Here is a 235,765-nt window from a genome sequence, read left to right on the forward strand (position 1 = left end):
GACCGCCATCCAGATATTGAGCTATTGACCACTACCCGTTGGGCCTGACCATCAACCCAGCTTTCTATCCATCTTATAGGATCCAATCCATATTTTCTTAACTTATGGACAACAATGTTGTGGGAGACCATATCAAAAGCCTTGCTGAAGTCAAGTTATATCACATCCACTGACTTCCCCATGTCCACAGAGCCTGTTACCTCGTCATAGAAGCTAATCAGATTAGTCAGGCAGGACTTGCCCCTGGTGAATCCATGTTGGCTACTTTTGATCGCTTTTCCTTCTTCCAAGTGCTCCGAAATGGATTCCTTGAGGATTCCCTTCATTATTTTCCCAGGGATTGAGGTACGGCTGACCGGTCTATAGATCCCTGGGTTGTCCTTCTTTCCTTTTTTAAAGATGGGCACTACGTTTGCCTTCTTCCAGTCATCTGGTACCTCCCCCGATCTCCAAGAGTCTTCAAGGATAATAGCCAAAGGTTCGGCAATGACCTCTGCCAATTCCCTCAGTACCCTCAGGTGCATTAAATTTAGACCCATGGACTTGTGCACATATAGTTTTTCTAGCTAGCTCAGAACTTGTTCCTTCCCCACAGATGGCTGCCCTCCACCTTCCCATACTGTATTGTCTAGGACCATCATGTGGAAGTTGACTTTGTCCGTGAAGACTGAGGCAAAAAAAAGCATTGACTACTTCAGCTTTTCCTGCATCATTTGTTACTAAGTTACCTCCCTCATCCAGTAACGACCCCACACCTTCTCTGATAACCCGTTTATTGTTAACATGCCTGTAGAAACCCTTTTTGTTACCCTTCACCTCTCTTGTCAGTTGCATTTCCAGTTGTGCTTTCGCTTTGCTTATTACTCCCTGGCATTCTCCAGCCATAGATTTATACTTCTTAGTCAACTGTCCATGTTTCCATTTCTTATATGCATCCTTCTTGAGTTTAAGCTGACCAAGGATTTCCCTGTTAAGCCAAGCTGGTTGCCTCCCATATTTGCATTTCTTACTATGCAGCAGGATGCTTTGTTGCTGCGTCTTCAGTAAGATTTCTTTAAAATACTGTCAGTTCTCCTGAACTCTTTTCCCCTTCATCTTCATTTCCCAAGAGGTCCTGCCCATCAGTTCTCTCAGGGAGTTGAAGTCTGCTTTTTTGAAATCAAGGGTCTGTATGTTACTGCTCACCTGTCTTCCTTTTGTCAGGATCCTGAAATCTTTCTGTAGGAAAGTAGGATGAGGGAGGGGCCAAATGAGGCAGTAATCCACCTGGCTGGCTCTGCCTGTGAGAAGGAGGAAGGAGAACATCTCTGGTAGTGGAGAGCATGGGTCTCAATCCCACTTCCTCTCACTTGCAAAGCAAGGCACTACCACTCAAGCTAATTTCCCTGCGTGGGAGCAGCTGTCCTGACCCACCCACCTCATTCCAGAGCCCACAACATTCCTGCAGCTGCCCAGGGCTCCTTTTCATAGGGGACACTTCTGAGCCTGTGTGTCAGGTGCTGGCTAGAGTGTGTGTTAGTAACCTTGAGGTGGTGGGTTCAAGCTGACTGATGCACTGCTGGCCTGTCTCCCTTTAGCTGGCTATTGTAGGCAGCGAGGCCAGAAATGGGAATAGGCCAGAGTAGTGGTGGGAGGTGGGCACAGAGCTATGTGTTGCCCAGGCCTGTAAGTGTCAAGAAACACCAGAATTAAAGTTACATGTACAACCTTAGTGCAGTGCTGTTGTCCATGGCTACGTCTACACGGGGATGCTACATCGAAATAGCTTATTTCGACGTAGCGAAATCGAAATAAGCTATTTTGATGAACAGCGTCTACACGTCCTCCAGGGCTGGTGCCATCGACGTTGGGCAGCACCACATCGAAATAGGCGCTGCAGGGGAGTGCCTACACGCCAAAGTGGCACACATCGAAATAAGGGTGCCAGGAACAGCTGCAGACAGGGTCACAGGGCGGACTAGCACTTCCGGGGCAACAGCTAGCCGCTCCCTTAAAGGGCCCCTCCCAGACACACGCAGCCTGCACAGCATGCGGTCTGCAGAGCCATAGGCACGCACACCTCGAGCGACGCAGTCATGGACCCCCAGCAGCAGCAGCCAGAGGTCCACCCAGCCGCCCCTGCAGGAGCAGTGCTCACCCTGCTCCATGCCATGCAGGAGGCAGCTGACCAACTTTTCTTCATGGAAGAGGAGCTGCCCCCAGGGGAGGAGGATGTAACCCCAGACCCTGCTGCCCCCCGGCCCCCCACCGCCACACATGCCGCCGGCTGTGGAGCTACCCCACGAGCACCGACTGGTGGGAGCGGCTGGTGCTCAGCGAGTGGGACGACGACCGCTGGCTCCACAACTTTCGTATGAGCCGGCAGACATTTCTGGAGCTCTGCCAGTGGCTCACCCTCGCTCTGAGGCACCAGGACACCACCATGCGGCGTGCCCTCAGCGTGGAGAAATGGGTCGGCATCACTGTCTGGAAGCTGGCCACTCCAGACAGCTACCGATCCGTGGGGCAGCAGTTTGGCGTCGGCAAGGCCACTGTCGGGGCTGTCCTCATGGAGGTAAGAGGACTCATGGGGAGGGAGAGGGAGCCCTGTGGGTGGAGGGGAGCCCTGGGAGGGAAGGGGAGAGGAGGGGAGCCCTGGGGGTGGAGGGGAGGGGAGCCCTGGGAGGGGAGGGCCAGACACACCCCGCACACCCCTCATTGGTGCTCTCCCATGTCCTTCCCCTGCAGGTCATCCGCGCCATCAACACCCTGCTCCTCCACAGGCTCGTGCAGCTTGGGGACCCGCATGCCGCCATCGTGGGGTTTGCCACCCGGGGTTTGCCACCCTGGTCTTCCCAAATTGCTTCGGGGCTCTGGATGGGACCCATATCCCCATCCGTGACCCGGAGCACAGTGGAGGACGCTTCTTGAACAGGAAGGGCTACCATTCAGTGGTCCTCCAGGCCTTGGTGGACAGCTAGGGCCGCTTTCTGGACATTTATGTTGGCTGGCCTGGCAGCACCCACGACGCCCGTGTATTCTGGAATTCAGGCCTGTGCCGCTGGCTGGAGGTGGGGACCTACATCCCCCAGCGGGAGATCCCTGTGGGGGACACCACCATGCCCCTCTGCATCATCGCAGACGCGGCATACCCCCTCCGGCCCTGGCTCATGCACCCTTACATGGGCCACCTGTCAGCCAGCCAGGAGCGCTTCAACATGCGCCTGAACCACACGCACCAGGTGGTTGAGCGCACATTTGGCCGCCTCAAAGGGCGCTGGAGGTGTCTTCTCACCTGCCTTGTTGCGGGCCCCACCAACATACCCCAGGCTGTGGGCACGTGCAGCACCCTCCACAACCTGGTGGAGAGCAAGGGGGAGGCCTTCTTTGAGGGCTGGGCTGTGGAGGCCGGCAGGGCCGATGTGCAGCCACCCGCTGCCCCCAGTCGCCAGGTGGACCCCGACGGGATCCGGGTCCGGGAGGCCCTGCGGGCCCAGTTCGACAAGGCCGCGGGGTGAATGCTGGCAGGCCCCCCACTGCACCCCCACATCCTCCACAACACTCCCTGCCCCTACGCCCACACCACAGAGCACCCAAGAGCACACCCCCCCACCACTTTTCTTGCAAATAAAAATAGACCTGTTGTTCGTGAAACCACAAAGCAGTGAATTCTTATTATTATATTATTACAACAAATATAAATATTATATATTATATGGATAACCAAAAAACAGTGGAACACAAGGAAGGGGAGAACTATTTACATGGGGGGGCAGGTATCATAACATAACGGAGGTCTAATACAAACTATATACAACACAAGTAAAAGGGGATATGTATAAGGGGGGGGCACGTCCTGGGCCCCGCACCCCCTAATGTCCAGCGCTGGGGGTGGGCGGCTGCGTCCTTCGCCTCGGCCTCAGCCCTGGCCGGGGCTGGCTGGGGGCTGGGCAGACTGGCAGATATGGCCGGCAGGTGTCAGCAGGCCCCAGTCCCCCCTCGGCGGATGGCCCCTCGGTGGTGGACAATGGTGGGACGGCGGGTGGAGCAGGCAGGGCGGGCAGAGCGGTGGCCGGCGCGGCTTGGGGGGCCAGGTAGTCCGCGATACGCTCAAACGTGCACATAAAGACCCCCCATGCCTCCTGGCGCCAGGCCAGCACCCGCTCCTGCAGATGGAGGCGGCGCTTCTCCACCCGCAAGGCGCTGCTCTGAGACCTCCAGCTGCCGCCGGAGGATCGCCAGCAGCTGGGGGTCCATCGCTATCCGGGGAGTGGTGCTGGGTCCGCCATCATCCCCGCCCTGGGGCTGGTCGGTGCTCCGCCAAGGGGTTGGCCTGCAGGGATGCCCCCGGTGGGCTCTCTGGGACCACTGACACCTCGCCAGCCTCTCCGGTCCCTCCGATGGTGCAGCTGCGGAACACAGGGGGGGAGGAAGAGTGGAGACAGCCGTTAGTGTGGCCCCCAAGCCGTGGCCCTTGTCTCCCCACCCTCTGCTGCTGGTTCCCCATCCCCGTCCCCAGGAGATGCTGCTGCTGCTGATGGGTGTCCCACCCCCTCCCTCCGGGGGACCCTAGGTTCCACTCCCCCCATCCCCAGGGATGGGGCATGGCACTGTCGTGCTGGGGGAGCAGGGGCTGATGCACTCTTCTGAGGGACATGCCACTGCTGTCCTTGGGGCCATGGTCACCTGGGCATGTGGAGGGCCCTGGTCATGTCTGTTGTCCCCGCCCCTCAACCCGGGGGATGTGCACCGGGGGGGGTACATAACTGACGGTCCACTCCCATGGTCGGGGGACACCCTGTGGACGGATGCCCTGCTGGAGCTCTGGGACGGGATGGTGATCCAGAGCCCCCCGTCGCTGAAGGAGGATTCCCCCTCCTCCTCCTCCTCCTCCGGCATCCCGGGGTGGGCTCCTGGGGGGGGCCCCTGGGGTGCGGGGCTTGCCTCCGGGGCGGACTCCGCCTCCGGGGCCTGCTAGGGCTCGTTGGCCGAGGTGTCAATAGTGGCCAGCGGGGAGGAGGTGTGCCAGGGGCCCACAATTTCCTTGAGCTCCCTGTAAAAGGGGCAAGTGATGGGGGTGGCCCCAGATCGGCTGGCCACATCCTGGGCCTGGGTGTAACCCTGCCGCAGCTCCTTGACCTTACTCCTGACATGGTCAGAAGTGCGGGCAGGGTGACCCCGGGTGGTCAGGCCCTCGGCCAGGCAAGCGAACCATCTGCGTTCCGCCTCTTACTCCCCTTTACCTGGAGCACCTCCTCCTCGCTCCAGAGCCCCAGCAGGTCCCGGATCTCGGCCTCCATCCAGAAGGGGCCCCGCTGCCTCTTCTCTGCCTGGCTGCCGGCCTGGGAGCCCTGGCTCCCCTTGGGGGGGGTGTCCTGGGGGCACTTGGGGGGCTGGCGGGCGGCCATTGAAGCGGTGGGGCGGGTGTGGCTGCAGAGGGGCGTGCAGGTTAGCCACATAGCTGTGCTGCCACCTGCACGCGCTCTCAGCTTCCTGCACAGGAAGGCAGGGGGCGGGGAGCTTTAAGGGGCCGCTGCACGTGGCGACCATCAAGCTCAGGGGCTGGAAAGAGCGTCTCTCAACCCCTCAGCTGATGGCCGCCATTGAGGACCCCGCTATTTCGATGTTGCAGGACGCGAATTGGCTACACATGCCCTACTTCGACGTAGAACATCGAAGTAGAGCGCTATTCCCATCTGCTCATGAGGATCGCGACTTCAACGTGTCGCTGCCTTACGTCGATGTCAACTTCGAAATAGTGCTTGCCAGATGTAGACGTGTAGACGTGGTGGGCGCTATGTCGAAGTTGGCGCAGCTACTTCGAAGTAGCCGGCACGTGTAGATGCGGCTCATGTGTGTTATGATATAGACTCCCTAATGTGGCATTGGGATCTGTTCCCTTCCCCGCTGCATCCATTTCCTCCCAGCTCCTCAGGGACTAGGGGCTTTCTTCAGACCTTCAGGGATTTCTATACTTACTGGAAGATCAACCTGGTCAGCGTTGACCTTCCAGGGTTAGATTTAGCACTGGGGCTTGACAATTGACCCTGGCACTCCTCATCCTGAAGAGAAGTAAAGGAGGTTCAATGGGAGACTTTCAGCCTTTGACCTCCCTCTGTGAGGACAGCCTGATAAATCGATCTTAGATCCTTCATGACTGTTGTAATTACAATTGTAACTGGAATCGTGTAGCTAAGAAAGTTGTTGAGGTCCAGTGCAGGCCTGCCCTGGTGTCTTCCAGTCCAGACCAGGTGCCTTTCTGGAGTGCACTTTGGTCCCAGACTCCCTATTGCGCTGTACAGGAGGCCTGTGATCTGCTGGGTGGACAGTCCGATGAGATGATCTCTTCTGGCCTCAAAGTCTGCAAATCTCTGGCAAATTACCTGTAACACTGAGCAGCCTCTGGGGTCTCCAGATGCAGCCAGCTTGAGCCCCAGAACAAACCCTGAATTAATGGGGGGGCAGATCAACTATGCAAAGGGGCTGCCAGGGGCAGGACATGAGCCCTGTAGGGCAGGAGTGGATGTGGCAGTGACATCACAAGGGTCTTTGCAGCACCTCAACTGATTGGTTGAAGGAGGTTCGGAAGTGGTGACCTCACAAATTGTCCATGCAGAGCCATGCATTGGCTCACATAGGGCTTTGAAGGCCCTGTGATGGCTGCCCCAGCCATCCTATGGGAGGAGCGGGGAGGATTACCTGGGGCAGGCACAGCGGTGGATGGTGGCCTTCCCTGTGCTCTCACCCCCCAGCCCCCCAGCATGGTGCTCCCAGGCAAGTGGAGCTCAGCGGGCCAGGAGGGCACAGCAGAGTGGAGGGTGCTAGGGGACAGGAGCTGAGGCAACTGTGTTCTACGTTCAGCCATGACAATGTTAGTCCATTGTGGGGCCATGTGATGCCCATAGCCCTGCTACTGACTTGAAGGTATAAAATGTCCCCAAATCAGAAATTGTAGGGTGAAGACAAACTCAGAGCTCAGCCACCAGCTGTGCCAGGGCATCATCAGGGATGGCGACCAAGCTCCTACCGATCTCTCCTCCCTCATGCTCTGGGAGCCAGGTTTGCTGCTGGAATTCTGTTTCAGTGGTGGCTGGGCTGGGCCCTGGGATTATTTACTGGTGTCGCTGGCCTTGGAGTAGTGCCGGGCTTGCGGCTGTGATGGCCAAGTGGTTAAGGTGTGGGATTAAAAATCCACTAGTTTCCCTGTGTAGGATCAAATCCTGCTCAGAATGAGGCCTATGTCTTAGCCACACCCCTAACTAGGGCAATGCAGCTCCTCAGACACTCTCTATACACTTCCCGCCCTACGAAATCTTCTTCTCCTCCTTTCAGACCGATGCCTGTGACGGTGCCTCATTCTGGGTCGCTGAGGTCTCAAGCAAAGATTCAGCTCCTACAGGCCCTTGGCTCCAGGCCTACTGCTGAGGCAGCTCTACTCCAGCATGTGATGGGAGCAGTGTGGGATGGAGAGCTGCCCTCCACAGGCTGCACACCATTGGTTGAAAGATTTCAGGTCGTAAGTTCAGTGCACTGGGAACAAGAGGAAAGCACTGCCATTGGGGAAGAATCATTGAATCATACGGTTGCAAGGAGCCTTAGGAGTTCATCAAGTCCAGCCCCCTGCCTAAAGCAGGATCAACCCCAACTAAATCATCCCAGCCAGGACAATGTCAAGCCGGGACTTGAAAACCTCTAGGGATGGAAATTCCACCACCTCTCTTAGTAACGCATTCCAGTGCTTCACCACCCTCCTGTGGAAATAGTTTTTCCTAATATCGAACCTACTCCTCTCCTTCTGTAACTTCAGACCATTGCTCCTTGTTCAGCCATCTGTCATCACTGAGCACAGTCTCTTTCCATCCTCTTTAGACCCCGCTTTCAGGAATCACAGAATCATAGGGCTGGAAGGGACCTCAGGAGGTCACCTAGTCCAGCCCCCTGCTTCAAGCAGGATCAACCCCTACTAAGTCATCCCACCCAGGACCCTGTCCAGCCAGGACTTGAAAACCTCGAGGGATGGAGAATCCACCACCTCTCTAGGCAATGCAGTCCAATGCTTCACCACCCGCCTGGGGAAGAAGTTTTTCCTAATATCTAACCTACACTTTTCCCTCTTCAACTTCAGACCATTACTCCTTGTTCTGCCATCTGACACCACTGAGAACAGTTTCTCACCCTCCTCTTTAGAGCTCCCCTTCAGGAAGTTGAAGGCTGCTATTAAATCACCTCTAAGTCTTCTCTTCTGTAAACTAAACAGCCCAAATCCCTCAGCCTATCCTCATAGGTCTTGTGCTCCAGACCCTTAATCATTTTTGTTGCCCTTCGCTGAACTTGCTCTAGCAAATCCACATCCTTTTTATAGGGGGGGCCCCCAAAACTGGACACAATATTCCAGATGTGGCCCCACCAGTGCTGAATAAAGAGGAATAACTACTTCTCTAGATCTGCTCGAAATGCTCCTCCTAATGCACCCCAGTATGCCGTTAGCTTTTTTGGCTACAAGGACACACTGTTTACTCACAGCCAGCCTTTCATCCACCATAACCCCTAGGTCCCTTTCCATCGTACTGCTGCTGAGCCAGTAGGTCCCCAGCCTGTAACAATGTTAGGGATTCTTCCACCCCAGGTGCAGGACTCTACACCTCACCTTATTGAACCGCATCAGATTTCTTTTGGCCCAGTCCTCCAATTTATCCAGGTCACTCTGGATTCTCTCTCTACCCTCCAACGTACCTAACTCTCCCCCTAGTTTTGTGTCATCTGCAAATTTGCTGAGGGTGAAACTCAGTCCCTCATCCAGGTCATTAACAATACCACCCTTTCGTCTTCTCTTCTGCAAACTAACTAAGACCAAATCTCTCAGCTTCTCCCCATAGGTCATGTGCTCCATTTCCTTAATCATTTTTGTTGCCCTCTGCTGAACCTGCTCCAATACCTCCATATCCTTTCTATTCTGGGGGCCCCAGAACTGGAAGCAATACTCCAGATGAGGCCTCACCAGTGCCAAGTTGAGGGGAATAATAATTTCTCTAGATTTGCAGGAAATGCTTCTCCTAATGCATCCCAGTAGGCCATTAGCCTTCTTGGCTACAAGGGCACACTGTTGACTCATATCCAGCCTCCCATCCATTGTAATCCCCAGGTCCTTTTCTGCTGCATTACTACTTCGCCAGTCAGTCTCCAGCCTCTAAGAGTGCTGCTCTATCCCTGACCTCCAGTATATCTACCTGACCCCCTAGCTTAGTGCCATCTGCAAAGTTGCTGGGGTGCAATCCATCCCCTTAACTAAGTCATTAATAAAGAAATTAAACAGTACTGACCTAAAACCAAACCTGGGGTCACTCCACTTGAAATCAACTGCCAATCAGACATACAGCCATTGATCCCTACCTTTTGGGCATGTCCGTCAAGCCAGCTGTCTATCCCTCTTACAGGCCAGGTATCCAATCCACACTTCCTTAACTTATGGGCAAGAATGTTGCAGGAAACTGTATTAAATGCTTTGCTAAAGTCAAAGTATATCATCTCTTCGACTTCCCCATGTCCATAGAGCCAGTTACCTCATCACAGAAGCTAATCATGTTGCTCAGGCACACCTTGCTCTTGATGAATCCATGTTGACTACTCTTGGACACTTTCCCTCTCTTCCAAGTGCTCCATAAGAGATTCCTTGAGGATTCCTTCCATGATTTTTCTGGGGGCTGAGGTAAGGCTGACTGGTCTGAAGTTCCCTGGATTGTCTTCTTTTCTTTTTTAAAGATAGGCATTACATTTGCCTTTTTCCAATCATCCGGGATCTTTCCTGATATCCATGCGTTTTCAAAGATAATGGCCAAAGGCTCTGCAAAAACATCTGCCAATTCCCTCAGTACTCTTAGGAGCATTAAATCTGGACCCGTGGATCTGTGTGCATCTAGCTTTTCTAAATAGTTCTTAACCTGTTCTTTCTTCACCAAGGGCTGCCCAGCTCCTTCCCAGACTGCATCGCTTCGTGCTGTGGGTTAGGAACTGATATTGTCCATGAATACTGAGGCAGCTGGCCATGCTGAGACCAAGGGCAAGTCTCTTTCAGCCTCCAGGTGAAGGAAGTAGCTGGGGGTGGCGGGCAAGGTGGTGACCAGAGCCCCCTTCCAATAGGCTGGGCCTGCACAGGACCTGTGCACACTGGACCCTCCTCCTAGCAGGACTTTTTCTTTTCTTTCTTTCAAAAATTTTCTGGCTTGGAGGGATTTTTCTCATGGTTTTTCAAATCTTCTCTTGAATTCTGGGGTCTCAGAGGTGGGTTCATTGTGTTGTGCAGGGCATAGCACTAGCCAGGTACATAAAAGAATGAGCTCAGTTCCTGGAGAAGAGATGCACTGATGGCTCTTAGCCAAAGTGGTCAGGGACAAAAACTGAGTGCCAGAGGAAGCAGTATGCCAAAGGACGCATGGGGTTCAATAGTGCAATGGGTAGTGTGTTGGCTGTCAAAGGTTTGATGGTTACAATAATGTCAGTCATTCAAAGGTTGTGGGTTCAGATCTCCCCCCACCCCCCGAGTCACTTTAGCTGTTCCCTGAGCACCAGAGCAGCTATGACAGAACAGGCAATCCCCTGAATGAGGCCAAATGGGCCCAGGACAAGGGAAGACAGACAAGGCTGGTACGAGGAGCTATGAGTCTCTGCACATCAGGACATGTGATTGCCAAGCAAATGGATGGATGGTGGGCAGCAGAAAAATAAAGTCAAGTTGCCTTCTGGGGGCTCAGACTTGCTCAGTGCTTTCCACCACTGACACTTGGACCCAGTTACACCCCATCCAATGGGGCAGCTATTGTGGAACCTGTGGTGGCTTCCCCAGTTCACCCTATGAATGGGAAGGCTCTGATAAGAGAGGAACCCTCCTCTTCTGCTCTCACTTACTCCAACTTTGCCCTCACCGCATCTGCCACTGCTGCTCCATTGGAACCTCTTCCAGGAGCACACACCCAGCTGGCTGTAGTGCTCCCTTAGAGGCCAAGGAAGGGGATTAGATCTCACTTTACAGGAGCTGACAGGAGCTCAAGTCCATGGAATGGGGTCCTTGGCTTTGCCTGCCCATTATTAGCCTTTCTCCTCACTTGTCAGTGCTGTGCATAGGGGTGGGGAGCAGGTGTGTGTGAGGGTGCTGCAATACCCCACATTTTGCACCTGGCTTCCCTATGCCCAGGTGTTGGCCCTGCTGTGAAACCACTAGTCCCAGGTCCTGGTCTCCAGACAGCCCATCTGGGGTTATGCCAGCCCCAGCACCCACAGGGTCTCATGGTTTCTCATCCCTGGGATATAGGCCACCAGCCTACCAGACTCTGCTACCTTTCAGTGTTCCACCCTTGGCCTGGGGCTCAATAGCCACCTATAGCTGTGGCTAGGTTGCCAACTATCCTGGACCAGACAGACCAGATGACATTTGTAGCAATGGCATCCAATTTGTACAGTGAAGGAGAGTTGCTAACCCAAGGTGTGACCCCAGGCTGGGGCATTGAGAAACACAAACAGATGTGTGGAGGGGCACAGCTCAGGACCCCCCACCCTAAAAATAGTTGCAGCACCCCAAGTCTGTGTGCTCCGGGAGCAACCCACATACCGAACAACTCGTCCAGTCATCGTCCTTCTTTCCTCTCCTTGGCTCTCACAGATGCTTCCCACAAAACATTCCTTCAGAAGCTGGAGTGGCCTAAGGACCTGCTGGTGTCCTTCATGACCCTCCTAGAGCAAGTAGCCCCTCTCCCGACACTGCCGGGGCCATGTTGCCTTCGGAAAGCTTCTACCGAGCTTCAGGGGTAAGAGCCCCATGTTGGGCACCCTTTCTTTCTGCTTAGGAGTGGTTGTTCTCACTCCCATGTCTTTTTTTTTCCATTGAAGGCCGTGGACAGAGAGAATAGCCAAGTCTTTGACTAGTTCATAGCAACACTTTTCTCTTCTAAAGGGCCCTTCCCAATTAATTAAACTTGAGGAGAGAAACTTCCTCTTGATTTTTACAGCATTGTGGTTTCTTGTCTTCTGGAAAACACCCTGAGGAACCAAAAGATAAATAAAAGTCTATAGAAAAGGAGAGTCAAGCTCAGCTTTTTGTCTTCCGAGATGTGCTTCCCTGTTGGCTCATTGGGAGAAGGCCCAAATAGGGGAAGATATTACAGAATTGCTGATGATTTTTGAGTTAAAACAAGTTTTTTGTTTGCTATTTCTTAAAGGGAAATTAATAGAATTCATAAATGGGCTGCTCAGAAAGCCTTAGAAGAGGATATCCCTGCATGCAGGTATGTATGTGAAAGTATTTTCTAAATTAAGGCAGAGATCGTGGGCAGAGTTAAGGGAGAGGCAGGTGAATAAATGCCTTTATTTGCTGCCTGCTAATTGGCCACTGGAAATGTAATCAGTAATGGCATTACACTCTGACAATAACTCCAAATGTGGAGAAGAAACAGTTCCTGGTGTAATACTAAGGGATGCATTTTAATGTGAAAAAAGACCTCTGTCTCCTCTGTGGCTGTAGCCATGTAGGTCCCAGAAAAGGTTGTGTCAAGTTTCAGCAAGAAAAGTTCACCCACCTTGGCCTATTGTACCTGAGAAATGTGGAAATAGAGCTCTGGGGCTGCACTCTCCTGTGCTGGGAGCCTGTAGTCCAATTGTGTGTCGGGGTGAGGGTTGTGCAAAGGCCACAGTGGGATGGCGGGGGGAAGGCCTGGGAGTGCTTGCCTCCCCAAATCCTGGAGTCACCCATTGCCCATGAACACCGAGTCATGCCAGAAGTCCATCTAACCCAGGACCCTGGCTTCTGACAGTGGTCAATGACAGGTGGCCCAGAGGGAATCATAAGAAAAGGCAATTATCAAGTGATCCATTCCCAGTCACCCATTCCCAGCTCTGACAAAGAGAGTTTAGGAGCTTCATCCCTGATCATCCTTTCTAACAGCCATTGATGGACCCATCCTTCATAAACATGCCTACTTTTTAACCCTGTTAATATCCTGGGCTTCACATCATCCTCTGGTAGAGGAATCCAGAAGTGTATTGGGTAAGAAAAAAATGTCCCTTTTATTTGTTCTAATCCTCCTCATCATCATCATCAGCAACCACGGGCTCAGCTCCTGTTGGTGTCTGATGCCTCTCTCACTATTTCTTTCCATCTTTCCCTGTCCAGTGCCGAGTGGCTTAGTTTCAGTAGACTAGCTCAGCACCCATTCTACTATATCATCTACCCTTTCCCTATGGGGTTTGTCTCTCCTATTTGTACCATCCATTATGCCTAATACCACGGCCTTGCTTTTTTGTGCATCATTCGTTCTGCAAATATGCACTAATAGCTGTAACTTGCATTGTATAACCTTGTGCAGTGGGTTCTCTTTCAGCTGTATCTTCCTATATAATTCATTGCTGGGGACCTTCTGCATCCATCCTATTCTCAGAATGTTTCTATAACAACTTCTCTCGAATTCCAATATTCTTCTCTTCAAATCTTTCATTATCACCAATGTCTCACATTCGTAAAACATGCTGCTGAATACACACATTTTCAAGACACTTAGCTTCATTCCTAAGCTAATCACTTTACTTTTCCAGATCTCATCCAGCCCCTTCAAACTCACTCTTGCTTTCACTATTCTAGTCGCTATTTCCTTCTTACAGTCAAGATTATATGTTATGCTGCTGCCCAGATACATGAACTTCTCTATGTTCTCTAGTTCAATCCCATCTATATTGATCTTCCTTCCTATTTCCATATCTCCAAATACCATAGTTTTTGTTTTACCAATGTTCATAATCATTCCTACCATTTCCCTCATCTTCCTCAATGATAACAATTATCCGCAAACCTCAGGTTGTTAATTCTTATCCCATGCACAGATATCCCTTCTCCCTCTTCCTTGATTTTGTCCATCACTCTCCCTACATGCATGATAAACATACTCGGTGATATCGGATCTCCTTGTCTCGTACCTCTACTCATTCTAAACCAACTTCTCAACTCTCTGAATGTTCTCACTGCAGCCTTTGCATTGTCATTGATATCTCTCAACAGCCGTTATCAGTCTGCTATCCACTCCGTATGACTCCAACACCTCGCAGGTCACTTTCTGATCTATACTGCCAAATGCCTTCTGAAAATCAATGAAGCAAGTTCTTGTTTTTTCATCGAGCTTTCTCCGCTATCAGTCTTAGTGCCAATATCTTCTGTGTGGTACTTCCATCTTTCCTGAACCCTGCTTGCTCATCTGCTAGATGTTCTTCTGTATGCGATCTTACTCTCTCTGTCAGTATCATCAGCAGCACCTGGCGGAGATCACCTGTTATGGCAATCATTCTGTAGTTCTTGCACTTCAATGCACTTCCTTTCTTGTGTATTGTCACTAGCACAGATCTTGTTCATTGCTTAGGTGCCCGCCCTTTTTCCATGCTATATTACATAGTCAGTGTGTTTCCTGAATCATACTTTCTCAGCCATTTTTAATAATCTCTCCCATGATCTTTTCATCTCAGGGCTCTTTTTGTTCTTTATTCATTTCACTGCTCTTTCCACTTCATCCTCCAAAATATTGGTCTCACTCTCAATGCTCAGCAGAGATATCTCTTTCAGACACTTTGGTCAAAATGTGCTTTTTATAGATCAGTGCAATATCTCATCCATTGCTGCACAATCTTCTCCTTTTTCATGAGCACCTGTTCCTTTCTCATCTTTGATCACCAGCTGCTTTGGCTGCCATTTCCTATTAATATGCCTAATCATTTTATTCACCTCCCTGGTCTTATATTTGCTGTAATACGTCTCTATATCTTCACACTGCTCCTCTAACTGTTCTGTCTTATCCTTGCTGGCCACTTTCCTTATCACATCGCTTTTCACCCTATATTGCTGTTCTACCCTCTGGGAAACCTCCCTTCTGATCTTCAACATTCTCTTCTCTTGGATCAACTTCAGTGTCACCTGCATAATCCAGTTCTTATTAATCATCTTTTTTTCCAGAACAGTTTGCTCAATTGCCTCTTCTATCACCATGGCTATCCTTTTGACTCTCTTATCTAGGTCTTTCTCTGTGGGTGCATTCCTAATCTTCTCTTCGAGTGCTGCTCTGCACACATTCCCTATTTCTTCCTCACTTAGCCTTGACATGTCTCTTCTTAAACTGTGTCTTACACTTTCTCTTGAGTTTCATCTTGATGTTTGTGATCACTAGACTGTGGTCTGAGTCTATATCCACTCCTTGGAAAGTTTGGCACCGTTGTACTGATGTTACCCATCCTTCTTCTTATCAAAATCATATCTATCATGTTCTTGGACTTCCTGTCATTCAATCACCAAGTCCACATCCTACAGTCCTTTTGCTGGAATCTCATGTTACTGATCACCATCTCATGCACCGTATAAACTCTAGTGGTTTCTCACTTTGTTCGTTTCTTTCTCCATATCTGAACCTTCCCATGACTCTCTCCCAATCTTTATCTGTTCTGACCTTCACATTCCAATCTCCTCCAACGATCAACACATATCTCTTTGGTATCTGCTCCAGCAGTTTTGTCAAATCTTTATGGACTAGCTCAATATCTTCATCCATACTGTCCGATGTGGATGCATATGCCTGAATGACTGAGATGTTGAACAGTTTTGCTTTGAATCTCGGTACCATCATTCTTGCTCTCACTGGTTTGTATCCTAACAATGCTTAGCTTTTTTGCTAAGAAGGAATCCAACTCCTGTCTCATGCTTCATTTTGTTGCCTGACCAAGTGATTTCCCAACCACACATCTCTACCAATGCATACAATGCATCTCCACCAGCCCAAGTGTATTGCATCGAAGTCTCTCCATCTCCTTCCACAGCAGCTCTAATTTTCCAGTCGCCCACAGTGTTCAGACTTTCCATGTTCCAGTAGATAGTCTATATGTTAGTTGTAATTTTCTTTTGGTAGCCAACTTATCGAGCCAACCCCAATTGCTCGATTGGTGTTGTGGACCTTGTTTATCTGGGCGATGTTGGAACCGGCATCTTTTGCCATTTAGTTGTACTGTCATCAGATTTCATTTGTACTTTTATTTCATGTTCAGCACATCACTCATCTGACCAACCCTCCTCCTTCATCCAGGCTTGGGACTGGAATGGAACCCCCTGAGGCTTCATGGCAGAGTTGTTTTAATCCTACAGCCTATTAATTTCATTTAGTGAATCTAGTTCTTGTGTTATGAGCAGGAGAAAATAATATTTCTTTATTGTCTTTCTCCACATCCAGGCTATGTCTACACTTGGACAAAAATTCGAAATGGCTGTGCTAATGGCCAAATTGGAGAATACTAATGAGGCGCTGAAGTGACTATTCAGCACCTCATTAGAATGCTGCCAGTTATGGCACTTCAAAAGTGCCACGTTTCACTTGCGAGCTGTTTGTCTACACAGGGGACCCTGCAAACATCGAAATCCCCTTATTCCTATCAGATGAGGGGATTTCCATGTTTGCAGGGTCCTTTTGAAAAGGAACCCTGTGTAGACAAGCTGTGCGCGAGTGAAACGTGGCTCTTTTGAAATGCTGTGGCTGGCAGCATGCTAACGAGGTGCTGAATGTTCATTTCAGCACCTCATTAGTATTCTCCGATTTGGCTGTTAGCATGGCCATTTTGAAGTTTTGGCCAAATGTAGACACAGCCCCAAGATCATTAAATATACCTCTATCATATCCCTCATTAGCCGTCCTCTTTTCCAAATTGAGAAGTCCTAGGTGAATTCATCTCCCCTCATCTGGCTGGCATTCCATACCCCTAAACATTTTGGTTGCCCTTTTCAAATTCCAAGATATCTTTTCTCAGACAGTGTGACCACCTTTCCATGCACTATTCATGACGTGGGCATACCAGGGATTTACACAGAGGCTGTCTGCTAATGTCTGTCTTATTCTCTATCCCTTTCTTAATAATTCACAACATTCCTTTTGTTTTTTAGACAGCCACTGCACATTGAGGTGGGGTTTTACAGAACAAGCAACAATGAAAAAGATCTTTCTTGAGTGGTAGCAGTTAATTTAGACCCCATCATTTTATAAGTATACTTGGGATGATGTGTCCCACTGCTCTTTACTTTGCATTCACTAATATGGACACTTCCTGGTCTAGTAGCCAGTGGTTTCTCCACAAGCTCCGATGATGGCATTTTTTCAATTGACATCAGTGTTCTTCCACATCTTCAGGGTGTACTGTCAGCAGCTTCAAGGACGTATCAGTCTGGTTTTGTGTCCTGTCACTATTTCAATGCCATCACCATACTGGATGCCTACCCCATGACTAGGCCTGATGACCTTCTGGACAAGTTGGTGTGAGCCTGCTACCTCATCACCTCACCAAGGGTTACTGGCAAGTACCGTTGGATCAGGACGCCTGGCTCAAATTGTCTTTTATCACCTGAGGGGGCAACTGCCATATTCCAGTGCCTGGTGGACCAGCTACTGAGGGGGATAGAAGGTTTCACCCTGGCTTACATCGATGACACTTGTATCTTCAGCCAGACATGGGAAGACCATCTGTCCCAGGTCAGCCAAGTGCGGGAAGCTGGACTGACTATCAAAGTGGGGAAGTGCAAGGTGGGGATGGCTGAGGCGACCTACCTGAGCCATAAGGTTGGCAGCAGCTGCTCAAAGCCAGAGCCAGCTAAAGTGAAGACCATCAGAGCTAAGCAGTGGGGCAGGCAGGCAGCTGGTGAGGGGTGGTACACTGCATGGTGCCCCATGGAAGAAGTTGCACAGTGGGGTACGTGTGTGGCTGGAAGGAACTGTGCAAGGGATAGATACCTCATTGAAGCAGCTGTGCAGTTGGGCAGGTGGCGGCTAGCAGGGGGCAATGCAGGGGGTGGGTGCCCCATGAAGGAACTCTGCAGTAGAGTAGGGGGAGTGGCAGTGGAGGGGGAATGCAGGGGGTGTGTGGTGCCCCATGGAAGGACCTGCACGGCGGGCAGCTGCCGAGGGCCTGTGATGCCCTATGGATAGAGATGTCCTGGGGGTTCCAAGCCCTGCAGAATGAAGCTGTGTGTGGGCAGTTCCCTCCCTATCCAACAACTTCATCATGGAGGTGGAGGAGAGTCAGGTGCTGGAGCTGCAGCCCCTGGAAGAGTGGAGGAAGAGGAGGATGTGCTAGTGATGAAGGTCAGAGCCCTGCCAGCTCCCCAGCCACAGCAGGATGAGGAGGAGCTGCTACTGACCCCACCTCCAAGATCCACCCCTGTGCAGGCCCCAACTCCTGGCCCAGAGGACACTGGGGAGGACCTGTCAGTGCTGGAAGACCTTCCCACTGTCCTGGAGGCAGGGCAGCCCTGGAAGAAGGAGGGGGTGCCCCCCCAGCAGTGGGACTGAAGCTGAGGGGCAGGCAGGAGGCTCAGTCCAGCCCCGAGTGGGAGCAGCTGGCCGCGACTGGGAAGGGAGAGGTGGAGATGGAGGAGATGGTGACCATGCTGGCCGATTTCATCGACTGCCCCCTGCACAACGAGAAGTGCCCCCTGCCAAGCTCAGCCCCTGGGGATCCCTCATCCTGCCTTCCCAGCCCAGGAACCCCATCTAGTCCCACTCACTATAGCCGTGTCTACACATGCACGCTACTTCGAAGTAGCGGCACTAACTTCAAAATAGCGCCCGTCACGGCTACACGTGTTGGGCGCTATTTCGATGTTAACATCGACGTTAGGCGGCGAGACGTTGAAGCCGCTAACCCCATGAGGGGATGGGAATAGCGCCCTACTTCGAAGTTCAACATCGAAGTAGGGCACGTGTAGACGAGCCGCGTCCCGCAACATCGAAATAGCGGGGTGCGCCATGGTGGCCATCAGCTGAGGGGTGGAGAGACGCTCTCTCCAGCCCCTGCGGGGCTCTATGGTCACCGTGTGCAGCAGCCCTTAGCCCAGGGCTTCTGGCTGCTGCTGCTGCAGCTGGGGATCCATGCTGCATGCACAGGGTCTGCAACCAGTTGTCGGCTCTGTGGATCTTGTGTTGTTTAGTGCAACTGTGTCTGGGAGGGGCCCTTTAAGGGAGCGGCTTGCTGTTGAGTCCGCCCTGTGACCCTGTCTGCAGCTGTGCCTGGCACCCTTATTTCGATGTGTGCTACTTTGGCGTGTAGACGTTCCCTCGCAGCGCCTATTTCGATGTGGTGCTGCGCAACGTTGATGTTGAACGTCGACGTTGCCAGCCCTGGAGGACGTGTAGACATTATTCATCGAAATAGCCTATTTCGATGTCACTACATCGAAATAAGCTACTTCGATGTAGGCTTCACGTGTAGACGTAGCTTATGTGTGTTAGATGATTCAATAAATTCCCACTCCTCCTCCCAAAGCCTTCTCTTTGAAATGGAAAATTGAAGCTCTCTGGGGTTGGGGGTGTGCGATGACTGACCTTCATGTGGATAGGGAAGCCATTTTATGCATCCACTGTACTTGTTGGTACCAAATATTGTGCAAGGGGGGCCGTGTGAGGTGTATAATGAAAGCTGATGATGCTCTGAATTGATGTATGCGACTTGCATGTCTGTCTGTAGAGTGTTAGATTTTAGCTCTGCAGCCGCGTGAGAAATGTTTCAGTGCTGAGGCTCACAATGGGAGGTGGATCTCCACCCCAGCCAAGACAATGAACTAAACTGAGACCCAGATGGCCAACACCCATTTCGTGATGGTGGGGAGTTCCTTCTGGGGCTGTAATGAATGGCAACACAGCACAGTAACCCGCATAGGCAGGTGGCAAGCCGAGACCTAGGGCAGAAGAATGGAATTTTCCTTCTGCACAGGAAAAGCTATAAGATGGGCCCTAGCAGGGACCCTCTTTGTTCTTCAGTCCTCATGAGATAAGGCAGTCTGGACTGGGGGCCCATCCCACAAAAGGATGCTTACAAAGACTCTGAAGAACCAGCACAGAACATCTCTGGGCTGCAGCAACAGCTATGATTGATGTGTGTAAAGTATTGCTTTAACAATTCTTCTCTCTAACCCTGTTCTTTCTTTCCTTCTTTCTTATTATTAATAAACCCTTAGGTATTAGAGCTGAGGATCTAGCTTTTGCATGGTGATTTGGGTAAGATACAAGTATATATTGACTGGGGACTGTGGCTGGACCCTTTGGGGCCTGGAAGAATGTGTGGATTTGGTGAAATAGGTTTTATAAACCTTTCACCTGAGTTGGGATTGTTTGGTCTGGGCTGGTATAACAGCTGGGAAGTCTGTGGGTTTGCTTGTGTGGCTTCTGGCTGGCCTGTGGGGCTGGCAGAAGTGCTGTGGAGGCTGGTTAGATTTGCCTTAGTGAGAAGGAAATCCCAGCCTGGGGCCGTAAATGGCCCGGATTTTAAGCAAAGTTACCCTGGATTGATTTCCCTAGCTGTGCCCAGAACCCCCATCCTATTTCAGGGGGTTAGGATGCCTTGGGTTCACCAGCAGCACCAGCCTGGCTGGAATGTGAGGGGGCGGGAATGCGGGGCTCAGGCCTCTCTCTTTGCCAGAGGGAGAAATTGGGTCTTGTTTGATATTTTTATCTCCTTACTGTGTGTGCAGCCCAAGGCCCAGGCCTATTGGTGCTTCTGTCAGCCAGCAGGATGAGCAATGGGGTGGGACCAGAGACAGAGCAAAGGTCGGGCTGGCTTGAGAGGGAGTTTCATATAACCCTGTCCCTTTTGCCAGCAAGTGGAGGCCAAGCCCCGCAGGGAGGGGCTGGGCGTGGGGTTGCGGGCCTGAGAAACAGTCAGCCAAAGAAAGGCCTGGCCTTAGCCAGAGCACAACTTCTCCCCATTCCCCTGCCCTAGGTGCCGAAGGGGAGGACGGAGCCCCCGGATGCTGGGCCCTCCCAAATGGGACATGGCCATAGGTGGGGCCAAGGTGTGCACCGCCATGGGGGACGGGGAGCCTGGGGAAAGGTGAGGCTGTGCTAGCTCCCAACAAGCCCAAACCACACAGGGCCTTGTCTGCCTGTTCTATGGCTGCTCTGCTGCTTCCTGTCCAGGTGAGGGTGTGAGGGCTCCCCCCAGAGATGAGCATGTGCCCCAGGCCCCGGGGGTAGGCGCGCTGGCAGCTGTAACAAATCAGGCACCTTGTCAACCTGGGGTGACCACTTCCAGCTTTTATTTTAAGAACTGTACAAAACCAAGCGGTCCTGGCTTCTTGGCGTCCTCCAGGCCTGCCCAGCAAGTACCTACAGGTGCCAGTGACTGGGAAACAGGCCTGGCTGCCAGGAGTCACCCTCCTGCCTCCACCCCCACCACTTTTCTCCTGGGGTGTTCCCAGGTACACACAGCTCAGGCAGTGAACAGTGCACGTACCTGCCCCCTCAGCTGGCAGCAGCACAGCTACTCAGCCTGCTGCCCAGGTCCCACTCAAGACTGACCCTTAGCTGGCTGCAGTCACTTGGAGGCAAAGGCCCCAGAGGAAGAGTCTGCAAAACTCTGGGGTGGCAGAAATCGCCTTTTGTCTCCTGAAGAGCCCTTGGGAGAGTCTTTGGGGAAATATCCCAGACAAGGCTGCTCGCCGGGACATTGACTGTCTCTGCTCTGGGCCGCAGGGTCCTGGGAGCAATTATTCTGGGTGGAACCACAGCCCCGGCAAAGCCACTGGCCTCAGACCCATGTCTCTGACAAGCTGGGATTCACCCTGTCTGGCTCCTAATTGCAGTGGCAGTGCCTAGTGGGAACGAGCCCTGAGGGGACAACTAGTTTTACAGCCCTGAAATCATAAAGGCCAAGCCCCTGCCTCCCTGCAGAGCAGCTCCCAGCAGCTGTCTGGGGGTCAGGGAATGCAGCCCTGTCTCCTTCCATGCCATGGCACCCCCACCGAGTCACTGTTGGCACAGTGTGCACCCACCCACCTGTGCAGGGCCCCTCCGCTCGGCAAGGCTGTGGGCCGTGTCCCTGCGTCCCCCGACCTTGCAGCGCAAATCCACCTGGTTCTTCAGGGTGGGGGTGAGCTGGGTCTCTCCTGCCACCAGTCCCTCTGCTCTCAGGCTGACTGCACCGTGCTGGCGGGGAAAGCCGGCCTCACAGCATGAGCCACCACCAAGGGACATTTCTGACTGTGGCTCCAGCCAGGACAGCTCAGCGAACTCCAACACATGCCTAGCCCGTGCCTGCCAGCAGCCCCGCCGGAGGCCCCAGTGCGAGCCCTGGGCTCAAAGCGGAGCACACACTGCCAGTGTACGGGGCTCCATTGGCCACAGAGGAGCAGCCAGCAGCTCTTGTCCCACAGCGCGCCCATTCCTCAACACGCAGCTCAATGCCAGATGGGGCTGCCCTCAGCAACCGGGACAAGGGACCCGGCGGCCAAGGGAAGCAGTTAGTTAGGCCTGTTTGGGACAAGAGCCTGCCCATTTCCCCAGTGGAAAGCCATGCTAAAAAGACGTCTCCCTGCCCACCGCGCCGAGGTCACTGGTGCTGGGAGAAGCTGGCGAGAGGATTTAGGACAGGAAATAGTATTTCCACAGTGACTGCTCGCATTAGGGATTTAGGCTTTGCACAAAGGTTTTGCACTGATTTGTACTATTGTCCTGGAGGCCTGTGGTGAGCGGGAAGTGTTACTCACCAAGCAAGCCCAGGCTCTTTCCGTAGGTAGGTGTTAGTTCTGTAAAGGCACCTTGCCAAGCGATTCATTGCAAAGCTTCTAGTGCAATCAAACTGCTCTGTCACCTGCTCCAGCTCCACAGGGTAATCTGTGACCTGATGGAGGCACAGATTTCCTGTGTGTTAAGATTTGGTAAAGCTGGGCTAGAGGTATTGCTAGAGAGAGAGGAGGGAATGTTTGGGAACCATTCCCCATATACTGGTGGTTATTTTCCTTCCATATAATCTAGTTCCTAAACTAAATGGGAAACCAGAAAAGCAGCAGGAAAATAAATACAGTTTTCGTTCCTCCTGTTGAGAGCTGAGCGGCTTCTGGCTTAGATGAGTGTTCTGAAAAGCTTTCAAAGCTGGTAATTAACCCTGAGATGAGAGCTGCAGATTTTTGGTTTCACTACGCAAACAAATCTTTAAGACGTAATTGCACTTGAACTGCATATAACAAAAATCCATACGCCCATTCAAATAGTCAAAAGAAAGGTGCTTCCTTTAAGACATTGGAGATTTTTGTTCACCAAACCTTGTCATTTCTGCAATTATTCTTAATATTATTTCACTTGGTTCTTCACTACCCTCTAATTCATTGCACTTTGGGAACAATAACAGGCAACCCCCCGCCCCCTTCCCCAAGTGTGAAATAATATTACGAAGTAATTTTGAAAATAAAAGGTGAGCCATACCCAGTCGTTAATTTCTGAAACACATCTCTACCTATGGTTACAGTGTTTTAAAACTTACAGTGTTTCTCTTTCACCAGATTTCAAATTTAACTCAGAAGGAAAAGACTAAACGCTGCAAATTGCGGCAAAGTCTAAAACTGTAGCAATGGGAGGTTCTGTTTGAAAAGTTAAGCTGAGTCTGAAATATGATAACACGGTGTTAGCTCAAATGTCTATTGCAAGGGCTCTGGATGGGCACTTGAGATACAAATGGAGTCTTTGCAGAGTAGGAAGGTGAAAAGTGCACTCCGTTATACTAACGACTCTTTCACCCCTCGCTTCCCATCCCATTTTTTAGACTCACTAGAAGCAACTCGAGTCTCTGGGCTTGCAACTGGAGCAAGGGCTATGGCTGGGGCTGTCTCCACATGTGTGTCACTGTTCCTGTAAATCTCATTCATCCTGTCTGCGATCAGTCCTTCTTTTTCCGGTGCTCTGTCTGCAAATGTTCCTGCCTCTTCGCTGTGCCTGTACAGATAGGACGCCTGTTTCATCGACCGCTTTAGCAAATGCCTTCGGAAGGCTCTTTGGATTTTTGTAGCACACACTTCCTCCTGCTTCCTTTTCAGAGTGGTGGTGATGGGCTCATAGGAAACCTTGGATGGGTTGGCAGCCATGAACTTCTCCTCCATGGTGGCCTTCAAGCCATCCATTTCCCCCGAGTCACCCAGCACTTCTTTAGTCAGTGCAAAGAGAATGTCCAGACAGTGGATTTTATCTCCAACAACCATCGGTAAATCCATGGTGATTAATTTAATCCTGTTTGGCTTGGCAATCTTGAGTGGCTCTTGCAAGGTGTCTACAAAATCCGACAGCACATTATAGGCGATGAACTGGGTGGCGTCCGGATCAAACTTCTCCCACGTTTCATAAAACATTTCAAAGTCGTCTTCACAGAGTGGTTCGCTGCTCTCCTCCGTGGCCACGTTGAAGTTCTCCAGGATGATGGCGATATACATATTGACCACGATCAGGAAGGAGATGATGATATAGGTGCAGAAAAAGCAGATCCCAATAGATGGGTTGCCACAGTCTCCTTTGACTGAACTGCCTGGATTCTCCAAGTCAGGGTCGCAGTCTGGTGGGCCACTGTTCAGGATAGGGTTGAGGAGACCATCCCAGCCGGCTGATGTTGTGATCTGAAACAAACAGATGATGCTGTTCCCGAATGTCTCGAAATTGAAGATGTCATCGATCCCAGATTCCTTCTTGACATAGGCAAAGTTGGACATGCCAAAGATGGAGTAGATGAACATCACCAAGAAGAGCAGGAGGCCGATGTTGAACAAAGCTGGAAGAGACATCATCAAAGCAAACAGGAGAGTCCGAATTCCTTTTGCTCCTCGGATCAGCCGTAGAACGCGCCCGATTCTTGCCAGCCTGATCACCCTGAAGAGGGTGGGGGACACAAAGTATTTCTCTATGATGTCAGAAAGGACAATGCCTGGAAGGGGGTGAAGAGAAGGTAAGTATGGCTTGCATTGTGAGATGACATCATGAAGCAATGATAAGCTGCTCTGTTTTCAAGCGCTCCCTCTGTGACGCCTAGCTGAGGAGATGACCACGTGCGAAGGAAAGGGGACGTAGTCGAGGGCCAGAAATTCTAATGGGTTGGAAAAGGTCTCAGGAAAGTCTCAGTGGACAGCAGTGTTGGACAATCATATGTTCCCAGCCATTTGCCACCCAGCCACCAGCTAAGAACTCACCATCTTCTTGGTAGTGACAGATGGAGGAACAAGAAGCAAAGGTCTGAAGTTACAGGAGAGAAATAGGTTGGACATTAGGAAAAACTATTTCACCAGGAGGGTGGTGAAGCACTGGAATGCGTCACATCAGGAGGGGGCGGAAGCTCCATCCCAAGAGGTATTTAAGTCCCAGCTTGACATTGTCCTGGCTGGTAACTTTCAGTTGGGGTTGGTCCTGCTTTGGGCAGGGGGCTGGACTCAATGACCTCCTGAGGTCCCTTCCAGCAGTAGGAGTCTATGATTCTATGTCCCACTTGCCTGAAGTGTTCACAGCTAACGAGTTTTGCTCATTGCTCAGTCTAACTCTTGTCTGCGGCTGCCACCCCGGTACTTCTCTCTGGCTGTGAGTGCCAAGTCTGCTTTACCCCCCGCCCCCCGCAACATAGGGACCACGGAGAGGCTGGGCAACCAGCAGTGCTGCAATTTGGACACTAGCAGTGGGGTTGAGGCATTCTGGCTTCAAACCCCAGTGTTGTCAGACATCTGGTGCCTGTCTGGAATGGAGGAAACAGCCCTGCCCCACAGGGGCATTCTGTGGACACCAGGAGGCCACATGGCTCTTGTCATTTTGAATGTGTGAGTTTATCTACAATCACCTTGCAGCACATGTACAAAGATTAAAATGTAGCCGTCTCTTTGCTAATGAGACACCCTTCCAAAGTCGATGAGCCCTCCTGAGCCCTTGCCATTCCCCAGTCCCTGCTAGAGGGATGTGTCTCCTGAAGGCTGAAAGAGGAGAGCCAGGGAGCCCTCCATGAAGTGCCTGGGGATAAATTCGGGCTTGATCCTCTGGAGGAAAAGAGGTCAGTGCAGGAAGGGTCCCTGTATGCAGGTAACATGGGGAATTGCTTTAGGGGAACACACAGGGTAGGGTTTTGAGGTGGTTCGTTGGAGTGTGTGCTCAGGGAAGGTTTTAGGGTACACACAGGAAGGAGATATTTTTTAGGTGAGCAGCTGGGGATCAGGATCAGGTTAAGGCACAAGCACAGCAGACCCCTGTACTTGGAGTCATCTGACTCTCAGTTTTAACATATATAAATAATATTTTTAGCTGTCCTGGTTGTGAAGAAAACCTTGAAAACATGGCCTGAGAATGAACAATGTGGCAACAGCTGTATGAGTCTGCAGAGAGCTCAAGACAGTTGCTGTAAAAGGTGTGAAATGTACCTGCATGTCTGTGGGGTATTAACTCTGAAACCTACTGTTTTGAGGGACCTAGCACCCTCGCTCCTTTTCTGGGGTGAGTGACACTGGTAGGTCCCTGCATACCAAGTGGGGATGGGGGGAAGGGCAGACTGCAGGTGTCATTCCTCCTATGGAGTGGACCTCTGCCTACCTGAGCAGTGCTAAGGGGAGACCCAGTCTGTCCAAACAGGAATGGTGGTGGGTCTCCCAGAAACCCTAAAGTGGCTCTTAAAGGGTGCCGCCTGCTACCCCTACCCCAGCAGGCACAGGAGCAGTGGCACAGCTTGGGCTCAACAGCAGGGCCAAGGCGTGGCTCTGGGACAAACCCGTATTTCCCACCTAATCCTTTCTTCTCTAGCATGGTTGATGCAGAACCCAGCTGGCAGCTTGCGTGAATCAACAGATGTGCAGCTGGTGGTAGGCACCTACCTCCGATGGAGAGGATGACCACCACGAAGTCAAAGATGTTCCAGCCAATGGTGAAGTAGTAGTGACGCAAGGCGAACATTTTGAGCACACACTCGCCCGTGAAGATGACGATGAATACCAAGTTGATCTGGTAGAGAATGCTGATTTTGGTTTCACTTTGGTCATCTGTTTCAATCATCATGGTCACCATGTTAAGACAAATCAGGACCATGATGATGATGTCAAATGCTTGCTTGGTCACAAAGTCAAACACCAGCCCCTGACATTTGTTCTTTAATACACGAAATGTGAATGATGTGAAGATGGAGGCAGAAGGGCAGGGCAGAAGGTGGAAGGGACATACAGGGCACAACAAAGACAAACACAGGGCAAGAAAGAGAGAGAAAGAGAGAAAGAATGTTTAAGAGGACAGAGACCTGCCTGCTTTAGCCCTCAGGTAGTCAGGTCACGCAACAAGGATGTGGGCCCAGAGCCTCCCCTGGGAGCTGGGCACCTATATAGCTTTGTGGCTCTGGGCTGTGCAGCCTGGAGATGCTGTGGGCCCACCAGCGGTGGGTGTCACAAAATGGAGTGCAGCCGACTCGTGCTGTTGTCTTGTATGTGAGATCAGGCCTGGCGCGCCTCCCAAGTGCCAGGCCCGATGACTGGGCCTCCCAATGATGGGAATTAATAACATCAGTTAATGCCAGTTGCTCACCATGGCAAAAACGTGGAAGAGCATCAGCTGAGCTACCGGGGGCGGGGATGGAACATCTTTTGTTGGACCAGCTTGTGCTGGTGAACAGGAGAAGCTTTTGAGCTTACACAGAGCTCCTCTTCCCAGACCTGAACATGAGCTGCCCCACCTTGTCTCACCAGTAGCCTTGGAGTGACATAATCACTACAACCCGGCAAACAGCATCTGAGTTGTCCCCTTTCCAAAAAGTCAAAGTCCCAACTGGCTAATTACTAATCAACCCCGTTCCCCATCCAAGGAGGGGGACCAACTACCAGGGATAGTAAAACGCTGGGTCAGCCCAATGGTCCAGTTAGCCCAGTACCCTCTCTCCAGGAGTGGCTGGTGGCAGAATTCCACAGGGAAGGCACAGAACAGGGCAGTTTGGGAGTGATCCACCCCATGACTTCCACTCCTGGCTTCTGGCGTCAGAGGCTAGGGCCACCCCACACATGGGGCTGCGTCACTGGGCATCGTGGCTAACAGCTGTTGCTGGACCTGTCCTCCAGGAGCTGACTAATTCCTTCTTGACTCCAGTTATACTTCTGACTGTCATAATGTGGTCTGGAGACAAGTGCTATAGCTCAGTTGTACCTGGGGGTGAAAAAGTCCCTCCTCTTGCTTGTATTAAACCTGCTGCTTATTAATTTCACCAGGTAACCTGGGGTTTTGTATGTGGGAAAAGGTACGTCTCACTTCTCTTGGCTTTTTGCTGTACCAGTCTGGATTTTAGAGATCTCTGCTATGTCCCCCTTCCTCTTCTCTTGTCTAAGCCAACCATCCCAAAGCTTTTTTGCCTCTCCCCACGTGGTAGCCAGCATGGACTCTGGATGATCTCGGCTGCCTTTCTCTGAACCTTTCCCAGTTCCACTGAGTGCTTTCAGAGATGGGGTGACCAGAGCAGCAGGCAGGATAAAAGTACTGGAAGGTTTTTGTCTCGGGTTCTATCCCTTTCCTAATGGTTCCTAATATTCTGGAGGCTTTTTTGTTGCTGTTGCTCCACACTGAGTGGAAGTTTTCAAAGAACTTCTTGATGACTCTCCTTCTTGAGTGGTAATAGCTAATTTAGACCCCATCATTCAAAGCACCTAATTATCCTAGGCACCGGAGCTGTTCGTCCCATAGGACAGTTCATGGTGGCCACCCCAGTCCCTCCTATGGCCAGGACACGTGGGACCTCTACCCTCACTGTGGCAGTGAGAGCTGGAGTGAGTGAGCAAGCAGCCCATCTCCTAGCCTGCTGTGCATTGCTTCATGGTGGTGGCGGGAAGTGGAGTGACCTGGCCCCTGGCTGCTGTGGTGAGCCAGGGGAGCCAAACTTTGCTGCCACTCTGTGCCAGGCCCTCTGGTAGTCCCTGGGCTCATGTGCTTAGGGGGGCTGGGGCTTGGGGCAAGGGGGCAGGAGGGGGCAAGGAAGGGGTGAGGCTTGGGATAAGGGGTGGGGCATAAGCAGAGAAAGGGCCTGTGGTGGGGATGTTGGCCTGGCCCCGTAAGGCCAGTCCTGCTCAGCATTGTGAATATCTCACCCTAAACACCTGGCAGAGCTACATGTGCAACAACTGCAGGGGAAGTTAAAGACCTGCGGTGAAATCCTGCTCCCAAGGAAACCAGAGGGAGTTTTGCCTTTGGCTCCAATAGGGCCAGGAGGTAACCCCAGACCCACGTGTTGGGATTTTGTCTCAGAACTTGCTGCTTATGAGCTATAACTCTGGTACACACCTGGGCGTGTGGCATGAGGCCACAGCTAAAGGTAATGGCAAGTGCAAACCACACATTTAGGAGTGGTTCACCATCCCCATATACTGGCAATTACGATTAGAGCAACACCCATAAAGAAAAATAACAGAGAGGGAGCCGTGCTAGTCTCTACACTATCAAAACAAAAAGCAGTCAAGTAGCACTTTAAAGACTAGCAAAATAGTTTATTAGGTGATGAGCTTTCGTGGGACAGACCCACTTCTTCAGACCACAGCCAGACCAGAACAGACTCAACATTGAAGGCACAGAGAACCAAAAGCAGTAAGCAAGGAGGACAAATCAGAAAAAGATAATCAAGGTGAGTAAATCAGAGAGTGCAGGGGTGAGGGGGGGGAAGGTCAAGAATTAGATTAAGCCAAGTATGCAGACAAGCCCCTATAGGGCTCACTATAGAATCACTATATGGGCTCGTCTGCATACTTGGCTTAATCTAATTCTTGACCTTCCCCCCCTCACCCCTCCACTCTCTGATTTACTCACCTTGATTATCTTTTGCTGATTTGTCCTCCTTGCTTACTGCTTTTGGTTCTCTGTGCCTTCAATGTTGAGTCTGTTCTGGTCTGGCTGTGGTCTGAAGAAGTGGGTCTGTCCCACGAAAGCTCATCACCTAATAAACTATTTTGCTAGTCTTTAAAGTGCAACTTGACTGCTTTTTGTTTCCATAAAGAAAAAGTGAGTTTCCTCTCTAGCTTTCGCTAAGAGGCAGCTGGCTTTTAGCTCAACAGGAGAGACTCCTGCACTGAACTCCAGAGTTGGCAATTTCAAGTGGGTCTATGGGCGGTTACACAAACACGGTGGGAAACAACAGCTCTGAGATGGGGCAGTGACCGATTCATGTGTGCAAGCAGGGCTGAAGAAAGGAAAACCAAGAAACCCAAATGAGCCAGCGAAGGCAGTAGTGGGGATTTTGGAGGTGTTTCTGGGGAATAACAATCTCTTCTCCAGCTCTTTTCATCAAGAGATCACTGGGCACTTTACGAAGTGTGTCCATATTATTACCCCTATTTTACAAATGGGGAAACTGAGGCAAAAGGCCGGTGACATCCAAGAAGCGAGGGACAGATTTTTTTAAGCTAATCTAAGTGCGGATGATTGCTCTGATCACTAGGCAATACTGCTGCTTCCCTTCAGTGTTGATGGGCTAAGGCAGAGTCAAAGAAAGTGATATTTTAAAGCCTGCTGTCCCAGGGACTGTGCTCCAGACCCAGCAGGGCCCTCCTGGCCTCTGTCCCAGCAGCATGTGCACTGGCCGGGGACTTGTAACGTGTTCTTCTGCACGCTCCAGTGTCCCCTGCCGAGTGCCCCCGCCTGCTGGCTCAGAGCTCAGAACGGAGCAGGTCAAGCGGCTTTTAGCTGCGTGTGACTTTTGAGCCTTTCGGGGGATGATGTCCGTCCCCACAACTGCGCTGTGATCTCCTTGGCTGCTCCGGGGGGTTTGCACCTCCCTTCCCATGTCGCCAGGGCTGCAGGAGCTGCCAGTGCATCACGAGCCATTGCCTTCCACTAGCACAGCCCTGCCCCCCCCTCCCCACCAGCCCTCTGCCTCCCTCTCGCAGGCAGCGGGATGGAATCCCTGCGCGGCTGGGGGCGAAGGGTGGCGCTTGCGAACAGAGCTATGGGACAGGGGCTGGAGGCCACCTCAGCTGAGAGACTTTGTGGGGGGAGCCTGGGGGACTCAGTGTTTCCTGGGAGATTTCCTCTCCAGGGGGCTGATTCTGGGAGATGCTGAGTGCCCCTGATGAAGTGCTGAGCACTCTGTTCCACTGAGGACGTCAGTCCTTAGCCTTTCTCAGGGCCAGGCCCTCCGCAAGTATGCAAGGTCCCCTGGGGAAGTACCCAGGTCTGGCCCAACGCTATCTCTCATTTGTAACACGTGCAGAATAACTCTTGCTGTGCACTGAGGCAAGTGCGGACGTACACCCCCGTAGACACACAGACCGAGCTGTGGGTGCTCTGCTAATCAGCCAGCCAGCACTGGAATGGCTCCCGAGCAGCTGCACAGCAGGCCAGCTTGCAGGTAACACTACTCAGGCCCCGGGCAAGTAGGACCTCAGCGAGTGGAAGTTCTCTTGCACTCAGAGACGACAACACAACGCCTCCAGTCTATGGGGCATTACATACTGCACTGGGTCGGCACACCTGAAGGGTTTGGTTCCCCAGGGAGCTTGCCGAAGATGCTGGCCTCTCTGTAAGGCTGGTCCTGGCTGCTCTGCCAGACGCAGAGCCCCAGGAGCTCCTTGTGCAGCAATCTCAGGCACATCAAGGCCCTGAACTTCAGCCTGAACTTGTTGGGGCCATTCCTGTTTCCCCCTCCCTGCCACTCGCCTACCAGCGCCTTCCCTGAGACATACATGGGGCCTGGGAATCGGCTTCTGCGGCTTCTTTGAGCCCAGCTTCTTCATGGCATTGTAGTATTTCTTCTGCTCCTCTGTCATGAAGATGTCCTTCCCTCCAAAGTATAAAGAGAATCACCATTATTAGACATGGCTGCCCTGCAGCTCTTAGCGAGCTCCCCAGGGCATGGAGAGGAACCTTCCACTCTGGGCCCATCTAGGGGCTTATTGACCCTACAGAAGAGAGCTGGTGTAAGTCACTGTCCAGCCCCCAGTAACTGGGTCACGGCCACCCTAGCTGCAGGCTCACCAGGCCTTGCTCTGCTGGAGGCAGCTGCCTGTCCTGTGCCTCCTGGACTCATCTCTGTCCTTCCCTCATGCTGCCTGGCACTGCAGCCACGCTGTGGCCAGCGCTACCCAGAGGGACTGATGTCTTTCTTCTCAGAGGAGCCCACTGGCATGGCAGACCCTGCTCGTTCCACCACCCCTGCCGAATCCCAGCTGCCCAGGGGCTTCCCAGGCCATCTGGAGTTCTCATAATCGTTGAGGTCTGTTCCTCCTGGAGGCAGCTCAGTGTCCGCCTGCCACCTGGCCCTGTCCTCCTGTAGCACCTTCACAACAGAGCATTGGCACTGATCCCATCCAGATCTTGGGACACCCTGTGGGGAAGGTGACCCCCTGTCCCTCTGTGCAGAGCCACGGGAAGGTGGGCTGAGAGTGGAAGAAGGGCCTCTCCCTCTCCACTCTGAGTTCCCTCAGAGGGGGGCAGGGTTGCCTGGGGGTCCCACCCTTGCAATCTGAGGTTCACTCTGAGACCAGGAGGGATGCAGGGTCTGTGTCTCCACACCCCACGGAGCGCCCAGTTCCATGCTGCTCTGCCCCTGCCCAACCCCCGGGAAGTGCCTATACCTCTGGGCTCACAACCCAGTATAAAAGAGACCACCCCGTTTTTGTAAATCCTTTCCAGGCCTCCTTTCCACACCACGAAGAGGGAAACCCAGGGCGCAGGCGCCTTTGGCAAGTTCCTGCAGGGAGCTCATTTAGCCACCTCTGGGTCCTGGAAGAGTGGGTGCCAGTATGGCAGGGCACTGCCAGGGGACTCAGGTCCCATGCCTGACATCTCATGGCCTGCCCCCACCCCATGCTGTGCTCTCGCCTCAGCATTGCAATATGCTGCCACCACCCAGTGCGCTCTCCTGGTTGCCTCCCAAGGCTCCGTGCCTGGCATGGCTGCGGGTTGTGCCCTGGCAGGCATCTGGACTTGCTGATCCCCAAGGCTGCGGGAATGCCAGGCACCCAGGTGGGCCAGGAGACACTTATCTTTTTCTTTTGCTGGTTGAAGTTGTCGATAATGACGCCAATGAAGAGGTTGAGGGTGAAGAAGGCACCAAAGATGATGAAGATAACGAAGTAGATGTACATGTACAGGTTGGTCTCGTATAGTGGTTGCTCTTCGATCTGAGGGGGGGAGATGGGGCTGGGTGAGTGCAGGTTGCTCCCACACTGCAGGGGGCTGGGAGCCCTACTCCCCCCCGCCAAAGGTGGTGTTGACTTATAGATCAAAAATATGCACACCTGGACGGAGGTGGAGATGGATGCAGGAGACAGACATGTTGAGAGTCTCTGGGTTAGGTTAAAAGGGGTGGAAAAAAACAGGTGACGTCATTACAGTGTTCTACTACAGACCATCTCGTCAGGTAGAAGAGGTGGATGAGACTTTCTCTAAACACAAAATTATCTACAACACAGGACTTGGTGGTGATGGGGGACTTCAACTATCCAGACATAAGTTGGAAAAAACATGGTGAGGCACAGACTACCCAGAAAGTTTTTGGACCGCGTGGATGACAATTTTTTAGTTCAGAAGGTGGAAAAAGCTATGGGGGTTGGGGGGGGGAAGGAGCATTCCAGATTTGATTTTAACAAACAGACAGGATTTTGTTCAGAATTTGAAAGTGGAAGGTAGCTTGAGAGAAAGTGACCATGACATGATAGAGTTCATGATTCTAAGAAATACTGAAAGAGAGAACAGCAAAACAGAGACAATGGATTTCAGGAAGGCGAATTTTGGTAAACTCAGAGAGCTGGTGAGTAAGGTCCCATGGGAAGCAAGATTAAAAGAAAAAACAACTGAAAAGAGTTGGCAGTTTTTCAAGGGACATTATTAGGGGCCTAAAAGCAAGCTACACTGCTGCGTAGGAAAGATATAACGTATGGTAAAAGACCATCTTGGCTTAGCCAGGAGATCTTGCATGATCTCAAAATCAAAAAGGAGTCACACAAAAAATAGAAATTAGGAAAAATTACAAAAGATGAATATAAGCAAACAACACATGTATGCAGGGGCAAGATCAGAAAGGCCAAGGCACAGAACGAGCTAGCTAGAGTCATAAAGGGCAACAATAAATCATTCTATAAATATATTTGAAGCAAGAAGAAGACCAAGGACAGGGCAGGCCTACTGCTCAGTGAGGAGGGAGAAACAGTCACAGGAAACTTGGAAATGACAGAGGTGCTTAATGAATTCATTTCAGTCTTCACCAAGAAGGCTGATGCAGAAATGCCTAGCATAATGCATGCTAGTGGGAAGTGGGTAAGAGGATAAAACATACTATCTATCTATAAAAAGGGAAAAAAGAACAACCCAGGAAACTACAGACCAGTCAGTTTAACTTAAACTGTAAAGAACAAATCATGCCAGACTTATCTGATAGCTTTTTTTGATTGGATAACAAATCCTGCGGATAAGGGAGAGGCAGTGGATGTGGTATACTTAGACGTTAGTAAAGCATTTGACGTGGTCTCGCATGATCTTCTTATCAATAAACTAAGCAAATACAACTTAAATGGGGCTACTATCAGGTGGATGAATAACTGGCTGGATAACTTGTTCTCAGAGAGTAGTTATTAATGGTTCGTAGTCATGCTGGAAGGGCATAACAGGTGCGGTGCTGCAGGGATCTGTTTTGGGATCAGTTCTATTCAATATCTTCATCAACAATTTAGATACTGGCATAGAGAGTACGCTTATTAAGTTGGTAGATGATACCAAGCTGGGAGGGGTGGCAACTGCTTTGAAGGACAGGGTCAGAATTCTGGACAAACTGGAGAAATGGGCTGAAGTAAACAAGATGAAGTTTAATAGGGACGTAGATAAAGTGCTCCACTTAGGAAGAAACAATCAGCTTCATACATACAGAATGGGAAGTGACTATCTAGCAAGGAGCACTGCGGAAAGGGACTTAGGGGTCATAGTGGACAAGAAGCTAAATATGAGTCAACAGTGTGATGCTGTTCCCAAAAAAGCAAACATGATTCTGGGGTGTATTAACAGTAGTGTTGTGAGCAAGACATGAGAAGTCATTCTTCCACTCTACTCAGTGCTTGTTAGGCCTCAATTGGCGTATTGTGTCCAGTTCTGGGTACCCCATTTCAAATAAGATGTGGAGAAATTGGAGAAGGTCTGGAAGAGCAACAAGAATGAAGGTCTAGAGAACATGAGCTCTGAGGGAAGACTGAAAGAACTGGGCTTGTTTTGTTTCGGAAAAAGAAGACTTAGAGGGGACATGAGAGCAGTTTTCAAATGAAAAAGGTTACAAGGAAGAGGGAGAAAAATTGTTCCCCTTGGCTTCTGAGAATAGGACAAGGAGCAATGGGCTTAAACTGCAGCAAGGGAGGTTTAGATTAGACATTAGGGAAAACTTCCTAACTGTCAGGGTGGTTAAACACTGGAATAAGTTACCTGGGGAGGTTGTGGAATCTCCATCGCTGGAGATATTTAAGAGCAGGTTAAAATACACCTGTCAGGGATGGGCTAAATAGTGTTTAGCTCTGCCAAGAGGGCAGGGACCTGGACTCAATGACCTCTTGAGGTCCCTTCCAATTCTAGTGTTCTATGATTCTATGAAAGGACACTGAGGTGCCTCCAGGTCCTGCTGAGAGGCATAATAAGATTTATTGGGGTCTGGTGCCAGGCTGGAAGCTGGAGTTGGGCTGTGGTAAGGGGCCTGGGCTGTTGTGGGGAGCCCTGGACCCTCCGCCTGCCTGGATACACTGCAAAGCTCTGCTGGACTTTCATATTTGGTATGGAAGCCATTTTATGTATCAGAGGGGTAGTCGTGTTAGTCTGGATCTGCAAAAGCAGCAAGGGGTCCTGTGGCACCTTACAGACTAACAGAAACCTGCATCTGATGGAGTGGGTCTTTGCCCATGAAAGCTTATGCTCATCCATTTCTGCTAGTCTGTATGGTGCCACAAGCCATTTTATGTGTCCATTGTATCTCCTGGCCCCAAACCGTGTGCCATGGGGGCCATGTGCAATGTCTAATGAAAGCTGAGGATGCCCTGAATCTGTGTGTGCTACTTATAGGTTTGTGTCTTGTTGGCAGGTAAAGTTATAGATTTTAGCTCTGTAATGGTATTAAAAATGTTCAGAGCCAAGGGCGCACAATGGGGTGTTGTTAATGACCTCTCCAGCCGGGTACTTGACTGAGACAAAGGAACATACACATTTCAGGAATCTGAAACTGTCTCCTGGGATTCATCCAATGGCAGTTTACGACAAAAGCCCACCTGCACCAGGTGGGGCAAACCCTCAAGGCCTGATGAGAAGACGAAAGGGCTTTGTCCCTCAACACAAGAGAGAACTATGAGGTGGACCTAGCAGCATCCCTCTTGGAAACTTGGACTTTTGTCTTCTGGTACCACTGCCTGTCTCCACAGGTCCGTGTTCCAGCATATTGGCCACAGTGGGCCAGATCTACAATTCTCCAGTAACTATGTAAACTGGAATGGGACTTTCAGAGACTTTCTCAGAATCAGCAAATAGTGCCTCTGGCCTTCATGAGTAGCTGCAATCGATGCATTAAACTATGGCTTCACAATTCTTCTCTCTAGCCCTGTTCTTTCTTTTTTGTTAATAAACCTTTAGGTGTTCAGATCTGATGGACTGGTGAGCGTAGTGATTTGGGTAAGATCCAAAATCTATATTGGCCAGGGCCTGGGGCTGGGCCCCTGGGGGCCAAGAAGAATGTGGGTGGAGTTGGTGAAAGAGGTAATAACCTCTCACCTGAATTTGGGGGTTGCTGGTCTGGGCTGATAGAGCAGCTGGGAAGTCTGTGGGTTTGCTTGAGTGGTTTCTGGCTGGCCAGAGGGGCTGGCAGAGGTACTTCTGGGACTGGTTGGATTTGCTTGGTGATTAGCAAATCCCAGCCTGGGGCTGTGAGTAGCTCGGATTTTAAGCAAAGATACCCTAGATTGATTTCTCTAGCTGTGCCCAGAGACCCCATCCTATTACACTGGGGTCCAGTTCCAGGCTGGAAGCTGGGACTGGGCTGCAGTGGGGAGCCCCAGACCTCCATCTGCCTGGAGACACAGCAAAGCTCTGAGCTGCGGAGCGTCAGGCCTGGGTAGCAGCAAAGGACCAGGTGGGAAGGGCAAGGGCAGCTCCCGGCAGGGGGGTCTGAGAGCCTGGCTGTGGGAAAGCAGTGGGGACACAGGGTCGAAGGTGTGGACAAAGCTTTCGTCCCAGAACCGGGGGGAGATCTGGCAGGCTGGGCTCAGGCTGGGGCACCGGGAGGCAGGTTCCTGGGGACGAGGCTTTGGGGCACCTAGAGAGGGTACAATCGTGAAACGTTGAGCTGTGGGTCGCTCCTCAGCTGTGGGGCACCCTCCCTTCCTGGCTGTTCTGTCCCACGCACCTGAGCCCCTGCTGGGTTGTGAGCACCAGAGCAGAGCACAGCTCTCAGGGCCATCCAACAGCCCTCAGGCCACGCTGACCCGTGCAGGGCCAGGCTGCTCATCCCAGCTTGGCCCTGCGAAGCCGGGAGCCTCGGCGAGAGGGCCGCCGCACGCCCATCGCTCACCTCGCGGGAGTCCACGGCCGCGTACATGATGTCCATCCAGCCTTTGAAGGTGGCCTGCCGGGACAGCACAGCGTCAGTTCACGGCGGCTCTGGGCCCAGGGACACTCCCTGTCTGACCCCGGGCTGAGGAATAACCGGGCTCTGCTTCCTGCCGGCCGCAGGCCTGGGACCCTGGGGCTCCTGCATCTCTGGAAATGGACTAAGCACAGGCTGGCCCAGCCTCTCCCTCTGGGGCCAGAAGTTCCCTCCGAGAGCCAGCGACAGGCGAGCAGGCTCGATCTGCAGCCACGGGAAGGGCTCGTGGGGACATAAAACCTCGTGTGGAAAAATTCCCAAGCAGCCTGGTCTGGAACAACTGAAACCATCCACATGCCATTCGGGGGAGGGGTGTCACACAGAGCCCACACGTTCTGCCTGGCCAGGGAGCTGGGCCGGGGGGGTCAGCCGCTGAGTGGGGCCAGGACCTGCTCTGCGGTAGTCAGAGGTCTAGCCGCTCTCTCAGCTTCCCAGCTAGCATCCTGGCTGCTTGTCTGCAGCATGGGCTAATGGCTCGCTGGGTAGCCATTGAGCACCAACCCCCGGCCTGGCCTGAGTCGCCAGGGATTAACGGTTAATCTTTAATACGGTGGCCAGTGAGGAAATCTCCAGGACACATCCAAGTGACATTGGCCGTCCTAACAGCCGTGAGTCTGCAGGTCCAGCCCTTGCGCCTCCGGCAGCCAGGGGCTGGGCCGGGCCGGGCTGTCCCCTGCACAGGAGCCAGAGGGACGTGTGGCGTGTGTGGCAGAACGACCGTGGCTCACTACCCGCAGGAGCCGGAGCGCCACGTGGGTCCGTGCTGGCGAGGGCTGCACTCTGATCCTGCTGCCTCGCCCCTTCCCTGGCACGCTGAGGAGCCACCGGCCCAGCCCAGCCCAGGGTGGAGTTTGCTCAGTGTAGTGGTGCTGCAGGGTGGTGGTGGTATTTGCCTACTGCCCCAGGCCAGGCGGTGCACACGGTCACCCAGCAACCTGCCCCCGCCCGTTCCCCAGAGCGGGGCGAGGCGGGTGCAGGCAGACTAGGCCCAGAGCTGGAGGGCTGGAGAAGCCTCTCCCGAGGGCTGGGCAGAGCAGTAGCAGAGGGATGAGCCGTGAGAGCTGCCTCGTCTGGGGGCTACGGCAGCTCTCCGTGGTGCTTTCCGGGGTCTGAGCCATTGCTTTAGCAGGGCCTGACCCAAACCTGGGAGAACAATGAATCGTAACAGCCATGGTCACCCCAAACCCTTTAACACCAGACAGGGGTTAAATCTCTGGTCCCCCTGCCCCACATGCTCTGGGAGATCCCCCAGCACTTCCCGCCAGCCCCAAATGACTTGTCCACTGTGTAGTGTCACCCACGGGTGGGACGGGCTCACATCTAGCTCCGCGCTGTGCAGAGCTAAGCTGTTCCAGCCCTCCCCACCCCCGACGTCTCACCTCACCGGCAGGTTAATCGAGGCAGCACGAGCCAGGGAATGGCAGCTGGGTTGGCAGGCAGGGGACCTAGGCCTAGCACGTCAAAGGCATTTAGGCACCTTATGGTCATTGATCTGAAGAGAAGTAGGCACCTAAATGCTTTTGATGAGCTGAGCACTGGGAGCCAATTTGACCGGCGGGCGTGGCCTTGGGCCTATCCCTTCCCCCTGTCTGTGCTTCAGTTGGCTCTGAAATGGGGTAGCCCTTTGGGTATGTTTCCTGTAAGCTCCTTGGGGCAGGGGCTGCTGCTTGCTCTGCATAGCACAGGGGCCCTAGTCTCGGGAAAGGCTCTAGGAGCTCCAATAACCCAGAGCCCGCAGCCTGGGGACTGCAAGGCAGGCTCCGGCCCAGTGTGTGATGAGCCCCGGCCTAGAGCCGCCCCCAGCACAGCACTTACCACCTGCAGCAGGGACAGGTAGCCCAAGCCCACGTTGTCGAAGTTGACTTTGACGTTGAGCCAGCGCACCTGGCCAGTGTGCAGCAGGGCCAGGCAGTCACTCTTGTTGTTCACCACGCCGATGTCGAAGAGCTCCTCGGTGGTGGTGTTGATGCACCGGTAGTACTTCCCCGCAAACAGGTTCACCCCCATGATGCTGAAGATCAGCCAGAAGATCAGGCAGACCAGCAAAACGTTCATAATGGAGGGGATGGCGCCCAGCAGAGCGTTCACCACCACCTGCACCGGGAGGGGAAACGGGAGGGGAGGGCTGGGCTGGCGGAGGCAGCCTGGGCTCGCTGGCTAGTGCCAGCCCTGCCTGGGGGTCGAGTGACAGGTACTCCTCCCCCAGAGCAGGGGAGGGATCCTCAAGGCCACCTGGACACATGACTGGGCCGCGGGTGTGGTCACCTGCCATTCCTGGCTGACCCAGGCACCGGGGCTGCCCGACCCAGCCTAGAAGAACCGGGAAGTGAATCTGCTGCGGGCAGAGCTGCATAAACCAAAGTGGGGCCCGGGGCCCCCTCCCCGTTGGATCTGCAGTGCTGAGCGCTTGGCGTGGCTGGGCTCACTCCTGACAGCTCAGCACCTGCCCCCCCACAACCTAGCTCCCTGAGCCCCCTCCTCAGTATCCCCCCCAGCGGGGTCAAGGGGCATAGGGGGAACTCTTGGCCTTGGCCTTGGTTGGCCTATGAGCAGAGAGGTGGTTCTGGGCACTGGACTGCTCCTGCTCCTGCTCCTGCTCTAGCCGCGCCTCTGGGCCACCCCCTCCTCGGTCATCATCAGTGCCATAGGGCTGGGGGAGGAGGCCGGTGGGTGAGGAGGAGGCTGTGGCCTAGCCAGAGACCTGCCCTCCAGCACACTGGGGCATTGCAGGCCTTGGCGAGGGGATTAGCCCATTCTAGGCATGAGCCAGGCACTGCCACTCAGCTGCGCCCTGCCCAGAAAGAGAGAGGTCCCTGCAGCCTGCGGGCCCCCAGCCTGCCCCTTCCTCTAGCAGAGCAGAGTGAAGCAGACGGGGGCTGGGGGTGTAATGCGGGACCCCCTTGGAGGCCATGAAAGCCCCTCGTTGGAGCAAAGGGGTTCAAAGAGCGCGGCCTGAGGCAGAACATCTCCCCCAGCAGGCTGTGTAATCCCCAGGCTCTACCAATGCCTGGGGAGAGCAAATCCCAGGCTACCAACTGCAGTTTGGGGGTCTGGCCTCTCTGTGCCCATTCCCATCCTTCTCTCGGCCCTGTGCAGCCTGCTGCCAGCCAGGTGGGGAGCCCTGTCCCCTGGGAGGGCTCTGCACCCTACCCCCCATCGCTGGGTCTGTGCACAAGCCATGGGGTGAGCCAAGTCCCCTGGGAGAGCTCTGCACCCCCCATTTGCTGGGTCCATGCACCAGCCATGTGGGGAGCCCCGCCCTTCCACACCCTGTGAGAGTTCTGAACTCCCCATGGCTGGGTCAGTACCCAGGGCTGCCTGCTCCATGTGAGTCTTTGGTTAATTGATGTTCTAGTTAAAGCTCCAGCTCCTGGACTCCGGTGATTTCATGAGCGTTCCATGTTTTCACTACAAAAGCAGCAGCGTGTCTGAGCCTTGTGATTGCAGAAAATAGCTTGAGCACATGACCCCAAAGGGCCAGTGTAGAACCTTGCTGGAATTATTAATTTCAGCATCTAACGATTTTTCGTCAACCTCTAACATCCAAAGTGGGTGGATGGGTCAGTGCTGGAGTTGGCGAGGGGGGCGGCAGGCCCCTTTGCAAAGCCCCTTCTAGAAGCACCAAATAGGGCTGGCTCCCTGGCCAGCGTGTTGGTCCCTTGGCCGGCACACCTTGCAGCTGTGGGTGTAAGGGGACAAGGCTCCAGGTCACACAGAGCCAGGAAGCCTGGCAAGGACCTACCCTCATGCCTTCGAATCGGGACAGGGCCCGCAGGGGTCGCAAAGCCCTCAGTGTCCTCAGAGACTTGATGGCACCCAGTTCAGAGTAGCCCAGCCAGTTTGCCGTCAGGCTGATGATGGAGACCTGGGGAGAGACCCGCATGGCAGTGAGGGACGCTCTGGAGGAGCAGAGCCCACCTCTCAATCTCTGCCCTGATGGGCACTTCCCACAGGGCTGGCACCCCGCAGCTGAACCAGCTGCTCACGGGGGAGCCAGGGACCAGTTCTTCACACACACCCTGGGGGAAGTTGGGCCATGCCCAGCTGGGGAAGGAACCTCCAAGCTGTGTGGATGCTGTGGCCCAGGCTCTGACAGGTCAGGGAGCCGAGGAAGCTTTGCAGCCCAAAGCATGGCCAGCACCGCAGCTGGCTGGGTAGATAAGCCCCCAGCTGCTCTTGACCTCAGCCTCGCAGCTGTAGTCAGGGAGAACAGCCCTGCCCTGCCTCCCAGGAGCTGCTCAGGTACTGCTGGGCAGGGGCCTGGGACTACTCCCTGCTCTGCACTGGCAGGACTGAGTGGTGGGTCCCACAGCCCCTCTGAGTTGGGGCAGCAGCTGGGGGGGCAGCTCTGTGCCATTCTTCCCTCAGGCTGACGCCAGATCTCTGAGCTTGTGCTCCTGCTGCAGGTGTGGTCCTCTCTCCCACACATGAGCTCCTGTCCACTTGCAGAGCCCAAACTGTGGCAGCAGCCCTGGGGGCCACAGGAGTTCCCCCAGCCAGGCCCTGCTCCATGGAGCTCATGGGCTACACAGACAAGACACAGAAAGGCTGGGAAGGGAAACTGAGGCACGGAGCAAGGTGCCCAGGGTCACCCAGCTGGCCTGATTCCTAGCAGGAGCATAGTCAGGTCATAGACCAGTCCCTTCACAGGGTGGCCTGAGGGAACAGAGTGAGATTTAACTCATTTCCTTGCTTTTTGGCTAAAGGTGTGAGGGCAAATCCTGCAGCTGGGAGCTAGAAGGGGGGAGGGGTCAGTGCTGGCATTTGGGGGTAGGTGGAGTCAGTGCTGTGGTTGGGGGGTAGGCGGAGTCAGTGCTGGGGTGTGGGGAGATGGGGGTCAGTGCTGGCATTTGGGGGGTAGGTGGGGTCAGTGCTGGGGTTGGTGGATAGATGGGATCAGTGCTGGGGTGTGGGGAGATGGGGGTCAGTGCTGGCATTTGGGGGGTAGGTGGGGTCAGTGCTGGGGTTGGTGGATAGATGGGATCAGTGCTGGGGTGTGGGGAGATGGGGGTCAGTGCTGGCATTTGGGGGGTAGGTGGGGTCAGTGCTGGCATTTGGGGGTAGATGGATCAGTGCTGGGGTTGGGGGAGCAGATGGGGTCAGTGCTGGGGTTGGTGGATAGATGGGGTCAGTGCTGGGGTGTGGGGAGATGGGGGTCAGTGCTGGGGTGGGGGGTGCCAGGCAGGTCAGTGCTGGGGTGAAAGGAAGTGAGTGTTGTGAGTGTCCATTAGGGTGAAAAGGACTTTCTAAGAAGATGGGTTCGCAGTGCCCCCCAGAGCCCCTCCCTCTGCAGTGCCAGCTGTAGGGATGTCGGTCCCACGGCTTGGCAATGGGGAGCACACTGGCTCCCTGCTCCATGGAGAGCTGCTGCAGGTCTCCCAGGAAGTCCAGGCCTGTCCCACCTGGCAGGAGGATGACCTGGCCCACACTACATAGAGCAGAGGTTCTGCACTCGCCCTCGACTGGGGGAGCTCCGCCGTGCCCACGGCCCTCAGTGGCAACTCACATCCACGATGAGGAAATCGAGCCAGCACCAGGCATTGGTGAAATAGACCTTGAAGCCGTAGGCCACCCACTTAAGCACCATCTCCAGGACAAAGATGTAGGAAAAGATCTTGTCCGCGTACTCCAGGATGGTGCGGATCACCTTCCGCTGCTCAATGTAGATGTCCTCAAAAGCCTGGAAGAGGTGCAGAGTGGGTAAGACAGGCTGCATGGTCATGGCTGTACTGGATAGGAGAGTAACCACCAGCCTGGGGCCTTTCTCCTTTCACTGTAGTGCAAGGACTCTGGTGAGTTCACTGGGAGAAAGGTCAGTCCAAGGGTCAAATTTTCCAAAGCACTTCAGTGGCTTAGGAGCCTGAATCCCACTTCCCAATGGGACAGACACATCGGATCAGAGTTTCAAAGGTGCCAGTGACTTCATAGGATCATAGAACACTAGAACTGGAAGGACCTCGCGAAGCCATTGAGTTCAGTCCCCTGACCTCACAGCAGGGCCAGGCACCAGCTACACCTTCTCTCATAGATGTCTACCTGACCTGCCCTTAAATATCTGCAGTGATGGAGCAGTCACCACTTCCCCAGACAATTGCCTCCAAATAGGCTATGTCAAAGGGAGGTAGGTGCTGAAGAGTACTCAGGGTGTGGATAGCTCAGCAGTTTGAGCCCTGGGGTGCTGAGCCCTGGGTTGTGAGCTCAATACTTGAGGGGCTATTCTGGGACAAATAGATCTTTCTTTTTTTTTTTTTTAAAAAAGGGGACGGTGCTGGGTCCTGCCAAGAGAGCAGGGGACTGGACTTGATGACCTCCAGAGTCCCTTCCAGTTCCATGTGTACCTCCCTATGCTCAATCATACAATCCCACTGCTTATTTGCATCTTTAGGCACTTGACTTCCTCTGAAATGCTGGCGCCTCGGAGCCTGTCTACTGACAGCGGCACTCCTAAGTGCCTACCTCACATTTGAAAATTGGACTACAGCTCCTAAGTCACTTAGGCACATTTGAAAGTGTTGCCCTGGAGCGGCAAGGGGAAGGACTTACTTTCCGGTGTGCAAACAGACTAACGTGTGCAGCCCAGGTGTGTTCAGTCAGGGAACTACACAAGTGATTTACTGTCTGATCAACTTCAAACCATCAGTCAGGCCCTGGGATAGTCGGGCAGTAATGTAAAATAAATATTTATCCTCACCAGCATCCCTCACGAGTGTCCCTGATACACAATTGCACAGCAACAAGGAAAAGCCATAAAAACCTCTCCTAACACCCCACAGCCTGGCCACCGAAGCAGACCCAGAGTCACCTAGGCCCCACTGGAGTGGATTCGCAAAAGCTGCAATTTGGCTCTGACGCCATCTTTCAGAGAGCTGGGCCTGTGGCAGTGAAGAGGGAGGGAGTCCCTGTGAAGGCCAATTTTATACTCTGCATTGCAAATCCCTTCAAATAACAGTGATGATTAAGTGTGATGAGTTTTGTATGTTCTTGTGTACAAGTATCATATCCTCTTCACACGGCAGCCTCTACTGCTGGATTCCACACAGAAGTGCTCCTGGGGCCAAAGACATCACTGAGGGTCCTGCCCATGTGCCCCACAATGGCACGGCCACAAATCCTGTTACAGAACCGAGCCCCTCTCACAGAATCAGGCTCCAGAATCTCGGCTTTCATGTACTCAGAACGGTGCCAGCCTTTGTGGTCACAGAAATCCCTTCCAAATGTCTGCCTGAGCGTGTTGGCATTGGCTACGTCTACACGTGAAGCCTACATTGAAGTAGCCTATTTCGATGTGGCGACATCGAAATAGGCTATTTCGATGAATAACGTCTACACGTCCTCCAGGGCTGGCAATGTCGATGTTCAACATCGATGTTGCGCAGCACCACATCGAAATAGGCGCAGCGAGGGAACGTCTACACGCCACAGTAGCACACATCGAAATAAGGGTGCCAGGCACAGCTGCAGACAGGGTCACAGGGTGGACTCAACAGCCAGCCTCTCCCTTAAAGGGCCCCTCCCAGACACACTTGCACTAAACACCACAAGATCCACAGAGCCGACAACGAGTTGCAGACCCTGTGCATGCAGCATGAATCCCCCGCTGCAGCAGCAGCAGCCAGAAGCCCTGGGCTAAGGGCTGCTGCACACGGTGACCATAGAGCCCCGCACGGGCTGGAGAGACAGCGTCTCTCAACCCCCCAGCTGATGGCTGCCATGGAGGACCCCACAATTTCGACGTTGCGGGACGCGGATCGTCTACACGGTCGCTACTTCGACGTTGAACGTTGAAGTAGGGCGCTATTCCGATCCCCTCATGAGGTTAGCGACTTCGACGTCTCGCCGCCTAACCTCGAAGTTAACTTCGAAATAGCGCCCGACGTGTGTAGCCACAACGGGCGCTATTTCGAAGTTAGTGCCGCTACTTCGAAGTAGCATGCACGTGTAGACACAGCTATTGTGAACAGCACCAGTCAGTCATCAAAACTGACTGTTGACACTGAAACCTACTGGTGACACTGCTGGCTAACAGTGGTAACTATTCTGCTGCTGATCAAACCAAACCATCCCCACTGACGATGGATGCTTATCCCGTAGCCCCAAACGGGCTCCCCCCCACCCCAGCCAGGAGCTGAAAGCACTGAATGCTGCTCCTTTAGCTTCAGACCCAATTCACCTCTTTGGAAGGCTCTTGGCACTGCCGCACACCCTGCATGCAGTCTGCCATTGGGGGGGTCACACACTCTCCGGGGGGTCAGAGCAGGGCACCTGGGGGCCGAAGCGTGTCACATACCAGGGCTCCACTGCTGAGGAGGATCATGAAGATGATGAAGGTCTCAAACCAGTTGTGTTCCACGATCTGGAAACAGGTTTTGCGAAGGTTCCACCAGGTCTTGCCCCTGTCGGTTGTGATGTCGACGTGGAGGAACGGAAAGCGCCGCACGCAGGCTGGGCGGGGTGTGCAGAGAGGCACCTCTTAGCTTCCCTGCCACAGCCTGACAACCCCGACGAAACCCCCCTGCCAGAGCTTGGTCAAGCCGGGCCCCATAAACCTCCAGGGATGGAGACTCCAGCACCTCCCTTGGCCACCCATTCCAGCACCCGCCCCTGCCCGTGCCTGGGGGAGCACCTCCTCTGATAAGGCCCCAAACCGTACACCCATCAGAACCCCACTGTTCCTCTGCACCAGCCCCCTGCTCCCCTGCACCCCCTTCCCCTGCACCAGCCCCCCACTCCCCTGCACTGCCCTCCCCCTCCCCTGCACTGGCCCCCCACTCCTCTGAACTGCCCTCCCCCTCCCCTACACCAGCCCCCTACTCCCCTGCACTGGTCTCCCCCTCCCCTGCACGCCCACTCCTCCTTTGCACCAGCCCCCCTGAACCCCTCCTCTGACACGGCCCCAAACCTTACACCCATCAGCCCCCTGCTGGTCCCCTGTACTGACCCCCCCACTCCTCTGCATGGCCCCTCCCCTCCCCTCCCCTGTGCCATCCCCCTTCCCCTGTCCCAGATCCCCTGACCCCACCCCACTCACCGACTGCCTTCCCCAGGGTTTCCCTTTGACCTCTTCCAGCCCTTCCCTGGCCCACTGCCTGAGCCTCTGCTTCCCCCACCAGCTGGCCCAGCCCCTGCTGCTCCCTGCACCCCACTGGACCGTCAGTGGAGGGGGTTGGTCCCAGCCAGTGCACAGTGCACTTGTGGGCTGCCCTGTGAGTCTGGGGGGGGATTGATCTGGTGTGGTACTGCACGCATCTGGGAGAAATCCCAGGGGAATTGGGATCTGAGTGTGTAGGCTGTGGGGATCCCGGGGGGGGGGGGTCTGGGGTGTGTGTAAGTTGGGGGGATCCCAGGGGGATTAAGGTCTGGGGGGCTGTGTGAGTTGGGGGGATCCCAGGGGTTGGGGTCTGTGTCAGCTGCGGGGATCCCGGGGGTGGGGTCTGGGGGGCTGTGTGAGCTTGGGGGATCCCAGGTGGGTGGGGTCTGTCAGCTGGGGAGATCCCAGGGGTTGGGGTCTGTGTCAGCTGCGGGGATCCCGGGGGTGGGGTCTGGGGGGCTGTGTGAGCTTGGGGAATCCCAGGTGGGTGGGGTCTGTCAGCTGGGGAGATCCCAGGGGTGGGGTCTGTTCCAGCTGGGGGGATCCCAGGGGGGTGGGGTCTGGGGGCTGTGTGAGTTGGGGGGATCCCAGGGGTTGGGGTCTTGGGGGCTGTGTGAGCTGGGGGGATTCCAGGGGTTGGGGTCTGGGGGGCTATGTGAGCTGGGGAGATCCTGGGGGGTGGGGTCTGGGGTCTGTATGAGTTGGGGGGATCCCAGGGGGTGGGGTCTGGGGGCTGCATGAGTTGGGGGGATCCCAGGAGATGGGAACTGGGGGGCTCTGTGAACCGGGGGACTGGATCCCAGGGGTTCTCCGCCCTCGGCCCATTCTCTGTGGGTGTCAGCAGCAGGGTGGCATTTTCAGGCCCAGCTGGTGCTCCGGGGCTGTACCGGGATGGGGTGCCCTGCCCCCCACCTGCCCCCCAGCGCCTCTCTGGGCAGGGTCATGGAGCCCCTCCCTTACCCTCTGTGAAGCACTCCTCAGGCCCCTGGTTCTCCGCAGCCTCCTCTGCTACCACCTCCACCTCTGCCTCCGGTGCCTTGTAATCCACAGTGCTGCACAGGGAGGAGGTGCTGCCGCTGGACAGCGGCTGCTGTGGGAAGCAGGGGGGATGGGCTCAGCCCAGGGTGATGGGACTGGCCCTGACACCGGGACTGGCTGATGCCCAGTGACTGGTCTCTCCCAACACCTGCTCCCCCCGACCCCTGCAGTTCACTTGACCTAGGCTCCAGGCTGGACACTGGGGGGTCAAGAGAAGAATCCTCCCCCCAGTCGAGCTGCTGTCTCTCAAGGGGGTGACAGCCCCTCCTTCCACCTCTGTAGCACGGTGGCTCCTGGTCTTGGTCATGAGCCCCTTGCCCCATCTGCAACCCCACCCTCCTGAAGCGGGAGCTGGGAGGGGGGCTGCAGCTCAGGGTGGAGGGAGAATGCAGAGTGGGTGAGGGAGCTAAGGCTGAGACCACAGCCAGGGATGGAGCTGTGCTCAGGGGCTGACTGGGGACGGCAGGAACAAAGCCAAAGCTGGGCTGTGGTGGGGGCTGGCAGCTGGACCCCCACTGGGGCTGGGAGCTGTGGCTGCATGTAGGGCTGGAGCAGACCTGGGGTGTGGCAAAGTAGCACATTCTCCTCCCACTTGTCAGGGCTCCAGCTGCACCCTCTTGGCATTCCTAGGGACACAACCCACAGCCTGGGGGCCTCTGCTGTAGCCAATGGCTATGCTGCACTAGCAAAGCTGCAGTGGTGCTGTGAGTCAGACACCCTGTCAGGAATGAGTGCAGGGAAGGGGCTAATCTCTCCTGGGCTACGTCTACACTAGCCCCAAACTTCGAAATGGCCACGCAAATGGCCATTTCGAAGTTTACTAATGAAGCGCTGAAATGCATATTCAGTGCTTCATTATCCTGCGGACAGCCGCGGCACTTCGAAATTGATGTGCCTGGCTGCCGCACGGCTGGTCCTGACGGGGCTCCTTTTCGAAAGGACCCCACCTAGTTCGAAGTCCCCTTATTCCCATCTGCTCATGGGAATAAGGGGACTTCAAAGTAGGCGGGGTCCTTTCAAAAAGGAGCCCCGTCAGGACGAGCCGCGTAGCGGCGAGGCGCGTCAATTTCGAAGTGTCGCGGCCGCCCGCATGCTAATGAAGCGCTGAATATGCATTTCAGCGCTTCATTAGTAAACTTCGAAATGGCCATTTGTGTGGCCATTTCGAAGTTTGGGGCTAGTGTAGACACGGCCCTGATGTAACCTGAGTCCAGGTGAGCCAATGGGAGTGAAGTAACTTTGTTTAAACTGAGAACAATTGCGGCTTTCGGGGGCTTTTCTGCAGAACAGTGGAGAGAAAGTTTGGGGGAGAGACAGTTCCCAGGCAGTTGAAATGAAAATCAGAAATAACCTGACCATCACAAAACCAGTCATTGAGGTGGAAATAAAAGGGAAATGCAGCATTAGTCACAATCAGGTTCTGGTTATTTTAACTTTGGTTGGGCTGGCTGATCTGTTTTCCTCTTTCGTGTTGCTGTTTGACTTGAGATTTTCCCCTGTAACTTTTAAGCTGAATCCCAGGGAAATCTTTTCCTCTGTGTGCAACCCTTGATCTCTTTTCTCTTGTTTTGTGAATAAATCACTGGTTTTAAGTAATTAATTTGCTGCTGTGTCATAAGAGCAGGCAGTATGCCTGCCTGGGCAAAAGGGGTCTCCAAGGACTGGGGTGATGGCAGCACTATCCTGAAGGGTCCAGGGGATCTATGACCCTGGGAAGTTGTCACATAAAGCCTGTGTATAAGCAAAGTGCTTTAAAGATTTTGCAGGACCCCACTTTCTGTACTCGGAGTGCCAGAGAGGGGAAGGACCCCTGACACACCTGTGCTTGGGTGGCATGCAGTGAGCAGCGCTGGTGGGTGCTCTGGGATCTTGTCTCCCTTGTGAAGTTGTTCTGGGGGAGGGGCTTCCCCAGGGGGACCAGGGTATGGGGGTGAGTAAAACATGTGTTAATCCAAAAATGATCATTTTTAAATTAATATTTTTTGCCAAAATGTCAGCCTGCATAAGAAATTGTTTGTGAACTTTTTTCTGGGTGTTTTTCCTCATTTTGTGTTTAACTGATGATGTGATTCGTGGACAGCGATGTCTGTAAAAGATTTTTTTGGAGGGGGGCATTTTTTTTTGCTAAAAACAACAAGAAAAATTGTGACTAAATATGTGTATTCCCCAAAACTGCTGGGAACCCTGCAGAAGGGAAACTGCCATGAACTGGCTGCACTCTTGCCATGTTGGCTTGCTGTCCATTGACCAGTTCAGTGCTGTCCCCAGGCAGTTACAGGATCAGACTTTTTCGGTTTAAACCAAAGTGGCCCCGTCTGCTCCAGGTGAGATTTTATAAGTAATAAGTAAAAAGCCAGAAGCAGCAGAGTCAGAGGAAGGAAGCGGCACAATTCCTGATGTGTTTTGCATTTCACAGCTTGTCTCTAGCAAGTCTGGTGAGGGGGAGAGCTGGGCCTCATCCCAGGGGTGTGCCAGCATATGGAGAGAGCTCACTCCTGCAAAGGAGTTGCCCCTTTGGACAAGCAGAGTTTCTTGAGCATTTCCCAAGTCCCAGATGCCCACAGGTTGGGAATTTTTTAAAGAAATATTCTTTTAATTAGAAAAATGTTCATTTGACAAAGCAAAATTGTTGGTCAGGGAGAACCGATTTGGCTAAATCTCCCCCTTTGAACATCGAGAAGTCTTGTGACACCATATAGACTAACGCTGATGTAAGGAATGTGCCAGCAGGAACTCAATGCTGCTGAAGGCTGGGAGGAATGTGTGTCCCAGAGATCATTTGCATGAGAATACAAAGGTGTGCATATGTGATACCTGGCAAACACAGACTGATGGGTAGCAAGGAAGCAATAAGATTTTGTCTATTGTAAACACATTGTTGTAAAATCACAATTTATGCTAACACTCAGTATAAGAATTGTGAAATCTCTCCAGTGCTCCAAGTCTTTGTAGGGGACAAGGCAGTCGATATAACTGCATAAGACATGGATTACACAGGGCTCCCTGGTTTAAAGCACTGTAAAGTGTTTTGGGAGGGATATGGGTTGAGCTAGTTAGTTGTGTGGTTTGGTGCTGTTTATGCCTTGCCTTGACAGCCGTAAACTAGGCTTGACTAGCTCTTTCTGGCTATGTCTACACGTGCCCCAAACTTCAAAATGGCCATGCAAATGGCCATTTTGAAGTTTACTAATGAAGCGCTGAAATGCATATTCAGTGCTTCATTAGCATGCGGGCGGCAGCGGTGCTTTGAAATTGACACGCCTTGCCGCTGCGTGGCGTGTCCAGATGGGGCTCCTTTTTGAAAGGGCCCCGCCTACTTTGAAGTCCCCTTATTCCCATGAGCTCATGGGAATAAGGGGACTTCGAAGAAGGTGGCGTCCTTTCGAAAAGGAGCCCTGTCTGGACGCGCCGCGCGGCGGCGAGGCACGTCAATTTTGAAGTGCTGCTGCCGCCCGCATGCTAATGAAGCGCTGAATATGCATTTCAGCGCTTCATTAGTAAACTTCGAAATGGCCATGCAAATGGCCATTTCGAAGTTTGGGGCACGTGTAGACACGGCCTCTATCTGTTAAAAGGTAGAGCTGGATGCTAGTGTTTTTATAAGACTCCACTTTGATAGATATATATCAAGAACTACAGCCATAAGACAGCAGCTGAGGCTGCTAAGAGCTGAAATCACAGGGTTTGCCTCAGGCCAGACCCACAGTAGTGGGTGGCACAACTGGCAGCTGGTAGGAGGACCAGCAGACAACATCACCTGGCCATGTCCCACCAATTACCAGGAGCTTAAAACCTTTCTAGGGTTTAGTGGATACTACCGTAGATTTGTGAAAAATTATGCTACCATTGTCAAGCCTCTGAATGATCTCACCCACGGGTACCCACTTGGCAAGAGCAAGACTAAGACCAGGGGTAAGTGGAGGCCCCCAAGGCTTCCAGAGCAGAAGCGCCGTGGTCCTCTAGAGCCTTTTGGATCACAATGGGATGAGAGGTGTGAGAGAGCTTTTCGAGAGATCATTAACTGCTGACTCCAACAAACCGTTTATTTTACATACGGATGCCAGTTTGGAAGGCTTAGGGGTGGTTTTATACCAAGAAGTGGATGACAGACGTAGACCTGTGGCCTTTGCTAGCCGAGGATTGTCTGACAGCGAGACCCGTTACCCCATCCACAAGCTGGAGTTCTTGGCCTTGAAGTGGGCCATCACTGAGAAGTTTTGTGACTACCTGTATGGTGCTAAGTTTCAGGTATGGACAGACAACAATCCATTGACGTATGTGTTGACCAGTGCTAAGCTGGACTCTACTGGTCAGAGATGGGTGGCTGCCTTGGCCAGCTATGAGTTCAGCATACAGTACCGATCTGGGAGAAGCAACATCGATGAAGATGCATTGTCACGGTGCCCCCAGGCATCAGAAACTGCTGAGATTCCTTTAGATGGAGTGAGAGACATTTGCAAAGGAAGTTATCATAAGTCTGAGGCCCCTGACAGCTGTATTGCTGAAACTCTGGGTTTCCCACCCAAGAGTGTGTCTTCGGCCTCCGTGAACTGTATTGTGCTGGTGTGATGGAGTGGGGGGAGTGCATGTGTGAGTCAGGCTGGATGTCCGAGGCAAGCAGCAGCTCCCAGTGGCTAAGGATGACCCTGGGGCTACAACTGGCAGATAACACCTCTGCCTGAACAAAGAGCAGGGAGGAGCTGAGCTGGGTTTTGAATCGGGGGCGGCAGTTAGAGGCTAGGAAAAGGGAGAGCTGGAAGGCAGCCAGCCTGAGGAGGGGGAAAGCTACACCCCAGAGGGGCACCCCTCGGGGTCTTCCCCCCGGGACAGGTTGGAAGGACTGTCTCTGGCGGCTATGCTGTCGCTTCTGTGAGAAACTGGACATCTGTTGCCTAATAAATCTGCTGTTGTGCCTGCTGAGTGAGAGTCTCTCCTGCCAGCGGACGGGGTGCAGTGCAGGGGGACCCCTGAACCCCATCACACTGGAGTCAGGAGTGGGATGCACTGCACCCACGGATGAGCTCCCAGCAGTGGCTGACTGAGCACCAGAGAAGGAAGGAGTCTCACAAGAGTCAGAGGGAGAACAGAGCCATTCCTGCAGCTGCTGCTGGTGAGTGGATACCCCGGGAAATAGCGGGGAGATGGATTATACCCGACTCCTGAAGGCAGAGCTAGCGGGGCTGTGCAGAGAGAGGGGCCTGACCGTGGGGAAGGCGACCAAGGCCCAGCTGATTGCACAGCTGGAAGAGAATGACCGATCTGGGGGGGCAGAGCCTGTCCCGGCAGAAAGTGGCCGGTCAGCCTCGGGAAGCATTTCGGATTCTCCGACAGGAGCGGGGGCTCGACGCCGTCAGACAGACGCGGTGCCCGCCAGGTCGCACTCAGCTAGCGATGGTCCATCGCGGGCAGAGTCCCCCACCGCAGAGCTGCAACGGCTGGAACTCGAGGTGAAATTAAAGGAACTGGAGCACCAGGAACGGGAAAGAGAGCGTGAGCACGAGCGCCAGGAACGAGAAAGAGAGCGTGAGCACGAGCGCCAGCTACAAGAGACACAGCGGGAGGAGAAAGAACGAGAACGGAAGGAGAGAGAGCGAGAGTGGGAGCATGAGCGAACCATGGCAGAGGCGAGACGCCAAGAGGCCCCAGCTGCGGTAAGCGGGGAGAGGGCCAGACGGCTCGGGGTGGCCAGTCACTTGGAGACGCGTGTGCTGGCCCAGTGTCAGGACCCAGGGGACATGGACGAGTTCCTTACCGCCTTCGAGCGAGCCTGTGAGTTGCATGAGGTTCCCCCAGATGAGTGGCTCCGGCACCTCACCCCCTTGCTGGGCTGGAAGGGCGCAGCGGTGCTCAGCCAGCTGGTGGGGCTGCAGCCTGGGGACTATGAACGGTTCAAACAGGCCCTGCTGCATAAGTTCGGGCTGACTCCGGAGATGTACAAGAAGAAGTTCCAGGAGGCGCAGAAGAGGCCAGAGGAAACCCACGTAGATACAACTGCCCGCCTGAAGCAATACTACCAGAAGTGGGCATTCGGAATGGGAGTCCAGTCCGTAGAGGACCTGATCGAGCTGGCGGTCGTGGAGCGATTCTACGAGATGTGCGCACCTGACCTGAGGGTGTGGCTCGTGGACCGGAAGCCAGGGGACTCACATGATGCAGGGAAACTGGCAGATGACTTCACAAACAGCCGGGCCAGGTTTGAAAGTGAGCCCCACAAAGAGAGGGAGTCTCGGAGAGAGAGGGAGTCCCGGAGGGAGAGGGAGTCCTGGAGAAACCGAGAATCTCAGAGAGACCGGTCCCTAACTGTACGACAGAGGGGACCACCTCTTGGGCAAGCCCAGGAAAGAGGGGCCAGCCACCCACCCCCCAGAGAGCCAAACAGAACCCGGACAGAGCAGCAGGCCCGAGGGACACAACAAGACCCAGGCTGTTACCGCTGTGGGCGAAAGGGGCATAGAGCAGCCCAGTGCCCCAGGCTCCCAGACAGGTTGAGCAGGCCGGGGGGTCATGGAGTCAACTGGGTGGGGTCCCAGAAGTCAGAGGGGCTGGCGGCCAAGGCGGGTGGTGCTGACAATGGGCACTCGGCTTGGGCCGAATCCGCCCCACAGACCAGCTCCTCAGGGGGACCAAATGCTCAGAGGCCAGTTTACAGAGTGGGGGTGGCAATGCCTCTGTGGAGCAAGTGTCTCAAACACCTCGAGGTAGACGGGAAAAAGGTCACGGGGTTCTGGGACACAGGCGCTGACGTGACGCTGGCCCGACCCGGGGTGGTGGCACCGGGCTGCATGATACCCGATTCCCACCTGACGATAACAGGAATTGATGGGACCCCTTTCAAGGTGCCCATGGCGAGGGTGCACCTGAAATGGGGGAAGAAGGAAGGCCCCAAGGAAGTGGGCGTGCACAGCCATTTGCCGGCAGATGTACTGATGGGCGCTGACCTGGAGAACTGGCAAGGTGAACGCCCTCGTGCCCTGGTCCTGACCCGTAGCCAAAGAAAACGAGGGGTGCGCTCCCCAGATTCAGGGGTACAGGCCCAGCCAAAGCCACAGGGGCCAACCCTGAGAGAAAGGGGGCCCCCAAAAACCAGATCTCACAGGCCAGGGATGCTGGAGCCGGGCAGGGATGGGGAAGTAGCATCCGCTCCTGCCCAAGCGGAAGAATTCCAGGCAGAGCAGCAGAGAGACCCCTCCTTGCAGAAGCTGAGGGAACTGGCCAGTCTCAGCCCAGCTCCACAGCTGGGGGAGGGCTGCAGGGAGAGATTCCTGTGGGAAAAGGGATTCCTGTACCGGGAATGGGCTTCCAGACGCAAAGCGGAGCCATGGAAGGTCCAGAGGCAACTGGTGGTTCCCCAAAAGTACCGGCGCAGGCTGCTGTACCTAGCCCATGATGTCCCGCTCGCAGGACACCAGGGGATCCACCGCACCAGGAGAAGGTTGTTACAGAACTTTTTCTGGCCAGGGATCTTTGCAGCTGTCCGTCTGTATTGCCTGTCCTGCGATCCCTGCCAGAGGGTGGGGAAGAGCCGGGACAAGGGGAAAGCTGCCTTGAGGCCACTGCCCATCATAGAGGAGCCTTTCCAGAAAGTGGCTATAGACATAGTGGGCCCCTTCAGCAAGGCAACGCGTTCGGGGAAGAAATATATTTTGGTAGTGGTAGATTTTGCCATGCGATACCCAGAAGCAGTGGCCTTGACCTCTATCGACGCTGACACCGTGGCTGATGCACTGCTGTCCATTTTCAGCAGAGTGGGGTTCCCCAAGGAGGTCCTCACAGATCAGGGGTCCAACTTCATGTCGGCCCTACTGCAAAGCTTGTGGGACAAGTGTGGGGTCCGGCACACCTGGGCCACAGCCTACCACCCGCAGACCAATGGGCTGGTGGAGAGGTTCAATGGGACTCTGAAGCAGATGCTGAGAACCTTCATGAATCAATACCCCCATGACTGGGACAAGTACTTACCCCACCTGCTGTTTGCATACAGGGAGGTGCCCCAGGAATCCACGGGGTTCTCCCCGTTTGAGCTGCTGTACGGAAGGAGGGTACGGGGACCCTTGGACTTGCTCAGAGAAGAGTGGGAGGGGACGGCCTCTCCTGAAGGGGAGTCAGTGGTACAGTATGTACTGACCTTCCAGGAAAAACTCACCGAGCTCATGGGCCTGGCCAGGGAGAACCTCTCCATGGCCCAAAGGAAGCAAAAGGTCTGGTATGACCGTAACGCCAGGGCCCGAGCCTATGCCACCGGGGATCAAGTGATGGTCCTTATACCTGTGCGGCGGAACAAGCTGCAAGCGGCCTGGGATGGGCCCTTCAAGGTCGTCAAACAGCTAAATGACGTGAATTATGTGGTGGAACTGTCGAACCGGGCCCACAGCCACCGGGTCTATCATGTGAACATGATGAAACCTTACTGGGACAGGCAGAACTTGGTGCTGGCCGTGTGCAGACACTGGGAGGGGCAGGGGGATGATCCCTTGGTGGATTTACTCACAAGGACTGGAGCCGGCTCCTTGCTGGAGTCTATTCCCCTCTCAGACCAGCTGACCCCTGCCCAGCAGACGGAGATCAAGGAGGTGCTGCATTTGCATCAACAGCTGTTCTCGGACAGACCCGGACGCACTGACCTGGCTGTCCACCGAATAGAGACAGGCACCCACGCCCCTATCAAGTGTGTGCCATTCAGAGCCACAGGGAGGACGGCTCAGGACATAGAGCGGGAGGTTGAAGACATGCTGGCTCTGGGGGTGATCCAACCCTCGTCCAGCCCCTGGGCTTCTCCCGTGGTGTTAGTCCCTAAAAAAGATGGGTCTGTTCGGTTTTGTGTGGACTATCGCAAGCTTAACGCCATCACTGTCTCGGACGCCTACCCCATGCCCAGGCCTGATGACCTTTTAGACAAGCTGGGGGGAGCCCGTTACCTCACCACCATAGACCTCACCAAGGGGTACTGGCAAGTGCCATTAGACCAAGATGCCCGGCTGAAGTCGGCTTTCATCACTCCTGTGGGGCTCTACGAGTTCTTGGTCCTTCCCTTCGGCCTCAAGGGGGCACCCGCTACCTTCCAGCGTCTGGTGGACCAGCTACTGAAAGGGATGGAGAGCTTTGACCTGGCTTACATGGACGACATTTGCATCTTCAGCCAGACGTGGGAGGACCATGTGTCCCAACTCAAGCAGGTGCTGAACCGACTCCAGAAGGCCGGTCTGACTATCAAGGCAGGGAAGTGCAAGGTGGGAATGGCTGAGGTGACCTACCTGGGCCACAAGGTGGGCAGCGGCTGCTTAAAGCCAGAGCCAGCTAAAGTGGAGGCTGTCAGAGATTGGCCAACACCCCAGACTAAGAAGCAGGTCCAGGCCTTCATTGGGATGGCGGGGTACTACCGGAGGTTTGTGCCCCACTTTAGCTCCATCGCAGCCCCCCTCACGGAGCTGTGTAAAAAGGGAAAGCCTGACAAGGTGGTCTGGACCGAGCAGTGCCAAGAGGCCCTCTGTGCGCTGAAGGAGGCTCTGGTCAGGGCCCCAGTGCTGGCAAATCCAGACTTCAACAAGCCCTTCCTGGTGTTCACCGATGCCTCGGACGTGGGGCTGGGGGCGGTGCTAATGCAGGTGACTGACAAAGGGGAGAAACACCCCATCGTGTACCTGAGTAAGAAGCTGCTGCCCCGGGAGCAGAACTACGCAGCCATAGAGAAGGAATGTCTGGCCATGGTGTGGGCGCTGGGGAAGCTGCAGCCGTACCTGTTTGGACGGCGTTTCACCATGTACACCGATCACTCACCCCTGACCTGGCTGCATCACATGAAAGGGGCCAACGCCAAGCTCCTGCGGTGGAGTCTGCTCCTGCAGGACTACGACATGGAGGTGGTCCACGTCAAGGGGAACAACAACACCATAGCCGATGCCCTGTCACGCAGGGAGGGCCCCGAACTTCCCCAGGTCACTGGCTAAGTGACCCCGCTCAGTGCGGTCTGGAAGCGGGGAGAGATGTGATGGAGTGGGGGGAGTGCATGTGTGAGTCAGGCTGGATGTCCGAGGCAAGCAGCAGCTCCCAGTGGCTAAGGATGACCCTGGGGCTACAACTGGCAGATAACACCTCTGCCTGAACAAAGAGCAGGGAGGAGCTGAGCTGGGTTTTGAATCGGGGGCGGCAGTTAGAGGCTAGGAAAAGGGAGAGCTGGAAGGCAGCCAGCCGGAGGAGGGGGAAAGCTACACCCCAGAGGGGCACCCCTCGGGGTCTTCCCCCCAGGACAGGTTGGAAGGACTGTCTCTGGCGGCTATGCTGTCGCTTCTGTGAGAAACTGGACATCTGTTGCCTAATAAACCTGCTGTTGTGCCTGCTGAGTGAGAGTCTCTCCTGCCAGCGGACGGGGTGCAGTGCAGGGGGACCCCTGAACCCCATCACAGCTGGACCAACTTCCATTGCCCAGGCTCAATGCTGTGGACTGGCAAAAAGCCCAATTGCAAGATGCTGACATCTGTGACCCCCTACTTGCAAAAAGAGAGGGGCAAAACCCTATGACCATTGTTCCCTCCATTCTTGGAAGTAAACTACTGTTGAGGGAGTGGAACAAACTGAGAGTGATACCAGGGGCGCTGCACCGGGTCACAGTAGATCCATTGCAAAATCGATGAACACAACTGGTACTGCCAACAGAGTACAGAGCCCTGGCCATAAGGGCCCTGCACGATGATTTTGGACATTTGGGTGTGGAAAGAACCCTTGAGCTTATCCACAATAGGTTCTGTTGGCCCCGGATGGCCGAGGATGTACACAGGAAATGTGAGACGTGTGCTTGATGTGTTCAGTGGAAAACTCTGCCCACTAGAGCAGCCTATCTGCAGAACATCATGACCAGCAAACCCTTGGAGCTGGTATGCATTGATTTTTTGTCTCTAGAACTGGATAGGAAGAACACTGGAAATATCTTAGTAGTGACTGACCACTATACCCGATATGCTCAGGCCTACCCCACACGTGATCAGATAGCCACCACTGTAACACGAGTATTGTGGGAAAAGTACTTTTCAGTGTTTGGACTCCCAACTCGGATACACTCAGACCAGGGGTGAGACTTTGAAAGTCGTCTCCTGAAGGAGGTGCTGAAGGTAGCAGGAATAAAAAAGTCCAGGACAACCCGTTACCACCCACAAGGTGATCCTCAGCCAGAAAAATTTAATTGGACCCTACTGGATATGCTGAGGACATTGTGCTCTGAGCAGAAGGCATCCTGGAGTCAACATGCTGCATTTTTGGTGCATGCCTACAATGCCACGAAGAACGACGCTACCGGAGCTGCCCCGTATTTGCTGATGTTTGGATGAGAACCCAGACTATCCATAGACCTAAGCTTTGGGGTGTCAGAGGATGGAGAAAGCTATGAGACACATCTACAGTATGTTTCCTGACTAAGGGAAAAGCTGCGGGATGCCTACTGTTTGGCTATAGCAGCTGCCTGCAAGAACACAGTTCATATGTTGCAAGAGTGCACCTGCAGGAGCTCCAGCCTGGGGACAGAGTTCTGCCGAGAAATCTAGGTGATGTTGGCAAACACAAGATTGCTGAGAGATGGAAGGCAACACCCTACCTGGTGGTGGAAAGACTTAGGGACCTGCCAGTCTACAAGATTAAACCTGAGGGTGGGTCAGGGCCAATGAAGACAGTACATAGAAACCTTCTACTGCCTGTGGGAGAATTGGTTAGTGCCACTTCTGAGATGGTCTATGACACAAGACTAGTAGTACTAGTAGCATCCTTCAGTCTATGTAGACTATGGATCGCGCCCTTCATAGTTCCATTTGGGATCATCATTTGCAGCGTCAACTGTGACTGTGAAGGCCCACACGAGAGTGACAATCCTTGCTGCATCTGTTGCATGTGTAGTGGGTGTCTGGCAGGTCCTTACTGTGCTTTCTGTGGGCTCACTTCTCCTCTGCTAGCTGTCTGATCCTCATCTCACCCTTCTGAAGACCCTTGTGTAGTTCCTGCCTCCATCTGCTGCGATCGTCTGCCATCTCCTCCCAACTGTCCAGCTCAATGTCTACCTCCCTGAGGTCCCTCTTGCAAACATCTTTGTAGCGCAACTGGGGGCGTCCGGGAGGTCTTTTGGCAGAGGCTAGCTCGCCATACAGGATGTCTTTTGGGATCCTTCCATTGTTCATCCTGTGGACGTGGCCAAGCCAGCAGAGCCACCACTGCTTGAGGAGGGTGTGCATGGCTGGGATTCCAGCTTGCTCAAGGACGGCGGTGCTGATCACTCTGTCCTTCCATGATATTCCAAGGATGTGCCTGAGGCAGCGCAAGTGGAAGACGTTCAGCCTATTTTCCTGGCGGGCGTACAGGGTCCAAGACTTGCTCTCGTAAAGGAGGGTGCTGAGGATGCAGGCTCTGTAGACTTGCATTTTGGTGTGGGTGTACAACTTGATGTTATTCCACACTCTCTTGCTGAGTCTGGACAGAGTTGTGGCTGCTTTTCCGATCCTCCTATTTAGCTCAGACTCCATTGACAGGGTGTCAGTGATGATGGACCCGAGGTAAACGAACTCGTGGATGACCTCTAACGAATAGTTGTCAATGCTGATGGAGGGTCAGCAACATCCTGAGCAAGTACATTTGTCTTCTTTAGGCTGATGGAAAGCCCTAAGTCCATGCATGTTTTGGAGAACCGATCCAGCAGTTTCTGAAGCTGGTCTTCTGTGTGTGACACTGCAGCAGCGTCATCTGCAAACAGCATATCTCTGATGAGGACTTCCCACACCTTGGATTTAGCTTTCAGCCTTGCAAGATTAAACAGTTTCCCATCAGATCTTGCGTGCAAAAAGATGCCCTCTGTTGAAGATCCAAAGGCATGCTTCAGGAGGAGCGCGAAGAAGATCCCGAACAATATCAGAGAAAGGACACATCCTTGTTTGACACCGCTCCTGATGCTGAAAACATCCGATAATGTGCCGTCATATTGGAGACACAAGACTGGGGTGAAAAGAAAGTTCAAGTCCACATCCACTACCCAACACAGGCAGTGGGCACTGTGAAGCTAATCTACCCTTACCCAGCACCTCTGAGAGTGACTCTGAAGAGGATGAGGCCCCCATGGAGCACCTTAGAATGAGAATGAGACCCCAGATCCTATCAAGGGACCGTGGGGAAAGTTCAACATCTTCAGCGCTAAGTCCCAAGGCAGAAGTGTTTAGGCCTGTGGCTGGAAACCCTCCTCCCACAACAAGACTAGCCTGGGATGATGAAATTGTCCCACGTGCAGACAGTCTGGAGGAGAACCAAGCATGTGTAGATACCTCTCAATTAGCAGATAGAGATGTTTTTGCCCAGGACATTCCTGTGTATGAGCAAGAGATACAAGGGCCTATGCCAGTACAAAGGGAATCCTTGGGAGGGCCCCCTTGCTCCTGTTCTCAGAGGTGGTTCCCACAGCCCCTGTTATGGCCACGCTCAATAGACAAGATAGAGTTATAAAGCCCGTAAAAAGACTAACTTCCGAGGCACCAGGAGTGGTTGGGGAGGACATAATACACCTGGCGCACAGGCTCGTGAAAGCCTGTGATGGAGTGGGGGATACCTGTGTGTGTGTGAGTGGCTCACAGAGGGTGTGGGTCTCCTGCTGAGGGTAACCTTGATGACCAGGTAACACCTTTGTACTGCAGACAAAGGAGGAGGTGGAGCCTGAGGGGTTTGAATTGGAACTGGGAGTTGGAAGCAGTTAGTCTGGGCTGGGAGAGAGAGAGAGACAAAGGAGGGGGCAAGGCCCCAGCTCTGGGGGCCCCTCGGGGCCTCCTCTCCCCAACATGGATTGGACTGGCTGTCTCTGCCTGCTGTACTGACTCCTCCGTATAATGCTGTGTCCTGTCGGCTAATAAACCTGCTGTTTTACTGCTGAGTGAGAGACTCTCCTGCCTGCGGACAGGGTGCAGAGCTTGGGGGACCCCAAAACCCCATCACACTGGTGTCAGAAGTGGGATGTTCTGCACCCTGAGGATGGAGCATCCAGCAGTAAGTGAGCGGGGCCCCGGAAGAAGTGGGGCCTGTGAGACCCAGGTGTGCTGACGGGCAGTGAGGTGCAGTTCCCCAAGGCGGAGGGGCCTGCGGCCGAACCCAAGCAACTGCGGTCGTGGTCCTTGAGAGGGGGTGTCACACCCGAGGAGGGGTTACTCCTGGGAGTCTGTTGGAGTCGGTCCCAGAAGGTGGAGGGGCCGAGAGCCCAACCCCCAGGAACAAGTGACCCCTGAGGAGGCTGACGCTGAATGAGTCCTTCCCAAAACAGGGTGCTCATGGTCCCTGAAAGTGGGTGTCACACTGAAGAAGGGGTTCCGCTGGGAGTCTGTTGGAGTCGGTCCCAGAGGGCAGAGGGGCCTACGGTCTAACCCTGGGCAGCTTGTGACCCGCAAGGAGCCTGGCACACTGAAGGGATTCTTCCAGGAATCGTGGGGTGCAGAGGGCATCAGCCTGAGAGCCTGCAACCACGCTGAGCAACTCCGCTGTGAAGTGGCAGCACCTGGAAACTGAAATCGAGATTAAAGAAGCTGGACAAGGCAGCGTGGATGTGCAGTGGCAGAGCTGAGGGTTAAGGAGAATCCTGCAGAGGTGAGCCCGGATTGGGGCAGGGAACCCTGGACTGCCTGGAGCTCTGAACCGAGTGGCCTGCCACAGCTCAAGGAGGGAAGGAGCGATTCCAACCCGTCATCTACTAGTGGCCAAGACAGACCTGCGAAGAGTTTTCCAGGCCTGGGCCGAGGAAGGTGCCTGTGTGTCTGTGCAGGAAAGCAGCTTGTCCACTGGGAATGGCAAGTTGTCTGTGAGAGAAGCTGCTTCACCTTCTGTGTGTGTGTGGAGACCAGCCGGGGGGCTGGGACAAAGGAGAGAGTGTCTCCCATTGTCTGTCTGTGTTGAACAGCAGCAGCAGCCTGGGGAGAGAGCAGAGCCTGTGTTTGGAAAAGGTGCCAATGAGGAAACTAGCCCATTGTCTGAGGAAGATTCCCCAGCCTGGGGTGGCTGGAGAAGGATCCACCAGAAAAGAGCATTCCAGGTGTGTCTCTGAATCCAGCCATGGGGGCTGGAGCAGAGGGAATGGCTCTGGGATGGGCAGTGGTGTCCCTAATAAGGACACTGGTCCTTGGTGCAAGAAAAGTGCTTCTGCTTCTGGGGAAGTGAATCCTTTGCCTGAGCCTGTGGGGGCTCAAGATGGAGCCAAGATCCCAGAGCTGGATCTGAGGGCAGCTGAAGCCCAGATGGGAAGTGGGCCTGCCTCTGTGTCTCTCAGGGGGGATGATGCTTTAACGTGGTCTAATCCAGTTAGTATCATCAGGGAATCCCAGAGACCAGACGATTCTGGTACTTGTTCTTTGCCTAATGCTGAGGTGTTACTGGGAGGGGGTGAGAGGACTCTGTCCTACCAGAGTCATCCTCTCGCCAGGACACAAGAACAAACAGGCAATGGAGTTACGCTAACTGATGAAGATAAAGGAGCTGGTAGCAGAAAGGAGGAAAGGGACCCTGACCTTCTGTCTCGTGGTACTGGCTGTCTGCCTGGAGGGGGATTACATGGGAATCTGCCTGATGGGCCAGAAGTGATCTGGGGTGTAGGTAAAACCCAGAAGCTGGTTGTGGCTCAAGGGAGCAGTGCCCCTGTGGAGCCAGACAGGGGTAAGTTATTGTTTGGGGAAGCTCTTAAGGAAAAGAATTTCCCTAAAACTTTTCCTGACCCGTCTGTGGGGACTGCAGAAAATGGGAGTGAGGTGGAGGAGAGTGAACAGGAAAGGTGCTTGTCTGTAAGCACCAGAGCAACCCTTTGCCTGGGGAAAAGTTTGTTTCAGCTCCTGATGGCCAGGACCTGCCTGAGTGTGAAACCACTGGCTGTGCTCTGGAAGGGTCCAAAGCAGGCAGTGTAAAAGTTTCTCAGGAATTGAAAGTTGGTGCAAGTAAAGTAAAAACTATCAGGGAATGTGAGCAGCCCTGCGAGAACCAAATAAAACAGCTGCACAGTCAGTCTCTGTAGGATGCAGGAGAGCGCCAGCAATTCCCCATCTCCAAATGGTGGAAACACTTATATTCTTATACTGGACTCCACTTCTAATTCCATGGGGAGGCAGTAGTTGGAGGTGGAAGGACAAAGGAGCTTTGGGCCTGGTGGGCCAGTAAGGGATAAACAGGAATTCCTTCATGTGGATTCTGCATCTGGAACTCACAAAACAACTCTCAGAAAGCAGTTTGGTTTGCAAATTTCCAGACTGGCTGGAAGGGGGCCGTCTCCCTGAGATCATCAATGGCCCAGCTCTTGTTAGAAGGGAGGGCACAGCCAGAGAGATCAAATTTCCACCCCGAGGGCAAAAGAGACGATTAGAACTTGATGGTGCTAAGAAAGGCCTCAGCCACTTAGCCCCAAAATACCAGATTCTCAAGGATGTTGCACAAAGGTTGTGGTCTACCAAAGAGCAACGTAAATGTACAGTTGCAATGGGTTTGTTCTGTTACTCACGCTAACTGCTGTAACCAAGGGGTGCTGCTACCAAAAGCTGTAGAATTGTACCATGCACTAAATGTTTAAAAAGAGCCATGTAACATGATGACATTGATGTAGAAGCATAAATTGTATGCTAAAGGAGTCTGTAACTCTGAAATGTCACCATTGTTCCCTGTAACTAGTCTTGCAACCTCTAACATGAGAAGGAACATTCCAAACCTATTGTGTGGCATGGAAGGGGAAACTGAGGCACACAGCCATTGTGGTGGTCTGGCTAAATGCCAAGGATGGAAGCATTTGTACCTTCTGTTACTGGACTGTAACTAAATTCCAGACATTGGCTGGAGCAGCTGTATGGACTGGTGGTCAGATGGGGCAGGACCCAGACCACAAAAGACCTGTTTAATCTGTTGGTGCTGCAGCGAGACCAACCAACCCAAGGGAACTAAAGAAACTTGCCCGGCTGCATCACATGAAAAGGGCCAAGACCAAGCTCCTAACTTGGAGCCTCCCCCAGCAGGACTATAACGTGGAGGTGGTGCACATCAAGGGGAGAACAGAGGGTACAGCCAATGCCCTGTCACAAGGGAAGAGCCCCGAACTTCCCCAGGTCACCAGTTGAGTGACCCCGCTCAGTTCGGTCTGGAAGGGGGGAAAGATGTGATGGAGTGGGGGATACCTGTGTGTGTGTGAGTGGCTCACAGAGGGTGTGGGTCTCCTGCTGAGGGTAACCTTGATGACCAGGTAACACCTTTGTACTGCAGACAAAGGAGGAGGTGGAGCCTGAGGGGTTTGAATTGGAACTGGGAGTTGGAAGCAGTTAGTCTGGGCTGGGAGAGAGAGAGAGACAAAGGAGGGGGCAAGGCCCCAGCTCTGGGGGCCCCTCGGGGCCTCCTCTCCCCAACATGGATTGGACTGGCTGTCTCTGCCTGCTGTACTGACTCCTCCGTATAATGCTGTGTCCTGTCGGCTAATAAACCTGCTGTTTTACTGCTGAGTGAGAGACTCTCCTGCCTGCGGACAGGGTGCAGAGCTTGGGGGACCCCAAAACCCCATCACAAAGCCATAGTGGGTTTTCTCAGACCCTTAGAAGGGAATTCACGTGGATGGTGTAATCAGAAGTGTGATTTGCCGGGAGGACAAATTTTAGGCTGGGGGGAGATGTAAGCAATGTGCCAGCATGAACTCAATGCTGCTGAAGGCTGGGAGGAAAGTGTCTCCCAGAGATCATTTGCATGAGAATACAAAGGTGTGCATATGTGATACCTGGCAAACACAGACTGATGGGTAGCAAGGAAGCAATAAGATTTTGTCTATTGTAAACACATTGTTGTAAAATCACAATTTATGCTCACACTCAGTATAAAAATTGTGAAATCTCTCCAATGCTCCAAGTCATTGTGGGGGACAGGGCAGTCGATATAACTGCATAAAACATGGATTACACAGGGCACCCTGGTTTAAAGCATTGTAAGGCAGATGGGGAGGAGCATGGACTGAATCAGCTAGCTGAGTGGCTTGGTCCTGCCTATGGCTTGGCCGCACAGCTGTAAGTCTGGTTTGGCTAGCGTACCCTGCCTGTGCTTCCCCCTGCCCCCCATTAGAAGATGGAACTGGATGCTGGGGTTTTTATGAGACTCTCCTTTGGTAGCTAGGTATTAAGAGCTGAAATCACAGAATAGCAGCTGAGGCTGCCAAGAGCCGAAATCACAGGGTTTTGCCTTAGGTTAGACCCACAGCAGGGGGTGGCACAGCTGGTGGGCAGCCAGTAGGATGAGCAGCAGATGGTGTGATTGGTGGGCAGCAGGTAGGAGGAGTGACAGACAGACGGATGGTGTGCCTGGTAGATGGCTGATAGGAGGAGCAGCAGATGGGCAGGTATGGACTGGACCAAGTTGTAAGTAGGGCGTTTGAATTGGGGGGCGCAGAGAAAGCTGGGTGTGTGGATTGGCTGTTTACAGTATTGGACTGGTGAGCCTGAGAGGCCAAGGACATTGCTCAATGCAATTGAGCTGGGACACTTACTTGAGAACTGGTTATGAACTCTGAGGGTGATAATTTTCCCAAGCTTATGCTAATTGACTTTTCTGCCTCTTTTATTAAAAGTCCTTTTCTACACTCAGACTGTGTGCTTGCGAGTGGGGAAGCATTGCCTCTCCGAGGCGCCCTGGGGTGTGTGATGTTCCCAGGTCCTGGGTGGGGGCTTGAGCTGCTTCTGTGTGAGATGGATGAAAAGGAACCCCTAGATGTTGAAGCCAGCCCTGGTTGCTGCCAATTCCTTCTGGCAGAAGGGTTACATTAGTCTATAAGGTGCCAAAAGACTTCTTGTTTTTCTCGAAACTACAGACTCACATGGCTACCTCTCTGATACTTGCCACTTTGAACATGTTTTGAAAAAACAACCAAATTTTTGGAAGTGTTACAATATCACATTTTGACATTTTCGAGTCAAACCCTTGGGTTCCCTGCTCGGACAAGCTGTCTGCTTGCAATTTTAATTCATAAATACTAAAAGAGGCGTAAAAAATTGTGGAAAAAAAAAAGGAAATACAGCAAATGAGGTGACCGACACATTTCATTTGACCTCATCCAAATTCTTTTGGGATGATCAGCATGCAAAAATTTTCCAGCCTCTGCTTTTTGGCACAGTTCAGAACAAAAGATACATTGAAATGCTCAAAAGCTCTTGAGGGATGAAAAATCCATTTCTCATCCAGCTCTATTCTAAACCTCCAAATAATTTTCACTGCCCACCTTGTCCCTGGGCTACCAATCTCACCAAAATCCCCAACAAATGCTCTTTGTTATAATTAGACCAGCAGAAACCTAGGCTCCTGGAATGCTGTGTATCCTAAATATTTCTGGCTCCACTTACTGTGAAGAGCTTTTAGGACAAAGTTCACTCCAGTGCAAAACCAGGATTCCAAATAGATTTCACCCAGTGGAACTGACTCTAAATCTTGACTTGGCCAAGCTCCCAGAAGGCACTCTGCACCCCGCGCCCCTCCCGTATGGGTTACACAAGAAGAGCAATATCTCTGCAAATCTCCAGGGATCCTCTCTATTTTTATCCAGCTTGAATAGCCAGTGTGTGCCAATGTGCTGAGTGGGCATGTGGTAGGTACGGACGCTTACACAGACCTGTACGCAGACCTGTAGACAGACACAGAAACACGAGAGCACTGAAGAAGGATTTGATAGGAAGGGGTATCATGTGTAATTGGCCTGTGCATTGTAGGGATAATCTTCCCCAAGGTCACTAGTGAGCATCAGTACATTCAATCAATGACAGAGCTAACAGATTCTGAAGCCAAGGGGTGGAAATGGCAACTTACAGGTTCAGCCATTACCACTTACAGGTGCCTCCACCAGAGGTGAGGTACACCACCTGCTGCAGCTTCACCGGACACCACAGCCAGCGAGGTAGCCACTTGCCAGCCAATTTAGCCATGCTGCACGGGGAAACGAATGTGGCCCAGTCTCTCCCAGGACTAAACTGGAGTTCAGACAGGGTAGGAAAGGGACGAAGCAGAGTGGGGTCAGAAGAAGTGGTGGTTGAGCTTTCACAGGAGCTAGTCTGGTCAAGGTACGAAGTGAGGCACCAGCCAGACTGAGCAGATGCCTCCATCACAGCCTGTAGTGAAAGGCTGGGGACACCCGCAGAGGGTGACCCTAAATAGGCACCACTTGAAGCCTCTTTCTTGTGTTAGTTGTTGTGGGACGGTGTCTCTTCTGCCCTGCCTGTTAACAGTTGAAATCCCAGGAAGCTGTAATCACTTGAGACTGATGGACAGTCGTCCCAGCCAAGAGGTGGAGGACAGCAGATGGTGACTGTAATGGGGTCCACCTGCTTTTGAGCACCCTTCTGTGGCCAAGGGGTGGCGCCTACGGTCTCGCCCAGTTGCCTGGCAAGATTCTGGGCTTCGGATCTGCTTAGCTCTGCCTGTAGGGCTGTATTAGGCTGGTGGCCAGGCTCCAGCCACCGGACCCGGGCCTTTCCCAGGTCTAACTTCAGCTCACGCTCAGAGTCGTCCATAATGCTGCTGGCCTCCCAGTCAGTACATGAGAGGAACTGCCAGGCCCTAGCCCAGCAGCTTCTTTTCTATTGGCCTGTTGGGCCCTGACTAGCTGCAGCAGAGACAACTGCTCTGTCCTACCCGGAGGTCCTCTTGTCTGCTCCTCTCACTGGAATGGATACATCAAGGGTTCTGGACTCCTGTAGGGTGCATTGGGGCTTAGTCCACCCCATCACAGACACTGAGAGCACCAGGGGGGCGGCAGAGTGGCTGGCAACAGAGAGCAGTGAGCAGGTGGATGGTGAGCAACCAGCTGAGTGATAAGAAGCCTGTTGACCTCCCCCACTTATGATGGGAAGTGAATTCTGCGGATGCATCGCTGAACTCTGGGTCTGTGCTGACCAAAGGCAGCTGCTGTGACTGGGGTGCAGAGAAGCGCTGGCTTTATGAAAGGGACTCGGTTGCTGGAAGAACCTGAGAGGAACAGGACACTGCCCGACCGATTTGGGGTGGGGGGTTTCACTCAAAGATTATGTTCATGAATTCCACGTGCAGTGTGCTTCTGAGTTACTGCCCGCCCTCCTTCCCTGCAAAGTCTCTGTTCTATGCTCAGGCTCTGTGCTGGTGAGTGGGGAAGCACTGCCTCTCCGAGGGGTGCGGTGTGAACTGCTGAGCGAGGGCTCAAGTCAGTTCTGTGGTAGATTGGTGGAAATGAACCCCTAGGTACTGAACCCTGGCCTAGCTGCTGTTGGCTCTGTCTGGCAGAAAGGTTACCATCGTTGGTTGGGGCTGAGTCCCTAGTGTCTTTGGGGCTCTGCTCCAGCCAGAACCATCAGAGCTCTGAATGCACCAATAGCCCTTTAAGCTTTGTTGGATGGCCACGCAATAGCAGGAGGGAGGGGAGGGATGACCATGAACCCTAGAACAGCCGTTGTCCGAGCCAGTGCTTGGAGCAGCTTCTGAGTGTGGGTCACTGGGATACCTCGGCTGTACCAACTGCACACAGAAGCAATTCCCTTGTGGCAGCCCCCCAAGCTTCCCATGCCCCACAGGCTCTCTGCACTTTGCCACCAGCCTGCAGGACTCCATGTGGAGAGCAGGGCCTGGAGTCATGCTCGGCTTCAGAAAATGCTTGGTCTGGCGCTGGTCTTCCTGGCCCTAACGCTGCTGTCTGCTTTGCTGCCGTGTCTCCCCTCTTCCTGGAGCAGGCTGGACCACAACGTCACTGCTCAGGAGCCGGGGGATTCAATAGGCTGTTTTCGTCCCAAAGCTGGACGAAAAGTCCCAATGCTTTCTGCAGAACGGCACGTTCGGAATCATTCTGAAACGTTGAAGAATTTCCTTTTGGCTACAATGGCCGTTAGTCCATGTGCTCTGACGCCCCGCCCCACGCTCAGTGCCTCCTGGGAGTTGTAGTACCTGGGAAGACGAGCACGGAATGCTTCTGGCGCCCTTTCACTCACGTGAGCCCGGGCGCAGGAATGCATCTCCCATGGTGCACTGCAGTCACATGACTCCCAACCAAAGGCACTGCAACCAAAGGACGGCTGTCGTGCTGTGGGAGGTGTGGGCCTCGCGGAGAATGGGAGCATGAGGTGTCTGAACCACAACTCCCAGGAGCCACCTGCCGTTTCTGTTACCTTGCTGGTTATTCCTCATCCAGACCACTACACATCCCCCGGGAGCACTGCCCTGGCACACTGCAGCTTTCATACCACTGCTGGGATGAATTTTTCAAGGCAGATCCCATGAGACACAGTGTCCAGCGTGACCCTAATATATCATCACACCACGGCTATCACCAAATGTGTAACCTGCGTACAAAGGGGCGTGTATTACAAGAGAGGCAATGGACACTCCCTGTTTAAGGCTTCTGCCATGTTCTCCATTGAATCCCTACGATAACTTTGCCTGGGAACATGCCTCAACCTTCAAAAGTACTGGTTTGACTGGGAGGCAAAGCAGAATATTGCTGTAAAGCTTCAGGAGAATCTGAGGAGCATTTCTTGAACCAACTCTGCAATGACCTGAGCCCTGAGATGAGTCCAGAGGGTCAGGGCCGGGTGAGATGCCCCAGGCAGAGAACAGGGCACTGTGTTGCACTGTGCTTGGGGGAGGGACATGATGGGGTGAGATACCCCAGGCTAACCCTAGCCGGTGGTGCGCGCCCCCTGCCCCCGCCCCAGTGCAGGAAAACCAAAATCCTTTGAGGTCACTGCCAGTTTGACTTGGCTTGCGGGTGGTGGGTGTTCCGATCCCACCTCACATCCGGCACTAGGCTTGAGCCGGGATTTGAGGCAAGACCCACCGGCCAAGCCCCTGAGAGAGAGAAAGGCCCTGGCCCTCCCTCAGGACAGGGGTTGCAATGGCACTGTGACACTGGCCCACACTCAGAAGGGAAGCAGAGGCGTGCACCCCCCAGCCCCACCTCCACTTGCCCTCCCCCCACTTGGCCTCTTCACCCCTGAGGGCCTGCCTGATGCTGAATCCTCTCCCCCATCTCCCGCTGTGCAATGGTGGGAAAGGCCCCACAGGGAAGAGCTGAGCAGGGTGGGGCTGCAGGGCTGCACATTGGGTGCTAGAGCCTCTAAAAGGTTAATCTGGCCCTGCCCTTCCCCTCCAATGTCCCAGATCCTGCCACGTCCCTCTCAGACACTTTCAGAGGTCACCCTCTCACCCGCCGCGTATAGCTGGGGGATGCGGGGGGCGGGACAGCAAAGCAGAGTGTCGTCCTGAGCTCTGCAAGTGACTGGCTGAAGCCACGAAGCTCAAACTCCACCCCGCACATGGGAGATGCAGTGAGTAGCATGGAGGGGCCGAAACGTGGGCACGCCAATGTCCCAGAGCCAGTCCCTTCTGTCCTACAGCCAGGCTGCAGTGATGAGAACAACAGCTGTGATCTCAGGGGCCAATACCCTCTGCTTTGGGTGTGGGGGGAGTTGCCACCCCAAGAGAAATGGCTCACTCTGAGCCAATGAGGTTCTTAGGAGCAGTGAAAGAATCTGTCCATCATGTGCAGTACGGTGGGGAAAGGAACTTCCATTGCCTACAGGTACTATCTTACTGCAACCACCCTTGGAGTGCGTGGGGCGGCCTTGGGGTGGAGGTGTGGGGGCGCAGGAGTCAGGGCAGGCAGTGGGAGGCATGGGGGCCTCAGGGTAGGTGGTGGAGGGCATGGGGGATTCCAGGGCAGGGGTGGAGGTTATGGGGTGCTCAGAGCAGAGGCTGGGAATGTGAGGGGTGCAGGAGTCAGGTGGGGGCTGAGGGATATGGGTGGGATTCTGGGGAGGCTGTTGGCGTGTGTGTGCAGGGGCTGACGGGGGCTCAGGGCTGGGGCAGTGCCACCTGCTTACCTGGTCCCAGCCCAAGGGAGCCATGGCTGTAGGGTGCTGCACGCCGGCAACTGCGGTGGTGCACAGACTCCTGCTGCTCCCTTCCCCCCAGGGGCTGTGAGCTGCAGGGACAGCACATGCCTGCGCTGGGCTGCACTGGGCCCTGCCAGTGTGGCACGGGGCCAGCAGGAGCTTGGCTGGGAGCACACGTCTCCACCTGCAGTGGAGCACCCCCAGTCCTGGCCCATCTCCTACCACTGTGGCACACCAGCCCCTTTCTGCCTCCAGTGCAGTGACAGGGAACACCGCCTGGTACTTGAGCACCCTGAGTCCTGCCAATTCACCTGCAGAGAGCTACGGTGCCATGAGGCTGGGGCGGCATGGGCCATATCAGCTCAGAGAACATGCAGGCCCAGCACAAGCTGCAAAGACAGGTGGAAAATCCACACCCCTGCGCACAGTAACTGCATGAAGCTCTTTCCTAGCTGGCGTTCTCCCAAGCGGAACTCTCAGAGAACTGGCTTTTCAGCCCTAAGTCACTGTTAGTTACGTTTTCCACGAGCACCGAACGGTGAAAGTAAATACAAGTAAATGCAGCAAATACAGTCAAAGTTTACAGTGTACAATGCTACTGAGGTTGGTAAATAAAGTCCTCTGCAGACATTTTTGTTTGTTTCTTAATATCTAATCTCGTTCTTCTTTAGTGTTCTGCATTGGTAGGTGCACCTCTCTATTACACTGAATATATGACTAACCAGCCACTTCCCAGCCCCTGGGCTGCCAGGTGGGAAGGAGTTTACTGTACCGATGGAGTCACAGCTAGCAAAGCATTCACCTCCCCAGCTACTGCCATGGGGCAAGTGCAGCTCCGGACTAACCCCTTCAATCTCTGTAGGAAACATTCACAGTACGGAGCCATAAGGTCACATGCAGCCACGCCACATCCGGCTTCTCTGTGCACCCCCAAGTGCGAGGAATGGATTCCTTTAGAAATGAATAGCTCCCAGAAGCTGGGGGCTTTTAGACCTAACAGGTTCCAGGACCCTTGGCGGAACATCTCTGTGCACACTGCTTTGTTCCTTGTCGAAGTGCCATACACCCTTCTCCTACTTGGATGCCCAGCTTTTCTGCCTTATCCCATTTCCGGGGTTCAGTGTCCACCCAGGCAGTCTGAGCGCAGAGTCTGCAGTGCTCCCCAGCCCTACACAAGCTGCACAAGGTCAGGAGAACGTTCCCGTATCTCCTCACCAGACCCCACAGCTGCACCCTGCAGCCTCTAGCAGCAGTGATGACTTTGGTCTGCAGGAGGTGCAGCCCCGCAATGGATGGATGTCGTGGACTGTGTGGGCATTGTGACAGTCTCTGGTCAGTGTCTCCTGCTGTTGCAGGTAGGGAACAGCCAGCTGGGGGCAGGAGTGTGGTACTAGGGGTGAGCTGGGAAGGCAGGGGCAAGAAGAGAGCTTTGGAGCAAGTCCTGCTTCTCATAAGAAGAAAGATGAGCAGTAAAATACAGACCCTTGATTTCAAAAGAGCAGTCTTCGACTCTCTGAGAAAACTGATGGGCAGGATCCCTTTGGAAACGAAGATGAAGGGGAAAAGAGTTCAGGAGAACTGGCCATATTTTAAAGAAGTCTTACTGAAGTCACAGGAACAAACCATCCCACTGCATGGTAAAAAATGCAGATATGGGAGGCAACCAGCTTGGCTTAACAGGGAAATCTTTGGTCAGCTTAAACTCAAAAAGAATGTGTATAAGAAGTGGAAACATGGACAGCTGAATAACAAGGACTATAAATACATGGCTGAAGAATGCCAGGGGGGCGGTAATCAGGAAAGCAGAAGCACAACTGGAACTGCAGCTGGAGAGGGATGTGAAGGGTAACAAGGAGAGTTCCTACAGGCATATTAACAATAAGAGGGTTATCAGGGAGGGAGTGGGGCTGTTACTGCATGAGGGAGATAACCTAGTGACAGATGATGTAAGAAAAGCTGATGTACTCAATGCCTTTTTAGCCTCAGTCTTCATGGACAAGGACAGCTCCCACACTATGTTAGAAAGTGCAGTATGGGAAGGAGGAGGGCAGCCCTCGGTGGGGAAGGAACAAGTTAAGAGCTACTTAGAAAAACTAGATGCTCACAAATCCATGGGTCTGGATTTAATGCACCCAAGAGGACTGAAGGAATTGGCAGTCGTCATTGCTAAGCTTTTGGCCATTATCTTTGAAGACTCTTGGAGATAGGGAGTAATTCCAGATGATTGGAAAAAGGTAAATGTAGCGCCCATCTTTAAAAAAGGAAAGAAGGATAATCCAGGGAACCATAGACAGGTCAGCCTTACCTCAGTCCCTGGGAAGATAATGGAGAGGATCTTCAAGGAATCCATTTTGGAGCACTTGGAAGAGGGGAAAGTGATCAAAAGTAGTCAACATCGATTGACCGAGGGCAAGTCACGCCTGACCAATCTGATTAGCTTTTATAATGAGGTAGCAGGCTCTGTGGACGTGGGGAAGTTAATGGATGTGATATAACTTGCCTTCATCGAAGTTATTGATACAGTCTCCCACAACATTCTCGCCCATAAGTTAAGGAAGTATGGATTGGATACATGGACTGTAAGATGGATCGAAAGCTGGCTTGACGGGTGAGCCCAACAGGTAGAGGTCAATGGCTCAATATCTGGATGGAGGTCACTTTCAAGCGGAGTGCCCCAAAGCTTGGTTCTGGGGCCGGAGTTGTTCAACATCTTTATTAATGACCTAGATGAGGGACTGGATTGTACCCTCAGCAAGTTTGCGGATGACACCAAGCTAGCGGGAGAGGAAGTTATGTTGGAAGGTAGAGATAGGATCCGCTTGGATCTTATCCAAAACAACACACAAATGCCCAAATCCTTCAGCTCTAAACATCTAAAGGTTTACTTAAAAAAGCAAGGAAGAACCAGGTTAGAGGGAAAAATTGTTAAAGTGATGCATTACATATGTCAATTACAGTTATCGATGCAGGCCAGCGATGTTCTTTGCTTATTCTTGAAAGTCTCTGAAAGTCCATCCCATAAGGGGTAAGATTCCATTTTACATATTTTTAATTACTGGAGAACTGGAGATCTGGCCAGCTGGAGCCAGTACGCTGGATGTGGAGTCTTGGAACAGGAACAGGAACAAAGACAGGAACAAAAGACAAACACTTTCTCCCAAGATGGACACAGCTAGGCCCCTTTTACAGTTTTCTCCTGTGGGGGGAAAAAGCTTCTTCTTCCCATCAGGCACTGGAAAGTCTGGATCACCTGATTCAGGCAGGCTGTTGTGGCACTCTGCCATTGGCTGCTGAGCTTGCCAGTACACCCCAGTCCATATATATAACGTGGGAAATGGATCATAGGACTGGAATGGACCTCAAGCACGATCAACCCCAGGACCTTGTCAAGCTGGGACTTAAAAATCTCTACGATGGAGATTCCACCGCCTCTCTAGGCAAGGCAATCCAGTGCTTCACCACCCTCCTAGTGAAGTAGTTTTTCCTAATATCCAACCTAATCCTCTCCTTCTATAACTTCAGACCATTGCTCCTTGTTCTGCCATCTGTCAACACTGAGAACAGTTTCTCTCCATCCTCCTTAGAGCTCCTCTTCAAGAAGCTGAAGGCTGCCATTAAATCACCCCTCAGTCTTCTCTTCTGCAAACTAACTATGCCCAAATCCCTCAGCCTCCCCTCACAGGTCATGTGCTCCAGCCCCCAAATAATTTTCACTGCCCTCTGCTGAACCCGCTCCAATGTATCCACATCCTTTCTATACTGGGGGGGCCCAATACTCCACATTCGGACTCACCAGTGCTGAGTAGAGGGGAATAATAACTTCTCTAGACGTGCTGGAAATGCATCTCCTAATGCACCTCAGTATTCCATTAGCCTTCTTGGCTACAAGGGCACACCGTTGACTCATATCCAGCTTCTCATCCACTGTAATCCCCACATCATTTTCTGCTGCACTGTTACTTACCTAGTCAGTCCCCAGCCTGTAACAACGCTTAGGATTCTTCAGTCCCAAATGCAGGATTCTGCACTTGTCCTTGTTGAACCTGATCAGATTTCTTTTGGCCCAGTCCTCCAATTTATCTAGGTCTCTCTGGACCCCATCCCTACCCTCCATCTTATCTATCTTTTCCCCCAGTTTAGTTTCATCTGCAAATTTGCTGAGGGTACAATCTAGTCCCTCATCCAGGTCATTAATAAAGAGGTTGAACAGTACTGGCTCCAGAACTGATCCTTGGAGTACTCCACTGGAAAATGACCGTCAACCAGACATTGACCATTGCTAACCACTGGAGCTGACCATCTAGCCAGCTTTCTATCCATCTTATAGTCCATATATCCAATCCAGTCTTCCTTAACTTATGGGTAAGAATATTGTGGGAAACTGTAACAAAAACTTTCCTAAAGTCAAGGTATATCACCTCCATTGACTTCCCCATCTCCATAGAAATCATACAAAAATCAGAGAGTCATAGGGCTGAAGGGACCTCAGGAGGTCATCTAATCCAGCCACCTGCTTCAAGCAGGATCAACCCCGCACTAAGTCATCCTAGCCAGGACCTTGTCAAGCCGGGACTTAAACACGTCGAGGGACAGAGAATCCACCACCTCTCTAGGCAATGCATTCCAATGCTTCACCACCCACCTGGTGAAGTAGTTTTTCCAAAAATCCAGCCTACACCTCTCACTTTTCAACTTCAGACCATTACTCCTTGTTCTGACATCCGACACCACTGAGAACAGTTTCTCACCCTCCTTTTTAGAGCTCCTCTTCAGGAAGTTGACGGATGCTATTAAATCACGCCTAAGTCTTCTCTTCTGTCAACTAAACAAGCCCAAATCCCTCAGCCCATCCTCACAGATCTTGTGTTTCAGCCCCTTAATCACTTTTGTTGCCCTCCGCTGAACCTGCTCCAGCACCTCCACATCCTTTTTATACTTGGGGGCCCAAAACCGGACACAATATTCCAGATGTGGCCTCACCCCCCTATCTTACTGTTGTCTGCATATTTGCTGAGGGTGCAATCCAGTCCCTCATCCAGGTCATTAATAAAGATGTTGAACAACACCGGTCCCAAAACTGAGCCTTGCGACACTCCGCTTGATACCGACTGCCATCCAGATATTGAGCCATTGACCACTATCCGTTGGCCAATGACCGCTACCCAGTGGTAGCCAGTTACCTCATTATAGAAGCTAATCAGATTGGTCAGACACAACTTGCCCTTGGTGAATTCATATTGACTACTTTTGATCATTTTCCCCTCTTCCAAGTGCTTCAAAATGGATTCCTTGTGGATCCCCTCCATGATTTTTCTGGGGACAAAGGTAAGGCTGACTGGTTTACAGTTCCCTGGATTTTCCTTCTTTCCTTTTTTAAAGATGGGAACTACATTTGCCTTTTTCCAGTCATTCAGGACCTCTTCTGATCTCCACAAGTTTTCAGAGATAATGGCCAAAGTCTCTGCGATGACATTTGCATCCCTAAGTACCCTCAGATGAATTAAATCAGGACCCATGTATTTGTGTATGCCAGGGCTGAGGTGGCCTGCTTACACAATGCAGTTTAACTGAGGGGAAAGTGGGAATGACTCAGTACAGAGCAGCAGGCATCTGCCCCAGGGGGAGCACACATAAGCTACGTCTACACGTGAAGCCTACATCGAATAGCTTATTTCGATGTAGCGACATCGAAATAGGCTATTTCAATGAATAACGTCTACACGTCCTCCAGGGCTGGCAATGTCAACATTCAACATCGACGTTGCGCAGCACCACATCGAAATAGGCGCTGCGAGGGAACGTCTACACGCCAAAGTAGCACACATCGAAATAAGGGTGCCAGGCACAGCTGCAGACAGGGTCACAGGGCGGACTCAACAGCAAGCCGCTCCCTTAAAGGGCCCCTCCCAGACACAGTTGCACTAAACAACACAAGATCCACAGAGCCGACAACTGGTTGCAGACCCTGTGCATGCAGCATGGATCCCCAGCTGCCGCAGCAGCAGCCAGAAGCCCTAGGCTAAGGGCTGCTGCACACGGTGACCACAGAGCCCCACAGGGGCTGGAGAGAGAGCGTCTCTCAACCCCTCAGCTGATGGCCGCCATGGCGGACCCCGCTATTTCGATGTTGCGGGACGTGGATCGGCTACACGTGCCCTACTTCGACGTTCAACTTCGAAGTAGGGCGCTATTCCCATCCCTTCATGGGGTTAGCGGCTTCGACGTCTCGCCGCCTAACGGCGATGTTAACGTCGAAATAGCGCCCAACACGTGTAGCCGTGACGGGCGCTATTTCGCAGTTAGTGCCGCTACTTCGAAGTAGCGTGCACGTGTAGACACGGCTATAGGGTGTAATGGGAAAGAAGTCATGGGGGGGCAGGTTAGGAGACAGAGGGCCATGAGGAAGGAGGCCAGGGAACACATGGATTAACCAGCGAAGATTCAGAGTGACTCTGAGGAGAAACGAAGGGAGTGGGTAAGAAATGGCCCAGAGAAAACTGCTGTGGAGGCTGAGGAGTGGCCCAGGCTTTTCAGTGGAGGGCCCTGGGCTGGAAACCAGAGCAGAGGGTGGGATTAAGGTCCCATGCCAGCCCCAAAGGCCAGCAACCCATCATGAGTCCATAGGGAGAGCTGAGGACAGGCTGAGGAAGAGCCCCAGACAAGGGAGAAGTAGTTTCTGTTTGTGTTAAAGCCGTTTTTGTGATTTAGTTTGGATTGACTCCAGCTGGTGGCCCCGCTGGTGGGCTGACCCCTGGAAGAGGAACCACAAGCACAGCCATCACGAAGGGGTGCCTTGCCATGAGGGAATGCATGTGTGGACCCCTCGAGAGGAACCGAGTTAGCAGATCCCAAACTCTCCAAACTCTCCTTGCCCCAGGGAGGGACACTGGGTTGGACTGAAGCCTGAGTTTGGAAATATCCCTGGGAACACCCCCAGGATCCCCATTCACCATCCGTCAGGTGCCTCTCAGTGACTCCTATTCACGGCTGTGCACGTTCTTCTGCTCAAATGGCACCCAGTGAAAAGTGCAGATTGGGCACTAGTGAACCCTCCTGAGTGCACATTGCTTTGGCCAGACCCTTTAAAGCAAAACTGCCTGAACCCTGCAGAATGGTGGCTCCGGACAGTTTGGAAAAGTTTTGATTTGTGACTTTTTACTTTAAAATGTCCTTTATTTTATGCAAACAGCAAAACAAACATTTCAAAATGCTCCACAGCAAAAGAAAATCTGGCCCTTTTTTCCTAGACAAACCATTTTGCTTGGCCAGAAGGAATTGGTTTTAGACACTGTATCTCAGAACGGCCTGTGAATGGGAAAATCCATGATTCTCCCACCTGCACCTCTCCCAGCCCTGACACAGCTTCCACAACCTGCCTCTAAGCCATGGGCTACACCTATAAATGGGCTGAGCTGGTCATGTCACTGAGGGCTGTGAAACATGTCATGCCCTGTGCAGTGCGGTTAGGGCAACATAACCCCAGAGTGGCTGCAGCTAGAGAGGCAGAGGAATTCTTCTGTTGAGCTAGATGCTGCTTCTCGGGGAGGTGGATTACCAACCCCTCCCATCAGCAGCAGAGACGGCTGCACTGCAGCACAGTAGCAGTACCCCATACCATAGCTGTACTGACTCTCTAACGTTTTAGCTATTCACTCTCTTGACATAGGCAAACCTCTTGCTACCACTCATCACCCAGTAGCTTTTCTCCCTGTGCTGACATGATGGCCCAAAGTCAGTGCCGTGCTTCTGGAAAGTGGTTCTTGGACTGGCCGTACACAATGGTTGAATTTCCCTGGCCTTGTTTACTGGACTCTTTTTCATGCAGGCTCAACTCTCACAGTTTTTTTTTTTTTCTTGCATCTCCCTCCATCGTGACCTTACTGCAATCCATGTGATTCCCTGTGACCGCTCACTGTTAGTGCCTTCTAGGGTGTTAGCAGCAACACGGACATCAGAAACCTCGGGCGTTTCAGATCCAAGATCCAAGAACTCCTGCTGCTTTGTTCCAGGCGCTCGCCCCCATGCCACGGGAGCCTGGCTGTAGCTGATCCTTACTACGGTATTAACAGTAGATCCAATTTTAGTGGCGTCAGCAAATTTCACCACCTCCCCCAAGTCATTTATAATGGAATTGGAAAGCTACAGCCCTGGCCTGGACTCTGTGACCGCCCCTGGCATCTCCTGATTGCAACTACAGCCTGACGTGCTTTCGGTCAGGTAGCTTTCGGGGTTACAGCCCCGTGCTGGGCAGCAGACGGCTTCCTCTTTGTTTAGGGGGTACCAAGATCACAATCTAGAAGTATCTGCAGTGGGAACAGAAGTTCAGTGCTGGACTCTTCAGTTGCGCAGTAAGGCTACGTCTCCATGTGCCCCAAACTTCGAAATGGCCATGCAAATGGCCATTTCGAAGTTTACTAATGAAGCGCTGAAATGCATATTCAGCGCTTCATTAGCATGCGGGCGGCAGCCGCGCTTTGAAATTGACGCTCCTTGCCGCCGCGCAGCGCGTCCAGACGGGACTCCTTTTCGAAAGGACCCCGCCTACTTCGAAGTCCCCTTATTCCCATGAGCTCATTTCGAAGTTTGGGGCACATGTAGACACGGCCTAAGAGATGTAACCCAATCCCGCGGCTGGAAGGTGAAGTTCTACAGGTTCAGACGGGAAAGGAGGAGTGTGTTTTTAACAGGGAGGGTAATTAACCACTGGAGCAGGTAGCGGGGTGGTTGCCCTTCTCCAGGAAGAGAAAGAGTTAAACCCAGCTCTGGGAGGCAGTTAGCTGACCAGCTGAGGAAATTAGCTACAACCAAGGTCCAGCTGGGGCTGTATAATTAGGGGCTCATGTAAAAGAGAAAAGCCTCTTGCTCTAGCTGTGGCGCAGGAGAGACCTGGGTGCTGGGGAAGCTACAGAGGGTACCTGAGACAGAGCCAGGATGGGAAAGGTGGGGCAGAGCTGCGGAGCTCTGGCCTGATCCCACTTCCAGGCTGCAGGGCCTGAGACAAGTCCCCTTAGGGGACTAGAGAGGCAGCCAGGGCAGGAGAAGGCGGCAGATCCGCAACCCACTTGCCAGTGATGAGTGGCCATCTCAGATTACAGTCAGGGGCTAGGTGGAGACTGGCAGTGGGTCACTGAGGCTACATGTGTGTAGGGAGCTTGGGGTTCCCTGGGGCGATGACCCCTGAGTGTGGGGCAGTCCCGGGGCAGTACCCTGAGGGACTATGAGTGATGCATGTCCAGATGAGTGATGGAGAACAGGTAACAGAGACAGAGACATCACCAGCAGAGGCTGGACTGAGCAGGACTGAATTGCGGGGAAGCAGCAGGAGGCAGCACAGCCGCGAGGCGCTCCTGGTCACAGCGCTATTTACCCTCTGCCGCTATGGACCTCACGCTGGGGACGGGACGTTTCTCTGACAGACCCGCTGGAGCTCAGAGCACTGTCATTTCAGGGAAGCTCTCCGGCTGGGCTGTCCCAGAGGTCAGACCACATGAGCACCGTAGTCCCATTCATGAAATCCCCTTTGTAGTGCATCCCACCTGCCCCACGCTGCACCACACTGCCCCTCACCCAACACGGGACCCCCCCTGATTCCCTGTGACCAGTACCCCCCCAGCCCACCATGCCCCTCACCCCACGACCCTGTTACAAATGCACAGTGCCCTGCACTGCCGCCCAGCCAGCCCCACAACAGCCCAGCACTGCATACAGAGATCTTCCCTGCCTCTCACAGCCCAGCAGCCCACTCGTCCCACAAGAGCCCAGCTGCCCCACACCTGCCTTCCCCACATGCACTGACCCTGGGAGGCTCAAATGACTGGATCTGACTGACTGAGCCAGCAGGGCAGGTGCTGAGGCAGGGAATCACTCTGGCCCCTTAGAGGTGGTACAATTAGCCAGGCAGGGCCTGCCCCAGCCGGGCTCCCTCAGGATTCACTTCCCTGAAGGGACCCAGCCAAGCCCCCCTCCACGGTCCTACCCCAACTGGCTGAGATGGTGGGAAGTAGAGGCTGCCCGGCGGCACTGGGGTCTGGCCAGGAGGCAGAGAGCAGCCAGTGGGTGACACCATGGAGTGGAGAGGAGCCCTTGGCCGACTGGCAGGCCAGCCAAGAGGAGTAAGTGGTGGACAGTGAGAGGGAAGCCAGCGGGCTTGTGGGCTGTCAGGGCACAGTGCAGGCAGAGCAGGATGGGCCTCTTCTGAGTCTGGGCCCAGCACCATGGCACCATTACAAACCTGGCACTGGCTCTTGTCTACATGCTGTTATTCTGGGAGAAGGGTGTGGTAGAGCTGAGGCCAGACCACAGCACATCTTGCCGGCATTGCTCTGCTGGCTAGGAATGTGCAAAAATCACCCAACAGACAGGACAAAACTGCCCAGGTCCCCACTCTTTCCCAATGAGGCATACAGTATTCAGGAAGATGCTTTAACTGTACCAGCAAGAGAACTGGACTGGGGCCTTTGATAGGAGATCTTGACTGGCGGAGCCTTTGTTGTGCAGAGCAGCCCCAACCCTAGTTCACCCTGGGCTAGAAGCTACCCCAGGCTCAGCACTTCTGCACCAGAGAAGAGTGAAGGGGCATTTAACAGCAGCCTTCAACTACCAGAAGGAGAGCTTTAAAGAGGATGGAGAGAGGCTGTTCTCAGTGGTGACAGATGAAAGAACGAGGGGCGATGGCTTCAAGTTACAGAGGGAGGTGTAGGTTGGGTATTAGGAAAAACTCTTTCCCCAGGAGGGTGATGAAGCACTGGGATGTGTTGCCTAGAGAGGTGGTGGAATCTCCATCCCTAGAGGTTTTTAAGTCCTGGTTTGATAAAGTCCTGGCTGGGATGGTTTAGTTGGGGTTGGTCCTGCTTTAGGCAGGGGGCTGGACTCGATGACCTCCTGAGGTCCCTTCCAGCCCTCAGAGTCTGTGATTCAATGACCGGTGTCACTGCATCTACATGAGCTAGCAGGTGTGGGGGTGGGGGAGGGGGTGGTTTGCTGCTCTGTCTTGGCTGGTATCATCTCAGCAGCTACACTTGTGATCGTAGATGAGGCCGTGGTCTCATGCACCATGTGACATCTTCAGCCGTACGGTGGAGTGGTGAGATGGCCCTGGCCAAATGCTCCTCTTTCTCCTGCTTATTTAGGGGAGGAGGGGATAACTCGCAGGTGGGGCAGCGGGTGGGGAGAATCACGCCTTTTTCCCCCCATGGTTGCCGTTCAATATTCAAAACACAGGACGAGTAGAGTTCGCTGGAGCAGCTGATAGGATTCACCAAGCCCCATGCACCTACTCCTTGGTCTGCAACTCAGAGCATTGAGTCCAGTGATATCCTGGTTTGGGCCTCTGACCATGCATGCTGGTCCCATAGCACCTGTGGCTGCAGCCCCCAAAGGCAACCCCATGGCATACCATGCAAACCCCACCCTAGTCCTGTCTGCCTCGAATGCAGGGCATGGACTGTTCCCTTCTCTGCAGCTGGTCAGCTACAGCAGTAACGACTACCTACCTTGGTGTCTTCTGTGTCTGACTGAGTGCTCGTCTCCTCATCGTACAAGTCGGACTCCTCAGAGGCAATTGGCACTTGGACCGTCAGGTTGGGGTTGTTAATGAAATTCATGTGATCCAGCTCTTCCACCAACACCTGCTCTTTGCCAGCTACTCCATCCATGTATTCTGCCTTGGAGTCCTGGCCCGAATCCAGGTGGTTCAGCACGTAATTGTCTTTCTTATTCTCCCCTTGATCATCAGCTGGCTCCTGCTTCTCCTTCCAGGGCAGGTGCAGCAGCATGAGCACCATGCGCTTCACAAAGTCGATTGCCCGGGTGATCCTGCTGACAGCAATCTGCAGGTTGTTCAGTTCGCCGTCATCGTCGGAAGCTGCCAGGCTGTCGGCGCTGAAGGAGCTCAGCAGCAATGCTAAGAAGAGGTTCAGGACCTGGAGGGACAAAGCAGATGCCAGGTGTGAGGTCAGACATGAGCATGGGCCTAGGGCCTAGATCACAGCGGGGAGCGTCTCCTCTCTCCCCGCCCTTCCAAAATCCCATAACATCCCTCTGTCTGATACAGCAATTGCCCCATTGCCCCCCACCCCCGCCAACCTCAGCAGAGGAGTCTCAGTGAAAAACCAAGGGTAGGCCTGCACCAGTAGGTTGACCCAGGTGAGCAGCACACAGCTCTCACCCAGAGATAAGCAGCAAATCATAGACTCCTAGGGCTGGAAGGGACCTCAGGAGGCCATTTCGTCCAGCTCCCTGCTCAAAGCAGGATCAACCCCCAACTAAATCATTCCAGCCAGGACTTTGTCCAGCCGGGACTTAAAAACCTCTAGGGATGGAGGCTCCACCACCTCTCTAGGTAAAGCATTCCAGTGCTTCACCACCCTCCTGGTGAAAGAGTTTTTCCTAATATCCAACCTACTCCTCTCCTTCTGTAACTTCAGACCATTGCTCCTTGTTCCGCCATCTGTCACCACTATGAACTCTCCATCCTCTTAAACTCTTCCCCACTTCAGAAAGTTGAATGCTCCTATCAAATCACCCCTCACTTTTCTCATCTGCAAAATAAGTTCAGCTCCCTCAACCTCTCCTCATAGGTCATATGCTCCAGCCCCCTAATCATTTTTGTTGTCCTCTGCTGGACCTGGTCCAATGCATCCACATCCTTTCTATACTGGGGGGCCCAGAACTGGATGCAATATTCCAGATGTGGCCCCACCAGTGCCAAGTAGAGGGGAATAATCACTTCTCTAGGTTTGCTGGAACTGCCTCTCCTAATGCAATCCAATATGCCAGTAGCCTTCTTGGCTACAAGGGCACACTGTTGACTCATATCCAGCCTCTCAAACACTGTATGCCCCAGGTCCTTCTCTGCTGCACTACTACTTAGCCAGTTGCTCCCCAGCCTGTAACAATACTTGGGATTCTTCTGTCCCAAGTGCAAGATTCTGCACTTGTCCTCATTGAACCTTATCAGATTTCTTTTGGCCCCATCCTCCAATTTGTCTAGGGCACTCTGGACCTGATCCCTACCCTCTAACGTATCTACCTCTCCCTGTAGTCTAGAGTCATCCACAGATTTAGCGAGGGTACAATCCTCCCCTCATCCAGGTCATTAATAAAGATGTTGGAAAATACTGGCCCTGCAACCAATCCATGGGGCACTCCACTTGAAACCATCAGCCAACCAAACATAGAGCCATTGATCACTACCCATTGCGCCCAGCCAACTACCTGTCTTCCTATCCATTTTAGAGTCCATGTATCCAATCCAGACTTCCTTAACTTATAGGCAAGGATGCTGTGAGAGACTGCATCAAAACCTTTGCTAAAGTCAAGGTATATCACATCCACTGACTTCCCCATGTCCACAGAGATTGGTCAGGAATGACTTGCCCTTGGTGAATTCATGTTCACTACTCTTGATCACATCCCCCTGTTCCCAGATGGATTCCTGAGGTAAGTCTGTAGTTCCCTGGATTGTCTTTCTTTCCTTTTTTAAAGATGGGCACAACGTTTGCCTTTTGCCAGTCTCCCAGGACCTCTCCCAATCACCACGATTTTTCCAGGTTAATAGCCAAAGGCTCTGCAATGACATCTGCCAATTCCCTCAGTTCCCTTGGATGCATTAAATTTGGACCCCTAGATTTGTGTGTGTCTAGCTTTTCTAAATAGCCCTTAACCTGTTCTTTCCCCACTGAGGGCTGTCCAGCTCCTTCCCGTACTGCATTTCCTGGTGCTGTAGTCTGGGAGCTGACATTGTCTGTGAAGAATGAGGCAAAAAAAGCATTGAGTACTTCAGCCTTTCCCACATCATCTGTCACCAGGTTACCTCCCTCATCCACTAATGGCCCCACACCCACTTTGATCACCCTCTTATTGTTAACATGCCTGTAGAAAACCTTCTAGTTACCCTTCACATTCCTTGCTAGCTGCAGCTCTAGCTGTATTTTCACTTTCCTGATTACATCCCAGCATTCTCCAGTCATATATTTATACTCCTTCTTAGTCATCTATCCAAGTTTCCACTTCTTATATTCATCACTTCTAAGTTTAAGCTCACCAAGGATTTCCCTTTTAAGCCAAGCTGTCTGTCTACCATATTTGCTTTTCTTACTGCACATCGGGATGGTTTGTCTCTGTGCCTTCAACAAGACTTCTTTAAAATACTTCCAGTTCTCCTTTTGAAATCTTTTCCCTTTCATATTAGTTTCTCAGGGGATCCTGATCATCAGTTCTCTCAGGGAGTTGAAGTCTGCTTTTCTGAAATCAAGGTCTGTATTTTACTGCTCACCTTCCTTCCTTTTGTCAGAATCCTGAAATCTACCATTTCATGATAACTGCAGCCCAGGTTGCAACCCATTTCTATCTGACCCACTAGTTCTTCCCTGTTTGTGAGCAGCAGGTCAAGCTGCGCACGGACCCTGGTGAGTTGCTTCAGCACTTGTACCAGGGAGTTATCCCCAAAATTCTCCGAAAACTTCCTGGATTGTGTCTTTGCTGTTGTATTGGTCTCCCAACAGATGTTTGGATGATTAAAATCTGTCCCACGAGAACCAGGGCCTGTGATCTGGAAACTTCTCTTATTTGTCTGAAGAAATCCTAGTCTACCTCATGTACCTGATCTGGTGGTCAATAGTAGACACCAAACACATCATCACCTCTGTTGCTTTCATCTCTAAGCTTAACCCAAAGACTCTCAACTGGCTTTTCTCCCTCCATATACTGGAGCTCTGAGCAATCATACCACTCTCTTTCATACATTGCAACTCCTCCTCCTTTTCTCCCCTGCTTGTCCTTCATGAACAGTTTATACCCTTCCCTAACAGTGCTCCAGTCATGCGAGTCATCCCACCAAGTCTTTGTTATTCCAATCACTTCATATTTCTCTGACTGTGCCAGGGCCTCTAATTCTTCCTGTTTGTTTTCCAGGCTCATTGCATTTGTGTACAAACACCTTAGGTAGTTAGCTGGTTGGCCTACTATCTCCTTTTGAACCAGGGGTGCTCATTTCTTGTTCCTTCCTCCTTCTTCATTTACCTCAGGGCTTGTGTCACCAGGCTCTGACAAACCTAGTTTTAAGCCCTCCTCACTAGGTTTGCAAGCCTGCCCACAAACATGCTGTTTCCTCTCTTTGTTAGGTGGATCCCATCACTTCCAAGCAATCCTTGTTGTCGAAACAGAATCTCATGATTGAAGAAACCAAATCCCTATCTCTGACAATACCTGCCAAACCACTCATTTACTTCCCCGATTCAATGATCTCTGCCTGGAGCCTATCCTTCAGCAGGGCGGATGGATGAGAACACCACTTGTGCTCTATACTCCTTGGTATTCCTCCCCAGAATTACATCATCTGCCGTAATCTGCTCAAGGTTGTTCTTTGCTGTGTCATTAGTTCCTATGTGGAAAAGTCGGAAGTGGGAGCCGAGCTCAGGGCTCCATGTGGAACCTTTCCCAGTGACTGGTGCCCACAGCGGAAAAACTCATCTGTCTGGGGGAGGTGCTCTACTTCCACATTCCCCAGGACCTGATGCCAGCTGCCCAATCTGCTCCTTTCCTGCCGATGGCCCTCATTTCTCCCCCTCCTGCTTGGCTCCATCTGCCTTTCCATCCCCAGGTGCTCCTCAGCAGTGAGGAGAGGCTGTGAGAGAGATGGGCGGGGGTGGGGGAGGCAGTGGGAATAGCTTTAAGTGGACTATTGTCCAGCTATTGTCAGTGAAGGAGACAAGCTTTTGAGCTGCTCCAAGTGTTCCTTGAGGACTGAGTTGGCTCAATAAGAAATAGTGTAGGACACACCTTGTGCTTCTTTAACTTCTTTGTCATAGAAGCTGAGATTCTTGTGGCTTCATGTGACTCCAGAAGCTGGAGCTTAAACCACCCACCAAACAGAGCAAGACTCATGGTGAAGTTGTGTGAGTCGGTAACGCTGTACGGCTCCAGGGCCGTCCGCGGTCACACATGGGAGGCTAGAAGTGTGACAGATTTCATAACAGGCGAGAGGCACATGAACCTTTGGGTGCAAAAAGGTTTTTCCTTGCACCAGTGGCAGAACTGTCCGTTTCATTGTTCATCTGTTTTTTTAGGGGTCTGCACCATTGTCAATCCTGAGCATTCACAACTCCCGACGACATGTTTGAGAGGGGAGCTATGTGCGTCTGTTTCAGCCAAAACAACCAGGAGTCCTGGGGCACCTTGAAAACTAACACGTGTTGGGGCATTCATGCACCTGCTGAAGCAAGCGGCAGGCCACGAAGGCTCGTGCCCTAACATATGTGTTAGTCTTTAAGCTGCCACAGGAATCCTTGTTATCTTTGCAAAAATCCTGAGGTAACCTAATATGAACACGGTCCTGGACATCCACCTTCCCTGTCTTGGCTCAGTCCCCTTGTGCAGGGCTTGTGGGGGAAGAAGACCTACCCCCTAGGCCCTAGCCTACTAGCATTTGATACACCCTCCACATTGCACAGTGGTGAAGAGCTCGGGGCCCATGCATGGACCTTGCCTTTTCCCACATCGCCCTGCCTGCAGTCCCATCACTCTGTACTCCAGAGGCTACCCCACTGCACAAAGAGTTGATTGGATCAATCACAAGTTTTGCACTGGTCTCATGCATTGGGCTGAATCCAGCGACTGAGCTGCTCCTGGGAAATGCACTGGGAGCCGCTGGGGCTTTCCATCGCCCGGACTGTGAAATGCATTCGCTGTGAAAAGCTAACCCCTCAGTCCAAGCCCTACAGCTGTTGATGTTTGTGCCTCCTGGTGCCAGGAGCACATTTGAGAAGGGAATTAGCTGCTCTTCAAGGTCACTGCTGTTTTCACATGGGTCATGCCACACGATTTAAACAGAGTCTTTAAATAAATCCCTGGGACCCCATCAGCTACATACTCCCGTTAAGTACCAATTACAGCTAATCACTTCTGTTGCCATTGTCTCTGGAGCCTTTCGGCAGGAGTTGATTATCTTGTCACCTGAGGTCCTTCCCCTCTTAATAATGCCAAAGGCAACACCCAGCATGCCACGGCTAGTAAAGGGCAACCAGCCAGAGCATTATCTGTGGGGAGGGCTCATCTCACTGCAGCCAGAGGCCATCTCCTTGTTTGTGATCCAGGAAGCTGAAATGCTGGATGGGTCTGGTTTCCCTCAGCAGACAGGAGGCCCCACAGCTGGACCCAGCGGGGGCCATGGAAGTGGGCACAGCATGAAATGTCTGCCAGAGCTCCATTGGCCAGGGGCTCTGGTGGGTCTCAAGGGCAGAGCCCCACTCTCTGAAGCTTCGGCTCCCCCAGAAAAAGGGTTGGTCACTCCCCTCCCCATGGAAAAATAAGTCACGAGCTCAGTGAACAGAAACCTCGCTGGGCAAGAGGCCTTCACTCCTGTACCAGAGAAGCAGACACAAGCCTGCCAGCTGCACCCCCCAACAGGGCCAAGTTCCAGCAGGAAGTGCAGACGGGGGCCCCTTGACAGTGTGGCTCTACAACTGGCACCATTCCTTCAGCCAGTCAGAGCAGCAGCTCTCAACCTTTCCGGACTCCTGTACCCCAGCAGGAGTCTGACTTGTCTTGTGTATCCCCGAGTTACACCTCACTTAGAACCAGCTGGCTTGCAAAATGTGACGGAACAATACCGAAGTGCCACTGCACACAGTGACAGAGAAATTGGCAATGTTCTCATCTTTACCCTATAATTATAAAACAAATCAACTGGACTCTATCTCCGGTACGTCCATCCCAGGGTGTAGAGTGGTATGAACAGGTCATGGTCCATATGGCATTTAGTTTACACTGACTGCTCATGCTCTGTATGTAGCCCTGCTGTGAAACTAAAGAGAGCTCCAGGTGAGCTGATGTACCCCTGGAAGGAGGGCATGTACTCCTGGCTGAGAACCACTGGGTTCGTGCACCAGCAAGAGGCCATACTGGGGTGGTCTGGCAATGTTAGGCGAGGTTGCCAGTGTTCCAGACACACATCCCGTCAGCAGATGTTCCTGGAGACACCTCAAGAGGGCTCTGAATTAATCTCGTCTGCGCTGTGCGACAATAAATGGCTCCACCCGAAAGAAGTGGTCAGTGAATGCTGCTGGGGAGGAAGGCACACGGGCATGGGAATGCATTAGTCCTGCAGCTGGCAGGAGAGGCAGGGCAGCGGGAGAGGAAACCACCAGGTTTGGGTCAGATGCGTCCTAAAAACCATGACATTGCTGCCCCTCCCTGCCCCCAGCATCAGCCCCCAGAGACAGGCAGCCTGACAATACACTCATCCCTCTCTGTCTGAGCACAATTGGTTCCCCACTTTCTGCTCATAGGCGAAAACTCGCAAGAGGGACATTAAATTACCATTCAAATGCATGGAAAAGTCTCTGATTGGCTCCTGATGCTCCCAACTCAGCGAAGCAGTGGCAGCAGGTGTCGCTGCTTGGAAAGGCGAGTGAACCTTGGGCTGGGGGCGGGTTGGAGAGGGTTAAAGGCTGGGGGCAGTTTAGGGCCATGAGCAGGAGGGAGGGTTAAAACCTGCAGGTGGCTCAGGTGGAGGAGGTGGCGGTTTGTTCCTCCAGGCTGCAGAGTTGGTACCTGGGGGTGGGGGAGGTGCGCAGTGGGCAGGGGGGTTCCGAAGGGGATGGGGTGGGTGTTGGGAGCGGGCTGGGGGAGATGCGCGGGGAGCTGTGGGCTGGGGGAATGTTGGGACCAGGTGGGGCAGGGGATCTGCAGGGGAGTGTTGGGATAGAGCCCTGTGAGCCTCCCTGCGCTACGGCCAGGGACCCTGCAGCGGGCTCAGCTCCAGCTGTGGGGCTGTGGGTCTCCCTGCACCATGGCCAGGGACCCCGCGGCCGGCTCGCATGACTGGGGGAAGTTCACTCGCGTAGCGAACAGTGGTAGGTATATGCACCCCTCGTTTTAGCAAGTACTCGTAAATAAAGTACTCGTTAAACGGGGGAGGAGTGTACTGGTTAAGCATCTCACATCCAGTCTGATAGTGATCAGCCAGGGCAGCCCTGGATCCATGCCCCTCTTGGGACCTGAGCCATGACTCTCCACCTGGAGGGGAGCTCAGCCATAGCGACACAGCTGCTCAATGCTGCTGGTTCCTCTGGTCTTCAGCCCTCTTCCGCCAGAGCTGAATTTGGCTCCTGGGGAGTTGCATTGGCCCTGGGATGGCAGAAAGAGCTTTAGGGCCCCACAGGGTACTGTGCAGCAGGAGATGCAGCCAGCTTTCCCCTGGATAGTTTCACAGTGAATTCCAACAGACTTACGCAATGCTGAGGAGTAACAGAAGCCATTAGACGTGCCTCAGGGGTGCCTGCTGCGACACTGGGGCCCATGCAGCCAGTGCATAGGAGACCAAGGGTGGAAAGGATTAAACACTTCCCTGGGACATAGGGGCTATGTCTGACATGCAAGGTCAGGGCAGCCAGCATCTCAGCCACGGGGGAGGTACGCAGGGTGGAGGAGATGCAGGAAATCTGTTGGAGGAAATCGCCCAGAAAGGGGAGCTGCAGGGAGGAAGAGAACAAGAGGAATACAGGGTGTTGGCAGCGGGGGTAAGCATGTGTCACCGGGGTGAGGATGGGGCAGAGAGCAGGAGACACTTTTTGTACTGATCATTTTTTTAACCCAAAAATGCAATTTCAGCCCGAATTCAATGAGTAGTTTCAGACAAAACAAAATGTAAAAAACCACCCATAAATGTCCCCACCCAGCATTTCGGTGTGTTGTTGCAGAACACCGTTTCATGTAAAACTGCCACAAACGTTCCAAACCCCTGGAAAGGGTCAATTCGATCCCCAGATAAATCCCGTGAGCGTTCCTTTCAGGCAGAAAACCCCATCTGATCCAGTACAAGGAGCTGACTGAGGGCAGCCCAGCTACATTAAGGAATCAGATGGACATGTAAGCACAGGCTTGTGGAGCTCGGGCTTGGGACAAAGAACAGACCAACCACATGGCAAGGGGGCATAAAAAGTAGCTTTATCATGTCCATTTTGTCTTCACTCCTGCTCTGCACTCTAGAAAAAGCAACATTTAGTCCTATAGGCCAAGCAGGCTGAGCAGCCAGCGAAGGCAGTGCTAGACAAGGAAGAAAACTGGAAGCATGTAACCTCCAAGAGCAGAAAGCCAAATCAAGTATCTCCAATTCCAATGGAGGTAAGCAACTGCTCTCAGGCTCTCTGCATGGGTGATGTGGAGAATGCTGTGGCAGAGACCTCAGTGGGAAGAGATCAGAAGACCCAATGACTGGAAGGCATGGGATGTATAGCCCTAGAGATGGGGGTTCTATGACCACCACCCCTAAGAGTAGAAGAGAAGTGGTGGTGGTTGGGGCCCTCTTCCTAAGAGGGACAGAATCATCCATCTGCCATACAAACCTGGCATCTTGGGAAATTTGCTGCTTACCATGAGCTAGAATCCAAGATGTGACAGTCTTCCAAAAATCATCAAACCTGCGGATCATTACCCCTTCCTACTTCTCTATGTAGGATGCAATGACACTGCAACGACTGACTTTGAGCAGATCACGGTGGATTATGTAACTCTTGGAAGGACGTTCAAGGAATGTGGAGCACAAGTGGTGCTCTCGTCCGTCAGCCCTGTTGAAGGAAGGGGTCCAGGTAGAGACTGTCAAATAGTGGGAGTAAATGTGTGGTTGTGCAGGTGCTGTCTGAGAGAGGGATTTGCTTTCTTCAGCCAAGGGATTCTGCTGTGGGAACAAGGATTGGTAGGAAGTGATGGGATTCACCTAACAAAGAGAGGAAAGAGCAACTTTGCAGGCAGGCTTGCAAAGCTAGTGAGGAGGGCTTTAAACTAGGTTCATTGTAGGATGATGACACAAGCCCTACGGTAAATGGGGAATGAGGAAAAAACCAAAAAAGAGAACACCTGATTTAAAAGGAGAAAGTGGGCCAATCAGCCACTTTTTAAAAGAGCTTGTACACAAATGCAAGAAGCCTGGGGAACAAACTGGAAGAATTAGAAGCCCTGGCACAATCAAAGGAGTACAAGGTGGATTGGAATAACAGAGATGTGGTTGGATGACTCACATAACTGGATCGTGGTCACAGAAGGATATAAACCGTTCAGGAAGAACAGGCAGAGGAAAAAAGGAGCAGGAGTTGCAATGGATGTGAGGGAGCAGTATGATAGCTCAGAGCTCCACTATAAGGAGGGAGAAAAGCCAGTTGAGAGTCTTTGGGTTAAACTTAGAGGCAGCAGTAACAGAGGTGATGTTGTAGTTGGTGTCTGCTATAGACCACCAGATCAGGGAGATGAATTAGATGAGGATTTCTTGAGAAAGCTAAGAGCAGCTTCCACATTACAGGCCCTGGTTCTCATGGGAGACTTTAATCACCCTGATATTTGTTGGGAGACCAATAAAGCAGCAAACAGACAAACCAGGAAGTTTTTGGAGAATGTTGGGGATAAATCCCTGGTACGAGTGCTGAAGGAACCAACCGGGGCTGTGCGCAGCTTGACCTGCTGCTCACAAACAGGGAAGAACTAGTAGGAGAAATAGAAGTGGGCGGCAACCTGGGCTGCAGCAGTCATGAAATGGTAGATGTCAGGATTCTGACAGAAGAAAGGTGAGCAGCAAAATACAGACCCTTGATTTCAGAAAAGCAGACGTCAACTCCCTGAGAGAACTGATGGGTGGATCCCTTGGGAAGCTCATATGAAGGGGAAAGTAGTTCAGGAGAACTGGCAGTATTTTAAAGAAGTCTTACTGAAGGCACAGGAACAAACCATCCCGATGCACGGTAAGAAAAGCAAAAATGGTCAGCAACCAGCTTGGCTTAACAGGGAAATCCTTGGTGAGCTCAGACTCAAACAGCATGCATATGAGAAGTGGAATCTTGGACAGATGACTAAGAAGGAGTATAAATATATGGCTGAAGAATGCTGGGGAGTAACCAGGAAAGTGAAAATATAATTGGAACAGCAGGTAGCAAGGAATGTGAAGGGTAACAAGAAGGTTTTCTTCAGGCATGTTAACAATAAGAGGGTGATCAGAGAGGGTGTGGGGCCGTTACGGGATGAGGGAGGTAACCTGGTGACAGATGTAGGAAAAGCTGAAGTACCCAATGACGTTTTGTCTCAGTCTTCATGGACAACTTCGTTCCCAAACTATGGCACTAGGCAATACGGTACGGGAAGGAGACTAAGAGAACCTGCACTGGGGAAAGAACAGGTTAAGAGCTATCTAGACAAGCTAGAAACAAACAAATCCATGGATCCGGATTTAATGCATCCAAGGGTACTGAGGGAATTGGCAGATGTCATTGCAGAGCCTTTAGCCATTATCTTGGAAAACTCATGGAGATCAGGAGAGATCCTGGATGACTGGTAAAATGCAAATGTAATGCCTCTCTCTAAAAAAGGAAAGGAGGACAATCCGGGGAACTACAGACTCAGTCCCTGGAAAAACTATAGACTCAGTCACCAGAAATATCATTGAGGGGATCCTCAAGAAATCCATTCTGGAGTACTTGGAACAGGGGAAACTGGTCAAGAGTATTCAACATTAACTCACCAAGGGCAAGTCATGCCTGAAGAACCTGATTAGCTTCTATGATGAGATAACTGGCTCTGTGGACGTGGAGAAGTCAATGGATGTGATATACCTTGACTTTGGCAAACTTTTTGATACAGCCTCCCACAGCATTCTTGCCCATAACTTAAAGAAGCATAGATTGGATACACAGACCGTAAGATGGGTAGAAAGACGGCTTAATGGACGGGCCCGAGTAGTGATGAATGGCTCAGTCTCTGGTTGGTGGTTGGTTTCAAGTGGAGTGCCCCAAAGTTTGGTTCTAGGGCCAGTATTGTTCAACATCATTATTAATGACCTGGGTGAGGGGATGCAGTGCACCCTCAGCAAATTTGCAGATGACACTAAGCTAGGGGGTCAGGTAGATACATTGGAGGCTAGGGATAGGGTCCAGAGTAACCTAGACAAATTGGAGGATCATGCCAAAAGAAATCTGATGAAGTTCTGCAAGAACAAGTGCAGAGTCCCTTGGGACAGAAGAATCCCAAGCATTGATACAGGGTGGGGACCAACTGGCTAAGTAGCAGTGCAGCAGAAAAGGACTTGGGGCTTACAGTGGATGAGAGGCTGGAAATAAGTCAACAGTGTGCCCTTGTAAGCAGGAAGGCTAATGGCATATTGGGGTGCATTAGGAAATGCATTTCCAGCAGATCTAGAGAAGTGACTATTCCCCTCTGTTTAGCACTATTGAGGCCTTATCCAGAGTATTGCATCCAGTTCTGGGCCCCCCCCCAGTATAGAAAGGATGTGGACGTGTTGGAGCAGGTTCAGTGGAGGGCAATGAAAATGACCAGGGGTTTCGACCACATGACCTATGAGGAGAGGCTTAGGGATTCGGTTTTATTTAGTTTGCAGAAGAGAGGAGTGTGGGGACAGTTAATAGCAGCCTTCAACTTCCTGAAAGGGGATCTAAAGAGGATAGAGAGAGGCTGTTCTCAGCGGTGACAGATGGCAGAACAAGGAGCAATGGTCTGAAGTTACAGAGAGAGGTGTAGGTTGGATATTAGGAAAAACTATTTCAGCAGCAGGGTGGTGAAGCACTGGAATGTGTTGCCTAGAGAGCTGGTGGAATCTCCATCCCTAGAGGTTTTTAAGTCCCAGCTTGACATGGTCCTGGCTGGGATGACTTAGTTAGGGTGGATCCTACTTTGGGCAGGGAACAGAGGGGGCCAAGAAGCGCCAGTGGTGAAGGCCGCTTTGGATACAGGGAGCTGATGATGTGCAACACGCCCAGATCTTGCCCTACGCCACCGCACCCACCTGCTACAGGAGCAGAGTGCCCTGGGCAGCTGGTGCCCCGCTGCGTTCACCAGCGGGGACTCTGGGAAATGGCCTGGGCCAGGCTGGCGAGCAGGAGGGCTGGGACTGTTTTCACAGTGGGGGTGCAGGGATGCACTGAACCTAGCTGTAAACCCAATATATGATGGGAACCCTTTCCCCTTCTGTTCCCTGCCTGAGGCACAGCACAGCTTAGGCCCTGGCAGCCTGCAGCAGCCCCAGCACCCCCAGTTCCAGCACCTATGCTGGCAGGCTGGGGGGAGCAAGGAGCCCAGGGCCCTAGCAGAAGAGGGATGGTTGGGGAAGGCCCAGCTCACAGAGGATGGGCACAAAGAGCCCACCCAGGGCAAAGAGGCTCCATGGAGGCAGACATGGGGTCGCTCGCTCATCTCCCTCAGCAGGATGGAACATGCAAGAGGCAGGAACGCCTGAAAATTCACCTGGGGGCCAGAGAGGGGAGGGGACAGCCACTCTGGGATGCTCTTCTCTGCCTCAGAGCTCACGTCCAACTGCCTTTGTCCAAAGGTCCCACACCAAACCAGCCCAGCCCCCAGCGGCTCTGCACACTCCCAGCTGTTGGGAGTGAGGGGTGGGGTTGCCAGCAAGCGGCCAGACCCCTTGATGTGCTTTGATGCAGCCATCTGCGGGTGGGAGCCAGGTGCCCTGAGGCTCAGCCTCGCCCCACGTGCCATCTTCAACAAGGCCATGGAGCGAATAGAGCACAGGCAAAGCAGAGGTGGTGGGAGGCTCGGGGACTCTCAGCTGGTTGCAGGTGGTGCAGCCAGAGCCCTGCCCCCAAGGGATGGTGCCCCAAACTCAGGTGATCAGATTCCAAGGCCAGAAGTGACTGGTGGGATCACCCTGCTCAGGCCAGGACAGAGAACTGCCCAAAACGCTTCCTGAGAGCAGGTCACCTAGGAGAGCGCCCAGTGCCAGGCTTGCTGGGCTCCTTTGCCCACACGGCCCACTCTGGTGCGGCTGGACAAACCCAGCCTGGTTCACACTGCTTTGTGCAGCTGCTCTGCGGCTGGAGTGCATGGCAGATGCTAGGTGCCAGAGACTGTGGAGTGGCGGCCCAAGCTGTAGTCCTGGTTCTACCACCCTGGTCCTAGTTCTCTCAGTGGGACCGTGGCAGGTCTGGTCTCTTCCCTCGCTTGCCCTCTTGGCTTGCACTCTCAGCTCTTTGAGCCAGGGCTGCCGTGTGCTCTGTGTCAGCACAGGAGCACCCAGTACAACGGGGCCTGGCCCTCAGCTGGCGACTGGGCCGCCCCCTGGCAGACACAGAGTACGCAGCTGCGCCCCAAATTAAGTAGTGCCCTATGCTGAGTATGCCTCATGTGACCCGCTCACACAGCCCCAATCTCCTGCCCGGGCCCCAGCAGCCTGAATTTGCTGTCCTCCCACTCCACTGCCCTCCCCAGCCCCCATGGCCCGAATCCCCCAACCCCTACTCCACCACTGGCCCGGTGCTGCAATCCCCCAGCCTGCAGCTCCCCCTTCCGTCTGCTCCCCCACTAGCCTCTCTGCCTGTTGCTGGCCCACAGACTGAGCACAGCCCCCCTCCCTGCAGAGGTGTTGCCCTGCTCCCTGGCTAGGGATGGGGGCACAGGTACTGCGTAGGCACCAGAAGGATGGATGAAATTCTGCCATCCGCAGTGGGCCACAGATCCTGTGGGGCTGGTGCCTGGCTTATGTTTACCCTGATAATAGGAACTGGCAGTGGGGTAGCTTGAGGGTGAGGGGTGAGAGTGGATATTGGATGGCTCCAGCAGCCTCTCCCCATGGATCACCCCGCTTTGGTCCCCTGTTAGCAGCTGACACTACCACACGCTGGCAACTCACCACAAGATTCCCAATGACCATGACCATCAAGAAGACAACGAGGCACATGGGCTGGCCGGCCACTTCCATGCAGTCCCACATGGTCTCGATCCATTCCCCGCACAGGATGCGGAAGACAATGAGGAAGGAGTGGAAGAAGTCGTGCATGTGCCAGCGGGGCAGCGTGCAGTCCTGGGAGATCTTGCACACGCACTCCTTGTAGCTCTTCCCAAACAGCTGCATGCCCACCACGGCGAAGATGAAGACAATGATGGCCAGGACAAGGGTCAGGTTGCCCAGAGCACCCACTGAGTTGCCAATGATCTTTATGAGCATGTTGAGAGTTGGCCAGGACTTGGCAAGCTTGAAAACTCTCAGCTGCAAGGATTCAGACAGAGAAACCTCGGTCGGCTGGCGGAACTCATTGCCACCAGAGCTCTCTGCCCTCACGAGCATGCAGGATGCTAGGTGACAGTGTTCAGTTGGCATCCAGAGTGACAGCAGCAAATACAAAAAGCCCAAGCATTTGGAAGGGGTTCGGCGCATCCAGCTCGTGTTCCTAACCCAACCTCTAACCGCTGGCGGGGGCACTGTCATGGCTGTCCTCTCCAGGGCTTCCCACACCTTCCTCTGGAGCACCTGACAGAGACGAGACACTGGGCTGGACAGACCCTGCACTGGCCCCAGCCCGGCTGTTCCTTTATTAGTCTAGGTGAGCTCTTACGGACAGGCCAGACACACCTTCCTCGCACCTGCTGCACTAACAGCTCCCCCAGGGCATGTGGCATGTTCAGCCTGGGTCGCATCACCCTGACCCTCTAACCCAACGCGCCAGTGACCAGCACCACCGGGGAGCGAGAAATGTCCCTTCCCTGCATGCAACACTCGCCGCCGCCCCCATCAGCACAGCCGAGCTGCAGGTCACCTACCAGCCGGAAGGATCGCAGGACGGAGAGCCCCTGCACGTTGGCCAGGCCCAGCTCCACCAAGCTGAGGGTGACAATGATGCTGTCAAATATGTTCCAGCCCTGCTGGAAGTACTCGTAGGGATCCAGGGCTATGAGTTTCAGGACCATCTCCGCAGTGAAGATCCCAGTGAAGACCTGTGAAAACAGACGCAGCAGTGCTCATCACATCCCGCACCTCCCCCCACATACTGGGGCTCTCCGCAGCAACAGGAGCGAAGCTGTGGCAGCAAGCGGGGAGGCATGGGCTACCCCAGTCCACAGTGGAGCAGCTGGTGCCCCTGCTTCTGCACTGCTGTTGGCTCCTGGACAAAGCTAGCCTGGGTGTGTCCCCCATGGCGCACCACAACGCCTGAGCGCAGCGTAGACGCCCCCTGCCACACACACACACACACACAGTGCATCACACCGCCTGAGCGCAGCATAGACGCCCTCCGCCACACACACACACACACACAGTGCATCACACCGCCTGAGCGCAGCATAGACGCCCTCCGCCACACACACACACACACAGTGCATCACACCGCCTGAGCGCAGCATAGACGCCCTCCGCCACACACACACACACACAGTGCATCACACCGCCTGAGCGCAGCGTAGACGCCCTCCGCCACACACACACACACACACACACACAGTGCATCACACCGCCTGAGCGCAGCGTAGATGCCCCCTGCCACACACACACACACACACACACACACAGTGCATCACACCGCCTGAGCGCAGCGTAGACGCCCCCTGCCACACACACACACACACAGTGCATCACACCGCCTGAGCGCAGCATAGATGCCCTCCGCCACACACACACACACACAGTGCATCACACCGCCTGAGCGCAGCATAGACGCCCTCCGCCACACACACACACACACACACACACACACACACACAGTGCATCACACCGCCTGAGCGCAGCATAGACGCCCTCCGCCACACACACACACACACACAGTGCATCACACCGCCTGAGCGCAGCATAGATGCCCCCTGCCACACACACACACACACACACACACAGTGCATCACACCACCTGAGCGCAGCATAGACGCCCTCCGCCACACACACACACACACAGTGCATCACACCGCCTGAGCGCAGCGTAGACGCCCCCTGCCACACACACACACACAGTGCATCACACCGCCTGAGCGCAGCATAGATGCCCCCTGCCACACACACACACACACACACACAGTGCATCACACCGCCTGAGCGCAGCGTAGACGCCCCCTGCCACACACACACACACACACACACACACACACACACACAGTGCATCACACCGCCTGAGCGCAGCATAGACGCCCTCCGCCACACACACACACACACAGTGCATCACACCGCCTGAGCGCAGCATAGATGCCCCCTGCCACACACACACACACACACACACACACAGTGCATCACACCGCCTGAGCGCAGCATAGACGCCCTCCGCCACACACACACACACAGACAGTGCATCACATCGCCTGAGTGCAGTGTAGACGTCCCCCCTCCACACACACACACACAGACAGTGCATCACACCGCCTGAGTGCAGTGTAGACGTCCCCCCTCCACACACACACACACACACACACAGACAGTGCATCACACCGCCTGAGTGCAGTGTAGACATCCCCCCTCCACACACACACACACACACACAGAGTGCATCACACCGCCTGAGTGCAGTGTAGACGTCCCCCCTCCACACACACACACGCACACACACAGACAGTGCCTCACACCACCTGAGCGCAGTATATACATTCTGTAAATGGCAGAATATGAAGTGTCACCCACTAGGCTGGAAGGCCCATTGATAAAATGATTTGTGCAAAGTAGAAGTAGAGCAGGTAGTTCCGGAGTCCCAGGAGCTCAGAGCCCTGGACTTCTCTGCCTGGATCCCAGAGAGACCCAGTGCACCGGGGTTCTTTCATTGGAAGCAGTGAGAGCCTGGCTGGCTCAGGAAACCCCAGTGGAACCTCCTGTCGCTGCAGCTCTGGGCTGCCTGGGACCGGGCAAAAGCAGCACCCTGTGTGAACCAGGGCGAATGCTTCCACCCCCAATGCCTTCAGGGGTGTGGTCACAACAAAACAAAGCCAAGCTGACCAAGTAGCACCCTCAAGTGATTTCCATCTCAGGAGGAAACGCAGGTCCCATCCAGAGCTCTGTCCTGCCACTGCCCAAGGCCACTGCTGGGTTAGCCCATCTGGCTTCTCCATGTTACAGCCTGAACTGGGACTCTCCACGCTATCACATTACCCCATCCAGTCACAGTTATGAGACCATTAGCTACCACCAAGCGTGTGCTCTTCACGCCCGAGTTTGGGGGAGCAGTGCTGGGCTGGTGGCAGCGTGCACGCCCAGCACAAGCTCAGCTCAGCCACGCTCAGTTGGCTGACTTGACTTGACTTTCCTCTGTATCTGACTCCTGCTGGGCTTCGTCTCACTGGCTAGAGTGAGTAGGGTTGTATCATCTCGCCCAGCCACTGGGCCAAGTGTGGTCAGAGACCCTCTGGGCTGGGCTCAGCAGAGGGTCAGACGAGGGGGCCTTAGCAGCCCAGTGAGGAGAAGGCCTCTCTCTTCTCTCCCTCTTCTCTCCCCTTCCTCCCTCGACGGTCTTCTGCAGCACTTCTGCTGGGACTCAGAAGGGAGGTTGCTGGGGAGTGCAGGCCTGCTTGGGGTTGGAAATGGCAGACTGACCAGCCGCCCTCCGGGGTCTGACTGAGTTTGGCGCTCAGGCGGCGCCAGATGTGACTGTCGCCCTGGGCCAGGTTCTCATAAGCGTTCTGTGCCTCAGTGTGCTCAGCTCTGCCAGATCTGGCCACTGATTGCAGTGCCTGAGCCGTCGCTGAGGTCTGAGAACCAGCAGCAGGGGCTGGGTCTCAGGGAGACATTGTCTCTGACCACAGTTGTGACCCACAGTCACGTCTGTGCCCAGAGCCTAGGCACTCGCTGTCAGTATGGTGTGTGCCCTGCCCTGGCTGGGGAGGGGCTGGAGCCACGGCATGCTCCTCTGGCCAGGACCCCAGGGAGCATCCCTGACTGGCGTTCCAGCCAGCATGGGAGGGGAGAGCTGGGCTCCCACATGTGACTCCGCAGGGATCAGTTGTTTGCAGCAGTGTGGCTGAGTCAGTCGCAGGTTGAGAGCCGCAGGCCGAGGAGGGAATGTCCAGTGCTGAGGTGGGGCTGTCCTTCCAGGCCGCAGACAGGCTGCACTGCAGACTAGAGCGGTGCGGCTTGAAAGCTCGTCTCTCAGGCTCATGCACCTGGTCCGATACACGATGTCCCCCCTCCACCTCGTCTCCCCAGGTGTCAGAGCTGCTCTCCACTGGGGGTCGCCCACCACAGGTCTCCTTTCCCAGCTCCACCTGCACGGCTGTGGAGAGAGGCAAGAGCCAGGGCCTGGTGCAGGGCCTCGGCCAGCAGCCGTGGGAGATGCAGGTGCCAGGCGGTGCATGCCAGTGACACCACAGAGCCAGAAAACAGTCCACCGGTTGGAGAGAACAGAGGCAATGCTGGGAGCAAGAATCTGGCCCAACCCCCTGCCAGCCAAGAACTGCACGCTACGGGTCGTTATTCCCAGCCAGCAACAGCTGCCAGCTGAGGCTTGGTGGGGCAGAGGACGTGTGTGCCAGCACCAGGGAGATTTGCATTCCCAGCCCTTTGCCACCTAAGCCCAGTGCCAACGGAGGACCAAGCCTGCATCTTGTCTCCCGCACGCAGTGCTAAGATTGGGCTGAGGGGAGCAGGGGAGGCCCCTGTGGGATGCAGACCACTTCTTGCTGTGCACTGCAGACCCCAAGGAACCCCTGCCTTGAGCAGCTCCCACTCTAAACAAACAGAGGGAGAGGGGAGCAGAAGAGGGGGCTCTGCCCTCATTTTATAGATGAGGAACCTGAGGCATGGAATGGTCCAGGGCCAGGTTTGCCCTTGGGATGCTGAGCTCTTCTCACCTAGGGCATTTGGCAGCAGAGCCGGGCAGTACGAGTTCTGCTGGGGCAGGTCTCTGGGTGCCGCAAGGGAGGAGGCCAGCATAGAGAGCCCGACTGCTCCCCTCTGGCCTGGGGGGTTGCTGGATCGATACCCAGATCACTGGCCTCCCTGCACTGTGCCAAGCCCTCGGTCCAGGTCACATTTCCATTCCACAGCTCATGACCCAGAAGGTTCGACTCAGTCACCGCCTTCTGCTGCCCGTTCATTTCGCTTTGTCTGCCTGCCGCGGCCAGCAGCAGGGTCACAGCTTGCTCTGCTGCAGATCAGTGTGCTGATGTAACTACCAGCAGGGACATTGGAGCTGAGTGCAGGGGCTAAGGCTGTGGAGCAGACTGTTTCTCTGCATCAGTGGTCAAGGTGCCACTGCATGGGAACAGGAACCACAGCCCTAGGTGTGTGGGTTACACGGCGGCCTCATCCTTGGGTTTGAACGACTGGTGGGTGCGGGGGGAGGGGGGCTGGCAGCCGTTCTATGGGTGCTGGCACCATTGGGGCATGCGCTGTCCCTTTGCATGCACAGCCCTGCCTGGGGAGGGCGCCAGCTGGGCTCTCTCCCCTCCCCACCGCCCAGCTGGAAGGTTGTAAATAGACTAAAGGAAAAGCTGGAGCTGTTGTGGATAGACTGTGCTCAACCCAATAGTCTATTAATTCCCTTGTATTTCCTGAGTGCAATCGGATCCAAAGGCGGAATGTGACCAGCGTCACCCACTCTGGGTCTGCTCAGAAGCTGTGCACCTGGCGCAGGGAGCCGGGCGAGCTTCTTGGTCACATGCCCAGGGAACTGGAGTGAAGCCCTGACATGCTGGTTCCCTGCGTGGGAAACAAGGGTCCCCAGCTCCCTTTGGCCTCCCCCATCTCACAGCAGCTCCTTGAGGTGCCAAGGATTGGTGGGCGCTTAGCCCTGCCCGGTAGGGCCTGCTATGCTCAGGTGAGAGCCACGCAGCCCCACACCCAGGCAGTGACCCAGGCGCAGGAGAGGGCTGCCTTGCAAGGGGGTGTGTGGGGCTGCTGCACCTGTAGCTCATAGCAGGACCCTTGGCAGCACAGGCCTGTGCGCGGGGGAGCTGCGGCAGCTTCACCTGACCGTCTGTCTGTCCTGCCCCGAATGTGGCACAGCCAGACCCAGCAGCACACTTCTCAGCTGGCCGCCGTCCCGGAGGGGTTCTTCCTTCTGCGTGGGGCTCAGCCAGGCCCCCTTCTGCCAGGGACCTGCCTCCTCCCCCCCGGCAGCTCCACGCTCATAACCTGCTCTGCCAGCACGGCTCACTCTGCTTCCATCTCCCCCCACCCGCCCCCCGCCCTCCTCCCACACCTTTCCAGTCTCCCCTCCCCCGCGCCCCCCTCTCTCCCTCCCCACACCCCTCGTATCTCCCCTCCCCCACGCCCCTCCTCTCTCCCCTGTTCCACCTGCCCCTGCTCCCCTCCTCACGCCCCTCCTGTCTCTCCTCCCCCCGCCCCTCCTGTGTCCCCTCCCCCCACCCCTCCTGTCTCCTCTCTATTCCACCCACCCCTGCTCCCCTCCCCAGCTGGTGCCTCCTTCCCCTCCTCCTGCCTCCAGCTGGTCTCTGCCCTGACTCACCCTTGGCCGCTGGTCTCCCGCCCTCTACCCTCTGGTTCTGAATGGCTTTGTGGGGTGCCCATGAGCCCTGCGTGAGCTTGGAGCTGCGCTGGGCCCTGCCCTGCCCTGCCCAGCCAGCCAGGGCCCAGCCTCCAGCTGCTCAGTGCGGCTGCAGCCATTCTGAACAGGGCCTCCGATCTGGCTGCCAGGAGCCAGTTCCCTGAGCAGGGCCCAGGGCAGCTGTGGGGCTGGGGGTGCTCAGTGCCAGCGCATATCACGCCCCGTCGTCTCCCCCAACGGCCGCAGAACCTCCCAGGCGAGCACGGGGGCAGCCGCTGGCGCCCGCTCCACGGAGAGGGGCCTGTTCCACCCCAGGCTTCCTTTGTGGGCCTCGTGTGGGGTCTGCGGCTCAAGCTGCACGGCCACGTGGTCACCCCGCTGCCGAACCAGCCTCACAGGGACTCGGGCTGCTGCCCTGCCGGGCCAGAGGAGAGGCGCGCTCCCCCCCGGAGAGCTGGCAGGGCAGTGGGAGAGACGTGCTCCTCTGGCCGCAGAGCAGGGGCTTCGGGGGCTGGTGTAACCCACACACCTATAGGGGTGGGTCACTGCCCAGCGCAGGGGCTCCTGGACCCCTTCCAGCGGGAGGCGTCTCCGCAGCCTGAGCTGAGAGCCTGCTGGCTTTTAGCTCTAGCAGTAGAGGTCCCAGGTTCGAGTCTGCCTGCCAGCCTGACAACTGCTGCTCAGGGCCCTTGGCTGCCGGGGGGCGTCCCTTAGGGCAGGGGCCCAGGATGCAGCCCCTGTGTTCTGGCAGGGGGAAGGGAGGCAGCTGCACCACAAGCACTGGGAAGCTCTGCCCCCACAGCTCCCTTGGCCAGGAATCATGGCGGGGGGGGGCGCCTGCAGGTGAGTGCCAGCTGCACAGAGCCAGCTACTCCCCCTCCCCCACCAGCACATGGGAGCTGCCCCCGATACATGCCCTGCACCCTAACTTCCTGCCACTCCACCTGCCCAGCTCCCTTCTACACCCCAACCCTGAGACCCTCCTGCCCCCTCACTTCTGCCCTGGCCGCCATCCCCACCTCCTGTCCGGAGCCACCTCCCACAATCCAAACCTTCAGCCCTAGCCTGGAGCTCCCCCCGGCCCGCACCCCATTTGCCTCATCCCCAGCGTGACCCATCAGAGCCTTCATCCCCCAGCCCTGAGCCCCTCACACACACAACCCCTGGGCCTCACAATGGCTCCTCCATGTGCGAATGACTTGTGCTATGTGCACCGATACAAGGGTGGTGTGTCACACGCCAGCTCCCTACCGGGGCACAGAACAAAGCTCATTCAGCACACTGACAGAGAGCAATGAACATGTGCATCCTCCGCTGGCCAGGGCCATTTGAAGCCGGGACGTGCAGGGGACCTGAAGCAGCTAGCGATTTGCTGGGGGCTGGGATGGTGCCCCAGTGACATTCCCAGCAGGACAGTATTGTGGAGCACGTCCCAGTAGTATCCAAAGAGCTGTGCCAGCGAGAAGTCCTGTGACGCCTTTTGGACTAGCAGATTTATCGGAGCATAAGCTTTCGTGGACAGACCCGCTTCGTCAGATGCAAGAGCTATGAGAGCATCAGTATGCGCATCCCTCCAGCAAAGTGAGCCGGGAGTCTCCTGCGTGTGCCCAAGGTAAGAGAGTCTCCTGCACAGGTGCACAAGGTCACATGGCCCCATGCAGCCAGAGAGGAGTGAGCAGCTGATTCAGAAGGCACAAGGGAAGGAAATCGTTATTTCTCCTCCCGGGGCCATGGGGACATGTCTGCGCTGTGGAACAGGCACTGCTTGGGCCAAGACCCTGGCTTCGCTGGGGAGGAGATTGGGACAAATACGGTGTTTCCTTCGGCTCAGGGGTTCCAGGGAGACAAGAGGAGTTAAGTGCTTATTTCTGGGATGCCAGTGGGATTTGGGTGCCTGCCCCCTTTTGCCTGCTTGGCAAAGCCCACCTGCACAGCCATGCGAACAGCCAGCTGGGTAACGAGTGAGGCTGCGGGGTCACCCCAGGGCTTGCCAAGGCCACCGGCTGGCAGGACCCTCTCCCGGGGCTGTGCCTGGCTCTCTGAGTCTCGGGTTCACTTGGCATTGTCCAGGCGGGTGGGGTGCTTCCTGACCAGGCTGGGACCCATCTGGGGCCTGGAGCCCATGTGGCTCTCACCCCCCTTGCTCCACAAGGCTGACCAGGAGGTGCCAGGCCTCGTGTACTTCTCCAGGGAAGCGCCAGCAGGAGAAATGCAAGCAACCCTGGGTGCGATCTGCCTCTCCTGGTTTCTTTGCCGGAGTCAGTGCAGTCACCCTGTGCTCCAACCCTGCTCCTCCCACACTAGGCAGCAATCCCAGCCAGGCAGCTCCCTACCAGGTTCCCCACGGTCAGCATGTTCTCAAACTCTTCAGTCATCGGGTAGTGCTCCATAGCCATGAACAGCGTGTTGAGCACGATGCAGATGGTGATCCCCAGGTCCACAAAGGGGTCCATCACGATCAGGCGCACAAACGCCTTCAGCTTCAGCCAGAGAGGGCAGCAGTCCCAGACCAGGAACGTGTGGGCGAATTTATACCACCAGGGTGGGCACTTCTGGTGAGCTTCCTCCAGGTCTGAAAACAAGAACCAGACCCTGTGTCACTGCCTCCAGAGAAGAGTCACCTGATAAGTCAACAGATGGGAGCTGGGCTGAGGAGCCTCCATCCAGCCTCATGCACAGCCCCGAGAGTGGGTCCTGCCATCCGGTGGCCTTGGCAAGCCCTGGGGTGACCCCGCAGCCTCACTCGTCACCCGGCTGGCCATTCACACGGCTGGGCAGGTGGGCTTTGCCAAGCAGGCGAAAGGGGGCAGGCACCCAAACCCTGCTGGCAATAAGCATTTAACTCCTCTTGTCTCCCTGGAAACCCCGAGCCTAAGGGTTTGTCTTGTTTGTCTCTATCTCCTCCCCAGCAAAGCCAGTCGCGGCCCAAGCAGGCTAGTGGGGAGTGCAACAGGTGACTGTGCACTGAGCTCTCTGTTGTGCTCATGCAATGGGCCATTGGTGGCAGCGCCAGGCTGGCATAACGGCACAGGCATTGTTTTCATCCTTGCAAGCATGTGTATTAGGCAGGGCATGAGCCTGCTGGCAGACCCAGCCCACGTGCAGATGTTTCCCACCTCCAAAGAGCAGAGCAGCCTGGGGCAGCAAACCCCAAGAACCTGGCTCGGGGGGCTGACGTTCAAGTGTGCAGCTGACCTGAGCTGGAGATTTCAGCTGAGTGTTAAGCGCCAAATCCCAGAGAAAAGTTATTTATTTGTGTCCATGACTAGAAGCTCCAGTCCTGGCCCAGAGGTGCTAGGAGCTGCGCAAACTCAGAACAATCGATATGGACATATGCATCTCATGGAGCTGGAAGGGACCTTGTTGAATCTGCTCCTTCACCCCTCTTGGGAGGGCCAAGAACCATCCCCGACGGAGCATACACACACTTTAATCTATTTGCCCCAGGCCCCTACATGGCCTCCTCAAGGCCTGAGCTCACAGCTTAGGGTTTAGCAGGCTAATGTTCAAACCACTGAGCTATCCCTGCCCCGCAGCCTTAGTCTGCAGCCACAGTCACACTGAGCAGTCCTGTGGCACTTAAGAGATTAACAGATTTTTTGAAGCATAAACTTTCACGGGCAAAGACCCACTTTGTCAGCTGCATGTAGACGTGTAGACACGCCTCTGGTGAAGCGGGTCTTTGCCCATGAAGGCTTATGCTCCAAAAACCTGGTAGTCTATAAGGTGCCACAGGACTGCTCAGTATTTTTTCAGAACAAAGACAGTCCCTGCCGTAAGGGATTTACTGTCTAAGACATCTGATGCAACTGAGTGCCTAATTCCCATGGGCCTCTGACTACCCCAGCCTCAGTTACTGGTGAACAGGTGCACCTGTGATGGAACTGATGCAGCTGATCCACTAAATCAAACAGGACCATAAAGGGCCAGGAGTCAGGGGATGAGCCATTCTGGGTCTACCAAGCTTTTCTTGTGCTTTGGACTGTGGCTGTCTTCACAGTGCCTGCACCCTGGGCCGTGGGGCCAGCTCTAGCACCTGGCAACTTTTGTGTTTGGGTTTACAGAGAGGCTGGGCTGAGGCTGGTGTGGTAGAGCAAGAGGCTTAGCCCCCAGGCTGAGTTGCTAGCGATTACAGCATGCTTTTACTTGGTAAATTACAGAATTGCTCCCGGCCCCACATGCCCCAGAGATCAAACAGCAGTGCTGCCTGCAGTCTCACTCAGCTTGTTGTACAGTCCCTTTGGAACCCTGCTGTGGGCCTGCAACCTGTGGTACCCCGGCCACAGCCACCGGCACACACAGGCTCTGCCTCAGGGGCCTTAGGCAGCACCAGCCAGTCGCAGGTTCTCAGCAGGGCTGCTCATGCAGAGATCATGCACAGCTCTAAGGGAGCTACCGCTGGAGCAGCCCTTCCAATCCAGGCAAGCAGCGTCCAAAGGGTGAGGAAGAGGGGACCAGCGTAGCACGGCTAGAGCGGAGCCAGGGGAGCCCTGAACTGTGCTGGCAGTGAACCTGGGCTGGTAGGGCTGAGCGTGTCAACTCAGGCAGGAAGGTTGCTGGCCTGAGAACTAAAGGGGGTGGCAAGAAATGTCTTCTAGAAATCAGAAGGAAGTGTGGAGCTGCAGAGGAGGGAGGTTTGGGCACAGCCTGCAGTGGGGCGGGAGGGAAGCCCCTGCACTTGTTTTAAGATGGCACGTGCTAAGCAGGGGTAGGACTGGCGGTGTGCGACAGCAGGGCCTTGTGCTCGGGGGCTGACAGGCCCCTGCCCAGCCCATGTTCCCAGTCTCTGCTTTTCATTAAACGACATGTCCTAAAAACTCTTTCTGCTCCTCAAGGCTTCGTGGATTTGCCACTGACTGTCGCGTGCCAGTCTGGCCATGCAGAGCTTCCAGTGGCACACGGCCGCGTGGCCTCAGCCTGGCATGTTCCAGTCGCACAGCACCTGGAGCGGCCCCTGTGTTAGCAGTGCGGGAATCTACCTTCCATTGTGTTGGAGATCATGCTGACTGCGCTCTCAGCTCGCTGCTGCAGGCCAGGCTCAGCATGGCTGCCCGCTAGCAGGTGACCAGGATCGGGCTTGTCTTGCTCATCATCAGGACTTGGCTACAAAAAGGAGAGCAGGTCACAGCCTAAGGACCTGGTTCTCAGCAGCCCAACAACCACAGGCACCCCACAGCCCAGGCTGGTCTGTACTAAAAAAGACTGAGGCTCATCATAACCAGAAGGGTCTGGGGCTACCCCGGGAAGCTCCTTAACCCTCAGAAGGCTCCACGGCTGTAGCAGAGGCAAGTCTTTAGTCCCTGAAGGGTGTCCTAGCCTGCAAACAAAGTGATCAGAGCCGGGAGGGGAGCCCCACCAAAAGGACTGCAGAGGTGATCGGAGCCGGGAGGGGAGCCCCACCAAAAGGACTGCAGAGGTGATCGGAGCCGGGAGGGGAGCCCCACCAAAAGGACTGCAGAGGTGATCGGAGCCGGGAGGGGAGCCCCACCAAAAGGACTGCAGAGGGAAGCTTGTTCCCAGCAGGTTTGCTGTCCCAAAGCGGCACAGGAGAATCTGTGGGAGCCGTGTGCTGTGTCTGCTCTGCAACAGGAGGCGTAAGCTCCTGTGTGGACAGACAGACAGACAGGTGCTCTCTTTGATTGACCTAAGGCACTAAAACCGGCCCTGCGCAGGCCAGCCACAGGGTACGATACTGTCGGAGATCTGGCGCATGTGCCTGGGGGGCGAGGCCTGCCCACTGCTCCTGCTGTCACAGCTACGCCATTGTCCTTAGCGCGCTGGCTTGGTCAGTGCTGGCACACGTGGCTGCCTGCTGGGGCTGGGAGCTGGGCCTCCTGCTGCAGCACAGACGCAACTCACATGCTCAGGGGCCAGCTGGGACACCGGGAGCCCGAGAGCAGAATTCCGCCCTTGCTGCAGGAGAACAGCAGGAGCCAATTCACAGGTGCCTGGCAGCCTCCCACAGAATCTGAGAGCCACAGCCCTGGAGGTGGTCTCCGGAGGTCAGCTAGGCCAGCCCTGCACTTGGCAGGACTAAGGCCATCCCAAGAGGTATTTGCCTCTCATGGCCATTGGGGAAAAGGCTGAGGAGCAGCTGGTGGCTAAGGCCTGTCCCTGGCTCAGGGAATTCCCTGTCCTGAAGCACTGCCAGAGCCCCCAGTGACAGGGCAGTACAAGGAGTGTCAGCCCCAGTGGTCTTGCCACACTGGAACAGTCCATCAGAACCCCTGCAGCGAGCAGAGTGAGTTGGAGCAGCCCCCAGCTCTGGCTCCCGAGGCCCAGCGGTTGCTGGCTGGACTAGTCCAGCCTCTGCTAACTTGGTCCCTTGGCTGGGCTCTGCAGCAGTGCAGAGGCAAATCCAGCCCACTGTGTGCAGACAGCACCAGAGAAAGCAAAGAACTAGCACACACCTGCTCAACCGTCGCCGAGCGCTCCAGCACCACCCTGGCAGCGACTCGCCCGTTGCAGTCTTTGGATCCGCCTGAGTTCCCCACCTTCTTCTCCGCAGGGCCAGTGCTCTGAGAGCTGCCACTCAATTTACGCTCTTGTAACTGCAAAGAAACCAGAGACCTGCGAGGTGGGAGCTTCCTCGGTGGGGCACAGGGCGGGGCGGGGGGGATCTTTCTGCCGACATAGGAGACAGTTTAAACGACCCATTTCTCTTCAGTTCCAGTGAGGGTGTGTCTATGCCCCCACTTAAGTCGATGTAAGATAAGGTGCTCGGGGGTATGAAAAACACACCCTTAAGGACAGACTTTCCATTCACTTAATGTGGCGGCGCCTCCCCCCCCACAGGGAACACGTGTTTAATGGGTTTGGGGAGCAGCAGGTTTCCATTTTGAATTTCCAAATGACTTCCTGGAAGAAAATTCATTGCTGTTTAAATCATCATTTCAAAACTGTTACAGCCCCAGCCCAGAGTTGTGATTTCTTCACAACAAAACAATTGACCCCAAAAGATTTTTTTTCTGAATTTAATCCACCGGAAATTTCAGGGTTTTTTTGGTGTTTCTTCCATTTTGGAACAGAAAAAGCTCCAGAAATGGCATTGCTGGCTCCCACCAGCCGGCTGGGAGCAGGAGCGTCCCAGGGTTAGTGTTTCCTCACCTGCAGGCAGAGGGTAATAATCAGGGACACTTCACCGAGGCAGCGGGGGCGTGTGACAGGCTTTGGAGGTATGATTAATAGTATTAATGCAGAGCACTGGACATGGCCCCGGCCCCGCACTAACCCAGCACGCACCCCACATCCTGGGCTGGAATGTCCCAGGGGCTCAGGCAGTTCTGCTGGGAGTGCTGCAGCTCAGGCTGCCCCACAGCGCCGCTGGGTTACCGCCGTTCAGGGGCTGTTTTGCAGGCGGGTGGGCGGCACTCAGGGCTGCAATGGGCAGGAGGGAGGCTTTGCCTTGGACAGGGATCTCTGGGATCTCAGTAGATGTCTGTGCACACTGGGGCCCTGTCCTCAGGCCAAGCCCTGAGGTGCTACCATGCTACACTACAAGGCAATGCCTGGGGCAGTAACAGAGGGGTGGATGAAGAGGTGTGGTCACTGAGGAGAAGGGGAGATCGGGAAGTGGGAAGGGAGAGACGCCCCTGGGCAGAAGTGTTAACTGAACCGCTTGCTGTGGCAGGGAGAGGCTGGAGCTAAGAGCTGACGGCAGCATGGCAAATGAGACAAGAGATCCAGGCGGTGGGATCCTCAGGTCCCACCCCTGACACAACAGAAAGAGGATGACAGTGTTGCCTTAAAGCCTGCCCTCGGGTCCTCAGCCGTTCCTTCAGGTAAGATAGAGCAGCCTGTGGGTCACTCTAGCTTGCCTCTGCTGCAGTGCCCAACAGCAGTGGGCAGCAGGGGTCCCAAGGCCATAGCCCTACTGCTCTGGCCACCCCCGGCTGCAGGGAGTGGAGGCTTAGGAGCCGCTGAGGGCAGAGCGGCCATAGTGCAGCGCAGCACTGGAACCCCAGAGGTGAGTGAAGGATGGTCCAGAAGGCTGTGTTGGCCCTTCCCAGGTGCTGTTCGTGACGGGGGCTGGTGCACAGGCTGGGCCCAATAGGATGGCAGGACCACGCATCCCTACTTCATCCCCCGCAGGGCTGCCTGGCCCTGGTTGCCTTGAGAAAGCTGCAGCAAAGGCTGCGATTGCAGCCCAGCTCCAGCAGGGAAGGGCCACACCGAACTGCCAGGCCGCTTCGGAGTCCTGTGTGCCCCACCAGCCTCGGCTGCATTGGGGGCGGCTCTGCTGCAGCTGAAGACCCTGCAACGTGGATCTCCTCCCATCCACTGGGCTGCTGCTGGCTGCAGGCCCCCGTAAGCTCAGCGCTCCCCACCACTGCCCCAGCTGGGCTCACACCTCTGCACACTGGGCTTCTCTACCTCCTCATTCCCCTTCCCTTGGGGCCCCTTTTCCACCTGGCCCCTCACGCTTGGCAGCCTGAGCTGCAGCACCTATCCCAGGTGCTAGTTCCTGCCTCGCCCTGTTGACCTGGTCTGGGTGTTTCCCTGCTACCCCACAGACTTAGCACCAGTTCCACCCCAGCCCCCCACAGCCCCCTTGGACTGACCAGTCTCTCTTGCTCCTCCTGGTGCTTCTTCAGCTGCTCCAGGAGCTGCTGAAACTCCTCCTCTTTCTGCTGCTCCTCCAGCATGGTGGCATCGTTCTGCTCTGCATAGGCCATGGCCACCACAGCCAGGATGAGGTTGATGAGGTAGAAGGACCCGAGGAATATGACCACTACAAAGAAGATCATGTACGTTTTCCCAGCGGCGCGGAGGGTCTGGGAGAGAAGCGACACGTTCCACCACAGAAGTCAGACCGCGAGATCTCTTTACCAGCTGAATGCCCCTTCCCAGGACGAGGCCAGGCTGTGAGATATGTTCTCCCACTACTGAGAAGCCCTCGACCCTCACCCAGCTCTTGTGCTGCCATGTCAGTGGGCTGTAAGTTATGCTACAATCCCCAGGAGCCTCAGCACTAACGGTGTGCGTGCTCAGCTGGAGGGAGTGGGGCCTCTGCCCCAACAGGATGGCTGTGAATGACGAGCACAGATCCTCGTGCTCCTGTGGGTCTGAGGGCCTGGATCCAGGCAGAAGACCCCAATTGTCACAACAGTCTCCTCCACCCAACCCGGGGAGGTCTCCAGCTGTGGACACAGAGAGCAACTGGGGGGCTCAGTGTCATTGTTCCAGAAGACCCAGCTCCCTGTTGGAACTGGTCACTCTGCACTGCCAGGGAGCACAGCCGGGTGCTCCCTTCATGCCTGAATGGCTTTGGGTGAGTACCTATAAGCAGGAGGAGGAGCTGCCACATGCCCTACGCCTAACGACCAGAGGCTCCTGGTAGCTCTCCTGACTGCCGGCAGGTGGAGTCGCCATCACCATACGCAGCAGACCAGTCTACTAAAACCAAACAGTGGCCTTTAATTCCAAGGGCCTGCAGCCATGTGCTGAGGGCCGGGCAGGAGAGCACGAGCCAGGGCGCAGCCACAGCTGAAGCCCGAGGAAGGGAAGAGGGTGCGCACCAGCTGGAAGAGGTTCTCCCAGTAGTCCTGAGTCATAAGGCGGAAGAGGGAGAGGAAGGCCCAGCTGAACGTGTCATAGCTGGTGTAGCCGTAGTTCGGGTTCCTCCCAGCTTTCATGCACATGTACCCCTCGGGGCACCGCCTGCCAGAGGAAGCAGAGAGGAGAGGAGAGGCCATGTTAGAGCTGACTTCAGCCCTGCCTGCCTCCCGCCCTCCAGGAAGGGGTAGCCAGGCCAAACAGGAGTCCAGTGGTGACTTGAGAGACTCACAGAGCACGTGAGGGGCAAAGGAGTGGAGCAAGTGGGCTGAGCCAGAGGGGGTGCGGGACACAAAAGCATTCACTTCAGAGACCAATCCGCCTAACAGGGAACCCCGGACTGTCACCTGCTGCAGAGGAGCTCAGGCAGTGAATGCTAAGGAGAGCCCCTGGGTGGGCCACAGCCATCTGCTATGGACAGGCTCGAGTTGGTTGCCGGTCGATTTCTGGATTTCTGTAGCTCAAAAGTGCTCACTTCTCTCTCTCACCAACACACACACACACAACTTGCACCAATATGCACACTGAGCTTGCACCAACACACAGAGCTCGCACTAACACACAGAGCTTGCACCAACCCACACACAGCTTCCACTAACTCACATACATAGCTTGAACTAATATGCACAGAGTTTGCACCAACATGCAAACAGAGCTTGCACTAACTCACACACAGAGCTTGTACCAACACCCCTATACACCTACAGACAACTGAGCCCAGGATTTCAGAACTGGGTGCGTAAGGTCAAGACCTGAAGACCAAGTAGATGGCTACGTAACTGCAGGGTTAGTGGAGCTCAAGTCTGCCACTCTGGTGAGACCCCAGGGCCCGAGGCCATTCACTAACCCTAGGGTTCAAACCCAGGGCTCCAGCTTACGCCTGCACTACGCAGGCCTGAGTCAAACCGCCGCGCCTCAGATGCCGTAGCACCTCCCAGCATGCGGCTGCTTTACTGCTTTGCTCACGAGGCCATGTCCAGTCCAGCCACCACAGGAAGTCTGACCAGCCACCTCCTGCTGAGACGGCTGTCAAGCTGCCCGTGCCCAGCCCCAGAGGGGAAACTCTTGCCTGCACTGGGACACCTGCTTCCAGCAGCGGGCAGAGCTTCTGGCAGCACCTGACAGAGCTAGAAGTGGAGCTGAGGAGGACACGGACTTGCTGCTCACAGCCCTCAGCAGGCCCCTTCGCAGCCCAGCATGGCAGGATCAGGGCCGCAGGTGCGAGCCCTGGGAGATGACATGGTGCATTGCCCAAGGAGCTCGCCCAGCCCCTCCACCACGTAGGCAGGCCGGGTGCTGGCCAAGCCGTTCCAGCAGCAGGCTGCACTCTGCAAGCTGGCTACCGGGAATGCTGCCAGGCCATTGCTAACCAGTCTGTGCTGGGTGTGGTGGCAATGGAGGTTCCTGAGGCCGGCAGGTGTGTGGTTTACTCCCACACACGGTGCTGACTTTAGTTTCCAGACTGGGACTCGTGGGCCCCTCGTTTGCCCTCCTCAAGAAGCACACGAGGACAGGAAGCCCGAAGGTTGCACTGCCTCAGCCGGCAGCCCCCAGGAGCAGGCGCCCTGCATGGGAGCCAACGCTGCGGCACATGATGTCTGGGATCACCACCTGGGGGGAGCCTGCAATCGAGGGCCTGCTGGGATGCCACCCCCAGAGGACATTGCAGGAAATGGAGTTCCTGTCTCCCCTGTTATTCGTGGCAGCCCACGTGCCCCCCTTGCCGTGGCTTATCCAACTGCCCCACTCTCCGAGGCCCTGGCGAGCGGCGGCTGCGCTTTACTCCCAGCCACTGCTGAACGAGCTTCTGGCAGACTGAACACCTGTGGGATGTGTTCAGCCCAGCCCAAAAGTGCAGCTGCCCCTGCTGGAGCCGGGTACAGCTGGGCAGCCTGAGTCAGGGGGCCAGGGCAGTGTTCCCTGTAAACTGAGCATTTGGCTGGCTGACCAGGACTGATTCAGGTGCCGCTCAGCTGATTAGTAGAGCGCGTGCAGCGGACAGCAGGTGTGTCGCTTGCTGGTGTACCTCTGCACATGCCTTGGTGCACAAAATAAAATTTATTCCACCCACGGATGGAAACAGTCGGAGGGCACCCTGTTCAGGGAGGGGTGCTGGGGGTGCCCGGCCCAAGGGAAGAGGGGGACCAGCCCCAGTCTGAATGTGCTGGGGCATATTGCAGGGTGTGTGCGTGTGTTCCTACTGGAACTCTGGGGAGTCGCAGACAGAGGCGTTCTTCAGCACCGCTGCCAGAAGCAGGCCATGGCTGCCTACCAACCAGGCCCCTGGCACCTCTCTCCCCTGCAGGTCCCTTCAGACGCAGCAGCGGCATCAGCCTGGAGGCTCCTCTGGAATTAACTCCCAAGAGAACCTCCCAGAGGTGCAGTTCTTGGGGAGGCACCAACACCTCCGACGCCTCTTCCCTGCCATGCAGAGGGACGGGACCCCCAGCAGGGGCGACACAGCTGGCACAGGGAACCTGGAACCAGAGGGTGACCTTGTGCAGCGGCCAGCACGTCCACTAGCTAGGAAGTGCCCCATCCCTGGGAGCAGTGCTGGAGCGGGCCCTCTGCTCACGGCGGGTCAAGGGCCTCAGGGAGCGCCTCCTTGAGGAGAGGAGTTGTTGGGTACCAGATAAAAGTGGGCCTAGGAAGCCAAGGAGCTAATTTACTGATTATCAAGGGGAGTGGGCACAGGAGCCCAAGGGGGAGGCACAAGATGCTGGGGAAGCAGAAGAGGGAGAGAGAGCGGGGTAGCTAGGCCTAGTCAAAGGAGTAGAGAGGATGGGGCGGAGGGACCGTTTGGTGTCAGAGCAGAGGGCCGGGACGCAGAGGGGGGGACGCTCCGTGCCGGGGTGCAGAGGGGGGAACGGTCCATGCTGGGGTGCTGGGTGGGGGGAACGGTCCATGCCAGGGTGCAGAGGGAGGCACGGTCCATGCTGGGGCGCAGAATGGGGAACGGTCCATGCCAGGGTGCAGAGGTGGAACGGTCCATGCCGGGGTGCAGAGGGGGGAACGGTCCGTGCCGGGCACAGAGGGGGAACGGTCTGTGCCGGGGTGCAGAGGGGGGAACGGTCCGTGCCGGGCACAGAGGGGGGAACGGTCCGTGCCGGGCACAGAGGGGAAACTGTCAGTGCTGGAGCACAGAGGGGAAGACACCAGTCCTGGCCCAGCTGGGACAGCCTGGCCCTGATTCTGCTACAGCCACCCTGGAGCTGCCAGGGCAGGGAGAGTTGTCATTCCCCTCTAGCTTGAGTGCTGCTTCAAGGAGTGCTGCTTCTCTCCCCACAGTGGCCCTGGGGCACCCTCCTTCACCCCACACCTCTTCCAAAAGCGGCCCCACCCCATACATAACCTATATCCCCAGCCAGGGCCCTAACACCACTGCAGCTAAACCTCCTGCTCCAGCCCTGAACCCCTCATCCCCAGCCCCACCCCAGAGCCCTCACCCCCAGCCTGAACCCTTATCCCCAGCCCCACCCCGGAGCCCTCACCCCCAGCCTGAACCCTTATCCCCAGCCCTCTTCCCCGGCCCTGAGCGCCCTGCCACACTACCAGCCCCTCAGCCGCACCCTCACCACGTGCGTCACACTTCACCTCTGCAGGGGTGCACACAACAGAGCTCATCCCCTCGGGGTGGGAAGCCTCAGAGGGCTCCCTGGTGACAGATGTACAACCGGCCTTCACAGCCACCGCTCTCCACTCCAGACACACCCATCACCTCTGGCTGGCTGCTCCAGCTCTGCGCTGGCCTCTGTCCCCCGCTGCCTGTGCCAGTCCAGTGAAACCAGCCCCACTCACCCAGCGTCGCTGCTGTTCCCGCAGAGCAGAGCATCCAGCGAGCCCTCCAGAAAGTAGAAGTTCCCTTTGCAAGGCAGGAAAGAGAGAAGCCATGAGCCTCGCACACATTTATTTATCATTTGCAATACTCCTACAAAGGGCTGAGTGGCTGGCTGGCTTCCCAGGGCTGGACCGCACACAATGCCTGCACCACAGCCATTGCTTCCTCTCTTTGCTATTCTTAATGTGCTAATTGGCATGGGTGACCTTAGTCACACGGTTTCATTCCAGTTGCCTGCCTGGCTGAGTCCCAACCCCAGCAAGAGCTCGGGAGACAGCCAGTGCCAGTGGCCAGCGCGGAGCCTGGCATGAATACGGGCTAACGTCCTCCTGCGAACGTTCGCACCGCTCACAGCTCACTGGCGGGAATGTTCCCGGAGAGGGACTGGAACATCCGGAGCAAGGCCAGTGCCGGGACTTGGCAGGTTTGCGGCTCGAGAAGGTTTGCATGAGGCCTGCTGGGAAAGGCCACGCCAAGCCCACGCCTCCCTAAGACAGCCAGCCCCAGAGGGCAAGGAGACAGGGCGAGTGTCAAGCACATTCCTCTTTGATGTTGCCGGTGCACCGCCCCTCCCAGCGGAGACCACGGCAGCTGCTGAGACATGTCAAAGAGGGACGTTGGTTCCCTTTGCTGACACGGAGAACCAGCTCTGCAAGGTCAGGCCCTTGTGGTGGGCACAGGTCACAGCAGCCTGAGCCCCCGGCACAAAGCAGCCATGAGGCCCCCAACTTGGGCGCTGCTTTGCCCTTTGAACTATCTGGAGGGACCTATCTGAGCCTGCTCTGTGCATTTCAGTGGGTCACACCTACCCAGCCCCAGTGTCTATTGAACGGAGGGTGAAAAAGCGCGTGCACACACACACACACACACCCACCCCAGATGTGAGGCTCTAGCGTGAGCAGCTCTTAACTGGAACGCTCAGCGGGGTGTGCTGCTGCCATTTGCCGCAATCCCGGTACTTTGTGGGTATTGACTCTAACCCGCCGCTGAAGGGCCTTCCTGTGGTTCCTTTCACAGCCCCTGTCCCCGAGCTGAGTTCTGCTGAGCACTCCAAACAAGACGTGAGCTGCACCAGCCCAAACCTATCCACAGCTGGGTCACTTGACAGCCGCAGGCAGGCACCCTTGCCAGACTAGCAGCTGGTTCTGTCTCTGCGCTGGGGAAGGACCCCAGGGATGGGGAGGCAGTTTCAGCGCTGTGTCCCCACCCTTGCTGTGCAGCTCCTTAGGTCGGCCCTCTGAGACGGAAACACTTTTTTGTCATAAGACTTAGATTTTCTCAACATTCTCTGGTTTTGGACAAAAGCATTCATTGCTTGTGGAGTCCAGCTTCAGTTTTCGGCTTTTGCGGCCAATTTTGATTTGTCATTAGCTTAGTCACATAGGCCATACCTACACTAGCCCAAATCTTTGAAATGGCCGTGCAAATGGTAATGAGGATTACTAATGAAGATTACTAATGAAATGCATATTCAGCGCCTCATTAGCATGCCACCAGCTGCGGCTCTTTGAAATTGCTTCTTTTCGCTGCCGTGCGGTTCGTCCAGACAGGTCCTTTTCGAAAGGACCCCGGGTAGTTCGAAATCCTCTTATTCCTATAAGCAGCAAGAAGTGGCAATTTCGAAGAGCCGCAGCTGGCGGCATGGTAATGAGGCGCTGAATATGCATTTCAGCGCCTAATTAGTAACCTTCGAATGGCCATTTTGAAGATTTGGGCTAGCGTAGACATAGCCATAGTATGACTTTTTCCAAGGATGCTGATTGGCTTAGGAGTGGGCCTGTGAATAGCAGCTACATCTGGATGCTGATTGGCAGAGAAGAGGGGATCTGACTGGCAGCAAAGAGTCAATCTGGTTGCTTACTTTGGCGCATTAAAGCCGTGTCTACACCTGCCGGCTACTTCGAAGTAGCCGTGCCAACTTTGAAAAAGCACCCGCCACGTCCACACGTGTTGGGCGCTATTTCAAAGTTGAAATCGACATAAGGCGGCGAGACATCGAAGTCACTAACCTCATGAGGAGATGGGAATAGCGCCCTACTTTGACGTTGAACGTCGAAGTAGGGCACGTGTACCCGATCTGCATCCCGCAACATCGAAACAGCGGGGTCCGCCATGGCGGCCATCAGCTGAGGGGTTGAGAGATGCTCTCTCCAGCCCCTACGGGGCTCTATGGTCACCGTGTGCAGCAGCCCTTAGCCCAGGGCTTCTGGCTGCTGCTGCGGCAGCTGGGGATCCATGCTGCATGCACAGGGTCTGCAACCAGTTGTCGGCTCTGTGGATCTTGTGCTGTTTAGTGCAAGTGTGTCTAGGAGGGGCCCTTTAAGGGAGCGGCTTGCTGTTGAGTCTGCCCTGTGACCCTGTCTGCAGCTGTTCCTGGCACCCTTATTTCAGTGTGGGCCGCTTTGGTGTGTAGACGTTCCCCTGCAGCACCTACTTCGATGTAGTGCTGCTCAACGTCGACGGCACCAGCCCTGGAGGACGTGTAGACGTTATTCATCGAAATAGCTTATTTTGATGTCGCTACATCAAAATAAGCTATTTCGAGGTAGCATTCACGTGTAGACGTAGCTTAAGAGTGGAGCAAGGCACACAAGTGCTCACCTTCATCGTTGATGTAAGAATCCCAGTCAAAAGTACCATTACTCGGCCCAGTTGTGTTGCCGAAGAGAGTTGAGTTTGCAAAGGTGTCGTTGCCCATTCCAAAGAAGTCCTCTTGCAAAGTGTTGTTCATAGGGGGGGGCCACCTCACACACTTTTGCCGAAGGTTCCCCATGAACAACTGAAGGCCGATCAGTGCAAAAACACTCAGACAGAACACAGTGAGAATCATGACATCAGAGAGCTTCTTCACGGACTGTATCAAAGCTCCAACAATTGTCTTCAGCCCTGAGGAGAGAGATTATTATTGCTCTCACTATTAATTTGTTAATCACTGATAATGTCTAACATTGCTATGGAGTTCATGTGTCCCGTGAGTGATGGCCAGTGCCCTAACTCCAGCAGAACCTGAATTTCAATGTAAGGCAAGACCCCATCCCATAAAAATTGATCTGCCCATGATTTAGTGTTATTATCCTCAGGGTTGTAAATAGAACAGGGGGAAAATTTTCTGCCAACATTTTTTTCCAACACAAAATGCAGATTTGTTAACTCCAAAGTATTTTGCAAATTGTTTCAAATGAAGCCCCACAAAAAGTCCAGAGAATATGAAAACATTGTTTCCACATTTTTGAAATGGAACATTTTGATTTTTCAATTCAAAACAAATTTTTATTTACAAACATGAAAATGCTCAAAGTCGAAACATTAGATTCTGTGAAAATAAAGTATTTTGTTCAATCAGAAATGATGTTTTTGACTGTTCAGTTCATTGAAAATTTTGGAAAATGTCTTTTTCTCTTCATCCTAAAATGTGTTTCCACGAGTTTTTGGAGCTGCCAGTGAATGGAAACATCCCTTATTCACACAGTTCTAGCTGTCAAGTCTTTCTGGACTCTGCCAGACACCAGCTCAGACCCTGAAGCCTTAACTACCCCATGGCAAGACACCTGCTGCCCATGAGGTTTTGATTGACTCCGGAACCACAAATGACCCTACTGATGTACTGGGTCACACAAAAGAACAGGTTTTAAGACCCACTTAGGGATTCTGGAAATATACTGGCCCCAGATCTTCTCACCCCAGAAGAAGATATTGGTTCCCCAGATGGTTTCTGTCTCCCTTTCATGGTGTGTTTTTCCCTCTCCTGTGTCTTCTCTTGCACGGAAAGCAGAAGCTCTGATGAGGAGCAGGCTACTGCACAGAGGCTGGCTGGCCCTTGGAAGGTGAGGCAATTTATTTCCTGCATGCGATGGCCAAACTAGTGGTGGGACCTAGCCTGAGAATTCATCTCCAGACCCCAAAGCTGCCCTCCACCCCCACCCCACCACAGGTGTGCTCAGATCTGGCATTTGCTTTGCCCCCATTTCGTGTCCTGGGATCTCTTTGTCCAAGTCGCCAGAACAAGGCTTCTGCCTTTAAGCTAACACTCTCATCCTCTAAGGACCTAGCTACACGGAAGAACTGAGGCAAATTAGCTACTCCACAATAACTGGTGCAAATGCTACGCCAGTTACAGAGATTGCATTTCAGGTCAATTACACTGGTCAGGAAGTGCTCTGATCACCTTGGAATGAAGGTGACTTTCATTGGCTCCACAGATCCCCCACCAGAAAACCAGCTGGCCCTTTTGCTCGGTGTTGGCGCCTGTTGGAAGGTGCTAGCCCTGGGGGCAGAGGCACGTGCCCACTGGATTCATAGAATCATACAATCCTAGGGCTGGAAGGGAGCTCAGGAAGCCATTGAGTCCAGCCCCCTGGCCAAAGCGAGATCCACAATAACTAAATCACCCCAGCCAGGACCATGTCAAGCCGGGACTTAAAACCTCTAGGCAGGGAGATTCCACCACCTCTCAAAGTAACACATTCCAGTGCTTCACCACCATCTAACATCCAGCCTACACCTCCCCTCTGTAACTTGAGTCCATTGTTCCTCGTTAGGTCATCTGTCACCATTGAGAACAGCCTCTCTCCATCCTCTTTGGAATCCCTCTTCAGGAAGTTGAAGGCTGCTATCAAATCGCCCCTCACTCTTCTCTTCTGGAAACTAAAGAAGCCCAAATCTCTCAGCCTTCCCTCACAGGCCGTGTGCTCCAGCCCCTTAATCATTTCCATTGCCGTCCCCTGGTCCCACTCCAGTGCATATATAAGGGAGCCCACAACTGGATGCAATACTCCAGATGTGGCCTTGTGAGTGTTGAATAGAGGGGAATAATATATTCTGCTGGAGACGCTTCTCCCAATGCACCCCAATGTTCCATTAGCATCTTTGGCTGCAAGGGCACACTGTTGACTCATATCCAGCCTCTCACGCGCTGTAATCCCCAGGTCCTTTTCTGCTGCACTGCTGCTTAGCCAGGCAGTTCCCATCCTGTGACAATGCTTGGGATTCTTCCGCCCCAAGTGTAGGACTCTGCACTTCTCCTTTTTGAACCTCAGGAGTCCTGCACTGTGAAACTGAGAGAAGATGAAAAACCCAATAGCCCTATTCCTGTGCTGGGGTCAGAGTAAGGGAGTCACTGTGTGGTTTTCCTTTTGACCATTATCTGCTATGACATTCGTTGGGGGTCCCCCCACCTACCCCCGTTGCTGCGTTTGTCTGAGGAAGCACTACTCATGTGAGTAAAAAGAGCAGGCTTCTGCTAGCGTACACCCCTTCTGCCTCGGCAGGCAGGGAAAGAAGCCAGGACACAGGACTTCTCATCCAGAGGAAATATGCCCAGAGATACACACACAGGGCTACTCCTGGGATGCCCAGAGGCTCCCCTGGGTCTTTGCCTGAGGAATGTCAGCACCCTGTCAGAAACCTGGCAATGGCTGCTAGCCCCAAGGGTGCCGCACTGTGCCAGTGAGGCAGCCTCCCCTGTGACCCTGTGCGCCTGGCTGTGCTCCTACCATCACAGCCGCAGAGCTAGGTGTGCTCAGGGCCAGGACCCACCCTCTGGCCCAACGCTGGGCACAGCCAGGGAGTCTGAATGTACAGCTAACCCACGGTCAGCGAGAGACGGGGAGGAGATGACTGCCAGGAGGCCCAGACTAGAGCTAAGGGTCTCTCTACGCAGCAGTTAGACCCCCACTGCTGGCCCAGCCAGCTGCCTTGGGCACGTGGGTCTCAGGCAGGGGGCTGGTTAATTGTGATGCAGAGGTTTGGGCTCAGGCTGGACTTGGGGCTCTGGGATGCTGCGGGGGGTGTGGGGCAGGATCCTGAACATCTACCCTGCAGTTAAACTGCCCCTCGCCTGAGCCCTGCAATCCCACATCAACTGGTCCAGGCCAGCCGGGGTGTCCAACTGCAGCGCAGACAGGCCCTAACCCTGCCAGCTAAACCCTCTCCTGTGCTAGCCACCACATGCTCCTCAGCGCCCAGCTTTCCGCCTGCACCCAGTTCTGGAGGCCAGTCCAGATGGAGCTAAAACCAGGATGGCTCAGCGCAAGCCCGCGGGGAATCAGGGTCAGGAGTATGCCTGGCACAGAGCCCCAGCTCCCCAGACAGGGAGGCACGTGCAGGTCCTTTGCGTAATTCAGTCACTGCGGAGATACCCCAGTGCAGTGCAAAGGCCAAATCCGCTTCTCGTGTTCACCAGCCTACTGTGCTCAGCTGAATAAGACCAGGAGAACATAAGCACACAATGGCCACGGTGGTCAGAGCAATGGCCCTGACGGCAGCCCGTGTGGGGCTCTTCGAGGGAAAAAGCAGAACAGGGCAATTTATAGAGCGATCCATCCCCGTCACCCACTCCTGGCTGCCAGCAGCCGGACACTGAGGGGCACCCAGAGCCAGGGGCAGCATCCCTGACTGCCTGGGCTAATGGCCAGGGATGGAACTGCCCTCCCTGGACAGCTCGTGCTTTATGCCCCGGCCTTCAGAGCACATGGTGAGCAGCCGCACCGGCTGACAGGGAGCTGTAGGAAGCAACGCTCCCTTGCTGCGGTTTTCACTGGCTGCCTGTCAATGCAGGAAGGGGCCGGGGGACATGGGGAGCTGGGGTGCTCCACTGCAGGAGGCTGAGCAGCAGGCAGCCAGGCAGGTAAAAGGAGCTGGCTGCAGGGTGCTCCCACCCCCACAGGCTCAGAACTGCCCTAGCCCCAAGCCCCACAATGCGCCTTTAAGGAGGGTGCGGGAGGGCTGAAGCCCTGCCCTGAAATTCACACTGGGCGGCTCCTTGCTGTTCCCTTCCCACCACTGCCAGGGAGCAGGGGGAAAGTGCACAGCCTGCATGCATGCCTCTCCCTCCTGGCTCCTGAGGACGAGGTGACCCCTGCTGCGCACTTTCCCCTCGCTCCCTGACAGTGGTGGAAGGGGGCAGGAAACAGCTTCCTGGCAGGAACCTCGGGGTCGGGGAGAGCTTTGGCTGACCCTGCCCTCCCGGCACGTCCTCCCCTCCCACCCTGCCTGGGGCCCCGGGAGGGGAACAGGCCAGTGATCTGGGTTAGTTCTCCCGGCCTCTAGCACATCCTCCCCTTGAACAGTAACAGAGAAGGAGCCGTGTTAGTCTATATAGTATCAAAACAAAAAAGCGGTCAAGTGGCACTTTGAGACTAACAAAATAATGTATTAGGTGAGCTCTTGTGGGACAAAAGTGGGTCTGTCCCATGAAAGCTCATCGCCTAATACATTATTTTGTTAGTCTTTAAAGTGCTACTTGGCTGCTTTTTTGTTCTGATCCTCCCCTTGGGCGTCTCTTTCCAAAGCCTGAACAGCCCCAGTCTTTGAGCTCTCCCTCATGAATAGGCCCCTGAATAAATGGGATTCACTCGCTCACTGTGTAGAAACCAGCAGGGTGTGACCCTGCTGGACACATCTCTGCAAGGAGCTGGGCTGTGAGCCCAGCCCAGGCTGACCTGCCTGGGCCACTTCTTGTCAAGCTGTGCACTAAGCCTGGTAGTGTAGCTGCACCAGCGAGTGGCATCGCTTAGCCCTGGGGCTCAGACAGGTTTGAACTCAGGACAGCTGGCCTGTGCCATGTCTCACACAGCTGGTGCTGCTGCATCCACACTTCTACTGTTAGATCAAGGAGAGCAGGTGTGAGCATGTCTCCAGGAACCTGGGACACGCACCAGGCTCCCAGCCACAGTCTGCAGCAGATGGCTCTTCATGGAGACAGCAAGCAACGCAAAACAATTCCACGCACTCTCTGCAAGGCTTTCCAGTGCAAACAAAAGCATGTTGGGACAAAGGAAACGCCAAGTCAGCAGGGCTGTTTTTGCAAAGCTCTGGGCAAGCCAAAGCAGAGTGTCATAGCAGGGCAGCATCTAGTGCCACAACTCAAACCAAAAGGGCCTTCGCCTCTCGACTGGGCTGGGCTATTTGCTGCACTGGGCTCCAACCTGTAGCGATGCTAGTGTCCACAAGTGCCAAAGGGGCAGAGAACACCATTGCAGACGCACAGGAGAGCCCCACGCACAGTGTGCGCTGGTGCACCAGACAGTCCAAGGGGCAGGGAACAGATCTGCGAGCCGGCTGGCTTTTCAAGCTAAAGCTGATGCCCTGGAGAGGGCTGGAGAGGGTTGGGGAAGCAAACGCTCCCTGGCCTACCTGGAATCACAGTGATGGTTTTCAGCGCGCGAAGGACGCGGAACGTTCGCAGAGCCGAGACGTTTCCCAGATCCACAAACTCTGTGGTGTAGCTGAGGACAGGGGAAGGAAGGAGAGGTCAGAGGCTGCTCCAGCGTAGCGGCTGGAGGCAAGGGGTGCGTTCGGTCATGGTCACCTCCAGAGACAGAAGGGGCAAAGGCTGCAGCGCAGGCGGCATAGCCCTAAAAGAGCCTACAAGGGCTGGAGAGGACTCGTAGCGCTTCCTGGCTACGTGCAGTGACTGAGGGGGAAGGACCGGTGATGTGCTGCCCTGACAAGGCTGGGAAAGCTCCCAGGAGCAACACGCCCAAGGTCTAGTTTCAACCAGGACAGCCAGACCAGCTCATTCCTGAGGCGCTGCAGTCTTGGACCGTGGCCCCGCTGTGTTAGGTGCTGCACAGGCACAACACAGATGTGCCCCCTGCCTTCACAGGAGGGTTGTAAGGGCATTTTAGACGCGCACCTGCTAGGGAGGGTCGCAGTAATACTTGGTCCTGCCATGAGTGCAGGAGACTGGACAGGATGACCTCTGAGAGCCTGATTCTGTCGAACGCCTCATATCCACACGCTGCACTTCTACAGCTCCCTCAAAGCAGGGCCAACCCCAATGAAATCACCCCAGCCAGGGCGTTCTCAGACCGGGACTTCAAAACTTCTAACGACAGAGATTCCACCACCTCTCTAGGCAACGCATTCCAGTGCTTCACCACCCGCCTGGTGGTGAAAGAGCTTTTCCTAATATCCAGCCTACACCTCCCCTTCTGTAACTTAAGACCATTGCTCCTTGTTCCGCTACCTGTCACCACTGAGAACAGCCTCTCTCCATCCTCTTTAGAGCCCCCTCCAGGAAGCTGAAGGCTGCTATCAAATCACCCCTCACTCTTCTCTTCTGCAAACTAAAGAAGCTGAAATCCCTCAGCCTCTCCTCATTGGTCATGTGCTCCAGCCCCTTAATCCTTTTTGTTGCCCTCCGCCGAACCTGCTCCAGCACGTCCACATCCTTTCTATACAGGGAGGCTCAGAACTGGACACAATACTCCAGATGTGGCCTCACCGGTGCTGAACGGGGGGAATACTAACTTCTCTAGATCTGCTGGAAATGCTTCTTCTAATGCACCCCAATATGCCATTAACCTTCTTGGCTACAAGGGCACAATGGTGACGCATATCCAACCTCTCATCCACTGTAATCCCCAGGGCCTTTTCTGCTGCACTGCTAACTAGCCAGTTGGTCCCCAGCCTGTAACAATCTTTGAGATTCTTCCATCCAAAGTGCAGGACTCTCACTTCTCCTTATTGAGCCTCATCAGATTTCTTTTGGCCCAATCCTCCGATTTGTCAGGGTCACCAATCATAGCCCTTCTTGTCTACATGGGATGCAGCTACTTCACGGACTGGCCAACAAGGCCAGGAAGTGGGGGCGTATCCCCAGCATCGACTACACCTGCAGTAACATCTCTGGGTATTTCAGAAGCATTTATTTCCAATTCTTTCTATGCGGCACACATGCCAGTTTGGTGACTGGGCTTCCTGCCCATATAGCAGCCCTTACCGCAGGTACTTACGCCATCACGATAACGCTGAAGTCCAGCCAGTTCCACGGATCGCGCAGGAATGTGAATTGGTCAATGCAGAATCCTCTGGCTGCTATCTTTATCATGGACTCAAAGGTGTAGATCCCAGTGAAGGTGTATCTGAAAGCAGGAAGAGTGACTGTAAGTGGTTCCCCCTGACGACAGGGTGCCTGGTAGCTAGACCCCCTGCAGAGCCTAGAGGCTTGGGGTGTAGGTCTGCAGCCCACCCCTACAGGCTGTGGTCTTAGTTTGGGGCATGGCCCCGAGCATCTGGCTCCCTTTGCAGGGGGGTGGTTCTGTGGGGTTCCGTCCCCTCTCTGCCTGGGGAAAGGTTCAGAGGCTCCTTCCCCCAAAGGCCGACCTGGTGACAGCTCTTCCTCCTGCCCCGCATGTGCCAGAGCCAATCCTACCTCTTGGCTGGTCAACCCTGAACGGGGCTGGCTTCTCCTCTTTTACACTCCCTCCAGGCCTGACACTGGCTGCCAGTGAACTGGGGTGGGGTCAACTGGGCAAACAGGCTCTGTTTAAGCCCTGCCTTGCCCAGCCTTCCTCCTACTCCCTTACAGTGACTTTTCCTAAGTAGGCTTTTAAGCTGCTGATGAAAAGGAAAACTAGCCAAGACACTTGCAAAAATGCGCTTTGTCCACAGGAGGTACAGGCCCTGGGACCTGCCTGCCTGGACATCTTTTGAGGCACTTCCCAAGGCTGCTGACCTCTGCACTCCACTAGCATTAGCTAGCTGGGGAGCGTTAATGTCGAGGGGCCTCCCCCTCTCAGCAGCACAAGCAAACGAGTGCATGGGGTGCGGCTGCTAATGTCGGTGCAGGGCCTGCTGGGCAGGGCTCCTGGTACACTGAGCACTTGGGCAGCCACCCAGGAGAGATTTGAATGCTGCCCAGCTGGTTAGCAGAGCACCCGCTGTGCCCACAGCCGGCAGCCTGTGCGTCTATGGGTGGTGCACATTCGCACATGCCTGGGTGCACAGAACAAAACTTACTCTGCATAATGGATGGAAAGAAGCTAGCGGGGACACGGCTGCTGGGTGCTTCGAAAACTCTGGCCCCTGTTTAAGTGCCTAATTGGGAGGCTCTTTGGAAAATTTGGCGCTGCATCTGGGCACTGAACCCCGGGAAGCTGGCCTGAATGTGTGCGTGCTGAGCCCTGCAGACCCTGCTGCCTGCATGTTCAGACTGGTCCCTGCGCTTGTGAGGCCTGGGGTGGGGCAGGGCACGATGCCCGTTTTCCAAAGCCCTGCCACGCCTTTCCCTTGGGCCTGTCCAATAAGCCAGATAGCTCTCTGCAGAAAGCAGCCAGGCAGCGAAGGGGGCCCCTCTTCAGCGCCCGCCGTCGAAGGACAAGCAGCCACGTGGGAAGAGACTCACTCCACATTCTTGGCCCACGGCGGGGGGTCGCTCATTGTCATGAACACGCAGTTGGTCAAAATGGTGATCATGATGAACATGCTGAACAATTTGCAACCCGGTCAAGGAAAACGCCCCTGGATGTGTCACAGACCCCGGCCCCCAAGTCCTCGCCAAGGCTGGCGTGGTGGAAGGCGCATGTGCAGCATTCCCTCCCAGCTCAGCCCGGGAGCCTGGCGCCCAGGAGAGACACCCCGCACTCCGCTCGGTGTGGTGCAAAGACAGAGGAAGCTTGAACTGTCCCACCTGTGTCCCCTTCTCTACGGCCAGCTCTGCTGCCTGCTACAGCTGCAGCAGCGCCCCAAACGCCAGCCCCCCCAGTGTCTCTCAGCCTCCCAAACTCTGTCACTGTGCAAACAGCCCCCCCACAGCTCTGAATACCGCGTGCCTAATGCTCCCCTGCCCTCCACGCAGGAAGGAGGTCAGGGCAGCCCCTCAGCCCCAGAGGTCAGACTGGGTGATCCCAAGGGTCCCTTCTGGTCTCCAGCATCTGTGACTCTCCCACCCAGACCAGGGAAACCCTTCGTGGTCCATAATCTCCCTGCTTTCCATATGGTTGTAGTATGATGGGGTTTCTGGGCACAGCTAGGGAAGTCATTCCAGGGCATCTTTGCTTCAAACTGGGCTACTCACAGCCCCAGGCTGGGACTTCCTTCTCACTAAGGCAAAACCAACCAGCCACCACAGCACCTCTGCCAGCCCCACAGGCCAGCCAGAAACCACACAAGCAAACCCACAGACTTCCCAGCTGCTGCCCCAGCCCAGCCCAGCAACCCCCAACTTAGGTAAGAAGTTCTCAAAACCTATTTCACCAACTCCACACAGATTCTTCTGGGCGCTGAAGGGCGCAGCCACAGTCCCCAGTCAATATACATTTGGATCCTACCCATAGCAACGTGCTCATCAATCCTACAGATCTAAACATCTAAGGGTTAGAGAGAAAAATTGTTAACGTGGCAAAGTGAGATACTACACACATCAGTTACAGCTATGGATGCAGCCAGCAATGTTCTATCCTGCCTCTTGAAAGTCTCTGAGAGTCCATCCCATAAGGGATATAACCCTGGGTCACAAAGCTTCAGTTCCTGGAGAATCGCAGATCCGGCCAGCTGGGGTCAGCGCGCTGGAACACGGAGCCTTTGAAACAGGAACAACAGACAAAGGGACAAGCTGATGAGATCTAAATTAGCTCTTTTCACTCAATATCCACTTGAAATCAGTGTGGATAATACGGTGTTCAATGTTCAGCAGTACTGCTACCGGATGGGGACTGGTTGACTAAACCACAGTTCTGTAGAAAAGGACCTGTGGTTTACAGTGGATGAGAAGATGGATATGAAGCAAGTGTGCCCCTGTAGCCAAGAAGATTAAAGACATATTGAGGTGCATTATAGGAGCACTGGCAGCAGAAGTCCCCAGTATTGGGCATTGGCAAGGCCGCACCGGAGTATTGCATCCAGTTCTGGGGCCCCCAGTACAGAAAGGACGTGTGTGAACTGGAGCAGGTCCAGAGGAGGGCAATGAAAACGATTAGGGGGCTGTAGCACATGACCTATGAGGACAGGCTGAGGGATTTGGGCTTCTTTAGTTTGCAGAAGAGAAGAGTGAGGGGCGATTTGATAGCAGCCTTCAACTTCCTGAAGGGGAGCTCTAAAGAGGATGGAGAGAGACTGTTCTCAGTGGTGACAGACGGCAGAACAAGGAGCAATGGTCTCAAGTTGCAGTGAGGGAGTTATAAATTGAACATTAGGAAAAAATACTTCACTAGGAGGGTGGTGAAGCACTGGAATATGGAGGTGGTGGGATCTCCATCCAGAGAGGTTTTTAAGTCCTGGCTTGACAAAGTCCTGACTGGGATGATTTAGTTGGGGTTGGTGCTGCTTTCAGCAGGGCTTGGACTTGAGGACCTCAAGAGATCTCTTCCAAGCTTTTGATTCTACAATTTGTAGTGGCATTCAAATGGTAAGTGACCAACCATCCCATATTAGGTGGGACGGTCCCGTATTTGGGACGCCAAAAAGGCCTCCCTGCTTATTTTTTTAAAAGGGACTAATTGTCCTGTATTTGAGCCCAACCCCGCTGACCTCTTTTGCCAGCAGCTGCGCAGGTGCAACTGCTGGCTGGAGTCACTTCGCCGAGCCTCAGGGAAGCGGGGGAGCATGGGTGGCTGCTGCTTCCCTGCCACTTCCCTGGGGCTCCCAGGGTGGGATGGAGGCTGCTGCTTCCCTGGGCTTCCGGGGAGGGCTGGAAGCTGCCTCCGCTTTCCTGGCTCCCCAGGGCTGGGAGGAGCCACCCTTTCCCCCCCGTATCTCCCTGTTCTGTAGTTGGCACAGGGAGATACGGTTGCCCTGTCAAACAACTAACAAAGTTTGGAAGCCGTACGAAAGGAATAAATAAATAATAAGACAGAAAATATCATAACGCCACCGTATAAGTCCGTGGGAGGCCCAGACTTTAAATACTGCCTGCAGAGCTGCTCAGCCCATCTCAAACATACATGTATACTAGAATTGGAAAAGGTGTACAGAAGACCAGCACGAGTAACTGAGGGAACAGAGCAGCCTGCATGTGAATAGAGATTAACATGGCAGGGGCTTTTCAGTCTGAGAAAAAAGATGGAGGGAGGGAGAGGGTGGTGGGAGCGGGGATAGGAGAGAGGTCTGTACAGATATGACGGGTGTGGAGAAAGTAAATAAGGAAGTGTTATTTGCTCCTTCATGTAACACAAGAACTAGGGGTCACCCAATGAGATGAATAGGCAGCAGGTTCACACAAACCAAAGGAAACATTCCTTCAGGCAATGCACAGGCGGCCTGTGGAACTCCTTGCCAGGGGGTGTTGTGAAGACCAAGACTTTACCAGGGTTCAAAAATGAATTTTAGCCACATTCATGGTGGATAGGTCACCCAATGGCTAATAGCCAAGATGGCCAGGGAGGCAGCTCCATGCCCTGGGTGTCCCTATCCTCTGTTTGACAGAAGCTGGGGAGGAATCACTTGCTGATTCCCTCTGGGGCACCTGGCACCGGCCTCTGTTGACAGATGAACCTTTGGTCTGACCCATTCTGGCCATTCTTGTGTTCTCTAGAACAATTCCCAGCCTGGCAATAGCTGTGTCTTCTTTACAGGCCAAAAACTTGGGAGTCCTGCGGGACAATCACTGGGAGAGGGTCACCGGCTTATCCAGTTGGCCTCTCTTTCGCCCTTGCTAATGCTACGTATCCTGTGTCCAAGGCATGACAGGGACCCTTTACACAGCCAGCCCGACGCTGATATCTCTTTACCCACAGCTCAGTGCATGCTGCCCTGTTCCCACCAGTCGAGGAACATCCAACATCTGCTGCCTCTGTTGGTGGAAGCCAGGTTCAGGTGCATCATCCACTCCTGGAGGTGCCCAGCAGGGAGGCGCCCAGTGTCTGTGGTTCCAACAGGCCGGTTGAAGGAGCGTGGATAGATTCCTGGTGTGCCGTGCCAGGACAAGTGGGACTGCGCCCAGCACGGGAGAGGTGGGTGTGAACAAAACAGAGAGACAGAGCCTGTAGGAGGAGTAAGGGGAGGAGAGACGGAGAGACCGACGGGAGCTGAGGTGTCAGAGGGGGCCGGGGAGTAGTGAGAATGAGAACAGAGCTGCTGGTGGGGCTGCAGCTTGGAAGATGGTGGAGTCGGAGACACGTAGTCCGAGTCCCAGGAGTGTGAGGTAGGGCTGGGGAATGCGGGGTGGCTCAGCCAGGGCGATAAGGGCAGGCTGTGGGTAGGAGACAGAGTGAGTGGGGCCAGAGGGAGGTTAGCCGTGTGGAGGGAGCGTGAGGGGAGGTGATGGTGGGAGAGGTGAAACGGCTGGCAGCGGCTAGGGTAGGGGAGTCAGAGATGACTCCATGTCTTGAGGGAGCAGCAGGATGGAGAAGCAGGTGGTGGGAAGGGACATGAGTGGAGGAAGAGCGCTCAGGGCAGAGGGTGAGTGGGCGCCCCAAAGGAGGGGCTGGTTCCCACTGTCAGACTGGCCAGAAGGGAGGGGTGGGAGAAGAGGTGGATTTGGGAAACCTGCTGCAGACAGCTTGGTGGGGGGCAGCTGGAGAAGAAGGAGCAGGGAGAGGGCAAAGGATAAGGGCAGGGCTGGGAGCCTGCAGCTCGGACCCGGACCCAGACCCCTGCTTCATTTGATCGAGCCTGCTACAAATCCCCACGTCACAGGCCAGAGGTCCTGAGACCCGGCAGCCCAGGCTGGGCCTGGAGCACACCACCAGCGCCCTGAGCCCATGACCACTGCAGGCCGGGCTGGATAATGCGCAGGGGCCCTAGGGGCTGCTGGCCAGGGCCCTGGGCTACATAGGGCCACAAAAAGGCCTCCAGGCTTCCACGAGTGGAGGTCTTCGTCTGGGGCCCTGGTGCAGGCATTCCAGCCCCCGAGCACTGTCCAGCCCTGCCTGGGGCCGTTCTCCCTGCTGGGTGCGAAATGCATTGCCATGAGCATCGGGAGAAGCTCCCTCTCTGCCCTGCCCTGCCCCCTGCCTAGCAGCTCCACTCCTGTAGCTCCTGTTGGCTGGGATATGGGAGCTGCAGTGGCTGGTACCTGCGGGCAAGTGTGGAGCAGAGCAGGACATGCTGAGCTGCCTACTTCCTGGCCCCCACCGAAGGGGAGCTGCCCCAGTACGCACCTTGTGTCCCAAGCCCCTGCCCCAGCCCTGAGCCCCTCCTGCACCCTAACTCCTGCCCAGACCCAGAACCTTCACCCCACCCTCCTGCCCTGAGCCCCCAGCTGCACCCCAACGCCTCACCCCAGCCCTCCAAGCTTGTCCCCGAGCCCTCATCACTTCCCACCCTCTAAACCCCTCGTTTGGGCCCCACCAAATCGAATCACCTCCAGCCCCAGCAGAGGGAATCTGGCCCTGGCTACAGACGAGGTTTCTTTTTCCTGTCTGTGGTTTTTGGGTTGTGTGTGGCCCCCGACTGATTTTCCTGGCCCCTGGCAGGTGAAAGTTTCCCCCACCTGCCCATAGGAGTGAGAAGTGCTCCACTGACAGGAGGGGTGCACCTGTCTGCAGACTCAGGCCACTCCTGGAAGAATTCTTCCACCGAGGGCTGAAGGCAGCTGACCACACATTCCAGCCGGTGTGGCCAGGCGGAGATGCGAAAGGGGCCCTGGGAGGGACTGGTACCAGGGAGGCTGAGGCAGGAGAGAGACCCAGAGTGCCAGAGGCCACTGAGACAGGGATGGGGACTTCCAAGAGGCCCAGGCGGGAAAGTGAGAGGAGCTGGGGCAGGGCAGGGGGGCAGACCACAGCCAGGCGGAAGGGGTTCTGGGGCCGAGGCTGGATTCTCCTGGGACACAGCAGCACCTGCCCAGTGGCCTTGAACATTCACATGTTGCCACTGCCACTGCTGGGCTGGGGCTGGCACCAGCAGCCCTGGGAACAGTCACCTCCCAGCAGGGTGTGTCGTGCGCCGGGGGGCACAGCACGGGCGAGGGGGCTGGGGTTTCTGGGGGCAGGGCTCTGGGCAGTTGGGGCAGAGGAGTTTGGGGGGCACTGCGCAGCGGGAGCGGGGAGGTCTGTGCGTATTGTGGCGCTGGGTGCGGTGCCTGAGTTAGGAATGGCCGTACCCCAGCCACCCATGGTTGTTAGGAGTTATAGATTTTAGAAAATGTTTCAGTTCTCAGCTTCACAACAGAGGTGTGAACTTGGCCCCAGCCAAGGTGTTGGGCTGAACAATGGGCTGGAAAATAGGTGCTCAGACACTGAATCTGCATCCCAGCAATATGGGGCCTGGCAGTGCAATGCAACCCACGGCTCAGCTGAGCTGGGCTGAGCAAAGGAACTTCCATCGGATGCCCAGACATCCTTTCCATGGCAATGACTGGGGTGTGCTGGCAAACCCAGCAACCAATGGCATTTTGGCACAGTGACTCACCTGGGCCAGGTGGCTCTGACCCTCAAGACCTATGGAAAGGAGAAAGAGCTTTGTCCCTGGACACAGGGGAGAACCATGTGGTGGACATAGCACCACTTCTTCCATATCTTGAAGGCCTAAAGGTCCAGCTTCTTCCTTGACTGGTTCAGGTTTTATCGCTTTCCTAAAGACAGACTTTAGTGTTCTCTGCTTGCCACCATAAACTTTTGCATCCAAAATCTCTCGATAGCATGACAAGCTGTCACATAGGAGATGTGCAACCTTGGAAGAGTGATCAGTCAGATGATCACGAGTCTCGATTGTGTGGATGATTTCATCAGCAAGTTTAAAAATGTGGTGAAGAGACTTCACTGTAAGTCCATTACCTTCTTTCTTTGTTGTTTCCCCTTTTTCTTCACCCTGGCTTTCCTCTTCAGATGTTTGCTTATTTAGCTCTCCAGGTCTTGAATACTTAGAGGTTCTGAATGAGAAGTAAGCAATTCTGTCGAATCTTCTTCATCGATGTTGTCAAACACCGTCTTTGATAGCATCACCAACCCCTTTAGAATTGTGGTCTCCTAGAAACCAACAAAGTCATTCACTTCTTCAGGATAGATTTTGTTCCACATGCCGTTCATGCATCGAACACTTATTTTATCCCATGCTGTGCCAATGTGCATCACTGCATCCATTATGTTAAAAGATTTCTAAAATTCCTGCATGGTTGTTTTTTTCACCATCTATATGCTTCATGTGTCTCCCGAATGCCTTACAGAGATAATAGGCTTTAAAGTTAGCAATCATACTTTGATCCATCGGTTGGCTCAGCAACTTAGTGTGTGGTGGTAAAAACTCAACTTCAAAGTTGGGGCATAATGATTCATAATCTGTCATGTGCACCAGCATTGTCTACAAGAAGAAGAATTTTAAATGCTAGATTTTGCTCTTTCAATATTTTTTCATTTCCAGAACAAAATAATCCTCAAACCAGTCATGCAATATTTGATTTGTTATCCAAGCCTTTGACTGAGACTTCCATGTGACAGGGAGATGAGAAGACATAATTTTTCATGGCATGAGGGTTCTCACTATGATAAATGAGCACTGGTTTAATTTTCTTGTCTCCCTTGGCATTGCCACCGAGCAAGAGCATCAGGTGGTCTTTTGAAGCCAGGCATACTTTTTCATTAACAGAAAAGCAGGTTCATTTCTGCATTCATTTCTGATAAAGTTCCATCTCACCCACATTAAAAATGTGTCACAGATCACATCCTCCTTCCTGAATGATCTCTCTCAACTTTGCCTTGTACACTTCAGCTGGCTCCATGTCAGCACTCACTGCTTCCTCTAATGCTCTTGAACCCATAGAGTGACTGGAAACCATGAAACCAGTACCGGTTAGCATTAGATGTTTCTTCTTTAGAAGCATCTCCCATCTCCTGCTTCTCTTTATGCTTCAGGAATTCAAATAACCTCAGTGCCTTCTCCTGAACATAGGCATATTCTGCATATGCAAGTCATCCAACCACACAGCCAACGTTGTCTCCATCGTTGCCATCACTTTGCTTCTTTGCTGAGCAATCTGGACAAAAGAATGCTGTGCTTTAGCCTTTTCCATTGTATCAGCAGCATTCTTGGCAATGGGATGAACCATTGTCAGAGGCAGGCTAAGATGGCGAGCAAGAGCAGCAGCCTGTTCACCATTTCTGATGAGCTTTATCACATCAGTTTTCACAGCGAGACTCTCACTAACATGTTGCCTCTTGCAAATAGCACTTAACTTTGCACCAACTCTTGCTTTCCCAGTCACAGTTAAAGGATTACACAAACATATAAAGTATGAGCACTCACAATGCATTCACTTCAAAACTTACAGACTGTAAGGAGGATAATGCAAAGGATTGTGGCACCTTGAAAAACGAGTTAAGTGTGGATCTGTGCGATGTATAATGAATTTAGTTTCCTTTATTAATCTGTGACTTATATGCGAAACAATTTATAACAACGCAACTTATAACAGGGACCCCCTGTACATGGAACAGTTCTGGTTCCAGTACACACCTTGGGGGACTCGCTGTTATTTAACTCTCACCCTTCTGAAAACTGACCATGTATTCCTACCTTTTGTTTCTTGTCTTTTAACCAGTTACTTACTGATCCACAAGAAGACCGCCCCTCTTATCCCTGACTGCCTGCTCTGCTTTCTGAAAATACCAACATACAGTATCAAGTGGATCACCCTTTCCCACATGTTTGTTGGCCTCCTCAAAGAATTCTAATAAATTAGAGGTATGATTTTCCCTTTACAACAGCCATGCTGAGTCTTCCCCCTGAGCACACATATAAATTATTTTCATCTACGTGTTTGATGACTTTATTCTTCACTATAGTTTCAACCAATTTGTCTGGCACAAAAATTATGCTTACCAACCTGTAATTGCCAGGTTCACCTCTGGAGTATTTTTAGAAAACTCACATCCCATTAGGTACCCTGCAATTCTATGGTACAGAATCTGATTTAAGTGATTGGTTACACACCAGAGTTAGCAAGTCTGCAATTTCAAATCTGAGTTCCTTCAGAACTCAAGGGAGAATTCCAGCTGGGCCTGGTGTCTTACAGCTGCTCAATTTATGAAAGGATATGAATGTATGAGCACTTTGATGGCACCTCTCCTGAGGGGGTTGAAGGGTCCCAGCATGTAGAGGGCCGGGGTCACACTGAAACGGAAGATTGCTTTTCCTTTGTTTAGAACGATGAACGTCTGCAAAACCAAGAGAGAAGAAAGAGGCGTTATTCCCTCCTGACAATATGCACCCACACTCATAGTCCAGAACATAAGACAACCCCAAACTGAGCTCTTATGTCCAAAACAAAGTAAGCGGCTCAATGAACTTCGCTCTGGACTATACTCTGATCAACACAAAAAAGCTGTCAAGTAGCACTTTAAAGACTAACTAAATAATTGAGCTTTTGTGGGACAGCTCAATTATTTTGTTAGTCTTTAAAGTGCTACCTGGCTGCTTTTTTGTTTTGATAGTACATAGACTAGCACAGCTTCCTCTCTGTTACTATTCTGATCAACACATTTAACTGGATGCAGTCAGGATCCTGGGTAAGAAGAAGCAGGATAAGATTATTGGTGGATATCTGAATGATCAGTGCACAGCTTTAGCTGACTATTAGATTGGATGCTAGTGATGGTGTCTATTGGTTGTGTAAGAAAAACCAAGTGGCCACACTAATGTCCTGTTTTCAGATGTTCATAACTTTTTGAGTTCTCCTGTGCTGAAATTTTCTATATGTGGCCTCTTTTCCAATGGGAATATTGGCTTATGCTATTGATGATCAATAGTAATGCTTAAATTTCCTTAAATCATATATATATTAGCATAATTTAGCTGGTAGCAAGCAGCTTGGATGTCAAACTGCCTCTGCCTTGAAAAAGAGAAGTTACTCACCTGTAGTAACAATGGTTCTTCGAGATGTGTCCCCGTGGGTGCTCCACAATAGGTGTCGGGCTCGCCCGGCGCCGCAGATCGGAAATCTTCCAGCAGTTTCTCCCGGATTGCGCATGAACTGGAGTGCGCCGCCCCCCTGTGCGCCCCTGGCCGCGTGCACGATCCGGTCCCCACTAGTTCCTTGACCAACCGCCTCGGATGCTCCTCAAAAACACCAGACAGAGATCCGAAGCGGGGAGGATGGGTGGGTGGTGGAGCACCCACGGGGACACATCTCAAAGAACCATCGTTACTACGGTGAGTAACTTCTCTTTCTTCTTCAAGTGGTCCCCATGGGTGCTCCACAATAGGTGACTACCCAGCAGTAACCCAAGTAAGGAGGTGGGTAATCGGTTTATGTGCAGCTTGCCCCCGAGAGGACTGCTGTCAACAGACGGGTATCCTCTTCGAATACCCGAGGCAGGGCATAATGCTTGGCGAAGTTGTCGTAGGATGACCAGGTCGCCGCTCTACAGATGTCTGTTAACGCCATGCCCTTGAAGAAGGCTGTTGACACCACCACCGCCCTGGAGGAGTGAGCCCTGGGCGGGGCCAGCAAAGGAGTCTTTCGAAGTTTGAAGCACATTTTTATACAGGACACAATGTGCTTTGAGATTCTCCGGGAAGAGAGACCTTCTCCTTTTGACCTGGGAGCAAGAGAGACTAGAAGCCTGTCCGTTTTCCGGAAGGACTTAGTTCTGTCTGTGTAGAAGGCCAACGCCCTCCTCACATCTAGGAGATGCAGGCGTGCCTCCTTGCCGGAGCTGTGAGGCTTCAGGTAAAATGAGGGTAAAACTATTGGCTCGTTAAGATTGGACTCCGAAGAGACTTTTGGAACAAAGGCTGGGTGCAGCCTTAAGATTACTGCCTCCTTTGAGAATACTGTGCAGTGCGGCGTTGCCATCACTGCCGCGAGCTCACTCACCCGGCGGGCTGACGTAGTTGCAAGGAGGAAGGTTGTTTTTATCGTAAGGAGACGTATGGGAACTGTGGCTAATGGGTCAAAAAGGTGGACCCGATACCGTGCTGAGCACCAAGTCCAAATTCCACGATAGTGGAAGCGGTTTCCGAGGTGGGGTACAGGTTTAACAGCCCCTTCAAGAACCTGGTAACGATAGGATGGGCGAATACCGTGGGCCCTTCCTTTGTATGCCGAAGGGCTGATATAGTGGCGAGGTGGACCTTTAGTGAGGATAGAGAAAGCCCGCCTCTCTTGAGGTCCAATAAGTATTCTAGTATTACAGGTATAGGAACGTCAAGGGGAGCTAACTGCTTGGCGGAACACCAGGCTGTGAATTGAGTCCATTTGTGCTTGTAAGTCTTCCTGGTGGAGGTCCTTTGGCTACTTTCCAGGACTTGTTGTGCTCCCTCTGTACATGTGCTCTTTAAGGAGCTGAGCCATGGATTAGCCATGCTTGTAGGTGCAGACCCTGAGGGTGCGGGTACACTATGGACCCTTGAGCCCGCGTGAGTAAGTCCGGCGCCACCGGTGGAGGGAGCGGTGGGTGGTCCGACATGCGCAGAAGCAAGGGAAACCATTGCTGCCGATCCCAAGCGGGACTATGAGTATCATGCGAGCTCTCTCCCTTCTGGCTTTGTGCAAGACCTTGCAGATAAGCGCTGCAGGGGAAACGCGTAAAGTAGGGAGCCCTTCCATGAAAACATGACCAGGGACCCCTGCCCCACTCCTGCCCTGGACCAGTACTGGGGACACTTTTTTTTTTTTTGTTGTACTGGGTGGCAAACAGATCGATCTGGGGAAAACCCCCATGTATGAAAAATGCGCTGTAGCAGATTGGAGTGGATCTGCCATTCGTGCGTGATTGCGAAGTGCCTGCTCAGCTGATCTGCATTCACGTTGTGAGCGCCCAGCAAGTATGAGGCTTTCAACGTTATGTTATTGGCGATGCACCGATTCCACAATCGGAAGTGCTTCCGCACATAGGGCACGGGATCGTGCTCCTTCTTGTCAACTGATGTAGAAACATAGTGGAGGTATTGTTGGTATTGAATCCCGACTACTTTGCCATGTAGGTAATCTTGAAAATGTTTGCAGGCGTTGAACGCTGCTCTGAGCTCCAGTATGGATATGTGCAGTGTCTGTTCCGCAGGGGACCATAGCCCTTGTGTTACCTTGTCGCCAATGTGCGTTCCCCATCCCATGTGGGAGGCGTCGGTAGTAAGAAAAATAGAAATTTGTGGTTGGTGAAAAGGCACCCCCACTAGCAGATTCTCGGTGTTTTCCCACCACGCCAGGGATCTGCGCACCTCTGTTGTGGGCGACACCACCCTGTGGACAGTGTGGGTTGCCGGTTTGTAGACGCTCGCCAGCCAATGCTACAGGCTTGACATGTGCGACCTGGCATTCTGTACCACAAACATCACTGCCGCCATGTGGCCCAGCAGCCGTAGGCACGTTAAGACTGGCACCGTGGGGTTGTATGTAATGACTTGCACCAGTGAACTGATTGCGCGGAAGCGGGCGTCGGGTAGGTACACCCTTGCTGTGATAGAGTTTATGCGTGCCCCCATGAACTCTATATGTTGTGTGGGTTCGGACTTTGACTTTGCGAGGTTGATGACTAGGCCCAGCGAAGAAACGTGTCCGCTGTGACGCGTATCATGCGTGAGACCTCTGCCTTCGAGGCCCCTTTCAGCAGACAGTCGTCCAGATATGGGAAAATAAACACCCCCTGTCTATGCAGGTAGGCTGACACCACTGCCAGGGTTTTGGTAAAGACTCTGGGGGCCAAGGAGAGGCCAAACGGAAGAACCCTGTGCTGGAAGCGCTCCTGGCCGACCGTGAAGCGGAGGAAGCGTCTGTGTGCCGGGTGGATTGTTATATGAAAGTAAGCGTCTTGTAAGTGGAGTTCTGCAACCCAGTCTCCATCGTCCGGTGCCGTGAGTATCAAGGCAGCTGTGACCATCCGAAAACGTTGCTTGTGCAAGTAACGCTTGAGGCCCCGAAGATCTAAGATGGGCCTCCGGTGTCCTGTTTTCTTCCCTGGTAGGAAGTAGCGTGAATAAAAACCTTCCCCTGGAATTATTCCGGCTCTCTTTCCACCGCCCTTATGAACATAAGGTGATTCACCTTCTGCTTGAGCCTCGCCTCGTGGCAGCGCCCCGAGGTGAGGCCTGCTGGGAGGCTTCGTCGGTGGAAGCGACTGGGAGGGGATCGCGTAACCCGTGGCTATGATCTCCAGCACCCATTTGTCTGTGGTGATCTTTTGCCATTGGGAGTGGAACGGTCTGAGGCGATGATGGAACATGAGATGGGAGTGGCATTGAGCGAGGGTATTGATAGTGCAGCCCCCGACAAACCCATCAAACTTGTTGCCTTTGGGCCTGACCCAAGGGCATACGGCTTTGTTGAGAATGTCGCCTAGGAGTTCTGTACTGTTGCCGCTATTGATAGCGCCCTTGGCCGTAGCCCCATTGATATTGAGCACGCTGTGGTTGTAAGCGTAGCGCCTTTGCTGAGGATAAAATTTTTCCCTCCTGTATGGGGGAATATAAATGCCCAAGGTTCTAAGTGTAGCTCTCGAGTCCTTACTGGAGTGAGGGACCGAGTCGGTTGAGTCCGCAAACAGCTTTTGTGTATCAAAGGGAAGGTCCACGATCTTCGCCTGTAGTTCCCTCGAGATACCCAACGTCTGGGGCCAGGATTCTCTACGCATGACCACTGCTGTAGCCGTTGAACATGCCGCCGTGTCCGCCACGTCCAGGGCAATCTGGACTCCCGTCCGTGATGCTGCGTAGCCCTCTTGAACAATCGCCTTTAACCCCGGCTTTTTATCTTCCAGAAGTGGATCCATGAGGGGAGTAAGCCCGGAGTAATTATCGAAGTTATGGTTTGCTAGGTGTGCCCATAATTTGCCATTCTCAATAGCAGGATAGGAGAGGAATATACCTTCCTGCCAAACAGCTCTAGCTTCTTAGCATCTTTGTCCGATCCCCCGATTTGTACTGAGAAGCCTTTGACCTCTGCTGGGACAACCCGACCACCAAAGAATTTGGTTGTGGGTGACTGAAGAGGAACTTCATGCCCTTTGCCGGGACGAAGTATTTCTTATCCGCTCTCTTGTTCGTAGGTGGAACAGAGGCCGGAGTCTTCCATATAGTAGTGGCTGACTCCAGAATGGCTTCATCCAGCGGCATAGCAATTTTGGATGAAGCCGGGGGTCTCAAATTTTTCAGGAGTTTGTGATGTTTCTCCTGCACCTCTGCCGTTTGAATGTCTTGCGTGAAAGCCACCCTTTTAAACAGCTCCTGAAACTGTTTCAGGTCATCCGGGGGAGAGACATCCCCGGGGGCCACGGCCTCATCTGGGGAGGATGAGGAGGAACCACTAAGGTAAACCTCCCTCGAACCCTCGGGTTCCTGCGGTCGATGATACACTTGCTCGCTGGAGGATTGTGAAGGAAAGTCTTGGGGTTCTAAAATTAACTCCCCCTGAGACAACTGTGTTTCCGTCCCCGATCGGGAGTGCCCACGGGGGTATTGAGCGGCCGGGGGGGCACCTGCCCCTGGGTGTAGGCCTGTGGTTTGTCTGTGTCCAGCATGATAAGGACAACCATGGCAGCATGGGCAAGGGTCCGGGGATGGAGACCTGGACCACTCATGGGGTGTGTGCCCCCCGATGTCTGGGAGAGCGAGACCTCTGCGACGACACAGAGAGAGGTGAAACTGGCTTGTGACAGTACTCCAGGGGATCCAATCCCAGAAATGGTGAAGGTGGCCCAAGCCGTGGTGACATTGGTTGGAGGAACGGAGAAGGAGGTTTTGGTTTTTTTTCCTCTCTTTTCCGGATGGGCCGGTGGAGACACGGGCCGGAGGAGACACAGGCCTTCGGTGCGGCGTGTGTATCACAGGGGGAGGGCTTGGTGCTAACAGCAGCGCAGCCCTGTCCAGAGATGGACTGCGGTGCCAGGTTTTTGATGTTGCCTTGCCCCTCCGCTGCGGGGCCGGCACCGCCCCCTCCCGTGCCGGGGATCTCGGCCCCGCTGTCAGCGCCGCGCTCAGCACCGTCAGCTGCGGTGCCGTGCGGGTATCCCCCTCCGGTGCCTGCAGGCTCCGTGCCTGGCGCCCCTGCACCGCTGGTGCCGTGGGGGTCAGCGCCGCCTGTGGCGATGCCGCCAGTTCCGGCGCTTGCCTGGCTGACGCTGTAGGCACCGCGCGTGCCGGCTGTTGTATAACCGGAGGCTCAGCCTCTGCCACGTGCGCTGCCGCGCTGCCGTTTGCCTGAGTATGCAGCTGGTGGCTGTGTGCTCCGCTCGTCCTGCTTGCTGCAAACGCACGGCAAGGATCAAGCCAGGGAGAGTCTTCTCCGTTTCTGCACTGAGGGGGCCAGAGAAAAACTGCCCTCCTCTTATGCAACCCAGCGGGCCGTTCTGGGTGAGGCTTCTCCGGCAAGGTAGCCTGTAATTCCCCCAGGCATCGGATGCCTTCGCTATGCCCCACGGAGGCCGGCTATAGCTTCACGGCATGACTCCCGCTTTGTAAAACCTGAAGAGGCCATTGCGGTGAGTCCTTTGCTGTTAATAGGGTACTTAGCACTTAATCCGTGCCTTTCCACCCCAAATAGCGATCACCGGCCTGAGGCAGCGGGCGGCCTAAATGGCCTTCACATCCGCTCTTCTCTTCTCCGCTCCTCTTTTTCCTTTTTTTTTTTTTGCTGATATTCTCTTTGTCTTTGCTTTCTCTCCTTTTTTTTTTTTTTGTTTAATAACCGAAAACAACAAATTACACGTGGAAAAAAACCACTAAGTCATCTGACTGTGGCCTTAGCCTGAGCGGATTCCGTCTGCAACCGATGGCGGTTGAGAAGGAACTGGCGGGGACCAGACCGTGCATGCGGCCGGGGGCGCGCAGGGGGGGCAGCACGCGCCGGCGCATGCGTGATCCAGGAGAAACTGCTGGAAGATTTCCGATCTGCGGCGCCGGGCGAGCCCGACACCTATTGTGGAGCACCCACGGGGACCACTCGAAGAAGAACTATTATTAAGCACAGAGGGTGTTTCCATGTCTAGCATGTCTCAGTGGTGCCAGTTCAGACATGCTGGTTCCTTATTACAAGTTGGTTTTCTAAGCTGCCAGTCTTACCAACTCAGCTTGGGCAGGGCTGTCCCTTGGAGAGTGCCGGGCCTGGGGCATTGCTCCCCCACCAGTGCCCCAGGGTGGGGCTTACAGCAACCCCCCCTCACTGAAGGCCCTTCCCCAGCTCCACTCCTTCCCGCCAGCTCCGCCCCACTCCGCCTCTGCCCCTTCCCTTCCCTGCTCTGCCCTCTTGCCCGAAGAACCCTCCCGGAGTGAAATAAGCTGGGGGGTCACTGGAGGAGCCTGGCACAGGGCTGCAGCAGGGGTCGGCCTCCCCTCCTGCACTCACCAGGCAGCAGGAGCTGGGATGACCTGGCAGCCTGCTCTGCTCTGCCCCTCTACCCTCTCCTAGACTGCTGCGCTCTGTTTCACTGCAGCAGCAGGAAGTGGAGAGCCCTGGGGCCATGAGGCTCTGGTTCCTGCTGCTGCAGTGGGACACGTCTCACCAAGCAGGGAGAGGGCAGTGGTGCAAAGAAAAGCTGCCAGGTCACTCCAGCTCCTGCCACCACAGTGGGAAGGGGGATGGAACAACCCACTGCAACCACCCTGTGCCAGGCCCCCAGATAATCTCAGGGTCACCTTGGGCTCTGTCCATAGGATGGTTGAGATGGTCACCAGTGGGCCCCCAAAAGCTCAGGGCACAGGGCGGCTGCCCTGAACCATCTTATGGCCAGGACAGCTCTGAGCCTGGGATCCAAGAGTCAAGCTGGGTTCTCCGGGAGCCACTCTCACTTTAGGCAAACCAACCAGCTGCCCAGGCACAGGTTTTGGGAGCAGTGAGGCTTCTGCGTGGGGCTGCCAACCTGCACTGCCTCCCTCTCCAGTGCGACCCAACTGCCCCCGCCATGACAGCAGGGAGAATTAGGGGCCCAGGGCAGCACCTTCTCCTCCCCCCAGCACCTTGTTCAAGTTCTCCAGAGTGGGTGGGGGGCAGTGGCCCTTGGTGCTCCTTGTCTCCAGTGCCTATAAGGAAGACGTGGCACACCGACGTTTTGCGTACAGTGGGAGGATGTCTTTGTGGTTCTTTCCTTCTTTCTCTCACCCCACCAACAAAGAACACGTACATCACCGTGCAGCACCTCATTAGGCTGCTGAGCAACAGCTTCCCGTGTAGGACAGTATAATAGTATGTCACTTTTCCTACAGCCCCAGAGGCAAGTGGATAGCACCTTGCGATGCTGGAGGCTACACCGTGTGCACCAGGCAAAGAGCTCCTGTGGAAATCATTCATAGAGCTGGTCAAATAATGGAAGATACTACTTACAGATTTGAAGGCTAAACCAGCTCGTTATAAACCTCCAGTCTGACTTCCTGCTGGACATAGGCCAGAAAACTCTGCCCAGCAAGCCCATAACTCCCATCTGAGCTATTCACGGGCATTTGGCATGTAAACAGGGAAGCATATGGAACGTGACAGCAGCAGCAGTAGAATCAGGAGCAGCGGTAGCAGAGTAAGGGATAAAGTCATAGGTTCAGGAGCCTGCTCCACCTGTGAGCAGGTCTCAGGTTGTCACTGTTCATTTCTGGTGGAGCAGGGCATTGTGTGGAGGTGAAGGGTGGCAGATGATGACTGGGAGAGTGGTTAGGTTCCTGCTGGGTGGGAAGGCGTCATGTGACTGGATTTTGGCATTGGCTATAGAAGCCATTTCTGTCACCATGTCACCAAATCTTGTGCCAGGTGGCCCAAGTGAGGTATCTCCTGAAAGCTGGTGGTGCCCTGAATTGGTCGGTCTATGTTACTTGTATGTCTGTGCCACATTTGTATATGAAGATATAGACATAGGTTCAATAACTGTATTAGAAATGTTCAGAGCCAACGGTACGCAATGGGAGGTGTGGTTGGTGGCCTCTCCAGCCAAGACGTATGGTCTGTAAAAAAGGGAGCAGATTCCCAGACATCAAATACACATCTCAGGGATGTGGGACTGTCTCCTGGATGCATCCTATGGCAGAGTGCCACAGCAGCCCACCTGAGTCAGATCCTGACTCTCCAGTGCCTGAGGGGAAGGAAAAAGGAAAACTATAAGTGGGGTCCAGGGAGGGTCCATCTAATTCTAGGTCTTCCAGCCACCAGGAGTTCAGCCTGTCTGGACTGAGGGCCTGCCCCTCAAAAGGACGCTTGCTGAGACTTTCAAGAATCAGCATAGAACATTAACAGAGAGGGGGCCGTGCTGGTCTATACACTACCAAAACAAAAAGCAGTCAAGTAGCACTTTAAAGACTAGCAAAATAATTTATTAGGTGAGCTTTCGTGGGACACACACACTTCTTCAGACCATAGCCAGACCAGAACAGACTCAATATTTAAGGCACAGAGAACCAAAAACAGTAAGCAAGGATTACAAATCAGAAAAAATGGTCAAGTTGAGCAAATCAGAGAGTGGAGGGGGAAGGTCAAGAATTAGATTAAGCCAAGTATGCAGATGAACCCCTATAGTGACTCAGAAAATTCCCATCCTGGTTCAAACCACACGTTAACGTGCCAAATTTGAATATAAAAGAAAGTTCGGCTGTTTCTCTTTGAATAGCGGTGCAAAAACTTTTTTTCAGTAACACGCATACTTTTAAGTCATTAACAGAATGCCCCGTTCCATTAAAATGCTGACTAACTGGTTTGTGGATCTGGAGTGTTTTGATGTCCGTTTTGTGCCCATTGACCCTTTGTCTAAGGGAGTTTGAAGTCTGTCCAATATACAAAGCATCTGGGCATTGTTGGCACATGATGGCATATATGATGTTAGTAGAGGAGCATGAGGAAGTTCCCGTGATTCTGTGAGTAACCTGGTTAGGTCCAGTGATGATATTTCCAGAGAAGATATGTGGACAAAGCTGGCGGTGGGCTTTGTTGCAAGGAAAGGTTCCAGGACTGGTATTCCTGGGGTATAGACTGTGGCTGTTTGTGAGCCCAGATGCTCTGTATATTGGACACACTTCTAACTCCCTTAGACAAAGGGTTAATGGGCATAAAACAGACATCAAAACACTTCAGATCTACAAACCAGTTAGTCAACATTTTAATGGAACGGGGCATTCTGTCAATGACTTAAGAGTATGCGCGTTACTGAAAAAAAATTGTCACACCGCTATTCAAAGAGAAGCGGCCGAGCTGGCTTTCATATTCACATTCGGCACATTAACACGTGGTTTGAACCGGGATGGGAACTTTCTGAGTCACTAGAGGGGCTCGTCTGCGTACTTGGCTTAATCTAATTCTTGACCTTTCCTCCTCCCCGCAGCTCCACTCTCCGATTTGCTCACCTTGACCATTTTTTTCTGATTTGTCCTCCTTGATTACTGTCTTTGGTTCTCTGTGCCTTAAATGTTGAGTCTGTTCTGGTCTGGCTCTGGTCTGAAGAAGTGGGTCTGTCCCACGAAAGCTCCTCACCTAATAAACTATTTAGCTAGTCTTTAAAGTGCTACTGGACTGCTTTTCGTTTTGGTAGCATAGAACGTGGCTGACCACCTCCAGAGACACAGAACAAGTCTCCTCCCCAGCCTGAGCTGAGCAGCAGCTGCCATTTCACTCCAGCTGCAGAGGCTCCTACACTGAGATCCCAGGTTTGAGTCAATCTGTTGGTGGTTGCACCATCTCTTGCCAAAGCTTTCAGCCTCAGCTGAGCACTGGGGAATTCAGGGCTGGCAGCCGGTCTGTCTCCCCTGTGTGTGGGCGTGGCTGAGCTGAGCCGTGGATTTACAATGGTGGATCAGACTTTCTGAGATGAGTGTAAGGGGCTGCACTTACTGCTCTCACTGAGGATTCCTTGAGCACGTGCAGTACAGGGGCAGTTGCAGTTTGGCTTTAGAGAGGTGAAAATGTTTGCTCTGAACCTAGTGAGGCAGGAATGTCGGCTGCCCAGCAAGTAAGCTGATCAAATGGGGCATCGAGGACATCACAATACAATGGGGCAGGGTCCCTAATCTCTCCATGGCCTCACACCGATCTTGCCCCTTCTACCTGAGGCCCCACTGCTGGCCAGTCTGGAAGCTAGAGTGTGCAGAAGCTGCAGAGCTTCCCTCTGTCCAGGGTGAGGGGTGGAGAGCAGGATGAGGCCCATGACCCTACCCGCTGGGCTCCCTCACAGGGCAGGTGGGTCTGTGGCTTCCCACAGCTGCCTGCATGGATATTACCCAGACCTGGCTCCAGCTGGGGGACAAGGCCTGAGAGCCATGCCATAAACTACTGCAGCCACTCTGTCTGCCCCAGGGAGTCCAGGGTGTGGGCCCACAGCCCATGTTTCCTTTAATTCTTTCCATTTGTGTGCAGAAATGCTTTCCTGAGCCCTGCCGCATGCATGGCTGTCCACCACCAGTAGAAACACACACTGCCAGCCATGGGCACTGTGGGTGCTCTGCCAATCGGCTGGGTGGCACCTAAATCTCTCCCAAGTGCTCAGCTTACAGGAGACACCCAGGGGCTGCTCTTCTTCCCGCCCCCAGTGCAGGTCTAAATGCCCCCAGACATATAGAAACTGAAAAGTTAATGCCCAAAATGCTGTGGCAGTGCTACAAAGCGCAGCGAGTCGTTTGCTGAGGGGGAGGTTTCACAAGAGCGAATGATGCTGGTGCTGGCGCACTGTGCCCAGAATACAAAAACTAACCAGAGAGCATCAGTCTGTCCCAAAGAGCTTCCAGCTGCGTGCAGAACAGCTTGATGAGCATTTGGCTTCTGAGCCAGGCAGGAATGGACAGGGCTTGACGTGTTCACCAGCTCTCGCTGGCAGCACTGGCATTAAGGATGCAGCACAGTCATCGATTTTTGCGAAAGAATTGTTGACAACTTTGAAATCACAGAGGAATTTTTCTCAGTGGAGTCAATAGCTGTGTCTACACGTGCACGCTACTTCGAAGTAGCGGCACTAACTTCGAAATAGCGCCCGTCGCGGCTACATGCGTCGGGTGCTATTTCGAAGTTAACTTCAACGTTAGGCGGTGAGACGTCGAAGTCGCTAACCTCATGAGGGGATCGGAATAGCGCCCTACTTCAACGTTCAACGTCGAAGTAGGGACCGTGTAGAAGATCCGCGTCCCACAACATCGAAATTGCCGGGTCCTCCATGGCGGCCATCAGCTGGGGGGTTGAGAGATGCTCTCTCTCCAGCCCGTGCGGGGCTCTATGGTCACCGTAGGCAGCAGCCCTTAGCCCAGGGCTTCTGGCTGCTGCTGCCGCAGCTGGGGATCCATGCTGCATGCACAGGGTCTGCAACCAGTTGTCGGCTCTGTGGATCTTGTGTTGTTTAGTGCAACTGTGTCTGGGAGGGGCCCTTTAAGGGAGCGGCTTGCTGTTGAGTCCGCCCTGTGACCCTGTCTGCAGCTGTGCCTGGCACCCTTATTTCGATGTGTGCTACTTTGGCGTGTAGACGTACCCTCGCAGCGCCTATTTCGATGTGGTGCCGCGCAACGTCGAAGTTGAACATCGACGTTGCCAGCCCTGGAGGACGTGTAGACGTTATTCATCGAAATAGCCTATTTTGATGTTGCTACATCGAAATAAGCTATTTCGATGTTGGCTTCACGTGTAGATGTAGCCAATGAAAGGCACAACTCAGGACCCAGATTTATAGGAGAGGGTTTCTGCCAGCCTTGAACATCTGAAACTCCCTGGAGTAAAATGGCAAATGTAAGCACAGATGGATCACTCTATTTATCTGAAACAAACGTCTGACTTTTAAAAAGCACTCAGGGCAAAGTAAAAGAATATGACCCTGGTAAAGAGGCGATGAAGTATGGGAAGGCAATGGGCAGCCCTCAGTGGGGAAAGAACAGGCTAAGGGCTATTTAGAAAAGCTAGACATAAACAAATCCATGGGTCTGGATTTAATGCAGCCCAGGGTACTGAGGGAATCGGCAGATGTCATTGGAGAGCCTTGACCATTATCTCTGAAAACTCATGGAGATCAGGAGAGTTCCCGGATGCCTGGAAAAAGGCAAATGTAGTGCCCATCTTTAAAAAAGGAGAAAAGGACAATCCAGGGAACTATAGACTAGTCAGCCTTACCTCAGTCACAGAAAAATCATGGGAGGCGGGAATCCTCAAGGAAGCCATTTTGAAGCACTTGGAAGAGGCAAAAGTGATCAAGAATAGTCAACATGGATTCACTAAGGGCAAGTCATGTCTGGCCAATTTGATTAGTTTGAATGATGAGGTAACTGGCTCTGTGGACGTGGGGAGTCAATGGATGTGAAATACCTTGACTTTAGCAAAGCTTTTGATACAGTTTCCCACAATATTTTGCCCATAAGCTAAGAAATTATGGTTTGGATACATGGACTGTAAGATGGATAGAAAGCTGGCTAGACAGTTGGGCCTAACGGGTAGCAATCAATCAATAATCTCTGGTTGGTGGTCAGTTTCAAGTGGAGTGCCTCAAGGATCAGTTCTAGAGGCAATATTGTCCAACATCTTTATTAGTGACCTGGATGAGGGGATGGATTGCACCCTCAGCAAATTTGCAGATGACACTAAGCTAGGAGGTCAAGCAGGTGTTTTGGAGGGTAGGGATAGGGTCCAATGTGACCTAGATAAACTGGAGGACTGGGCCAAAAGAAATCTGATGAGGTTCAACAAGGTCAAGTGCAGAGTCCTGCACTTGGGAAAGAAGAATCGCAAGCACTGATACAGGCTGGGGACCAACTGGCTAAATATCAGTGCAGCAGAAAAGGATCTGGGGATTACAGGGGATGAGAGGCTGGATATGAGTCAAGTGTGCCCTTGTAGCCAAAAAAAGCTAATGTCATATTGGGGTGCATTAGGAGAAGCATTTCCAGCAGATCTAGGGCTTGTCTACACTACCTCCCTACTTCGAAGGGAGGATGGTACGTGGGGTGTCGGGAGGTTATTAATGAAGTGCTGCGGTGCATATGCAGCATTGCATTAAGCTAATTCTCCCCCATGGCAACTTCAAAGTGTTAAACTTCTAAGTGCCGGCTTGTGTGTAGCTACTGCTCACCCACCGGTACTTGGAAGTGCCTTGGCAACTTCAAAGTCGCTTTACTCCTCAAATGAGTACACATGAGCCAGCACTTCAAAGTTTAACACTTGGAAGTTGCTGCAGGGGGAGAATTAGCTTAATGAAGTGCTCCATATGCAGCTCAGCACTTCATTAACAATCTCCCGACACCCTACTTACCATGCCCCCTTTGAAGTAGGGAGGTAGTGTAGAGACAGCCCTAGAGAAGTGATTATTTCCCTCCACTCGGCACTGGTGAGGCCACATCTGGAATACTGCATCCAGTTCTGGGCCCCCCCGTACAGAAAGGATGTGGATGGACTGGACCAGGTCCAGTGGAGAGCAACAAAAATGATTAGGGGGCTGGAGCACATGACTTATGAGGAGAGGTTGAGGGATATTGACTTATTTTGCAGAAAAGAAGACTGAGGGGTGATTTAATAGCAGCCTTCAACTTCCTGAAGGGGGGCTCTAAAGAGGATGGAGAGAGACTGTTCTCAGTGGTGTCAGATGGCAGAAAAAGAAGCAATGGTCTGAAGTTACAGAAGGAGAGGAGTAGGTTGGATATTAGGAAAAACTCTTTCCCCAGGAGAGTGGGGAAGCACTGGAATGCATTACAGAGACAGGTGGTGGAATCTGTCTACACTAGCACACTACGTCAAAGTAGCCTAATTCAAAGTAAGAACATCAAAATAGGCTACTTCAACGCATATCATCTACACGTCCTCCAGGGCTGGTGCCATCGATGTTCAACGTTGAAGTAGCAACAGAGAATATCAAAAGGAGCCACTCCAGAAGGAAATGCGGAGTGTCCACACACACAAGCGCTCCCCGTCGAAATAAGGGGCCAGCAAAGCCCCAAGCCACTTCCTTAAAGGGCCCCTCCCAGACACACTTGGCCTGCACAGCACGAGATCCACAGAGCCGACAACCAGTTGCAGACCCCGTGCACGCAGCATGGACCCCCAGCTGCTGCAGCAGCAGCAGCCAGAAGCCCTGGGCTAAGGGCTGCTGCATGCGGCGACCATAGAGCCCCACAGGGGCTGGACAGAGCGTCTCTCAACCCCTCAGCTGATGGCCGCCATGGAGGACCCCGCTATTTTGATGTAGCAGGACGCAGGTTGTCTACACACGCCCTATTTTGATGTTGACCATCGAAGTAGAGCACTATTCCCATCTTCAGATATGAATAGTGATTTCAACATCTCTGAGAATGGATATCCAGCCAGGGAGATATAATAGCAGTCTTCAACTTCCTGAAGGGGGGCTCTAATGAGGTGGATGAGAAACTGTTCTCAGTGGTGTCAGATGACAGAACAAGGAGTAATGGTCTGAAGTTAAAGAGGGGGAGGTGTAGGTTGGATATTAGGAAAAACTATTTCACTGGGAGCGTGGTGAAGCATTGGAATGCATTGCCTAGAGAGGTGGTGGATTCTCCATCCCTCAAGGTTTTTAAGTCCCAGCTTGACAAGGTCCTGGCTGGGATGATTTAGTTGGGGTTGATCCTGCTTGAAGTAGGAGGCTGGACTAGATGACCTCCTGAGGTCCCTTCCAGCCCTACGATTCTATGATTCAATTATGCAACCATCTTACAGTAGCCACATTCAAATTGTACTTGCCTAGTTTATTGATAAGAAGATCATGTGAGACCGTATCAAATGTCTTACTAAAGTCTAGGTGTACCACATCCACTTTGTCCATTATTCACAAGACTTGTTATCTCATCAAAAAAAGCTATCAGATTGGGCTGGCATGATTTGTTCTTTATAAATCCACGCTGGCTGTTACCTATCGCCTTATTTTCTTCCACATATTTGCAGGTGAATTCCCTAATTACTTGCTTCGTTATCTTTCCTGGCACAGAAGCTAAACTAACTGGTCTGTAGTTTCCTTGGTTGTTTTTTTTTCCCCTTTTTATAGATGGGCACTATGTTTGCCCTTTTCTAGTCTTCTGGAATCTCTCCTGACTTCCAGGACTTTACAAAGATGATAGCTGAAGCCTCGGACACCTCCTCTATCAGCTCTTTCAGTATTCTAGGATGCATTTTGTCAGGCTCTGGTCACTTGAAGACATCTAATTTTTCAAAGAAATTTTTAATTTGTTCTTTTTTTTTATTTTGTCCTCTAAACCTACCCCCTTCCCACTAGCAGTCACCACGTTAGGCATTTCTGCATCAGACTTCTTGGTGAAGACCGAAACAAGGTAAGCACCTCTGCCATTTCCAAGTTTTCTCATATTGTTTCTCCCTCCTTGCTTAGTGAACCTACCCTATCCTTGGCCTTCCTCTTCTTCTAATATATTTATAGAACGTCCTCTTTGTTACCCTTAATGTCTCTAGCTGGTGTGGCAGGGCCAGGGTGAAGGAATCCTAAACAAGCAGAAGGGCCTGCAGAGCTGGGTGGGAGATGGCTCAGCCTAATTAAAGCCAGCTGGTCCCAATGACTGGTCCGATGAGAGGCATTTAAAACCCTCCACAGTGGGAAGGGCAGAGGGAGAGAGAGCGGAGCGGAGCGGAGCGGAGAGAAGAGAAGAGAAGAGAAGAGAAGAGAAGAGAGAACAACAGGACCACCAGAGATCATGGGGAGAGAGGGGGAGCTTCTACAAGATCAAGAGTGAAGGCCTGTGACTGCTACGGCCTGCAGAAGGTGCCAGGGTGGAATCATCTGGGGAAGTGGCCCAGGGAGGACAGTTGCCGTGCCAAGGACCAAGGGAGTCAGCTCCTCCCACTGGCAGCTGCACAGGGTCCCTGGGCCAGAACCTGGCACAAGTGAGTGGGGGATGGGTTCCCCCCAGACCACCCCTCGCCCCAGCGAGGGCAACAGGACCCTTAAGGGGTCCTAATGGACTGACCAGAGGACAGAGGCCCAGGAATTGGACTGACTTTGTCACACTTGTTTGAACTCGTTTTGTGCCTTTGCCTTTCTACCCTTGCCCCTGCATAAATGTATTTTTTGATTATATTCATCCTTTGTAATTTCTTGTAATTTCCATGTTTTGTATGACTCCTTTTTGACTTTGAGATCATGCAAGATCTCCTGTCTAAGCCAGGGAGGTCTTTTACCATACTTTCTGTCTTTCCTATGTAGTGATATCGCTTGCTTTGGGTCCTTAATACCATCCCTTTGAAAAATCGCCAACTCTCTTCAGTTGTTTTTCCTCTTAGTCTTGCTTCCCGTGGGATTTTACGTACCAGCTGAGTTTTTCAAAATCTACCTTCCTGAAATCCATTCTCTCAGTTTTGCTGTTCTCCCTTTCACCATTTCTTAGAATCATGAACTCTATGATTCACAGTCGGTTTCTCCCAAGCTGCCTTCCACCATCACATTCTCAATCGGTTTCTTCTTATTTGTTAAAATCAAATCTAGAACTGCTTCCTTTCCTTAGAGTTGATCCTGCTGTAGGCAGGGGGCTGGATTCGATGACCTCCTGAGGTCCCTTCCAGCCCTAGGAGTCTATGACTCTGAGGTGATTTTTCTGCATTGCATTATTCATCAGAAGCCTGTCTGTAAAAATCCTGGGCATTGATCATGTTGTTTGCACAATAGTGAAAACACTGAACTACATCAGAGTGAGGGGACTTAGCAGTCAGCAACTCTTTTCCCCTCTTGAAGGTACCAACACCGAGAACAAGGACCTGCTTTCTCATACATATGGGCACTGGCTCAGCCTAGGAAAGGTAGAGGGCGAGTGTGGCAGCTCAGAGGTGACATTCACATGTTTCTGGAGATGCAGGGGAAAGAAAGAGTTCCCTGAATTGATTAATTCAGACTGGCACGGGACTGCTCTTTATGGTGTGGCCATCTTGGCCTAGGTAAATGAACTTCATGGGAGGTTGCAGAGAAAAAATGTTTGTATACCAATTGCATTCCAGTGTGATCACTTTCAAAGCCAAGTTAGTCTGGGTTTCAATATAAATCCAGGACAAAGTGTTTGCCCACTTTGCAACAATGAAATATTTGGAAACGTTGCCAGAGCAGGCAGAAAACCACAGCAACCTTTTGAATGACTTGCATTCGGAATTTTTCCCATCAATTCCCTGACTTTGGAGAATAGAAAAGACACTGGAACTGGTATCGTGCCTGCTGGCATTTGAGAACAAGAAAGCCCTGCAAGAATTACAACTGGAGCTCACTGAGCAACTGCGCGATTGCACCGTGAAGGAAAAGTATGAGTGGGAATAACTGGACATGTTTCCTTGAGTGAAACAAATTCTCAAATATCTGTCAGATGGCACCAAAAAGCCCTGTTTTGTGCAGCTCCACCTACCGGTGTGAACATTTTCCCTGCTCACTTGCAACAAATCTCTTTATAGATCCCCTATTAACTGATCAGCATCTCAGCTCAATATTGCCGATTTCCACAATGAGAATGACACTGGACGTTGACCAGAGGGGTAGCCGCCTTGGTCTGTATCCACAAAAACAACAAGAAGTCCTGTGGCACCTTATAGACTAACAGATTTTTTTGGAGCATAAACTTTTGTGGGCAAAGACCTGCTTCACCAGCTGCGCAAACGTTTATGCTCCAAACTATTTGTTAGTCTATAAGGTGCCACAGGACTTCTCATTGTTTTTATTAGACTTTGAGTCCATTGTAAAAGGGCGACCAGATATACTGTTCACATCAGTCAAAGAAGGCTTGGAATGCTTGGTTAAAATATTGTGGTGTTATTTATAAATATTATATTATATTATATTATAATAGTTAGTAAGGCTTTACATTTATTTCTGCTAAATGTATCTTTATTAAATAGAAACACACCCTGTATCTCTGAACTGGTAATTTTGTGAGCATTCATGGCCCTCTATACAATTTCTGTGCCCCGAAAATGATTGCCCACCTCTGCTCTCTCTCATGTCTGCATTAGAATGGCTGAGAAAATGGGGCATATGCTACACACAGCAAAAGTCCCCAGCCCCTTGACAGGCCTGAGACTTGGGAGGGAGTCGGGGAAAGATACTGATTTTGGTTTTTGTTGCATTCTCTACTCTTCTGCACCAGAGTGTTGATAATAAATATACCCACAGCTCTGCCCCGGATGCTAGAATAGTCTGCAGCCAAACAAAGGAGAAAGTTGGCGATGTGATTTATTTCCAGTTGTTCCCACAACAGGATAAGTGCTTTCTAATCTGAAAGGAAGGTAGATCCCTGTCCAAGGAGTTTGCCACCCGTAGGCAAACAGACACTGCCGAGGGAAGGAGGACAACGTTCTGGTATGGCCAAGATAAGGTCATGAGAAACATTAGCGAGAGTGGTCTTGGCGGTGTGACGCTTAGGGGAGAGACAAAGCAACAGGCAGCAGGCATATTTATTGCTTCTAGAGTTGAAGAGAACAACAGAGATGGTGCAACAGTCAATGTACGCAGTATTGCAAAGGAAAGGAGCTGGGTGGAGGTATGCCTATCAGCTCAGGAAGCAGCTGAAGTGGAAGAGGAGGAGTCCAGTAGCTCCCTTGGGAAAGGTTTGCGGTGTGAGAAGTGTAATAATGAAAGGCCATTGTGATCTTCCACAGCTGCTGAGGCTTCATCAGCCAGGGAGCTCCAGGGCTCTGTAAACATGAGAACGACCAAACTGGGTCAGACGGAAGGTCTCCCTAGCCCAGTGTCCAGTCTTCTGACAGAGGCCAATGCCAGATGTCCCGGAGGGAGTGAACAGAACAGGGAATCACCAAAGTGATCCCTCTGCTGTCATCCATTTCCAACCTCTGCAAAACAGAGGCGAGGAACACCACTCCTACCTATCCCGGCTAATATCCTCGGATGGACCTAACCTCCATGAATTTAGCTAGTTCTGTTTTGAACCCTAGTAAAGTCTTAGTCTTCACAATATCCCCTGGCAAGTAGTTCCACAGGCCGACTGTGTACTGCCTGAAAGAAAATTTCCTTTTGTTAGTGCTAAAAAAGTGTCTGCAGTGCAGTGGCTATCCCATCTGCCTAACGTGCAAAAAGTGTCTGCAGTGCAGTGGCTATCCCATCTGCCTAACGTGCAAAAAGTGTCTGCAGTGCAGTGGCTATCCCATCTGCCTAACGTGCAAAAAGTGTCCGCAGTGCAGTGGCTATCCCATCTGCCTAACATGCAAAAAGTGTCCGCAGTGCAGTGGCTATCCCATCTGCCTAACATGCAAAAAGTGTCCGCAGTGCAGTGGCTATCCCATCTGCCTAACGTGCAAAAAGTGTCTGCAGTGCAGTGGCTATCCCATCCGCCTAACGTGCAAAAAGTGTCCGCAGTGCAGTGGCTATCCCATCCGCCTAACGTGCAAAAAGTGTCCGCAGTGCAGTGGCTATCCCATCTGCCTAACATGCAAAAAGTGTCCGCAGTGCAGTGGCTATCCCATCTGCCTAATGTGCAAAAAGTGTCTGCAGTGCAGTGGCTATCCCATCTGCCTAACGTGCAAAAAGTGTCCACAGTGTAGTGGCTATCCCATCTGCCTAACGTGCAAAAAGTGTCCGCAGTGCAGTGGCTATCCCATCCGCCTAATGTGCAAAAAGTGTCCGCAGTGCAGTGGCTATCCCATCTGCCTAACATGCAAAAAGTCCCTGGTTCAAAACTGGCCAGAAGCACCAAAGCTTGGGGAAGGGGTAGCCCAGTACTTTGCATGTTGCACTACTAAGCCCATAGTATTTGAGTTGTGGGTGTACCATAGATTTATAGAAAGGCAATAAGATAATCTCTATCTCTTTTTAATTATTCCTGACATTCTGTTTGCTTTTTCAGCTGCTGTAGAGAACTATCCATAAAGACTCCAAGATCTCTCTTGAGTGGTTATAGCTCAATTAATACCATCATAGGTGTGTGTAGTTGGGATTATTTCTTCCAAGGTGCATTACTTTATATTTATCAACATTAAATTTCATTTGCCATTTTGCTGCTCAATCACTCAGTTCTGTGAGGATTTTTTGAAGTTCTTCACAGTCCTAGTTTGTTCTTAACTATCTTGAGCAGTTTAGTATCACCCGCAAATTCTGCCGTTCCACTGTTTACCCCTTTTTCCAGATAATTTTTAAATAGGTTGAAAAGGACTGGTCCCAGACTCTTGGGAACACCACTAATTACCTCTCTCTATTTTGAAAACTTATTATTTACTCCTACCCTTTGTTTCCTGTCTTTTAACCACTTTTCAGTCCAGGAGAGGATCTTCTGTCTTATCCCACAACAGCTTACTTTACTGAAGAGCCTTTAGTGAGGGACCTTGTGAGCAGCTTTCTGGAAGTCTAATTACACTGTATCCACTGGCTCCCCCTAGCGCTAAGGCATGTGAAGGAGCAGAAATTGCTGTGATGGCAGTGGCTCTTTTCAAGAGAGCAGGGGCACATGCACAGTCACTTAAGAGAGATTCAAATGCCTCCCAACTAATTCGGTCTTTGGTTTATTGGTGGTGCACTTTCAAACATGCCTCAGTGCACAAAAATATATTCCGCACACAGACAGAAAAGATTAGAGAAAGTATTTTTCTTGAGTCGTGAACTTTGAAAAGTGTTCACCTGGGAATACTGGCGAATGGGGGAGCTGCCCCCACTATCTCCATGGTGAGACAGGACGTTCTCTGGGGAGCAGACGTGCCACTCCAGAGGTGCCATTTGATAAAAGAGAGTCACTGAAAATCGTGTTGTACTGGCTCAGGTGGCGATTTACAGTTAAATTAACTCATTCAGTGAGCTCATCACTGGTGACGGTGTTACACAGGTGGACGGCTGAGGGTCGGAGCAGTGAAAGGACAGTTGAAGCCTTGGACAGGCAGCCAGACCTACAAGGGCTCATCTAAACCAAACCTGCAAATCTGGAGCTGGCTTAAAAAATGTTGAGAATACAGTTTTCATGTTGTCAGATCCCTCATGTTCACAGAGTCAGAGAATCAGAAGAAATCTCAGGAGGTCATCAAGTTCCACCCCTGCTGAAAGCAGGACCAATCCCAACAACATCGTCCCACCCAGGGCTTTGTCAAGCCAGGACTTCGGCTTCTAGAGAAGAAGATTCCACCATCTCTCTAGCAGCAACGAAGGGTCCTGTGGCACCTTATAGACTAACAGAAAAGTTAGTCATCTCTCTAGGTGACTCATTCCAGTGTTTCACCACCCTCCTGGGGAAATAGTTTTTCCTAATATTCAACCTAGACCACCCACACTGCAACTTCAGACCATTGCTTCTTGTTCTGCCATCCGTCGTTACTGAGAACAGCCCCTCTCCGTCCTCTTTGGAGTCCCACTTCAGGAAGTTAAAGGCCACTGTCAAATCAGTCCTCATTCTTCTGTAGACTCAATAACCCCAAATCCCTCAGCCTCTTCTCACAGGTCATGTGCTCCAGCCCCTTAATCATTTTTGTTGCCCTCCACTCTACTCTCTCCAGTCCATCCCTATTCTTTCTTGTAATGGGGCCCCAGAATTGGACACAATACTCCAGACGCAGCCTCACCAGTGTTGAATAAAAGGGAATAATCACTTCTCTAGATCTGCTGGAAATGCTTCTCCTAATACACCCCAATATGCTGCTAGCCTTCTTGGCTACAAGGGCATATTGTTGACTCATATCCAGCCTCTCAACCACTGTAATCCCCAGGTCCTCTTCTGCTGCATTGCTATTTAGCCAGTCAGTCCCCAACCAGTAACAATGCTTGGGATTCTTCCATCCTAAGGGCAGGACTTTGCACTTGTCTTTGTTACTCTGGACCTTATCCCTACCTCCAGTGTATCTACCTGTCCTCCTAGCTTAGTGTTATCTGCAAGTTTGCTGAGAGTACAATCCATTCCCTCATCCAGGTCATTAATTATTTGGCAGGAATGCATTAATTTTACCAAAACTTTTGATGCAAAAAGTTAATACATTTTGTTTCCAAGATGTCCATTGATTTGTTCATCTAGACAATCATAAAATAGTGAAATCCTAACTGTACTTACTACATTTATATATCTTTCATGTTTGGGCTATAGCGGTGGGTGTTAACCTTTACAGCAGCCTGCACCACTTTGCTTCTCAAAATATGTTCTTGCGATCCTTATCAAAAATAAAGTATGGAGGCGGGGGTCTATACGCTTTTAAATGTATATTAAATATATTTAAAATAGTTTTATGTTATTATTCGCCACAAATAATAGTACAGGAGGCATACAAAAATACACAAGTACTACCCAGAGATGTTGCAGACTTTTGCTGTGAAGTAAACTGTAGCAGCTAATGGAATTCACGCACAGATTTGATGAAACAGAATAGTTGTACTTAGATGCTTGTGCTTAATTTGTGTTTTCGATTATTTACCTTCTAAAAAAATCTGGCATGTCTCTCACCCCCAGAAAGGGCATCATGCACCCCCAGGGAGTGCACGCACCCCAGCTTAAGAACCACGGTCTATAGTATATAGGAGAAAATTAAATGAAAAGTTTCAGCACCATTGAAATGGAGCATTTTGGTGGTCTTGAATCAAACTGGTTTGGGAATTTTTGGTTCCTGGGAAGCTCTGAAGTTTTGGCTTTTTGTTCTGATCCGGAACAACGGTTAAGGGAAATGTTTCGTTTTCCCTTGCAAAGGAAATTCCAGTTCATGACCAGCTTTCCAAAGCCTTCTTGTTGCTGACTCTGGCCCTCGCCCCAGCTTCAGCTCATGTCCCCTGTTAGTTTTTTGAGGCATCCCCAGCCCAATGGGCAGCTTTAGAAGAAACTTGTACATGCTCAATGGTGAGACACTGATGCAGTGAACACCCCAGAGGAGTATGTGGATTTGATGCAGCATCACCTAGAGCAAACACCTCTCAATGTTGTTTGCTCCAAAAGGCAAAACCATGGTAGAAAAGGTGCAACTGGCTTCTGCTATTGAGAGATGGTGCCAGGGTTCAGACCCTGTCTTGGGCTCTGGCTGTGCTACAGCTCTGCAGTTTTGCAAGCTGGATTTTGGCTTCCCACACGGCACAGAGCCATTTGCCGGGTTTGGCTCCATTCTGGCTGTGGGTGAGATCTGGATGAATAATGAATTTTTTGGTCCACTGGCAAGACAGACAAATCAGTTTTCAAAAAGTTGCATTTCAGCCTAAACCGAAAAACCAACATTTTCTACATTCTGGGCTAATCGTAACTTCAGGCGTGCAGGGTAGGGAGGGAGTTAAAACAAAATGGTTTTTCAACCCAACTCGCTATTTTATGGTGTGTTTTCAAACATTTGACCACAAGTCAAGGTGGGAGAAACCCCAGCCATGGGAGGCAGAGGCAGCCCCGGGGCGGGGCGGGGCGGGGCGCTCAGCTGGGATGTGGTGGAACCCGGCCGTGGGAGGCGGAGGCAGCCCCAGGGCGGGGCGCTCAGCTGGGATGTGGTGGAACCCGGCCGTGGGAGGCGGAGGCAGCCCCAGGGCGGGGCAGGGCGCTCAGCTGGGATGTGGTGGAACCCGGCCGTGGGAGGCGGAGGCAGCCCCGGGGCGGGGCGCTCAGTTGGGATGTGGCAAACCCAAGTTCAATTGCCCGATGCCAGGACTGGATTTAACCCTCTGTCTCCCCTGTCCCTCACAATATAGTTACAAGGGCTTGGCAGGCCTGGCCTGAGCAGTTTGGTAGTGCCCAGCTCTCTGAGAAGGAGGCTGTCTGGCTGCCTCTGTCCCCCTGTCTGTCTGTTCCACAGTGTGATGGAGTGGGGGGAGTGCATGTGTGAGTCAGGCTGGATGTCTGAGGCAAGCAGCAGCTCCCAGTGGCTAAGGATGATCCTGGGGCTACAACTGGCAGGTGACACCTCTGCCTGAACAAAGAGCAGGGAGGAGCTGAGCTGGGTTTTTGAATCGGGGGCGGCAGTTAGAGGCGAGGAAAAGGGAGAGCTGGAAGGCAGCCAGCCTGAGGAGGGGGAAAGCTACACCCCAGAGGGGCACCCCTCGGGGTCTTCCCCCCAGGACAGGTTGGAAGGACTGTCTCTGGCTGCTGTGCTGTCGCTTCTGTGAGAAACTGGACATCTGTTGCCTAATAAACCTGCTGTTGTACCTGCTGAGTGAGAGTCTCTCCTGCCAGCGGACGGGGTGCAGTGCAGGGGGACCCCTGAACCCCATCACACTGGTGTCAGGAGTGGGATGCACTGCACCCACGGATGAGCTCCCAGCAGTGGCTGACTGAGCACCAGAGAAGGAAGGAGTCTCACAAGAGCCAGAGGGGGAACAGAGCCATTCCTGCAGCTGCTGCTGGTGAGTGGATACCCCAGGAGATAGCGCAGAGATGGATTATACCCGACTCCTGAAGGCAGAGCTAGCGGGGCTGTGCAGAGAGAGGGGCCTGACCGTGGGGAAGGCGACCAAGGCCCAGCTGATTGCACAGCTGGAAGAGAATGACCGATCTGGGGGGGCAGAGCCTGTCCCGGCAGAAAGTGGCCGGTCAGCCTCGGGAAGCGTTTCGGATTCTCCGACAGGAGCAGGGGCTCGACGCCATCAGACAGACGCGGTGCCCGCCAGGTCGCGCTCAGCTAGCGGTGGTCCATCGCGGGCAGAGTCCCCCGCCGCAGAGCTGCGACGGCTGGAACTCGAGGTGAAATTAAAGGAACTGGAGCACCAGGAACGGGAAAGAGAGCGTGAGCGCCAGGAACGGGAAAGAGAGCATGAGGAGAGAGAGCGAGAGCGGGAGCATGAGCGAACCATGGCAGAGGCGAGACGCCAAGAGGCCCCAGCTGCGGTAAGCGGGGAGAGGGCCAGACGGATCGGGGTGGCCAGTCACTTGGAGACGCGTGTGCTGGCCCAGTGTCAGGACCCAGGGGACATGGACGAGTTCCTTACCGCCTTTGAGCGAGCCTGTGAGTTGCATGAGGTTCCCCCAGAGGAGTGGCTCCGGCACCTCACCCCCTTGCTGGGCCAGAAGGCCGCAGCGGTGCTCAGCCAGCTGGTGGGGCTGCAGCCTGGGGACTATGAACGGTTCAAACAGGCCCTGCTGCATAAGTTCGGGCTGACTCCGGAGATGTACAAGAAGAAGTTCCAGGAGGCGCAGAAGAGGCCAGAGGAAACCCATGTAGATACAACCGCCCGCCTGAAGCAATACTACCAGAAGTGGGCGTTCGGAATAGGAGTCCAGTCCGTAGAGGACCTGATCGAGCTGGCGGTCGTGGAGCGATTCTACGAGATGTGCGCACCTGACCTGAGGGTGTGGCTCGTGGACCGGAAGCCAGGGGACTCACATGATGCAGGGAAACTGGCAGATGACTTCACAAACAGCCGGGCCAGGTTTGAAAGTGAGCCCCACAAAGAGAGGGAGTCTCGGAGAGAGAGGGAGTCCCGGAGGGAGAAGGAGTCCTGGAGAAACCGAGAGTCTCAGAGAGACCGGTCCCTAACTGTACGACAGAGGGGACCACCTCTTAGGCAAGCCCAGGAAAGAGGGGCCAGCCACCCACCCCCCAGAGAGCCAAACAGAGCCCGGACAGAGCAGCCGGCCCGAGGGACACAACAAGACCCAGGCTGTTATAGCTGTGGGCGAAAGGGGCATAGAGCAGCCCAGTGCCCCAGGCTCCCAGACAGGTTGAGCAGGCCGGGGGGTCATGGAGTCAACTGGGTGGGGTCCCAGAAGCCAGAGGGGCTGGCGGCCAAGGCGGGTGGTGCTGACAATGGGCACTCGGATTGGGCCGAGTCCGCCCCACAGACCAGCTCCTCAGGGGGACCAAATGCTCAGAGGCCAGTTTACAGAGTGGGGGCGGCAATGCCTCTGTGGAGCAAGTGTCTCAAACACCTCGAGGTAGACGGGAAAAAGGTCACGGGGTTCTGGGACACAGGCGCTGACGTGACGCTGGCCCGACCCGGGGTGGTGGCACCGGGCTGCATGATACCCGATTCCCACCTGATGATAACAGGAATTGATGGGACCCCTTTCAAGGTGCCCATGGCGAGGGTGCACCTGAAATGGGGGAAGAAGGAAGGCCCCAAGGAAGTGGGCGTGCACAGCCATTTGCCGGCGGATGTACTGATGGGGGCTGACCTGGAGAACTGGCAAGGTGAACGCCCTCGTGCCCTGGTCCTGACCCGTAGCCAAAGAAAACGAGGGGTGCGCTCCCCAGATTCAGGGGTACAGGCCCAGCCAAAGTCACAGGAGCCACAGGGGCCAACCCTGAGAGAAAGGGGGCCCCCAAAAACCAGATCTCACAGGCCAGGGGTGCTGGAGTCAGGCAGGGATGGAGAAGTAGCATCCGCTCCTGCCCGAGCGGAAGAATTCCAGGCAGAGCAGCAGAGAGACCCCTCCTTGCAGAAGCTGAGGGAACTGGCCAGTCTCAGCCCAGCTCCACAGCTGGGGGAGGGCTGCAGGGAGAGATTCCTGTGGGAAAAGGGATTCCTGTACCGGGAATGGGCTTCCAGACGCAAAGCGGAGCCATGGAAGGTCCAGAGGCAACTGGTGGTTCCCCAAAAGTACCGGCGCAGGCTGCTGTACCTAGCCCATGATGTCCCACTCACAGGACACCAGGGGATCCACCGCACTAGGAGAAGGTTGTTACAGAACTTTTTCTGGCCAGGGACCTTTGCAGCTGTCCGTCTGTATTGCCTGTCCTGCTATCCCTGCCAGAGGGTAGGGAAGAGCCGGGACAAGGGGAAAGCTGCCTTGAGGCCACTGCCCATCATAGAGGAGCCTTTCCAGAAAGTGGCTATAGACATAGTGGGCCCCTTCAGCAAGGCAACGCGTTCGGGGAAGAAATATATTTTGGTAGTGGCAGATTTTGCCACGCGATACCCAGAAGCAGTGGCCTTGACCTCTATCGACGCTGACACCGTGGCAGATGCACTGCTGTCCATTTTCAGCAGAGTGGGGTTCCCCAAGGAGGTCCTCACAGATCAGGGGTCCAACTTCATGTCGGCCTTACTGCAAAGCTTGTGGGACAAGTGTGGGGTCCGGCACACCTGGGCCACAGCCTACCACCTGCAGACCAATGGGCTGGTGGAGAGGTTCAATGGGACTCTCATGCAGATGCTGAGAACCTTCATGAATCAATACCCCCATGACTGGGACAAGTACTTACCCCACCTGCTGTTTGCATACAGGGAGGTGCCTCAGGAATCCACGGGGTTCTCCCCGTTTGAGCTGCTGTACGGAAGGAGGGTACGGGGACCCTTGGACTTGCTCAGAGAAGAGTGGGAGGGGACGGCCTCTCCTGAAGGGGAGTCAGTGGTACAGTATGTACTGACCTTCCGGGAAAAACTCACTGAGCTCATGGGCCTGGCCAGGGAGAACCTCTCCATGGCCCAAAGGAAGCAAAAGGTCTGGTATGACCGTAACGCCAGGGCCCGAGCCTATGCCACCGGGGATCAAGTGATGGTCCTCGTACCTGTGCGGCAGAACAAGCTGCAAGCGGCCTGGGATGGGCCCTTCAAGGTTGTCAAACAGCTAAATGACGTGAATTATGTGGTGGAACTGTCGAACCGGGCCCACAGCCACCGGGTCCATCATGTGAACATGATGAAACCTTACTGGGACAGACAGAACTTGGTGCTGGCCGTGTGCAGACACTGGGAGGGGCAGGGGGATGATCCCTTGGTGGATTTACTCACAAGGACTGGAGCCGGCTCCTTGCTGGAGTCTATTCCCCTCTCAGACCAGCTGACCCCTGCCCAGCAGACGGAGATCAAGGAGGTGCTGCATTCGCATCAACAGCTGTTCTCGGACAGACCCGGACGCACTGACCTGGCTGTCCACCGAATAGAGACAGGCACCCACGCCCCTATCAAGTGTGTGCCATTCAGAGCCACAAGGAGGACGGCTCAGGACATAGAGGGGGAAGTTGAAGACATGCTGGCTCTGGGGGTGATCCAACCCTCGTCCAGCCCCTGGGCCTCTCCTGTGGTGTTAGTCCCTAAAAAAGATGGGTCTGTTCGGTTTTGTGTGGACTATCGCAAGCTTAACGCCATCACTGTCTCGGACGCCTACCCCATGCCCAGGCCTGATGACCTTTTAGACAAGCTGGGGGGAGCCCATTACCTCACCACCATAGACCTCACCCAGGGGTACTGGCAAGTGCCATTAGATCAAGATGCCCGGCTCAAGTCGGCTTTCATCACTTCTGTGGGGCTCTACGAGTTCCTGGTCCTGCCCTTTGGCCTCAAGGGGGCACCCGCTACCTTCCAGCGTCTGGTGGACCAGCTACTGAAAGGGATGGAGAGCTTTGCCCTGGCTTACATGGACGACATTTGCATCTTCAGCCAGACGTGGGAGGACCATGTGTCCCAACTCAAGCAGGTGCTGGACCGACTCCAGAAGGCCGGGCTGACTATCAAGGCAGGGAAGTGCAAGGTGGGAATGGCTGAGGTGACCTACCTGGGCCACAAGGTGGGCAGCGGCTGCTTAAAGCCAGAGCCAGCTAAAGTGGAGGCTGTCAGAGATTGGCCAACACCCCAGACTAAGAAGCAGGTCCAGGCCTTCATTGGGATGGTGGGGTCCTACCGGAGGTTTGTGCCCCACTTTAGCTCCATCGCAGCCCCCCTCATGGAGCTGTGTAAAAAGGGAAAGCCTGACAAGGTGGTCTGGACAGAGCAGTGCCAAGAGGCCCTCTGCGCGCTGAAGGAGGCTCTGGTCAGGGCCCCAGTGCTGGCAAATCCAGACTTCAACAAGCCCTTCCTGGTGTTCACCGATGCCTCAGACGTGGGGCTGGGGGCGGTGCTAATGCAGGTGAATGACAAAGGGGAGAAACACCCCATCGTGTACCTGAGTAAGAAGCTGCTGCCCCGGGAGCAGAACTACGCGGCCATAGAGAAGGAATGTCTGGCCATGGTGTGGGCACTGGGGAAGCTGCAGCCGTACCTGTTTGGACGGCGTTTCACCATGTACACCGATCACTCACCCCTGACCTGGCTGCATCACATGAAAGGGGCCAACGCCAAGCTCCTGCGGTGGAGTCTGCTCCTGCAGGACTACGACATGGAGGTGGTCCACGTCAAGGGGAACAACACCACCATAGCCGATGCCCTGTCACGTAGGGAGGGCCCCGAACTTCCCCAGGTCACTGGCTAAGTGACCCCGCTCAGTGCGGTCTGGAAGGGGGGAGAGATGTAATGGAGTGGGGGGAGTGCATGTGTGAGTCAGGCTGGATGTCTGAGGCAAGCAGCAGCTCCCAGTGGCTAAGGATGACCCTGGGGCTACAACTGGCAGGTGACACCTCTGCCTGAACAAAGAGGAGGGAGGAGCTGAGCTGGGTTTTGAATCGGGGGCGGCAGTTAGAGGCGAGGAAAAGGGAGAGCTGGAAGGCAGCCAGCCGGAGGAGGGGGAAAGCTACACCCCAGAGGGGCACCCCTCGGGGTCTTCTCCCCAGGACAGGTTGGAAGGACTGTCTCTGGCTGCTATGCTGTTGCTTCTGTGAGAAACTGGACATCTGTTGCCTAATAAACCTGCTGTTGTACCTGCTGAGTGAGAGTCTCTCCTGCCAGCGGACGGGGTGCAGTGCAGGGGGACCCCTGAACCCCATCACACACAGCCAGGCCTAGCTCCTGCTTCCCTACCTTTTTGTCACTGTAGAAGGGGTCTAGGTCCTCCAGGGGCACCCCAATGAGTTCCGGAGGCAGGTCCCCATAAATGCGGGGAAGGGGTTTCCCTGCTTCCAGATCATTGCTGGCTGTCAGCTCCTTTTCGTCCAGCACCTCCACATGCTGCCGCTTGATGCGCAGCGCCTCTGCCTCAGCAGCCCGCTGCTCTATAGCAGCCAGGGACTCGCGGGTGAGCAGGCGGAGACTATCTGGACCAGGTACAGGTGGCGGGATGGCCATCTTCTCATTCTGCTCCCCGCAGCTCTCTGCTTTGTCGCTCACGATGGGGGGAACCTGCAACGGCAGAAAGGGAGTGGTCGGTTTTACACCTCTGGCTGGAGCGTGAGCCACACCGGACGGCTCTTTTATCCCAAGGCGTGTGCCCGCTGCGCCCACCGAGTTCTGATCCAGCGAGGGAGCACCACTGGCAGCAGAACACGCAGCTGGACTCCGCTCGCCCAGCACTGTGGCCAGTGAACAGGGCATGCTATGTGTCACCCCTGTGCCCATTCACCGAGGATCACCTTCTCTTACCTCCCCACCCGCTGAGCCGGGCTTTCTAACTCCCCCGCAACACCCCCACCCGTTGGATCAGTGGGCTCTTGGCCTAGCTGGCAGACACCACCCACGCACTGCCGTAAGGTGCTCTTGGTGTTGTCTGGCTAATCAGCTGGATGGTAAATAGCCCTTCCCCATGCCTGTCCCACCTCGTCCCTCCCCTCACTGCCAGCTGCCAGGAGCTTTCCACACTTATGGCGCTGCTCATATCCAAGTTCTTGTTTCTGTTAGGGAGCCCCAGCCAGGAAGCAGTGCCCCACAATGCCAGGCCCCGTGCAGACCCTGCTTCCGGTCGGAGCCCACAGGCACATGAGTGGAGAGGTGCAGGTTCCTGAATCCCCAGGCTAGAAGGTCACACCGTGATCATCCACTCTGACCAGGGCTCCCTCCAACGCTTTCCATCCATGTGCGGAATAAATGTGCTCTGTGCACCGAGGCATGTGCAGCTGTGCACCACCATAGAAACACAGGCTGCCAGGCAGCCTCTGAATCTCTCCTGGGCCCAAGCACACGGCTTCCAGAGAACGTGCCTCTGACTGCCTCCTCACAGGCCAGAGAGCTTCCCAACCCAACTCCCCAAGCCAGCTGTGTTTTAAAAAGCCGGGCTTGGTTGAAACATGGCCAGTGAGGGAGAATCCCTCTCACCCCTGGGGAACCAGGCCCAATTCTTACGCACTCCTCCACCCCCCCACCACCTGTGCACCTTCTTCCCAGGCTGCAGGCTCCGGGCACGCAACCACATTAGCGCTCTTGTTGCCAGCCTGCAGAGCCAGTACTGAAGGTTTGGTCCTTAGGCGGTTCCTAAGAGCTGGGCTCGTGTCACCCTGCAGCCTCCTCTCTGCTAAGCTAAGCATCCTGAGCCCTCCTGGGACATCTACCCGGGGATGCAAGGCCTGTGGCAGGACTGCGACTCACACAGTCAGCTGGCTCAGCTGCAGGGCTAAAAACTGCACTGTAGGTCTGCAAGATCAGTTTGGAGCCCTGGCCGTGGGCCCCTACTCCCTTGTGGGGTCTCAGATCCCAGGCTCTGCCCCCAGCCCAAACATCTCCACCTCGGTTAACTCAGCAGCTGGAGCCCGAAGTCCACACCAGCTGCCCCAGGCCAGCCGCAGGAGAGTTCACTTGCTGTGCAGGTGTGCGCCTTGAATCTGTTACTTCAAGGTGGATTTTCTCACCTCTTGATCATTCGTGTGGCTCTTCTGCAAACCCCGACCAATTTATCTACCTCCCTCTGACAAGAGAGCAACCCAGGTAGCGACAACAGTGAGCAACCAGGGAAATGCACTCAGAACACAGGGGGCTGGGAAGATCTTCACAGAATCATAGAATCCAGGGGCTGGAAGGGACTGCAGGTCATCGAGTCCAGCCCCCTGTCTAAAGCAGGATCAACCCCAACTAAATCATCTCAGCCAGAACGTTGTCAAACTGGGACTTAAAAGTCTCTAGGGATGGAGATTCCACCACCACCTCTCTCGGTAACACATTCCAGGGCTTCACCACCCTCCTGGTGAAGTATCGGAGAGGTAGCCATGTTAGTCTGGAGCTGTACCAGCAACTAAGGGTCCTGTGGCACCTTATAGACTAACAGAAAAGTTTTGAGCATGAGCTTCCGTGAGCACAGACTCACTTCATCAGAGTGGTCTTGGCCCCGGGAAAGGTGGCGGCAGCCTGGCTCCCTGCCCTGGAAGGGGTGGGGCCAAGACCAGGATGGGCGGGGCCAAGAACAGCCACCAGCAAGAGCCACAGCACTTCAAGCCCCCCCAACCGCCCGTCGGTGGCCTGTCTGCATGGCTGCAGGCTCCAGAACCACCCAACCAGCATTCCCCATTCTCGCTGGCAGGCGGGGCTTGGCAGCGTGAGAATCAAAGCAGCAGGTTCAGCCTTTGATGGCCATTGAGAAAGATCAGTCAAGGGGCCCCTGTATGTTCTCCTTCCAGCCCCTTTGCTGTTATCTCATGTGTCTCTGCCGCTCTCCCAGCCCCCGAATCTCTTCCCTTCAGCTACCTGGTCGTTCATTCACTGAGCAAGTTCTCCTGGAGAGACCTCTTCTTTACAAGCCCTCAGGGGTGCTTTCACCACCTCCAGGTGATTGCAGCCTCCCTGCATCCCATGGGATCTGCTCCATTATTTCATTAGTGATGGTCGGTGATACAGTACCTAGGCTGCTTCAGACTGCTCTGCTCCAAGGACAGCAGGATACATGGATGCCTACCCCAGACTGGTGGGGTAGGGAGACAGAGCCCAGCAATCTTGCAAATGCCTGAGATTTCAAAGGCTGCCTTACGGATTCATGTCTCGAAGACCAAAGCATAAATGTAAACTGGGACGTAGGAAACACCCGCTGCTCCGCTCTGACCTCGGCAGGCAGCTTGAAAGCCACCTTCTGCTGAGATTATTCTGCACTCTGCCGAGCTGAGCAAGTGGGTGTTTACCAACCTGCAGAGAAGGCAATCTGAGACCTCTTCACCCCATCCCCCGTGATCTGCAGACCCCCTTGCAGGAGGAAGCAGAGAGAGGCCAGGTTTCAAAGCATGTTTTGAAAGGGGAGCAGAGCTGTTTACTCCTCTGATCTCAGATCAAATCCCAGGGATGGGCGTGCTGGGGTCTGCCCGTTTACACGCTCATGACAGCCTGCAACAGCTGAATCGCTTCCATTTTATTCTCTGCAAATTGTGTGTTGAAATGACAGTGACTGGGGATTCGATTCCCAGCTGGTAAGTACCGTCAGTCTGTGTTTGCAGAGCTGAACCCATCAGCAGGAGTCTGCTTGCTTTAGCCTGGGCCCTCTGTCAGCAGAGCTGTGGCCTCTGGAACATAAAACGAGGATTTACTTACGAGTACTCATTAAAACGAGGAGCACGTGTACCTACCTTTGTTCACTGGAGGAGCGAACTTCCCCCCCCCTCAATATGAGCTTTACCCCCCTCCCTGTGGCTGTAACCCACCGCAGCCTTAACCCCCTCCGGCCCCACACACCCCAAACCACCGCAGCCTTAACCCCCCGCCACTGGCCCTGCAGACCCCAACCTGCTGCAGCCTGACCCCCACCGCCAGCCCTGCACACACAACCTCCCGCAGCCTTAACCCCCTCAGCCCCCCACGCCCCAAACCGCCACAGCCTTAACCTTCCCTGCCAGCCCCACACATCCCAAACTGCCGCAGCCTTAACCCCCTCAGCCCCCCACACCCCAAACAGCTGCAGGCTTAACCCTCCCGGCCCCCCCACCCCAAACCACCACAGCCTTAACCTTCCCTGCCAGCCCCACACATCCCAAACTGCCGCAGCCTTAACCCCCTCAGCCCCCCACACCCCAAACAGCCGCAGCCTTAACCCCCAGCCCCCCACCCCAAACTGCCACAGCCTTAACCCCCCTGGCCCCACACATCCCAAACCGCTGCAGCCTTAACCCCCGCCACCACCAGCCCCACAGACCCCAAACTGCCGCAGCCTTAACCCCCCCCAGCCCCCCACCCCAAACCACCACAGCCTTAACCTTCCCTGCCAGCCCCACACATCCCAAACTGACGCAGCCTTAACACCCTCAGCCCCCCACACCCCAAACAGCCGCAGCCTTAACCCCCCAGCCCCCCCATCCCAAACCACCATAGCCTTAACCCCCCCGGCCCCACACATCCCAAACTGCTGTAGCCTTAACCCCCCCCAGCCCCCCACCCCAAACCACCACAGCTTTAACCCCCTGGCCCCACATACCCCAAACCGCTGCAGCCTTAACCCCCCCACCAGCCCCACAGACCCCAAACAGCTGCAGCCTTAAGCTCCCAGCCACACACACCCCAAACCGCCACAGCCTTAACCCCCCCAGCCACACACACCCCAAACCACCGCAGCCTTAACCCCCCACCAGCCCCACAGACCCCAAACCGCCACAGCCCTAACCCCTACCCCTCCCCAGGGACCCCAAACTGCCACAGCCTTAACCCCCTCGGCCCCACACATCCCAAACCGCTGCAGCCTCAACCCCCCACACCAGCCCCACAGACCCCAAACCACCGGAACCTTAACCCCCCAGCCACACACCCCCCAAATCGCCACAGCCTTAACCCCTACCCCTCCCCAGGGACCCCAAACCACCACAACCTTACCCCTCCCGCCCCACGGACCCAACCTGCAGCAGCCTGAACCCACCTTGCCCCCACAGACCCAACCTGCCCACCCACCCCCACAGACCCAACCCACCACCGGGTTTTAACCCTCCCTCCCACTCATGGCCCCAAACTGCCCCCAGCCTTTAACCCTCCCAGCCCTGCCAAACCCAAGGTTCACGCACCTTTCAAAAGCAGCACCACATGCTGCCACTCCTTCCCCCAGTTAGGAGCACTAGGAGCCAGTCAGAGACTTCTACGTGTATGTTACTAGGAGTTAGTGTCCCTCTTAGGAGTTCTGGCCTCATATAGCGAGGGGTGGGTGTACCTCCTTTCAGGTCCCACAGTTCCAATAAGATAATTAGTCCTGGATGAGCCTGTGACAGGCTTGATCAGAGATGATCACTGGGGGTGCTGCTCAAACTGCCTCCTGCCCTCCACCACCCAAACAGCCCAGCCCAGGGAAGGCTCAGCTGTAGGACCATTGGCAGAACTCAGGAAGCAACGCCCACAGGGGCCAAACCCCACATAAACCTGCCTTACTTGGTGTGAAAGTTTAACACAGAGAAAGCTCATGAAGATGTCTGCCCCCTATAGCAATGGAGAGTGGTTCCTCCCCAACCCACCCTTCCCAGCCCCTGCCTGCTGGTAATTATTTACACTGGGCTTGCTAATAAACAAAACAGTGTATTTGTGAAGAATTAAAAGTAGGATTTGAGTGGCTGCAAGTGGAAACAATCAAATCAAAGTAAATTACTAAGTAAAAATACACAAAAACACGCCAGCTAATTCTAATACATTAAGAAATTAGGTACATGCAAATTCTCACACTAACCAGTTGTTCTTACCTCATGCCAGAGTTGATCTTTTCTGACCTGAGCCCAGCAGCTTTGCCTTCACCCTTTTGCTACAGTTCTTTGTTTGGAGGTCTCTTTGTATGCATCTCTTGGGGCGAGGAGGCAATTTCAAAAACTGGCTGAAGACTGATCACTTTCCACTCCTTAAACACACTTTCCCCCAGGGCGGGAACCTTTGTTCAGACTCCCTGACCCCATGGAAAGGTACCAGGTTCAAGATGGACTCCACTACCAGGCAGCATGGTCACATGACTTTAGGACCAACCACAGCTTGGGCTTACAGGAAAAAATAAAACCTGATACTGGTTTGAGTGCAGATTCATTAAGTTCCTGAAGTACAGGTAGAACCCCTCTAATCCAGCACCCTCAAGAGCTGACGAGTGCTGGATGAGAGAATTTGCCAGACCATGGAGGTCAATATTGTCTAGCAGCGTTACCAATACTTCTACTGTCCACTGGGCTTTAAAAACATTTAGGGTAAATTAGAGCTAAATAACAGCACAGAACACTGAGAGCCAGGACTGGTGGCTAGAAACAAACTTTATGGGACCACAAGAAACTTGGCCACACCTATGATAAATGGTCACCCAGCTAACTAAAATCATGCTGGACTACGGATGTTGCCAGATGAGGGAGTTCCAGATTAGAGAGATTCAAGCTATATCATTAATGGTCCTCATTACCACATTTAGAATTGAAAACAGATTCTCACTTCCTATTCCTAACCACATACTAAAATGATATAGTCACAGGAACAGATTCAGCAAATTGTAACTTTAAAAATATGTTACTTGACCTGTTTAGTATAAAGCGTCTTTGAGTTATGCAGTATGTTCATATACATAAGCCAACTTTCATGGGAGGGGTGACAAGGCCTTCATGTGGCAGGGCAAAGGGGAAACAGATCCTGATGCTCAACACACATTGAGCTCAGCCACATTTTCCCTCATTTGACTTTTCAATGACATTTTCCAATGTATTCAAAACTTTCACCCGAAATGGGATGATTTTCTCTCTATCACAACACACACAATCCACACCAAAGGGTGTCCCATTTTGCACTCAGTTGGAACTGAAATTTTGAAACTTTGAAATCTGATCTCTGATTTTGATGGCCAAAGCATGCAGGTTTTTTGGTGAAAATATTCCTGAGCAATTATTCCCATGTTCTCAGCTGCTCTAGCACCACCACAGACCAGAGCTTTATTAAAGGGGCCATCATGTTTGTTCAGTCCAGTGGTCCTCAAACATATTTGATCACATCCCACTTTCTTTGTGTCTATAGTTGGTTTTGCCCCACCTGTCTGACGGCAGAGTGGAGAGTGGCCTCTGCTGGCCCGGGCAGCACAGAAGTAACAAGAGCAACGTGAAAACTTGCAGGGGACTTGCCACGTTGGTCTGTATCTGTGAAAGCAGTGAGAAGTCCTGGGGCACCTTAAAGAATAACAGATTTATTTGGGTCTAAGCTTTCGTGAGTAAAACCCACATTGTTGCGTGCATCTGTCCACACCCGATGAAGTGGTTTTTACCCACATTACATCCGTCAGGCTGTAAGATGCCACAGGATTCCTCAATGCTAATGTGAACACTGATATTTGTTGATGTGATTTTTCACAGCAGACTTAGCTCCCCATTACCACTCTTCTGTGCTGCCGCCGCCACCCCAGGGTGATGGCTGGAGCCGTGCTGCTATGGATGAGGGCTTTGGTTGGGGAGTGGAGCGCCTGAGGGTGGGCGGCGGGGTGCCGGTCTTTTATTCCCACCTCCCAGCTGTGCATGGCCCTTCTGTAGCAGACCCTCCCGCAGGGGCCAACAGCCAGAGCTCTTGAAGCACACAGTGCATGCCCTGCTTGAGGCATTGCTGCTCCTTTTGGGGCAGGCCACCCCATAATTTGCAGAGCAGTGAGCTGGCCAAACCCTGGCATCACGCAGCCCAAGAGTCACACTCGGGGTTCTCTCATCCAGCCCTGACATTTTGTTTGAGAAGAAAGACACCCCCATCTTACCAGAAACCCTTCAAGTGATGGAGGCGCCACCACATCTCGAGCACAACTGTCCCAATGCTCAGCTCCTCTCTCCCTTCAATCTCCCCTCTGGTACCTGGCCTGGTGCAGTGAAGCACAACCAGAAGTATTAACTCTCACACCACCATTCTGCACTGACGCATCCTGGCCACCCAGCAGAACAGCGGTGAGCTACTGATACTGGCCCAGTTCCCAGCACTTGTTTCACAGGCTGCGCCCTTCATAAGGCATGTTGAGAGGGCTCTTGACAAATCAGCAGACCCTTCTTGGTGGTCCTGCTTGGTTCCACTGGTTCTGTTCTTTAGCAGCCAGATCAGTGGCTACACACTGGTACAGTTCACACCTAACTTTGCTGTCTTGGGACTGCTTCAATGATCATACGTAAATTTCATAAGCACCAAAGTGACTTAGGCAACTAAATGCCATTGAAAGTCAATGGGACTCAGGATCCTAAATCTTGTAAATGGCTTTGAAAATTTTGACTCAAGCAATTTGCAGATGTACGAGCACCACTGCAAGACGCAGGGAGCGGGATGGGGGTGGGAATCATTCACAAATACACAGCATAGTTTTGTAGCAAACCACAGGGCTGCACCAAGCTTGGTGCCCTGTGTCCCTTCACCCCTGAACTGGGGATGAACAGTGTCACTTTCAGTTCACTGGCAACTTCACAAAGAAAAACAAATGAACTCTGGTGTCCGGCTGAGCTGAGCTGAAAACAGATTTCTTAATATTCTCAGCAAATAGAGACGTGGAACCATTTTTGAGCTGAATCAAACCGAACGTTTTGGAAATGTTTCGTTGTGGTTTTGGGCATTGGACAAAAGCAACAGATGTGTAAATTCTCCAGCTGAAAGTGGTCATCCCCAACAGCATCAACAGCTGTCTGGGGTCTAAGGGGCACCGGATTAACCCCATCTTTGCACCACAGGCGAACATGCACTTCTGGGACCCGTCATCTCATAGGATCAACCACAGACCTGAGTGGTGCTGCAACATCACGCAGCAGATCACTACACCACTACTTGCCCTTGGCCCTGTCGCCATGGTACCACCCCACTGCGACGGAGGGGAAAATGGGCCCAACCCGAGCAGACCTGTGACCTGGCACTTAACAGCAGCAGTGACCTCCCTCGCTGCACAGCATGTGACCAAAATGCCAGTGAGTGATGGCCTGTCAGTTTGTGCCCAGATTTGCAGGGGTTAAACAGTCCAAACCAGGGCCCCTTCTGGGGCCTTCTTGTGAACCTGGGCCTTGCAACAGGCATTAATCTGGGCCTGGTGCAGGACCTCAGGTAGGACGTGGGGGACCATGGTCCAGGCCTCTTCTTTGCGTGATACAGGGACAGGATTTTAGCAGAGCTCTCCCACATCGCCGGTGGGGGGGTGGGCATTATAGTCACTGGAGCAGGGACTTGAACTTGGAACAACCCCCTGCACAGTCAGCATGTGACCCATCAGGCTGAGAGTCCGCTCCCCCAGTGCCGTTCCCTGCTCCACTGACCGACTAGCCATTATCTTCATGAGCAGCTATGACTTGCCACCACATTGCCACCTCAACGTCATGGAATCGGGGAAGTGTGGACGGGGCCTCGAGCAGGGAACACATCCAGTCCCCTGTGCTGAGGCAGGAGCGAGTTAACCAAGACTGTTTCTGACGGGGGTTTGCCCAGTCTGTTCCAGACAGGGATTCCATGCCTCCCTGGGAAGCTGTCCCAGAGTCCAACTGCCCCGAGTTAGTACAGGTCTCCTAATCTCACCTCACCTGCTGATTAAACCCTCTGCTCCTTGTCCTGTCTTCAGCGGAAACGGCGAACAATGAATCACTGCCCTCATCCTTGCAGCCCTGGACAGGTCTGAGGACTGTCTCAGGACCCCTCTGCTGTCTTTTCTCAAGGTGGAATGTGGCCTCTGGTTCCCTGAGGCCAGGCTTCCTCAACCTTTCAGCATCTGTGTTGCTCTCTAGACGCTCTGTAGTTTATCCACCTTGGTTTTAAGTGTGGCACCTGGAAATGGACATGGTCTCCAGCAGAATCAGCGCCTGTGCTGAGCAGAGCCAGGACAATTACCTTCTGTGCCTCGCCTACTACTCTTCTGGTATGACAGCCCAGAACAGTACCAGCCGTGCCTGCAAGTGCGTCACCCTGTCGACTTGTGTTCAAGTTGTGAGCCACTGCAACTTCCCAGTCTTCTCCACAGAGCCAGTTATTCCCCATTTGTGGCTGTGCATTGGATTTTTCTTCCTGTGGCTTCACTGAATTTCACTTTGTTCATTTCAGATCAATTCTCTCCAAAGTAGTTACCGCCTCTGCCAGCTTTAAACTTCAAAAAATAAATACAGTGGGGTAGATCCTTCACCCTGAGGATCTACCCCAGCAGGAACAATACTAATACAGACATTTGCGTTCATGGTAGTCAGGCTTTACAGCTGCAATGTGGACAACTAGGCTATGTCTACACAGCAGCATTATTTCCAAATAAGCTGTTCCAGAAGAGATTTTCCCAAACAGCTTATTGCAAAATAGCACAGCTACACGCAAGGGCTGTGTCTACACGAGCAAGGGCTTTCAGAAAATCAGGTCCTTTTTTGAAAGAACAGGCGGCGTGTCCACACACACGATGCGCTATTTCAATCCAAAATCAAAAGAATATGGCTCTTCTTCCAGAAGCCCTCTTCCACTCCCAGATCAGGAAAAGCGCCTCTTTTTGAAAGCTTTTTTCAAAAACAAGCAGGGTTAAATGCTCCATGGGCCCTTTTTTGTGAAAAAGCCTTGTGCCAAAATTTTCCACCCCGGCCCGTTCTTTAGAAAGAGCAGGGGCTGTGCGGACTCTGTTGAAAGAATGGATCGAACTGATCTGCTTTTTGTGTGTGGACACACCCTTCCAAAAGATGATCTTCTGAAAGAAATCTTCCAGCAGATCATCTCTCAAAAGATCGCTGTAGGGTAGACACGGCTGATGTGTTCGAAATAGCACTCAGCTATTTCACATCAGAGCATCCACACACAATAGAGCCTATTTTGAAATAGAGCCACTGGGTACATTATGACTTATTTCAAAATAGGCTCTATTCTGTCTGCACAGACCCTATTTCGAAACACCTACTCTGAAATAGAATGTATTCCTCTTACACTGAGGTTTACCAATTTTAAAATAGGCATACTCGATCTTGAAATAATTTCAAAATAGCAGTTGCATTGGGTGAATGCTTGCAAAGTTATTTCAAAGCAGCAGCCATTATTTCAAAATCATTTTGCTGTGTAGTCACCCCCCTCCTACTCTGCACAGTTAATGGGGTCTGGGTATTCAGATTCCCCAAGGGGACTGAACATCCCATTTGGAGGTATAATTCAGGCCAACCCTATATTCCTGAGCTGATAATAAAAACCTGCCAATAAAAACAACAGAGAGGTACCGATCTCAGCCATCACCAGCCAATCCCAATGAAAGGAACCAGAATCCTTCATTAACACCACTGAATTGTCTCACAAGTACAATGGTATTTTCCTTAACTTTTACAATCTTAGAACCATAAAACTGAAACATATCTGTAGAGATCATCAAATACAGTGCCCTCCACTCACGGAAGGACCAAGCACCACCTGGATCATCCCTGACAGATGTTTGTCTAACCTGCTGCTAAACATCTCCAATGGTGGAGATTCCGCTACCTCCCTGGGCAATTTATTCCAGTGTTTAACTGCCCTAACCATTAGGAAGTTTTTCCTCATGTCCAACCTAAACCTCCCTTGCTGCCGTTTAATCCTATTACTTCTTGTCCTACCCTCAGAGGTTAAGGAGAATAATTTTTCTCCCTCCTCCTTGTAACAACTTTTTAGGTATTTGAAAACTGTTCTAATATCCCCTCTCAGTCTTCTCTTTTCCAGACTAAACAAACCCTTGCCACAAAGCGACCTTCTTCCCATGCAGATTGTAGCACAAGAATTATACACCACCTAAATCCCACTTACCCCCGGTTGTGAAGATATAAAAAGAGTCTGAATACTCTGCTTAGCTTGCGAGCTCTGTGGGGAGCATGGACTGTCCTTTTGTTCTGTATTTGTACAGAGCTTAGCGCAAGGAGGTTCTGGACCCTTTTACTGGGACCCCACTCTTTAAACACCTCTCTGGAAACTGCCCCCCACCCATGCATCTGATGAAGCGGGTCTTTGCCCACGAAAGCTTATGCTCCAAAATAGCTGTTAGTCTATAAGGTGCCACAGGACTTCTTGTTGTTCTCGAAGATACAGACTAACACGGTGACGTCTCGGATACTTGTCACCATGCAAGGCACTGCTTTTAGCCGTACTGAGTGGAAATCCATCAACCTCATGAAAAAACTTGCACAGGTGCAGTCAGACATCATCTTCCTCTCCAAATGCAAACAGATGGACATCGTACAAAAAGGACTGAAGATGAAAAACCCACTGAAATCAACATTCTACACAGATTATGGTGAGAGATTGTGCCCCACACTCTCTAAGAAACTGGGGAACCACCTGATCTGCATCCTGTACAGCAAACAGGAGCTCTCAGATCTGGAGACCCTCATAAATCACCAGTCTTCCACAGAAACCTCCACATGGCTGGACTTTACCAGAACGAGACAGGAGATTTACAAGACACATTTCTCCTCTCTACAGAAAAAAAAAGGACTGTAAACTATCTAAACTCCTGCTTTCCACATGGGGCCACAATAGTGGTACCCCTAACTCACCCAGCAATATTGTCAATCTATCCAGCTACACACTCAGCCCAGCAAAAGAATCTGCCTTTTCTCAGGGACTCTCTTTCTGCCCCACCACCCCACAAACTTGATACAATTCTGTGGTACTCTGGAAGCCTTCTTTTGCTGTCCGGAACTCCAGGAATACTTCCAACATGACACAGAACAACGCACTGACCCACACATACCCTCCCACCTATGGTACAAGAAAAAGAATTCCCCGTGGACTCCCCCGATGGTCGAAATGACAAACTGGACCTATACGTAGAATGCTTCCACCAACGTGTGCAGGCAGAAATTGTGGAAAAGCAGCATCGCTTACCCCATAACCTCAGCCATGCAGAAAGCAACACCATCAACAGCCTCAGAAACAACTCTGACACTGTCATCCAAGAGGCCGACAAAGGATGTGCTGTTGTCATCATGAATAGGACAGACTACCAAAAGGAGGCTGCTAGACAACTCTCCAATACCACATTCAACAAGCTTCTGTCCCAGGATCCCTCTGAGGAATACACAAAGAAACTACAGCATCTGCTCAAGACCCTCCCTACAGAAACACAGGAACAAATCTACACCGACACACCCCTTGAACCCAAACCAGGTTTATTCTATCTGCTACGCAAGATCCATAAACCTGAGAATCCCAGATGCCCCATCATCTTAGGCATAGGCACCCTCACCACAGGATTGTCTGGATATGTGGACTCTCTACTTAGACCCTACGCTAACAGCTCTCCTAGCTTTCTTTGAGATACCACCAACTTCCTCAGGAAACTACAATCCATTGGTGACCTTCCTGAAAACACCATCCTGGCCATCAGGGATGTGGAAGCCCTTTACACCAATATCCCACATAAAGATTGACTCCAAGCTGTTAGGAACCTTATCGCTGATGAGACCGAGGCACAAATGGTGGCAGAGCTTTGTGACTGTCCTCACCCACAACTATTTCAGATTTGGGGACAAATTATACCTTCAAATCAGTGGCACTGCTATGGGCACCCGCATGGCCCCACAGTCTGCCAACATTTTTATGGCTGACCTGGAAAAACGCTTTCTCAGTTCTTGTCCTCTAGCGCCCCTCCTCCACCTGTGCTACATTGATGACATCTTCATCATCTGGACCCATGGGAAGGAGGATCTTGAAGAGTTCCACCTTGATTTCAACAGTTTCCACCCCACCATCAACCTTAGCCTGGACCAGTCCGCACAAGAGATCCACCTCCTGGACACTGCTGTGCAGATAAGCGATGATCACATAAATATCACCCGATACCGAAAACCCACAGACCGTTATGCTTCTCTGCACGCCTCCAGCTTCCATCCAGGGCATATTACACAATCCATTGTATACAGCCAGGCACTAAGGTACAACTGCATTTGCTCTGATCCATCAGACAGAGACAAACATCTATAAGACCTCTACCAAGCTTTCTTCAAACTACAGTACCCACCTAAGGAAGTGAGAAAACAGACTGACAGAGCCAGACAGGTATCCAGAAGCCACCTGCTACAAGACAGGCCTCGCAAGTCAAACAAGAGAACACCACTGGCCATCACCTGCAGCCCCCAGCTAAAGCCTCTCTAGCGCATCATCAGCGACCTACAACCTATGCTGGACAATGATCCTTCACTCTCACTGACCTTGGGAGGCCGGCCTGTCCTCGCCTACAGACAGCCTGCCAACCTTAAACAAATCCTCACCAGCCACTACAGACCACAACACAGTAACTCTAAACCTGGAACCAATCCCTGCAACAAACCTCGCTGCCAACTCTGCTCACATATCTACACCAGGGATATCATCACAGGACCTAACATCAACCACACAATCAGGGGCTTCTTTACCTGCACATCTACTAACATAATATATTCCATCATGTGCCAGCAATGCCCCACTGCAATTTACATTGGCCAAACTGGACAGTCTCTACATAACGGCCTAAATCAGACATCAAGAACGGTAATGTACAGAAACCTGTGGGAGAACACTTCAATCTCCCTGGACACTCAGTAACAGATTTGAAAGTAGCAGTGCTAAAATAAAGAAATTTCAGAAATCAAATGGAGAGAGAAATCTCTGAGCTGCAATTTATTTGCAAATTTGACTCCATCAACCAAGGATTAAACAGAGACTCAGAGTGGCTGGCCCCTTACAAAAGCAGCTTCTCTGCCCCAGGTGTTAATATCTCCCCATTAGACTCTGACAATAGGCCCACATCCCCATCTGATCTGACCTGTTTTTTCCTCTTTTGATACATACTACTGATAATGGGCCATTTCCACCTTGCTTGAATAGACCTTGTCAGCTCTGGCCCTCCCTTTTACTGGGACCCCACTCTTTAAATACCCCTCTGGAAACCACCTCCCCCCACAATCATGCATCTGATGAAGCAGAGTTTTGTCCACGAAAACTTATGCTCCAAAATATCTGTTAGTCTATAAGGTGCCACACGACTCCTTGTTGTCCTCGAAGATACAGACTAACACGGCTACCTCTCTGATACTTGGACCAGGAGTGGAGCTCTTAGGTGCTGACACAATACAAATCATCAACAATCACGGTAGTTACATTCCTCTTGTTCTGCATAGGGGTGAAGTTAATCCATGGTGCAGAAAACTCAGGCTGAAAGGCTGTAGACTTCATCACATAAATGAGAAAATGTTTTCAAGGAGGGAGTATTTTAGATTACACATATCTCAGGGAGCTGAAAGGCACCACAAGAGGTCACAACTCCCTGCCCTCACAGCAGGACCCATCACCATCCTTGCAATATTTTTTAACCTAAATTGCCCTAGAGCCTTGCAACTTCCTCTTGGGAACTGAGCCCATGCTCCTGGGTTTAGAAGGCCAATACTCTAGCCACTGTGCTGTCCCTTCCAATGAGGTAAAGGTCACCTTTCGGCACTCCACCTGGGAAAGGTTACTGACCCCTGATCTCTATCACCCCAACTGATGTTTGTTTAACCTGCCCATAGGTTGTTCTCACTTAACTGCTTAATCTTGTAAGTTACATTGGACCACGTGGTCATTGTGGTCAGTGTAGAAACTAGGTCAAAGTACAAAGAATGAACATAAACAAAGAACACAGGAATGTAGGGGCAAAATTGGAAAGGTGAAAGCACAAAAGACGCTCAATCTAACTTGAGACATAAACTAAACAAACCAAATTCTTTTAATCTTCTGTCATAGGTCAGATTTTCTAGAACTTTAATCATTTTAGTTGCTCTTCTCTGGACCCTCTCCACTTTCCCCACATCTTCCTTGAAATGTGGGGACACAATACTCCAACTGAGGCCAAATCAGTGCAGAGTAGAGCAGAATGATTTCTCATGTCTTGCTCACAACACTCTTTTTTTTTTTTTTTTTTTGCAACAGCCTCACACGTTTGGCTCATATTTAGTTTGTGACAAGCATCACAGGGGTAGCCATGCTGGTCTGTATCCACACAAACAATGAGAAATTCTGTGGCACCTTATAGACGAACAGATTTTTTGGAGCATGAGCTTTCATGGCAAAAACCTGCTTTGTCAGTTGCATCTGAGGAAGTGGGTCTCTGCCCATGAAAGTTTATGCTACAAAACATCTGTTAATTTATAAGGCACCATAGAATGTTTTCTTTATTTAGTTTGTGGTCCATTATGACTGCTAGATCCCTTTCTGAAGTACTCACTCCTAGGCAGTCACTTCCCATTCTGTATGTGCGCAACTGATTGCTCCTGCCTAAGTGGAGTACATTGCTTTTGCCCTTATTGTATATCACCCTATTTACCTCACAGCATTTCTGATTTGTCCAGATCATTTTGAATTATAATTCTGTCCTGCAAAACAATTACAACCCCTCCCCAGCTCAGTACCAGCCACTGACTTTATCAATGTAATCTCTACGATCGTCTCTGAATCACTGATGACAATATTGAACAGAACTGAATCCAGAACTGAGCCCTGCAGTACCTCACTTGTTCTGCCTCTCCATTGATAACTACCCTTGCCCGAGGAGGCTGTGAAGGCCAGGACTCTATTAGGGTTTAAAAAAGAGCTTGATAAATTTTTGCAGGTTAGGTCCATAAATGGCTATTAGCCAGGGATAAAGTATGGTGCCCTGGCCTTCAGAACAAGGGCAGGAGATGGATGGCAGGAGATAAATCACTTGATCATTGTCTTCTGTTCTCCTTCTCTGGGGCACCTGGCATTGGCCACCGTCGGCAGATGGGATGCTGGGCTTGATGGACTTTTGGTCTGACCCAGTATGGCCATTCTTATGTTCTTATGTTCTTACCCCCGGGAATGGTTATCCAGACACTTAAGCAGCTCTCAGTAATTTTCCCTAGTTTGTTCAAGAGATTGTCATGGAAAACTGTAACAAAAGTCTTACTAAAGACTATACCACATCTACCGATTCTGCCCCCACCATCCACAAGGCTTGTTACTTTGTCATCCAAAGCTATCAGGTTGGTTTGACGTTATTTGTTCTTTACAAAACCATACCAGTTATTACCGACCACCTAATTCTCTGCCAGAGATTTGCAAATGGGTTCCTTAATTATTTGGTCCATTATCTTTGTTGGAATCCCCTGGATGGCCCTTATTCTCCTTTTTGTAGATGGGCACAATGACTGCTCTTCAGTCAGCCTCTGGAATCTCTCCAGCTCCCACGACTTTTAACAGATAATCGCTAATAGCTCAGCTGTCTCCTCAATCAGCTTCTTGAGTAGCCTGGGATGCGTTGCATCAGATCCTGGTGACTTGAAGACATCTGACTTGTGTATCATGATGGGGTTTCTGGGCACGCCTAGGTCGTTTCTACACATGCCACTTAGAAATGGCCCGAAATATGCTAATAAGGCACAGATGTAAATTCCCCGTGCCTAATTAGCATAAGGGCACGTGATTCTGGACTGCAGAAGAGGGGGTGTTCCGGAAGGAAACCCTCCTGCCCCGAAATTTCCCCTGGCAGCACTGGGCGCTTGGGCGCAGCCCCTGCTCCCGGGCGCCGGGCATCCTGCACCCAGCGGCAACGCCCGGCACCGCCGCCAGGAGGGAGACCCCGGGCAGGTCCTAGCCCCGCTTCTGCCGCGCCGAGGAGCGGCTGCACCCGGGCCGGGGCTCGGCCCGCGGCACAGCACGTGTGGGCAGGTTCGGCTCCCTCGGGTCCGCACCCCCGAGGCGGCGTCTCCCGCCCGGCCCCGCGCAGCCTCGGGGTCCCACACCGCGGACCTCGCAGGAGACCGGGGCTGCCAAGGCGGCGCGCTGCCCCGGGCGGGAGCTGCCCCCATGCGCCGCGGCCCGGCCCCGCCCGCTGCAGCCCGGCCGCTCCTCCAGCTGCCGCCAGCGATCACCGCGGGCGTCGGGTTTCGCCAGCGCGATGACTCGGCTCATTCCGCCCGGCCGGGGGCGGGGGGAGCTGAGGGGCCTCGGCGCGGGGCTGCCCCCCCCAGCGGTGCCCTGTGCCAGCACCCCCTCTGCCGTCCTGCCCCCAGGGGCCCCCGCTGCTCCCTGCCCGCCGGGAGCCTCTCGCTGGCGGAGCCCCTCGGGCCGGTTACTCGCTCCGCGCTCGGCCGGATCAGCGCCGGCAGAGGGGACCCCGGCGGGGCTGGGGAGCTGCCGCCCCCGAGGCTGGGCCTTGGGCCGGATCCCTTCCCCCGACCGGGCCGCAGCTTTCCAATCGCACTGCCCCAGCCCCGCCAGCTGCGCTCCCCCCACTCCCCTTCCCCAGGCGGGGGGGGGCGGTTGAGGGGTTTGGAGGTGCAGGCTCCGCGGCCAGGCCAGAAATGAGGGGTGCAGAATGTGGGAGGGGCTTGGGGTGGGGGTTAGGGGTGGGGGGCAGGAGGGGGCGGGGTAGGGGCTGGGTGTGGGAGGGGGCTCAGGGCTGGGGTGGGGGTTGGGTGCGGGAAGAGCTCAGGGCTGGGGGGCAGGAGGGGGTGGGGGGCAGTTGGGCAGCACTTCCCTAGGTGCAGTTCTGGAAACAGCTGGCATATCCCACTGCCCTTAGGTGGAGTGTGGCCGGCTGGCTCCATGTGCTGCCCCTGCCTGCAGCCAGTGGCCCCACAACTGCCATTGGCTGCAGCTCCCAGCCAATGGGGGCTGCAGAGTTGGTGCTCAAGGCATAGGCAGTGTGTGGAGACCCTCTGGGGACCCCTGGGCCTATGAGCCAGATATGCCGGTTGCTTCTGGGAGCCATGCGGAGCCAGGAAAGGAAGGGAGGGAGCTGCCCTAGCCCTGGTGTGCCAGCAAGGGAATGTTTAGTGGCCTTTTAAATGCCCCCCCCCCCCCGACTGCTTTCCAGGGCTGCCGATTCCCTTGAGCTCCCAACCAATATGGGCAGATGGGACCCCCTGCTCGGTCGCTGGAGCAGCTCAGAGCCAAGCCCAGCGTCTCCTAGGGCTCTGAGCTAAGTGTTCTCCTGGCCAGGGACGGGGGATTGCTGTTACCTCCCCGCCGCCCTGCAGCCTCTCCTCCCTGGCCCGCAGACTGGCTTCCCCACGCTGTACCATCTCCCGCAGGAAACTAATCCGGCTCTCCACAGAACTCGGGCTGCCAGCAGAACCTAACAAACCGCCGCTGCCCCGGGACGTGTTCAGAGCAGATGGCCTCACCCCAGCAGAGCTGAGCATGAAACCATCCCCTATAAATAGTCCCCGGTGCACAGGGTTTGAGCTGGGCTAGGTGAAAGCAGCTCAGCCACAGCGACAGGTGCAGCAGGAGCTACAAATGTGCCCTCCTCAGCTCCCCCCAGGGACAGCAGGGAGCCCTGTCCCTCCCCCTGTGTCCTGCCACCAGTTGGGCCCCAATAGAGCTGCCTCAGACTCCCCTCCCCACACACCCCTGTGGGCCTGGGGTCAGGAGCCCTGCTCTCAGAGCAACAGCAGGGGCTGGCTGATCAATGCAATTGCGGATGGCTCTCAGGGCTGGGTGTAACACCGATTTTATTTCCATATGAACGTTATATGTTGGTATCAAATGCCCCCACTGCCCCGTGCTGCAGAGATGGAAGGAAATGAGACCCCAACCTCCTGTGCGCAGTGGCAGTGACCACTGGCCTTCTTGGCCTCTGCCCAGCCTCAGTCCAGGAAGCCGGGAGCTGACTCTGCTCCGAGCCTGCCTGCGAGCTGCATCTAACAGTGCAGTGAAACGCCCACGGCACAGAGCCCCAGGGCTCGGGGGCTGACATCGCAGCGTAGACATTTGGGCTCAGACTGGAGTCGGGGCTCTGTGAACCTCCCTCTCATGGGGCCTTGGAACCTGGGCTTCAGCCTGAACCTTTGCATCTGCACCGTAATTTCATAGACCTGCAGCGTAAGCCCCCTGAGCCCGAGGCAGATGACTGTGCCAGTCATGGCCATGCCATGGGTCGCTTAATGCAGTGTAGATATACCCTGACTCCAGCTCAGAGCCCGGCTCTGGTGTCTGGATTCCAACCACTGTTCTGACCATGGGGGCCTGACTCTTGCTCCACCCACTAGGCATTCCTGCCCTTGGCCTGGGCACTGACACAGCTTTGAGAGGGCTTCACTTTTCTCTAGCCAGCATCGATGACCATTGGCACACATTGCTTTTTAAATCAAATTAATTCTGCACTGTAAAGAAATAAAATAATATTGAAAAAACTGAGAAGTCCTGTGGCATGTTCTAGACTAGCAGATTTTTTGGAGCATAAGCTTTCATGGGCAAAAGTCCACTTCCTCAGATGCAACTGACAAAGTGGGTCTTTGCTCACGAAAGTTTATAATCCCATAAATCTGTTCATCCGCAAGGTGCCACAGGACTTCTCGTTGCTTTTGCAGATACAGACCAATGCAGCTCTCCCTCTGATACTTGTCGCAAAAGAATCGCGGGTACTAATTGCTATTTAGTCAAATAGTCCTGGCTTTAAAAGCAGGGATGCCAGACAGGATAAAAGGCAGCCGGTTTCCTCATTCTCCCGTCTTAATATTTCCACTTTACATTGCATGGGACACTGGATTATTTTGCTCCAGCTGCTCACACGTGCAAACCTGAGTGAGTAAGTGGGAGTCCTCCCAGGCATGGATGGGGTTCTGCCAGGTCAGAGTTGGCTGCAGGGCCAAGCTCTGAGGAACTTCTCTCTTTAGATTCTGGCCCCCCAAGATGGTAATCTGATGCCCCATGAAACTGTCTGGTTCCAGCCCCGACTGGTCTCTTGTGGGCCACCTCCAGGTTTGGACCCAATTGGGACTCAGAAGCACAGGGGGGCAGAGGTTGGCTTTGAGCTTCCAGTTCAGTCCCATCTGTAAAACCCTCTCACAGTTTTAAACTATGCAAGTCCCATGTATATTAGAGCGTATGACCAGGCTTATGACCAGTCCCACTCGTCTCCACATGTTACTGACTGTTTGCACTGAGTAATGCAATCTGGGTAGCTCCTGAAACTATAGTAAGGAATAAAATTGTCAAATGTAGAAGAACGTAACTTTCTGGGGAAAAGTCAACAATGTTTCTGTAAAGGGAAATCTTGCTAACCTCTGGTTAACATCCTCCAGGGCCAGGGATTTCCCAGCTGCCCTAGATAGCCGGACACGGGTTAAGTCTCCATTAACTCTCCACTGAGCTAGAGGGTAGGGAGTAGAGACAGTATCTTTTCATGGAATCACAGAACACTAGAATGGAAGGGACCTCGAGAGGTCATCGAGTCCAGTCCCCTGGCCTCTTGGCAGGACCAAGCAGTGTCTAGACCATCCCTAACAGCAACAAAGGCTCCTGTGGCACCTTATAGACTAACAGAAAACTTTTGAGCATGAGATTTCGTGAGCACGGAAGCTCATGCTCAAAACTTTTCTGTTAGTCTATAAGGTGCCACAGGACCCTTTGTTGCTGTTACAGATCCAGACTAACACGGCTACCCCTCCGATACTAGACCATCCCTGACATGTGTCTGTCTAACCTGCTGTTAAATATCTCCAGTGATGGAGATTCCACAACCTCTCCGGGCAATTTATTCCAGTGTTTAACCACCCTGACAGTTAGGGAGTTTTTTCTAATGTCCAACCTAAACCTCCTTTGCTGCAGTTTAAGCCCGTTGCTCCTTGTTCTGTCCTCAGAGGCCAAATGTGTCTCTTTCACCGACAGAAGTGGGCCCAATAAGAGATTACCTCACCCCCATGTCTCTCCCATCCAGCAATGCACACAGCTGCAAGTACAGTGAACCTTACGCTCTCCTTCATATCCCTTCTGCATCTCCCTAGCGGCAATCTAAATACCACCTGAATGCCCACCTGCACAGCAAGCTAAACTCCTGCTTCCTTCTGTGGAGCTGCCTCTTTCAAACAGCCCTTAAAGTACTTGAGGACCATTCTCAGGTCCCCCACCCACCTTCTGTTCTCCAGGTGGAACATGCCCAGGTTTGGCAGCCCTTCCTCGGAGGGCTGCTGGTCTGAAGCGCTGAGCATTTTTGCTGCTCTTCCCAGGGCTTTCCCCCAAATGACATTAGCCTTTTTTTCCCCCCAGTAGCAGGAGCAGAGCACTGCTAACTCAGTTTGTGCTCCACTGTAACTCCCAGACCCTGGCCAGCAGTTATTCCAGGTTGTAGCTGTGCACTTCATTTGCCTTTGTAAGTGTAGCACTTTGCACTCGTCTTTATTTATTTATTTTTTCCCCTTGTTGATTTCAGCCCAATCTCCCTTTTATCAAGATCATCATGAATTCTAATTCCGTGCCTCCCAACACACTCTCCGCTCTCTCGCCTCATGGCATTAATGAAAATATTACCTAGTACCAGATGTATTGTTTACATGGCCCAGACTCATCCGTTACACCTGCCGCTCGTTCTTGTGGGCTTCTTTGCAACCAGAGCATTTGCAGATTTCCTTTTTTAAAACTGAACGCTGCGGTCCTGGAGAGAAGGCAGCGGCTCAGAGGCAGGCCAGGTCAGCACTCCTGCAAGCCCTGTCTGCAAACCAGTGGAATGTGTCTGTGCTGCAATTAGTAAAACTCCTGCATTTCTTGGAGACACCTCACAATATGCGCGCACAAACACACTGCCCCACTGAAGTGCAGCCACTGCCAGTGGAAGGCAGCATCCAATCAGCACAAGGCACACAAGAGGGCAATTCAGGCGGTGCTGTTGCCTATGCTTAACAAGGTGCCATGAGGCGGAGCTGCAGTGCCCCGCAGAGCAGAGGAGCTGGGCGCTCAGGCCTCCCCTCTGGGCCTGAACCAGGATTCTCCACCTCTCAGGAAATTCCAGCGCTTCAGCAATCGTTCTCGTGCCACATGAGGACAAAACCGGGAGCTTCCCACACTCAGATTTGGCAAGAACAGAACATTCCCAATTTGCCAGAATCAGGACGTTTGCTTCAGTTTGTGGAACTGACCCCAAATGCTTCGTGTCCAGTGTGTTCCTTGCAAAGCAGAGGGGATGCAACGCCTCACCCGCGCTGTAACTTGGGAGCCTGATTCTCCCTGTGGCAGGGGCAGCCTCCACAGCACCTCCTACCCACTGCTTCTGTTAGCACCTCAACCAGCTGCTGAGACCCATTGGAAACACAGGAGATCTCCAACAGAAGGGTCTTCGCTGGCCAGCAATGTGGAGCTCCACACTGCAGTGAAAAGCAGGCTGGCTCCACAGGCCATTCCAGAGCCCTTCCGGTGCCAGAGCCTTCCGCTGGTCAGGGAAGGCTCCAGCGATGGGGAAGTCCGAGGCAGTGGGAGGCACTGCAAGGCTGACCGGAGAGCCACTGAGGGATCGAGCACGTCTTGACTCACCTGAGCAGCGTCCCACAGGCTGCTCTGCTATCGCCACCCCATGCTGGGAACCGGCAGTGACTGCGCTTTGCACCAGAAATTTACTTCAGTCTTGTTTTAAAAATACATTTAAAAGATTTTGAAAATGAAACATTCAGTTCAACTCCAAGTAAATGTTTTTCAACGTTCCGGTTTGCCAAAAAATGGTCATTTCATTTCTCCCCAAACAGAAATCATTTTCTCCCTTTTCCGGAAAGGTCACCAAACAAAATCAAACCCAACCACAGAATCAACAGTCAGTTGCTTGCACTGTTCTCCTTACAAAGCCAAAGAGGAACCTGTGCCAGTGGCCTAACACCTGTGGGGACAGATGAGACTCAGGGGGAATAACAAACTGCAGCAGGTGTGAACAAGCAGGGCTCAGCTGGAGTCCATGTGCGCCAGATGGGAACAGGGGAAAACATTCGAGTGTAGGTGCAGCTGTGAAACGAATGCAGCCTCTGATCCCCCTCACATACGCTGGTGTAAAGTAGCCGTAACTCTACTGGAGTCAGTGGAGGGGCCCTAGTGTCAGGGTGTTCTGAATCTTGCCCATACTTTTTACCCAAATACTTCTGTGCTAACTGGAGCAGCAACATGGCTCAGTGCAAACAAGCAGTCACGTAGCACTGCACAGACTAACGCTAGGCACCATCTCCAGATCTGGAGAAGTGGGTCTGCCCCACGAGGCTCATCACCTAATAAATCATTTTGTTACTCTTCAAAGTGCTCCAGGACTGCCAGTTTGTTTTGTTAGACTACAGACTGGCATGCTGACTTCTCTGTTACGGTTCAATGTGACCCACCAGGGAATACTTGGGTTTGAGTCTGGAAAAGAGAAGGCTGAGGGGTGACGGGATATCAGCTTCAAGTACCGAAGAGTACTTGCACTGTGCCAACAACCACTGGCTCCAGCTACGCAGCAGCATCCAGACCTGTGCTGACTGTGGTAATCTCAGAGGAATGTACGAAGGTATGAGGAAGGCATTAGGACCCACCCAGGACAAGATGGCACCTCTGAAATCCAAATCTGGTGAAGTCATCGCTGACAAAGCCAAACAGATGGAGCACTGGGTTGAGCACTACTCTGAGCTGTACTCACGCGAGAACGTTGTGGTTGACGCAGCCCTCGATGCCATCGAGCTCCTACCAGTAATGGACGAACAGGATCAAGAACCGACTCTGGATGAACTGAAGAGAGCCATCGACAGCATTGCAGCAGGAAAGGCCCCTGGTCAGGATGGTAAACCACCAGAGGTGATCAAATGTGCCGCGGACACACTCCTGGAACCCCTACATGAGCTGCTGCGCCTGTGCTGGAAAGAGGGTGAGGTTCCACAGGATATGCGTGACGCTAACATTGTAACGTTGTATAAGAACAAAGGAGACAGAAGCGACTGCAACAACTACCGTGGAATCTCCCTCCTAAGCGTCACTGGTAAACTGTTCGCTCGCATCATCCTTGGCAGACTCCAGAAGGTTGCTGAGAGGGTGTACCCCGAATCGCAGTGCTGGTTCCGTGCAGAGAAGTCTACTGTTGACATGGTCTTCTCTCTAAGGCAGCTGCAGGAGAAGTGCAGGGAGCAGAGGAAGCCACTCTACATAGCCTTCATCGACCTGACCAAGGCTTTTGACTTGGTCAGCAGGGATGGTCTGTTCAAACTGCTCCACAAGATAGGCTGTCCTCCACGGTTACTCAGGATGATCCAGTCATTCCACGAAGACATGAGAGGAACCATCCAATATGACGGCGCATTATCGGATGCTTTCAGAATCAGGAGCGGCATCAAACAAGGATGCGTGCTTGCTCCAACATTGTTCGGGATCTTCTTCGCACTCCTCCTGAAGCATGCCTTTGGATCTTCAACAGAGGGCATATTGCTGCACACAAGATCTGATGGGAAACTGTTTAACCTTGCAAGCCTGAAAGTTAAGTCTAAGGTGCGGGAAGTCCTCATCAGAGACATGCTGTTCACAGACGATGCTGCTGTAGTGTCTCACACAGAAGACCAGCTTCAAAAACTGCTGGATCAGTTCTCCAAAGCGTGCAAGGACTTTGGGCTTACCATCAGCCTAAAGAAGACAAACGTACTTGGTCAGGACGTTGCTGAATCCCCATCAATCAGCATTGACAACTATACGTTAGAGGTCATCCACAAGTTCGTGTACCTCGGGTCCACCATCACTGACACCCTGTCGTTGGACACTGAGCTAAATAGGAGGACCGGAAGAGTGGCCACAACTCTGTCCAGACTCAGCAAGAGAGTGTGGAATAACAACAAGCTGTACACTCACACCAAAATGCAAGTCTACAGAGCCTGCATCCTCAGCACCCTCCTTTATGGCAGCGAGACTTGGACCCTGTATGCCCACCAGGAAAAGAGGCTGAATGTCTTCCACTTGCACTGCCTCAGGCGCATCCTTGGAATATCATGGAAGGACAAAGTGACCAACAGCGCCGTCCTCGAGCAAGCTGGAATCCCAACCACGCACACCCTCCTCAGGCAGCGGCGGCTCCGCTGGCTTGGCCACGTCCACAGGATGAACGACGGAAGGATTCCAAAAGATCCTGTATGGCGAGCTAGCCTCTGGCAAAAGACCTCCTGGACACCCCCAGTTGTGCTACAAAGATGTCTGCAAGAGAGACCTCAGAGAGGTAGACATCGAGCTGGACAACTGGGAAGAACTAGCAGACGACCGCAGCAGATGGAGGCAGGGGTTACACAAGGGCCTTCAGAAGGGCGAGATGGGATCAGACAGCTAGCAGAGGAGAAGCGAGCGCACAGAAAGCACAATAAGGACTTGCCAGACATCCACCACATCTGCAAGAGATGCAGCAAGGACTGTCACTCTCGTGTGGGTCTTCATAGTCACAGTAGATGCTGTAAATGAAGTCCTCAATTGAAGCTTTAAAGGGCGCGATCCATAGTCTATGCAGACTGAAGGATGCCTACTACTACAAGGAGGAGGGAGAAAAATTATTCTCCTTGGCCTCTGAGGACAGGACAAGCAGCAACGGGCTTAAGCTGCAGCAAGGGAGGTTTAGGTTGGACATTAGGAAAAACTTACTAACCGTCAGGGTTGTAAAACACCGGAATAAATTGCCTAGGGAGGTTGTGGACTCTCCACCACTGGGGATTTGTGAAATAAGGTTAGAGAAACACCTGCCAGGGATGATCTAGATGGTGCCAGTCCCGTGAGTGCAAGGACTGGACTTGATGACCTCTCGAGGTCCCTTCCAGTCATAGGATTCCAAGCTCAGCCCCTCTAGCAGTACGGCTGAAGCTAATAGGGAGAGTCAGGCTAAAGCTGCTACAACTGAGACCCAGACCGGCAGCCGAGCTCACAGCAAACGAGGACTAGGCTGTTCCCTATACCTCTGCCAGCCGCAGCCCAGCCGGGGTGTGAGCCCAGGGCTGGGTGGAGGTGAGAGCAGCCCACGTTCCATTCCAGCACAGCCAGGCTGAAGCGTTGTGTCAGGCCTGCTGCCTGGTGAGATGCTGCTGGGCTACTGCCTCCAGAGCAAATTAGCACCTCGCGGAGATATAATCAGAGGCTAATTGCCAGGCCAGGCCCCTGAAAGATGGTGGCCAGGAAGGGAGGAAAGGTCAGCAAAAGACAGCTGTGTGTGAAAGAGAAACCCTGGACTGGCACATGCACGTTCTGCAGACTCACGCAAACCTTCTCAGATGCCCTACGGTGCACACACATGCTGCAGCCACTTTACACACCCACCACAAGGCCCTACAGTACACACCCTTACTGCGCTTCCTTGCACACCTGCCTGACTGCTCTACCACGCACATCCTTACTGCACTTCCTTGCACACCTGCATGGCTGCTCTACCACACACACCCTTACTGCACTTCCTTGCACACCTGCCTGGCTGCCCTACCACACACACACCCTTACAGCACCTCCTTGCACACCTGCATGGCTGCTCTACCACATACACACACCCTTACAGCACCTCCTTGCACACCTGCCAGGCTGCTCTACCACACACGCAGGCTTCTGTACCTCCTTGCACACCTGCCAGGCTGCACTGTCACACCCACACGCTTACTGCACCTCCTCACTTACCTGCCAGGCTGCTCTACCACACACACCCTTACTGCACCTCCTTGCACACCTGCCTGGGTGCCCTACCACACACACACCCTTACTGCTCCTCTTTGCACACCTGCCAGGCTGCTCTACCACACACACCCTTACTGCATCTCCTCACACAACTGCCAGGCTGCACTACCATACATGCGCACTTACTGCACCTCCTTGCACACCTGCCTGGCTGCTCTACCATACACGCATCCTTACAGCACCTCCTTGCACACCTCCCAGGCTGCACTAACACACACACCCTTACTACACCTCCTTGAACACCTGCCTAGCTGTTCTACCATACACACACGCTTACTGAACCTCCTTGCACACCTGCCAGGCTGCACTGTCACACACACACGCTTACTGCACCTCCTTGCACATGTGCCTGGCTGTTCTACCACACACACACCCTCACTGCACCTACTTGCACACCTGCCAGGCTGCACTACTACACACACCCTTACAGCGCCTCCTTGCACACCTGCCCACTATGACACACACCCTTACAGCACCTCCTCGCACACCTGCCTGGCTGCTCTACCACACACACACCCTTACAGCACCTCTTTGCACACATATCAGGCTGCTCTACCACCACACCCTTACTGCACCTCCTCGCACACCAGCTTGGCTGCTCTACCACACACACATACTTTCTGTACCTCCTTGCACACCTGCCAGGCTGCTCTACCACATGCAAACTCTGACTGCTGGGCTGCTCTATGATTAAGACTCTGTGTTTTAAGTTTAAACCAATTTTTACATGAAAAAAACAGTGTTTAGGAAAGTATTTGCTTTTTCTGGACATTCATCATACTTTTGTATCATTCAAACATGCAACAATAATGAGCTTGGTTCAGAAAATGCATTGCATGAGAGATGCATTGTACTGTAAGACCTCAGTCTGTGCGTATGTGCAAAGCTGCCTGGCGAGGTCAGACTACCCATCAGCCTAGAAAAGGGGCAGACAATGGTTGTTGCCGGAGACGGGGCACTCCACAAATGCTGGTAAGTCGTCGTAAGCTGCACATTCTACTATCTTAAAGGAGGATGTGTGGGGTCTGGGAGGGGATTTGGGAGCAAGAGGGGTTTCCGATTCGGTGCAACAGCGCTCAACACCTCCAGTCTAAAATTATTACAGCAACCCCGGTGGGAGCAGAGACAGAGAGGAAGTTTGGGTACAGGTGGGGTTTCTGATGTGGGCAGGGAGTTGGGATACAGGTGGGGTTTAGGGAGGGGTGGGGGGAGTATCTGAGCTGGCTGGGGGATGGGAAGTGGGCGGGATGTAGGGAGGGGTAGGGGGTATCTGAGCTGGCTGGGGGATGGGAAGTGGGTGGGGTGTAGGGAGGGGTGGGGGGTATCTGAGCTGGTTGAGGGATGGGAAGTGGGCAGGGTGTGGGGGTGTGGGGGTATCTGAGCTGGTGGGGGATGGGAAGTGGGCGGGGTATAGGGAGGGGTGGGGGTATCTGAGCTGGTGGGGGATGGGACGTGGGCGGGGTGTGGGAGGGGTGCAGGGGGAGGAGTTGGGGGTACTGGACCCACACCACTCCCCAGAGCAGGCAGCTGCTGCTGGGATGCCCCTGCACAGCTCTTGGGGTAGGGAGCAGCACGTCTCTGTGCTTGGCCCAGACACCTAAGCCCCACTCCTGCAGCTTGGAAAGTGGCCATGGAAGCTGTGGGGCTAGTGCTGTGCCTGGGGGCTGGGCAAAGAGGCTCCCCGCCCCACAGGGGCGCTGGCTGCTTCCGCGAGTGACGAGGGGCCACTGTGGTGCTGGGTCTCCCAGCAGCCCGGAGACCGCAAGGGGGCCGCCAAAGTGCCACAGGTAGCTCTGGAGCCACAGTCGCTGGCCCTGGTACGTTGGCAGGAGCCATGGCAGGCCAAGCAGATGGGCTGGTACGTTGGCGGGAGCCATGGCAGGCCAAGCAGATGGGCTGGCTCCAGCCGTATTTGCCCTCCCCAATCTAGAAGATACACAGACAGGCTTAAACGACAGCTGTGTGGCGCACTAGTCCCAGCCCCCCAAGAGCAGCGGCGATCCGGGCATTGCTCTGAAGTGGAGCCCAGGATCTGGTCCAGGCAGTGACTAGAGCTGGACTGCTCATATCAGTGACCATAATACACCTACATGTCCTGTCCCAGTGGCCAGGAAACCACCACAGCAGCCCGTTATGGCCGTATTCATTTCACAAAGGGGACCACACAAAAATGAGGACATTCCTTACCCAGAAATGAACAGGTGCAGTGCCAAAAGGGAAACCCCTCCGAGCCACACGGAAACTTGTAAACAATACTAGAATAAAGGCTCCACTTGCAGGTAGGTCCCGAATTATAAGACACAGCAAGGCCACGTCTACATGTACATGCTACTTCGAAGTAGCAGCACCAACTTCGAAATAGCACCCGTCACGGCTACATGTGTTGGGCGCTATTTCAAAGTTGAAACTGACGTTAGGCGGCGAGACGCCGAAGTCGCTAACCCCATGAGGGGATGGGAACAGCGCCCTCCTTCGAAGTTGAACGTCGAAGTAGGGCACGTGTAGCCGATCCGCGTCCCGCAACATCGAAATAGCCGGGTCCGCCATGGCGGCCATCAGCTGAGGGGTTGAGAGACGCTCTCTCTCCAGCCCCTGCGGGGCTCTATGGTCACCGTGTGCAGCAGCCCTTAGCCCAGGGCTTCTGGCTGCTGCTGCAGCAGCTGGGGATCCATGCTGCATGCACAGGGTCTGCAACCAGTTGTCGGCTCTGTGGATCTTCTGTTGTTTAGTGCAACTGTGTCTGGGAGGGGCCCTTTAAGGGAGCGGCTTGCTGTTGAGTCCGCCCTGTGACCCTGTCTGCAGCTGTTCCTGGCACCCTTATTTCGATGTGTGCTACTTTGGTGTATAGACGTTCCCTCGCAGCACCTATTTCGATGTGGTGCTGCCCAACGTCGAAGTTGAACGTCTGCGTTGCCAGCCCTGGAGGACGTGTAGACGTTATTCATCGAAATAGACTATTTCAATGTAGCGTGCACGTGTAGACGTAGCCCAAGAGATCCAAACAGTGTCCACACTCCCTGCTGGACAAGGGCCAGAGGAAGTTCTCCCACAGAGTCGTGGGGGCTTGAGGAAAATGTTTGACTGCTGGATGTGGCCTGTGGGCCACATGTTACCCATCTTGGCTGTAATTCTTCAGAAGCCTTGTGCTAAGGGCCCTCACCAGAAGCAGAGAGCTGTCAGGGGGTACGGGGACTGGCCTCTCACTGACTGTCAGCCGGTTACGACACAGACAGAGGGTAGGAATAATGGGTCAGTTTTCAGAATGCAGAGTGGTAACTAGGGGAGTCCTCCCGGGGTCTGTACTGGGCTTCATCCCAATCAACAGCTTCAGAAATGGTCTGGAAACAGGAGCAGACAGCGAGCAGGTGATACCAAAGCACTCACGATGGTTAAGCCCCAGGCAGACTGCAAAGGACCAAAGTTCCCTCAGAATTGGGTGAGTGGGCAACAAAACAGCAGATGGAATTCAGTGTTGACAAATGCGAAGCATGCACATTGGAGAACCTTGCCCTAAGTGCACATATACAGCGAGGGGGGCTGAACTAGCTACAGCCTGAACCTCTCTCATCCAGCAACATCTGTAATCTGACAACATTTTAGTCAGCTGGGAGACCACTTACCGGCATGTGGCCAAGTTTCCCTTGGTCCCATAAAGTTTGTTTTCAGCCACCAGCCCTGGCTCTCCATGTTTTGTGCTGTTATTTAGCTGTAATTTACCCCAAATGTCTCCTAAGAGCCCAAGGAGCTGTGGAAATGTTGGTAATGCTGCTAGACAATAGTGACCTCCCATGGTCTGGCAAATTCTCTCGTCTGGCACCGGTCAGGTCCCGAGGGGGCTAGATGAGAGAGGTTCAATTTGTACTAGCCCTCAAGTGAGAGATCTTGGAGTCACCAGGGTACTTGTCTGAAAACATTCACTCAATGCACAGCAGCAGTCAGAAAAGCCAACAGCATGTTGGGAATCGGTAGGAAAGGGACAGGATGGGATAGAAGTCAGAAAATATCGTATCACCTCTATGTAAATCCAGGCTAAGACCACATCTTGAGCACCGTGTGCAAGTCTGAGCATCCCACTGCATTACAGCTACATGGGAATTGGCAAAGGGGCTTGGAAGGGCTGCCATAGGACGAGCAATTAATCAGACTGGTGCTTTTCAGCTTGGAGAACAGATGAGTACGGGGGACATGAGAGAGGTCTATAAAACCCTGACTGTCTGCAGAAGATAAACAGAGAAACGTTATTTACCCCTTTTCATAATACAAGAACTAGGGGCCATCAAAGGAAAGCAACAAGCAACTGATTTAAAACAAAGAAGAGGAAGTATTTTCTCACACAGCGCAGTCAACCTATGGGACTCTGCCAGAGGACGCTGTGATAGTCAAAACTACACCAGGGTTGAGCAAAGAACCAGATAACTTCCTGGAGCCCGTTAGTCAGGCTGGACACGGATGTGTCCCTGTCCTATTTGTCAGAACTGGGAATGAGCAATGGGGGAGGGATCGATGTCTGATCTCCTGCCTGTTCACTCCCTCTGGGGCACCTGGCAGTGGCCACTGCTGGCAGATGGGACATTGGCCTGGATGGATCTTTGGTCTGACCCAATATGGCCGTTCTGATGTTCTTAGGCAGACAGTCAGGCTCCAAAGTGAGTTCGCATCTGACCGTACGGCTGTACCTCATACCCACCACAGAAACACTGCAACTGCTACCAGCCAACAGGCTGAGGTCCAACACACCACAGTGGGAAGGAACCCAAACACTGCACCAGACTATGCCTCAGAACGCCAGGGCGTATTCAAAAGCTTTAAACACCCAAACCCAGGAGAAGAGGCTGAAGCTGAGCGTCCCTCCCAGTGGTGGAGCCCAGTTACGAAGTGTAAATTCCTGGGAGACGAAGAGCTTGAACTCTACAACAGGAAACTGTTTATCCACACCAGAAGCTCTTCCTGGAGGTGAGAACTGTACTGTCCTCTGAAGCTCAACAGCAGCATTCTGTCTTGGATCTGTCCTACTCATGCGGCCAGCCACATGCAATTCCATTCAGCAAAGCATCAATCTGCTGAATACTTCCCCGCCCTCTGTCCCTTGTCCCTCACAATAAACCCAGATATTCGCCCAGAAACATAATCAATAGGGTTTTCTTTCCACTGATTGTTGTTTGTCTTTCTTCTTGTAGTAATAAACCGGGGCAAATTCCTGGGAAAAATTTAAACAAACACCGAAAATAAAGGGTCCTACCCATGGTACACACACTTACTGCACCTCCTCGCACACCTGCTGGGCTGCACTGCAGTATACTCACTTACTGCACCTCCTCGCACACTGCTGGGCTGCACTGCAGTATATGCACTCACTGCACCTCCTTGCACACCTGCTGGGCTGCTGTGCAGTACACACACTTACTGCACATCCTCACACACCTACTAAGCTGCTGTGAGGTACACACACTTCCTTACAAACAGGAAGCATTAGAGGCCCTGGCACAGACAAAGAAGTATGATGTGGTTGGAATAACAGATACTTGGTGGGATGACTCACGTAACTGGATCATGGTCACGGAAGGGTATAAAACTGTTCAGGAAGGACAGGCAGGGGAGAAAAGGAGGAGGAGTTGCGCGCTCTGTGAGGGAGCAGTATGATAGCTCAGCACTCCAGTATATGGAGGGAGAAAAGCCAGCTGAGAGTCTTTGGGTTAAGCTTAGAGGTGGAAGCAACAAAGGTGATGTTGTAGTTGGTGTCTGCTGTAGACCACCAGATCAGGGAGATGAGGTAGACGAGGATTTCTTCAGACAGCTAAGAGAAGTTTCCAAATTACAGGCCCTGGCTCTCATGGGAGACTTTCATCACCCAGACATTTGCTGGGAGACCAATTCAGCAGCACACAGACAATCCAGGAAGTTTTCAGAGAATGTTGGGGATAACTCCCTGGTACAAGTGCTGAAGAAACTGACCAGGGGCCATGTGCAGCTTGACCTGCTGCTCACGAACAGGGAAGAACTAGTAGAAGAAATAGAAGTGGGGGGCGACCTGGGGTGCAGCAATCATGAGATGGCAGATTTCACGATTTTAACAAAAGGAAGAAAGATAAGCAGTAAAATACAGACCCTTGATTTCAGATGATCAGACTTCGACTCCATGGCCGTGTCTACATGAGCCCCAAACTTCGAAATGGCCACGCAAATGGCCATTTCGAAGTTTACTAATGAAGCGCTGAAATGCATATTCAGCGCTTCATTAGCATGCGGGCGGCCGCGGCACTTCGAAATTGACGCAACTCGCCGCCGCGCGTCTCGTCCCGACGGGGCTCCTTTTCAAAAGGACCCCGTCTACTTCGAAGTCCCCTATTCCCATCAGCTCATGGGAATAAGGGGACTTTGAAGTATGCGGGGTCCTTTCGAAAAGGAGCCCCGTCGGGACGAGACGCGTCAATTTCGAAGTGCCGCGGCTGCCCGCATGCTAATGAAGCGCTGAATATGCATTTCAGCGCTTCATTAGTAAACTTCGAAATGGCCATTTGCGTGGCCATTTCAAAGTTTGGGGCACGTGTAGATGTAGCCCATGAGAGTACAGATAGGCAGGATCCCCTGGGAAATGAAGATGAAAGGGAAAGGAGTGTGGGAGAACTGGCAGGATTTTAAAGAAGTCTTACTGAAGTCACAGGAACAAGCCATCCCGCTGCATAGTAAGAAATGCAGATATGGGAGGCAAGCAGCTTGGCTTAACAGGGAAATCCTTGGTCAGCTTAAACTCAAAAAGGATGTGAATAAGAAGGGGAAATGTAGAGAATAGACTAAGGAGGACTATAAATATACGGCTGGAGAACACCGGGGGGTAACCAGGAAAGCGAAAGCACAATTGGAACTGCAGCTGGCAAGGGATGTGAAGGGTAACAAGAAGGGTTTCTACAGGCATCTCAACAATATGAGGGTTATCAGGGGAGGTGTGGGGCCGTTACTGTATGAGGGAGGTAACCTAGCGACAGATGGTGTAAGAAAAGCTGAAGTACTCAATGCTCTTTTTGACTCAGTCTTCACAGACCAGGACAGCTCCCACACTACAGTGCTAGACAGTGCAGTATGGGAAGGAGGAGGGCAGCCATCTGTGGGGAAGGAATGGGTTAAGAACTACTTAGAAAAACTAGATGTTTACAGATCCATGGATCTGGATTTAATGCACCAAGGGTACCAAGGGAATTGGCAGATGTCATTTCTGAGCCTTCGGCCGTTATCTTTGAAGACTCTTGGAGACTGGGAGAGATCCCAGATGACTGGAAGAAGGCAAACGTAGTGCCCATCTTTAAAAAAGGAAAGAAGGACAATCCAGTGATCTATAGACCAGTCAGCCTTACCTCAATCCCTGTGAAAATAATGGAGGGGATCCTCAAGGAATCCATTTTGGAGCACTTGGAAGTGGGGAAAGTGATCAAGAGAAGTCAACATGGATTCACCAAGGGCAAGTCGTGGCTAACCAATCTGATTAGTGTCTATGATGAGGTAACTGGCTCTGTGGACATGGGGAAGTCAGTGGATGTGCTATACCTTGACTTCAGCAAAGCTTTTGATAGAGTCTCCCACAACATTCTTGCCCATAAGTTAAGGAAGTACGGATTGGATACCTGGACTGCAAGATGGATCAAAAGCTGCTTGATGGTCGGGCCCACCGGGTAGTGGTCAATGGCTCAGTATGTGGATGGCAGTTGGTTTCAAGCGGAGTGCCCCAAGGTTCAGTTCAGGGGCTGGTGTTGTTCAACATCTTTATCAATGACCTGGATGAGGGACTGGGTTGTATCCCCAGCAAGTCTGCAAATGACACTAAGCTAGGGGGAGAGGCAGATACGTTGGAGGTTAGAGGGGATCCAGAGTGACCTGAATAAATTGGAGGACTGGGCCAAAAGAAATCTGATGGGGTTCAACAAGGAGAAATGGTGTAGAGTCCTGCACTTGGGGCGGAAGAATCCCAAGCACTGTTATAGGCTGGGGCTTGACTGGCTAAACAGCAGTACAGCAGAAGGGGACCTAGGGGTTATGGTGGATAAGGCTGGATATGAGTAAACCATGTGCCCTTGTAGCCAAGAAGGCTAACGACATATTGTGGTGCATTCTGAGGAGCACTGTGAGCAGCTCTAGAGAGGTTGTTGTTCCCCTCTATTCAGCAGTGCTGAGGCCACATCTGGAGTACTGCGTCCAGTTTTGGGGCCCCCAATATAGAAAGGATGTGGATGTGCTGGAGCAGATTTGGCAGAAGGCAATGAGAATGATTAAAGGGCAGGAGCACATGACCTATGAGGAGAGGCTGAGGAATTTGGGCTTATTTAATTTGCAGAAGAGAAGACTGAGGGGCAATTTGATAGCAGCCTTCAACTTCCTGAAGGGGGGACTCTAAAGAGCATGGAGAGAAACTGTTCTCAGTGATGACAGATGGCTAAGCAGGGAGCAATGGTCTGAAGTTACAGAGACAGAGGAGTAGGTGGGGTATTAGGAAAAACTGCTCCCCCAGGAGGGTGGTGAAGCACTGGAATGTGTTGCCTAGAGAGGTGGTGGAATCTCTGTCCTTAGTGGTTTTAAAGTGCCAGCCTGACAAAGTCCCAGCTGGGATGATTTAGTTGAGGTTGATCCTACTTTAGGCAGGGGGCTGGACTCAATGACCTCTTGAGGTCCCTTCCAGCCCTTTTATTCTATGATTCTGTGACTGGTCTCCTGACACACCTGCAGTGCTGCAGTGCAGTACACACGCTTACTGCATCTCCTTGCACACCTACAGTGCACCTCCTTGCACACCTGCCCCAATTCCTATGGTACATACATTTGCACTGGCCCCCCACACACTCCAGACATCTGCTGTGCACACAGGCACGCCCTCCCCAGGGCTGGCTCCCAGAAGGCAGCTGCCTGGACTCCAGCACCCTCGCTCTCCCTGCAGCACTGTGCTCCTGGGCCAGTCACTCACGAGCTGGCGGCTCCTCCCTGGGGAGCCCCCAATCTGGGCCAGCTAATGCAATGAGGGAGCTGGTACCTTACGCCCAAGTCAATAGGTAAAATCAGGTATCGGAGGGGTGGCCGTGTTAGTCTGGATCTGTAACAGCAACGAAGGGTCCTGTGGCACCTTATAGACTAACAGAAAAGTTTTGAGCATGAGCTTTCGTGAGCACAGACTCACTTCATCAGATGCTGGTCTTGGAAATCTTCAGGGCCAGGTATATTAGCCGTCTGCCTTATTTATACCTGGCCCTGCAGATTTCCAAGACCAGCATCTGATGAAGTGAGTCTGTGCTCACAAAAGCTCATGCTCTAAACTTTTCTGTTAGTCTATAAGGTGCCACAGGACCCTTTGTTGCTGTTGTAGGTAAAATCAGGTGCATCAAAGCCTAGCTGCTGTTCTCCTGCCAGGCTAGAAACGGACACATGGGAGAAGTGCACCCCAGAACAGCCCCTGCTCTGCTCAGTAACGCTGCTGGACACATGCCATGGGCCGTGCTCAGCTGCTACCAGCCAGCAGTGAGTGGCAAGGAAGGCGGGACCTGGCCCTGGGACCAGAGGGGAGGCTGATGAGCTAAGCAGGGTGGGACTAGTCAGGACTCAGGCAGTTGTTACAGGCTCCACCCAGGGTTACCAGAGTTCAAGTTCCCAAATAGAAAACCCTTCCCAGGAGAGGAGAGGGTGTGTGTGTACTAGGAGGGACACTGGGGGGGGTGCTACCTGGAAGTGAGATTTGGGGGGTTGTTGCTTGGAGGGGCATAGGGAGGTTGTGGGGAGGGTGTATTTTGGGAGGCTACCAGGAGGGGGAATTCTTTGGGAAAAATAACCCCAATTATACATACAATGTGATGGGGCAAATTTAGATACAACAGATCAGGAAAGGGATCTTGGAATTATAGTGGATAGTTCTCTGAAAACATCCACGCAGTGTGCAGCGGCAGTCAGTAAAGCAAATAGGATGTTAGGAATTATTAACAAAGGGATAGAGAATAAGACGAAGAATATCTTACTTCCCCTATATAAAACTATGGTACGCCCACATCTTGAGTACTGCGTGCAGATGTGGTCTCCTCACCTCAAAAAAGATATACTGGCATCAGAAAAAGTTCAGAAAAGGGCAATTAAAATGATTAAGGGTTTGGAAAGGGTCCCATATGAGGACAGGCTAGAGGGACTGGGACTTTTCAGTCTAGAAAAGAAGAAATTGAGGGGCGATATGATAGAGGTATATAAAATCATGAATGGTGTGGAGAAAGTGAATATTGAAAAGTTATTTACTTGTTCCCATAATATAAGAACTAGAGGACACCAAATGAAATTAATGGGTAGTAGGTTCAAAACTAATAAAAGAAAATTTTTCTTCACACAGCTCACAGTCAACCTGTGGAACTCCTCGCCAGAGGAGGCTGTGAAGGCCAGGACTCTAACAGAGTTTAGAAAAGAGCTTGATAAATTTTTGGAGGTTAGGTCCATAAATGGCTATTAGCCAAGGGTAAAGTATGGTGCCCCTAGCCTTTAGTCAAAGGCTGGAGACAGATGGCAGGAGACAAATCGCTTGATCATTGTCTTCGGTTCACCTCCTCTGGGGCACCTGGCACTGGCCACTGTCGGCAGACAGGATACTGGGCTGGATGGACCTTTGGTCTGACCCAGTATGGCCGTTCTTATGTTCTTGGGGGAGTAGGTATTGGGAGGGGGTACTTGGGGACGTGTGTGTACTGGGAGGAGGTACCGGGAGGGAGTACTGCGGGATGTGTGTGTACCAGGATGGAGTACGGAGAGGGGGTTCTTGGGGTTGTGTGTGTACTAGGAGGGGGTACTGGGAGGGGGTACTGGGGGACATGTGTGTACCAGGAAGGGGTACCTGGAGGGGGTACTTGGGGGGGGGGGTGTCCCAGGAGCGGGTACCGGGAGGGGGTTCTTGGGGATGTGTGTACCAGATCTAGAGAAGTAGTTGACAGATCTAGAGAAGTGGTTGTTCCCCTCTATTCGGCACTGGTGAGGCCATATCTGGAATATTTTGTCCAGTTTTGGGGCCCCCAGTATAAAAAGGATGTGGATTTGCTGGAGCAGGTTCAGCAGAGGGCAACAAAAATGATTAAGGGGCTGGAGCACATGACCTATGAGGACAGGCTGAGGGATTTGGGATTGTTTAGTTTACAGAAGAGAAGACTTAGAGGTGATTTAATAGCCGCCTTCAACTTCCTGAAGGGGAGCTCTAAAGAGGAGGGTGAGAAACTGTTCTCAGTGGTGTCAGATGGCAGAACAAGGAGCAATGGTCTGAAGTTGAAGAGGGAGAGGTGTAGGTTGGATATTAGGAAAAACTCTTTCCCCAGGCGGGTGGTGAAGCATTGGAATGTGTTGCCTAGAGAGCTGGTGGATTCTCCATCCCTTGAGGTTTTTAAGTCCCAGCTGGACAAGGTCCTGGCTGGGATGACTTAGATGGGGTTGATCCAGCTTGAAGCAGGGAGCTGGACTAGATGACCTCCTGAGGTCCCTTCCAGCCCTAGGATTCTGTGATGTGTGTGTACCAGGAAGGGGTACCGGGAAGGGGGTACTTTGGGGATGTGTGTACTAGGAGAGGGTACCGGGAGGGGGTACTTGGGGATGTGTGTGTACCAGGAGGGGGTACTGGGACAGGGTACTCAGGGACGTGTGTGTACTGGGAGGTGGTACCGGGGGTATTTGGGAATGTGTGTGTACTAGGAGGGGGTACCGGGAGGGGGTACTTTGGGGACGTATATGTAGTAGGAGGGGGTACCGGGAGGGGGTACTTTGGGGACATACGTGTACTAGCAGGGGGTACCGGGAGGGGGTACTTTGGGGATGTGTGTACTAGGAGCGGGTACTGGGAGGGGGTACTTTGGGGACGTATATGTACTAGGAGGGGATACTGGGAGGGGGTACTTTAGGGACGTACGTGTACTAGGAGGGGGTACCGGGAGGGGGTACTTTGGGACATGTGTGTACTAGGAGAGGGTACCGGGAGGGGGTACTTGGGGATGTGTGTGTACCAGGAGGGGGTACTGGGACAGGGTACTCAGGGACGTGTGTGTACTGGGAGGTGGTACCAGGGGTATTTGGGAATGTGTGTGTACTAGGAGGGGGTACCGGGAGGGGGTACTTTGGGGACGTGTGTGTACTGGGAGGTGGTACCAGGGGTATTTGGGAATGTGTGTGTACTAGGAGGGGGTACCGGGAGGGGGTACTTTGGGGACATACGTGTACTAGGAGGGGGTACCGGGAGGGGGTACTTTGGGGATGTGTGTACTAGGAGGGGATACCGGGAGGGGGTACTTTAGGGACGTACGTGTACTAGGAGGGGGTACCAGGAGGGGGTACTTTGGGGACGTACGTGTACTAGGAGGGGGTACCGGGAGGGGGTACTTTAGGGACGTACGTGTACTAGGAGGGGGTACCAGGAGGGGGTACTTTGGGGATGTACGTGTACTAGGAGGGGGTACCAGGAGGGGGTACTTTGGGGACGTATGTACTAGGAGGGGATACCGGGAGTGGGTACTTTAGGGACGTACGTGTACTAGGAGGGGGTACCGGGAGGGGGTACTTTGGGGACGTACGTGTACTAGGAGGGGGTACCGGGAGGGGGTACTTTGGGGACATACGTGTACTAGGAGGGGGTACTGGGAGGTATACCGGGCAGGGGTACTGGGGAGATGCTTGCTGGAGGCCTCGCTCCCACAGAGACCAGGGACGAACTGTGCCAGAGACACACAGCAAGCAATTGCTGCTGCCCCAAAGAGCTACTGGTGTGAATCACCCACACAGGCAAAGAGCAGGAGGGGAACGGCTTTGGGCAGGTCAGAGGCAGGATTAGACCCCAGGTGTCCTGAGCAGTAGCTCAGCACTGTGGCCCCTACACCCACTAGCTGTTTGCAGGGGTGTCTTGGCCATGGGACAATTTGATGCAGGTGCCCTTTGGCCCACACTTTGAGGGCCCCAAAGTGGCAGCCAGGGGTACTAAGAGGGGCTCTGGAGAGGGCTGCAGACGGCGACTGGGTTGCACTGCTTCCCCCACCCACCCTCGCTGCCTGAGCCGGGTGCTCCGCTAGCCCCTGGGCTGTGGGAAGGGGCAGAGGGGGCAGGGAGAGGCGGGGGGGTGCCTTTCCCGTTGGAAATGAGGCAATCTTTCAGTTTAATTCTAGGAGCGCCAAGGCAGCCGGGGGCCTGCGCACTTCCCGCACGGCGGGAGCACAGACCAGGCCTGGGATCTGCCCTTACTCTGCTCTGCCGGGGCCCTGCAGCTCACACTGGGTCTCTCTTCCCCTGCGCCACACAATACAGTCATACAACAGCCCTGCACCCAGCCCAGCACACGCAGCTGTGTCGGCCCCGTCCCACATGCCCCTCCCAGCGCCTTTCATCCCCAGGAAGCCTCTCGCGCTGGCGTAAACACCCGCTGCACTTAGGGACTGCCGGCAGATTTCCTTTCAGGAATGGTTAGAACTTGGACCTGGGTTATGTCAGACTCCTCTTCCTGCTGCCCCAGCGCCTGACTATTTATAGCCCCCTGGACAGCACCCGCGGCTCCTTGCTGGGCCTGCGTTTCCCTCCCAGCGAGCCCGTGTGCAATTTATAGATCGTTCTCCGATGGCCGGGTGATGCTCTGCAGAAAGCGTCCTGTAACACGGCTTCCAGCAGCTTGCGCGCTGCCTCTCCCGCGGCCAGTATGCCCTGGGCATAACTCAAACACCAGGGGAAGTGCCGTTGCTTGTGCCAGGGCTAAAACTGGCCCCACCACTCTGGCCACATTCCACCCGGGTGAGACACACATGCCACCCCCTCCTGTTTCAGCTGCGGACTGTTTTCTTCCGCGCTTCCTGTCCTAACATCTGTTCTAGAGCCCAGGGCTTTGCCTGCCCTGGCACTGGGCTTTGCCACTCAGCGGTGCGACAAAGCCTCTGAAAGACAAGTTTCACTGCAGCAAGTGCAGCCAACAAGCAGCAGCTTCCCTGCCCAACTCTCGGTGGCACAGCTACATCACCATGTCCACGTGGCTGAAAGCTGCCTTGCATCACCACAGCCCCATTCCCAAGATGACCAGAGCTGGGGAGGGAGTTGACCTTACTGCTGGTCAGTGGGGACTTTATCCCGGGCAACGGAGAAAGGGTCCTACTCCTGATGTTCCTTCAGAACACAGGGTGGAAGATCACAAGTGCCTGGGTCTCACGCTGATAGGATCTGGGAGGAGGGAGCTGGCAAAAGGAAGCCCGTCACTACAGCAAACATCTGCTCTGCTGGACTTCAGACCCTCATGGGCTGTTCAAAGATACCCAGGGCAATTCAGCACCACAACACCAGCAAAATAACTTAGGAGAGGGATGATCCAAACGTAAGGGCATGAGCTGGAGAGCTGGGCTCGATTCCATGCTCTGCCACCGATGCCTCATGTGATCTTTGGCAAGTCACTTAACCTATCTGTGCTGCAGCTCCTACTGGTAAAATGAGGGTGGTGGAATTGCCATACAGCATGTTCCTAAGGATAAAAATATGATGACATGCACTGGGATCTACTGAGGAAGAGTTATTCGGCTGGGAACAAACTGTCCTCTATGCTTTGGAAGTATCTCTGTGGTCTCTGCCACCCAGAGAAGTGCCTGAATCACAATGAATCACTAGGAGCCTCCTTCCTTGGTGCAGTTGTTCTGGGGCACATTTCAGATTTCTGCAGCCCGAGACGAAAAGGAACAGGAGAGCCCCGGCCATGTTTCATAACCTGCCCTGCGCCCTGGCAGAGGGGGCAGGAGGCAGGCGAGTGGCTCTGGCTGCAGGGCAGGGGCACTCCAGCTGCAGCATTTGGAGAGTTACCTGCTGTGGCAGCCTGAGGGCAGGGGGCTTCTTCACTGCACCCTTGCAGGCAGCTGTGGGTGTGGCCGTTCCTACAGGGTGCCAATGCTCTGGAGACCTCAGTACTGAAGACAGCAGAGATAAGAGAGGCCGGGGACCCACCACGGGACACTTCTGGCTCCTGGGCTACCTCCAGTGCCGAGTCAGCCAACAGCCAGGCGGGCAGCCCGGGGCCTCTGGTTTACCGGTCAGGATGGATCGGGAGCACTTCAGGCCAGCAACTCCCTCTTGTGCACGTCACGCAGCACAAGGCCGCTCAAACTCACTGATGAACGTGAGCCCGTTGGCCAAACAGGCAAGACTTGTGCACTGGAGCGGCAGGAGGTCCCAGTGCCCCAGGAGACCTGCGGGCTTACTCTGGGCTTCGCCACTGTCCTGCTGGGGGAAGGCTCAGTGCCTCAGTTTCCCTAAGCAGCTGGGCTGTCTGTTCAGGCTGCAAAGTCTCTGCAGCGGGGCTGTGGTCTGGGTGGTACTCGACACTGAGGCTGGATTAATCACATCACTGGGGCTGGGGGGAATTCACATCCCAGAGCGGCGCAGTGAAGTGGCGCTACCCTCAGTGCAGACAGCACTAGGGCAAGGGAGGAATTCTTCCCTCTCCCTAGCCACCACCCCCCAGGGAGGGGGCTAAATACAGCAATGGGCGACACCCCCACTCCCCCGCCAGCATGGGAAGTGCCTGCACTGACTGCTGAGGCTGCGCCACCGCAGCGTTTCCGGTGCAGACAAGCCCTGCGCTCCTTCCCGTGTGCTCCTGCTGTGTCAGGTGCTCTGGGCTGAGGCCCACGGGAGCTATTTAACACAGTCCCGGGGGAACATCTCAGTGGTTAGAGCATTCGCCTTGTAAACCCAGGCTGTGAGTTCCGGCCTTAGGGCCCTTCCAGGGAGGCCGGGGAGGTTAGTCTGAGGGAGGGTGCGAGGTCCTGCTCAGCTGCGAGGGTGAGGGCCTGGACTCGCCGTCCTCTCCAGGTCCCTCCCATCTCCATGAGATGACGGAGTTCAGCTCCGCACAGCGTCTCGGCCTCCTACAGGCTTGGCCAGCGGATGCCAGCGGGAGGCACTGCCTGCTACCACCACACCTGAGACCTCACCCTGAAAGCGGCGTCTCCTGATGCCCTCCCAACAGCCTGCATTGCTGTAACTGCAGCCCCTGGATCCAGCCCCAGTAAATTCACAGAATCACAGGGCTGGAAGGGACCTCAGGAGGTCATCGAGTCCAGCCCCCAAAAGTTCTGAAACTCCTCGGCAAGCTGAGAGCCCCCAGTGCCTTCTGTCTGTGGGCAGCTTCAAACAAAATGAAGCTGCTTCACTGTGATGAACACGGACAGGATCCGCACTTGCCAAGGAACTGCACTGGCAGTGCTGTGTTATCAACAGTCACGACCTTACAATTAGACCTGGAACGTTTGGGGGTTTACCTAAAGCCCCCAGTGCTGGAGTCACGTGATTCTCGTTGTAACAGGTTGGAGTCCCCTTGGGATTGTCACCTGCTGTGCTGGTCACACCACTGAGACACCTTCCTGCTCTGGAGCGTGCTCACACCCCCCGTTCTGCTGGGCCAGAAGCTCTGATCTTCCCCAGCCAGGCACAGAGTGGTGAGGATTGGCCCTTGGGGGGCTGCATTCCTGTGTGCTGCCAACGGCCCGATAGCTGAGCTCTCCCCAAGTCTGTGGAGCTCTCCTGGGGCACAGAACTCTGAGCCTTGGCTGGGGAGACGCGAGCTTCTGGCCCAGCAGGACAGTGAAGGCAGGAGAGTAGACATCACTGGTGTGACCAGCAGCACATTGGGGAGAATCCCCAGGGGACCCTGAGACCCAGCCTGTCACACTCAGGTTTCTTTTAAAAGTCAGAAAGGAGCAGATGGAAATTGTGATCCTTTTCCATCCTAAAGGCTCGCAGACCCCGACCGAAGGGAAAGAACTCGCACCTGCTCTGAGTATTTTCAGTCGCAGGATTTCAAAGCCAGTCTCATGAGTTCTGGCTCCTGGGTTTGGAAGTTTGGAGTTGCCGTCCGGAGTGAGCACACACCAGACTGATCCTGCAGAGGCCAAGCTACCACCTGGCCAACGCCGCAGCGGCACTGAGCTCAGAGTTCAGGCTCTGTCCCTGCGGTGCCTGTGTCCTCGTAGCCGCACCTGCACAGGTTGGCTGCTCATCAAAAGCCTGGCTGAGCCAGGGCTGCGCAGTGAGCAGTGCGGGATGTTTCCATGTAGCATCAGTCCTGCTGGGGAGCACTTTGCTGCTGCCAGCAACAGAGCTTGTCTGCTCCCTGCTGCCCTTGAGAGCAGCCCTGGCCTGAGCTCCCAGTCAGCACATACCTTTCCACAGCTAGAAGAGCTAGATAGCGACTTTGCTGGGGACCTACCCTCCCCAGGGGTCATTACGGGGCAGGGAGAAATGCAGACTCTACGGGGTCACTGTCATTAAGTGGCCCAGAGTGTGACATTGCGTAAATTACAGCAAGCTCCATGGTCCCGAATCAGGAAAACATGGCCGAGCACCTGGCTTTACAAGCAGGCCAAGTGCTGGGCCGGACACAGAAAATGCTATGGTGTGTTATTCCCCAAGGGGGCTGTGGCCCCTTGCAGCGGGCTGGGAGCAGGCCAAGAAAGGCCTGTCCTTGGGGCATGAACGTCAGGGGTCTCGTTGTTATGGGGCAGGTACGTGAACTGCCTGGTGTGTGTAAAATCTCGTGCTCCCTTCTGCATTCGCCTAGGCCCTGTTGCGTGTTCCTCTGGAGAAAAGTGAAGCTGGCCCCACGTCCGCTCTGAGCTCTTTCATGCCCACCCAATCGACTGAGCAAACTCCAACTCGAACAGAATCACATGACGCCAGCACTGGTCACTCTGGCAGCAGAATTCACACGCATGTGCAGGCACCCGTGTGCACGGCTATGGGGCTCAGCTGCGTGCTCCGTCTAGCTTTGGCTTCTGCTGTGGTTGCCAGCAAACGGGAGCCGTGATGGTGGGTTTGGGGTCACCAGCCTGTTAGGCTCTGCGCTGAGGCATAGCTGAGCTACTTAAGTAGGATGATTATTGCCAAGTGTAGGTGTTGCCCTAGCGCCCAGGACCCAGCATGCCACATAAAGACAAGACAGAAAGAGGGGTCCTGGCACAAGCCCCTTGCAAACACACTTCAGCACCAGGGCTACTCTGAATGGCCCCTCCTCCTGTGAGAAGCTCCTCGGCCCTGGGTTACAATGGCACCTGCGTCCCACACCAGGGCTGCGGCAGCCCCAGGCCGACACCCTGTCATCTGTGGCTCCTCTCAGCCTGGTTAGGCCCGAGCACGTCCCCTGCCAAATTCCCCCCAGCATCTCCCCCTGCTCCTCTGCCAAACTCGCCCCAGCATCTCCCCCTGCTCCTCCGACAAACTCGCCCCAGCATCTCCCCCTGCTCCTCCGACAAACTCGCCCCAGCATCTCCCCCTGCTCCTCCGACAAACTCGCCCCAGCATCTCCCCCTGCTCCTCCGACAAACTCCCCCAGCATCTCCCCCTGCTCCTCCGACAAACTCGCCCCAGCATCTCCCCCTGCTCCTCCAACAAACTCCCCAAAGCATCTCCCACTGCTCCTCCAACAAACTCCCCCAGCACCTCCCCCTGCTCCACTGACAAACTCCCCCAGCATCTCCCCCTGCCCTGCTGACGAACTCCCCCAGCATCTCCCCCTGCTCCTCTGACAAACTCCCCCAGCACCTCCCCCTGCTCCTCCGACAAACTCCCCCAGCACCTCCCGCTGCTCCACTGACAAACTCCCCCAGCACCTCCCCCTGCTCCGGGCACAAACTCCCCCCAGCATCTCCCCCTGCTCATCCGACAAACTCCTCCCAGCATCTCCCCCTGCTCCTCTGACAAACGCCCCCCAGCATCTCCCCCTGCTCCTGGCACAAACTCCCCCAGCATCTCCCCCTGCTCCTGGCAAAAACTCCCCCCAGCACCTCCCCCTGCTCCGCCAACAAATTCCCCCAGCACCTCCCCCTGCTCCTCCGACAAACTCCCCCCAGCACCTCCCCCTGCTCCTCTGACAAACTCCCCGAGAATGTCCCCCTGCACCGCTGACAAACTCCCCCAGCATCTCCCCCTGCTCCTGGCACAAACTCCCCCAGCATCTCCCCCTGCTCCTCCGACAAACTCCCCCCAGCATCTCCCCCTGCTCCTCTGACAAACGCCCTCCAGCATCTCCCCCTGCTCCTCTGACACACTCCCCCCAGCATCTCCCCCTGCTCCTCCGACAAACTCCCCCCAGCATCTCCCCCTGCTCCTCCAACAAACTCCCCCAGCATCTCCCCCTGCTCCTGGCACAAACTCCCCCAGCATCTCCCCCTGCTCCTGGCACAAACTCCCCCAGCATCTCCCCCTGCTCCTCCGACACACTCGCCCAGCATCTCCCCCTGCTCCTCCGACAAACTCCCCCAGCATCTCCCCCTGCTCCTGGCACAAACTCCTCCAGCATCTCCCCCTGCTCCTCCGACACACTCCCCCAGCATCTCCCCCTGCTCCTCGGACAAACTCCCCCAGCATCTCCCCCTGCTCCTCTGACAAACTCCCTCCAGCATCTCCCCCTGCTCCTGGCACAAACTCCCCCAGCATCTCCCCCTGCTCCTCCGACTAACTCGCCCAGCATCTCCCCCTGCTCCTGGCAAAAACTCCCCCAGCATCTCCCCCTGCTCCTGGCACAAACTCCCCCCAGCACCTCCCCCTGCTCCTCCGACAAACTCCCCCCAGCACCTCCCCCTCCTCCTGGCACAAACTCCCCCAGCATCTCCCCCTGCTCCTCCGACAAACTCCCCCAGCATCTCCCCCTACTCCTGGCACAAACTCCCCCAGCATCTCTCCCTGCTCCTCCGACACACTCGCCCAGCACCTCCCCCTGCTCCTCCGAAACACTCGCCCAGCATCTCCCCCTACTCCTCCGACAAACTCCCCCAGCATCTCCCCCTGCTCCTCCAACAAACTACCCCAGCATCTCCCCCTGCTCCTCTGACAAACTCCGCCCAGCATCTCCCCCTCCTCCTGGCACAAACTCCCCCAGCATCTCCCCCTGCTCCTCCGACAAACTCCCCCAGCATCTCCCCCTACTCCTGGCACAAACTCCCCCAGCATCTCCCCCTGCTCCTGGCACAAACTCCCCCCAGCACCTCCCCCTGCTCCTCCGACAAACTCCCCCCAGCACCTCCCCCTCCTCCTGGCACAAACTCCCCCAGCATCTCCCCCTGCTCCTCCGACAAACTCCCCCAGCATCTCCCCCTACTCCTGGCACAAACTCCCCCAGCATCTCTCCCTGCTCCTCCGACACACTCGCCCAGCATCTCCCCCTGCTCCTCCGAAACACTCGCCCAGCATCTCCCCCTGCTCCTCCGACAAACTCCCCCAGCATCTCCCTCCGCTCCACTGACAAACTCCTCCCAGCATCTCCCCCTGCTCCTCCAACACACTCCCCCAGCATCTCCCCCTGCTCCTCCAACACACTCCCCCAGCATCTCCCCCTGCTCCTCGCACAAACTCCCCCAGCATCTCCCCCTGCTCCTCCGACACACTCCCCCCAGCATCTCCCCCTGCTCCTCCGACACACTCCCCCCAGCCTCTCCCCCTGCTCCTCCGACAAACTCCCCCCAGCATCTCCCCCTGCTCCTCGCACAAACTCCCCCAGCATCTCCCCCTGCTCCTCCGACACACTCCCCCCGCATCTCCCCCTGCTCCTCCGACACACTCCCCCAGCATCTCCCCCTGCTCCTCCGACACACTCCTCCCAGCATCTCCCCCTGCTCCTCTGACAAACTCCCCCCAGCATCTCCCCCTGCTCCTTCGACAAACTCCCCCAGCATCTCCCCCTGCTCCTCGCACAAACTCCCCCCAGCATCTCCCCCCTCTCCACTGACAAACTCCCCCCAGCATCTCCCCCTGCTCCTCGCACAAACTCCCCCAGCATCTCCCTCCGCTCCACTGACAAACTCCTCCCAGCATCTCCCCCTGCTCCTCCAACACACTCCCCCAGCATCTCCCCCTGCTCCTCCAACACACTCCCCCAGCATCTCCCCCTGCTCCTCGCACAAACTCCCCGCAGCATCTCCCCCTGCTCCTCCGACACACTCCCCCCAGCATCTCCCCCTGCTCCTCTGACAAACTCCCCCCAGCATCTCCCCCTGCTCCTCCGACAAACTCCCCCCAGCCTCTCCCCCTGCTCCTCCGACAAACTCCCCCCAGCATCTCCCCCTGCTCCTCCGACACACTCCCCCAGCATCTCCCCCTGCTCCTCTGACAAACTCCCCCCAGCATCTCCCCCTGCTCCTCTGACAAACTCCCCCTGCCCTGCTGACAAACTCCCCCCAGCATGTGTCCTGCCACCAGTATCTCCTCTTCCACGTCCCAGAACTTCCCACCCTGCCTCTGCCCAGCTGATGTGCAGATCTGTTGAGGTTCGGCAATGGAGTGGGGGGCAGGGAACGGGCCCCACTTGTTAAAAGGCAGGTTAGGAATGTGACCAACCCACACTCTAGCAAATGCCCTGCAGGGGGTTGGCCCCCCCTGGCCCTCACACCCTCCTTCTCCCATTTCCATGGGGTCCCTCTGCGGCCAAGAGCCAAAACTTCCATTTCCCAGCTGCACTTCATGTTCCTTCTTCAGCGGGCCTCTGCCTGGTCACTCCCTGGCAGGCCCCAGGGAAGGGGAAGTTACTGCCCTGCAGCCCATAACTGCAGGCAGGGCTCCCTGGCTCTGCTGCTCCGTTGGCCAGGCCCAGCTTCCTCTGGCAGCAAACGCCCCCCGCCTCCACACCTCAGGGTCCCCTCTGACCATTCCTCCCCCACCGCTCCCAGGAAGGTGGGTGTGGAGTGCCCTCTAGCAGCCTGCTTCACTTCGCACCGGTCAGGGCCAGGGCAGCACAGCGTCCGGGCTCTGTCTGCACTGCCAAGAGGTGGCTGACGCCTGGGAACTGAAAGGCTGGTGGAATCACTGCCCCTTCAGCGCAGCTTGCACCGCGCTTCCTGCAGACCTGTCTGCACTTACGTCTCTCCTGCTGTGCTCACGGCACTGCAGCTCCAAGCGCAGACCTGCACCTCTACACATGGGGCAGTCACCGGCGACGGCGTTAGGCGGCGCAAACGCTGCTGTGCTTACACCAGCTCCTATGGGCTTTCAGGAGCCGTCCCGCAGCGCTCTACACTGACATTCCCTGGGCTAAAGCGCCCCTGGGGAGGCCATGTGCCACTTACACAGCAACAAAGCGAAATACAGAAATCGCTCGCGTGCCGCGTCCGATCTCTGACCCAGCAATCCAGTGTTCAACCGAGCACACAACGACTTCGCCAGGAAGAGAAGACAACCTGCTCTTCGCGCTCAAACCCCCAACGCGCTGCACAGTTTGAGCTTTACACGTGAGTTTTGTTTTTAAATATGTGCAATTAAACTAAATGCTGATCTCGTGGCCTTGTTTAGCACAGTGCACAGCCTGTTGTGTACACAGCTGGTGCATCACCCCTGCATACGCAGCAGGTGCACGGCTCGTTGTGTACACAGCTGGTGCAATTCCCCTGCATACGCAGCAGGTGCACGGTCCGTTGTGTACACAGCTGGTGCAATTCCCCTGCATACGCAGCAGGTGCACGGTCCGTTGTGTACACAGCTGGTGCATCACCCCTGCATACGCAGTAGGTACATACACAACAGGTGTAGCGCCACTTCTGTGCACAACAGGTGCATGACCCTCACTTCTGGGGCGCGCTCCTAGCCCCCTGCACGCGCAGTCTGTGCATTGCTGTTTGCACACTCTAGGGCTGCTTGTGTGTGCAGCAGGCCTGTGAAAACGTCCCGCAGGTGTGCCTGAGTCCCGCAGAGACACTGGGCTCCGGGCACTGCCCCGTCTGAGATCTGTTCCAGATGCTCGTCCCTCATCCACCCCCTTCCTTCTGGTCCTTCTCTGCCGGGGCCTTTTCTTCCTCACCCCAGGCCCTTGTCCCCCTCCCGCCATTCTGCGGCCCTTAGCGCTTGTCCCCTGCAGGTTGTCCCTGCGCCAGGGCCCGTCTGCACCACTCCCTGCAGCCACAGGGCACCGGGCTGGGAAACAGGAGGGTTCGCAAAGGCTTCCAGTGGCGCCGTTCCCCAACCGCACAGAAACCGTATCCCCCCCGGCGGGCGGGCGGCCGGGGCCGGGGCCGGGGCCAGCTCCAGCGCAGGAGCGGGGCCAGGCAGCGCTTCCAGAAAAGGCGACGCCGCGCTCGCTCCTGCCCAGGGCAGCGCGAAGACCTTTCGCGCAACCTCCGCCTTGGCCCGGCCAACGTTTATATTTAGCTCCCGAGCGAGGAGCAGGAGCCAGGCCGGGGACTGCATCGGGCAAGCCCGGCTCTGGGCCGGGGCGCGGGGGGCTCCTCCGGACGGCAGAGGAAGAGCCCCCGCCCCAGGCACCAGCCGCGGGGGCTGCCTCCTCCGGCCCCGCCCGGACGGGGCTGCCACGTACCTGGGACCGCGCTGGTCCGACGCGCGCCTGGCGGGGGCCGCTCCCGGCCGACACGGCGGCTCCGCAGCGCCTGGCGCTCCCCGGGGCGGGCGGCACTTACGTGTCCGGCGGCAGGAGGCGCGGCGCGGCGCGGGGACTGGCGCCGGGCGGGCGCGCGGGCGGGAGCAGCTGCGCCGCGGTCAGATGGTCACAGTGAAACCCGAGGCCGGGCGGTTCTTCAGGTAGCACCGGCGGGGGCCGGGCGCGTCCGCCCCGTCGCAGCCAGGCGGGGCCGCTCCCGGGAGCGCGGTGCGAGAGCAGCCGCCCGGGCCAGGGCCGCGCTCAGCGCACGGGAGCGAATCCTGGCCGGGGCCGTCGGCAGCCGCCCGCGGCGTGTCCCAGGGTCCCCCGCCCGGCTCGGGCTGCTCCGGCGCGGCGCTCGGGGACCGCTGCCCCTACGCCCCGCGCCGGCCCGGGCTCGGCACCGCGCCTGGCACGTGGGGCCCGGGGGCGGCCCCCGGAGAGCTCGTCCCGGCCGCTGGCAAACGGCCCTTCCCTGGGGCGCGCTGCGGGGCTCGGGCGGGTTCGGTCCTGCTTCCAGGGCTGGTGCCGCCAGAACGCGGAGCTTGGGCCGGAGAGCGGAACTCCCCGACGCCCGCGAGTTGCGGGTGTTACGAGCCGCGCCACGTGCTGGCCCGGCCTTTGCTCGGGGCTAAGCACTTGGGATTGAAATACACCTTTACGGTCCTCTGCGCCCCCGCCGGGGCTGCCAGGTCCCCCCAGCCCCCGCCGGCTCCCCCGGGCTGGAGCTGCCTGGGGCGCCAGGTCCTGGCCGGCTCCCAGCCCCAAGGCAGCAGGAAGACGAGAGGGGGCCCCGTGTGGCCTCTGCTCTCGACCCATCGTGGCCAACCAGCTCTGAAGCAAACTGGACAGGTTATTCTGCAAACGTGTATTGCTCCCACGCTCAGCAGCCAAACCACCCCATGGCCATGGCCAGCGTGTGGGACACCCCAGCTCGGGAGCCAACTCTTCCTGGAGCCAAGTCCTGCATGGAAAAGCCTCTGCTCAAGCATAGGCATGAGCAGCCCCCGCCCTGGGGGGTGCCCTGCTAGCGCCAGCGCCCTGGCCCAGAACCCACCCTAGGCCAGTGCCACAAGCCCCCTAAATGGCATGTGCATTGCTAGGTGAGTGCCGTGGCAACCCTCTGTTCCACAGAATCACACGCACTTCTCATGTTCCTCAACTAGCATCATCCATGGCATCATGTGCCAGCAATGGCCACATGCTTTGTATGTTGGACAGACTTCAAACGCTCTCAGACAAAGAGTTAATGGGCACAAAACAGACATCAAAACACTCCTGACCCACAAACCGCTCAGCCGACATTTTAATGGCGTGGGCCATTCTGTTAATGACCTGAAGGTTTGCATCTCACTGAAGAGGAATTTTCACAAGGGATTGGAAAGCGAGGCTGCTGAACTCTCTTTTGTATTCAAATATGACACATTAACACGTGGTTTGAACCAGGATGGGAATTTTCTAGGACATTATAGGGGCTCTTTTGCACACTTGGCTTAATCTAATTCTTGACCCTCCCCCGCCTTCTGCCCCTCTACTCTCTGATCTGCTCAAGTTGACAATTTTTTTTTCTGATTTGTCAACCTTGATTACTATGTTTGGTTCTGTGGGCCTTAAATATTGAGTCTGTTCTGGTCTGGCTCTGGTCTGAAGAAGTGGGTCTGTCCCACGAACGCTCATCACATAATAACTTATTTCGTTAGTCTTTATGACTGGACTGCTTTTTTGTTTTGATATTATATAGACTAGCAGGGCTTTCTTTCTGTTCCCCTCCAGGGGAAGGGGCAGGCGCAGAATGAGGAGGCCTCTAATTGTCCCACACTCTCATACAGGGCTTGTCATCCCGTGACCTCAGAGCACTTTGCTGAGGAGGAGAGTCTTGTTAGACCCATTTTAGAAATGAGGAAACTGAGGCACAGTGCAGTGGCATGACCTGCTTCGGGCCACCCAGCAGAGGCAGACATGAAGCCCAGATCTCCTGAGCCTCAGGCCACTCACTGCTCACGTTGCTGTCAAGAGAAGCCACAGTAGGCACCAGTTTCACCTGCTTAGAGTCCTGCTAGAACTGTTAAGATGGTAAATTCCAGCCTGCCTGACTGCAGGGCAGAGGAATCTGGACCCTACCCCTCACCCCTCCATGCGTCCTCCAAAGCAACCTCAACCCCTGCACCAGACTGCCTCAGAGCGGTGCAGGCCAAACTCTGCCCAAAGCACAGACTGCCTCACCACCCAGCAGTCCTCCCGCCCGAGCCTCCGTCCCAGGGCAAATAGCCCACCAAACCCAGCTGGCCCAAGCCCGCTAAAGCAGTGGTTCCCAACCTGGGGTCCATGGACCCCTGGGGTCTGCCAGGGTGTTGCAGGGGCCATAAAAAAAGATAAATAAAAATGATCTTAGAAAATAAGTTTCAAATACATTGCAAAGTTACAGTCAATTCTTAGTTTAAATTGAAAGCGTCCAATGCCATTATGGTTCGCTGTCCTAAACTCTCCGGTGTGGATTCCTTGTTCACTGAATGAAGCAAACGGCAGGGCTGGAATTGGCTTTGATGGGGGCCCACCAATGATTTGGGGAGGTGGCTGGGGGTCCACACTGCACAAAGGTTGGGAACCCCTGCTCTAAAGAACAAGCCACATACCTCACGTCCCGCAGCCGAGGCCTGGCCTGGGCTGCAAGTCTGCGGGGTCAGCTGTGCACAGCCCGGCCAGAGCCTCGGCGCGTGAGTGGAGAGGTAGGCAGGATTCGGGGGGCACCCAGGGGAGACTGAAGCCCGAAGATGCTCCCCAGTCTCCTGGCCAAGGTGTAACAGCATAACCAATATGGTTTCTCCAGCCGTTGTGAGAGGCCTATAGCTTGTCTGCAGCCAGATTAAAGAGCAGCAGCCAGTAACCATGAAGCTACAAGTCACATACTCACATTCCATCTACATTTCAGCACAATAGTAGCATATCAGGCTGTTAAGAAGAAGACCCCATCCTAGTGCCACCCACTGTCAAACAGATCACAAGATGGGTAAAGAAAACTTAATTAACAGCATTTTGTCTGGCAGGCAATGACTTATCAATGGCTGAGGTGGAACCAGCATTCTCTGACGATTGTCTTCACTTTTCTACTGTTTTCTGTATGTTCTCTGTCTGGTTTGTAATTGCTCCTGTCTGCTGTATAATTAATTTTGTTAGGTGTAAATCAGTTAAGGTGGTGGGTTATGATTGGTTAGGTAATTCTGTTTCCCTGGGCTATTATTGGTTAGTAAAATTGTACTAAAATAATTGGTCAAGGCATAGCTAAGCGGGACTCAAATTTCACTACTTAAAAACTGGGGTCCAAGAAGGAAAAGAGGAGGAACTGAACATCAAGAGGGGGAGAAAGAAGAATAGAACATCAAAGGGAAAAAAGAGAGGAACAGAACATCCAACAGGAGGGAAGAAGGAACACCTAAAGGACTCACCCCCAAGAGCCCCCAAGACCCTGAGGTGCAGCAACCAGCACCGAGAGAGTGACTTTGTCTGTCCCAACAGGGGAAGTCTGCCTGCCTGCCTGCCTTATCAGGACTGGTGAGCATGATACTGTGTGCTTAGCATGTATTCTGCTTTCTTGGTAATTGTAACTAAATAGAGAATAAGAATCTTACTGTGTAAGGCTTTTTCAGTGGCACAGATCCTGCATACACACAGGGAATTACACCCTGAGCCCTAGGGATTGGGTAAGGGTGGAAGTCTAAATGTACAGGGTCACACCTTGAGCCCTACGGATTGGGTAAAGGTGTGTACATCCCTGGGTGCGGAAAGGATGAGAAATTTGTGCGGGTAACAAAGGGAGGGAGACACTGCCTCACGACAGCAGCACAGACCAACTACTGTCCCAAAGCCTCCTCCTAAACTGGGCATACACCAGGGGGAGGGGGGGCAACGTTGAGAAATTCCCACGCTGGTGGGAAATTCCACCCTGGATGCTGGGTTGAGGCTGTATCACCCAGCACTGGGTCCTGTCAGGGCAGAAGGGAGCACTATGGGCCCCAGCTCCGGTAGAATACAGGCTACCGAGCTCCCCAGAGAGGACTCCTGTGGGAACTGGGGCAGATCTTATGGAAAAACACCCAAACTTGATTTGGAAATTGCCAGTGGGGTTCCAGCTGCCCACCCTGCTTTTCCCTGCAGAGGGACTTGTGTAGCCTGTGGGGGCAGAACCCATTTTAGTGCATAGCAGAAAGCAGGGGCATGGGAACAGAGGTTACAGTGGGGCACTGAAACTCATTCATCCTTACGGATGGAAACCACTGCAGGCCGGGGGTGCAGCCATCTCCGCTATCCCTCATTGCATCACCTGGGCCAGAAAGAACACAAAACTCATCCACATCACCCCAGCTTTTCAAAGCCACACGCCACCTTCTCTTAAACAGAGTTAGAGTCAGCGGCACTGCGTAGTACCCTTACACAGTCTTCCAGGGACTCTGCTTAGCGTGTGAGCAACTGGTCAGTTTTAGGGAGACGTGCTGAAGTACGGGAGGTTCATGTATAGGGAGCTGTGGGAGCAGCCCTGTGCCTCGGTGTCTTGTGAAATCAATTCTTGAGGCAGAGGAGCTCTCTGGGTCTGAGCCCAGATGGAGAGAGGATTGCCTGTGAGCTGGTTGTGACTGCCTCCATCCACCACTCCCATGTAAACCAGTGGAGGTGCAGACCACTTTGGAGATCTTTGACACAGCCGGTGCCTGCCCCACCCCAGGGTACACAGCCCCCAGGCTGAAAACCACTGGTGTAACTAAAACAAATGACACTAGGTACAACCAGATTCCACACCACCAAGCTCTCCTTGGCTGAGCTGCCAGATGGATTCTACAAACTGCAGGTGACTGGCATCCTGGGACCAGCTTGGGCTGGTGCTGTGGGCAGGTCAGAGCGAGATTCTACTTGGAAGAATTCTCCTCAACAGCCCTTTCTGTGGAAAGCACCTGCTAACCAGACTGGCAAAAATCACTTCTGCCGGAGAGGGGCTTGCGTGCCACCCAACCCGAGACAGACCTGCTCAGTGTGGCCCACGCATCTGAGACAGCTCACATCTGCCTGAGAAAGGCCCTGCAGGCCCAGGACAAGGAAACCTGCCTTATCAGCAACAGTTTGCCAAGCCCATCTTGCTATGTTCCACATGATAAGGACCTGCTTTCCAAGAGGCAAGGGACAAGGACTCAGGGCTCAGATGATGAACGTGGACCATATCATCAAAACAAAAAAGCAGTCCAGTAGCACTTTAAAGTCTAACAAAATAGTCTATTAGGTGATGAGCTTTCGTGGGACAGACCCTCTTCTTCAGACCATAGCCAGACCAGAACAGACTCAATATTTAAGGCACAGAGAACCAAACATAGTAATCAAGGTTGACAAATCAGAAAAATATAATCAAGGTGAGCTCTCTGATTTGCTCACCTTGATTACTATGTTTGGTTCTCTGTGCCTTAAATATTGAGTCTGCTCTGGTATAGCTTTGGTCTGAAGAAGTGGGTCTGTCCCACGAAAGTTCATCACCTAATAAGTTATTTCATTAGTCTTTATTACTGGACTGCTTTTTTGTTTTGAGAGTATCTAGACTAGCATGGCTATCTCTCTGTTACTGTGGACCATATCAGTGCAAGCATGGTGCTGGGACTGTGGCTTGTACAGCACCTAGCACAAGGGGCCCAACCAGGCTGTGACTGCTAGGTGCTACTGCAACACAAACGCTTAATGCCAGTAATAACAAGAGGGTTGTCTCCTGTCATTTCCTCCCCATCATGTCAAAGAACCCAGTGACTGACTGATAACTGGTGGACCTCTCCAAACAGTCCCCTCAGGGTCCCTCTCGTTCACCACCCATCTCCTCCAGGCCAGGGGGAGAATGTTGATCAGCAGTGTAATGAGAAAGGTGACAAATGTAGGTTTCTCCTAGGGGAGGGATTGCACCCTCAGCAATCTGCAGATGAGACTAAGCTAGGGGGTCAGGTAGATACACTGGAGGGTAGGAATAGGGTGCAGAGTGACCTAGACAAATTGGGGGATCAGGCCAAAAGAAACCTGATGAGGTTCAATAAGGAGAAGTGTAGAGTCCGGCACTTGGGATGGAAGAATCCCAAACATTGTTACAGGCTGGGGACTGACTGGCTAAGTAGCAGTGCAGCAGAAAAGGACCTGTGTGAAGTTTTCTCCCAGCCAGGAACTGTGTTGGGCAGCTGCAGCCAGCTAATGAGAGACCCTGCAGGGAAGGAGCTTGATCTGTGTGTGTTAAAGCGCTGCAGAGGCAGCTCCAGGGCAGAGGGGCTGCTCAGCTTGTGGCCTTGCCTGGACTGATGCGCAGAACACTGACCAAGCTGTCTGCGATCCCGTGAACAGCAGCCGCATGCCACCGCCAGCCAGTAACCGGAACTGTGATGGCTAACGAGCACGCACGCTGGTGGGAGAACTGAGGGCAGTTCCCGTGCCAGTTATGTCTCATTTATTTTTGTGTATATTGTTAACTGGGTTCATTCCTGTTTAGTCTGTAGCCATCTCAGTAAATTGTTAAGTAAAGGTGCGTGTTGATTCTTAGGTGGTCTACTAGACGTATACAATTTCTAATTGCTGTATGGGATTTAAACCCAGATTATAAATGGAATAAGTTTCCTGGCGGTTCCCAAGCCACAACCATTAAGTGCGTACAGGGGCCAGCCAGGTGGAGGTACCGCCATTTTGCAGAGCTTTAGAAATCAGGGGTGGAAAGAGGATTCCCAACTATCCAACATCACCACTGGGACACCCAGGATCTCCTTTAATATAGAAGCCATCAGGGCACAGACACACAGCTGAGTGCTGCCTGCTCCCAAGTGACCCAAGGAGAAGAGAAAAGGGGTTACGTTTAATTTGCAGGAGAGAAGACTGAGCAGCAATTTGATAGCAGCCTTCAACTTCCTGAAAAGGGACTCTGAAGAGGACGGAGAGAAACTCTTCTCAGTGGTGACAGATGGCAGAACAAGGAGCAAAGGTTTGAAGTTGCAGAGGAACAGGTGTAGGTTGGATATTGGGAAAAACGCTTTCCCCAGGAGGGTGGTGAAGCACTGGAATGCGTTACTGACAGAGGTGGTGGAATCTCCATTCCTAGAAGTTTTTAAGACCCGGCTTGACAAAGTCCTGGCTGGGATGATTTAGTTGGGGCTGGTCCTGCTTTGGGCAGGGGGGTGGAGCTGATGACCTCCTGAGGTCCCTTCCAGCCCTAGGAGTCTATGATTCTGTGCAGTCCATCAGACAGCCCTCATTCTTGACAGAAGGGAATTCATGCGACTCCCAGGATATTCATCAACAAACAAGTGCCAGGGCAAAGGACATTGGTGGAAAAATGTGATGAGAATCCCTGCAAGGTAGATGGAAATGGTGGCAAAGGTCAGTGTCATAAGTGAACTACCACCCACCGCCTGCCCCTAAATCTACCATATGAAGCACCCTTTAAAATAGCCCTGTGTTTGCTTTTGGAAAAAGTCAGATTTCATCTTTCACATTCGGAGGAATTCTTCTCAAGGGGGATCAAAAGTGTGAGATAGGATTAGCACAATCAGTTTAAAGGGGGCCATTTTATAACGTTTGTAACAAACTACCTGATTTCTCTGTAATTTGCAGAAAATTCATTTCCCACTCCAACAGAAAGGGAGCTAAGTTCAGGCGTGTGTGTGTAACCATCCACAGGCAGACTTTAGCTTGGGACCTCAGTGCAGGAGCCTCTATGGTTTGAGCTCAGAGCCAGCTGGTTTGCAGCTAAGGCTGTACAGGAGACTCATTCTTTCCCTGTGTTAGTGGTATGGGTGCCACTCCAGGGGACAGTCAATCCCACCTAGTAGGTGTGGGGGTTACACTCACCCCTACTGGTGATACTAACCCAGCACTGTAATCACTGCTTTACGTACAGGTTTTGCCTCTCTGGTTCGGCACCCTGGGGACCAGAGCGGTCCAGATTAGGGATTTTGCCGGACCAGGGAAGGTCAATGCCCTCAGGACTCCCCTCCTGGCCACCAGCCCCTGCCACTTTCCAGACTTTCCTCTGGCTCCCCAGCCTCCTTGGTTCCCCAGCCCCTTCCCTTCCCAGCCCTGTGGCTCCTCCACTGGCTCCCTGGTGGCTCCCAGCCCTCCAGTTTCCCAGTTTGTAACTCTCCTGCAGCCACGTGTGTAGCAGTGTGGGATTACTGCTGTGTCATGGGGTGCACCTTTCCCACAGCAAGGCCGGGCTCTGGTGTGCCTCCGCCCCAGCTTTGCAGAGTCCTGACCCAACAGCTGCTCAGTCACGGCAGAGGGGTCAGAGCAGGAGTGGCCAGTCCCTGTTGGCTACCCCAAGGTCAGGTACCAGCTCTCTGCCTAGCCAACCAGTTCCTAGCACAGCTCTGGATCCCATCAGCAACAGGGCAGACACGTCCCCCTGGCCACACATAGCACCACTGTGACCCATCGGACTAGGCCAGAGTGCCAGGTCTACGAGAGGGGATCCCATCCCCCAGCTAGGTGGGCAGAGGCACAGCCCAGGGAAGGAGGGGGCTGGCGCAGAGGGAGAGGATAGGTCCCAAGTCCTCCTGAGTCCTTCCTGTCCATGCCCTGGAGGCCCCGCCCCCACCCTTGAGGCCCCACCCCAACCGCAAGTATCCACCCTCCCCCTACCTCATCCCCCAAGGCCCATCACCCACTCACGTTTCTCCTTTCCTCCCTGTTACTTGCTGCTCATCGCCCCTTCTTCATCACTGTGTCCTCTCCACCTCCCTCCCTCCCCTGGTCCCAGCCGGGCTCTCGGCTCCCGGGCTGGGGCCAGAGTGCAGCCCTGACTCGGAGCCTGCTGGCCCATGAGGCGCAAATGGGAGGTGGGCCTGTCTGAGCACGGGCTGGGGCGGGCTGATCACCCTGGTGCCTCCCCACCTACAGTAACTGGACTTGTGGGGCCTGGTCAGTACATCTCAGTGACACTACCAGGGCCCTTTTCAACTGGACTTTCTGGCAGCAAAACGGACACTTGGCAAGCAGACGGGTGAGCCATCTGCCTCCCCTCTGCACCCCACACAGGTGCTTAAGTCACCCCTGAAGCTGAGCAGCGGGGTGTGTGCTGGGTCTGTAATCCAGAGGTCAATGGATCAAAACCATTCTCTGCTACCTGTTGGGCACATTCTTTTGGGCAAGGGATAGCTCAGTGGTTTGGACATTAGCCTGATAAACCCAGGGCTGTAAGCTCAGTCCTTGAGGGGGGGCCGTTTAGGGGTCTGGGGCAAATAGATTAAAAACCAGAAATCTGTGAGGGATGGTCCCTGGTCCTGCTAAGGGGGCTGGGGACTGGACTCAGTGATCTCCTGAGGTCCCTTGTGACTCGATGAGATGTGTATCTCTACATATTTAACCTCCTAGCTGTTGCTTGCTCAACAGGCAGAGTGCTTAGAGGCAAAAGACTCTGCTCAACCCTGCCGGGTCCCATGAATGCCCCAGGTAGGAGCATCTCAGCCCAGGATCTGGGGGCGAGGTGCTCACACAGCTCTCCCCTGTCCAACCCTGGCGTGTCACAGTCGGGAGCAGGATGTCTGGGCAGGCACCTCATGTCCCAGCTGTGAGCTCTGTGGGGCAGGGGGAATGGGCTTGTGGCACCTGGCTGTCCTCAGCAGTGGGTGACTGGGCTGGGGAGGGAGCAGCAGGGCGCACTGTGCTTCTGTGCCTCAAATAAAAGTCGGCCTGGCAGTGCGACCTCCACCTTCCCCGCCCCCGTGCGTCTCGATCACCTGTAGGGGTCAGGCACCCGGCTGGCGAGTGGGAATCCCTCCTCCCCATGGCACCGGGTATGGCTGGGTGCCAGGCACTGCGGAGAGCAGCACAGCCCCCCATTCCTCACAGGTCTGCTCGAGTCCCCACCCACTGACTGCCCAGGGCAGCAGCCAGCGTTCCAGGGGGTCAGGCAGGGCCTCCCAGCTCGGCTGCCCAGGTCTCCAGCGCCTGCTGCTCTTGCCATGGCTGCACCCAGCCGCAGGCCTCTGTAGGGTCACACCGCCACCTGCAGGCTCCCAGCAAATCCTGCCGTGTTCCCCACGCCGAGACGCAGCACCAGCAGGCCAAGCTCCCTGGGGAGCACGGAGGCCACAGCGAGCACTAGGCGACGAGGCAGGGCCAGGAGGCGACTCAGAGGCTTGTACCGCTAAATTGTCTAACGCCGCTGCTTGAGCCTTGGCAGAACTCGAGCCAGGGCACTGCGGGGAGCACACGCCACAACATACAGGGTCGGGGCTGTGGGCAGGGGGTTGGACGTGCTCCCACAAGTGTGCACGTGCCAATGCAGCTGTCCCACGAAACGTCTCCTAAGCCTGAATGGAGCGGACTTGACTGCCCCTTACCCCATTGCTCCAGTGCGCATAACCCACGAGGGGCCCACCCGCCAGTGTGTGCCGTGTCCCTCTTCTGTGTCCAGCCCACGGGGCTGGCAGATAGCCCAGCTCCTAGGAACGACGCCTGGCCCTTCAGCTGCACATGCAAGAACCAAGGGAGACCAGTTGGACATCGAGCCTCAGCTCCTGCTGAGCAGGGGCACAGACACCTTCCCCATCCCACTTTCTGTGCCGCCTTCCCCATCCCACTTCCTGCCGCCTTCCCCACCCCACTTCCTGCTGCCTTCCCCACCCCACTTTCTGTGCCGCCTTCCCCATCCCACTTCCTGCCGCCTTCCCCACCCCACTTTCTGTGCCGCTTCCCCATCCCACTTCCTGCCGCCTTCCCCACCCCACTTTCTGTGCTGCCTTCCCCATCCCGCTTCCTGCCGCCTTCCCCACCCCACTTCCTGCCGCCTTCCCCACCCCACTTTCTGTACCGCCTTCCCCAACCCACTTCCTGTCACCTTCCCCATTGCACTTTCTGTGCCGCCTTCCCCACCCCACTTTCTGTGCCGCCTTCCCCATCCCACTTCCTGCCGCCTTCCCCACCCCACTTTCTGTGCCGCCTTCCCCATCCCACTTTCTGTGCCGCCTTCCCCATCCCACTTCCTGCCGCCTTCCCCACCCCACTTCCTGCTGCCTTCCCCATCCCACTTTCTGTACTGCCTTCCCCATCCCACTTCCTGCCGCCTTCCCCACCCCACTTTCTGTGCCGCTTCCCCATCCCACTTCCTGCCGCCTTCCCCACCCCACTTTCTGTGCTGCCTTCCCCATCCCGCTTCCTGCCGCCTTCCCCACCCCACTTCCTGTCACCTTCCCCATTGCACTTCCTGCCACCTTCCCCATCCCAATTCCTGCCACCTTCCCCACCCCACTTCCTGTCACCTTCCCCATTGCACTTCCTGCCACCTTCCCCATCCCACTTCCTGCCACCTTCCCCACCCCACTTTGTCACCTTCCTCAACCCACTTCCTGTCACCTTCCCCATCATATTTCCTGCTTCCTTACCATCCCGCTTCCTTCCATCCTCCCCATCCTCCTTCTGGCTCCCTTTCCCATCTCACTTCTTGACGTGTTCCCCAACCTGCTTTCTGCTGCCTTCCCCATCCCACTTCCTGTCACCTTCCCCAACCCATTTGCTCGTGCTTTCTCAATCCCACTTCCTGAAGCCTTTTCCATCATGTGTCCTTTTGCTTTCCTCATCCCACTTCCTGCCCAATTCCCAAGCCCATTTCCTGTCACCTACCCCTTCACACTTCCTGCCCTCTTCCCCACTCCGCTTCCTGCCCCCTTCCCCTGCCCTTTTGATCCCATATTTCTCATCCAGGTTTGTGACAGTTCTCAATTTCGTCCTGATACCCGCAAATTTCTGCAACCTTCTGTATCCCACATTCTGCTGAATGCCACATTTCCCAACCTGCTTCCCACCGGCTTCCCCATCCTTCCTCCTGCCACCTTCCCTAGCCCATGTCATGCAGCTCCACCATCCCCTTTCCTGCCACATATTGCAGTTCTTCCTGCCATTTCCTGCTGCCCACTTCCTCCCACCTTTCCCATTGGTGTTCAGGTGAGCTCCTAATTCCCATTGCCTCTCACCTTGCCCATCATGCTTCCTGCAACATTCCCATCCTCATTCTTGCCACCTTTGCCTGCCCACTTCCTTCCACCTTCCTCATCCCACTTCCTGCCACATTCCCCATTTCACTTCCTTCCACCCTCCCCATCCTACTTCCAACTCCCTCCTCCATTCAACTTGTTGACGTGTTCCCCACCCTGCTTCCTGCCACCTTCCCCATCCCACTTCCTGTCATGTTACCCTTCTGCCTTTCCCATCCCATTTCCTGATGCCTTTCTTATCCCCTTCCTGACAGCTTCCTCAGCCTGCTCACACAGATAGTCCCCGCCTGACGAAGGGGTTACATTCTGACCCACTGGTCCCAACTCAATTTGATCGTAAGTTGGAAATACCCTTACACTCAAATCCCTTGGGGTACACAAGGGCTGCATTCCATTTCGTGTAAGTCAGGGAGGGCTTGGGTTGGGGCCCTGAGAGAGGGTGGGGGGTTAAGCCTGGGGTGGGTTATGGCGGCAGGGTTGTGGGAGGGTACAGGTGAGCTGGGGCTTCCAGGGGGTTGGATCCTGGCAGCAGGGAGTTGGGGCAGGGGCTGTGGGTGTGGTGGGTAGGGGGCTGGAACTGGAGCCCTGCATGCCGGGGGGGAGCCCCAGGCACAGGTTGAAGTCAGAGCCCCACGTGCCAGGGAGTGTGAGCTGGGGCTGTGGCGTATTGCACGGGGATGAACTGGGGTAGGTTGAGCTAGCAGCAGGGATAAAGCCCCTGCACACGCTAGTGGGTGGCTGACAGCCAGAGCCCCAAGTGCGGGGGGCGGTGGTGAGCTGGGGCCATGGGAGGAAGGGGTTGGGCTGGGCAGGGGGGGATTGAACAGGGGGTGCACCAGGGCAGGGTGGTTGAGTGGAGGAGGGTTTGAACCCTGATGGGGTTGCGAGCTGGAGCCATAGGCAGAGTTGAAGTCAGAGCCCCTTGCATTGGGGGTTGAGCTGGGGCTGTGGGGAGGTTCAGCCAGACAGGGGAGTGGTTGAATTGAGGTGCACCAGGGCAGGGTGCTTGAGCAGGGGGGCAGGGTGGTGCCCCACATGTGCTGAGCCACCCTCTCCAGGAGGGTGGTGTGGGGCCACCCTAGGGTTTGGGATGTTGGGTCCAGGTCTGCGGGGGTTGGGGCCGGGCGTGGGGGGTTGAGGCTCAGGTGTGTAGGTGGATTGGGGATGGGGTTGAAGCTGGATCCGCAGGGGTTGGAGGGGAGACCCAGGCATGCGGATGGAGCCCCCCCCCCCTCCGCTGGGGGAGGTGAGCTAGGCCACGGAGGGTGGGTGAGCTGGAGGTTGGTCATAAGTACAAATGGTCATCACTCGATGTATTCGTAAGTCGGGACGTACTAGGTTAGCTGCAGCGTAGCTGTGAGAGTGACCCCTCATGGCCAGTGTTGGGGAGTGCATCCAATTCTCGACACTGCTGCTAGGCGGTAGCTCAAGCTGCAGGGGACGTGCCAGGAGCTTGAGGGCATCTGGCCCATCAGTGGCCTTGTGACATGGTGCCATTGGCAAAGCACAGCCAGCTGAAAGCTGCTGGGGGGGGGTGACATTCCTGATACGCTGCCCTCATCCACACTCCTGGTCCTAGCCAAGCGCAGGTGGAGGGCTTTGCATGAGCTCCCCCACTGTGAGAGCTGCACCTACAGGCAAATGGCTAGAGATAGGGGCTACGTCTACACGTGAAGCCAACATCGAAATAGCTTATTTCGATGTAGCAACATCGAAATAGGCTATTTCGATGAATAACGTCTACACGTCCTCCAGGGCTGGCAACGTCGATGTTCAACTTCGACGTTGCGCGGCACCACATCGAAATAGGTGCTGCGAGGGTACGTCTACACGCCAAAGTAGCACACATCGAAATAAGGGTGCCAGGCACAGCTGCAGACAGGGTCACAGGGCGGACTCAACAGCAAGCCGCTCCCTTAAAGGGCCCCTCCCAGACACAGTTGCACTAAACAACACAAGATACACAGAGCCGACAACTGGTTGCAGACCCTGTGCCTGCAGCATGGATCCCCAGCTGCCGCAGAAGCAGCCAGAAGCCCTGGGCTAAGGGCTGCTGCCCACGGTGACCATAGAGCCCCGCAGGGGCTGGAGAGAGAGCATCTCTCAACCCCCCAGCTGATGGCCGCCATGGAGGACCCAGCAATTTCGACGTTGCGGGACGCGGATCGTCTACACGGTCCCTACTTCGACGTTGAACGTCGAAGTAGGGCGCTATTCCGATCCCCTCATGAGGTTAGCGACTTCGACGTCTCGCCGCCTAACGTCGAAGTTAACTTCGAAATAGCGCCCGACGCGTGTAGCCGCGACGGGCGCTATTTCGAAGTTAGTGCCGCTACTTCGAAGTAGCGTGCACGTGTAGACACAGCTAGGAAGAGCATTTCCTCACCCAATCCCAGAGTGGGGCAGCTCGTCCTAGTGGAGCCAGTGGGGGCTGGAAATACCAGCTGAGATTCTGATCCCAGCTCTGCCACCAGCCTGCTGCATGGCCGGGTTTGTAGAGCTACGGAGCTGAGCACAGGAAAGTGACCTAGTGCCTCAGTTTCCCTTGTTCATGACAAGGGGTGAAGTGCAAATCTCCTTGGTAAAGCACTTTGAGCTCTACTATGGGAAAGCTGTTTGGCCAGGGCTGGCCAAGCCCCAGGCTGTTCAAGGGCCAGGCTATGCCCTTGCAGGGGACGAAAGGAGCTAACTGCTCAATACTTACCTGCCCCCATACCCCAGTGAGGCCAGACAAAGCTGTTATCCCCAGGAAGTGGAGGACTTGCCCATGGTCATGCAGGAAGTCTGTGGTGGAGCCAGGAATTGACCCACAGGCCCTTCTGTCTCTGGCCATGACTCTAAGCACTGGGCCCTCCTGGCTGGATGTTAGAACACCCGAGCGTGCTCACCTGGCTGTTCTCAAACGTGGCACTTGGTGGTGCCAGCCCTTGCGCAGGGAATGAAGCCAACTTACCTGCCATGGATGATGCCATTCCAGGCCAAGCTCCCATTGGCCAAACGGCTCTAGCTGCAGATGAACGTGTGACCAGCAAACACACGTGCCCCCAGGCAAACCCCTACGTGCACCCATCACTGGGCCTTGCGGGGGTTGCAGGATGCCCACAGAGGAGTGAGCCTCATGCAGCACAACTAAGCGCACGAGGGGAGCTGCCAGTTGCGGGGGGGAACACACCACAGGTTGTGGTGCACAGGGGAGGTGTACAGGTCTTCTGTGCCCCTGCCAAAATTTCAATCCCTAAATAGGGTGTCCCCTCACACCCACCAGGTCCCTGGCTGGCCTTCCCTGCCCTCTCCTCTCTTCTCCTCACAGGCACCAGTCTCCCTCCCATGTGGCTCTGTTGTGTCACAAACCAAACCACTAACAGACAATGGCAGGGAACCTTTCTGGCCTCAGAACTGGCCCATCCAAATGGCAGGGCTCAGGACTAGGTTTGGACCTTATTTACTCATCTAATACAGGGAAGCAGGGCCTGGGTGAGGACAGGAGTTGTGGAAGTTGTGGCTTACCAGGTAGCCCACTGGAAGGGACCTCAGGAGGGCACTGAGTCCAGCCCCCTGCCCCAAGCAGGACCAACCCCAACTAAATCATCCCAGCCAGGACCTTCTCAAGCCGGGACGTAAACACTTCTAGGGATGGAGATTCCACCACCTCTCTCAGTAATGCATTCCAGTGCTTCACCACTCTTCTGAAGCAGTTTCTCCTAATACCCAACCTACACCTCCCTCTGTAACTTCAGCCCATTGCTCCTTGTTCTGCCGTCTGTCACCACTGAGAACAGCCTCTCATCATCCTCTTTAGACCTCCCCTTCACGAACTTGAAGGATGCTATTAAATCACCCCTCAGTCTTCTCTTCTGCAAACTAAATGAGCCCAAATCCCTCGGCCTCTCCTCATTGGACATGTGCTCCAGATTACTTAACTGGGCATTTCTTCGGCACCCTTGGAGACAAGAGTGGCTGACTCTACAGGCACATGCAGTAACACAGTAGTATTTGAAGCAGCTTTATTTCGTCTGAACACAAAACCAGCCCAGAATAGGAATGAATGGCACAGTTTAATTTCTGCCTGTTGTCTCCACTAGTGAATGATTTCAGTGTATTATCCATTGGTTGTTCAGTGTTATGATTAATTAACATGGCATGTTGCAGGTAAGTATTGTATGTTCAACACTAAGTTAGGCTGTAGGTATCTGGATGCATGGGACTGAGCAGGATTAGAGGGAATCGGGTATTTGCTACACAAGTGAGAAAGGCTGAAAAGCAAGGCCTGGAGGCTAAGCGGATGTCCCCACTGACAGTCAATCTTCTGGATTCAATTTCACGCACCTTGTGGGGACTTAAAAACTGGAGTCTCCAGGGTTGACCCCTGTACTCCTCTATTTCGCAAGGAGTGAGAGAGGTCAGCCACATAAGTCGATAGTATTTTAAGTCGGCTCTAGCTACACAATTGCTGCAGTTAGCAGTGTGTATCTGCAAGCGACTTTATGGCCTAGTGTAGACCTGGCCTTAGGCCTGCAGGAGTTTGCCTTAGCAGTGTCGGATCCTGGAGCTCAGAGATGCTGCCATAAGTAATGAAAGAGTAACCTGATGCCCTAAGATTATAGGAAGAGGCACTTGGGACAGAAGAATCCCAGGAACTGTTATAGGTTGGGGACCGACTGGCTAAGCAGTACAGCGGAAAGGGACCTAGGGATTATGGTGGTTGAAAGGCTGGATATGAGTCAACAGTGTGCCCCTGTAGCCAAGAAGGCCAATGGCATACTGGGGTGCATTAAGAGGGGCATTGTAAGCAGATCTAGAGAAGTGGTTGTTCCCCTTTATTCAGCACTGGTGAGTCCACATCTGGAGTATTTCGTCCAGTTCTGGGCCGCCCAGTTTAGAAAGGATGTGGATTTGCTAGAGCAGGTTCAGTGGAGGGCAACAAAAGCAATTAAGGGGCTGGAGCACCTGACCTATGAGGAGAGGCTGAGGGGTTTGGACTTATTTAGTTTGCAGAAGAGAAGAGTGAAGGGTGATTTAACAGCAGCCTTCAACTTCCCGAAGGGGAGCTCTAAAAAGGATGGAGAGAAACTTCTTGGTGTTGATGGATGGAAGAATAAGGAGCAATGGTCTGAACTGACAGAAGGAGAGGAGTAGGTTGAATATTAGGAAAAACTACTTCCCCAGGAGTGTGGTGAAGCGCTGGAATGCGTTGCCTAGGGAGATGGTGGAATTTCCATTCCTAGAGGTTTTTAAGTCCCGGCTTGACATAGTCCTGACTGGGATGACTTAATTGGGGTTGATTCTGCTTGGGGCAGGGGGCTTGACTCGATGACCTCCTGAGGTCCCTTCCAGCTCTGTGATTCTATGGTTAGCTTGGGAAAACTTAGCCAGAAGATTAATTTTAAACCATACAAATGCTACAGAGGCACATCTGCCTCCTACACGTCTTTGCCACGGAGCTCAGGTTGTGTTGACACTGATCACAAAAGTGACCCCACATTCCCTATGGAAACTGGGGTCCCTTCTGTTTGTCAGGGACAGCCGACCAATAAGGAAGAGGGTTGATGCTTTCTGGTCCATGCACAGAACATAGGTCTAGGTAGAGTCACATGAGAAGGGGGTGCCCAGAATGGAGGCCCAGTAGGAACCAACCCTCTGTTCATGTTCAGTCCATGAGACCCACCAGATCCTGACGGCATCCAGGAGGGTGAGAGCATACCTGCAGTTACAACTGTGCCCTTGCGTGTGCTGGGACATTCCTAACTGTTGGGAACATTAACGAAATGGATCAAAGCTAGTAGAGCTGCTTCGTGTGATGGTCTGTGTTACTTGCCCATGTTTCATGGCTTCCCATGAGCTCCAGGGCCAAACCAGGCTGAGAGAACTCTGCTGAATGCGAGATGGTAACAGCCAGAGCCGAACTCTGGCTAGTGTACTAGAGTGTCAGTAAAACTGTTCCAAAAGAGCTGCACCCTGATGGTGTGGGAAGACCGGATGAGAATGGTGCTTGATACAGGGCCAAAGCCAGTGTGTATCCCACCTTTGATGCTCAGCACCAGGGCAGCCCAGCGCAGTGTCTTGTTCCAGGCACCAATAAAAACCTAAAATGTGAGACTGCAGCAGGCCCTGGCCCTGGCCCTGGCTTCTCGCACCGGAGCAAATGCTGCCCCCTCTCTGAGCCAATCAGCAGGTGTAGGACCCGTCCTGCAGGTAGGAACAGGCCAGACGACCAAAGCAGAAAGACAAAGTGTCAAGTGGCGTGTGAGCCAGGGAGAGCAGCAAGACCCAGAGAGGGGGCGGTGTTTGGTGTTAGCACTGGCCCCTTC

General features: G+C 53.9%; 1 protein-coding gene across 3 annotated transcripts; it reads right to left on the reverse strand.

The window, feature by feature from the left end:
* Window positions 1-21,048: 21,048 nt before the first annotated feature.
* On the reverse strand, window positions 21,049-217,845 carry SCN4A (sodium voltage-gated channel alpha subunit 4). 3 transcript variants are annotated; one of them, XM_074979090.1, is made up of 26 exons: window positions 217,508-217,845; window positions 166,941-167,258; window positions 136,628-136,748; window positions 128,063-128,150; window positions 126,672-126,800; window positions 125,068-125,159; window positions 119,536-119,820; window positions 116,895-116,958; window positions 113,060-113,201; window positions 112,103-112,315; window positions 109,952-110,092; window positions 108,521-108,644; window positions 105,875-106,113; window positions 97,894-98,067; window positions 96,986-97,342; window positions 82,836-83,264; window positions 47,420-47,549; window positions 45,659-45,813; window positions 42,878-43,051; window positions 41,114-41,236; window positions 39,187-39,465; window positions 37,297-37,350; window positions 32,753-32,890; window positions 31,451-31,555; window positions 26,627-26,897; window positions 21,049-24,711 (listed from the first exon to the last, which is right to left on the reverse strand). In XM_074979090.1, the coding sequence occupies exons 2-26, from the start codon at window positions 167,202-167,204 to the stop codon at window positions 23,519-23,521; spliced, it is 5,484 nt and encodes a 1,827-aa protein (XP_074835191.1). In that variant the 5' UTR covers window positions 167,205-167,258; window positions 217,508-217,845; the 3' UTR covers window positions 21,049-23,518. The 3 variants fall into 3 exon arrangements, with proteins under 3 accessions (XP_074835191.1, XP_074835190.1, XP_074835189.1); XM_074979089.1 differs by having other exon boundaries at window positions 217,408-217,845; XM_074979088.1 differs by lacking the exon at window positions 217,508-217,845 and adding an exon at window positions 185,669-185,776.
* Between the last annotated feature and the right edge of the window lie 17,920 nt (window positions 217,846-235,765).

Source organism: Carettochelys insculpta, chromosome 28 (genome assembly GCF_033958435.1).
Source record: "Carettochelys insculpta isolate YL-2023 chromosome 28, ASM3395843v1, whole genome shotgun sequence".
In the NCBI taxonomy this organism is placed as follows: Eukaryota; Metazoa; Chordata; order Testudines; family Carettochelyidae; genus Carettochelys; species Carettochelys insculpta.

Bases quoted from the DNA above. Each gene is read 5' to 3' on its own strand.
- SCN4A (XM_074979088.1), bottom strand. From the start codon at position 185,731: ATGGTACAGCGTGGGGAAGCCAGTCTGCGGGCCAGGGAGGAGAGGCTG. The intron at 113,202-116,894 runs GTGAGTGGGGCT...TTCCTCTGGCAG, and splicing joins GGGAACAGCAGCGACGCTGG to GCGGTGCCCCGAGGGGTACA. The intron at 110,093-112,102 runs GTCAGTCCAAGG...GTTTCTTTGCAG, and splicing joins AGGAGGAGCAAGAGAGACTG to TTACAAGAGCGTAAATTGAG.